Source organism: Hirundo rustica, chromosome 16, assembly GCF_015227805.2.
Source record: "Hirundo rustica isolate bHirRus1 chromosome 16, bHirRus1.pri.v3, whole genome shotgun sequence".
Classification (NCBI taxonomy): Eukaryota; Metazoa; Chordata; class Aves; order Passeriformes; family Hirundinidae; genus Hirundo; species Hirundo rustica.
In genome coordinates this window covers 12,066,391-12,311,597 of record NC_053465.1, presented here as the reverse complement: position 1 = coordinate 12,311,597, position 245,207 = coordinate 12,066,391, and the positions used below count along the sequence as shown (strand labels likewise).

Below are 245,207 nucleotides of genomic sequence, written 5' to 3'. Positions count from 1 at the left end.
CCCAGGCAGGGCCCTATTTCCCTTCCTTACCATCAGACACACTCCTGGAGCTTCACCTCCCCTGCCAGGACCCTCCTGTGTGCTCCAGCTAAACCTCACTCCATCTGCTTCCTTTTAAGACTTCAGTAAGAAACCTTTTGCCTTACTGTAAGCAAATCTTCTAGTTTCTGGACTATTTGCTCTCTCTGGAGTTTCTATGTGATGTTAGTCTGCTTTCACTCATTTCTACTGTTTTTAGCTAGGGAAAAACCCAATAAAAGCCGAGGGTACAGAGGGAGGGAAGCAAATGTGTCTCATGCAGCATCCCTGGTCCTGGGAACTGGGAAAAGAACCCACAGGTGGCACCTGGCTCATCCTCCTCACCAGGAAACAAGGAGGCAGTGGTTTGGAGGCTGTTACTAAAAACACTGGGGAAAAATCCAGCAAAAATCCAGATGTTTTCACCCCAGCTCTGCTGCTCATCTTTGGGAGCAGGGATGGGTTGGCTGTGTGCCCCAGTTTCCCTTTCTGTACAATGTGCACATCCCTACTCCCTCCCAGTGTGTGTTGACAGCAGAAGAAGAGCACAATCCTGCATCATGAAATATCCCTAGGAATGAAAATCTCTGGGAAAGTTCCTGTGATGTTCTTGTCCATGTGTGATCTCTTTCCAAAAGTAAACGTTATGGCACTTGTCTGTAAGGAAATGCTGGAGTAGAAAATGGAATTGTTCTATCTATCTATCCGTCTGTATCTCAGTTTAATACATCCATTTAATTTCCCTCCATGTGTTCTCAGACAGATGAGGTTTCAAGAGGTTCAGGTCTGGAGTGGGGCTCAGTTGACAACCAGAAGATAAAGGTTCATTTTGCAGCAATGGGATGAAAAGCACAGAAATTTTAACTTGGTTTTATAACACTCATTCAGGAATGGGATTTAATGTTTGATGTGGTGAGATACAGATGAGACCTATTCAGAGTTCCTGTGTTTTTGTTATGTTATATATTATCGGTGCTGCATGGGAGATTTTTTCCTCCCCAAAATAATTCCTTCTGAAAGCAGCAGATTGTTTCTGAAGACTTTGCTGTACTGGTGACACATCCATATGCAACATAAATGACCTGTTGTTTCAGCAGATGATAATGGGAATAAATATCAAATTAAAATAAAATAAAATAAAACCATGTAGATCAGGAAAAATTGCGGATTTTCCAATACCCAGAAAGCTCCTGCTCCAGCAAAGGGCACGTAGCCATGGCAACAGGAGCCCTTACTGTCACGATAATAAAAAAATATATTATTCTAGGAGAGCTCTTAAAAGGGAAATATACATTTCAGTGAGGTGGGGGATGAAATATTGTGCAGCAAAGTGAAGAATGAGGCAGAGGAGCCCCGAAAGTGACGCCAACAGTTCTGCCACGTTCCGCAGGCAGGAATGGGGACACAGCCCCGGCAGCAGGACGGGGAGGCACCCCATGGACACGTCCAGGAGCTGGGCTTTGCTGACCCTGTGGGTGCTTCCAGCTCAGGAGATTCTGTGACCCAGGCCTCGGCGGCCTCTGCCTCCTCCAGGCTTCTGCACCATGACTGAGAGCACCGTGCGTGAGCTGAACATGGAGTGAGGCACATCCCCTGGAAAGGGCTGGGCTGAACCCTGCTATGCACCTGGAGTGAGGCACATCCCCTGGAAAGGGCTGGACTGAACCTCCTGTGCTCCTGGAGTGAGGCACATCCCCTGGAAAGGGCTGGGATGAACCCTGCTGTGCTCCTGGAGTGAGGCACATCCCCTGGAAAGGGCTGGGCTGAACCTCCTGTGCACCTGGAGTGAGGCACATCCCCTGGAAAGGGCTGGGCTGAACCTCCTGTGCACCTGGAGTGAGGCACATCCTCTGGAAAGGGCTGGGCTGATCTCTGCTGTGCACCTGGAGTGAGGCACATCCCCTGGAAAAGGCTGGGCTGAACCTCCTGTGCACCTGGAGTGAGGCACATCCTCTGGAAAGGGCTGGGCTGATCTCTGCTGTGCACCTGGAGTGAGGCACATCCCCTGGAAAGGGCTGGGCTGATCCCTGCTGTGCACCTGGAGTGAGGCACATCCCCTGGAAAGGGCTGGGCTGATCCCTGGAGTGAGGCACATCCCCTGGAAAGGGCTGGGCTGAACCCTGCTGTGCTCCTGGAGTGAGGCACATCCCCTGGAAAGGGCTGGGCTGATCCCTGGAGTGAGGCACATCCCCTGGAAAGGGCTGGGCTGAACCCTGCTGTGCTCCTGGAGTGAGGCACATCCCCTGGAAAGGGCTGGGATGAACCTCCTGTGCTCCTGGAGTGAGACACATCCCCTGGAAAGGGCTGGGCTGATCTCTGCTGTGCACCTGGAGTGAGGCACATCCCCTGGAAAGGGCTGGGCTGATCCCTGCTGTGCACCTGGAGTGAGGCACATCCCCTGGAAAGGGCTGGGCTGATCCCTGCTGTGCACCTGGAGTGAGGCACATCCCCTGGAAAGGGCTGGGATGAACCCTGCTGTGCTCCTGGAGTGAGGCACATCCCCTGGAAAGGGCTGGGCTGAACCTCCTGTGCTCCTGGAGTGAGGCACATCCCCTGGAAAAGGCTGGGCTGATCCCTGCTGTGCTCCTGGAGTGAGGCACATCCCCTGGAAAGGGCTGGGCTGAACCCTGCTGTGCTCCTGGAGTGAGGCACATCCCCTGGAAAGGGCTGGGCTGATCCCTGCAGTGCATCTGGAGTGAGGCACATCCCCTGGAAAGGGCTGGAGATGGAGGGGCTGTGCTGGTGCAGGGCAGGGGGGCTGCTGACCCTGCTGGGCTCTGGGGCAGCAGCCGAAGCTCCAGTGTCAGTAGGGACACCCTCATGGCATCACATCCCCCCGGACTGCAGGGACTTGTGTGATCCTGTGAGCTGGAGCAGCTTTTGGGGAAGGCTTTGAGCTTTTGGCAGAGAAAATCGTGGGGAACAAGCACGTTGGCTGAACTTTTCCTGGGTCTGAATTTCGTAAACGGGCTAAAAAACAGTGCTGGTGAGTCAGCATTTCCCCAGTGGTAAAAAAGAGATGTGTTTGCAGAAAACTTGGGAAAAAGGGAGAGAAGAAAAAAGCTGTATTTTTCCCTACAAGATGGCCAGGGTTTTGTACCCAGCAAGAGGCTAGGAGTGACCTCCTCTGTGGAAAAGTCCAGGTGTCTGAACCTACCTGGGCTGGGATACTCTGGGAAAACCACCCTGCTCCAGGTGTGGAGCACCTGGCTGGAGCTCCAAGTTCCCATGCCCGTGCCCTGGTGTCCCCAGACGAGGAACAGCTTGTCCTGCAGGAGTGTCCATGGAGGAGCAGGTCTGGAGCACAGGGAAGGGAGAGTTATCCTGGCAGCCTCAGGAGCCTGAGAGTGCTGCAGCTGTTTCATGGCTCTCTCTGGGTTCTGGGATTCAGTCTGGGGCATTCAGGGTCCTGCCTGCTGACAGCACTGAGGTGAGGGGTGAAAACGCCCTCTTGGGGCACCCCAGCCTCAACCCTTCTTGTGGGTGCTCTCTGCCATGTGGAGCGGGGAACCTCACCAAGGAATGGAGAGAGAAAGGGGAAAAATGACCCCAAAACCACAGGCTGCATCCTCCCTGCTCTCACCTCTCTGCTGCTGGGATGCCTCTATGGGTCACATGGTGGAATTCTCAGAGTTATTTTGTGCAGGGTTGGGAGCTGGACTTCCATAATCCTGGTGGGTCCCTTCCACCTCAGGATACTCTGTGATTCTGTGGATCTGTGAGCTGTTATTCCTCCCCGCTGCTGCTGCTGCACGCTGCCTGTGGTGACGCTGCCATGCTCACACCCACCCAGGGCAGACTGGCAGCGCTGTCCCAGGAAATCCCTCCTGGCAAAACACCAGGAAATATTTCTGGATTCACCGGAGTGCTGAGGGAAGCGTGCCTTCATCCCTGGATGCTGCTGGCACTCTGTGCCCCTGCACTCCAGGGGGGAGCGCAGACCTGGGGCTGAAACAATCTGCTGCCCAGAGAAAACCTCTGTGGGCATCCTTGCAGCAGGGAGAAGTCATCCCATGGATATCTGGGAGGAAATATCCTGGATTTCTTGAGAGGCAGAGATAACACAGGACATGGGCATTGGCTCCACAGCACATCCCCGTACCAGGGATGCTATCCCAGCCCAGCTGTGAGAGAGGAGGGGATGGCAATTCCCAAAACTTAGAGGGAAACTTAGAGGGAAAGCAAGAGAGGCACAAATTGACTGCAGAGCACCCGGCGATGCCACCGCAGCCAGCAGCATGTCCAGCATCCCCTCTGCTGGTGGGGCTTTGCTCAAATTCCCACCAAAACACCGGGATCAGGGAGCTGAATCCCAGCCCTATAACCTGGGCTTGAGCCTCCACCTCCACATCCTGCAGCCAAGGGAGGATTTCCTCTGGACAGCGTTTCCAGTCTCCTCAGCCTCCCCTTTTCCCTGTGGGGTGGCACTGATATCCATGTCATTTTAGCCCAAAGCAGGAATTGAGGTTCTTGGCTCCAGGGTGGTGTTGATGCCCGGCACAGCCCAGCAGAGCTATAAATATATAAATACAGAAAGAGCTCCCTTCTCCATTAGAGAGCAAATCCAAAACTACATCCAAAGCCACCAGCAACGGGCCAGAGCGCATCTCTCTAGCCAAAATGATCCCAGGGCGCTGGAAATTTCAGAAACTTTTGTTTCAGGCGTCCCAAAATATCGATTTCCCGCCCCCCGCCCCTTCCATTAGATCTTTCGACACAGAGTGCAAAATAAGCACAATTTACAAAAAAATGTTCCTGCAGCTTGGCGAGAGCAGAGAGGGAGCTAGAGGCTGGTGGCAGCAGGGGGATGTGGGGGTTTGTCCTGTCCCCCTGTCCCCCTGTCCCCCTGACTGCAGGGACACCCTCAGCACAGCCCGCAGCTCTGCCCGCTGCTCTCCTTTAGGTGCTGCTGAAAAACGGCCACGGGAAACGGGGTAAAGAGGGAGAGGAGGAACCGGAGACCCTCCGAGCATCTCCTCCCACGCCGGGGGCCGGCCGCGCTCCGGCGTGGCGCCGTGCCCGTGGCAGGGGAGGCTCTCGGGCGGCGCTGGCCGCTTTGCGGGCGCCGTGCCCCGGGCGCTGCAGGGGGAGCTCGCGGCGTGCGGCAGCTCCATCCCTCCGCAGCCCGGCATCCGCCTCCCGCTCCCGCCGAGCTGCCTCGCCTCAGCCCGACTCTCCCGTCCTGCCGCTAACCGAGGGGAAACTGAGGCTGGGAACATCGCGCTGCGAATGATCCCGCTGCTGCCCGGGACAGACGGGCAGGGACAGGAGCTGGAGGCTGGGAAAACCGGGAGGAGAGAAGGCTCCAGGGAGAGCTCAGAGCCCCTGCCGGGGCATAAAGGGGCTCCAGGAGAGCTGCAGAGGGACTGGGGACAAGGGATGGAGGGACAGGACACAGGGAATGGCTTCCACTGCCAGAGGGCAGGGCTGGATGGGAGATTGGGAGGGAATTGTTCCCTGGGAGGGTGGGCAGGCCCTGGCACAGGGCGCCCAGAGCAGCTGTGGCTGCCCCTGGATCCCTGACAGTGCCCAAGGCCAGGTTGGACACTGGGGCTTGGAGCAGCCTGGGACAGTGGAAGTTGTCCCTGCTCATGGGGTGGAATGGGATGAGCTTTAAGGTCTCTTCCAGCCCAAACCATTCTGAGTTGATTCTGTGATAAATCCAGAGCTTCAGCCTGGCTGGGACACTGCTAAATCTTGGAATGAGCCACAATGAGCTGCAGCTTTTAGGCTCGAGACACTCGGGCATCACCTGAGCTGATCCCTCTGTGTTTCTGGATTCTTGTGCCCATTTCCAGAAGGAGCGTTCGGCCCTTGGAGTGTTTGCTGACACAAAACACCGCAGACCCTTCATGGGAGGAGCTTTCCTCCTTGCCCCGGTAAAAACTTCCCGGGAGATGGGCAGAGAGAGGAGGGGGCAGCAGGGACCATGGTCACCCCAAGACTCCCTTCGGGAGAAAATCCGGATGTCTGGGTACCACTGGGAATCTCACAGTTTTTAACAAGGAGGGAGATTTTTTTTCTCTGCTTTCCTTTCCTCGCAGCTGGAGAAGGTTCAGCATTAGCTCTGGGAAGGTGCCAGGATGCTGCAGTTGGGTTGGAGCCAGTGGGACACCCACAGACCCCCAGCTCTTTGCATCCCACCCTCCCGAGCCCAAGGAAAATTCATCTCAAAGAAAATCCAGCTCAAGATCTCCCTGGGATGTTTTGATTCCTCTTAGCCTTTACCTTGTCTGAGGTAACCTCATTTTCCTGCTCCTAATTCCAAGGTTTGCTCTGTGTTTTAATTCCTCTCAGTCTTCACTTTGCCTGGTGCATCCTTATTTTCCTGCTCCTGATTCCAAGGTTTGCTCTGGCTCAGGACCAAAGCACCAGCTCCTGGGATAACCGCAGACTCCTCCTGGCATCAGTGCAGGTATCTTGGATACAAACCCCACGGAAACTGGCGAAACAAGGAGGTCAAATAAACATATGCAGACTTACTTGTGTATCTTCCTCTGCTTGCTCTGGGGAACGAGCAGAAAGAAATTAAGGAATTAGGAGTGACTTATCCACCAGGAAGGCTCTTTAGTCTTTTATCTGTATTCCTCATAGGTGCTGTTTTCATATTAATATGAAGACTGTATGTACATAGGAACTTAAAGCACATAGGAGATGGAAAGGGCATTGGATAAATTGGAGATAATTTAGCTTTTATATGTACACAAATATAGATGCACACATCATTACCGTTTGATTTATGCGGGTGTGTTTACACATACAGATCTTATATTTACATATTTATAGAAATGCTGAATGTATTGGGTCCTGTCAGAGACAGCTTCCAGATAAAAGAAACCCAGGGAGCGAAGTGGATGTAAAAAAGGAGCAAACAAATAGAAAATAATGATAAATCAATAGCCTCACCTTTCCCTTCTGTTACTAAAAGTAAATTACATTGCTGAACAAATACACTTTTTACCCCACAGGCTACTGTAGGAGCCTGTAGGAGGTGGTCACAAACAGCCTCCCCTCTTCATCAGCTTGACGGGTTTCTATTTTTCAAACAAAAATAATCACAGCTTTCCTTGGGAACCAAGCCACGAGTATGACTTTGCCCAAAAATCCACTTTTCCACCTCATTTTCCCCCTTGGAGCTGTGGTTTGATGCCTTGGAGGCAGAGGTCAGTGCCTGCCTTGGCACGGTGGGGCTGTGATGGGAATTGGAGAAGGGATATTGTGGGATTGTGATGGGAATCAGAGCAGCTTTCACCAAATCTTGCTTCCCAATAGAATCAGATGGTTTTGCCCAGGAAAGTACACCCAGATCAGACATCACACGCTGCTCCTCCCCTCGGTGTGCTCATGGAAGAGGCTGGAGAATCGGAAAGAGGAATTTTTAGCGCTGAAGTGGAATTTCACACCTTTTCTGAGATGATATTTTGGTTCTTGCTTCTCCCCCCCACCCGCCCCCTCCCCTTTTTTCTGCTGATGGCTCTTGATGTTTCTAGACTGAATCAAACACGACCTCTGAACCCTGGATTTTCTCCTGAAGGGACAGGGTCGGGCCTGGACCCTCACCCCAAGGACTTGGCAAAATAAATGTGAAGTCACTTAGTCTGTGCAGGTGGAACTCTCCCAAGTGGTGTTCAGACACTGGCTTTTTGGAGTGGCTTCTCTTCTGCAGACAAGACAATGCGAGATGGTGTTTGGAGACAAAAATATCACGAGAAGAGCAAAGCCCAGCCCTTGTTGGGGCTGCTTGTGCCCTCTCTGCAGCAGATGGTGCCTCTCGGCTCCCTTTGAATTGCTCTCAGTGCATTACTTGGTTTTCAATTTCATTCCCTTTCCTAGGAGCAAGCTCAGCTTTATGTTTCCCTTTTAAGCTGATTGAAATAAAGTATTTGAACAAATGTCATGGGCACTTAGAAATCTCTCCTCTGTTTACTCTCCTTTGCTTTCATTCTGTCCACCCTCTGCAGCGCTGGCTCTTAAAGCCTTGAGTGCTGTCTATCGAAATTAATGTATCTTGCAGGCAGGATACCGGACAAATTCATTAATTTTTTTGTATATTGGAAATGTGCCTTTATGAAGTCTCTGTTCATGTTTTCCTGGTGGTTGAATAGCTTTATGAGCCATCAGCAAAGAGATGGTGGCTCCTTGAGAGCCATTAGGTCCATACCTCCGGGAGCGTGGTCTTCATCCAACAAACACTGAGAGTCAGTACGGAAAACAGGCCTGTCCTGGGGTGACTGTGTATCCCCAATCGTCTGTTGGGTGCAGGGGGGAGGGCAAGCGTGGTTTGTTTTTCCCCAGGAAAACTCTGCTCATCGGAGTGACCTTGAAGCGGGGGAGTTGGAACATGGCAAGACGAAAGCAGCTCTGTTGTTTTTTTCCCCGGCAGTTAGTTAGTTAGTGCTAGCGTAGTTAGACGCTGTAGAATAGCTGAAGCTTTTTGCTTTTTTTTTCTTTTTCTTTTTTGGTCCTTTTTTTCCTTCCTTTTTGCTTTTTTTGCCCTCTCCTCAGAACTGTTCCAACCTCTCTGGACTAAGGACCTGGGGAAGCACCAGGGGCCTCCACAGGGGACCCACCCCACCAAGACCAGCCCTGCACATCTCCTTTTCTCCCAGCGTCAGCGGAGACGGAGTGGTGGAGCACAGTGACGACCCTCAAGAGGAGACTTTCTTTAAGTTTGTTATCCCTCTGTAAGCGGCACGAAGCTCTTGTCATCGGGTATTGTGCTGGGAGTGCTTTGCCTGTTTAATAAACAGGTTTTTTCCACTTCTCTCTGAAGAAATTTTTTTTTTTCCCGAACCGGTTGGAGGAGGGGAGGGGGGCCCCGTGGGAGGGTTTCTCCCAAAATCTGCCTGAAACCACCACAAGGCCCCAGAAAGGAAGTTTTGTGTTCTTCCAATTCCCTTTAAACACCCATCATTGCCCATAGAACTCCTGGAGTTCCAAGGGGCAAATCCAGGGGTGATTTCCACTTCAGGTTTCTGCTGTTCCAGCTCTTCTGGAAGCTGCAAGGTGTCTGGACAGCCCCATCCCTGGAGCTGGAGCACCTTCTTTCAAACCACGCTGTCACCATGACCACCCATTTCCTTCTTTCCTTCTTTCCTTCTTTCCTTCTTTCCTTCTTTCCTTCTTTCCTTCTTTCCTTCTTTCCTTCCTTCCTTCCTTCCTTCCTTCCTTCCTTCCTTCCTCCCTCCCTCCCTCCCTCCCTCCCTCCCTTCCCTCAGGAATGCCTGGTCCTGGGGCACAGAGCACTCACGGTGCTTTGCCCTGTGACCTGAGGTTGGCACCCAGGAGGAAAGTGTCATCGTGTTTCTCCAAGCAGAAAAGCCCAAAAACCTTTGGTTGAAACCTTTTGTTGAAGCCTTTGGTTGAAACCTGTGGTTAAAACCTGTGGTTGACTCTCCAGGGCAATGGGAGCAGTTCCAGGCATTATCCCTTTCCAAGAGGTCTGTCAGAGCTCTGAGGTCACTCCTAAGCCCCATCCAACCTGGCCTTGGACGCTCCCAGGGATCCAGGGGCAGCCACAGCTCCTCTGGGCACCCTGTGCCAGGGCCTCAGCACCCTCAGAGTAAAGAATTTCGTCCTAACATCCCAGCTAAACCCGCTCTCTGTCCCTGTGAAGCCGTTCCCTTTTGTCCTGTCACTGCCAGCCCTTGTCCGGAGTCTCTCCCTCTTTCTTGCAGGCTCCTCTCAGGCACAACAAGGCCACAATTATAGGTTACCCCCAAACCTTCTCCTTTCCAGGCTGGACATCTTCAGTTCCCTCAGCCCTTCCTCACAGCAATCCCTCTAATCAACTTTGTGGCCTCCTCTGGCCTTGCTCCACCTCTTCCATGTCCTTCTCGTGCTGGGGACCCCGGAGCTGGAGGCAGCTCTGCAGTTGGGGTCTCACCAGAGTGGATCCCATCCCTGGAGGTGCTTAGGGTCAGGATTATCACTTCCTCTGCGTGGGATATCCTCAAGCCCCTCCACAGCTCTGTTCCCAGACTCTGCAAACCCCCTGGACTCTCCCAGGAGTCACCCACTCCGTGTTTCCAGGGCTCTGAGCACAGATGTGTTTATTTAACTGATTTTCGTAGGTCCCTTCCAGTGATGCAGAGAGAGCGAGGGAGCCGTGTACATTAAATGAAGGCAGTGTAAAAAAATCAATTTAACTCCCATCTGAGCCGCACAGAGAAGGGAATAAATTGGAAATTATTTTTAAAATGACAATTTGGATTGTTCCCACTGCCAGCTGGACCAGTTCCTTCCGCTGTGTGAACTGCAGCCCTGGATGGAAGTGCTGGAGGCTCAAGCAGCTTCAGACAACACAAAGACCAGCAAGAACAGCTGGAAAGGGCACCCAGGAATGCTGGTTTCGGGCAGGAAGGAGGAGCACTGGCTGCCCAAGCCCTTGGCTTGCAGGATGCAGCTACACATCAATCCTCACCTTTGCCTGTGGAGTCCTTGGGATGGGCCCATGGAAGTGAGGTTGTGTTCGGCTGATGCCACTTTCCAGTCCCTGTCTGTTTGCTGCTTTAACGTGAGCTTTCTTGGTTTCAAAAGCTCTTGAATGTGCTTTTTATTTTCCTCCCTCTGCTGCTGAAAAGTTCAATGAAAGCACCGCTCTTTCGTTTGAAGGAAATGGTTCATTTTAACAAAAGGATTTGAATTCTTCTCTTTGCAATTTCTTGCAAAATGCCGCGTGTGATTATTTGTAAGGGAAACAGGTGAGTGGCCAGGAGAGGTGCAGGGATCAGACTCAGGGGACCTGGATGTGGCACCTGGTCAGATTTGTGCTCTTGGGCTCCAGGGGTGTCAAGGAAATGTCGCTGTCACCGTGGGATCCCATGGAGCAGCTGCTCACCTGGCACAGGGAAAGGAGTGGGTGAAGAGCCCTTTAATGGAACTTGGGGACTGAATAAGAGAACCTGGGCACTGTCCAAGGGCCAGAGGAGGTGAAAAGGTCAAGCTGGAGCATGGGAAAAGGGGGACAGCAGCAGCTGGCATTGAGGAAGGTGATCCTGTCCTGTGGAGCAGGACAGAGGTTCAGCAGGACAATGGGGCAGGGGGGGCAGATGTGGATGTGCACCCTGGAGCCCATCCTGCGGCCCCACTGCAGCCCCACTGCAGCCCCACTGCAGCCTGCACTCGTGCACCCACCCAGGTGGGAAAGGCTCTCCAAGATCATCCAGCCCAGCCACGGACCCAGCAGGACCATGCTCAGCACTAACCTGTGTCTCCAGGGCCACACCTACACACCTCCTGAACCCCTCCACCACTGCCCTGTGCAGCTGTTCCAGTGCCCGAGCACCCTTTCCATGAAGGGATTTTCCCTGATATCCAATCTAACCTCCCCTGGCCCAGACCCTCTCCTCCTGTCCCTGTTCCCTGTTCCCAGAGCCCGACACCCCCGGCTGTCCCCTCCTGTCAGGAGTTGTGCAGAGCCACAAGGTTCCCCTGAGCCTCCTTTTCTCCAGGCTGAGCCCCTTTCCAGCTCCCTCAGCTCCAGTCCCTTCCCTGGACACACTCCAGCCCCTCAATTCCTTCCTGTAGCCAAGGGAGGCTGTTCTGCATCCAGGTCATCCCCAGTGCATTGGGCACATCCCTGGGCCCAGTTTCTCCCTGCTCAATCACCCTCCAGGCCTTGAAGCAGCAGTTTTAGGCAGAGCTTGGTACCTTGGAGTTGATGAATGTTCAGAAGTCCCCATTTGTGACACCCCCTGTGTGAAAATCCTGTAATTCACAGTCACACATCTTGACATCTGGGTGCTTGGTTTTGCTTTCTGAGCGTGCAGCGTCTCCATTTGCAGCCTTCTCTTTAAAGCCAATGGCTTATTTCTTGCCTCACGTAAGTAAGTGGCCACTGGCCAGAGGAGGGACTTTGCAGCTGCGTGGAAAAAGAAAGTGCCGAGCCCTGGAAGGCAGAGGGAGCAGCAGCCGTGCGCAGGGATGGCCTCAGCCTTTGCAGCTGCGGTGGGGCAGGTCCAGCTCAGCCCTCTCCCCCTGCAGGGCTCGGCTCTGCAGCCTCTGGGAACCTTTTTGCCCCCAGCTGCTGATTTCGGGGTTCTCCTGGGGCTGCTGGCTGGCTTCCCCAGCTGTGCCCCTGTGCCAGGGGGCTGCAGTGTCATGGGGTGCACTTCCATGGGGTGCTGCCAGAGTCTGGACTTCTCTCCAGACCTGGGATGCCCTTAGGACAGGAGATGCTCCGGTGCCAGAACGTTTCAGCCCCAAGCTGAGGGTTGACTCTCTGCTGGTTGGGAGGGGGGAAGGGTGAAGCTTTCAAAACCAGAACACTTTATTTTTGCAAGCAAAAATTCACACTCTCCACCCAAACCAACGCTGAAGACCAGGGTATATTTGAGCCTGTCAGCTCTGCTTTGCTCTCTGTTGTTAAAAAACCCCACTGTTCCCCGCCTGAAAAAATGTCAGAGGGAAATTGAAAAATAACATTTTCGCCTTTTCCCGCTGCCACACCTGCTTGCCTTCGACAGCAACTGGCATTGCTCCAGCGTCTTGATGATGTCTGAGCCACTGGGTGCTGCTGGAGCTGGGTGCCAGTGGTTGGGTGGGACCCTGGGTGCTCCTGGGTGCTGCATCTCCACCACTGTGAGTTCTTCCTCTGTGAAGGGACAGGAGAAGGAAAAGGAAGGGAAGAGTGCAGTTCAGGTGTTATAAAGATTGAAACACTCGGATAAGAGCCACAAGTGCCCCAAAAGCACTGGAATCTCGTCACTGTGGCACCGAGAGCAGCGGCACAGAGGTGCGGTGGCAGTTGCAGGGACTTCACCAGCTCAGCAGTTTAAGAGCATGAAAAGTCAAGAGTCACTCGCATCCTGTACCACCTCGTTATCAGCTGTGCTGCAGGTGCTGCCCCCTCCCTGGGACAGCAGCTCCAGGTTTGCTCAGTTCTGTCACCTGGCTGAAGAATCAGGGACACACAGCAGCCCCGAGCACGCCCAGGGACAGAGGCATGGCCAACCTGAGCACCCAAACCTTGTCGGGCTCAGGCCACCCGCCTGGCATCTCCTGTCACCTCAGAGCCAGAACAGCCCAGAACCCTGGTGGAATGGTTAGGCTGGGAGGGACCTTAAAGATCAGCTCCTTCCAACCCTCACCATGTGCAGGGACACCTTCCACTGTCCCAGGCTGCTCCAGGCTCCATCCAGCCCTGCCTTGGACACTGCCAGGGACCCGGGGGCAGCCCCAGCTCCTCTGGGCAAACAGCATCCCGGCTGGAGAGCCTCTGAGCCATTTTGCCCGTGCTTGTGGCCTGTGTGTCCTCCAGCAGCGTTCCCTTTCCTGTGGGCACCAGCACCGGGCCCAGCCAAAGCCCTTCCTCACGTGCTGGGGCTGAGCTCAGCCGAGCAGGACCAAGGAAGGGCTTTGCCAGCCCAAAATCCCCCTGACAGCAGGGAAAGAGAAGGTGTCTTGGCAATTACTTCGGCACCGAGCCTGCGAGTCTGCCGGTTTTGTTCGTGCTCGTCTGAAAGCCTTTGACACATTCGAGCTGCATGTTTCTTTTATGAATATGCAAATCAAAGCAGTGAAATTACAGATAATGATATGTAGTCAAAACTTTTCAGAAGTTAATGCATATTCCTTATTTTGCAGATTTCTATCACATTTGTATTTGCAAAATAGATGAGATAGCGCCGCTCAAGAGAACAGCTTTCCTGTCACCAAGCAGAGATACACCTTTCAGATCCCTCTCTGCATTGCTGCCAGCTCCCTTCCCGGTGCCAGGGCCCTCAGCAGCGCCCCGGGGCGCTGAGGCAGAGCTGAGCTGTGCCCTGGTTCCAGGGCTGTTTGTTGGGCACTGCAGGGAACCCGTGGCTCTGCTCTGGTGCCGTGATCCTGCTGCAGGGCTGGGAAAAAACCCCAGAAAAGCAAATCAGCTCCAGCTCTCCCAGGCAGGGGGCACAGGGGTTGCCTGCCTGGCACTTTGGAGATCAGCCACAGTGCCCTGTGCAGTCCAGGAGGGTTTCCATGGAAAGAAACTTACTCATTTGTTGCTGTCTTGCTACAAGCCCAACTATAGACACAACAGGAACATAATGGCACCAAATACTTTTAAAATGAGGGTGTCTTTCCACAGAGCAATTCAGTACTTTTCCAAAGTGAAGTTTTTAAAATAACGCTGGTCTGGTGTGGTTTCTTGTTGTACACAGAATACACAACCCCAAATATTTGGCTTTATTCTTGTTGTGGTTTAACCCCAGTTGGTAGCTCAGAACCACACAGCTGCTCGCTTGTTCTCCCACACCCATGGGACGGGGAGGGGAACCAGAAAAATAAAACACCCAGGGGTCGAGATAAAAAGAGTTTAATAATTGAAATACACTAAAATAGTAATATAACAACAACAACAATTAAAAGGGAAATAACAGAAACAGAGACAAGAATAAACCCCAAGAAAGATAAGGGATGCCCACTACAGTCACTCACCACTGGGCACTGACCAATGCCCAGCCCCTGCCCCAGCAGTGACTGCCCCTCCTGCCCAGTTTCTGTACTGGCTATGATGGTGCTGTGGAGCATCCTTTTGGCCACTTGGGATCAGCTGTCCTGGCCAAGCTCCCTCCTGGTTTCTCCTGCTCGCTGGCAGAGCATGAGACACTGCAAAGTCCTTGATTTGGGGTAAGCACTCCTTAGCAACAGCTAAAACATCAGTGTGTTATCAGCATTATTGTCGTACTGAGGCAAAACACAGCGCTGAGCAGCCACTGAGAAGCACATTAACTCCATCCCAGCTGGAAGCAGGACAATTCTGCTCCAGGAGGAGCGTCAGAACTCCTCTGTGTGTGGGAAATACAGGGTCTGACTGGAGTGCTCCTGGTCCAGTGCCGTTTGCCGCTGTTCCTGTGAGATGCTGCGCTCACATCTGTCTGCTCCTCAGCACCTTCCACTCCTTCTGGAGTGCCCAGTGCAGGGCAGACACTTTTCCCTGGGACCTGTGGGGGCTGCATGAGCCAGGTCCATCCCTTGGTCATGGAATATTCCATGGGGGCTGACCTGCAGGACCGGAGCTCCTGCCAGGCTCTTGCCCAGGCTCTGTGCACACTGCTGGGCCTCCTCTACACCTCGGGCTGTGGGCCGGGCACTGCCTGCACCTCATCCTGCCCCCAGCTGTTTAGTCAGTCACAGAGCCATCCTCAACTCCGTCCTGTCCGCTGCGCTCCCCGTTCACCCCCCAGCAGAGGCACCGGGATTGCAGCCAGGACACGCATCACCCGCGGCTGAGGATGCTCAGGAGAGCACCTCCACCCCTCCCAGTTCAGCTCTGGTGGGAACCTGACCCTTTTCTGCTCTGTTCCGCCCCGGATTAATGTCACCACCTTTAGCGGCGTGTGTGGGTGAGCAGCTCCGAGCACGCCACGCAGCCCGGCCGTGGCTGTGCAGCCTGCCTCCCTCCCTTCCCCTCCTCCTCCTCCTCTCTCTTCTTGCAAACACCTACATCCTTCCTGCAGTGTCTCAAACCGCAAGATAATGAGCTGAGCGGCGCAGCCGGGGCTGCAAAGCTCTGCGGGGGGAGGTGGGGGCTGCAAATACCGGCGGAGAGCTCTGTCCTGCCGCTGGCACAGCGGGCACGGGCTGGCACCCCCAGGGCAGCGCTGGCCCGAGCCCAGGACCCTGCCCAGCCTTCCCTGGTCACCGTGTCCCTCGCTGTGGGACCTGTGGCGTGGGGCTCCTCTGCTCCTGGGAGCTCCTCGCTGCGATCCCACTGGCGCCTGTTTTAGCAAAGAGCTTTTTTCAAGTTTCTCAAAGTCTGGTCTCTCTCCCCCTGCTGTTGTTGGGCCACCTCTGGTCCAGCCCCGGAGTGGTTTGGGTTGAAAGGAACATTAAAGCTCTGCTCATTCCTCCCCTGCCATGGCAGGAACGCCTTCCACCAGACCAGGCTCTTCCAAGACCCGTCCAGCCTGGCCTTGGACACCTCCATGGATGGGACATTCCCAGTTTTCACACCTGTTCCGCCAAAGCATTCTGTCTCTGTGTTCCTCTCTCCCTCTCCATCCTGCGTGGAAGGAAGAGCATTCACAGGAGCCTCACAAACTCCTCAGGGTTTTCACAGGGACAAGGGCAAAACAAAAGAGCTAAATGCCTCTCCCAGGCTTCGTCCTGAGGCTGCTGCAGCCGTGTTTTGCACAGATGTGGTTCAGAACAGCTGCTTGTGCCCTGCTCTCCCTGCCCAAAACACACTGTGGGCTGGACAGCCACCAGACAGGGACGGTCACTTGTGCTTGGAGCACCCTGGGACAGTGGAAGGCGTCCCTGCCCACGGCAGCGGGTGAAATGAGCTGAGCTTTAAGGTCCCCTCCTACACAAACCCTTCTGTGATTGTGTGACGTTTCTAAATACAAAACAAACCCTGCCGTGGTCACACCAGGTGCTCCGAGGTGTCTCCACATGCTGGGGCTGGGAAATGTACTTCTGCCTCACCGTGAGCGAGGGGGAGACGTGGGGATAAAACACCTGGTGGCCACGTGGGCTGTGTCACCCAAAGCTCCTGTGACAGCGCTGTCCCCTGTCCCCCAGCCCTGTCCTGCTGAGCCTGCTGTGCATTCTGTGTCGTGCTGGCAGCGGGTGACACTCACTGCTGCTCCAACCCCCAGAGCAGATTTCATGCCTAAAACATCATAATTAGGAGGAATGGTGAAAAGCTGCAGGAACAGAAGGCTCTCGTGGCTCTCCAGGAACCGCCAGCTGAGCTTTGTGTCGCTCGGCTTCGAGGAAAACCTTCGCTCGTGTTGGCTTTGCACCGCCAAACTCTTCCCTCGCACCTGGCAAAGTCAAGCCGGTTCCCAGACAGGCAGCTTTTAATGGGATTTGGCTCCTGGAGGTTATCCCAGGGCAAACACAGGTCCTGGTAAGACAAGGCAGGGCTCCCAAGGAGCTTGGCGTGCCCCTGGAGCTGTCTGCAGCCGGTCCCTGCGCTGTGCAGGGTCTCCAGGAGCAGGGCTGGGCCGTGCTCTTTTGGGAGAGCCTGGCTGGAGCTGCTGTCCCTCCCCATGCACCCCACCAGCAGTGCTGAGCAGGGCTGTGGGAATGCCTCTGCCCCTCTCGGCCTGGATGATGGGGCTGCTGTCCTCGAACGCCTTTAAACCCTTTTTAACCCTGCTGTGGCACCATCACCACACCAGCCCTCCTGGGGACTCAGAATTCAGGGAGCTGTCAGGCCAGCTGCCAGTTTGACAAGACAAACTCTCCTGTTCTCCAAACAAACTGCTTCTCCTCAAGGGCTGTGCAGAACTGCCGAGGGGAGCTGCAGAACTCAGCTGTGGGCATCGAGGCCAAACAGCATCCGGTGCCATGGCCTGCCCTGGTGCTGGGATGAGCTGGTGCTGAGCAGTGCTCACTTCCAGGGCCCAGAACTGCCATGAAACCAAGCCCAGACACCCTCAAACACCAGTGTGCTTTGGTGGGTTGAGCCTGGGTTGACCATGGGTTGACCCACTCTGTGACCAGGTGAATAAACCCGCCTGGTGGTTTAAAAAACAGAGTTAAAAAACATCTTATCACGCTACAACATGAAGCTGGCTGGATCGAAGCTCTCCAAAAGCATTAAGGATCAGCTGTTCCTTCTGGGCCGCTTTGATAAAACCCTCACTTGCTTTTATGGATGGTCCTACAACGGCTGAGGGAGCTGGAGTAGCTCAGCATGGAGTAGAGAAGACTCTGGGGACACCATGGTGCAGCCTTGAAGAGGGCTTGTGGAAAAGAGGGAGAGCAGCTCTTCACACCAGCAGTGACAGGAAAAGGGAGAAGAGTTTTAAACTAAAGGAGGGGAGATTTAGGTTAGGAGTTAGGAGGAAATTCTTCACTCAGAGGGTGAACACTGGTACTGGGGCCTTGGAAAGGCTGACCTGAAACAGAGACTGGACAGAACTGGGGAATAAAGCAGATATTTATTGAAAGGCCTCTAGGGTACACCTTGGGCAGGACAGGGCCTGGCCAGGGACACACCTGAGGTGGACCCAAAATGGTCACAAAATGGACAAACAGTCGTGGGATCTCACACTTTGATAAGTTTTGGTCCATTTGCATGTTGGGGTTTAATTTTCCAGTTCCAGCTCCAGGCTGTGAGGTCTCATCCTTCCTGTTCTTCCCTCCAGCCACCGTTGTTTGTGTTTTTGGGGTGAAAGTTGTCCTTGGTCTTCAGCAGGAAAAGGATTTGTTTTGTGTCCCTGCTGTGTTCAGAGAGCTGAGTGACACTGAGTGTGAGCTCAGAGCTGCACCTGGGCAGCACAGAACATGAAATACATGGAAGATGAAATTTAATGCATCAGTACAGGATGGTGGCCCCATCCCTGGCAGTGCCCAAGGCCAGGCTGGACATTGGGGCTTGGAGCACCCTGGGACAGTGGAAGGTGTCCCTGCACATGGCTGGGGAGGGATGAGCTGAGCTTTAAGGACCCTCCCAACCCAACCCAACCCAACCCAACCCAACCCAACCCAACCCAACCCAACCCAACCCATTCTGTGTGCTAAACCCTCCAGGAGCACAGCTTTCTGCTCTGCCATCCAGCACAATCTGGCTGTTCCCACCTCCAAAAGGAAGCACTCCACAGCTCACTCCAGTGCAGCGAAGGGTCCCCAAGGAGAACATCCAGGTATGGAAGAAATGACCCATTTTGTGCTGGACTGATTATTTGCTGCCCTACCTGGAGCTTCCTGCAAAGCCCAGGTCTCCAGGGTGCTGATGTCTGTGCAAATCCAGAGATCCCCCAAAGGGTTTTGGTCAGTCCCCAGAGAATCTCTACATTCCCCTGTCTTTCTGCCAGGGATCTGTGTGTCAGAGGAGCTGAATAAAAGGATGCAGTGGAGGGGCGTTATTATATTTTCATGGGAAATTCCTAGATGAAAGAAAGAAATTTAAAGTTTATGTCTCATTCTGTATTCCTTTCATTTTGGGTTTTGAGAAAGAAGAAATTATTCATGTCTCCAGTTCCTGCCTTCGCTCTCCCTCGTTTCTCTCTTTCTCTTCCTCTGTGCCAAAAATGAGAATACAAAGGGATGGATGGCAAATGTTTGTAGGGAAGAGGAGACATACTCTCTCCAGGTTTTTGAGGTTTTTTTCAAATCTATAGCTCTAAATAATGCCTGAAACTGTAAAAGTGGCAACTTGAAAGGGAAAAAGTGAAGTGTTGAGACATTTCAGTGCAGACAAAGGAAAAGAAATCAATTCTTGGGCATTTCTTGCTTTAATGCATTCAGTGTTATGAAGGGGTCAAAGAAAAAAAAAAGACCAACAACATAAAAACATGAAACTTTGATTGAGAGTTTGAATTGTTGGGGGTGGGGTGTGTCAAGAAATCAAATTTTTCTAATCTCTAAAATGGGAACCGTGCATTTGTTTTGCAACATGACTTTAGATTGCTTTTCTATTATTCAAAATAGGATCTTCAGCTGCTTTTTTCCTCTTGATATTTGGAGCCCAAACCTGGAGTAGATTTTGTGAATGTTTCCAGTGGAATTGCTGAGTACTGAGAAAGGCCCTGAGTGCCCGTGGTGTTTGGGCAGAAACACCCTCAGAAATTGTAGGTGGTTTTTCTTTTTATGTGCCTGGCTTTTATTTCCCTCTGATTTCGGGAAGGGGCCAGTCCCTGTGGGCATGGCTGCAGCTCCAGGAGGGAAGCTGGGACTTGCTCACCTGGGTGACACCAGGGAGGGGGACAATCCTTGGGCTGACACTCATCTTGCTCATTGTCAGGGCAATTAGTGTGACGTGCTTGATGAGTCCATCCCCCCCGTGCAGGCTGGCTCTCCCTGGAGCTGGCAGCCAAGCCCCTCTCAGTGAGACAGGCGACACGAGGAGCTCCCAGGAGACGAGATTTCAGGGTGGAAAAGGCCTTCACATCCATCCTGCCCCACATTTTCCCTTGGATAATTTTAGAAGCTGGAAGAGCCTCCCCATGGGCCGTTTCCAGAGTGCTGGTAGGAAAATTGGGGGAGTGCCTGTGGCCTTTTTCCCTCTGTATCCCACACTCAGTGAGGTGAGTGGGAGACAGGATGAGCTTCCTAAAGGGTAGGACTGCTCAAAAGACCAGCCACAATAAAAGCACTCAAATAAAGCTCTAATTATAAAAACTCCCCTGCATAACTACAGAAATATTTTTGTGTAAATTGCCTGAGAAAAAATTTAGTATAAACTGTGCTCCCAGCCAATAAATCTCCTTGCAGTGTAGTGCTTCTGGAGGTGGTATCTCCTGTTCTGACAGTCTGTGCACTCCAGAAAGAGAGAAAAATCAAAGGTTCAATATGTTCTGAAATGCCTTTATCTTGTTTCTCTGCTAACTTCCCCCAAGCCGGTCTGTCTCCTGGAGAAATCCCAAATCCCTGGCGCTTCTTCCAGGCCTCCTTTTGATTGTGGGAGTTACAAGCTCCTGTTGAGGAGGCAGAAATGATGATGTTCTCCACGTGCCCAGGGGGATGGACATCCAGCTCCCAGATTCCTGCAGCGTGCAGCCCAAAGGGATGTTGGATGAAGCTGGCTGCAGTCGAGGTGGGTCTGAAAGCCCAGGTGGCTCTCTCCAGCCAGCCTTCCTTGCTCCCTTTGGCTCCCATCAGGTGCAGGGTGTATCCAATGGTCCTGCTGCTCCCCATGGGGCTGAAGTGCAGGATTAAATCAGGGATGGAGGGATTAAATCAGGGGTGCAGGGAGCCACATCCCCCAGACGAGCCCACAGTGAGCTGTGAGCAGCCTGTGGGGGATCAGGAGGGAATCCAGAGGTGAGTTGCTGGTTTTGCCTGGGAATTTCTCAGCCATCAACAGGATTTTTCAGCTTGTTAATTGCTAACAGGTGGCATTTTTAATTTCCCCCTTTGTCAGGAGCCACGGGGAGGGCTGAGGAGCTGAAGGGACCTGGCTGTGGAACAGCTGCTCGGCTGAAGGGTCCCAATGGCAGTGAGGACAGGGGTGCTCAGCCATGGGACAGTGTTGGGGAGGATGAAGCCAGAAAGCCTTATAAATAAGATTGCTTACATTCTGAGAATGTGAAAACCTGTAAGTGAGATAGAATTGAAAGTAAGTTTTGATGTTTGAGATGTCCTAGCTACTGGATGTCTGGGAAAACAGTTATGTGACCAGCTGAAGGTCACCTGCAGCTAGACCCAGAGGTCAAATGTATGGTCATCCCCCAATGTATGGTTCATCCCAAACCTGTAACCCTCCCCTGAAGTATCAGGTATCTGTAACCCCATTGGCACAAGTCCTGTTCCAGCCCACCTTGAGACCCCTTATCAGGGGGCTGCAAGGGTGGGCCATCCTCTTTTGCTCCTCTCTCTCTGCCCTCTCCTCTTGCCTCTTTGCTATCTGCTCTTGGAATTTCCTCTCCCTACCTCTTCCTTCCCCACCTCCCTAGGCCTTGCCACGAGCTGCACCTGGCAGCTCAGAGCAAGGCCTCACATCCTTTATAATAAACCTCATCTTCTAAAACCCAACTTGAGAGATCTCTTGTCTACATTCATCCACACCGTCCTGGAGTCTGCAGCAGCAGGAGGAGGTATTTCTACAGGACAGGAGGGTCTAAGAGGAGGGTGAAGTCACATCAAACTCCAGAAGAACCCTCTAGGACAGAAGGATCCACATTTTCCATCTGCCTTCCCTCCACAAGCAGCAGCTTCCAGGGAGATGGACGGCCCAGGGCACGCACGGCTCTCTCGGCTTTGCGCAAGACGCTGACCTTTGGTCTCCATCCCATCTAAAATAAGTGTCATTTTATAGCCATAGCTGCCTCCCGTGACCAAAAACTCATCTGGGAAGCAATGAAATGTGCATTAATTACATACTGAAGAGCAGTAGAAATGTTACTCTCACCCACAGACTCGCAGTGCAAGAGGCTTCATTCATCATAAAATTTTAATGGGCTCCCAGGCTGAGGAATTGCATTTTGCCTCCGTGACTGAGTGTGGCAGTGACTTCAGTGGCTGCAGGTCCCCGCCTGGGTGGCCCTCAAAGCCATGAGGAGGGACACACTGCAGCCTCTCCCGCTCCTTTCTGCTGTCCCTGGGTGAGGCTCCCTGGGTGCTCCCGCATTTTGCTGCCTCGGAGCCACAGCGGGAGCACAGCCACAGGGCAGAGCAGGGTGTGGGCAGGAGGCGTGGAGGAGCAGAGAGGGAGAGGTGAGCACTGCTGGAGGCACTCAGCTGCACAAACCCCACGAACGAGCTCACCAGCATTGTCTGCAAAAACTCCACCTCCTAAGCCCTGCTTTATTTGACCTCTGTCCCCACAATAATGATGGCAGAGCAACAGAAAGTTCTCTAATGTGCTGGCAGTGTAATAAAGTAACCCCGCTAGGAATAATATCTCCAGCAATTACCGTGCCAGGTATTATGCTGATTTATCAAATTGCAGTTGAAAGTCAAGAGGAGTTGAGGAGATAGTGATGAAACATCTGATCTCAACCCTGACTCTAAATTACCCTTCTGGCCAGCGCAGTATTTCATCCAGAGGAATCGTTACTCCTCTCTTCTTCAAAAATCATCATTCAAAGTGGGAATTTTTCACCCCTTGTGTATTGGAGGAAGCACTTTGCCTGCACTCTGTGATGAGCTGCCGAGGGCACGCTGAGTTTTTGGGACGTGGACTCACAAACCTCCCGCTGAGGGTGGGAGCACATGGAGGGAAAGCAACTGCCTGTGCTCTGTTCCCTGTGAGACACAAGCCCTTTTTGGGCTCCTCAGTCCTCAGAATGATGGCAAAGCTGCCTCATGGCATGTTTGCTTGGTGGGCAGAGCCTTTCCACCCCCTGGGGACAGCAGTGGGCAGAGGGCAGGAGCAGCACGGCTGGTCCTGCTGAGGAGGTTCCCATCCCAACCCTTGTTCCAGGCAGCCAAGAGCCCACCTGGAATACAGGGTCCAGCTCTGGTGCCTGCAACATAAGGAGGATGTGAAACTGCTGGAGCAAGTCCAGAGGAGGCCATGGAGTTGCTGAGGGCACTGGGGCACCTTTTCTGTGGAGACAGGCTGAGAGAGCTGGGGCTGTTCAGCCTGGAGGAGAGGAGGTTGTGAGGAGACCTCCCAGCACCTTCCCAGGGAGTGAAGGGGCTGCAGGGAAGGGGGAGAGGAACCTTCCTCAGGAACTGCAGTGACAGGGCAAGGGGGAATGAGATCAAACTGAAAGAGGGGAAATATAGATTAGATGTTAGGAAGGAATTGTTCCCTGGGAGGGTGCTGAAGCCCTGGCACAGGGTGCCCAGAGCAGCTGGGGCTGCCCCTGGATCCCTGGCAGTGCCCAAGGCCAGGTTGGACATTGGGGCTTGGAGCAGCCTGGGACAGTGGAAGCTGTCCCTGCCTGTGCCAGGGGGTGAAACAAGGTGAGTTTTAAAGTCCCAGCCCAAACCATTCCGTGATGCCATGCTTGCATCTGTGGGCTGGGCCGTGCCACAGGTGGCAGTGTGGATGTTCTGTGGCCGCACCGTGGTGAGGCACAGCGGGGTCTGGGAAGAGGAGCTGGAGCAGCCAGTGCCAGGACTGACATCCAACCTCTGCCTGGCACTGCCCAGCCTGGGGGTCCTGGTGCTGTGTGGGGTCTGTGCCAGAGCCAGCTCCCAGGGCTACATGGACTCGCTCTGCATCCAGATCTGGGACACTGGGGAACAGGGACACCTGGGAACAGGGACATTTGGGAAAAGGGACATTTGGGAACAGGGATGATTGGGAACATGGACACTTGGGAACAGGGACACTTGGGAACAGGGACACTTGGGAACATGGACACTTGGGAACAGGGACACTTGGGAACAGGGATACTTGGGAACAGGGACACCTGGGAACAGGGACATTTGGGAACAGGAACCTTTGGGAACAGGGACACTGGGGAACAGGGATACTTGGGAGCAGGGACATTCGGGAACAGGGACACTGGGGAACAGGGACACTTGCCATGGTTCAAGTCTGCCCTTGGTGGGGACCAGGACCTCACCAAGGCTGGCACAAGGCCCCTGCTCCCAGCACGTGCTGCAGCTGTCAGGGACCTGGGATTTGTTAAATGAAGCCCTTTCCTTTGATGCTTCATGCATGAATCCCTCCACATTGCTTGTCAGGGCAGTTTTCCCTTCCCTTCCATCATCTCAGCAATGATAACACAGATGGAACAGAGACAAAGTGTCCTCCCAGCGCTGCCCTGGGCCACGGGCGCAGCTCAGGGTGGATCCTCACCTGGGTCGGACTCTTTCCACACACCCTGGCTGTGAGGGAGGCTGTGTCCTGGCGGGGCAGTGGGGTGTGGGTGGATATTCCCCGTTTCTGTGGCAGCCAGGCGTGGCTGTCCAGAGGCACCCACCTGGGGCTGTGCTCGAAGGGTTAACACACCGAGATGCTGCTGCTGAGGTTTGTTAAACCCCTTATTACATCCCGCAGCACTGCTAATTATGCGTTCATAAATCAAAGTCAATTAGCCAGGGCTCTCCCTGCTCCTGCCTCCTCACATCCCTCTCCATCATTAACCCCAAGTCTGGGAATGCCCACTTGCTCCTGCCCCCCTGCCCTGCAAACCCTGGCCCCAAAGCTGCTCCAGAGCCTTTTGAGGATCCAGCTGGTGCTCTTCGACTAAAACTGGGCGCTCCCCAGCTCATCCTGCCCGGGAGCACCACCCCTGCCTTTGCAACTGCCGGGGCAGATGGAGAGGAGGGGAAGGGGAGCCAATATCCTTCTTCAAATACGGAAAAAAAATACCGCAACAAGGAGAGCAATAAATTCTTCCCCTATGTTCAAAAGCAAGGGATTTGCTTTGTAGGGAGAGAGATTTAGTTTATCTGCCTGGAATTTAAAGGTTTTTAAAGGGAGGTTAGGCACACAGGCAGGGTTTAGGGAGAGCTGACCCTGCCCTGAGGCTTCTTGAGGCCTGGCCACTGAATTTTCCACTACTGTTAATAACAGACCGAGGGTTCAGAGCAGGGGGAACTCCCCCAGCCACACCATCCCTGCTGGCCCAGGGCCCCAGGTCCCGACCCTCTGGGCTGGGCTGAACTCCTTTGTTGAACTGGATGCATCCTTTCAGCACTTGAAGAAGCTGACAAAGGTGTAGAATGGCTAATTGCAAAGGCAGATAGCGACAGGACAGGTCGGAATGGATTTTAACCAAAGAGAAGAAATTTAGGTTGGATATTGGGGAGGATTTTTTCATTGTGAGGGTGCTGAGGCCCTGGCACAGGGTGCCCAGAGCAGCTGTGGCCACCCCTGGATCCCTGGAAGTGCCCAAGGCCAGGCTGGAAGGGGCTTGGAGGAACCTGGGACAGTGGAAGCTGTCCCTGCCCATGGCAGGGGTGGAATGGGATGGGATTTAAGGTCCCCTCAACCCAAACCATTCTGTGACTCTGTGAGCCAGCCGTGATGGTGGATGGGAAGCTCAGCTCCCAGCCGCTTCCCTGGAGCAATTCCAGGTCCATGACAATTAGCCAACAGCTGGAATACCATTTAAGCACAGCTGCCATCATACAAATTTAGAGATTAGTAGGGATTAAAGTGGTTTGGAAAGCCTCACAATTTCTCATTAATGCTCCGGGCTCTCTAATAGCCAACTGCCCTCCATTCCCCAGATGGCTGGAGATGGGTCCCTGTGCCCCTGTGGTGCCCCAGAGCAGCCACCAGCCCTTTGAGAGCAGCAGAGGCTGCCCTGCAGAAAGGTAGGGAGGTGGCCAGAAAGTTGTTAAAAGTGTGGTTATTGCTTTGCACAGTTATTGCTTTGCACAGTTCCCCCTGTATTGGTGAGGCCACCTCTCAGTGGCTCCCTGCACTGCTGTCCCACAAACCTTCTCAGTGGGGGCCTCCAAAGGGCTCCAGATCCACTGGATCCACCAAGGGTGACAGAGCTGGGGCTGCCCGCTGGGCTGCAGGGGGATGGACATCATGGGTGGCACCTTCCTTCAGAGAGGACCAACCACAGGCACGTGGTGGCACCAAAACTCCCGGTGATGATCCCTTCCCGACCTTCTCCCAGGGCTGGGAACCTCCTCTCTGCACCGTCAGAGTCTCATGGTCGCTTACCTGCCACACACACACAGAATTGATATCTCAGAAGCTCTCCCTGGAGGAAATCCTATCTCCTCGCCATGGTAACTCAAGGAAGGTTTTCACAATGTTCCATTTCCCCCCAATTATTTTAATCATTTGTTATGAAATGAATTACTTTGATATTGCAGAGTGAGAAGAGGGTGGGGCAGGTGAGAAGGTGATGGGAGAGGAGAGAGGGTTGGAGAGCTGAGGAGGACAAGGCAGAGGCCACTTCCAGAGTGTCCCCCAGAATAAAGAGAGACTGCTTCAGCTCTACTTTTCATACATTTTATTATAAAGAAAGGTAAGATAAGCATTGTGAACCGAATGTGCCAGGAGCTGCCAAAGCAGCGCCCTCAAACAAAATAAAAAATAAAAAAAACCCCAAAAATGCACCTTATGAGAAACTGTAATTATGCTCTCTAATTTTATCATAAATAGACAAAAATCATTGTCAGCAATTTTTTAAATAGATGGACATATGGCCGGAAAAAAATAATAATGCCATACAACATGGATATAAATCGTCCATTTCTTGCTGTACAAATAATAGAAACAAGTTTGGCAGGCTTTTTTTTTGTTGTTTTTTTATACACATCTCCCTTCTATGTATAACTAAAAAATGTGCTACAATTAATATAAAATGCTTTTACTATAAAGTAAACTACTAATTTCTTTCACAAAAAAATCTTAAAGATGTCTTTAGCACAGCTCTAAAACACTTAGTAAACTACTTACAACTATCCAACAAATTATATTTTCATGATCTCTTTCACATTTGTCCTCTCGTAGTTTGCCTTCTGCTCTCTCCCCCACCTACCTAGCAATAGTTTTTATTTATTTTTTGTGGTTTTTTTTTTTTTTTTCACCAGACCGTCCAAGGCCTTTGCATGTACAATATTCACACAAACTTCACATTTTCCTGCACAAAGTTTAGTGCTGTTAGCAAGTCAAAAGAGTGCATCCTCCTACTGAGCTGGCCTAATGCTGCAGGACACCAGACCTGGGTTTATGCTGCGTCTAAAAGCAGTTCACTAGGAAAATAGTCTGTAGCTAAGCTGATGGCAAGCAGAAAAACGGTGTCCACAGTTTAACTTATTTCTTTTTTTTTTTGTTGGTTTTGCACTTATTTTATTATTTTTATTTGAATTTTCTCTCTAGTTCTTTTTTTGTTCTTTGCGATTTACGAGGTGGGGTTTTTTTCCATTTGTTTGGGTTTTTTTTTTTTTTTTTTGCGGGGGGGGGTGGCTTCCAGGGAAAGTAGACCTTCTATTTTTTTTTTTTTTAATTTTTTTTTTTTTTTTTTTTTTTTTTTTAGAGTTCAAAAACTGAAAGGATAAAAAGAAAACTGCTCTTAGAGCCTGGAAACGAAGCCGGCGCCGAGGCGCGGTGGCCGCCGTCCCGCCCGTCCGACCTGCTCGTGCCTCCCCGCGTGGGCTGTAGGGTCGACCCTCTCAAGTGTCCTTCGTCTGAGCCTCCTCCCACGGGGTGCTGAGCCTTAGGTGAGGTAGAGTGCCTTGTCCCTTGGCAGCATGCTGTGGGAGAGAGCAGAGGCACGGCGTGAGCACGGAAGGGGATGGGGAGGAGCTGGCGCACGCTTTGCGCCACGCCGCGGCTTTCAGGGTGGTGCTCTTTGGGTTTTTACCTTTTTTCCTTTTATATTGGTGCCTTAAGTTTTACCTTTTGTGTTTTCCAGATCCTGTACTGCGTTAGTGTATAACTCTGAACGCTATACAGAGTGTTTGTAAGCTCTTTTCGCATTTTGGTCAGACAAAACAATCCTCCCAGGCCTGAGAACATGGACATCCTTGGTCTCGGGCCCCAAAAAGTACAAACAAAAGTGAATCGTGGGGAGCAAACTGGGGGAATGCGGCTTCATTACCTGAAGTTGTAACTGGACAATTAACCCCTGATGTGCAATTAGACCAAACTTATATCTGCCCAGAAATCTCATGACCATTGTCCATCTTGGGTGTAGCCCATTGCCAAGGTGTATCTACTGAAGGCCCTCAGTAAATACCCACTTCATTCTTTTAACCCTGTCTGGCCTTTGTTCTAGTCAGCCACCCCAAGGCACCAATATGTTCTCTGTTTTCTCTACCCAGATATTTGTAACCTGTTGTATCAGTGGCTACTTTTCCATGCCCTTTCCCTGGAAGAAAGATGAAACATATTCTAAAGTCCCTGTCCTATCTTGGCTCTCCCAGGCAACCAAGGTGGAAAACCAGCTCTTCAGACACATTTTCATCAACAAAGTACCAGTCCCATGTGAGGGGGGTAAGACTTGGAAGGGGATTGACCTGGGGGGGGACTTGCATCACCACTTGTGCTCCTAATTGGTGCTTTTTGTCAATTATGCTAATTTTCCAAATTTATAAAACTGTCTGCACCCCTGTGGGGGGTGAGATTTTGTGGACATTTTTCCATAACTGCCCCTGAAGGCTTCCAATAAAGCTTTCATTTTACCTCCTATACTAATACTATCTCAAAAACGTGTGCTGTTTCATTTACAGGTTGAAAAAGGCATCAAGGGCATAAAGTACAGCGTGGGCTGCACACAGGAGGACCACAGCAGGATCATTTATGTTGGAAAAGTCCTCTAAGATCAGGCCAAACCAATCTCCCAGCACTGCTAGACCATGTCCCCAGGTGTCACATCCATGAGCCTTTTAAAGCCCCCAGGGCTGGTGTCTCCACCACTGCCCTGGGCAGCTCTTCCAATGCTTGGCCACTCTTTCCCTGCAGAAATTTTTTCCAAATACTCAATCTAAACCTCCTCTGGTGCAACTTGAGGCTGTTTCATCTTGTCCTGTCCCTTCTCACCTGGGAGAAGACCCCAAGCCCCACCTGGCTACACCCTCTTCCAGGGGGCAGCCCTGACCTAACCCCACCCCTTGGGGGTAACTCCAACTCTAACCCTAAATTTCAGGCTGTAGTTGTAGAGAGTGAGAAGGTCCCCCTAGGAGTAAGAGTTGGGTTCAATTTTATTTCTTCCTGAATTTCAGCTCTAAGGGCTACAGCATCAGTTTCTTCCTCTGGCTCAGTCGCTGCTCTCGGTGGGGCTGCAGGGCAGGGCCAGCTCCAGGTGTCCCTGCAGGTCCCACCAGCAGGATGTTGGAATGCTGTGCCTGGGATCAGCCCTGGGGCCACCAGTCCCTGCTTCATCACACCTCAGGCTGAGCCATGGGGGTTTAGAGAGTGAATTTTGAACCAAATTTGCTCCTTCTGACACTACATAAGCCCAAAGAGGGAACCCAGACTCTTTTTTGCTCAGTAGGGGGAGAGAGAGGTGGCTGAAGTCCCTGTCCCCTGGCTGGTGATGTGTGGAGGTTTTGCTCTGAGATCTGGGACTTTCAATGTGGTTTATCACCTGCACATACAGGATGGAAACATCACCAGCTCCATAAAGACATCTTGGCCTTAAAAAGTGGTGAAGAACGTTAGAAGCCTTGGGAGGTTCTGGTGTGGGTGTGTTTGTGAGTGCAATAATAGGGAAGGGGCAGACAGCGAGGCAGGGCTGTTGTTGATAGAGTTGTCATCTGATACAGCCCAGAGCCCACCCTCTGCTAATCTCCACATTTTATAATCTACATTTAAAATGCAGAGTCTTCCCTGCTGCACTCAGAAAAGATTTAATGCCACTGAGCAGCAGCGAGGTATTCCAGTCCTAAAACTTCATTAATTTTACACAACACGCTACAGAACCTTTCCCAGTTCATTACAAAGTATTACCATAAATAATTGAGTCCAAACTAAGTGCAGTTGTGATGGGTTATCTTTGCCTTTTTATAGTGTTAGCTCATTTAGCTCCCAATTTGGAAAATTCCCCGCTTTGGAGAGGATCTCTTCATAGCTGGAAGGAATTAGGGAGTTTATAAATGTCTGGATCTAGTGGCTGCACACGGTTTTTTGTGCCTGGACAAAATGTAATGGACAGTGTCCCATCTTTTAGCCTAAAGGAGAGTAGGGAGAGGGGGAAAAGTTGCTAAAGGATGACAGCCAAAAAGAACCTAATCCGTGCCTTGCAAATGAAAGGAAGGACATAGAAAGATGAATCCAGTGTTATCCCAAAAACGCCTGAGTGTGAGGGGACAAAGGTAAATCATAGAATGTTTTAGGGTGGGAAGGACACAACCCCTGAAGAAGGTGTGGAGAGAGTTGTAATAAGAAAACAAGGCAGAAAAACACAAGGGAAGTGCTCTGAGGAGTTAAGATTGAACTAGGGATTAAGACGGATTTGCACGTGATTGTAAAGCAAGCTGCACCTCTGGTGGAGGTGAGGCAGCTCCCTTGGAGAAAGTCACTGTGAAACAGAGGAATTCAGTGCCTGGGAAAGAGCAAGTGCCAGAAACAGGCTGTCAGGTGAGGGAGACAGGGGACTAGGAATGGAGTTTGTGATGTGGTGGCAAAAAAGCGTTGAAATTGTGTGCTGCAGTCGCTTGTGGGAAGTGATAGTCAAACACCAAGCAGGAGCTGAGAAATGCTCCCCATGTCTTTGCTCACAATCTAGGACAGCTTGGGCTTCAGCCCAGAAAGAGCCAGGAAAATTGGATGGAAGTCAGTAAGCAAAAAGTCATTGAGGATAGGGAGAGCAGGAGGTAAGAAACATTTAAAACTCTCTCTCCAGCATGGCTGAGTTATGAATTAAGGAGTGTCTGCTTGCAGGATCCCAGAATTTGCAGGGCATGAGGGAAGAAGTGCCATTTGATGGCATTTTGACTAGCAAGGATAGGCTGGGAAACAAAAATCCCTACAGCAGTTCCCTTCTTAGACAGAGAGGGACAGAGAGAAAGACAACCTTGTCAGCTTTTCAGAAGTTATCTGGATGACAGACACAAAAGAAAACGAGGCTTGGGAGGTTTTCCCCAGCTCACCCAGCGCCAACAGATGTTGGAAGCTAAAGAAATATCCAGGTTAGACATGAAATAAAATTCACAACCCAACAGGGCCGTCTGTGTGCTGGGGAGGTTGGGATGATTCTTCCAGGAATCTGGGACTCTACAGCTGGGTCATTTCCCATCGAGGAATAATCCCTTCTCTTTCCAGCCAGGTTTTGCTCCTCACAGTGCTGCTTTAATTGCAATTAAGCCGAATGCACTTCTGAGGTTGAAATGGGCCATTGCACAGTCCAGAGATTTCCCAAACAGACCGAGGGCAGCACTGGGGAGCCAAACCCGTGGAGACATCTCTTTATCACTGCTGTGCCCAAGATCTGTTGAGGGCTGGACCCACCCAGCTAATGACAAGGTGCTGTGGAGGAGCCCAATGACAACTTGGAATGTCACTTGGAAACTAGTACAAAGTGCATTGGAGAAAGGAGAAGAGTCAGGAAGATCATGGAATCCTGGAGTGTTTGGGTGGGAATGGGCCTTAAAGCTCATCTTGTACCCATGGGCACCTTCCACTGTCCCAGGCTGCTCCAAACCCTGTCCACCCTGGGCTTGGACACTTCCAGGGATCCAGGAGCAGGCACAGCTTCTCTGGGCACCCTGTGCCAGGACCTCCTACCCTCAAGGGAGCAATTCCTTCCCAATATCCCACCTAACCCCTCTCTCTGGCAGTGGGGAGCTGTTCCCCTTGCCCCAGCATTCCTTGCCCTGGATGAGGAGATCCAGATCATCTCTTTCCTTGGCATGTGAGCAACCAGCCTTGAGACCTTGAGGCACAGGGAGCTGCAGCCCTACAGATGTCTGGGAATGCTCCAGGTGATGCAGAGGGGACACTGAGGCTGCAAATCCCAGGGCAGCAGAAGCAGGAGGTGAGGGCACTGCTGGCACACCAGGCTTTACAGGAAATGGGAACAATCCAGCTTTGGGTACTGTGCCTTTGGTCACAGGAGATGGCTCCTTCCTCAGCAGACACTGGTATTCTTCAGTGCACTAAGCACTTCGTGCAGGACTGATCTCCATCCATCTGAGTTCCTTGCTATAATCTACTCTAATAATGATCTGGAAGTCTCTGCATAATCTGTCTGTTTTTTTTTTTTTTTTTTTTTTTTTTTTCTTCCCAGGAAGCTGCGATAAACCCATGAAATTTGATATTTCTGCTGTGACAAAGGCATGAAATGCATGAGCTTTGATCATGAATTGCATGGGCCCTCTGCTTACAGTGTGGCACTCCAGCCAGATGTCACAGAGCTTGTTTTAGCAACACAGAACTCAGCCCCAACCTCTATGGGAACATTTCACCTGTTTCTGGGGTGTCCTGGGCTTTCTGCATGGGACCCAGGCAGTGGAGTTTGCGGAGGGAATAAAATGTTTTCCCAGCTGATCCCTTAAGAAGTGATGCTTATTTCTAGGGGATTTCATTCCCGGGATCTGCCCAGCACCTCTGGAAGCTGGGATCCATGTGCCACAACCCTCCAAGCACCTTTAGCATTTTGCCCACAACATGTGAAGTGACTTTTACAACCTGGTCCTGATCATGTTCCTTCTTTCAGGCTGTCTGCAGGGAATTCAGGGAGGAGCATGCAAAGGTCAGAGCTATCCATGTCCCCGAGCTCCCTCGGGCAGGCAGACAGCAGGGATATTCTAATGGATCAGGCAGTTCTTTATTTCCCTGGAAGAAATAGATGTCTGTACAGTCTGTGCCCAGCCCAGCAGTTGTGAGTGCCCTGCTGGCACAGACAGGAGCCGTGCTCTGAAAAGCCTGGGAGCTGGTTATTATTTCTGGTGAAAGCACCATGTTCCAGCACTTGGAGGAAATCAATACCCCAACCATACCCAGCCTCCTTCCCAACCTGCTCCCACAGAGAAGCCTGGGAATGTTCTGCAGAGCACAGCAGAGCCCCAAATTATTAGAGCTGAGCCAAGAGCAGTGGGCTAGGCAGAGGCTGGAAATGGCTCCAGCACACTCCCCATTCCCCAGCTTTAAGACTGCTCTGACATTTTCATTTATTGGGGGATTCAAGCAGCATTAAAGAGACCCTCATGCTGCGCATTCCTGCCAGAGCTTGTTGGGCATAAGGGGAAGATCTGTGCAGATGCCAGTGGGGTTTCCAGCACGGTGCAGGGGGATGGAGCATTGTGTAGCTCTTGGGAGGATCAAGGATTTGTACACTAACCCCAGGAATGGTAAGGATCCTGCTGGTAGAGACAATTATGGGAGGCTGTGGCCTCGCTGATAAGAGCAATTGCTTTAGGAACAGGAGAACATTGCTTATCACAGAATGGGCTGGGTTGGAAGGGAACTGAAAGCCCATCTCAATCCACCTCCTGCCATGGGCAGGGACAACTTCCACTGTCCCAGTTTGCTCCCAGCCCCAATGTCCAACCTGGTCTTGGACACTTCCAGGGATCCAGGGGCAGCCACAGCTTCTCTGGGCACCCTGTGCCAGGGCCTGCCCACCCTCACAGGGAACAATTTCTTCCTCACATCTAGTCTAAATTTCTTCTCTTTCAGCTTAAAGCCTTTCCCCCTTGTCCTATCACTATCTGCCTTGGCAATTAGCTGTTCTCCAACTTTTCAATAAGACTCTTTAAGTACAGTAAGGCCACATTGAGGCCTGGCCTTATGGACACAGCTTTCAAACCTCCAGGAACTCTGCTGGGGGGGACTGCTCCAGAAAGAAATGTGTCTAACCCTTCCATGGAATGAAAATAAATAAAAAAAGAAAGGAAAAAAAAAGAAATCTTTTCATGTCCAGTGAAGAATTTATCCATGATTTTTAAGCTGCCTGCTTCCACAGCATCACTTTAGCGAGCCTAGAGAGGTGAGGGAGCCCTGAGCTCCCCTGAGCACAACTGGCTGCACATTTCAGGGCAGACATTGAGCTGCTGGTCCCTGTCACAGCCCAGATGGGCACTGGCAGTGAGCTGTTGTGTCTACTGGCCTGCAGTGGTTGACCCCACACTCCCTGCTGGGGTAGTCGCTGTCCCACTCAGTGCTTCCTGGAGCGTTTGATGCACCGGGCGAACGCGGTCCAACACTGTTCTGAAACTCAGACGAAATATGGGAGAAGTCCTGTGGGGTGGAGAGGAAAAGGAGGGTTACAGGAGCACACAAAGCAGAACTGCAGATTTAATAGTAGTGCATAATCACATTTATAGGCACTGTCCCCAAAACCTGTCTGTTCAGAGCGCCGGAGGAGCCCCAGGGACAGAGCGGGGTCCAAGCCCAGCCCATGGTGTCAGTGCAGCATCTGACATCCCTTTTCCCTGCTCTTTTTGTCAGAACCTCCCTCCTCGGGGGTGGGAATGGCTGTGGAGGCACACAGCCCCAGAAGCCTTTGGGGATTTTTGCCAAAGCCAGTGTGTGTCCAGTGCAGCTCAGCTCCTGTGCAGTGCTGAGTTCCCCACCCCAGTGCTCAGGAACAAGGGACAGCCACACAAGCAACACTGTCCCCATGAGCTGCCACTACTGGTAATTCAGCAAGGACACTGAGGGGCTGCTTTAACTGAAAGCTGATCAGTTTTCCCCATTTCTTTGGGTTGGTTTAATTAATTTATATCCGTTAGGCAATGTAGAGAAACCAGATTCATGATAGTTACCTGGCAAAGAATATGATTTTTTCCAAAATACCCAAATTAGGGCAACTGGGGGGGGGGGGGAGGGCGTATTTTAAAATTATTTTTATATTTTGTTCACAAACTATGATGTGGGATGATGTTTTACAAAATGCTGCCCCCTCAGCAACAGCTCCTACCCCCGTGAGAGATTGTGAGGATCCCCTATGATGCTATCACCAAGTCACAGAAGCCACTTTCGCTGTGCAGAGCTCAAGCCCAGTCCCTGTGCTGGAGAACTCAGGATCATTTAGGTTGGAGAAGACCTCCAAGACCATAGAGTGCAGCCATTAACCCAGCACTGCCAAGCCCACCACTAAACCCCGTCCCCAAGTGTCACATTTACACATTTTTTGAATGTTTCCAGGATTGGTGACTCCACCACTTCTCTGGGCAGCTGTTCCACTGCCTGAGCACCCTTTCAACAAAGACATTTTCCTCAACTTTCAATCTAAACGTTCTCTGGCCCAGCCTGAGGCCGTTCCCTCTCCTCCTGTCCCTGTTCCCAGAGCCTGACCCCCCGGCTGTCCCCTCCTGTCAGGAGTTGTGCAGAGCCACAAGGTTCCCCCTGAGCCTCCTTTTCTCCAGGCTGAGCCCTTTCCCAGCTCCCTCAGCCCCTCCTGGTGCTCCATCCCCTTCCTTGGGGGTAACATCAATACCCAAAACCCCAAAGCCAAGCGAGCCGCCAGCACTCACTCACCTGCTGCCCGGGAGGCGAGGCGTTGATGGGGGGCTGTACCTGTAGTGCCATGGGGGGGGACAGGAGGGGCTGCTGGGGGACCTGCTGCATGCTGAGGGGCTGGGGCAGGAGCGAGCTCTGCGGGTGGTGCAAGGACAGCTGCTGGTGGAGCGGGGGGCTGATCTGGAAGGAGGGCGGCGGGGAGGCACTGATGCTGGGCAGCAGGGGCTTGGAGGGCAGGGTCCGGGACAGCCCGGCGTGGGGGTGGCCGCGGTAGCTCTGCAGGTCCGACGGGGACAGGAAGGAGCCCAGGCCGGGGTAGGGAGAGGAGGCCTGCGGAGGCATCGGGTACATGGGCTGCTTGGGGGGGATCATCTTGGAAGGGGGGTTGCTCTGGGTGCTTTTCGTCTCCCCCTGGTCGGCGGAGCTCTGCGGGGAAACAGAGTGGCAGGCGGTGAGGAAGGGAAAGAGGGAACGTGGGTACGCATCCCGAGATACCCGTCGGCGCAGGGGAGCTCCCGCGGGTGCTGCTCCTCTCCCACCTGCCGGCACGTGAACGCGCAGCCCTGCAGCAGCTGGGCGGCCACAGGCTGGGTGCAGCATCCGTGTCTGGAAAACTAAAGCCCAGTGACTCCACCCGGCCTTTGGCAGAGCCTGGGGCATCAGGGGGAACGAAGCGGTGCGGAGGCAAACGGCCCACCAGCAGGTCCCTGCTTTGGGCGGCTGACAAACCCCTCCTGCTTCCAACAGAGTACAAGTGGGGCTGCAAACCCTCTGCTTTCCCCATCCTGGGCGTTCCTGCAGCCCTGGGAGGTCTACAATGCACGGGACAATCGTGGCATCATCGTGGCAGCAGGGAGAGAAGGACGGGGGAAAGGGTTGGACAATGAGGGTTTTGTCCTGTGATGGGTCCTGTAAAGAGACTCCTGATCCTCTCTCACCCAGCACAGGACCACATTGTGCTGCTTTGCTCAGAGCAGCTTTGCAGAAGAGCAAGTGGAGAAATTGGGAAGAAAACAAAGCCATAAAGCACGTGCTTCCATGACTTCCACGCCTTCCACAACTCCTGCCCCACACTGCTGAGAGGCACGTTCAAGACAGGATCCTCAGAGGCCTCCAGAGGAACCAACAAGAGTTTTAAATCCTCAACAAGTCCTTCCCATCCCCCTTTTCTGTCCTTGCTGCTGTTGTGTTGAGAAGCTGGCAGCTATCAGTCAGCACAGGGGCTCTGAGCCTTTCCAGCTCACCATCACCACACGGATCCTGCAGAGGAGCGGTGATTTGGGAGATCACTTTATTTCCCAAGGCAGCTGAACGTGATCATCAGGCTCTGAGGATGTGGTGTAGGGCCAAGGAGAAGCTTTGAAGGGGGACCATCTCACTACCCAAAGGCAGCGTTATCCCTGAGCCAGGATGATTTTGAGCTCACAGGAGCCACCCCAAATTCCCAGGCAGCGAATGCCTGTGTCCCCTCTCTGGAGGTGTGGAGGAGCACAAGCTGTGAGGTCCCTTGGGATGGGCACCCATGTCTAGGAGACTGGGCCCATCATTGCTCTCAGTGTGGTCTTGCAGCACTGGGAGTTCCTGTCTGAGCTTGAAATGCCCTGAAATTTCACTGTCAGGCACTGGAATGGGCTCTCTGGGCTTGGCCTGGCTGCAGTGTGGTAAGCACTCATGTGCTCACATCTCATCAACCCACAGTTACGCATCTTACTCCATAAAACTCTCTAAAACTCCCTAAAAATCTGGTCTGGGCTGTGCATGCACAGGAGAAGCAACACCTGGGGTCCTGAGCAGGTGGGACAGCCCAAGTGCTTGGAGCAGGGTGCAGCAGGATGCTGGTACCAGTGAGCCCAGTACCGGGTGTCACCTTCCCCTGGGCCAGTCCCTGGTGTCACCTTGCCCTCCTGACCCCTTTGATGCTCTCAAACCCCCAAAGCAGGCAAGGGACGGTGGGGACAGGCAGCAGGGACCCCTTCACCCTCAGAGGGACGCTGATGAGACCTCCCCTGCTGCTGAACCCACCCAAAGCGGGGCTCACTGCAGGGTGCTAAAGGCAGATGACAGCCCAGCTCCTGCCCGAACCCTGCTGCAGAGCCCCTCTTGCAGCCCCTTGGGAAGGTGCTGATGCTGGTATCAGCTCTGATACCAGAGTTGCACAGCATTTCTGATAGATCTGCTCCTCCCTGGAGGCCCCTCTGGGCTGTGACCCGTCCGTGAGCGCGGCTGTACCTTGGAGACGAGGCTGGCCCGGTACGCGGCCAGGGCTTTCAGGTACTCCTTCTTGGCAGCTTCTGTTTTCCTCTTGTAAGCCTGAAAGGACCAAGGCATGGACAACCATTAATAAATTGAACAGGGGGGCTGCTGGGCTTGGCTGCACCCCGCTGCTCAGCGGGAACCCCCTTCAGTGGGGCTGTGTGCGTGAACAACTCAATTCCGCTGCACAGGAATTCATGCCAAGCCGAGAAAATGAAGCCCCTGGATTGGACCGTGCTGGGATTTTTGGAGCTATCCCTGCTCAGAGTGGTCTGTGTGTTTAGACTGGTATTTATAAGAGACACAGTCTGATTTCATAGGGTGAACACAGTGAAATCCCTTCCCAACAGGAAGCAGAGTAAAGAACAATCCAGGCTCTTGGAAGAGCAAGACAAAAGCCAAAATCCTCAAATGACAGGACTACCTTTAAAATCCCTTCCAACTCAACCCATTCTATGATTCTGTGATGATGGCTAGTTTAAAAACATGTGAGGCAGTCAGAATTCCTAAACTATTCATTTGTTTTCTTGGATTTCCCAATAGTAATTCTTTAGAACTCAAAACTTCAGCTCTTCCCTGCAGTCTAGACAGCTGGGAACTGCATTTTCATCTTAAAAAAAGCTGAGATTTTTGCCTCATCGTATGACTTGGTGAGCTGGAGCTTGCAGGGAAGCAGCAAGTACCTGGAGAGTTTGCTTCCCTAAGAAAATAATAATAATAAAAGAAAGGAGCTTTGGAAGGTGAATTATGGTTTATTTTTCCATCTTTCCTCATAATGAGAGATGCCTCTTGATCGTGTCAGTGCTGGTCCCCTTCCTGCCTGGGTCCTGGTCCTCCACATGGAGGTGAAGACCTTCAATAAATAATGGTGTGATGCAGCCTGCCCCCAGCAGCGAATCCCTGCAGGGTTACACACATTAAACTGAGTAAGGGAGAGGAGTATTTTAAAATGGAATAAAAAATTCAGGATAAAGGCAGAAAGTCTCAGGAAAAATACCCACCAACCATCTTCACTGGAAACCCAAAGCTTTCCTCACGTGGTGCATTGAAAGTTGATTTCAATTAGAGCAGATTTGCATGTATTTAATTCAGCTTTTAAACCAACAACAGCTTTCAGCAGTGGGAATGCTGAAGCCTCGTGGGCACGTTCTCTGTCCAGGATGATTTAGGTTAGATAGTGGGAAAAACTTCTTCATGGAAAGGGTTGCCCAGCCCTGGAACGGGTTGCCAGGGAAGTCGTGGAGTCACCATTGCTGGAGGTGTTTAAAAGACCTGTGGATGTGGCACTTGGGGACGTGGTGGCCATGGCAGTGCTGGGCTGACAGTTGGACAGGATGACCCTAAAGGTCTTTTCCAACAAAAACAATCCCACGGTTCCATGATTTAGCTCATTCCCCCTGCAAATTTCCATGGCCATGGCAGACTCCCTCCCAGCACTGACCTCTGAAGGGAGAGTAACCTTCCAGCAGTTGAACTGAATGTGAGTTTAAAATCAGTACGGATAAATCCTATTAAAAATGGATTGAAAGCCTTATTTTCACTGCTAAATCACAGCGAGTCCTGTAATGAAACGTTTTGACTCGACGCACTGGAGGTCTCAGACGGCAATTTTCTGAAATGGAGCATTTCCCTACGTTTGTCTTTGGCTTTATGGTATTCAGGAAATATTACATTTGCTCCATTCAGAACAAAATTACTTTTCAAAATGTCAGCCTGAAGAAGAGTTTGCCTGTGAAAGGTAACTATTTCTTCAAACAGTATCAGTTCCCTTAATGAAAGCTATTACCTTTCTCTACAATCTCCACATCTTTTATTATAGGATCAAAGAGTGGTTTGGGTTGGAAGGGACCTTAAAGCTCATCCAGCTCCATCCCCCTGCCATGGACAGGGACACCTTCCACTGGAGCAGGTTTGTGCCCATCACAGCCCCACAGAATTTGTTGTGTTCAGCAGCAGAGCTGGTGGATGCTCTTAAATGTGGTACCTGATGCCCTCACAGCAATGAGATAGGAATTCTGTATCTCAGGCCAGTGTTTAAGAGTGGCCACAGCTGGATGCTGATCTATGGAGAACATATTTAATTATTTTTCCTCTATAACAGCAAAATACAACAGTGATTTTACCATTTTTCTTTTCCAGGACGTTGGGAAAACAAAATATTCAGAGATAAATTTAATTATTAGCAAGAACTTGCCTGGAGGAAAACCTGCAATTTCTGGACAGTAAGCGGACAGGTAAATGAGACTTCCTGAACCTAAATGCAGATAAATAAATAACCAATAAAGTCTGTGCCCATCTTCATCCCCATCACTTGCTTTTTTTTTTTCCTGCTAAACAATGCTTTTATGGCACTCTTCATCTGTTCTTGTCTCTTTCAGAGCACGTTGATCTCCCTCATGCTGGGATGTGCTGCTGGGTGGGCTCTGGTGCAGCAGGGCTGGGAAGGGGCAGCCAGTGGCTCATTCTGCTGAAGGAGGGGGGATTTCTCCAGGCTGGAGCCTCTGAGCTCCCTGGGCCAGCCCCGGCCCAAGCCTGGCCACCAGCGGGGCTGCCCAGAAGGGTGATGGGCTGAGCTCGGGGATTGTGCCCTCTGATGTTTCTCTGGTGAACTGGAAGTTCTGGAAGATTCCCAGTGGATGATCTGGGTTTTAATCATAGAATCCCCGAATGGTTTGGGTTGAAGGGATTTTTGATCCACCCCTGCCATGGGCAGGGACACCTTCCACTGTCCCAGGCTGCTCCAAGCCCCAATGTCCAGCCTGGCCTTGGACACTGCCAGGGATCCAGGGGCAGCCACAGCTGCTCTGGGCACCCTGTGCCACCACCCTCATTGTAAAGAACCATCCTAAGGGTCTCCTGTTGGGAATTCTGCAGTCCTGCCCTGCACCCACACAGGGCTCCATCAAGGACACGGAGCTGCCTGTCCCCAGGGAACCACCACGCTGACGTGGGATCTGAACAGAGCTCCTCACAAATCCTCTGTGTAAAGGCAGCTCTAGTGCAACATTTATAACCTTTAAAATTTTAATTTAAACATTGACAAAACCACATTACTTTCTAATTAAATCCCATTTTCTCCCAGGGAATTTAATTTTGAAGTAATTTATCAGATTTAAGGATCCTCAAAACATTTTGCATGTTTTTCTTCCTAACCTGCCATGCCCACTGATTTATTTTCTTTATTCATTAACAGGAGGATTCATTAGTCATTAAGTGAGTGGGTGGGTTGGGGGGGGGAAGGAGGAAGTAAAAATGGTTAGTGATTATGAAAACAAAAAAAATCAGAGCTGTAAGAAGCATATGTTGGGATCGTAATCCTGACACCTCTGTGTCTCGGCAAAGCAGCCAGTAATTGTACCGTAATGAAATGTTCTTGTTTGATAACAAGTTAATTAGAGGAGACAATTATTGCAAACCCCGCTGACGCCCACGAGCGGCTCCGTGTGGCGCAGGCACTGAGTGACAGCCGGAGCTGTTATCCGTAACCTCTGCATCCCAGCCCCCCTGCTCCGGCAGGAACGCTGCTTCCCAAGCCTGGGCAACGAGGGGAGGAACGCAAACTCTCCCCCAAAAAATCAAGGGGCGCGCTGACCCCAAGCGGGAAGGTCTCTGCTGCAATGCCAGGTGGAGTTTGGGGCGTTCTGCTTCAAAAAAGAGGTAGAACATCAGGAGAGGAGAGATGGGAAGTTCAGGGAAGGTCTCCAGGAGGAAAGCTGGGAGGGAAGACCACGAGGAGCCACGAGGATGTAGCAAAGGAGGCACGGAGTGATAGATCCTCTGCATGTAGGAGAAGAGGCAAAATAGGCTTAAATTGCACCAAGGGAAATGTTGGGTAAGCACTGGGAGGCCTTGAGAGCAGTAAGGATAATTAAGCACGGGAAGATACTGCCTGGGGAGATGTGTAATCTCCACCACTGAGGGTTTAAGAACAGATTAGGAACACATCCATCAGGAATGGCTTAAGTAGAGATGATCCTGACTTCAGGCATCAGTATGGTGTGGTTGACCTCTTAAGTCCCTCCCTGCCCTTCTTTCTATGATTCCGTGACTGCTTTTTTTCTTCTCCCAAATGTGTAAATTTGGTTTTTATTCTGCTTGTAAATCTGCAGGGTTTTTCTTGTAACCATTATACACTTTCCTACAAGATATGTCTTGAGATCACCATAACTTATGGCTTATTCACAAGATGACTCAGAGCATGTCCTCCCCGCCACACTCACCCTTCTCTCCACACATCCTTACCCCAGCCTCTGGAAAGGCAAAGAGGAAACATGGACACTTTATCCTTATCCCTTCCCAGCTCCTTCTTTCCTCTGTATCCCCTTCTTGGGCAAGACTTATTCTGTCCCTCCCAACATTAAAACCAGCTAACCCAAGCTGCATGCTCAGAATAAAACCTGTGGTCTGGATTGCAGCTCTTGAGGTCAATATCCCTGAGGGTACCGGCAGGGAAGATCCTGGCTGTGGGAATTATTTGCGCGGTTTCAGTAGAGTTCCTGCTTTATCCTGGTGGAGACACAGTGCTGTGAAGCAGCTCCTTTGGAGAATGAATGGAAGAGCCTGTAATGAAGCAGGAATTGCCATTGGCTAAGGCATCCTGAGAGATTGCTGCTCTCCACTGCCTGGACTTCGTGGGGTGGAAGTCACCCCTCGCTCCATGTGAGGGCACAAGCGTATTCCCAGGACAATCCACTGAAGATTCCAAAGGGAACAGGAGGGTGACAAATCCAAACCCTCACCTCCAATGAAACCCACACACCATTCGCCTTCCAAACCTCTGATCTTCCTCTCCAAGACGAAAAGTAACACTCGTGGAGCTGCTGTCAATAGCAGATTTGACCCTTCATATTCTCCCCATCGTTACCCTGCCCTCCGCCAGACCTTTCTCGGAGCCTTGTTTGGGATTGGTGCTTTGATGCCTCTCTGTGCATGGCTTTCCTCGATGCCCAGAAGGTGCTGAAACCTCCTTCCAAGCCAGGGCAACTGTTTGGATCCTTCCAGCCCCTCACTGCCAGGGCTTTGGGGCTGCAGGAGGAAAGTGTGTCTCGTTGCGGCTCCGGCACTGACAGCTCGGTACAAACCTGGAACTGGGCACTTTGTAACATGGCTGTTCCATGGGATCTCTCCCTTCTGGTGGCTCTTCCAGAAAACAACTCTGCAGCTGTCCCACGGTGCCTCTGTCCCACTGCAGACACCTGCAGCGTCCGTCAGCAGCTGATGGATCAGGATCCATGAGCAGATGGATCTGATTAAATGGGTGATCTGTTACTTTCTGCCCAGCAGGCAATTCTTCTGCTGGGTAATTTGCCCCTGGAGTGTGACTTTATCCCTGGAGCTGTGTTGTTCTCCAGGCTGTGCATTTGTATGGGAAAATCCTGTTTGTATTTGGCCGCAGAGTCACTCAGCATTTCTGAACTGGTCCGGGTGAAACACGAGCAAGAACGCATCTCTGGTACCTTTGTGTTCCCAGACTCAAAAACTCCACTGAAAATGCCGGGTTTGCCCAATCTCTGCTCATTTCAGTTGGGAGGCTCTGGGTTAGCCTGAGGATCACCCAGCAGATTGCTCAGGAGCTCCTTGATTCCTCTGCTCCCAGTTCCCGGAGTCTATGGAAACACCTGCCCAGGGCTTTGGCTCTGTGGCTGGATTTGCTGACAAAAAGAAGCTGGTTCCAGAGACTCCTGCAACTGCCACCTTGGCATTGATCTCTGTGGTCTCCATCACTGCTTAGCTCCAATCCAACCTCCTCTTCACCAAATATATACTGCGGGGCACAGGGGGGTGCTCGGAGAGGGAAGAACAGAAGTTGGCAGAGGAGAGTGAATCCCACCAGCGACTTCTCTGGAGAGCCTCCAGGCTTATCACCCCCAGGAAATGCCCTGAGGGAGGACAGTCCCTAGGGCTGGTGTCACCTGCTCCTGAGCAGACCCGGCCCATGGTGGCCCTGTGGAAACAGGAGGGGCTGTGGGTGGCACAGGCCAGGACCGCGCTGTCCATGCCAGGGGAAAATCCTCCCAGGGAATCAGCAGAGCTTGCTCCAATCTAGAGCTCAGATTCCTCTAATTTCTGTCAAATCAGGCAGCCCTTTTACACCTTGCTGGGGAGCGCTGCTTGAGATCTGCTAATGGAAAACCCTCCCACCGAGGCACGGGATTCTGGAGCTGGGACCCGGAGCTGCGGGCCGGTTCCTCTGACAGGTGCCCCGTTGGATGCTAATGGCTGAATTAGCATTTCACTCTGCAGCACAGTCGAAGCTATCTCTACAGGAACAGCTGCTAAACTATTTGCAAAGTTCAAAGAAGACATATTAATTTTTTATTTTTTTTTTTTTCCCCGAGTCACATTCTTCAGATTCCCGTGTAAGCTCCTTAGGAAAGGCCACGCCAGCTGTTGAAGAATGAAGATTACGACGTCCTGCTAATGCAGCGCTGGGGATATTTAAGGTATTGTTATTTATTCCTATTCTACAGCCACGCTGGAAGGGGTTAAAACGGGGAAGAAAATGGTGCTTTGCTGAACAGGTGTCCTTGAGCAGCACCCAAGGACACGGAGATTGCTAATCCTGTATTCCACAGCATGATCAAATCACCAGGCAACAGATATAAATAAAAAAAGGCAGGAAATAAGGAAATTTAGATACAAGTGTGTCAGAGGGAAAATGAAGATTCATTGTGAAGAGGCTGAGAAGAGAAGAAGAAGGAACAAAATGACAAAGCCACAAATGATAAACCAGTAAGAACAAAAGAAAGGGGGGAGAAAAAAGCCTCTCAGTGAAATGCATGTCTGTGACAGCAGCAGCCAAATCAAAGATGCTGCTAGATTATATGGTTTCTTGCATAATATGCATTCTGGTTCCCTTTCTGTGTTTGTCTTTCAGCTGGTGCACAGGGAAAAAAAAAAAACATATCTGAAATGGGACGTGAGCAACCTTTATTTTCCTTGTTTCATCAGGAGGAGAAAGCAAATTTGCTTTGTGGGAGCAGCAGCACCTGCTCAATGGCAAATAAATAGCTCCAGCTTTGATATTACAGTGCATATAATCATTAGCAGCACAAATGGCAGAGGATTAACCCTCTGCATGCTGGCCAGGGCTACCTGGCAAAGGGCTGGCATGTCACTGCTGCCAGCAGAAATGCTCCAGGAGGTGTCTGTGGAGAGGGGTTGGGGCTCTGGGAGGGGCACAGGACCCTTCCCAGCCCGAGGCACTGCCTGGCATGGCTACAGGACACCAGCACTGGGCTTCCCTCAGCCCTTTGGCACTGGCAGGGGGGGCACCCCACCTCTGTGCACCCCTGTGTGCAGCATGGGTGGGCACAGGGCAGGCACAGCAGGAACGTGTCAGGGGCTGCTCACATGTGGGGGAACCACAAAATGCCCTGGGGTTGTGGACCAGCTTCCCTGGAACCCCTCCCTGGCTGTTCCCTGCCTGCAGCTTTCCCACAAGGTGGGAACTAAAACACCCCCAGGATGGGCCCGTGCTGGGCCCACTGGAGGGCACAGGATAAGGTTTGTAAACTTTCTCTGGAGCAGGAATTCAGGGATGTAAAGAACTGCTTAGTAACATGGGGGGGCTGGGGGCTGCACCTCTGGGGTCCAAGTGTGGGATCAGCTCCAGAGCAGATCCTACAGCCTCAAATCCACCCTTTCTCAAGCCAGGAAGAGGGGAAGTGTTCTCTAACTAAAACCTTGGTCGTAATTGAGCCAAAATACCCAAATTTGGCTCTTGCTTGCCTGCTGTGCCACCTCTGTGCTGGCTTTTCCCCAGATTTTCCTCTGCACTGCTTTTTGCAGTGAGGACTGGAAGCCACTGTTGTTCACAAAGCTAAGAGCAGTGTCCCTGATGAAACACTTCCCTTCTCCAGCTTTTCCACCCCTTCCCAGAGCACAATCCTGCTGCTGATGGGCTGACCCACAGCCTGCTGCAGACACGTGGCAGGCTGGACTCCCAGGCTGCAGCAGGATTTTGGCCAGTGATGCCTGGCTGTGCTGCTGGACACCATCCCTCTCCAGATGTGCCAGGGGAGCACCTGGAATGCCTGCCTGCCTTCTCAGGGAAAGTGTGCACCTTTTCCTGCAGCCCTGGGCAGGAAACACCTACAGGACAGCCCAGGCACTTGTTTTCACATATTAAAGGCATTTGAAAATTTTCTTTTCCTTTTTCCCTTTCCATTGCGTTGCCTTGTGAATCTAAAAAAAGGCTTCACCAGGGATGTTGGCAGAGGAAAGCAAACAGGGGCTAAATAAACTCTCCTCCAGCCAGACACTTCCAGAGTGAACGTGCCACATCACACAAACCAGCCACAGGGTCCCAGAGCCAAAGAGAAATTGTGTTCCTCCAGCCACAGTCCCGGGCAGGGGGGGAACTGCTGTGGGAGAGAAGTATCCAGCTGGAGACAAAGCCAGGAAGTTAATATTTAAGCGTTCAGACAAGGAACAAATGACTTAATTAAATCAATTACAGAGGGAGAAATGGAGCCACTTAGAAAGCGTGTGTAAAGAGACGGCGAGGCTGCTGCGAGCTCATGAAAGAGAAGGAGGAGGGAGAGTTAGCAGGGAAGATAAACGGGCTGGTTTAATCCCTGCTGTTAATTAAGAGCCGGGCGTTCGCACCGCGCTGAGCCAGGGTCGCGGCAGCGCTTCCACTGCGAGCCCGAACCGTGGCAATATTTGTAACGGGCTGTGAAGGAGGCGCAGACTGAGATGCTGCTGCAAGCAGGAGAAAGAGGAGACATAAAGCTTTTCCACACTCCTGAACCAACAGCACAAACCCAGCCCCTATCCTGCATCTTCCCACCCTCCTGACCTTCCTCCCCTCTTCGGATGAGGAATTTCTGCCCGCACCGTCCTACACCGATCCATCCAAAAAAGAGAAAAGGGAGCAGCAAAAGGGCTTTCATCCCTGAAGATCCTCTGCTCTTCCTCCTGACTCAATGTGGGGTGGAAATCAAAGTTATTTCCCAACATAACTAGCAGTTACATGGTTTTTTCCCTCCCTGCTCTCTCCCCATGCAAAGCTGCTTCCAGAGCTGGCCATGGATGCCCAGCTGGAGCTGTGGCCGGGCTCCAGGAGAAGTGGTCCCAGCTAAAGCCTGTTTGGGTCCAGGACACATCACACACCGTGCCAGATCTCGCTCTGCCTGATAAAAAGCCATCCTTGCTCCGGGAAGTGTTCCCTGGGGTTCTCTCAATAGGCAACAAGCAATTACAGGCTTTTGTAACTGACTCAGCAGCAAGCAAAGAGGGAAAGCAGGACGTGGAATTCTCCACGTGAAGCAGACGGAAAGTGGCTGACAGCTTTGGGGCAGCAAGGTTTCCTCTGTGAGGCCACTTCAGACATCTCCTTCTGAAGCTTTTAAAGCCTGAACGCTGGATTTGAAGCCGGCAGCGCAGGGAGTTAATAGTGTTTAGCCGGTTGGCTGTCACTCCTTGTCAGTAAATAAGCAAATACAAACCCATCTCCCATCTCAAGCTGTAAAACCCCACATCAGGGAAAGGCCACCGACGGCGGGGCAGAGTACGAGCTTATCAAGAATAATTGTCATAAAAATTTGCTCTTCCCCATGCAACAACAGCAATTTTGCACAGTGGGCACCTCAGCGCTGCTCCTAAAAGCAGCCTGTGGTCCTGCACTTGAGCCTGTGGAAGCCCCTGGCCATGCCCTGAACATGCCTGGGGAGATGCCCTGCACCGTGGAAATTCACATTTCAACAGCTGAAAGAGAAAAGCAAACAACCCAATAACTCACCTGCTTTTGTTCTTCTCCCAGACTGTCCCACATTGACGCCACGATTTTTGATACGTCCCCGAAGGTGGCGTTGGGGTTTTGCCCTTTGATGGCCGCTTGTGTGTCTCTGAAAAACAGGGCGTAGGCTGACACGGGCTTCTGAGGCTCATTGGGGTCCTTCTTTTTCTTCTTCTTTTGGCTTTTGGGCTTTTTGCCCAGGTCTGTTGAGGGTCTTTTCTCTCCAGTAGCCTGCAAAACCAAGAGATGAACCTTAGCAGCCAGCTGGGAGTGATCTGATACACACACCCCTGCTACAGCTACTGAGCCAAGGAGGAGGGACAGGGAAAGGGAGTGGAGATGTCCCAGCATGGAGAGGGGGCAGCAGCCCTGGGGGTCTCTTTGTCCCCCAGGAGCCTCTTGGATCAATGCACAAACTGCTGGTGGGTGCCTGAGCCTGCTTTGGTGCCTCCTTTCAGACCAGCTCATAGTTTGGGTTCATCCCTTTGTCCCCACTTCAAATCTGGGGCTTTTCCAGTCCTCAGTCATCACTCTCCTTCCCCACCATCCTCCCCAGTTCACTCACTCCTTGATCCTCTTCAGGAACCTCTCCAAATGCCTTGCTTCCCAGCTAGATCTCTTTAGCAGTCCAGGAATGTCCCAAACTTGGCTTTCACGTGGTTTCTGACTTCCATCCCCGTAAGTCCCCTTTGCAAGCTGCTCCTGCCTTCCCTCACCTCCCCATTCCAGAAGGTTGTGAGCACTGACCAAGCAACCCCAGCACCACATTAAACATCACACCAGGGCCATCCAAAACTTGCTCCACCCTGCTGACATATATGTACCCCTATCCAGAAAAATATCCAGGAACTGAACTGTTTTAATCACACGAATTAAATGCTTTGCCTGTGCTGTTCACTCTTCCAACTGATCTGGGTGCAGCTGGATGACCAGGAATGGCTGTGTCCACACTCAGTGCCCAGTGGGTGTTGGAACTCAGGGGAGCAGGACACAGGGAACAGGAGCTGGCCTTTGGGATGCTGCCACTGGGCTGGGAAGTGAAACAGCAAGGCTGGAAACAGGGTTGCTTCCACTGAAGGCAGCGTGGAAAGAAGATGGTGTCTCAGTCTCCCTTGGGATGCCCTGCGCAGTGTGTTAGGGAAAGTTCCTTCCCCAGAGGGTGCTGGCACTGCCCAGGCTCCCCAGGGAATGGGCACGGCCCCGAGGCTGCCAGAGCTCCAGGAGCCTTTGGACAGCGCTGCCAGGGATGCCCAGGGTGGGATTTTGGGGTGTCTGTGCAGGGCCAGGGGCTGGAATGGGTGATCCTGGGGGTCCAACTGATGATATTCTATGGGTCTATGAATACAGGGGACAGCAGAAGGCTCCATGGGAGGATGTGCAAAGGAAAAGACCCCTGGAGAACACCTGGATACTCATCAAAGCTTTCAATGCATTAACTGTGGCGGGTGGAAGCTTGCACTACAGGGAAGCACCATTACCCTTATTTTATGGGGAAGGAAAACCTAAATACACCAAATGGAAGAAAATGAAAGCACTGGCTGGATCTCTGCATCCTTGAGGGCAAACAGGACACCAGCCCCTCCACCTGCAGGCCCCGAGCTCAAGGCACTGCCATCAACTGCACAGGTTGTCGAGTTACTCGGAAATAGACAGCTCAGAACACCAAGATCTTGTGACAACTGTGCCTCCAGCTGAGCTGGGGACAAACAGCTTCTTCTCCTGATGGACTTGCCAGTTTGAGCATGTTCTTGGCAGTGCCAGGATTTAAGAGGCTTCCCTTCAGCTGGTACAGGCCAGGCGCGGGGAGGAAAAGGGCAGCGGCGTTGCTGTTCTCCGCTCTGCAGCTCTTGACTGGTCATTAATTTCTGTATCAGCGCAGTGACATTTGTCAAACAGACAGTGACCATTAGTGAATGAGCAGAGAGACCACAAAAATTGCATTTAATTTAAAATTGCCCAATTGGGCTTGAATGGGAGGCCTGGAGGTGAAAGGGCAGCTTATTAGGAGGAAAAAAAATGCATGACAGGGCTCCAGCCCATTAGTAAGTGAGATGGCATTTTAACTAACTGTGATCCCATTTGATTCAGTGGAGTGCCGTGGGCAACCTGCTCCCACACAGCCACCCACCAAGCCAAGGAGCTGGAACAGCAGCAGCGCATCCCCAGCTGGATTTACAGCTCAGGCAGCACCAAAGAGCATGGGGGATTTAAGGAACACAGCAGCAGGGAGCAGAGCAGATCAGGATTCGGTTTTCATGGGGTTTTCCAGGTGTGACACACATGGGATGAGACAACAGCCTGGGCTTGGACCTCAGAAGAGTCTTGTTCAGCCTGAACGCCATTCATGGCTAAAGTCAACCCCCAGTGAGCCAGTGCTTCACTGCCCCAGAGCATCTGCACCCCCAGGGGCCATCCCCACGGCCAAAGGGGCCAGGGAGGCTCGGGCAGGGGGATGAAGAGCATGGCCACCTGCCCATGGTGGCCACTGGCACTGGAGCTGCCCTGGAGAGGCAGCAGAAGGTCTGTTGGGTGGCAGATGGGGACTGTGGAATGTGATCCCAGAAATTTGGTGCCTTCTTAGATGTTGAACCCAGGAGGAGCTGAAACGTCATGGACACTGTGATTTTAATAACTGTGGAGAGCTGGAATCCAGCTAATCCAGCTGGGATTTGGGCTGTACCCACCTGTCCCTCCCATCCCAGTGCACCCACCCCCCAAGCTACGAAGCTGGTAAATACACCCGTGAGGCTCAGAGACCTCTGAAATACACAAGCTCCCAGCTCAGAGGACCTGAAGGACCTGCTGGCATCAGACTCATTTCTTTAACCTGTGACCTTCTCGCTCACAAGATTAATTTCTGCTCATTAGATGTCCTTTTGATGACTTATTGCACAAAAGCCCTTAATGGTCACATGAAAAAGTGACTGATGGGTGAAGGCAGCAGCTGTGCAGACAGAGAAAACAAACAGAAACCTGCAGGCCACAACGTGGGTCTGCTGCTTTCCTCACACTCAGCATCTCCTCCCCCAGCAAACACATCGCTCCCACCTGTTTGGGAGGTTTACAGGACAGAAGAATGAGAGGGATTGTCTTAAGGATTAGGAAAAATTCTAATCTCTGCAAGGTGTCATCATCTGGACATCTCCAAACTCTTCCCACCCCATGGGCACCACTGGCTCAAGAAAATGGAAGATCCAACCCCAAAGCTGTGTCCTGCTCAGGGGCTCCTGGGTGGCTGACAGGAAAGCTGGGTGATGCTGGTGGGGGCAGAGAGACAGAACCTGGTGTGTCACTAAACTGAAGCTCATTTTCTCCTGACATGAAAGATTTCAGCTCCCAGGTCATTGCTCGGAGCTTTGTGACACAGGCTTTGGGAGATGGCAGGCTGTGGGATCCAGCAGCACAACCCTTCCCACAGTGTCCCCTGGACATGGAATCACAGAGTTTGAAAAATTCCTTTTGTTTTTAACCTTGAGAATCCCTTCTTTTTACAGTTTTATCCACTGAAGCTGTGTTTCCACTCACATGAGCACTCTGCTTTGAAATGTCCCCGTCTGAAGTGAAATCTGCCAATGGATGAAAACCTACAGGATTGATGGGAATCCATTTTCCTGGGTTTCCATGAAGAGGGAAAGGTTGCTCAGTCCTAGCATTTTCCCAGTTTTCCAGCCCTTGCACTGTTTGCTGCTCTGGTTATACATTCAAACCCTGTCACAGCAGTCCATTTGGGTGGGACAAGGTTACAATACCAGTGCCTTGGGTCAGCCCCTTCCAGGAGATTTTCCATGGAAGGCTTTAATAAAAAGTCCCCAGGGAGTCCAGCAATTCACCTGCAGGCTCAGAGGCGCTGTGATAGCTGCAGTTTGCCCTCAGTACATAACAGCCATAGATTCCTGGAACATGGCACGTGTGGTTTGGCTTTGCTGGGGCATTTGGAGAGACATGGACAACCAAGATGTTCCCAAACCCCCAGGAATTCCTTGGGTTTGCTGGTGCCACACTCAGCAGCAGTTGTGTGGGCTGTAGAGGCCATTTGGCACACTGCTGACTACTTCAAACACCACCCTGGTGAATTAAAAGGCCGAAGACCCTTTAAACGCCTGTTTGTTTTCCTTAGCAAGCCATGTCCGATGAGCTCAGTTAAATCCCACCACGAGTTATTTTCCTTCCCTGTTTCAGTCTCCTCTACCCACCACCAGAAATCTAATTTAGCTCCAAGCATTTGCAGACTCTTAGCCCTGAAGCTGCTTTGCTCATCACAATCATCATCCCAGGAAATCCTGTAGCCTGATGGACCTGGCAAAACGTGGAGGCAGAGGAACAACTCCGGCTGTGCGAGTGCCAGCCTGCCGTGCTGGACCTCACCCTAGGCTGGGAACGGTGCCCTCATCCTTGGGAAAGCCTCCCATTACCAATGGAAAAATAAGACCAGGAGCCTGTGGTTTTATTGAGCCCAATTTATCCCTCCCCGCAAAGCACCACTCCGCGTGGAACCCGGCGCGAGCGCGCCTACCTTGTAATGCGACTCGGTCTCCTCTTCCTGCGTGGAACTGGAGGGAGATGGGGTGGCAGACTTGCTTCCCGGGGGCGAGGGGGAGCCGTGGGTGACCCCGCTCCGGATGCCCATCTGGGAGATGAGCTGGGACTGGCTGAGGGCGCCCATGGGGCCGCCCAGCATGCCGGGCCGGTTGAGCAGCGGCACTTGGCGGTTGGACTCGTAGGACGCGGCGTCCGAGTGCACCATCTCCTGGATCTGAGTGAGGAGGAGATCACTTGTCACTGCGAAATCCACTCGTTTGTTCGTTTGTTTGTTTGTTTGCCACACTGCCAAATCACTTTAAGACTGATTTATTGTTTAAGTTGTTCGGCACGGCTGGCAAGGTCTTCCTTGAGCTCGCTTCCGAACGAGGCAAGAGCCGAGCACCGTGCAGCCGTGTCTGTGCCCGTGAGCCAAACAGAGAGGTGCTAAATCAGCTCTGTGTGCGGGGCTGTGTGCCCAGAAGGTGCCCCTGACTGCCTCAGGGACTGCTGGTGGCTGGCACCTCTCAGGGGGCTGAAAAAAGGTCCACAAACGAGCAATTTATGGTGAAATCACCAGGAGGAGGGAAGCTCCTCCAAGCCTCATCCAACCTGGCCTTGGACACTTCCAGAGGCAGCCACAGCTTCTCTGGGCCAGGGGCTCACCTCCCTCACAGGGAAAAATTTCTTCCCAGTATCCCATCTAAACCTACCCTTCTGTAACAAAACCATTCCCCCTTGTCCTGTCACTGCAGGCTCTTGACCCCAGTCTCTCTCCAGCTCTCCTGGAGCTCCTTTAGGCACTGGAAGGGGCTCTCATGTTTCCTCAGAGCCTTCTCCTCTCCAGATGAACACCCCCAGCTCTCCCAGCCTGGCTCCAGAGCAGAGGGGCTCCAGCTTTTGGAGCATTTTCATGGCATCCTCTGGACCCGTTCCAGCAGGTCCAGCCCCTCTACATCAAGAAGTAAATAAGAGATGAGATGATGAGATGAGATGAGATGAGATGAGATGAGATGAGATGAGATGAGATGAGATGAGGACAAACCCTGCTGTTTTCTGTCTCAAGACCCCATTTCCAGTTTGAGTAATTTTCCCTGAAACTCCATTTTCCCCCAGGATCCATCCTTGATGATCCAGCAGAGCTTGGCTCCTGCACAGCCTTGTCCAGTCATGGAGTGGGAGGGAGGCACACCCTGTCTGAAACATTTGCCAGACTTTTTCCCTTTTACATTAATCTGATTAATGCTAACACGAGTTTAAAGACCTGAGCTCCTGATCTGCCCACTGAGGTGCAATCTCTCATTACCAGGGGACCTTTGCCAACTCCATCAGCAGCACACGCAGAAGGAAACCCAGGGAAGACCTGTGAGTGTTCTATAGGCTTCAGAGGACATAAATCCAAACACAGACCCAGATTTACTGCTGCAGGTCAGGAATCAAGAGCTTTACACCACACAGAATGTTCTGCTCTCCTTTGGACTCTCCAGCAGCAGAGAAGCAGTGTCAGGGGAACAGCTTTCCCTGGATCTGCCCTTTTTCTGCATTAATTGTGAAGTGAAGGGATTTAACTCAAAGGAATTAAATATATTCCTGCACTTCAGCAGCACGAGTCTGACTGAGGCTGACTCAGGGGCCACACTGAATTGCTGCCCTTGGCTTTGGTGGTGTCAAGGAGGCAGCAGGGCTGGCTTTGCTTTGGGGCAAAGGGGCACAGAGCTTAGCTGTGCTTTGGTTAGGGCATAGAGATTAACTGTGGCAAGCTTTGTGTGCCCTTAAAACCTTATGATGTGCCCTTGAAACCTTATTATGTGTTTCACTGCAGAGCTCTGACCTGTCCTGGACATAAGGACACTGTCCAGCCATGGGGATGGACACCAGGCTTGGGCAGCACAAGGGGCACCAGACAGGCAATTTTCACATTTAAACTGAATTTACAAAAGTCGTGGGAATGACCTGGGTGAGACAGGCCGTGACAGGGACCTTGCAAGGTGTGACACAGCACCCATCTGCTGAGCAGCCAGCCATTCCCAAAGTCCAGCCAAAAAAAGTACATTTGTCTTGGGTTTTGTCAGTTTAATCCAGACCTTTCATGTTGGAGGAGATCTGCCAGCTGCTAAGGAAAAGAATAATTTATTGTCCTTATTTTAAATTTAAATGAAGGGAAAGTTTAGAAGGCGGGTGTTGGAAAAACGGGGAAGGCTATGAGATGTGGCTTAAAAAAATTCTGAAATTTAAAATAGCTTGCTCACGTTTCAGCCACGGTAGTCTCCTGAGGAAATGCTGTATTAAGACAATTTTTTTTGAAACTTTTATTATGTGGCCAATGGACCACAACGGCTCCGTTTATCCATTAAATATGTAATCATGCACTTTTTCTTTACAGTGCGTGTTATTTATGCATCAGAGCAGAACAAGTCCAGGAGTGCAATTATGGATATGGGCCACACGCTGTAAATGCCTCTGAAAATTTGTAGAAAAAGCCAGGAACCTGAGCCTGGCTCCAAGAACCCCTCCAGAAGCCCCATGCTCATACAACCCCATCACAGAACCCTTTCAAGTAGCAGAAACACAGATTTTTTTTTCCCTGGGACATTCTTCTCCAAGGATATCTTAGCCCAGATGCCTCCTCCCAATTTCTTTACATCATTAAAGGGCCTGTGGTGATAGGACAAGGGAGAATGGTTTTAAACTGAAGGAGGGTTGATTCAGGTTGGATATAAGGCAGAAGTTTTTCACAATGGAGGTGGTAAAACACTGGCACAAAGAAGCTGTGGCTGTCCCTGGATCCCTGGAAGTGTCTGAGGCCAGGTTGGACAGGGCTTGGAGCAGCCTGGGACAGTGGAAGATGTCCCTGCCATGGCAGGGGGTGGCTGTGGATGGGCTTTAAAGGTCCCACCCAACCCAAAGCATTCTACAATTGCGTGATAAAAAAGTGGGTTTTGTTGAATGCTGCTGGTTCCTCTCTCCCTTTCCCACATCTCCATCTCTTCTCCCTCACTCCAGGAGGTTCTGCAGGACATGCACAGCTCCTCACATGCACCCTGCTGACCCCACCATTTGGCACTCACTGCATTTCTCTCCACTTCCCTTTCTTTATTTCTAAATGCAATTTTGGAAGCAACACGCCAGGCTGCCACCTCCCCATCACTCCTGGTGACGGCTCCTGGTGTCTCCAGGAGAGGTGGAAAATCCACTTCAGTTTTCCAGCTGTAAAATATTTAGGTGAAAATGAAGGTGAGCTGTTCATGTGCAGCACTGGAGCTTCTTAAGGATTGAGGGTGAGGATGGCTTTCACTCAAGCCAGGGAAAGGGTTATTCCTGCTTCCCACTGCGGGATCCTGCTGACACTGAGATATTTCAGGGGCACCTGAATCAGGTGACACCCCCCCCAAAAATGACCCAAGGAAAGAGAGACCCAGGAGCAGGATTTTGAGATGATTCCCTGCAGCAAATGGCCTAATTAGGCAAGTAAATGATGAATGAAATTGTGATGATGGCAAAATAAAGTGAAAGGAGGTAATGAAAGCAACGTTCCCCGTGTGAGAGAAAACAACCTGGTCCTGGGGGATGCAGTCCCAGCCCTGGGCTCAGTGGGGCTGTCCCACGCCTTTCCCTGCCCCAAAGCACTCAGCAGACCCACAGAACCCGACGGGAACACACGTGGAATTGAATAACCACCCTCCAAATGTGATCAGCTCCTTTGCCAGGAGCAGAGGCTGCGGGAGCCAGGTGAGATCCCCTCTCCATCCCGGGAATTCAGCACAGCAAGCTCACCACGAGGTGCTGCAAAAGGCTCAGGATGGCTTTGCAGCCTGTGCTGGAAAGATGTTTTGCATCTCAGAGGAAACCCAGAGTGCAATGTGATGTAGTCATAGCTAAAGTAATTAAGTGCATCTTACTTAGCAGATTCCCAAAGGCTGTGCTAACTCAAAGACAGCTTCTTTTTTTTCCACAATATTTCAATTCTTTTAATGAATATGCATATCGGGCCCATAAACGCTCCAGCTAATCCAGAGAAGGAGAGAAAAACAGGCTGAAAAATAGCACATGGTCCACATTCCCTGTTTCTGGGGAGAAGGGGAATTCAGTGAGTGACAAACGCCATGAGGAAGAGTCTGGTGGAGGACTGGGGTGCTCTCCTAACACAGACAATGTTTCAAATGTGTCAAGCCCAGCTTTAACTGAACTGTTCTCCAAAATTCTAATGTAAAAGCAGCTCTTTCCAGCAGTATGGGGTACAGCCCCCGCCAGCAGAGCTGGGGCTCAGGTCCAGGGTCTGGCAGGGATGGCTGTGCCGTGGAATGGCCTCCTGCTAAATCCTAACTCCCAACTGCAGCCTTCAGGAAGGTCCCACCCTTAAAACCACCTTCTGCCTTTGCTTTCCATGGGATTTTTCTCTTCTTCCTCCTCCTCTCACCTTCCTTGGTCTCGGCCGCACCCTGAGCAAACCCCGTGTTCTGGTGCAGAGGTGCAAACTCAGAGCTCTGCGTTATTCCCCCGTGGTGTGCTCTGCTCCAAGGGCTCCAGCCCCGCTGCCTGCTTGGCTGGGCTGCAATCCCAGGTGAGATCCCTGCCAAACCGCTGCTGGCGTTACCCAAGGAGCAGCAAAAGGAGAAATTTGGGTGGAGTTTGCCACACGACACCGTGTGACCCCGCTGCACTGCATCCCCTGAGCTAAAGCGGGATGTGCAAAGGACAATGGCCAAGGTGAGCGGGAGTGGGCAGCTGGGACAGCTCCTCTGAGGGCCATCACTCCCTGTGCCAGGCAGAGCAGCACCTGGGGACCACCAGGCTTCCATGGGGAGAAGAACCTTGAGGATGAGAGGCTGGGAATGTGCTTTGGCAGCCCAGAAACTCAGCCATGTCCTGGGTTCACCCCCAGCGTGGGCAGCAGGACAGGGGGATTCTGCCTCTCTGTCCCACTCAGGTGAGACCCCACAGAGCTGCAGAGCAGCCTGGGGGTTCCCAACATCAGAAGGCTGAGGGGCTGCTGGAGAGAGTCCAGAGGAGTCCATGGAGATGCTGCAAAGGCTGCAGCACCTCTGTTACTGAGCCAGGCTGGGAAAGCTGGGGGTGTTCACCTGGAGAAGAGAAGGGTCCAGGGAGACCCCAGAGCCCCTTCCAGGGCCTAAAGGAGCCTGTAAGAAAGATGGGGCAGGCAGATGTTTTAGCAGCTGCTGTGTTAGCTTGTCCTGTTGTGGCAGGACAAAGGGTGATGGTTTTAAACTAAGAGAGCTGATTTAGAGTAGTTTTAGGGAAGAATTTTTTGATGATGAGGATGTTAAACAGTGGCACAGGGTGCCCAGGGCGGCTGTGGCTGCCCCTGGATCCCTGGAAGTGTCCCAGGCCAGGTTGAATGGGGCTTGGAGAAACCACAGCAGAGGGTTGGAATGAGATCTCTTAAAGGTCCTTTCCAACCCAACCCATTCCATGATTCTGTGACTCCCACCCTTCCCAGGGTCTGTTAACACAGGTGGGCTGAGCTGAGCTGTCAGAGCCTTCCTCACCCACCACCTTCCTCTCCAGGCAAGGCAAGCAGCTGCTCCAGGGGCAGCCACCAGGCTCATCCACAGCACAGCTTCCCTCTCCTTGGGTTTGTTCCCAAGAACAAGCCATTATAATCACAATCAACCAGGGAGAGGAATTATCTGCTGAACAGCTTTGAAGCAAAGTTTTCCCAGCAGGCTTTTTCTGCATTGAAGTTTCAATGTAAACGCATCGCCATAGCTGAAATACTTAAAGATGATTTACTTAAAAAAGGGAGCGAGGAGAGAGAGGAGCTGATAAGAAAATATATCCCCAATTACCACCCCTCCTCCTCCCGATTTGTAACTGCTCCTAATAAACTTTCATGGTCTGTGTAAAATGCTTCAGTGCAGTGACAAATTTCTGCTGGAATTTGAGATGTCTTGTTCAGAGTAATAGCTATCTCACACAGGTGCCCAGCTGCTATTGTAAAATCAGTAAGCATTTAATTGAAACAAATGACTATAATAATAGTACATTATCCCTGCAGGCTCATAGCCATAACAGTTTTAATTATTGAGTTAAGAGTCAAACTAATTTATCCTTTAAAGTAACAGCCACATCTTTGGTTCCACCGATCATCCTATTACGAACACGAGGGGAACAGTTGGAAAGGATTTAAAAAGGAAGTAATTTATTTTGGTAGAGGTTGGGGGGGCATTTATCACATGCCAGAGGATTTCCCTGTGCACTGGCGTTCCCAGCTGTGGTTGTCACTGCCCTCCTGGATGTGTCCAGCTCCCAGAGGGACCAAGCACCCCTCTGCCAGCTCCTGGGGATCTGTGCCCCCACCAGGATGCCGTGGGGAGCTTTGCTGGCCCAGCAGCAGCAGCACAGGAGCTCATGGGAACTGCTGGCGCCAGCTCTGGGAGTTTGGGCACATGGAAACTCTTCTGATCTATTTTGAAATTACAGTTTGTCCTCATCGAACACGGTGGGAAAATAAAGGTTTTACAGGCTCAAGTTTGCAAACGCGATCTGAAGGAGCATCTCTGAACTTAGAGCCAGGCAGCAAAGAGGAGGAATCCACATCCATGATTTAAAAAAAAGCATTTCTGAGACACGGGCATGCCCTGGGGCAGGTTTGAAGGCACAGCTTTCCCCAGCCCTCGGTTTCATGAGCCTGCCTGCATTTACTGTGGTGCTGTGACAGGGGGATCTAAAGCACCTCTGTGAGCCCGTGGGGCACCACAGGGGAGGGGATGGAGAGAGGAGGGCTGCACGGAGGTGGGGAACCCCTCCCTGTCAGGTGGGGTCCAGAAGCTGCCCAGGGGGGTGGATTCACTCGTCACATCACCCTGTGGTTGACTCCTGGAGCAAGCCCAGAATGCAGCATCCATGGACAGCCTGTGCTCACAGCCCTGGAGCTCACAGCCCATCTCTGGAGCTCACAGCCCTGGAGCTCACAGCCCTGGAGCTCACAGCCCATCTCTGGAGCTCACAGCCCATCTCTGGAGCTCACAGCCCGGGAGCTCACAGCCCTGGAGCTCACAGCCCATCTCTGGAGCTCACAGCCCATCCCTGGAGCTCACAGCCCTGGAGCTCACAGCCCTGGAGCTCACAGCCCTGGAGCTCACAGCCCGGGAGCTCACAGCCCATCCCTGGAGCTCACAGCCCTGGAGCTCACAGCCCTGGAGCTCACAGCCCTGGAACTAACAGCCCTGGAGCTCACAGCCCTGGAGCTCACAGCCCAGCCCTGGAGCTCACAGCCCAGCCCTGGAGCTCACAGCCCTGGAGCTCACAGCCCTAGAGCTCACAGCCCTGGAGCTCACAGCCCAGCCCTGGAGCTCACAGCCCATCCCTGGAGCTCACAGCCCAGCCCTGGAGCTCACAGCCCAGCCCTGGAGCTCAGAGCCCAGCCCTGGAGCTCAGAGCCCATCCCTGGAGCTCACAGCCCTAGAGCTCACAGCCCTGGAGCTCACAGCCCATCCCTGGAGCTCACAGCCCTGGAGCTCACAGCCCTGGAGCTCACAGCCCTGGAGCTCACAGCCCATCCCTGGAGCTCACAGCCCAGCCCTGAGCAGACTGGAGGGCTCTCACAGTTTGTCTTTCCCCAGAGCCCTTGCAGAGCATCATCAACCCCTTCCTGCTCTGGCCAAAGACACAGAGCTCTGCACTCTCCATGTTCCCCACCCTGCCCATTGCTCTGGATGCTTTTTGGACATCTCCCTCAGCAACGCCCACCCAAAGCATCTCCCAGCCCTTCTCCAGAGCCACCATCTATAAGGAGAGGAATCCTCGCCTTGAAAGACCTCTTTTGCTCCCACAAGGGGGGCAGTTCTGTTTGCCCAAACATGTGTTCTTTACTGGGGATCAGTTTACCAGGCCGTGCCCGAAGCTCTGCACCTCAGCCTTCTGCCACCGCCCTGCTCACTGCATCATCATCTGCCAGCTCCACTGGCAATTAATTAATGCTTCCTTTGGCAGGAGCACAGAAACCCCCCAGGCAGACAGAGTGACAATCCAGCCCACCAAACCTGTGCAGCCCTGGGTTTGTATTGTTCAACTTCCTCAACAGATTTTGTGCTTCCAAGTCAAATGTCTCGCAGATGTCTAAGTGTGTTATGTTAACACTGTTACCTCTATCACCCAAACCCGTAATCTCATCAAAAAAGATATCAAGTGAGTTTGACAAGATTTGTTTTCCATCAGCCCATGTTGATTGGCATTAATTATATTACCTTCCCTTAATTCTTTATTAATTGAGGCCTGGATCTGCCACTCCATTATTTTGCTGAGGATTGATGACAGACTGACAGGTCTGTAATTACCAGGGCTGTTCTGTTTCCCTTTTTAAATATTTGCACATTAGCTCTTTTCTAGTCCCCCAGAGCTTCCCCAATATTCCAGGAATTATTAAATACCAGCATTAGCAGAGTTCCTCAGTCAGTTAGCTGAAGCTCAGCCTGATGGCTTAGAGGGAACCTGAGCAGACAAACCTGAGAAATGAAACTTTTCTGGTTTAAGTGCTTTAAACAAAACCCTGATCTTTCCAATGAATGTTGGCAGTTTCAAATGCAATGCTCTCAAACGTGGAGCTTCACCTGAAAGCCACACAATGTTCCCACACAGATTCCCAGGGTTCTCCCAGCGGTGTTTATGTGGGAATGGACTGAGAGCAGCTCTGAGGAGGACTTGGGTGGATGAGAAGCTGAACACTGTCCATGTGCACTGGCAGCCCAGAAACCCAACTAACCTTGATCTTATTAGATGTATCCTGGGCTCTTCCCACAGGGAGGGCAGCAGGAGAGGGGGAGATCCTGTCCCTCTGCTCTGGTCAGACCCCGGCTGCAGAGCTGCTCCCAGCTCTGGGGACCCCAGGGTAGGAAGGATGTGGAGCCTGGAGTGATCCAGGAGGCCACAAAGATGCTGCAAGGGCTGGAGCCCCTCTGCTCTGAGCCAGGCTGGGAGAGCTGGGGATGCTCACCTGGAGAGGAGAAGGGTCCAGGGAGAGCTCAGAGCCCCTGCCAGGGCCTAAAGGGGCTCCAGGAGAGCTGCAGAGAGACTGGGACAAGGGATGGAGGGACAGGACACAGGGAATGGCTCCCACTGCCAGAGGGCAGGGATGGATGGGAGATTGGGCAGGAATTGTTCCCTGGGAGGGTGCTGAGGCCCTGGCACAGGGTGCCCAGAGCAGCTGTGGCTGCCCCTGGATCCCTGGCAGTGCCCAAGGCCAGGTTGGATGAGGCTTGGAGCAGCCTGGGACAGTGGAAGGTGCTGCTCTGATATCTTGCTGTCACAGGGGAAGGAACCCTCCAAACACAATTAACACTTCACCAGAGGATAAAGAACTGTCATTGGGTGAGAATGGTGGTGTTCAACAGGATAGAGGCTCAGCCTGGCAAACAGGGAATATTTCTCATTAATATTGTCATCGCTCCTGGGGCTGGGAGGGCACGGCCAGAGGGAACCAGCTCAGCACGGCAGGAGCTGAGTGTTGTTATCCTCCTGTGACTCAGCCCCCTCTGTGGTCACCTCCCAAGAGGAGCATTATCGTGGACTGGCACAGCAGAGGGTCCCAAACCCCACCCCAGGGAGCGGCAGGGAGGCAGGAGTTGTACTTCTGCGTGTGCTTCCCTCTCTCTTGTGCCAGTGGGGCCTTACACAGACCGCAAGAGGTTATGGTTCTCAAGCACCTTGAGGTGTCAGCGACACAGCTCCAGACACAGCTCCATCCCTGCTGCAGACCTGCAGCCCTGGCTGGGATGCTCCTTTGTAAAGGGAAGATTAAAGTGTTGTAAGGGCCTGGCCCATCCTGGGCCCCAAATCCCATCAGCTGTGTGATGGCGGAGAAAGCAAACAGCTGAGATGGGACGCTGGCCTGCAGAGAATGATGGAATCACTGAGGCTGGAAAAGTCCTCTGAGAGCACCGAGTCCAGCCCTTAACCCAGCACTGCCAGCCCACCACTAAACATGTTTTTTGAGCACCTCCAGGCAAGGTGACTCCACCACTGCCTCCTGTTCCAGTGCTTGGCCACCCTTTCAGAGAAGAAATTTTCCTAAATATCCAACCCAAACCTTCCCTGGTGAAGTCTGAGGCTGTTTCCCATAGCTGAGCCCCTGAATTCCAGCAACCCCACCTCAGCTGCACTGTGGGGACCCCAAGGCTGAATTTCCCACCACACCTGGGTGCTCAGAGCCTTCCACTGACTTTTCCCCAGGTGTTTTTCCCCTTCACCACTGAGTCTTAGGGGGAAATGCCTGAAGGGAAGGAGCTGCTGTGACTATCTCCATGGGGACTGGGAGAGGGATGGCGTGTGTCCCTTGTCAAACTCAAACTCACTCTCCAGGGTCAGGGCCCAACAGCCCAGCAAAATGCAAGCAAAATTCTGGTTCTAGTGGAAAAATCCCTGCTCTGTTGGGCAGTGCCCCTGCCCATGGCACAGGGCTGGGAGTGGACAGTTTCTAAGGCTCCCTGTAAGCCCAGCCGTTCCAGGATTCAGTGATGTGGCTGGAGGAGACGGGGTGCCCCTGGCACTGGAAGAGCAGCTGGGCTGTGCATGTGCTCCATTGGCGCTCCCGCAGTTCTCAGCTGGAGAAATGTCTGTAAATAACATCTTCAATAAACTCCTCTTTTTTTTTTCCTTTTTTTTTTTTTTTTTTTTTTTAGTACATTATTTTACGGATAAAGAACAAGCCTGATAATTCAGTGAACATGTTTGCAAATAATCTATCCCATTAATTTCCAGCCTGTTTTCTGAATGCATTATTTAGCGATTTTGCAAAACCCATTTGTAGAGGAAGGGAATTGATGCTCATCCAGGCATAGCACCATAACACCATCACCAAAACCTGGGGCCAGAATTCCCTGGAATGGGCACTGGGAGGTAATTAAGCAGCAGCAGACCTTGACCCCCCCTCTTTTATAGCCCATGGGGGGAATAAAGCTTATTAAATTGTCACATCTCTGACCTGTGTATTGGAAAGACAGGGAGAACCAGCTGTGGAGGGGAATGGAAGCAAAAGGGGCAGATGACAAAACCTTCATGGGTGAAGGTGAGGGACTGAGGGGGCCGAGACGGTGCTGGGAGCTGAGAAGGGTCTGCACCAGCCCTGGAGCACATCCAGAACAATTTCCTTAATCTGGATTTCTGTCTCCACACTCAAGGTGGATGGAGGAGCAGACAAACCGTCTCATGGAGTATTTTTGTCGCATTATTTGAGTGTAATGGTGAGCAAAGCCATCCCAAACAAGAGGAAAATATCTTTCAGTATCAGACCTGTTTATCCATCAGATTTTCTTTAATTTTTGCCCTTTACCTTTTGATCCCAAAGACACTGGTGGAACATGGAGTCAGAGGTCAGTGTTAAAACCTACAACATGTACCCCTATAAACAGAACTAGCTGCTTCCCAAGGCTGGGGTGAGACACCACATGTGGTGTGGGACTAGAGGTGGCCCCTGGTCACATGCCTGAGGTGCCCTTTTGTTCACGAATGGGAATTTAGGATCCTGCTAAGCTGTGCACTCCATGGGACCAACCCCTGCCCAGCAAAGCCATCCCACAGGTCAAGGACAGGGTTTGAGGCACAAAGAAATTCCTGAGAAGCAGGGATCTGGAGTCATGTAAATAACCTTAGCCATTAAAAAATGAAAGGGAAAGCAGGAAAACCCTGGAGACAGAAAGTTTTTCCCATCTCCATCTCGACAGAGATTCCTTGGGGAGTTTGCTTCTCCTGGTGGGTTACCACATCCTCGATCTTATTAGATGTTTAACATCCTGTGTTGCAGCTCAGCCTCTTTTTTACAAGACTTCGAACTGCTGGGATGGACAAAAGTTCTGCTCCAGGTGGGTTGGAGGCCAATAATTTAATGTTACTTTTGTGGAAGCAGCATGGGCAGGGCCAGAGCGTGCTCTGCTGCGTGTCCTTGCCAAGGCAGGATCACACCGAGCCCTTCCCCACCCTGCTCCCCAGGGAGAGCAGCCTGGGACACCCCTGGGCACCCCTTGGTGATCACCACAGAACTGTGCCCAGCCTGGCAGGGCAGCAAGAGGCTTCACTGTGGCTGGACAAGGTGCTGGATTGTGTAAATCCAGGTGTTTCGCTTCTCAGGGGGATAAAATCTGACATAGGCAAGAGCACCTCCAGCTCCCGTGGGACCCATCTCACCCACGGCTGTGCAAACACTCCCCCATCCCAACGCTGGCCCCTCACCTCCCCCAGCATTTATTGCCCCCTCCCTGTGCTTGTGCAGCTGATTGAAGCCTTTCTGCACTCCCAGCTTCCCTCTGCTTTATGTCTCTCCTGGCTCTTTTCACACATTTTAGATATTGCATTCACATAAAGCAATAGACTCACAGGTAATGAGAGACCTCCACGTTTTATTGCATGGAGCATTAAAAAAAAAAGGAGAAGGAGAAGAAGGCAAAAAGAAGCAATTTTAGAACACAACAGGAAACTGGGAAGACTAGATAGAAAACTCATCCCAGTGGGATTAAACTCTGTGAATGAATTTTAATAGGTTTTTTTTTTTGTTTTGTTTTGGTTTTTTTTTTTTGGTTGCAAAGTCTAACAGCCCACTTTTCAAGCACTGTAACAAATTCTGCAGCATTAGAAAAGAGTTGGGTCCCCAGTGCTGATCCCACATCTGCACACAAACCACAGCTCCTCTGCACATCTGCAAGGAGCTGCCCCCTTTTTGCCCCCACTCGGTTTCCCCCTGCAGCCAGATATTGCTGGGATTATTGTGTTAGTTTGTAATGAGTGTTTCATAAGAGTCTCTTATTTCCAGGAATACAAGCACGCAGGGAAGGAGGATGGCTCTGTGGCTGAACATGTGTTGGGAAACTGTTGGATTTTCAAAGCCCAGCTCTCCTGGAGCAATTTGAGACACAGCTGAACCTCAGCAGCACAGCGATGCTCCTGCCCTGCAGAGGGGAACCCCTGACAAGTGCAGGATGTGCCATGGCCTTGCTGCATCACACAAATTGTTACCAGGAGGCACAGTCTGTCATCGTCCTGCCCTTAATTACAGCAAATGCTGGACACTCTTAAAATGGGTGTGAAAAGCCCAAATGACTCTTTACTACAAAATTAATTGGAGGAGGGAACAGGGAAGGGAAACTCGAGTGCCAGCTCCAGCCACAAGAACCAGGAGCTGTAACTTCTGTTCTGTCTCCTGCCAGTGGCAAACCCACCTCATTTCTTATATTCCAATACAATTGCAGCTGCTCTTCCAAGGTACAGACAGCCCAAAATCTACATAAATGTAGAATTGAAGCCATACAGATACAGGAAGTGCAACATTAACCTGAGCTGCTGCTCTGCCTGCGCTGTGCAATGCAGTTTATTGGATTAAATGTAGTGTATTAAGGGAGACCAGGGGAAGAATATTCTGTCCAGCAGCATCTCTATCCTTTCGGGTTTCCTCATGATGGATAACAAACAGCTCAGAGTTTCATTTATTTCCTTCTAACACCCAGATCCACTCAGTTCCTGGAGGTGAGATATGCCATATTAAATGAGGTTTGGGTCTGCCCAGGACTGGGTTGCCACAATAACAAGTGTTCCTACTGCCAGTCCTCATTTAATCCTGGTAACAGGAGGGATTCAGGCCATCACAAACACTTCCTTCCCTCCCAAAACATATAACCCCAAGTGGTAAAACAAGAGTAAAGCATAACCCCATTAAAGGCTTGATTTTTTCCCCTGGGATTACATGCCGCCACCGGGGAGCTTGATCAATTGAGCCTTGAGGTTTAATCAATACGTGCCAACAACAACATTACTACATTCCAGCAGTGCTCTCCATTCATCACCTTGAGTAACTCCAGTCACCCAGCAGACAGAGGCACTAAAGCAGCAATTAAAAGCCTTTGGGGAAGCCTGAACGCTGCCGGTGGCTCCTGGGACAGCCCTGGGTGTTCCACGCTCCCGAAGGAGCTTCCACCTCCGGCTCAGGCCGGCTCAGGCACATCCCCCTCAGTGCCAGGCTGTTGATTAGATGGATACGGCAGGACTCAAATGCAACAGAAGACATTTCAATTAAAAAAGTGATCCTTATTTTGTCTTGCACGTTGTGTCACCAAAACATTTTGGATGGCGCGCCACGCTCGGCACCGCATTAGCATTTCCATCTGATCAGACACCGAGGACACGTGCCGGGCTCGTGTTTACATTCCAGATAAAGTCACATATCCCAGCAATCTCATTAACCTGCTGCCCTGGAATTAAACAAAACCACCTGGAAAGGCAGCGCTTTCCTCCCCGACGTGCACCGCAAGACACCTTTGGAGCTTCCAGCCAGGCTTTGAGCATGGGTGGCTGCACAGAGGTGTGAGCATTTATGTTCCTTGGAATACTTCCCAGGTTTCTTCTGGCCAGGGTGTTTCAGCACAAGTGTTGAGGTTCTGCAAGAGCTACGACTGTGTCTGTACATATGGACAGGCTTTGGGGACAAGCAGCAAGGTGAAGGGGTGGTTTAGGGGGAGCAGGTGGAGGGGAAAGCACGAAAAATATTCACACTTTCTAAGGGCTGAGCATCAGCTGATGAGAAGCTCTGGCCCCTCGGCTGTTGAGGACATTGCTGTCCCCTTGTCACCCCAGGTCAAAGCCACGTTGTCAGTGCATCCTCCAGCCCCTCACAGGCACAGGGCTGGTGCCGTCCTCACCCTGGATATGGACAAATAGCAGAGACTCTGATGCGCTGTCCCTATGGGCAAAAGGGCCAATCTCCCCCAGAAAAAGCCCTGTATAAACTTGACAACTAGAGACAAACCCATCCCTCTTTGGCTCTGCAGAATGCAGCAATTCAGCTCCAACTCTGGGGTTTACACTTGTTATCTACACACATCCTCCTTTCCAAAACAAAACCCTAAAGCTGCTTATAGCAGACAACCGCCAAAAACTTCTATCACTGTCACAGACTTGTTTGCCAGGAACAGACAATATTGCCCAAGTAGCCACGAGTGGATCAAAGAGGACGCACAGCAGCACACAGATCTGGGACAAGCTCCAGCAGGATTCTGGGATCCAGCTTGTGGGAAGGGATTTGATCTCATTGGTCTCAGCTTCCCCAGCTGGAAGTGGAATAAAGGAATTGCTCCAAAGCCGAGATGGCCAGGTACAATTGCTGTGTCACGATGGATGAGATTTGCAAAAATTAAGCCATTCCATACTTGCAATACCCTCTTCTTGAGGTGCAGAAGATGAAGAAGAACCAAATATATTATCTGGGAAGAAAGGGTTACTTTTCAATCAAAAATTAATGCAGTGAATTCCGAATTAACATGTGGGATAATTAAAACCATCTTTCCAATGAATTTATTATAGGATATACAAAGCTAATTATAAATTCTCTGTTGCTTAATCCCTTGCAGTTTGCTAATGCAGCGTTGAAATCTCTTTGGCCACACTTGTTTAAATTATTCATTAGACACAGCAACAGTTGTGAACTGTAATTTAAATTGGCATCTCATGAATATTCAATCAATACAATAAACACTGGAATGTTTTACTGCACGCTGCTCGATAGTTTATGCTGGAGCTTGTGTTGACACATTTTTATTAACTCTTTATAAAGGTGTTACCTATTTATGTCACTGATTACAATGAGAATAAAAAGTCCCACTCATAAATATTTGTGTCATTTTCTTAAGAGAGACAATGTAATTAGGCAAAGCTTCAAAAGTCATAATTATTTTTGGGCGTCTCTCCTTTCCCTCCTGGTTGCCTGGAACACGTGGACTGGCAGGATTTCAAAGCCTGGCACAGCTTTGGCACCGCAGCCTCCCCAGCTGCCCAGACCAAACTGGGGTGACACCTGTGGGTGGCCCTGAGTCTGAGCTGGCACCCTGGCAGCTGTGCTGTGCCCTGCTCCTGCTGCACAGGAGATGCAAACACAGAGGTAACTGGAGATAATGTGAATATTTGCTCTCTGGTCTCCAGCCTTTGGCCCATCAGAATTAGGAAATAAAATGCAGCCACTGTAAAATCCCTAAGTGTGGCAGCCTGATGGCTCTGCAGCACCTTATAGGCTTTTAATGGGGCATTTTTAGCAGCAGCCCTAAAAAGTCATTCTCAAGAGGCTGTACAATTCAGTGTGGGTTTCTATTTTAAGCCTGAACATTTTCATTTCAAAGCGAGATCCCACTCTGACCAGAGACTGTAAAAATGACATCGTGGGACTCGGTGGCTGTGGCTTCTCAGCAGCACTCATAACACACAAGGTTAGTTTAGAAATTAAAATATTCCCACCCCCCTGCCAACGGGGGGAATGTTCCCTCCTTGCAAACAGGGTTGGTGACACGAGGCTGAAGGAACTGGAGGTTCAGGCTCTCCCAGGGCTGCCGAGTGTTCCCAGCAGTGTGGTGAGCTCCACACTCAAAAAAGGAAAACCCCAGACTCAAATGTTTCCTCCTGTGCACTGACTTCCACCCGCTCAGATCTGAGCTGCCAGGTGGGAAAAAACAGCAGCTGCTGCCTTATTTCCAAAAAAACCAGGAATTTTTCCTCGGCGTGAGCACCAGCCAGGACTTTCTCACGGACGCACCAAACCCTGCTGGCTTGCTCAGGGGATAGTGTCACTGTCCCTGTGTGCTGTGGGGTAATCTCATTAGCACGTGGATGAGCCAAAGACCAAGGGCCAAGAAGTTTATTCCAGCAGGAGATTTGGCTGATGGCTGCTGTGGCCAGGAGCTTCTCTGCGGCTCCCGTGTCCCGAGGTGGGCACAGGGAGCTCCCAGCTCCCTCCAGAGACATCCCTGCCAGGGACCTTCACCCCTGACCCCTCCTGCATGCCAGGAGCGATTCTCCTCTGCCAGGAGGGTTGGCAAAGCTAATGAATATTCACAGAGTGTTTAAATGCTAATTACCAATGGCTCAGCTGAGTGAACAACTTCAAAAACGCCGAAGTTTAACGAAACAATGTTTTAGCAAAGTTGTTTCTGCACCGACACATTTTCGTGGCTTGGGGTCATTTGAGGGATTTTAGACCCAGTTTCAAGGAAAGTGAGGTGCACACGTGTTTCTCCTCCAGCGCTGTATTCGGATGTTTCTAACACTGAAATGCGCTCATGGTACCTCCTGCAGACACGTACAAGTATTTTACAGTTTTACTTCCACCAGTGGAGACGGTTGATTGTTGCTGACCACCAGAGCCCCACTGGCAGTACTCTGCCAAACTTAGCACTCCACCACCGATCCTACTAAAAGATTTCAGGCATTAAGATAATTTTGTATCCGCTCCTTTTTCCATGTTGTGCCTCTGCTGCAGGACTCAATGTTTCTGTGCAGCATTTGTTCGCTGCAATCTGAATGTGACTCCTCGTGGGGAAGATTATTCCCTCCTCAATTCTCCTGTGTGCAAGGCAGCAGCCACCGTCTCCTTGTGATCTTTGCATTCCTTTTTTCCACCCCCTCGTAGGACAAAAGGCTGTTTTGGCATCTCTTAATTACGGCTTTGTGGCTGGCAGATCATCTGTTCACCTCAACCTTTATTCCCAGTGACAGAAAGCACCCAACTGTTCCGCTCCTCTGTTGTGATCCCTCTCGTTCCAGATCACCCGCCTGTGAGTCAGCTCAGGGCTCTGCACCCGCTGTACTTCCTCATAAATTAGTAAGTGATATCTTGGCTTCACTTGTGAGGGTCTTTCAAGACTAATCTGTGCATTTTTGTTGGTGTTTCTTCCAGCTGTTTCTCGCGTACCACAGCTGGCATCTCGTTTCAGCCTCGCGGTGGAACACAGACAATCCTGACACTTTGTGCAGCTAATGCCTTTCTTTTTTTTTTGATCCATGAATAATTTTCCCTGCCACAGCAGCAGCTCTCCCAGAATACCAAAAGCCACACACTCTGCTGTAACCATATCAATCCAGCTCTGACGTGAGTCGGAGAGCTGCAGCGCTCCCGGTGATGTCAATGCATGATTCAGACATGCTTTCTTTTATGCTCCCAGATCCAGGGCTCGTTCTGCTTCCCTGAGAAAGGGGGAGCTGGCTGAGCTCCTACAGACTCTGCCATCATTCACCCAGCCTCGCAATCTGCACTCAGATTCACTGGGAAAAGCCACTTTGCTCAGCTTGGAGCCCTGAGGATTTGGGGTGGGTGGATCCTTGTATCCAGCACCCTAAACGGGGTGAGTCAATTCCATGTTCCCTTTGGATCTCCTCATCTTGTGGCCCAAGTGAGACTGATGGCTTTAAGAGCTGTCTCCACCGCAGAGGCAGAATCAGCAGAGGCAGGACAGACAGTCCATTGAAAGTAAAACCTGGCAGGTTTTAAATGTAGGAGAAAGTGGGAAGGAAACTCCTGATCCATGGAAGAATTTTTTTCTTGAAATTTTAGTGACTGTGAGTGTCAATGTTTCCCTCTAAAATCCTCCCTCAGCTGGATGGGGTTGATGCACACTCCAGGCACACCTGGAACACTCAGCTCACCCGGCCAGAGCTGGGCTGCAGCACCCTGGTACAGATGAGGCTCTTGGTGTCCCAACCCTTCAGGAACACGAGGGGAAGACGGGAAACCTCCCCTGCTGCACAACCCCAGGATTGTGTCCTGCTGCTTTGCCTTTGCAGTTGATGCTGCAAGGGATGCTGCACCAAGGAATGCTCCCTTGTGTGACACCAGCAGGAATGCTGCCAAGAGTTTTCAAATATATTAATGGCAAAAGGCAGTGTAGAAATAACACCAGTGGATTCCACAGTGGGGATGATGATGTCCCCTCACAAGCAGGGACATGGACAAGGCAGAGGTGTTTAATGTATTCTTTGCTTCTGTCTTCAACACAGATGATGGACCAAGGGGGTCTCAGTGTCTGGAGCTGGAGGATCCGGACTGTGAGAGTGATCAACTCCCAGTTGATCTGGAATTGTGCGGCATGGCCTGCTCCAGCTTGATCTCTACAAATCCATGGGCCTGCTGAAATTCGTGGGAGAATCCTCAAATTGCTGCTGATGTCGTCACAAAACCGCTCTCAATGATTTTTGAGCAGTCTTGGGAATCCAGAGACGTGCCAGCTGACTGGAAGCTGGCAAACATTGTCCGGATTTTCCACAATTCTGTGAAGTTCCTTTTTTGTATATCAGGTGAAGAGGTTGCCAATCACACCTATCTTCTGAACCTTCAGCCCCTTCCCTCCTGCACCTCAACCCCCGCTCATCCCACCCCACCACTGCCTTGCCCTCTGAGGACCAGGATTTCATCCCAGCTCCACCTGTTTGTTCCTTGCCATGTTCATGTTTACTCACATCTCTTCAGTGTGTTGTGAAGGCAGGATGTGAATTTTTTACTAACCTTCACTTCTGACATGAAACTCTTCCTGGAAAAATTACCATGTGTGCAAACACAGATACCCAAAATGTGCCTGAGCTGGGGGTCTGGTCCTCCTCGAATCCCTGCAGAAACATTTGCTTCATGCCAGGGAAGGTATTTCAGACAGTTCAATGAATCACACTCCAGGAGAGCTTCTTACTGTGAGAGAAACCTGGGGGACTCATTCAGGCCCACCCCGGGTATCACTCCACAAAGTTGGCCTATTAATTATTTACACCTTTGGAATGTTTCTAACAAAGTACCCAGGCTCAGTACTTAGTATTTTTATAGTTTACAGTAAGCACTGACACTGCCCTCCACTTGGGAATCTTATTCTTGACTTTGCCTGAAAGCCCTGGTTCTTCAGTGAGATTTTTTTTCCTAAGGACTCTGTAAGCTGCTGTCTCCTAGAGACTTTTCATAACTCAAGATAAGCCCTGTCTGTACTCAGTGCCTCTGGCCCAATTTCCATCTTTCTCCTTTCCTCTGTGTTCCTTGTTTTGGCACTGAAGAAGTCACCTCAATGCACAGTGACCCGGTGGCCTCAGTTTCCCCATGGTGAAGAAACATCCTCAAGCTCTAGGGGAGGTGCAGGTTGGACAGCAGGAAGAATTTCTTCACTGAAAAGGAGGTCAAGCATCAGAACAAGCTGCCCAGGGAAATGCTGGAATCGCTATGCCTGGAAGTGTTCAAAAACCATAAGGATGAGGCGCTTTGGGACATGGGTTAGTGGTGGGCATGGCAGTGTCAGGTTAGTGATAGGACTTGATGATCTTAGAGGGCTTTTCCAATGTAAAGGATTATATGATTATATATGAAATACTTGCATTCAGTGACAAACACAGAGAAGAGGTGAACTAGGAAGAGGTTTCTTAAAGGAAAGAGTAAGTCCAACCTTCCCTGAGCTGATGCTGTGTCCTGTAACTTTGGCTCCCAGCTTTGACAAGACTGACATGTCTGTGCGAGGGAGAATCAAGCTCCTAAGGTCTGGTTGCAATATGTATTGATTCTAATCATCCACGATTTTAAATTACTGTAGATGATGGACTACAAAGAAGCCATCTTACTACAGCCATAATTACAGTTATTCCTCTAATTTGTCCCCGGTGAACCTTCAATGTGAGCTATAACTGAGGGCCAGTAATTATTATTCATGGTGTACACGGCATCTGAGCGTGCCAAGTGATTGATTGGGTGCTAAAAATCTTGCTGGCTGTTTCCCCACACGTATTTATAGTGATCGGGTGGCAACAACAACAAAAGCACTGCAGGAATGTAAATACAATGGAACATGATTTAAAATCACTGCAAGAACCCCACTCCCAAATGGCAGTAATCTCCAGGCAGATCCACTTCCACCTATGCATCCTCCAAGCACAGCTGGATAACTGAGTTCAGCATCACCCAGCAAACACAACAGCAAAAAAATCTGGTTGACCACTCACGGGCAACACTAAAAATCAACATGAAATTCACAGGCACCAGAACTTCCAGAGCAGGGCAGGAACTTCTCGGTGAATGGCTCAAATAAATCAGCATGGCTGAATTGCTGCTGACTGTACTGAAGTCATTGTACTGTATATGACTTTTCTACTTCAGTGAGAAAGCAAAGCAAAAGGGAATGAAGCAAACTGTCACTCAGGAGAATTCCAGCTCCCATCAACCATTATGGATCAGGAAATCCAAATTGTAAAAGGGGCCTCAATTTAGTCCTGGATTTTTGAGGCGTAAGATGCAAAGCATAAAATCAAAAGGCAGGATTGGCACAGAGCACGGTTCTCTTGTGCAGACCAGAAATCAGTGCACAACAGCCACATGTACAGACAGGCACACACAGGCCAGCCCTTGTGCGTGCAAAGAGCTCGGGAGCACAGCTTTATGTTATCCTAGCAGATCCAGGCCCTTTTCCATCAAGTTCCTTGGAAATACACATCAGGGAGGCTCTATCGGCTCACATTTCGTCCATGCTTTGCGACCGTGAGAAGCCAGAGAAAAACCAAGTTTAAAAGAAGTCCCACTTGCTGGACTAGCCGGCAGAATTCCACACGGGAGCCCATCCATAAGCAGCTTAATGTTACAGATCTTGACTGTGAAACGAGGAGCCATGGGGTGAGCAGGGGAAATGTTCACCTCGTGCTGCTTAGGCACACACACATCCCGGGAATCAGCAGTGGAAACGCTCTTCCACTTGGCATCAATACAGACTCCTCACCAGGGCAGAATACTCCGTGCTGAACTTGGGCTTCCAGCTCTCCAGGAATTGTGTTTCTGCCTTGCAAACCAGCATGGCCACGGCGGAGCTACATATGCTCCATTATAAAAGGAGGACTTTCAAAATCAGCCATACCCCAGGAGGGACAGGGATGTCTAATCCGCCTTGTGATGTTCTTGGAATAGGTTGTAGGGATTCCTGGTACAACCAGGACTCCACCAATTCAGTATTTGCTTTGGTGGAAGGATTTAACCCCCCCTTTTTTTTTTTTTTTTTCTGTCTTGGTCTCTGCTGTTTGGGTTTAATTCTTAGGACAATTCTTAGATTCCCTGTAAATGCTGTAGAGCATCTTCTGACTTCCATGAGGGGGCTGAAATTCTCATAGAACAGGCAAATGATGAAGAAGAAATGAACCCCCTGAGGAGGACAAAACTGAGCAAGAAATGTTGGGTCCTTTTAGTGAGCTCATGGAATGGAGGCAATAGAAGGACCCATAAGTCCAGATCTTTCTATCCTTCAGCCTGTGGTGTGGAGGCCTTAAAATTAACCTTCTTCTTCACTCACAGATCTAAGACACCCGAGGAGAGCCCTGGAGTAACTTCTTGGGCCATGAAGACAGTTCTGTCACCAGCAAATAGTTGCTCAATGTCCCCAGAAGCTCTGATCTCCACCATGTGTTTTATTTGGAACTTTCACCTCCCACATCCCTCACAGGGGCCTAACTGTACCCTCAGCTCTGTTAGAGGGAAAACAACCCCAAAATGTATTTTCTTATGGGGCAGTTGTAAGGGTGAGGCTGTGGTAGCCAAAATCCTGTCACAGAATATCCTGAGCTGGAAGGGAGCCACAGGGATCACTGCAGCCCAAGTCCTGGCACTGCACAGACAACCCCAAGAATCCCACCCTGTGCCACCATGAGACAGGAGCTTAAAAAGGAATGGATTTCTCAAAAGAGAATCAGCCAACGCTACCAACCAAGCTGACCTCAGCTGGCTGTGGAGGCTGAGCAGTGACCTGCCCCTGCCTCACCATGTGGGGTGAGGGGCAGGAACCTTCCACTCATCGAGGTGCCAAGACATGGAAATCCAAGTGAAAGCTCAACTCCAGTTACTGATCCCAGCTCCGGGTTGTGTGCGGGACAGCTGGGCAGGGACTGTGTTCCAGCCATCCCATCTTCATCTCTCACCAGAACTGGCTGCTCTTGGCTCAGCTCAACAGGAACATGAAAGCTGGGACTCGTTTTGCAAGGGAAGTTATTTTCCTGCAGGTAAACGTGCCTCCTCCTCGCCCAGATTAATGTCAACCAGATGGCCAACAGTCTGTAGAACTGCTGCTAAAAAACACAGGCTGAAAGCATTCGAGGATCTCCAGGACAGACACAGAGAACTGATTTAGAACTGGAAAGGTGCCACACAAAAGCCCAACCAGCATGAAGCTTGGAGCTGTGTGCAGGATTGTCTCCAGCACTGGACAGAAACCCTCCGTGGTGGAGCAGGTGGGTTGGCACTGGCAGATGGATGTTTTGCACCAAGAGCACAAAACCTGCGCTAACAACTAGAGCAGGGCTCTTCCAGAGGCCAGTCCTGCACGTGCAAGCCAGGCCCATGTGGAAAGTACACCTTCAAAGAGGTGGTTTGGGAAGGCTGCTCTGTCCCAAGGGCTTGGCAGCAGTAAGAATTGGAAAAAAGGTCTGGGAGAAGCCTTCTCTCTATGTTAGACAAGGTGATGTTGATGAGATATATTAAAAATGTTTTGAGTAATAAGGAGGTATTAATATTTTGAAGTTTAATTTGGGAATGTGCCCAAATCTCCATCCCTACCCTGTCAAGGAAAAGAGGATCCAGGGTCTGGATGCATAGGGAAATGACACATTGCTTGCATTTCTGTGCAGCAGTGGAGCCAGAGTTGATTCAGTCATTGATTTTTGACAATATTCTGTGGCAAAACTAGTATATGTAAAGTGCTCCCAGGAGCCCAAAGCAGAGATGGTCCCATTCCACCAGACCTTCCCTGGAATGAGACACAATTCAGGTGAGATTCTGGTGCTCCCAGCTTCAGATCAACTCCAGCCACAAATCAGCTCTGGATTTACTACATGTAACAGCTACCTCCACCTCTCCACCAACACCCATTTGAACATCTACTACAGCAACTCCCCATGTTTTTGGTAGATCCATAAACATTTTAAAAACATATTTTTGGCATTTTCATTTTCAGCCTCACTCTCAGCAAGTCACAGTTTATCCTTGCCTGTGTGGACAAAAGTATTCCCTTTCATTGTTCTGAAATTCCAAATCTCAATTCCCATGAGGTTTCCTGGCATAGCTGCTCTCACTTGTGTATTCCATGCACTTTTTATACTTTCAATTATTTTGTTTGCTTCCCTCTTAAACTGAGCATCTGCCATCACAGAGGATCTTTCCATACCCATAATAATTTCTGTTTCTATTCTTTGAGCCCCCTTTTTTCCTCCCTCCTGAGATGGGATGACCAATAGAGCACAGAGTGTAAAACTCTCCAAACCACCCCTCTCCATGAGTTTTTCCTGTTCTCTAACCTCTTATCCATGCACAAGGTTCTCTGAGGTGCTTTCTGGCACTCAATCCAGAGCACTGCAAGCTTTATGAATAGTGAATATTTTTCTCCTCAACCTGCATTAATTCCACATTTATCAATGCTGAACAAACTGCCTTCGCAATCTTGCAGTCCATTTCCCTCTTATGCTTACATCTCTATGAATTGCCTTTCTCCTGTTCCGAATATGTACAATTTCTTTGTGTCACCCTCTAGTTTTATCCCTCACTGCCTACATTCAGCATCATTAATACAAAAGCATAAACAACAGAGCATCCAGGGTAATGAAAAACCTTGAGAACCCCCCCCCAAATCATGCGGTGCATGAGTCTTTAATCACTGATTTTTCTAGTGTTTGCATATAATATCAAGAATGGAAGAGATTGGCAAAACCCACTCCTCCTCTACAGAAAACGTCCTGGTTCAAGACAGCCACTCCCTGACACTTTGCTCGTCCCTTTTTCTGTGGCAACACCTCAAAGTTCCCTGATTTCATCCACCTCTGCCTCAGGAGGAGCACAAGGAGAAGGAATGTTCCTCTTCCAGTTTGCCACTTCTGTTTCCATCAGCTTCACTTGCCCTGCTGCCCATTCCCACAGGGACCAGACAGGTATCCATGGGGGGAAGCATGCCCAACACAGCCCTGGTGGGACAGGACTGCCCATGCTGGCCACCGCATCCCCACCTTTGGTCTCCTTAACTCCAAATCCATACCCAGGCTTCGGACAAAGAGACATTGGGGCCAGCCCTGGGGAAAGGGAGCAGATCCCACTCCCTGCAGCGGCACCCTGGCATCGCACAGCTGCCTGCTGCAGGTCCCAGGACACCTGGCTCCCTGATGAGGAATGTCCCCACAGCAGGGGTAAGCGATGAGCACAAGGCCGGCAGTTCCCGTGGACGGTGAGGGAAGGCAGCAAGAGCCGGCTCCCTGCTCACAGGGACCAAACAACTTCCACGGTGTAAATGGAAGGGTCCTAATGGGGTTCTGCAGACAAATGGAGCAGCCAGGCAGAGCTTTAAGGAATGCTTTCCAGCCAGCAGAGCCTGAGTGGAACACTCGGACGTATAACATTACCGACTGGCTCGCTGCCATGCATCAGATGCAGAAACATTTCTCTCTTTCTGTGACAAGCTGCATCTGTAGCAATCATTATAATTTCTCTTGACATTGCATCCCACACCTCTTCACAGAGGCAGGACTCAAGTAGCACTCTTCATTTAAATGGTAACTTTGATTTCTCAGGGCTATGGGGATGTGAAGTGGTTCAGCCTGTACCACTCAGCAGCAGGGGCTGCCGGAGCTTTTCCCAAGGTGTGCTTCCCACATTCAGAGCTTTCAGTCTTTTGCGGTGGGGTCTGAATTTGGCAGCTGGACCTTCCCAGATTCACACCCAAAAGGCAGGTAGAGATTGGGAGTGTTTGTTGAAGAAAGGGAAACCTGCCTCAGGATTGCTGTTTGTGTTCTCCCTTGCTCTGTATCATCACTCACACTCACAGCAAACCCCACTGAGGCCACGGGCAGGGGAAAACTCCTCTGGAAGGGCTGGGATTACCGTTTCTATTTACCAGCTGAGGAAATCTTACCTACCAATTAGGGACCATTCCTCCTGTCACTCCGTCACTCAGCCGAGTGGATGATGTGGCTCTTTGATCTCCTCATTGCATAACAAGGCCTGTTACAGCCCATTATTTTTATTGTAAGCACTTTCTGTTATTTGCCTCTAAAAACGGCTTCCATTGAAATAATACAAAGAGACCCACTCAACGTGCACACACCTACAGCAGTGAACAGTCATCATAACTTCTACAGCTGAAACAAAAGCCGTGGAAATTTCCATCCTTTTGTGCTCTCCTGCCCGGGGCAGGATGGGAACGGAACCAACACCAGTCACTGCAAGGCCATTTGGGGCTGAAACTTCTGGAAAAGTGATGGAAAGCAAAGCACGTGCGTGATTGGGAATGAACCTCAAAGTTGCACAGCCCCTCCTTGTCCGGGGCAGTGAGTAATTGCTGGAGCAGCGTAATGCACCCTGGTAACATGCAAAGGGGAGGCAGTGACAGCTACGAGATAAATATGATTGATCTAAGGGATAAGGGCAATTAAAGATGGGCTGCAACATTGATCAAAATGCACAAGATGGATGGCGAAGGGTTGCCAGACACGCTACTTTGGTTTTTCTTGTATCGGAGGTGATGCTGGTTAAAAAGTGGCAAAAAATTGTTCTACTTACAGCTGCCTGATGCACTTCAAAGAAGACTTCATGTCACATTATGACGTGGGGTGTGAGCACACATGGGAACATGAACACTTGATGGTGTGGCAGAGGTCACGATGCAAATCAAAACCCTTCACTTGTCTTTTGGAGGATCTTTGCATTGGCATGGGCCCACAGCCACCACATCTCATTATTCCCATGGAAATGAGAAAAGAGGGGAAAAGCATGGGGTAGAAAGGACAGCAAACAAGGTGGGCAGATGGTGCAAGCTCCAGGAGGATGCAGGGAGCTCCATCTCCTTGGCAAAACCACCTTCCTCACATTAGGCCCCTGCCGTCAGTCCAGAGGTGGCAATGAAAGCTCAGCTTTGTTGGCACAGTCAGAGAGCAGGAATGGGATGCAGGAGAAGGTGCAGAGACACGTGCCTTGGGGATTATTCCTGCCTGGAAATGCCTCTGTTTTCCTGTGTGTGACCTAAACAAAAACAAGTCCTCGGATGACCTGTCCCGTTGGCTCACATGTACAAAATAAGGAACAAAGGCAGCATTTTAGGGAGGGAGAAGCAGCTTCTGGTTAATCAGCTGAGAGAGGGCTGAGTGCATTCAGCAAGAGGCAAAGGAATCACAGAATGGTTTGGGTTGGAAAGGACCTTAAAGCCCATCTAGTTCCACTCTCTCTAGTTCCACTAGACCAGGTTGTTCCAAGCCCCATCCAACACTTCAAGGAGGGAGGAAGATCCTGCCTGCAGCTCTCACACGAGCCTTGTGCAGTTCTGGCACATACACAGAACCCTGGCTGCTGCTGAAACCCATGTCCTGGTAAGCAGAGAGACCCTGGAAACACATCATTGTTTGCTTTACCCACTGTTCCCAAAGGGATTGGGATCCCTCAGGTTCAAACACACCAAAAACTGTTGCATCAAAGACAACCAATCTTTAGGCAGAGATGATCTGGCGTTATTTATCTCATGCTGCAACTAAAGGCAAGACGTTTTATAACACCCCAGATTAGTCAGCATGAACAAGGGTAATCCCAACACTTTCTGACCATTATATAGCTATTCAGTTTTTTAATCTTTCCTCATGCCTGCTTTTGACATAATTTCCTGTGTTTTTACAAATCATGATAGGGAGGAAGAAGATGACAGAGATGGTCCCACAGTACACCAGAGCCCAGGCAGCTGGGGAAAAGCTCATCCAGGACCAACCCCAGCTCCTGGGGCTGAGTTGACAAATCTCCACCAGGAAATGGGGAATTGTCCATGCTAGGACTCTTTCCCCAAAGCCACATCCCAGACTCCAGAGAAACTCTCTTCCAAATCTCTAGTTCATTTTGTAAAGCATGTTGCATGTTCCCATTTGCAGGATATTTTGATGGGGGCAAAATGGATTTTTAACTTCACCCAGGAAAATTGCTGAAGTGGGATTTTTTGCTAAGAAGGAGAAAAAAATTTCAAGGGTTAAAACTGGGCTAAGAACAGGCATCCACCTGCATGTCTGTGCACTAGAGACAAACACATCTGAGATCAGAATCAGGTCTTAAAAAAGATCCATCCCGTTCCTTGAACATATTTACTGGAGTTATTTGATATTGTTCTGAAAACCTCCTTCATGATGCATCCATCTCATCTGCTCCCGTAATTCAGAGGTTTTATTTTCCACTATATTTTTAATTTATATCATGTTTTATTTATACCACTGTCTTTTATGAAACCCCGAATTTCAAAACTGACACAGGCATTACGCACATAAAGCAGACTTCTTATTATCAACATGGCAGAGGAGACAAAAAAATGACAGGAATAAATCTCAGGTTTTATGCCGGCGAGACGTTCTGCAAAGTAAGTGACATTTCTCAGCAATACAAATTGTACATTAAAAGATAATTTCCAGAACATGATCCCAGCTCTGGAGCGCGGCACCATTTCACAAAGCAATATCTGGGCCGCGCTTTAGCGAGCGCCGGGCTCGTGTTGTGCTTGGCACCGCGACTGCGTCAGGTCTTGTGAGGAGACTTTGGAGTGATTAAGTTTAGTGCACACACGAGAGGCAGTTCTTTGGCGCTCTGTCAGCACGGCGTAATTGATATTTTAATTACACCGCTGATACACACGCGCTGCTCATGGCGGGCCTCCTCCTCCTCCCCGGCCTTACGCAAACCGCTACAGCTCCGCACGAGCTTGCTAAAGCGCAGGCTTAAGCGCGGCCGGGGCTGTCTGAAAGTGCTGTGAAAGCAAAGCAAATTGTGTCACCAGCGCTTAATGGCAGCTGAGGCACGGACAAGAGGGACTGTCTCACTCGGGATCTGCCCGTGCCCTCCCCACGGATTGTCCGGCTGAGAAGGAGACTTTCCCTGCTGGGGCTGTCCCGAGGGTACTGGCTTATCAGGGAGGGACAGGGACCAGCTCAAGGACAGGAACGGAAAGTTAGGAGGATGGATTTTCATGGAATAGTTAAAAGGGGGAATGCAAAGCGTGAAGAAGCGATGCTGGTTCATTGAGAGCAGCAGGTAAACCTTGGGATGGGGTCTGCTGGCTTCTGGCCAAGAGATAAGGGCCTAAACCCCAAAGAGGCGCCTGCAGCAGCGACAGCTCTGCAGCCAGACACACACATACACCCCCACGCTGGTTCACTGTGCAGCGCCCTTCCTGCAGGTACGAGGTGGTGCTGAGGGCAAGAGCACATCTGAAGGCTCTCCTGCATCCCCTTGCTCTGGGACACAGACTCCTGGCATGGTTTGGGTTGGAAGGGATCTCCAGCTGAGGAGGAATTCTCCTGCAGGGAGGTGGCTATAAGGGATTTTCAGGAAAAAAAGGCAGATTCCCAAGGGAGATTGCCACCCTGGCAGGTGACAGTGACCTTCTGCCTGTTCAAGCGACACCTTGTCTTCTTCCTTTCCCTTGTTCAGGGAGGAATTCTTTCATTACCAAGCAAAGCTCACATCTGCTTTGCTTCTCAGCTGTCACAACAGTTCACTTGTGTGAAAAGTGTATCATGACACCCTAGTTACTCACATCTCAGAAATGGGATACCCATGGGTGAACCCAAAGACCAGTATCACAACCACCCAGGTTCCTCAGGTTCAGTGCTCTCATGCACATCCCAGTCCTCACAAGCTCTGCCGTTCTCTGAGCGCTCGCAGAGCTGGGTCCTGAGGGTGACCCACACCACCCCAGTTCTCTCACAGCAGTGCTTGGTGCCTGACCGTGCAGGAGCTGCCTCAGCCATGTGAGAAGAGGGGCTGCTGCTCCACAGGGAGATTCTGCTGGTGTCCAGGATGACTGGGAAATTCAGGGAGGACCTCTTCCACAGAACAGGACTGGTATTCATAGAACTGTAGAATTGTTTGGGTTGGAATGGACCTTTAAAGGTCATCTAGTCCATGGGCAGGGACACCTTCCACTATCCCAGGCTGCTCCAAGCCCTGCCCAGCCTGGCCTTGGACACTGCCAGGGATCAGCCACAGCTTCTCTGGGCACCCTGTGCCAGGGCCTCACCACCCTCACTATAAAAAAAGTCTCACTTATATCTAATTTAAACCAGCTCTCAGTTTGAAACCTTTCCCATTTGTCATATTGCTACAAGCCTTGACAAAAAGTTTGTCCCCATCTTTCTTATGGGGCCCTTTAGGCCCTGGACGGGGCTCGGAGGTCTTGCTGGATCCTTCCCTTCCCCAGGTGAGCACTCCCAGCCTGGCTGCAGAGCAGAGGGGCTCCAGTCCAGGAGCATCTCCATGGCTTTTTCTGGACTCTCTCCAGCAGCTCCAGGTCCATCCTGTGCTGGGCCCCTGGGCTGGGGCAGCTCTGCAGGTGAGGTCTCACCTGAGCAGGGCAGAGGGGCAGAATCCCCCATCCCCTGCTGCTCACACTGGGGGCTCAGCCCAGGGCTTGGGGTGTCTCTGAGCACACACACATGTCCAGCTCTCACCCACCAGCACCCCCAAGTCCTTCTCCCGGGGCTGTTTTTGATCTGTTCATCCCCAGCCTTGGTATTCCCCGAGGGATCCTCGCACATCCTGCCCACAGGCAGCAGCCCTGCACGCACCAGCAGTGGCTCCCGCTCTCCCTGAGCACAGACAGCCCAGCCACGACACCTAAAACTTCAGAAAACACCTCTCCACGCAAGCCCCTTCCTCTGAGAAAGCGAGTTTTGAACACACACGAGAGCAATTTACTCTTTGATTGGCGATCTTGTCTCCCAGGTTCCGACCTGGAGCGAAGTTTTATGACCAAGCCCTCCAGCTCGGGGGGAGGCGTGAAGGGAAGGGGCTTCCAAGTGAAAATGCCAACAGATACTTAAAGCCAGCAGCGTGTGCGGGTGTTGCTAAATTAAGCTCGCAAGTAGGTGGGGCAAATGCCTTTAAACGAGTTTGTGAAGGTAAAATAATGTTCATTAAAAATAGAAAAACAACTGAAAAAATATCCTTTGTATTCAACTTCACACTCGTACATCATAATGTTCCAGTAAAAGCCCATTTTCCCTTGAGATAATAAAAGAATTGAATTTTTCCTTATCGGTCATCTATTTTTCTAGCTAAAGCTATTACTCCCTCTCTGTGGTTGCCAGGCAACAAGAAATATTAATAGCAGCTTTTATTAGCTTAGCTTTAGCAGTGGAGTACCAGAATGAGAAAATGGAAAACATAAATGTGTTACATAAATCTTTCAACCTTTCAGGGTTTGTGTTAGTCTCTGTTTTCATAATGATTTATTGAAGTGATGGTTCATTTATGAGAAAAAGGAGTGTGAAATAAGAAAACGGAACATTACCCTGAAGGACTGTTTGAAAATAAATAATTATAGAAGGTGAAGAAAAGCTGTTTAAAACCATTTTTCTGAGTTTTATAAAATTTAAAAAGACATATTTCTTTCATTTATTGCCTCTGAGAAAAACACTAGCAGGGAATTGCAAACAGGGCTCTGCTTAATACAAAGAACCCTTCATGTAGGGTTGTGTTATTACTATTTTCCACCTCATGTTTGGGAGTTTAGTTTTTAAATACTGAACCATTAATAAGCAGAAAGCCGAATTAGTCAAAACCTTAAAATTCACAACACAAAATTGCCAGTGAAAACTTATCCAGCACTGAAGCAAGGGAAACTCAGGGAACTTTTTGCTGCTGGTGACCCAAGCAATGCTCTTGTTGGTTTGTTTATTTATAAAGGCTCTTCTGAAGAGCATGAACTTGCTTTGAAGGGCAACGCTGCCTGTACACTGCACTGGGATATCGATTATTTAAAATAACTTATTTTAACAGGCAGGGATTCAAAACTATTGAAATATTGAAGCATTGGAAGTATTTGCCCACAGCATGTAAACTGCTCTTCCTGGAGGAAAGACTGGCACAGCTTACTCAGCTTTTGTGACATATTTAATTGACATAACAAGTTTTTTACAGTGAGGGTGGTAAAACCTGCCATGGACAGCTGTGGCTGCCCCACTCCTGGAAGTGTCCCAGGCCAGGTTGGATGGCGTTTGGAGCAATCCGCGTTCTGGCCTTGCAATCTTCCTGCAGGACACCCTCACCCGAGGCCTGGGGAGCGCCGAGCTTGTCCTTGGAGCCCTTCAGCATCCCAGCAATGCACATCCCAGCTCTGGGAAAGGGCTGCTTTTCCTTTCCATTCCTCACGTGGCTCACAGACAGCTGGGCTGCTGCTGGTTTGTTTTACTGCTCTCCTCTCTGCTCCACACCAAGGCCCCGTTGTGTTGGGAAGCAGCTATTCAAAGTCAGCTGAAAACTTCTGGAATTTCAGGGTGGAATTTCACCTTTCTTCCATTTTACTCTCTCACCTCTACCTAAACGGGTTCCACAGCTCACTGGAGATGTGACATTTTACACCGTGGATGTTCTTTTTGCCTCGGAGGATTTGAAATATTTTTCAAATAATTCTGTTTAACCCAATAAACTGAAACAAAACCTTTCAGGTTGTGGCTGAAGCCTTTCTGCCCTTGCCCCAGCTTGCTGTGAGCATAAAAAAGTCACCTCAATGGGCTGAAGGAAATGTTAGTGCCTTTAGAGGAGTCTCGAAGATCTCTCATCATGGGAAGCAATGGGGAGCTGCAGACACAGGGAGAGGTGTCAGTCTCTCCAACCAGCTCTGCACAGCTACAAAGCTCATGTTGGCTCACAGGAGCAGCCACATGCCCAAAAGGATGCTTCCCACACGCAGAAATGCATGGCTGTGCCCTCACTGCCCCTGGCCATGGCAGAGCAGGAGGAAGCAGGGTGGCTGCTTTTTTGGAGGGTGTAGATGCATCCTGTGACCAGGCTTGGGGGGAGCACAGTTCTGGGATCCTGGAGCAGTGCTGGACGGGTCTGGGCAGTGCTGTCCCCCCAGTCAGGGGCTCCTGGCTCCCCTCACCTCAACACTGTCCCACCTGATAGGCAGAGGCACCCCCAGCCCTCCTGGCTGCTGTCCAATATTTATGGAAATCTGTGTTGGCGATTCCTGGGCTCTGACCTTGATCGCCCTTTGTTTCTGTCAGAAATGTTCTGCCAAATCCACTCTGAAATCTCATTTATTCCCAGCAGCTCCTTAACCCAGCAGGCACCCACCCCCCCACTGATCCACAGCACATCTCTGCCCCCTCCCCTGCTTTCCCCACATCCCCAGATCCCAGCCCCAGCGAGATCCCAGCCCAGCAGGACTCCCTGTGGATCCCTGGAAGGCTGAGCTGCTGCTGGGATGTTCAGAGTGAGCAAAGTTATTCTCTTCCCAAAGAAAACATGTTTTTTTCCTCTTTGATTACTTTTCCCTAATTACTCCCATTTCTCAGTGACAGTCACATCTCTCCTATTTTCTTTCCCTCCTCCATTCCTCCTCTTTCCTTTCTCTTCCCTTCCTTTTTTTCCCATAGGAAAAGAGACAGCACTAGAAAAGAAAAATCCACCGCAGTAAGAATTTTCTGTTTCATGTCATCAACACAAAAAGTATCAAACCTTCCCAAAAGGAGCCAGCTCTGCCTCCTCCCCAGCCCTCCCACACCCCTTCCAGCAGTTCTTCACACATCACATCCTGTGCCATCCCTTTGCCTACTCTAGTCCAGCCATCCCTGCTTCCCTGCTCTGCAGCTCCCTGCACCCCACTCAGGGATTGAAAACTCCCTTAACTTCTAAAAACTCGTGGGTGAGGGGGAAAAATGGGGAGATGAAGTGACAGAAAGAGCAGTGAAGAGCCACGATGTGGAAAGGTGGAGCTGGCCCAGATCCAGGTGTGAGAGTGGTGGTGTGGAGGGTTCATTGGATGGGGCTGCTGAGGGGATGAGGGAAGAGAAGTGATGCTGGATTTGGGCAGGGCACAGCTGCCTTGCCCTCACGAGGGTCTCCATCCCACAGCCCGTGGGTGAGCTGGAGCCAGCAGCAGGGGCTGGCACACAGCAAATCCACTTCACTCCCCAGCTCCCGTCCTGCCATGGGAATTTCTGTGCTGTTTAAACTCCCTCTGAGCTGATCACCTGCACAATGGGGTGTCCCTTGAGAGGCACTGGGAGGTTTCATGCAGTCCGAGGGTAATGCCAGGACATCCCAGGACAAGAGACGCACACAGGGGACAGCAACCTGCAGCTGGATTTTGTTTATTCACTTCCGAGCTCTCAGGAAATAATACCAATCCTATGGCTCTCAGTGAGTCCTGGCTCACATCTTATCAGCTGTTAGAGATTTGTTCATTCTTTTTTCTCTTTGACTTAAAAAAACCCCAAGGCTCAAGTTACATTTTTAGAGCAAAAGTCTGCCCAATGTCTAAACATTTTACCATGAATTGCTTGTTGTTTCTCATTGTATTCAAACACACAGACATAGCAACCAAGGCAGGAAATAGCTGTGTATGCAAAAACCTGTGTGAGCTACAGCAAAGAGCAGCAGGGAGGAGAGAGGCTCCAGTTCCAGCATTTGCATGAGCAGCGCTGGTTCTGGAACAAACCCAAAACCTCTGCACGCTGAGCCACCTCCTCAGAGCCCAGTGCAGGCAAGGCTCACTCCCAGACTGGCCTCCCATCGCTACCTGGGTGAAATAATCCCTCTCCTTCTGGGAGTGTTGGCAAACAAGCCTCAGAATGGTTTGGGTTGGAAGGGATCTTAAAAAATAATCTCATTTCACCTCCTGGCTTGGACAGGGACACCTCCCACTGTCCCAGGCTGCTCCAAGCCCCAATGTCCAACCTGGCCTTGGGCACTGCCAGGGATCCAGGGGCAGCCACAGCTGCTCTGGGCACCCTGTGCCAGGGCCTGCCCACCCTCACAGGGAACAATTCCTGCCCAATATCGCATCCATCCCTGCCCTCTGGCACTGGGAGCCATTCCCTGTGTCCTGCCCCTCCATCCCTTGTCCCCAGTCCCTCTGCAGCTCTCCTGGAGCCCCTTAGGCCCTGGAAGGTGCTGTTAGGTATTAACCAGATGAGTTTAAACTGTGCTTTCCCTCCAGGATTCTTCTGGGCTGCTCCCCTGAGCACTCACAGGAGCTGTAGGTGTGCTCTGGCACCAACGCTGCCATCATGGGCTGGCGCTGCAGGAAAGGGACACTTGACTCCCCAACAAAAGGGACAGAAGGTGTGACTCCTCAGTGGGAAAAAGGCTGTGACAGGAGGGTAAGGCCGATCTAATTCTGACCGAAAACTGCAGCACAGCTCCCTCCCTGCTCCCTTTTTGCTGCTGGCACCTCTGAAGATGGATCACAGCTCTGAGGGTTTCCAAAGCTGAACAGATTCACTTCACTCTCAGCTGGGAAATTCAGGGTTCACTGGACTTTTTTAAATTTTGTGGTAAGGGGCAAACAAATCTTAATCTCTCTATTCTATGTTTACAGCCCACTAAGTCCCCTTCTTATCTTCTCTGGCTTGGACCTGATTTATCGTCACCGCGCTGCATTTGTAAAACAGTACCATAAAGTAAGAAAGAGAACATTTCCCAAGGACTACTCCAAAATAAATTATTTCAGACACAGAGAAGCTGCTTAATAAATCCCCCTTTTCTTTTTTTCTTTAGGTATTTTAGAAAGTGATTTATAAGTGCAATATCACCTCTCAAAAATGAGACAATCAACACGGGATAAAATTATTGTGTTATGAAAATAGGGGTCAGGCAAAGGGGCTGTGCTTTAAATTAAACCAGGGAAAAATATTTCATCTGAAATTGACTCTTTCTGTCTCAGAAATGAATGTTTTAATCACCTAAGAACCTAAAAGGTAACGCAGAGCCCTAAGTAATATTTAATTCCATAGAAATATGCCTCTGTTCAATATTGATGGGCAGAACATGATATTTCTCTTAAACACCCTAACAATGAAACTCAGAGACTCATCAGGACTTCAGAAAGCCTTGGGATTTTCTCTAGACTAAGAGATAATATCCCATTTAAATATTTAAATATCACTACCTTTCAGACCCTTATCTATTGAAGCAATCAACACCAAGCGTTCCCCCAGCTAGGCACGGCCAGGCTCCCAGCCATGCTCTTTAAGTAAAATTAACTCTGTTTGATATCAGCGTCACTCAAAATCAATGATCTTAGAGAGAAACAATGTCAAAAAACCAACCGCGGGGCTAAAGCTGCTAAGGAGGAAAACGGTATTAAACGGCAGCAGCATTAATTCAGTATCACTGTCAAAATCAAGTCACAACCTTTCCTCGGCGCTGCTGCTGCAGAAGCATCGTGAGCTCTAATTAGCCTTGGAGTTTCTTCCCAGAGCTTCACTTTACTTCATTATCCCTGCCTTGTTTATCCCTGCACGAGTCATTCGAAACTTCCCAAGGTATCCCCTTCCCAGGAGTGAGCCGGGAGGCAGCCGGAGTTTGTGGGTGCAGGGAGGGATCCTGTTCCCCTGAAATCAATAGCGGAGCTTTCCCTTCAGGGAGCATCCTCCGTGCTCCTCCTGCTGCTGCCACCTCAGCCCCCCTGGCAGTGGGACAGGGGTGACAGGGGGAGGAGACAGGACACAGAGGCTTTGGCTGGTCACCTCGCCATGGGGGCAGGGGCACCTGCACTGTGCTTGGCTCAGGGGCTGATGTCATTTTGGTTTTGCCTTTTTGTCTTTTATACATTTATTCTTCGCACATCTATTCGTAGCTCTGTAGCCTATTGTATTAGTAGCTGGTTTTCCCAGTAATTTTCCATGGCCTTTCCCTAGGCAGAAAGACAAAACAAATTGCAGAGCTCCAAGCTCTGGGGGGTTACAAGGCCCCGGTGCTGTCTTGGTTCTTCCTGGGAACCAAGGTTGAGAACAGCTCTTGGAGATGCATTTCATGGACAAAGTGCAGCCAGTAACAAGAGGGAGACTCTAGAGAAGGGGCTTGACCTGGGGGGGAATTGCCTCATCACTTCTCCTCCTAACTGGAATTTCTCATCAATTGTGCTAATTTCCTAAAACCTATAAAAATGTACTCATCCCTGAGGGGGTGGGCTTTTGTGGACACCTTTCCATAACCGCCTCTGAAGGCCTTCAAATAAAGATCCTCTTTTATATCACCTCCTTACTAAAATTATCTGGGAAAAAGGCAACAGGAGAATGTTCCACAGAGGGGGGGAAAAGCCCTTTGCCCTGATCCCGAGTGGTTAATGAGGCTCAGGAGGACACAAACTAAGCATGAAACTGCCACCGTGAGCACGGTGACCGCACTCTCTGCCAACGCACCCCAACTCATCCCAGCCCTCACGGCAAACAGCTCATCACCAACACCCTCCCCTGCTCAGCCACCTCCTCCCTGGGCACACAGAGTGGGTGGGATGAAAGGAAGAGACGGGGGAAGGCACTGACCGTGGGGAGCTGGCTGGAGAGGAGGTGCCCGTCCTGGCTCAACATGTTGGAGACCATGATGGCCGGCAGGTCCATGTTCTGGTAGGGATATGCTGGGATCAGGCTGTTTGGAGGGAGGCTGTGGCACAGAGAGTGGTATCCAGCTTCGTGGTCCACCAAGTGCAGCAGGGACGGGTCAGGGAGGTTGGGAGGCGTGATGGGAGGGATCTCGTAGTCCTCGTTGTTCTCATTCTGACTGTTGTACGTCTGGAACACGAAAGAGACATCTTGACATCGTGTCACTGCACTGCTGCTTCAGCAAAGAAAAATGATTATTTCTCTAAGAAATACAGATTCCTGTGGAAATGGGCTTGTTGTGATAAAAAAGGCACCTCCAGTCCTGCACACCGGGTTGTAATGAGGTAGGAGCCAGGGTGTGAGTGTGGCAGCACTGCACCATCCTTCAGGAACACACCATGGAGCCACTTGGGGCATCCATCAGGAACCACTGCACCATCCATGGAGCCACTTGAGGCATCCCCTTGCTCCCCTGCCCCTCACTGCATCCCTGCTTGTCTCTAAGTCCCCAAAACCTCAGCAGAAACTTCCACACCTGGACCACAGCCATGGAAGGGCACGGCTGCCTCCTGACCAGCTGCTGCCTTGCCTCGGTCAAAGTCTCTCTCTGGGCACCCAGCTCAGCCCTCAACCTACAGCTGGTATTTTTAAGAGTTTTGTGAGAATTAGAGATGTAGAAATAACAATTACTTGGGTTCAAAATACACAGATTTATGGAACACTTTGGGTTACAAGGGATGTTAAAGCCATCCAGTGCCAACCCCTGCCATGGGCAGGGACACCTTCCACTATCCCAGGCTGCTCCAAGCCCCATCCAGCCTGGCCTTGGGCACTGCCAGGGATCCAGGGGCAGCCACAGCTTCTCTGGGCACCCTGTGCCAGGGCCTCAACACCCTCAAAGGGAAGTATTTTCCCCTAATATCTAATCTAACCTTGCCCTCTGTCAGGTTAAAGCCATTCCCCCTCATCCTAACTCCCCCAGAATCCTCAAGAACTCAAGCACAGGAGCTACAGCCAGGAAGGGGGATTTGGAAACACAGCCATCACTTTTTAAAAGCGCTTTAAAGAACGCCAGCGTGACTTCACCAGACATGGAGATTTGTCCTTCCTTCTATCCCTTCCCAAATTTCATCGGGAAAAGCATTCCCTCACCTCCCTACTAACACTCCCTCGAGGTGCCACGAACATGCAGAGATATTGGAACTCTGTCTGCTCCCCGTGCTTTCTCATGGCTTGTTTATTTCTAAGCATTCCCATTTATATAAAAATATGTCGTTGCACCTGTGCAATCATTTTCACTTCAGACAAAACCATTATTTCTTCATAACATGTGAATCTGTCCAAAATTATTAATTACCAACACAGAATATAATGAGTCTCTGGCAGAGGAGGCTTATTCTAAACATCTACTGTTTCACATATTATTATAGCATATGAAATTCTGATTAACTATAGTATTACACACATGCTAAAGCTAAATTTCCCAGATCACCTAGTTTCATGGTTGGATTTGGACTTAATACTTGATTTAAGAGCAAAACCCCAGATGTTAGAAAACCGGTTAAGCACTGTAGGCTTTAATAATCCATTGTCCCAGAGCTCACCCCTGGCTTCGTGCTCTTCATCACCACAGACTGTGGGGAGAAAGTCCTTAATAAAATAAAATAAAGCCTGTGATTAACTGGAGTACAGAAGTCAGTAGGAGAGGCAGCAGGGAGCAGGAGGGATGTGTGGATTGGTGAAAGGGCACTGCCAGAGAGAGCCATGGCTCTGTGGGGTGTCACTCCTGCTTCACCCCACAGCTGGGGCAGGAATAGGCTCATCCTTGCTATGCTGAACCCACACCTCTCACCTTCCCTCCCGCACTGCAGAAAGGAGCAAAATGAGCAGAAGGACAGGATGTCACCCAGGGTGACCTGGACAAGCTGGAGAAGTGTGGCCACAGGAACTTAACGGGGTTCAACAAGTTCAAGGAGCTGCTCCTGTGCCCTAACCTTAACCCTAACCCTCACCCCGCAGCACGGGCAGCAGGGCAGCGAGGGGACCCTGCCTCTCTGCTCCCCTCTCAGCACAGCCAGGGCTGCCTGCAGCTCTGGGGTCACAGCAGGGGAAGGACACGGAGTTGTTGGAGCTCCAGAGGAGGACACAAAGGTAGTCCAAGGGCTGGAGCCCCTCTGCTCTGGAGCCAGGCTGGCAGAGCTGGGGTTTTTCAGTCTGGAGAAGGCTCCAGGGAGAGCTCAGAGCCCCTGTCAGTGCCTAAAGGGTCTCCAAGAGCTGGAGAGACAGGAGAAGAGGCAATGGCTTCACACTGCCTGAGAGCAGGGTTAGATGGGATATTGGAAAGAAATCCTTCCCTGTGAGGGTGGGCAGGCCCTGGCACAGGGTGCCCAGAGGTGCTGTGGCTGCCCCTGGATCCCTGGCAGTGCCCAAGGCCAGGCTGGACATTGGGGCTTGGAGCAGCCTGGGACAGTGGGAAGTGTCCCTATCCCTGGCAGGGAATTGGAATGAAATGAGCCTTAAAGTCCCTTCCAACCCAACCCATTTGATGATTCTGTGATTCAAGAGCAGGTTCTGCATACCTGACCCAAACCTTTATGTTTGGGAGATTCCCACTGGCTGCAGGGAAACAGGAGCACGACAGAAACACAACAGAGAGCCTGGGCCATGACAGCTCTGTACCCACTGTTACTGTTCAGGGCAAATTCAATCCCAGCTCCTTTTCCAGTCAGCTTCTGTCTGTCATTGTTACGGCACAGGGAAGGCAGTGGGCTGAGGGGATGTACTCAAGGCAGACAGAGATCCCATTTAATACGTCTCGTAGCTAGGTTTCCATTTGGGCTATGCTCCTCGAGGTACACTGATTTTTTGCCAGTTATTTAAGAGGATTTTTTCCCATGCTTTACAGAAAGACATTTAAATAAATCATCACACAGAAAACTTGTTCCTCCAACCGGTTTATTTTGGTATCAGGTATATAAGCAAGTGGCTTTGCCGTACTTAACTAAATTATGTAAAACCTGCTCAAAGTTTCCTAAAGCTCTGTTCAAAACTACGAGTCCCCTGTGTTGCTGCAGAGCAGCTCACCCAAGGGCTTTGAGATGGTTTTATACAGAGTGCCAAAGCCCCAGCGCCCTGCTCACCCCCAGGCACGTTTCTACCTCTGTTCTATTCAACCCAGGGGAAAAAAAAAAAGAAAAGAAAGAAAGAAAAAAAAAAAAAAAAAAAAAAAAAAGACCTGTTTAAATCACAAAGCTTTCCGAATAGCTACAGCATTTTGCAGACGTATCAAAATTACAATCAAAGCTGTACACAATCAAAATCAGATTAGACAATATCCAATCAACATAATCAGAGTCGGCGCCTGCCAGCTTTCACACCCTATCGCTACCGAGCTCCCCAAAGCAAGCTGCCCTCACTCTGCGCGGGTTTGAAAGAGATGGTCAGAGAGATAAGGAAGGACACGAGGCACACAGACACTCAGAAGGCTGGGAAGAGCGGTGATTTATTGCCACACACAGCGCACGTTGACGTGTCCACACAAGGGGTGATGGCCCATGGTGCGCACAGAGCTGTCCCCTCAACCTCAACCTCAACCTCTCTGCAGCAGCACCTCCTCTCCACCACCATGGGGGCTCTGTGGCAGATTATATTTCCTATTCTTATGTTAATTTGAATTAAATTAAACAGCCAATTATACGTTCTAAGGATACATTACAAATTAGATTAGCGGGCTGGTCTGAAGCCATTCATCGCACCAGGACCCCCGAGCGCGGAGCAGCTCGTGCTGCTGAACGGCTGCCCGTGTCCTGAGCACAAGAAAGGATCGAGGATTTTCCACTGTCAAACCAATGACAGCTGTTGTGATTACACATTATTCCTCTTCAGATTAAAACACTGAAATCAGCTGAAACGACAAGCCTCTTCTTGCAAACGCTCTCGCGGCCGGTGCTGCCGCGCAGATGCCGGGGGCTGCTCGGAGCAGGGAAGCCCTGCAGTGGGGTGGAGACACAGGGAGGAGCCAGGTCCTGTTCGAGAGAGGACAGTGCCCCTCCTCTGAGTGCCCCCCTTGCCCTCAGCCCCACAGGTATCCCTGTGCACCAGCCATAGGGTCTGTATAGGATCAAACTGCCCTCAGCACGGCCCCGGCGTTATCACAGAATCATAAAATAGTCTGGGAAGAGACCTGAGGGATCATCTCATTCCAAACCCCCTGCCATGAGCAGGAACACCTTCCACTGTCCCAGGCTGCTCCAAGCCCCAGTGTCCAACCTGGCCTTGGACACTTCAGGGATGGGGCAGCCACAGCTGCTCTGTGCCAGGGCCTCAGCACCTCATCAACCTGGTTCTGCCCCAGGCTTGCACAGGATGGCATCACAGCAGGTAGAACCAACCTCCAACAGCAGCAAAATTGTATTTTAAAACCATTTTTCCGTCTTGAAATCCAAGCAGGGGTTCTGAGCAGGGGTCCCTGCACCATCTCCATCCCATGGCAGATTCAGAGTCAGAAGGCAGAGGACTGGAGGGGAGGTGATGAAGGGGGTGTGTAATGGGGAGGAAGGCTCTGGTTCCCGGCAAGGTGACACTCGGGCCATGTCCAGGACCAAGAGGAGTCAGAACAGGTAACTGGCTGCTCCCTCCCTGCTCACAGCATGGGGCTGGGGACACGTTATCCAGAATCATTTGAAAGGAAAGGCAGAACTCCTGAACTTGCAAGAGCAGGGGCTGGCCCCAGCCAGGCCCCACTGCCAAAAGCACCTGCAGGTCTTGGAGACACCCCAGTGTCTCCTGCCAACGCTGCTCCCCACCACAGGGACAACGTGCCGAGATCTCCCAGGCTTGCTGTATTCCCTGATACTCTTCAGGAGAGCGAGACAGAGATGGACAGGAGGCATCCCAGATGCCCAGGACCTGCAGGAGAAGGCTCTCAGGGGGGAAGCAGCTTTGGAAGCAGCATCTGTCGATGGCAGGTGGCTCCTCTGCTGCAAACACAGAGCACATCTGGGGGTTGTGGCCTGATGGGCACAGTGACCCTGCTCACCCTCTGCCATGGACTCAAGAACATCCCTGATGCTGCTGCTGCTTCACCTTTTGCCCCTGTGCTGTGCCTCCTCCTGGATTGTAAACCAAGCCAAGCCCTGGCAAGCTCCCAGCAGCCATCCCATAAAAACCTCCCTGGGCCTGGGGGAGCATTCCCAGCTCTGCAGCAAGGAGGAGGATGGGCCAGGGACCTGCAGATGTCTGAATGTCACACAGCTCTTAGGGACCAGCCAAAGGCATGGCTGAGCCATGTCCTAAAAGGCGCTACAGATTCCCGTGCAGGTGGCTCAGCAGCGAGTGACAAGTGCTGAGCACGTCTATAAATGATGCCTTCAGCTTCCTCCTGCCTTCCCCTCCTGGAAGGAGAGGAAGCGCTGTCCTCCTTTACAAAACACTCCACAGCCAGGCAGCACCATCTCTGCCCTGCATGTTGGTGTTAATCACTGGACATGGCTTGACCAAGAGCCTGGGAAACCATCCTCCTCCTTGGCAGCATGGCAAGTGCCCAGTGACCCCAATTCTCCACTGAGCCATGTTCTGTGTGATTACCCGTGAGGATCCAGGGGCTGCAGCCAAGCATTGATTCAGAGAAATGTTCTCCACAGCCAGAAGGATAAAGATTTGCAGCATTATTGCAGGTAAATATTTGCCCTGTCAAAAAGCATTCAACAGTAAATGTGAGCCTGAGAGGGAACATTTGTTCTTGGGAAGGTACAAGGAAATAGGGAGGCTGGTGCAATCTATCCAGATGACACAAACCACCACGGACTCTGTGCCATCCCTCAACTAACTGGGTTTTTCCTGAAGTTAATGCAAAAGCTCAGTGACCCTCCTGACACTTCAGAGATGAGATGGATCTAAAGAGACCCAAACCAGCCTGGCAAGCCTGCAAAGTGAGGAAAACATTGATATTTGTGAGGCTGAGAGGTGCTGCAGCTTGGGCTCCTGGTGTGCACAAGGAGCACACAGAGGTTATGGGTGCCCACACCATCCCACCAGCAGTGACGGCAATGCCCCCAGCCCAATCCCAGCAGGACCCCAATCCCAGGGCTGAGGGCAGTGTCCCAGGGAGAGCACTCTCCCACCAGCACCACACAGGGAAGGAGCTGCAGACAAGCAGCCTGGTGGTTTTGGGGCTATCTTGATTTTTCCAAAGCGGGATGATGTGTCAGGTGGAGTCAGGAGACAGCGAGGCACACGGATGGATGTGCCATAGAGACACATTCCCTATTCTCTATTCCCTACACACAAACCAAAGATCTGCCATGTGCCACTGGTCACAGCAGCTGCAGGGAACACCGGGTTGAGAGAACACCTTGAGCCACAGAAAGAGTGCAAACACCAGGAGAAAGGTAAAATGGAAGCTTCCTGAAGACCAGCTGCCTGTATTTCCTCAAAAGCCTTTGATCTCCTCTCCCACAGGCACAATCCTGTTTGCAGGAGGGGGATTTTGATACGTTTCTCCAGCACAGAAACCAGAGGGGTGTTCTGCTCATCTCATGGCACTGAAGCCACGAGGACAGAGCTGTCAGTCGAGGTGACAGGAGGGAGTGGAAGTGTGTCACAGGAAGAAGACGTTGCAAGCTCCAGAGAAATGCTCTGGGGCCAGCAAGGGAAGAGGATGGGTGCTTGCTGTGGGGTGGCCAGGGGTTTTCCCTTCCATCACCCCTCCTCCAGGCAGGGATGGCAGAGGGCTCCTGCTCACACCTGTGGTTCCCAAAGCCCCGTGCCAAGAAGTGAAGCAGCGCTGATTTTCTGTGTCAGCAGCGCTGGGTCTTAGGAATGGAAATTGATTTGCCTCATCCTCGCACACAGAGATCCGTGTGAATACCAGGGTCAATGAATTATGTGGGGAGAGGTGGATAAATACTGGAAAGAAGTATTTATTAACAGTCAGTCACATACAATCTACAAATTGTCTTTGAAGTGTTCCCAGCCCCTGCTACATTAATTTTCACATGCTCAGGTTTTTTACCAGGGGAATGGCGTTGAAAAGGGAAAAATGAGTTCTTGCATGAACAGAAACGTGCCCTGGAAGTGTCTGCACAATATTCAGCAAGAGGTTGGGGGGCACAGCAGAGCAGCAGGAAACTGCGAAAGCGGGCTCTTCCTCCCTCTGTGTGTGCTCCTCTTCCATACCCAGAACAGAGGGGTTTAAAATCATAGAATCACTGAATGGTTTGGGTTGGAAAGGACCTTAAAGATCATCTTTTTCCAAACCCCCTCTCATGGGCAGGGACACCTTCCACTGTCCCAGGCTGCTCCAAGCCCCAATGTCCAACCTGGCCTTGGACACTGCCAGGGATCCAGGGGCAGCCCCAGCTGCTCTGGGCACCCTGTGCCAGGGCCTGCCATCCTCACAGGGAAGAATTCCTTCAATATCCCATCTAACCCTGTCCTCTGGCAGTTTGAAGCCGTTCCCTGCATCCTGTCATTCCATGTCCTTGTCCAAAGTCTCTCCCCAGCTCTCTTGGGGCCCCTTTAAGCACTTCAAGGGGCTCTGGAGTCTCCCCAGAGCCTTCTCTTCTCCAGGTGAGCACCCCCAGCTCTCCCAGCCAGCCCCAGAGCAAAGGCTATTCTCTTCAAAAACCCCAAGCAAGTGCTGATTTTCCCAAAGCCCAATCCCACACCTCTTCAGTCCCTGTTTCTCTCCATTTCTCCCACTCTGGGCATTGCTCTGATGCAGACTCTACACTACAGCTGCAGCACAAATCCATTCCCAGCTCAATCCCAGCTCCTCTGGATGGCCTCACCTTTGAATCAGTGAGATGTTGATACCTTTAAACTTTACATGAGCTGACCTTCTCCCATCTCCTGTAGATCCCATGCAGTCCTGGAGCCACAGCTCTCTCCAAAGCCTGGATGGTTCCAACCAAATCTGACAGCTCAGAAAGGTCTCTTTTCTACACATTTCATAAAAAAAATGTGTGTTTCATAAAGCCATTTGTCCACAGAACATCCTAAACATCCTTGCTTGTCCTAATAACCTTGGATGTCCTTGGGAAAGGGAAGGCTGTGATGTGGTGCTCAGCAGGATGGGGCTGTGGAGGGAACAATATCCACAAGGAATAGAAAAATCTCAGTTCACATCAAAATAAAAAAAAAAAAAAATTGGAGGCTTGCATCCAGTTCTGCATTTTGGGGGGTTATTTTACATGCTACTAAGGCCAGAAATGACATTCTCAGGACACTCTGGCCTCAACCTGTCTGTTGTGTGGGTGGAAAATGAAGAATGAGGTACCAATTATTTATAACGATTCTGAAGGATGGAAAATCCCCGAGATTCAGCCTGGCCATTCTGCTGCATCCCCTCACATGGCACCAAGAGCTCACAGCCAGGTTTGATGCTGTCCAAGCTGCTCTTGACCTGCATCACCACTTCACCAAAAAAAGCTGAAAATAACGGAGTTCTATGAACAATTTATAGCAAAAGAAATCAGCCTTATTGTAGGCTTTTAAAAAGGCTCCCAACTCTCTCTCCCTCTATTTTTTTTTTTTTTTTTTAATCAGTATCTTATCCAGAACTGGAATCCTGTCAAGAATAGTGGATAGCAGAGAACTATAACTTCTTATTATGTGTATAGTGATTTTATGAATTCAGTGGGGAATGAAATGCAATTTTGTCAGACTTGTCTGTGTTCATAATGACCAAGTCAAATTAATCATCGTGGATAATACTCCTGTGTCAACCATTCAAGAGATTTTTTAATAGAATTTTTCTGATTCATGTCTTGCAGTACATCAGATCTGTAGTAATGCAGGCACTTCTAAAAATCAGTGCAATTATGGCTTCTTGTTGGCCTGTCATTTTCCTGGAATAAAAATGTCTCTGCAGAAGTCATATACTGTACATAAACCAAAATGGAAAACAAAAATATAGTTACAATTAGGCTTGATTTTTTTCCTAAGGATTTAATATCTTTTTGAGGCCATTATTTATAGGCAGAACATAAAGCTCCAGAGCACGACGTGAAGATGGACGGGTTTATCACAACACAGACCAATTTTATCCCGGTTGTCATTCCTCCTTTGATTGCCCCGTGAGTTAGTGGCTTTTGCAGGCATGGAAATGACTATCCCATAGAACAAACAGGGGATAGGTAATGGGTTTGCAGTCAAATTATTGTGTTTATTAAAAATGTATCCAGGAAAGCCCACTCAGATCCCAAAGGGCTCTTGTTCAGGAAAACCTCTGGTTCAAGCAAAGGTTACGGTTTCCATCAAGGCAGATACGGATGGAAGGGGCAGCAGCGCAGCAGGCAGGGGTGCAGGAAGGATTAGGAGGGCTGTGTTTATCCTCCTGAGGAAAGAGAGACAGACAGACCCCTGATTCCCTGGTGACACGGACAAAAATGAGTTTCAGAAGTAGATCCCCCCCAAGGAATAAAGAGGAAGAAAAATGTAACCAGACGTCTCAGTCTTTCTTGCTCTCTTGGCAAGGCAGCAGCTGCCTCGTAGGGCAGGGCAGGGCAGGGCAGGGCAGGGCAGGGCAGGGCAGGGCAGGGCAGGGCCCTGCCAGCACCCCACATGTCCCAGAGGGAGCCCCAGTGATCCTGCTGGGACTGCTGTCCCTCCAGAGACACCTGCTCATGCCACCAGGTGCCCCCTGTGTATGGCAACACCACCACAACACCTGCAGCTCCCGGATACGCAGATCATGGAACCACAGAATGGGTTGGGTGCGGAGGGACCTGAAAGCTCACCCAGTTCTGCTCCCTGCCACAGGCAGAGCCAGGTTTCTCCAAGCCCTGTCCAGATGGGATATTAAGGCTCAAGTTCTGCTGACAGCGTTTTCAGAAGAATCCAGTACTGGTTTCCACAAACATCAGCAATAACCAGGGCCCTTAAAACCCCTTTTTGTTGTACCTCCACATGCAGAGCCAGGGCTGGGGGCACGTTTGATGCACAGTTGCTCTGGATGACCCAGACTAGCAGCTCACCTCACCTGCTTTTTCCTCACCTGTTTTTTCCTTACCTACCCACGCTGACGAGGGAACTGTTTCCTTTCCCTGTTTTCTGGCTGTTCTTCCTCAGTCTCTCAGAGCAAACGTGGCAGCAATCCAGGCAAAGCCAGGAGATGTGCAAGCTCTGCTCCACGCTGCCAAAGAGCAGCCTCTGTCATCTGCCTCACAATCAGCCTCCTTAAAATTGTTTGTAATGATTTTTGCCTGGTTTTAAAATGTATTAAAGGCGCTGTACATCCAGTGAGACAGCAGCCAATGGGATCTAAAATTAGGCTGACTAGGCCAGACAAATATAAACCCATTTCTTTTCTTTCCTAGGATCTCGCCTCCGAGTGAATACGAGGAATATCATATTCTACTCGAGAACATCACGCATTTCAGGGAATTATTTGAGTACAGGTTTTACATAATTGGCTTTTTTGTCTCATGGCATACTGAACTTGCATAATGAGCTCAGTGCACTCACAGCAACCCATTGTTGGGCTGGATGGATTTGGTGGAGGGTGCTGAGCCCAGGGTGTGTTACACAACGCTGTATAATGCATCATAAGCAGGTCAGGAGATAAGGCAGCCCAAAAGCAGGCGCAGACAAGGAAGAATTAGCAAAAAGCACTCTAAGAAATTAATTCAACCTGGCTTCAGCTGAGCCAGAAGGACCCAGAGCAGGAAGCAAACTACACTCTGTACCATGCTTGTTCCCTTTCAGATTTTGTCTTAGAGTATTTCCCTTGTGCTCAAAACTGAGGGAGTGGAGTTAAGGGATTAAACAAATCCTTTGGGCCACACTTCACCTAGGTGATTTTTTTTGCACCACATTTTCCAGGGTTTCAAATCAAAAGACACGTCCTGCTGGTGGCACGTGGCATTCACAGCCATCCTCTGCTCTGGGGTGCTGTGGTCTGCAGGAAGGTCCCTCAGCAAAGCCACAACGGTGACACAACCCATCTGCAACCCAGACTTTTTCTCCCAAATATACCCTGTTTGGGTTATTTTCTCTCATCAGCAGAGAGACATTTTCCGGAGAAGCCCTGCATGGCGCTCACCGCCCGGAGCACACCAGCAGTGGTGTGGGCCAGGCACCAGAGACACCTCCAGGAGCACACCCCCAGTGCTGAGGATCACATGCTGGAACTAAAGGGACAATTACAGTTTTTTCCTAAATGCCCCCCAGCACCCCTTGCTTTGCTCCATCTTCCCACACAGACCCAAAGTCCTTAACCCCAGGCTCTGCTTTTAGTGTGGGAGCTCCACAGCGCTCGGGATGTTGGTGCTGCTCATGGCCCCAGACCTATAAAGGCAGAGCAAAGAGCAGTGAGAGCTCTTGGCACCCTTCCCTTCTAAGTGTGGGTATCAGCCAGATGAAATCCTCACCGGCTGGGCCAGACCTGGTACTTTTGCTAAATTTATTGTTATTTCCTGTTGCCAACACCACTGAGGTACAAAGCATCATCACAAACCTACTCTGATTTGAGCTCTCATGCTTCCTGAGCCAGGCTTGGGACCCCAAAGCAACTGACAAGGAAACTGCAGAGACTCAAAAAATCAAAAAGTAATAAAGCCCAGCAGAGCAGTGCCCCCCCTCCCCATCACCCAGATCTGATGTGTGTGATTAGCACGAGGAAGGCAGGGATGTGGGGATGGCTTGCATAATGTGGTGCAATCCAGCACCTCCCCCAGGGTGCCCAGCTGCTGCAGAAGCAATTTCACAGCTCATCATCCATTATGAGATTAAAATAATTTTTTTTTTTTTTTTTCATCCCGTGAAGTATTAATAAATTGTGCAGGCAGACCAGAGTTAGTGCCATTTACACAAATGGTACTGAATCACCCACCTAGTTATTTCTTAATGGATTGAGTATCTGTGTTCCTCCTTAGCCTGTAATTTAAAAACCTAAATGCACAAACCTGTTTATTTGTCTCATCAGGCCCTGATCCAGCACTTACTGAGCCTGGGGACAGTGGGACAAAAGCAGAGCTGCTGCCTCCCCTGGACCTGCCCCAGCACTTCACAAGGGAAACAATACCAAAACATCCACGTCCATCGATGGGAAGAGGGAAATGCACCACAAAAAAAGCCCCAGCTCACGTTGAAATCCCTCCCTCCTGGGGGCAAAACGCACTGAGGCATTGCTGATGTACTGCAGGCTCCTTGGTACATGAGTGAAGATGTAAAGCTGTAGTCAGAGCACCACTAATGGCTCTTTGAACATCCCTGCTTTATTATGGTATCAGACGAGGAAGGCATGTTTAATGTTTAAACTTCCAACAACAAATGCCTTCAGCAAATATGTTTTATGTATTTATTCAGTGCTTCTTAAGTGCCTGTCGCCTCAGCAGCTGAGGTGCTGCTTACCTTTTTTTAAAATATTTATTTTATTAAAATAAAGGATGTACCACAGCTTTGTAAAATGCCACCTCCTCCCCTCCCTTCTCTACTCTTCACCCCCAGGAGCAGCTTGAAATTCTTCACCCATGCATCCACTGCCAAACATATCAGGATGCCAGGAAGCTGCTGAAATGGGGAAAGGAAATTAACTGAAATCGCCAGGGTGATAAATCAGCTTCCAGTGTTATCCCAAAGATCCTCATGCACCCTCAGCCCCCAGATCTGGCTCTGGCACGTGGGAGATGTGCCAAAGCCGAACAGCTCTGCCAAAGCAAACCCTGAGGTGGCACAGACAGAGCATTGACCTCGTGCCAGGGGCAGTGACGGGCTTTGGTTGGCCGGGGGAGGTCTGTGACAGATTAACCAGGGTTTGGGATGTCTCACTCTGTGCAGACCCCAAACATGCACACTGTGCATGTCAGCAATGTGCCACAGAATCACTGAGCTCGGAGAAGTCCTCCAAGATCATCAAACCCAGCCTCTGACTGACCATACCCCCTGAAGCCAGTACTCCCAGTACTCCCAGTCCATCCAATGTCAAGGTAAGAGCAGCTGTGGTTGCCCTGGATCCCTGGCAGTGCCCAAGGCCAGGTTGGACAGAGCTCGGAGCAGCCTGGGACAGGGGAAGCTGTCCCTGCCCATGGCAGGGCTGGAACCATGCGAACTTCAAGGTCCCTTCCCACCCAAAGCATCCCATGATAATCACACAGGATCTCTCTCTCCACCTCCTTTGCATTTACTGAGAGCCACAGTTATGACTCTTCCTTCACAACTACAGCTCCGAGAATTTTGTTCTTTTCCTCCCTTACCCGGAGCAGAAGCTGCCACGTCACAGGAGCACAAAGGTGCTGGGGCTGTTAGGGAAAGCAGGAAGCACCAAGACACTCGTGACACAACTGTGAGAACTGGAACGTGGTGCATGGCCAAGCAGCCAAATCCCCAGAGTAGGCGTGAAAATCTCAGCCTTAAGCCTCCAATATGTGAATTTTGGGAAACAAACAGATTTTATCTTTAACAATTTGTCCTAGGTTACAATGTAAAATGTGCCCAAAGTATGTATTCTATCACCATCTACATGAAATGTTGTTGTGCACCACTGTTTCCCGTGCCCCCTCCCTCCAGACTATCTTCTGTTAATGGCCCATCAATACCGCCCTGCATGACTCATAGATAACTCTCCCCAGGAGCTATCTCTGTTTAATAGGCAATCAAGGACCCATTGCAAAACTGATAAAATGATATCAGTCCATTGTGAGATGCTCCGCCCAGGGGGAGGAGCCAAGCATTCCCACCTGGATATAATCGGGGCCTTGGGACAGCACAGGCAGCCTTACCCACTGGATTCCCAGAGGACAAGAGCTACCAGACCTTTCTGCAAGAACACTGCTTCAACAAGACCACTTCATCTGGACTGCTACCACCACGGTTTCAGGTTGTATTCTGACTCTGTCAGTGATCTTTTGTACCATTGCATGTGTTTTATTTTATTTTACTTTTTTTTCCTCTCCTATTAAATTGTTTTTTCTGACTTGGAGTCTCTCGCTGGTTTTGCCTTCAAGCCAGCACACAATTTTAACAAATTTTTTTTTTCTTTAATAAAACCAGGCTTATATATGATATCTATAAAAAGGCAGGAACACACATGTGGCTGGGAGAGGCTCATCTATGCCCTAAATCAGACACTCATCAAATTTCTTCTAAAGCATTAAAGCAACCTGGACAAAAATGAGCAGTGAGAGTAGGAACCATCCTTTCAGGAGGAAGGCAAAAAGGAAAACCACCTCACTAGTAATCAAAATAGCAGTATTTCCCTAAAGTAAGGACAACTGTCCATCGAGGAGGACAAATCAAAATAGCAATAGTAATCAAAATAGCAATATTTCCCTAAAGGAAGGACAACTGTCCATCGAGGAGGACAGCCAGGGCATCAATCTGCTGCTCACAGCCAGGACCAGCTCCAGTGCTGGCACTGGCAGATCTGCAGGCCATGGACAGCGTTTGTGGACACAGGGGATGGCTTTGCAGAGGGAAAGGAGGTGCAAGAGGGCTCACATCCACACCAGCCTGACCCTCACCACACCACCTGAAGGCCCAGCCCAACACCCAAGGCTTGAGGCGAGAAGAGAAACCCAGCCCCAGCTCTCCAGAGGCCAAACCACCTGAAACTCTCCATTCACTGAGCAGATGGAGAGGTGTTCCTGCTATTTTCACTGGTTTGGAAACACCAGGCAGAGCCTGAGCTGTTCCAAAAGACTGGGCAGAAGTGGAAGAGGCAAAACAAGAGGGAGAGATGCTGACAGAGAGGAGGGCTGCACATAACAAAGCCAAAACATCAAGCCCACGGTAAAAATTCACATTTTCCGGGTGTACTCAAGGGCTGCAGCTGCAATCTGTCAAATCCAAGGCCACACAAGGCCTGGATATTTCCATAAACCTGGGCTGACTCAGAGCCAAGTGCTTCTATTGCCAATCCTAGCCAATACCAAACCGAGCACCTCGAGTTTCCCTTTTGATACCAAAAAGCATCAGCCCAATCTGACCCCAAATACAACCAAAGTGGGGCACATCCTTTTGAGGGAGATGAGTAGCTAAGTTTGTCTGCAAGCTAAGCTGCATCAGCTTTCACCACTTCTCCTCCCATCCCTATTCTTGATATCAAAGAACAGGAATCTCTTTCCAGACTGAAACAGAGTGAGAAAGAAATCAAAAATCGGGGATTGCATGGCCAAAAGGAGAGGAAAGCAGGTGTCTCTAACAGGGATGTTGCAGCACTCCTCGATGCAGAGGTCTGGAAATCAGGACAGGCTGAATTCCACTGCATGCTCCACTCGCTGTGTTTCAAAAATTAAACACCATCACATGAACTGCTCAGAGCACTCCAGAGTTTCCTGCACTTCACAGTACATCTTTCCTTTTTTTTTTTTTTTTTTTTTTTTTAAATTTTTTTTTTTTTTTAATTGTTTTTGGACAGCCAGTATCTCTGTCTGAGCACGGTAAGATCCTTCCTGGAGCTGCATTCGGGTACCCAGTAACGTGCTCTCAATACCAGTGTGGGTTCCCAGGCTTGTTCCCAAAAAACGTGACCTGCTGCCCCATCTGCTTGGAGAAGGGATGGGCATCGTCCTGCAGCTGCATCCAGCCTGGAAACAAACACCTTTTGGATATTCGCTTCCAAGCACTAGGAATTCATGAAGCCTGGGAAAGAAAGCTTCTCAGGAGAAAAGCAGCTCCCACGGGGAGCCCGAGCCCTCAGCACCACGTAGGTGTGTGGTTTTGTTTAGAGGTCATCTGGAATTCTTAAAATAAATTTGCTAAATTGTCTTCCAGAGACTGATGGCTTTTCTTTTTTTTTTTTTTTTTCCCCCTCCTTAATAAACTTGCAGGGGTATCTTTATTGTTATGTCTAATTTTAGCGAAAACTAACATTTCCTGAGATTCAATTCCTCTCATAATTGTTGGAAGGAAACTAAACTGTCTGCTGTAAACATTCACTGTATTGTGTGAAAAGTATCTTTATTACAGCCCACTGAGAATACTGATAAAGTTCCCGATCCTAGCCTTTCCTCACTTTTTTTTTTTTAGAGCTCATTCTTTTCTCTTACCATACCCATTAGTGTCAGTTCAAACATTCTGCGGGCGAGATATGAGAACTTAAAATATATTATTTAACAATCAAGGGTGGAATAAAGACTTGTGAGTGGTAAGATCTTTTCTGCCTTCCCTTTTGGTGCTTTCTATTATAGAAAATGAGGATGGCTATTCCATTTGTCTGCGTTCGTGCTCAGAGTTGATGTAAAATATCTCATTAGTTTAGTCTGACATATATTCAATACAGTCTATGTACATTTTTTTTTTTTTCATTCTATTCTACAGCTACAAAATGATACTAAATTTCATCAGATTGGAATGAAAACTGTGGTCTTGGAACATTTCCCTTTAAGGGTCTTATATTTATTCAGAATTCATGAATCATTTTCCAGTAATACAACTATAATTATTCTTAAAGTGTTATGTTTGAAGGTTTAATATGAAATACTTGCAAAAAGCTCTTTTTCACTTTGATAGTTTGTAATCTTCATGGTAATCAGATCAGTTAGCTCCTTCCCACAGCAGCCAGGAAAATACAATTTAATATGAATCTCATACTCTTCACTCATGTTTTAATTAAAGTAATAAAAGCCAAGTCACATTTTGCCCTTTACGGTGTACACAGATGTATAGACCCGAGCTAGACAGCATCAGACCCTCACTCTTGATGGCAGCTGATGGATTTGATACTTTGAGATAAGTTTAATTCAGGCTGGCTCAGAGGCTGCTGATCATGGAAGTGGTGTCAGTGATGGGTGAGACCCAGCGCAGCCCTTGGCAGAACTGCCAAACACGTGAGGGAACAGGGACCAAACGTGGAGCTCACGGAGCTGCTGTGACAACGTCCTTCAGCTGGTCCCGTGTCACAGCTCACCTCCCTGGGAAAGCCTCGCAACTGCTCCAGAGTTTGGGTTCCCACCCCGGCTCTGAGCAGCGTGGCCTGGTGTGTCACCTGCCAGGGAGAGATTAAACCTTCCCCAAAGGAGCAGAAGCACAGGGGAGTGGTGGCATTGACTCCCCAGCCAGCTCAGGGCCTCTGCTCTGCCCAGCGAGGGCAGGTCAGAGCGAATGCCTGGCTCTGAGCACAAGGAGCTGGACAGCTGCACTTGGGATACACAGCCCTCATCATCCTCATGAACACTGGGATACACAGCCCTCATCATCCTCAGCAACCCTGGGATACACAGCCCTCATCATCCCCACCAACCCTGGGATACACAGCCCTCATCATCCTCAGCAACCCTGGGATACACAGCCCTCATCATCCTCATGAACACTGGGATACACAGCCCTCATCATCCTCACCAACTCTGGGATACACAGCCCTCATCATCCTCATGAACCTTGGGATACACAGCCCTCATCATCCTCAGCAACCCTGGGATACACAGCCCTCATCATCCTCACAAGCCCTGGGATACACAGCCCTCATCATCCTCATGAACCTTGGGATTCACAGCCCTCATCATCCTCAGCAACCCTGGGATACACAGCCCTCATCATCCCCACCAACCCTGGGATACACAGCCCTCATCATCCTCACCAACTCTGGGATACACAGCCCTCATCATCCTCAACAACCCTGGGATACACAGCCCTCATCATCCTCACCAGCCCTGGGATACACAGCCCTCATCATCCTCACCAGCCCTGGGATACACAGCCCTCATCATCCCCACCAACCCTGGGATACACAGCCCTCATCATCCTCACCAGCCCTGGGATACACAGCCCTCATCATCCTCATGAACCTTGGGATTCACAGCCCTCATCATCCTCATGAACACTGGGATACACAGCCCTCATCATCCTCATGAACACTGGGATACACAGCCCTCATCATCCTCACCAACCCTGGGATACACAGCCCTCATCATCCTTTACCAATCCTTGGATACACAGCCCTCATCATCCTCACCAGCCCTGGGATACACAGCCCTCATCATCCTCATGAACACTGGGATACACAGCCCTCATCATCCTCATGAACACTGGGATACACAGCCCTCATCATCCTCATGAACACTGGGATACACAGCCCTCATCATCCTCCAGTGCCTGCAGAGCCCTGACTTTATGGAATCACTCAGGCTGGAAAAGCCCTCCAATATCATCAAGTCCAACCTGTCACCTATTGCCACCTTGTCACCCAGCCCAGAGCACTCAGTGCCATGGCCAGGTGTTCCGTGGACACCTCTAGGGATGGGGACTCCAAACATCCCTGGGCAGCCCCTGACAATGTCTGACAACTCCTTCAGTGAAGAAATTCTTCCTGATGTCCAATCTACATCTCCCACGGCACAGTATGACGCCATTTCCTCTTCTATTGATATTTACCTGTTCCCAGAGCCCGACCCCCCTGGCTGTCCCCTCCTGTCAGGAGTTGTGCAGAGACACAAGGTTCCCCTGAGCCTCCTTTTCTCCAGGCTCAGCCCCTTTCCCAGCTCCCTCAGCCCTCCTGGTGCTCCAGACCCTTCCCCAGCTCCGTTCCCTGCCCTGGACACTCCAGCCCCTCAATGCCTTTCTTGTGAGGGGTCCAGAACTGGGCACAGCCCCCGAGGTGCCCCAGCAGTGCCAGCACAGGGGACAGTCACTCCTCTAATCCTGCTGGCCACCCTGTTTGGATACAGATGCTCTGCTGATGGCCCTGCCCTCGTGGGGCTGGAATGCAGCCCAACCCTGCACATGCCCAGGGCAGCCTCAGAGCTGACACAGAGAGAAAGAAGGGCTCATTCTGTCATCAGCCAAGCCAACAGAGGGGCTTTCCTTCCTGCCCAGGCCTTCATCCAGATGCTGAAGTGGAAAATAACATTTTCCTGCTGGAAGTAAGTGGCTCCTCAGTTAATCACTGTGTGGTGACAGCAGACCTAAACATCGGCTTGGGATGGGTCTCTGATGAGGAGGGAAGAAGTAATCAATCAGCTGAGAGAGGAAATCCCAAGAGCAATGGGCTGGGTATTTTCTTCCACTTCTGTGGCCCATGGAGCTGCATTTCCACAAATAAACAGAGTTTTCCAGAGCGATTGCCCTGAGGTCCATCAGAGAAGCAAACCACCCTCTGCAGGAGCCAAACCCAACCTCCCCAACAGGACACAGGAGGAAATCCTTGCTCAGCGCAGCTCCTGAGGGCGATGGGGCTGCACTGTCAGAGCCCAGCACCCACCCTTGGCATGCACAGGCATCCCTGTCAGGTTGTGTCACAGCGGGAATTCAGGAGACGCCTGCCCAGGAATTAGCTCAGCACAAGGAGCTGCAGGATCCGAGGGCACAAACAGCTGGATAAACAGTGGATAAAAGCTCTGGGATTGCCTTTGGCTGAAGTGACTCCAGGCCGGCCCAGGAGCAGCAGGAGCTGACCAGAGGGGCCGTGGCGAGGGTTTGAAGCACACACAAGCACCACACCAACCTGAGAGCTGTGCTTTAAAGGGGATCTGCTCTCTGCAGAGCCGCCCCAGGCTGTCCCCCAGGCAGGCCTCCACCTTGCCCTGGGCCATGCTGACCATCAAAGACAGCAGCCCCCTTCACACCGTGTGCATCCCTTTACAGCAGTGAGCGCACATGGGAAACCCTTGACAAAGTGACACTTTCCTGGTTAGAGCACACCACCTTCCTCCTTCATCTGCTGCTCTTCTACGAGCCATTGCAAGCCCATCACGGCACAGGAGCCAGCCTGCACACCAGAGTTACTCCATCTCCTTCACCCTCCAGCACACAGGGGGCATTCCTGGGATCTGGGATACACCTTTCCTTCAGCCCCACTGGTGGGCATGATTTTGGCACCAAGAACCACCCATGTCCAATCCTCTGTCAGAACTCATCTTGCTATCAGTATTTGCTATATGGAAACCTTCAGCTCAAGATGCAGCAGCTCAGGGGGATGGACATGGTCCTGCTGCTCCTTCTCTGTCACCCCCAGGTTCCCACCACCTCCCCAGCTGCAGCTCTGCTGCCTCCAGCCCTGGGCCAATCTCCTGCACAGATTGTTTTTTTATTAATAATTTTTAAATGTTTCACTGTTTACAGACCTTTTCACTGCAAAAGAAACCCCAGCTCTGGCCAAAGATCCTCAGGCACATTGTGATTCCACATCTCACAGAACAAGGGCTACAGCCAGGTGTGCTGCTTAATACATACATTCTTTTTTGGGTCAAAACCATTCTCTGAGCTGATTCATATCTCAGAAAGCCTTGGAAAGATACAGGAAAGACAAGGAAAGGTGACTGCTGGGGCTGGCCAGAGCTGGTTGTGGTCTCCAGGGGACCTTGGAGAGTGGTGGATGCTGTACCCAGCCCTCATACTGGTGTGTGTCCTCAGTGCACCTGAGGATCTCCTGCTCCCTCCTGACTTTGCCCCTAAACCCAAACCTATCAGCAAACTCCTTGGTGAATTATCTACACACAATGTTCAGCCACCACAACAGTTTCAGTGTTTCCCATCCCTACCAGGAGCTCTGTGCCACCTGACTGGTGTCTCCAGCTGTCTTGTCTGAGATGCTGTTCCTTTTCCCCTTTTTTTTCCCCAGAGTGAGTGCAATAGAAGCAGAGACCATCCATTTTGGTCTAGGAATGGCTCAGTTGCATTAGTTTTTCACTCTGGGATGCTTGGTGGCTGTTTTTCAAACACCCTATTGCTAAAAACTTAGGAGTCCCTTGAGACCAAGGGTTGAAGATGATGTTCACTCTGCTTGTAATACAAAAGGATTTATTATTATTATTATTTTATTTAAACACCATAGCTGGCCTTGCACTAGCAGTAAAACCTTCCCTTGCTATGAGTAAGCTACAGGAATCGCTTCCTGACTGCACCTTTCAAAAATTTCCCTGTCACACAGGAGTTCATGCAAAATTCACAAGCCTGGATCATCAGCTGTAGTTGTGCTCAACTCCCAAACCCCTCCTGGAAGGGTTTCCATTAGCTGCTGATTATAATAAATGACATGTAACACTCTATTGTTCATTCTAAAATAGTACATGAGATTCCTCCTGAACCGTCTGCTGAGAAAGGCGTTTAGTATCTGTCAATGTCTCCCCTCTATTTTTTCTCCTCCAGCACAACACATGAAATTATACAGTATTACTCAAAGAACAGCAGGGAAAGAGCAAAATCTGTATCTTAGCATGGGGGCCTGCAGTGCACACTCCCAAACTCCGTGTAATCCCCTTTCAACTGAGTCTATACAAACCTCTCTCTTCTCTTCCCTTCACTAGGGGTCCTTTATACACACATATCTGTGTGTTCTTGCAGTATTTGCAATGTATCCTTCTAAAAGGATTGGGGAGTCATCAGTTATTTACTTTCAGGTGTGCTCTGCCCCTGATGGGGCCAATTCCAGACTTCAAAAATACAGCTTACTTGCAGATTGGAAGAGACCAAGATTCTGCACGGGCACAAGAGAGTGAAGTCCAAAGAGCACAAGACTGCTGGAGATCCAGGAGCACCAGAGCTCTCCATGCCCCCCTTTAAAAAGGAAGCCATATTCCCCCTTTTTTAAACCCCTCACTTACATGTGACTGACCAACCTCTGATATCATCTGTTCCTGCGATCAACAGATCAAGCCAAAAATCAACCCCATCTCCCCAGTTATTGACTCAAAGGGTGGTGAAGCATTGGCACAGCTTGCCCAGAGCAGCTGTGAATGTCCCATCCCTGGGAAGATCCAAGGTCAGCTGGGACAGGGACCTGAGCAGCCTGATCTCATTGGAGATGTCCCTGCTCCTTGCAGAGGGATTGAATTAGATGACTTTTAAGGGTGCCTTCCATCCCAATCCATTCTGTGATTCTATGAATGTTAAAACATGTTTCTTTGTGTGCAAAGTATTAATTAGAAACACCGAAGTTCATTAGGGGATTTGAGTGGAAATTGCACAAAGAATAACCCCACCATAGGCCCTAATTTTCTGTTCAGGCCTCTCTATAAGACTCAGGAGAAGGGTCACCCTAAGGAATTGCTCAGCCACGTGTATGATCTCCTGGGCTCTTCCTGCCTCTCTTCTGGAGCAGTCCCAGGTTTGAGGCAGTGGCGACCACGAGCATCCTGCTGTGCCAAACGGGACAAAGGGCTGGAAACTCCTCCAAATTCACACATCTGGTAGGTCAGAGACCAGCTGCCGTGAGAACATCTCACACCTGAGCAACTGCACGTTGCTGCTTCAGTGTCAGTGGGAGAGCAGCCCCACCACCGATGGATTGAAAACCAGGGCCCACCTTGGTTCCATTTCACAGCTCCTGCTCTGGAGGGCGGAGCGAGAACGAGGGCAGGGTGACCCACACCTTCATTAGCAGCACCCAATTACCCTCACTCTGCCCGGGGCTCCACGGCCACTTCAGTCACTGTGCTCTGGCTCCGTGTCCCCAGCAGGGATGGGGAACCCCTGCACTCACGTGGGGCTGCCCCAGCCCCAGGTTTGTTTTATCAAGTGTTGACATTCTGCTGTGATTCAGTCAAGATTGGTGGGAACACGTCTGCCAGTATTATGACAAGGTTTGAAGGCATATTTTATAGCAGAGGCTGCCAAGACGAGCTCTGTCTCGTCTGGAGCGTTAGCAGAACACGAGGAAGGTATCCATAGCTTCCCACACATCATTAATTTCTAATTATCCTATCTTTGTTTTCCGCATTATCACTTATTTACCAAACACAGCTTTATCGGACCTCCGAGTTCCTTATAACCAGCAAAGCCATTGTTATGTTAAAACCAACGTTCTAAATGTTATTTATTATTTGATAAACCTTGTGTAACCCTGAATGAGGACATTAAACGGCAAGAACACTACTTCAAAATCCCATTTTAAATAAGTCACCGAGACAGCTGTGCCTTTATAAAACACATTAGAGTGGCACTCAGAGCACATATGGCTCAGGGATATATACAAATTATACAATTTCTGTCATTCGATCAAATAAGAGGGACGTTTTGACCCCAGAAATGAGTCAAATGTAAGTTGTAATTCCAGCCCCAGTGGAGGCCCCGGTGGTAATGGATCCTGACGGCTGATCAAAGAGCCCTGACCATTTGACCCACCAGATCAGCGACTCACTGTATCTATTATGGCTAATACAGACCCCAGCGTGGAGATGCATGGAGGCAGGGAGATAAAGGGCAATAGATACAGTAGATAAACGTTGATTTACACACACGCAGGCACAGGGACACCGCAGATGCAGCCCACGTGTGCGGGAAGGGGCGGCCGTGGCTCACCCCACGCTCACCCCACGCTCACGTTCACGCTGGAGCCTGGCTGAAGGCAGATGCTGTGGATGTGTGTGACAAACATCACCTCTCCTAACTGCATCTCCCTCGGGGTGTCAGCAAAACCCCTGTGCCCAGCAGGGCTCCCCGATTCACACACAGCCGGGGAAAATCCACCTCCCGTTTTACACACTTCCATAGCCCCACGGAAACACATCCCTGCCCATGGATTCGCTTTCTTGGCAGTGCTACTCAAACTCACTCTAATGCCCAGAGCCCAAAGTCCCAAAGTCCCTTGTGCTGCTCTACACATCAGGTGAGACACTTGGCATCATCTGCAGCGGGTGTCTCACCATGTTTGGGTGAAATCCTGCCTTTTTCAGCCATAGAATTCCAGAATGGATGGGTGGGAAGGGACTTTAAAGCTCATCCCATTCCACCCCTGCCATGGGTAGGGACACCTTCCACCGTCCCAGGCTGCTCCAAGCCCCACCCAGCCTGGCCTTGGACACTTCCAGGGATCCAGGGGAAGCCACAACTTCTCCAGGCATCCTGCTTTTTCAGTTGTAGAATCCTGGAATGGTTTGGGTTGGATTGTTAGAGACGACCCAGCTCCACACCCCTGCCATGGGCAGGGACACCTTCCACCACCCCAGGCTGCTCAGGGCTGCTGAACAAACCTGGCAGCCAAGGGCTGACATTTTGGACACACGGATGGGCAGCACGAACCTGCCAGCACACAGGAGCAGCATTAGGAGGAGGGAATGATGTGCAAAGAACTTTGTCAACTCAACTCTCCTATTTTCAATTGAACTGTCAAATTTTCAACACTTCTTAGCAGTGGGTCCTGTCTGTGCCCTCAGTTCCAAAAGCAAAGAGCTGCTTATTCAGTCTCCCTGGCCTGAACAAACCACAGTGGTGCTGAACAGCCTTTCCATGAGGAGTCACACAAATTAACTTGCTGCGCCAGAAACGGGCTGGTTGCTCAGCTGGAATAAGCCATGCACTGAAATCTCCTGGGATTAGGCAGAGCACAGGATCCAAACTGTCCAGGGATAATCAGCTCTTTCCTCCTTCGAGCCGCCTGCTGCCCTGCTAGCAGCCAGAGATGTTCATGGAGGGAGAGGAAATGCAGCAAACACCCTCCATAATGTCCCTGCACTGACCAGGTGCACAGTCACATCCCTGATCCCAAAAGCCAAGGGAGAGCGGTCCCCAAAGCCATGCCAGGGCCTGGCAGTCCCCACAACCCCATCACAGCACCCCAGCTCCCTGACAAGGCAGCTCCTGCATGTCTTCACCCAGCACAGGGAGGACGTGGATACCTCCTCACAGGGGATTCCCAGGCGTAGTTAATCCATGGTTTTAAAGCACCCATGGACTCTTCCTGCAAGTGCAAAAGTCTCGGTGCCAAGCAAAACCAACTTCATTCCTGTCCTGGAACTTCCCAGCCTTTCCCTTTCCTGGTGTTACTCTCCTTATCACAAAGATCTTAATAAATATTTTTTCCCACTGATTTTAAAGGCGTTTTTATTCCTCTTACCAGCACCGTTGCACTTTTACTAATCTTTCAGAGCACTTAATATCTGTGTATTCCTTGGGATTTTCACATTACTTAATTCTTTGCCTTTGTTTGGGGAGAGGGGGTGGGAAAGAAAAATGGAAAATTGAAAGGGGTGAGGAAAGATGCTCTGCTGACTCCACGAGACACAAGAGATACCTCACTCATCTCGGGGGTCAAATGTCCACGATGGTTTGATCGGATGTCAGCTTGCATTTATACCCTGGCTCCTCCTGAAGGTTGAATTACATTTCACATTTGACTCACTTCTGGGGTCAAATGTCCCTCCTATTTGATGGAACAAGAGGAATTATTTTCCCCAAGCAGGTCGTGCTGGTGTGAGCTGTCAGTGCTCTCATTATGTTTTAGGCTCTTTTATTTCTGCATTTTGCCCTCCGCTGAGTCCAACCCCTCTGGGATGACAAGAGCTGCAGCCGTGGCACAAAAGCCATCCCAGTAAGGAAGGTGAGGGGAGGGAAGAGGGCACCAGGCTTCCATATGTTTTGGACGGTGTTTTGTGGGGGTTTTATGTGGGTTTTGTTCTGGGGTTTTGTTTATTCTTCCCCTCAAGTTGGCAGCTAGGCAGGGAATAATGAAGGAGAGACAGGAGGACCCTGATCCTGGCTTTATCACACTCTAGCCATGAGAAACTGCAGAAACCCAGTGAGGTTTGGGTTGAAAGGGACCTCAAACCTCATCTCATCCCACCCCCTGCTATGGGCAGGGACACCTTCCACTGTCCCAGGCTGCTCCAAGCCCCAATGTCCAACCTGGCCTTGGACACTGCCAGGGATCCAGGGGCAGCCACAGCTGCTCTGGGCACTCTGTGCCAGGCCCTGCCCACCCTCACAGGGAACAATTCCCTCTCAATCTCCCACCCATCCCTGCCCTCTGGCAGTGGAAGCCATTCCCTGTGTCCTGTCCCTCCATCCCTTGTCCCAGTCCCTCTGCAGCTCTCCTGGAGCCCCTTTAGGCCCTGGAAGGGGCTCTGAGCTCTCCCTGGAACCTTCTCCCCTGGGCTGAGCAGAACTTCCTTAGGATCAAAAACCAGACAAGGAGCTGAGACAAATCTGCTGTCAGAGAGCTGCAGGATCATGATGGAGAAAAAGCCCAACCCACCAGGCTGATCTATTGCAGTGTGGTGGTTCCAGCCCTGAGTCTGTAAAATCTCCCTTTGTCTTGAAGGAGCCCAAGGGCTGGTGGATGTCCCACATGGGCTGTGAAGGTATCTGGTGGCTAAGCAGCCTCTGAGGTCAGATTGTGAACCCCGCTCCTGCTGTTTAATGTACTCCTCCGGGTTACAACAGGTTTAGCAAACAATAAAAAACCATCTGGAACCCCCATTTAAATAACAGAGTTGTGTCATTAGTGCTGAAGTCACGGCCAGGGCTGTAAAACCAGCAAACAAGCGCTGATGTGCCGGTAAATAAAGGGAGGTGATGCACCAAGGAGGGTGAGGAGGAAGCTGCTCCTCATCCTCCTTGGCCAGAGCTCATGCTGGGTGTGAACTGGGATCCTCACCTTCTGTCCCAGTTCCACTCCTGCCACCCCAGACGAGGTCATGGGGGGTCACTGCAGCCTCCCAAGAGCCCCAGGTGCCCCCCTGCAGCCTGGTACCCCTGTACCAGCTGCTCTGACTGTCCCACACCAGCGCAGGGAGGGAACTGCCGATGCCAAACAAGGCAAACTTCCCCATTTATTTTCCATGTCACTCTCTACAGTGCTTTTGCTGGTGGAGGAAGAGCAGCACAGCCTCTGAGCAGGAAGCCATCCCTGCAGTGGGGGGTTCCTGCCCTCCTCTGCCAAGGCAAAGAACCTTCCTCCCCCTCCATCCTTAACTGCTGCTCCAAAATGGGAAATAAAGGTCAGCAAGCAAACAGAGAGCAAATGAAGAGTAAACTCCTGTTGCCCAGGTTACAGGGATCTAAGCTGGTTTGGTTGATCCTTCTCCAGGATCAAACTAGGGACATGAATCCTCTACCATATGCTAATCCCTGCTTTCCTTTGGGAGCCAACCCTCCTCCTTGAGGTGCAGGAAACCATTCCCAGCCCCACAGCACAAGGGAAATGGGGTGAGACAGGTGCTAAGAAGGAAACTCAAATGGTTCATGCTGGCCACAGCTCTGCCCAAATCCAGCCTGGCCCTGCAGGCACATCATGGCCAGGGACTGTGGCTGGTCCCTGTGCCTGGTCCCTGTGCCAGCACTGCCAGCCCCTGCCAGTGAAATCCTTGTCCCTTGGGAGTTCTTAAAGGCAAAGTATCTACAACAACTGCCCTGTGATCATCCCCAAGATGTGGCTGTGTGCAGCCTGGGGGCGACAGGGCTGACCCCAGATGGGGCCCTTAGGGATGGCCCCATTCTTTCCCATATCTTCTCACCCTCTGGCAATTCCTGGCTCTAAGGATCAGCCCCACGCCACTGTTGGCTGAACACATATTTGTTCCTGCCAAATCACTCAGCAGCACAAAGTTTGCTGTTCCTTCCCCGCCCTGGAACTCCTCCTCACGCAAGAACAACCTCTCCCCACGTGCCAGCTTCCAGAGCAGGAACAGCCCTCCTGAGCAATGAGCCACTGCACTGCCCTGCTCCAAGGAGGCAAACCACAGGATTTCATCCTGTTCCCAGGGTAATAGGGATAGAGTTTAACCCCTGCTGCTGTTGGAGCACCGTGCACGACTCACAAGTTTGCAATCCACGGTGATGTTCCAAACCACAGGGGCACCCTGTGGGGCTGGGTCTGTGGTCAACAAAGCAGCCCAACGCAGCCAAAAATGGGATGCTGGGATGTGTCAGGAAGGAACTGCCACCTTCCCTCCCAAGGCTGCACGTGAAGAGATGCTTCGTGCTGAGGGTGCAGCAGCTCTGACCATACCAGGCAGCCCCTGAGGGTCAGGGAGACAGAAAATCTTGTGCTAAAGTCCTCCTGTCCCAGCAGGACCTAAATATGGGTTTAACTTTATAGAATCACACAACTGGGTTGGAAGATCACCTTAAAGATCATGTTCTAAACCATATACAGGTTTAGGGCCCCACTCCATGTTTTTTCCATGTGTATCCAAGCCCAGAGAAGGCTCAGGCAAGACATGAACACTTCTATTCTCGTCTCCCACACGTGGGTTTCCAGCTCCAAAACAGGAACCCTTTGATTCCCTTTTCTCCCCTGTTAATCTATTCAGTGACAGGAAACACTCCACATGAGGGAGGGAGACACCTGAACTGCACACAATACTTGGAAACTTCGCTGTGTCCAGAAACACCAAATGCACCTTCATTTTGAGTGAGGCATGCTGAGGCAAAGCTTTTCAGTAAAGCTTTTCAGGAGAGCCAGGCTCCAGTGACAGGCAGCAGCACCAGGATGGAATTGCATCCCAATCCCTCCACCAAGGGCATCCACTGCTCCTCGGCAGCAGCAGGGCTCTGACCTCCTCCACGGACACTCCTGATGTCCCAGGAGGGCAGATTCACAGCAAGCTCCTAGGATCTGTGCTTTAGTCCCCTAAAAGTCTCACCCCAGTAAAACAACACTTACTTGATTGGCCGATAGAAATTCCTGGGCGTTGTCGTTCATCCCCATGTACATGTTCTCCCCATCAAACTAGAAAGGCAAAAGAAAGAGTTAATAAAATGCCATCTGCACACCACGCTCCTGTGCATCCCAAATGCCTTCCTGGCTCTTCACTTCAAGAGCCAGAATTCCCATGGGAAAACCCTGAGCTGCTGTTTGAACACTTTGGAGTGTGTATGAGCACACCTTCATCCCAGTTATTGCAACGGGACATGATAACACAGCATGGATATGGGATCTTTTCAGGGAAATAAAGAATGAACCACTCCAAAGAAGTAAGTCAAATGTGTCAAACACACAGATGCACCCTGCAGCAAAGATCACCCAAAAGAAGCTGCTGCTAAAATTCCCACTAGACCATCAGTCGGATATAAAAACCAACTTCCATCGATGGAAATGTCCAGACTTGGGCAAGTCTCGTTCCATCCTCTTACAAACCTCTACATAACCAAAGCAAAGCTCCTGCAGCAATGCAGAATCGCTCTGGAACACTCAGGAGAGGTCTCTGTGCAAAGCCTGACACATCCATCCCCTCATCTCCCGTTCTGCCGGCTGTGCCAGGACTCTGCCCCACGGCTGGGCCGGGCAGCCCGAGCACAGCTCATCCTCCTGTGTCCCCACAGCTCCAGCACACATCCCATTGCCAGCTGCCAGTCCCCTTATCCAGCCACAAACCCCCCTGGAGAGCCACAACTCCTCTCACTAATTAGCTACAACGGGAGCTTTTCACTCGCTCCGATTCCAAAGGAAGGAAAAAAAGCCCTCCAGGACTGTCTCCGGCTCGAAGTACGGCTGGGGCAGGCCTCAAAGCTGAGTTCACAAATTAATTACGGCAATAAAAATGGGCTGTGCCATAAAACACTCCCCAGACGAGGATGGAGGTACCAGCTGTGAGTGACACCTTGCACTTAACAAGGGGAAGAGCCAGCCCTCCTGCCCTCAGCAGCAGGATGATGAATTGGAGATCCTTCACCCCTCGCCTGTTCTCTCTCTCTGCTATGAAGGTGATTCCAGTTATGCCTTAACAGAAATTGGCCATATTAAGAGCAATAAAAGCAAAAATCTAAATAAAACTAGGTGAAGATTTTCAGCCTAGACAATTAATTACCCTTCCATTTCTCAGAGTGCTATGGGATTAGCTATTAAAGCCAGCAGAGTTAGTAAAGCCAAGTAGGGGTAACACAGCTCTGCTTGGCCTCAGACAGCCTCTAATTGCCAAACTGTCCTCTGGCACAGCAAGCCAATTAAAAGCTGCAAAATTGGAGCAGGTATTGTGGCACTCATTAAGCCATAGCAGCAGCAGCTGCAGCAGGGTGTGAAAGGATTCCTGTGCAGCTGCTGGATTCTGTGAGATCCATCAGTGAGGCAGGAGCTGTGGGATGCAGCGTGGGACAAACACCTTCCCCAGAAGGCAGCTGGGTGCCATCCACTTTAACCTGGATTTCCCTCCTGCTGTCAGATGATCCCTGGCACAGCCAGCTCCTGGCAGCACAGTGCCAGCTGGAGCTTCCAGGAACCCACACCCAACCAGCTGTACAGCCTAAATTCCCTCTGACAGCCCCACCAACCCCAGCAGACACACCTGGACTGGCAGCAGAGGTGCCAGGGGTAGGTGGAGAATCACAGAATCTCCAGGGTTGGAAAACTCTAGGATCAGAGTCCAACATTGTCCCGGCTAATGATGTCCCCAAGTGCCACATCACCTCTCACTGATCCCTCCAGGGCTGGTGACCACCACGACCCTGGGACACCTGTTCCAGTGAAGAAATTTTCCCTAATATCCAATCCAAACCTGCCCTGGTGCACGTGAGGCTGGTTCCTCTCATTCTACCCCTTGTTACCCACGAGAAGACACCGACTCACACCTGGCCACCAACTTTTTCTCTAGGAAAAAAGAAACGCAAAACCTTAAAAGTTACATTCAGCAAACCAAAAGTATCCTTCAGTGGGCAGGCCCAGAGCAGGACAAACCATCCCCTTTCTCCACATCCTTCTGGTTGTCAGAATGTATTTTTTTATGGCTTTCTACTGTTCCCCTACCTCCATTCCACCATTCCTTCTGCCCTTGATGCCTTCATAACAGCTGTAATGAATCCTGCCTTCAGAAATACTGTTTCTCTGATTGCCAGGCTGAGCAGCGAGCCTGAAAATCAAGACTCAAAATGCAATGGAAACTTTGGAATTTCCCCACTGCTGATTAAATTTTTTTCCCTCTCCTCCAGGCTATGAAGGTGCAAACAAATTTATTAGAAATTCTCCCATCAGGATATGTTTTCAATTAGATGTTTGCCAGTTATGCAGCAGCCAGGTAGAGCAGATAACTAATGTTCTCTCCCTCTTCTCATTATTGTTTTGCTACGGAATGTACTTCAAAACAATCAACCCCATCATTCCAGGTAGATTTATGATAGAAACAGAAATTTTAATATTTCCCTTTCGTTAGAAATGCCTCCTCCATTTTTTTCTTCAATCTAGCTCCTGTTCCAGACCTGGATACAGCCATTCATCACCTTCCTTACCCCAAAATCCAACCTGCACCGAATGACGTGGCAGGGATCATTTTCAAGTCCTAATTCAAAAGGAACATCCTCTTGTGCAGTTGTCTTAATCATCCTTTTGCTCGGTTGCAATATAATTAATTTTATTGTTCTTTGGTTAATAGGAGCAGCCTATCAGTGGCGGTGGTTGATTCTCTCCTGCATGAAATGAGCACAAAGCCAGGGAGGGAAGGGAAAAGAAAAGAGGGAAAGAAAAAGGGAAGGGGAAGAAAAAGAGGGAAGCAAAAGGGAAAGGGTGAGAGAGAAGGGAAAGTGCCCCAAATTTGACCAATTCTGGCAACAGTCAGACGAGCACCACTGAACTGCCCTGGCCTGCAGGTGACAAGAGCTCCAACCCCAAGGCCAGGCAAGGTTCCATCTCGTGCCACAGGAGGTGGCTCTGCCTGGCACTGATGGGACAGGGACGCTGCCAACCCCATTCAGAGATGGGGTTCCAAGGAGATCAGGGTGTGGAGACCAAGCCACAACCGCACCCCTCCATGGGACTTCATACTGAGTGTTTGGGTCCGACCAAGAGATAAAAGTGTGAGAAAACACCCTCTCAAGTTCAGTTTTTCATGAAGAATTTTATTAAAAATATAATTCTTTTACTCCAGCTCTTCCAGGGGAGCTGCAGCTGGCACTGCTCTATCAGCCCATAAACGGAGCACAATTCAGATGTTGTTGTACAAAGCACTTTTTAAATTTTACTGCTTTTCTAGACTCACTTTGGTTTGTTATTTTTGCTCCACAGCATTATTTTCAAACCTGTAAATGTGCCCAGAGGTCACATGGGTCTCATGTTAGCCAGATGAATATGAAAAAGAAAAACAAATGCAGGCAGCAGGCCAGGACAGACCCCAAAGTGCAGCAGCTGTGGGATCTCCAGCTCTGTGCAAACAGGGAGAACAAATATTTGCTAACTGGGAAGGGCCCAGTGGAAAGAAACACAACCTCCTGCCAAGATTCCAAGAAGGTGTTACTTTTTCCTGGATGGCACTGCCAGCTTGTACAATTTTATTATGAATCTCATCACATCCTTTTTGTTTTGTGAGAGCCACAGGCTGAGATGGAAACTTCGGTTCTGTAAGAAACTGTGGAATCACGGATTGGTTTGGGTTGGAGAAGCCCTTAAAGATCATCCAGTTCAAGTCCCCTGACATGGGCAGGGACACCTTCCACTAGACCAGAATATGTGGGCAAAATTCACACCAGTAATACCTTCTGTGATACCTGCAAGGTCTCAACAGCCTTCCAAACTTTTTATTAATTTTATTTTATGTGTGGTGGCTTTGTGTTCTTTTTTGGTTTGGGGTTGTTGTTGTTTTTAGGTACCTACCTAAATTTTGACACTCATTTTTGGCAATACTGTACCAGAGCACCGTAACTGCAAGCCCACTGAGGTTCTAGAGCTTGAAAATGTGGTCTGTCAATATAAATCCAGCAGTAATCAAGAACCATCACCATCAAGGAGCTACTAAATCACCAGGTAAGAACAAATTGGGTGCCTCCAATGGTTCCTGCTGCTCAGAGCTATAAACACTTGCCTCTGGTCTGCCTCCCTGCACTAGGACACAGGAGATGGGTTCCCTCTCATGACATCCTCATTCCCAAACTGGCTGCACTGGGGATGCCACATTTCATGGGAGATTCTTGGAATACATCTGGGTTTGTTTCCCAGCCAGCTGCACCTCAGCAACCACCAGCACCAAGACAGAGTGACCCAAAGTAATGCCATGCAAGGAATGCCTTTAGGATTTCAGTGAGTAAAAGTTTGGACCCAAGAAAACCTGTGTGACACAGTTAATCTGTATTTAATATTCTTCATTAAAAAAAAAAAAAAATCAAATTGCAGATCATGTGTTGCTGAGCTTCACTCAGCTGCTTTAAAGGGCACCATTCCCACCATGGGAAAACATAACTCTTCTTTAGAAAGTGTTCCAGAAATCGTTTTATCCGCAATTCATTTTCCTCAGCATTATTTTTGTGGCACATTCTGCTGTAAGTGCACCTTGGCCACGGTGCTTCCATCCCCACCATGCTGCTCCTGCACACCAGGATCAGCCCTTTGAGGGATCCTCACCCGAGGATGCCGGTCCTGGTGAGGATCCTCCGTCTGTACACATCTCTGGGATGTGAAATCCTCCCCTCAGCCCTTCCAGCGCTGCTGCTGGCTGAGCCGCCACTGCAAATTCCCGCAGGAGCAATTGAGCATCCCACCTCTTCAGGGAATACACGGCTGAGGTTAGCTTAATCTCTTTAACTGCAGTTCCCCCATTAAGGGCTTTACACAACCTCTGGCCTGAAGTGATCCACTTAGCATTATTTATTTGTGTGCTGAAATGCTTGGGTTGATGCTGCCAGGGAGGGTCAGGAGTTCAGCACCAGATTTACGGCTCCCCAGCCAGGGGAACCCGGCGTGTCCATCCCAGCCAGTCCATGTCCATCCCAGACAGTCCATGTCCATCCCAGCCAGCCCATGTCCATCCCAGCTAGTCCATGTCCATCCCAGCTAGTCCATGTCCATTCCAGCCAGCCCGTGTCCATCCCAGCCATCCCGTGTCCATCCCAGCCAGCCCGTGTCCATCCCAGCCAGTCCATGTCCATCCCAGCCAGCCCGTGTCCATCCCAGCCATCCCGTGTCCATCCCAGGCAGTCCATGTCCATCCCAGCCAGCCCGTGTCCATCCCAGCCAGCCCATCTCCATCCCAGCCAGTCCATGTCCATCCCAGCCAGCCCGTGTCCATCCCAGCCAGTCCATGTCCATCCCAGCCAGCCCATCTCCATCCCAGCCTGTCCATGTCCATCCCAGCCATCCTGTGTCCATCCCAGCCATTCTGTGTCCATCCCACCCAGTCCATGTCCATCCCAGCCAGCCCGTGTCCATCCCAGACATCCTGTGTCCATCCCAGCCATCCCGTGTCCATTCCAGGCAGTCCATGTCCATCCCAGCCAGCCTGTGTCCATCCCAGCCAGCCCGCGTCCATCCCAGCCAGCCCGCATCCATCCCAGCCAGCCCGTGTCCATCCCAGCCATCCCGTGTCCATCCCAGCCAGCCCGTGTCCATCCCAGCCATCCCGTGTCCATCCCAGCCAGTCCATGTCCATCCCAGCCAGCCCATCTCCATCCCAGCCAGCCCGTGTCCATCCCAGCCATACTGTGTCCATCCCAGCCAGTCCATGTCCATTCCAGCCAGTCCATGTCCATCCCAGCCAGTCCATGTCCATCCCAGCCAGTCCATGTCCATCCCAGCCAGTCCATGTCCATCCCAACCACCCTGTGTCCATCCTAGCCAGTCCATGTCCATCCCAGCCAGTCCACATCCATCCCAGCTATCCCATGTCCATCCCAGCCATCCCGTGTCCATCCCAGCCAGCCCGTGTCCATCCCAGCCATCCCGTGTCCATCCCAGCCAGTCCACGTCCATCCCGTGTCCATCCCGCTTGTCTGGGGACAAATGGCATTAACAGTGAGCACGGTCCCATTGTGGGTGTCAGAGGCAGAACACAAACGCAGCATCTGCAGGAGCTGCTGGGGCTTTGAGGGCCTGAGTTTTCTACAAACAGTGAATATTCTCACACATTACCCCAGGGGAAATTTGGCTTGACATAGCTGAAGCCTCGAGGCTTAAAGCCTTGCATAAAAAGCGGCTTGTTTGGTTGATTTGTTTGTTTTAAGGGCAGTTTACAAGTAGGGTACAAAACCTGGCAGGAGTTTTCTCTCAAATGCACCAGGAGGAGGAAACCTGCAGAGCTGGTGGGGCCAAGGTATGGTAGAGGCTGTCAAGAAACTACAGCCAGGTGAGAAAGAAAGGAATGACCTGCACCAGCCTGGACACTGATGGAGTGAGGATTCAGAAATTCCTAAACCAAAGCACCTCCCTTGGAAAAACCCATCTGAGAAGTTCTCACGCTGGGATGGCCTGAGGAAAACATAAAACCAGCCAAGGAGATCCTAAGGAACCCTCATGGCCAAGTGACATTCACCCACCTGCTCTAAAACAATGTGAGGGAAATTTGGGGACCCTCATGACAAAGACCTGGAGGGGCTGGAGCGTGTCCAGGGAAGGGAACAGAGCTGGGAATGGTCTGGAGCACCAGGAGAGGCTGAGGGAGCTGGGAAAGGGCTGAGCCTGGAGAAAAGGAGGCTCAGGGGGAACCTTGTGGCTCTGCACAACTCCTGACAGGAGGGGACAGCCGGGGGGGTCGGGCTCTGGGAACAGGGAACAGGGACAGAAGGAGAGGGAACGGCCTCAGGCTGGGCCAGGGAAGGTTTAGGTTGGAGATTAGGGAAAGATTCTTCACTGAAAGGCTGGTCCAGCTCTGGCACAGCTGCACAGGGCAGTGGTGGAGCCACCATCCCTGGAGGAATTTCAAACACATGTGGATGTAACACTTGGGGACGTGGGTTAGAGGTGGCCTTGGCAGTGCTGAGTCAGTGGCTGGGCCCAGAAATCCCAGAAGTCTCTCCCAGTCCAAATGTTCAGTGATTTTAAATGCCTGACCTTCTGTCTCTGCTCCCCAACACACAGGAGTGGGGAGGGGAAGGTTCCAAACCAGCACGTCCTGCTCCCTCAGCGTGAAACCATCACACTCCATGACACACCAAGGAGGCCCAGAGGGAGCCAAGACGAGCGACCTTGTGCCTCACAGCCCACTTAGAGCTGGCTGAAGGGTCAGCAAGCCCCTGGGAAAGATGAACTGATCTCTCTGGCTGAACTGCTCACAAGGTTCCTCAAAAACCAGCTCTAAACCCCAAAACCCAAGACGTCATGGGACCCTGGGGAAGGTTCTCTTGCTCACAGCAAGACACTCAGAAGCTTTTAGCAAGCAGAAGATCATGGTCCATGATCCATCTGCACTAAAACCTATCCAGCTCATCATATAACTGATCTGGAAGGGTTCAGTTTATTAATGAGACAGAAATTATTCAGGCCAGCCGAAACTAAAAGCGACTTTGAATAGCTTTGCATTAGAGCTCTCGCTGCACTAAGTGGCACTGAGGAAATGGAAGATTAAATTTAATGTCAATAAATGCAAAGTAATGCACTGAAGAAAAGCAATCTCATGACAATGAGCCTTAAAATAGATGTTGCTGTCCAGAAGAGAAACTTTTCTGGAGAGTTCACTTCCAAGTTTTTTTTTTCCGTCCTCAGCAGCTGCCAAAAACACCATTCAGGTTTTAGAAACGATCAGGAAAAGTGCAAAGAATGAAATACCAAGTATTATTTTGCCATCTCTACTGTCAGAAGGAGAGAGCAACTGCAAGGAGAGTCCAAGGTGTGGAATGTGGATGAGGGAAATGGGTGATGAAGGGACAGAAGGGTGTTGGACTCAATGAAGATGTATGTGACAAAATGAAATGAGAGCAGGGTTCTAACAGCCTAAAACCACGGAGACAGGCACTGAAATTATTAGCAAGTGAACTTAAATTCTTCCAGAGAAGTCCTTCATACTGGACCCAAAACCAAAACCTCTTGCTGCAGGATGCTGTGGCTTAGAGGGATCCAGAACAGCAATTGGGCAAATGAGAGATGAGTAATAAACCCTGACCTGTGGGCTCCTGAGGGCTCTGTGGGCAGATATAACCTCATTTTTTAGCATGTGGGTGATCAAATATCACTGTGGGACCTCCATCCCTGCAGACACTCAGAGCTCAGCTGGACCAGGCACTGCACAACCCCCTGTGGGTGGCCCAGCTTCGCCTGGGGGGCTCAGGACACACGGATGTCCCTCAGGACTGGCAATATTTGGTGTTTGGGGGGCTTCTGTGACACTTGATCATGTGATACTCACACAGACCTCCACCCCAAAAGCATCTCCAGCATCCCCTTTTATTCTCCTGGAATGCCTCCACTATCCGAGTGACAGCATTCATTTATCTAAGAGACTGGCTGGCTTCCTGTCAACGCTGAACACAAAATTATTGTTATTACATTATTTGGGGGGGAATGAGGCCCTAAACTCATTTACCTGGATCTTTCAGAGCCTGCAAAGGAGTTCAAGCTCTTCACATCCACGCACAAAAAAACTCGTCCACTGAAAGCTACAGGGAGCAGCAGAATTTAGTCTTAAGACTGACATGGAAATAGATTAATTTTTTTTTCCCATTTCATATTCTAATTACAATTCTTCTCCCCCTACTATTTTCTGTTCTCATTACAGCCTTAAAATTGCTCTGCAAATTCTGTACCTTATTCTGCTCTTCCTACCATCTTTGTCATGGAAATGAGAAACAGAATGTATAAGCATGAAAATATTGCAGAGATCAAAATTCTGCTTAACCCTTTCTCGTGCGACTCCAAAACGAAGCGAAAGCAGCCCAGAGCAGCTCATCCTCCATCCACCCAGCCTGCTCTTGTCCTCCCAGCTGCACTGAGGAGAGCGATGCTCAGAGAAAGGGTGATTAATTTAAAGGCCAAAGTCCCTCGCGGTTACACCTCGCGGTGTACGGAGGAGGGGTTGGGGTTTCAGCTGAGCAAATTTTGCTCCTGAGGGCAGATGTTGATCTAATACATTTTGACGGTGTTCAGATGATTGTGTTTAGCTTTTAGCCTGGTGTAATAACGCTGCTGGGGAGAGCTGCTGCTGGTGCACTGAGCTGCCCTGCTGCTCTGAGTGCTCAGCAGATCTCCATCCTTTTCCCTGGCACCCAGAGCTGGCCAGAGCTGCAGCCAAAAAACCCAAATCCTTTCTGATTTCTCTCCGAGTCTGGGCATGGGTATGGAAATCGGGCTGCTGGGAGGTGAGCAGCACCCAGCTCCCACCCAGGACCTCCCCAGCCCATTGCTGACCAGCTCAATGCTGTTTGTTCTGCAGCGCTGCCGCTGCAAGGCTCAGGCATGTACATCACTTCCTTCTCGAAACCAAACAACCAGCACATCCAGAGCTGTTTATCACAGGTGCTCGAGGAGTTTATCTGCAAAAAAATATAAATACCGGGCTCTTGCTGAGCTGGTCTTTCACCTGAGTGAGCAGGAGAGCTGAGAGGACCTGGTGAGGGGAGGGAGGAGGGTACAGGGAGGCAGCACCATGCTGGCACTGGCCTGGTGTGTGTTAAATAAATACAATAAGTGCTAATGAGCAATAACTGCACTGCCTGCTCCTCCAGCAACACTTGTAATTCACAGCAAGCTGAGAGAGGCAGAAAACACACAAAGATCTGAAAGAAGCCGCAGAGATTCTGTGCTAGAACAGCACCGGCATCAAAGGCACCGAGAAACATTGTTTTCTGCAAGATAAAACCTCGGGGCTGAGATAAAAATAGAGCTGATACCTGCGCGCCTGGGAAGCAGCCACCAGCCTGGCTCCACTCTGGGAGTCTTTCATGGAGGTGCTGATTTCCACAGCAGAACAACAGCCACAGGAACCTCTGGAGAGGGGCTCCACGTGGCTCTGGAATAGCCAGGGAGGCACGGGAGCAGCTGGGAGTGAAGAAACCTTAAGCAGGGGAGCTTTCCCAGCCTGTAACTGGTCCCCTTTGCCCAGGGAGGGTGCAGCACAGGCAGTGATGCTCAGCCACACACCTGAGGTGAATTCCTGGATGGACTCAAACCGATTCCTTGGGGAGCGAAGGCGGCGGCTGCCAGCACCAGCAGTGGCTGGGTGACGCTGGGTTTGATGTACACGGGGCAGGAATGGGTTTGCAAATCTCTATTTGTCTTTCTTCCACTGCACAGCGAGTAAATAACAAAGTGAGGAACAGAGCTGTCATCAGAGAGAGGAGGGGATGCCTCAAAGCCGGGCACTTTTTAAAGACCAGGTATTTTGCCTCCAATCCCAGTGCCTTGCTGGCAAGCTGCACAGGTAAACAGCCTGGATCCCAAGTACCCCCTAACTCACTCCAGTAATTCCTAAAATCACATGTGCTGCTCTAATTAATATTTACAAAGAAAACCAGTAGCTTTAATTCACCCCCCAGCCCCTGCTCTTAAGCACAGATTAAATATTACAAGGAAATTCTTTACTCAGAGGATGGTGAGGCCCTGGCACAGGGTGCCCAGAGAAGCTGTGGCTGCCCCATCCCTGGAAGTTCAAGGAGCAACCTGGGCTAGTGGAAGGTGTCCCTGCCCATGGCATGAAATGGAATGAGATGAGCTTTAAGGTCACTTCCAACCCAAACCTCTTTTCAAGCAAGAGTATATTCCTGCCCCTCAGAATTCAAGACCTTGTCCATTTTCTTCCCTTGCAAAGCATAAGGGAAATGAATAATTGATTTTTCAAGACCATGGGGAACATTATGCAAAACCAGCTAGTTGGCAGGGGAAAAAAAAAAAAAAAAAAAAAAAAAAAAAAAAAAATCAGAGATCTTCCACGGCAGTCATTTAGAAAATAGTTTCCAACACACAGATATTTGGCACCAGCAAAAACCTGCTTTCTGTGGTTCTGCACTCCACTTTGTATGCAAATATACTCTTGCAGTGGTACTTAGAATGACTCGGAAAAAAAAACCAAAGAAAAAAAGGGCTGACAAAGTGCAATCCATTTCACAATGTTTGGACATGTTCCTGACTCAAAAAGAGTAAAACTAATGAAAAGGGAAGTCTTTAAAGACTAAATAAAACCCAACCCTAAAACAAGGATGATAGGAAGGTAGTGTCAGAAATTGCAAGGTCAGGTTGGACAGGGCAACCTGATCCAGAGGAACCATGTGCTTCCATGTCCTTGAGAAGGGCAAAACCCTGGGAAGCAGAGGACGGAACAGTGTGGCCAGCGGGAGCAGGGCGCTGATTCTTCCCCTGTACTTGGCACAGGTGAGGCCTCACCTCGAGTGCTGTGTCCAGTCCTGGGCCCCCAGTTTGGGAAGGACATGGAAGAGCTGGAGCATGTCCAGAGAAGGGCAACAAGGCTGGTGAGGGGTGTGGAGCACCAGTCCTGAGAGGAGCGGCTGAGGGAGCTGGGGTTGTTCATCCTGGAGAAAAGGAGGCTCGGGGGTGGCCTCATCCCTCTCTACAGCTCCCTGACAGGAGGGTGCAGCCAGGTGGGGTCGGTCTCCTCTCCCAGGCAATGAGTGACAGGACAAGAGGACACAGCCTTAAGCTGCATCAGGGAAGTTTAGGCTGGACAACAGGAAAAAAAATTCTTCTCTGACTGGGCACTGGAACCATCTGCCCAGGGAGATGGTGCAGTCACTGTCCTGGGACGTGTTTAAGAAATGCCTGGATGTGGCACTCAGTGCCATGGTTTTGATGCCTTTTTGGGACTACCTAAAAACATAGTCCCGACAAAATTAAGACAATAAAAAGCAGTTCTATTTATTGAAAGGCCTTCAGGTATATCCAGGGCAGATGAAGCCCCTCAGGGTCTGCACCGAAGATGGACAGTGGTCACAAACTTTTATAAGTTTGGTCCATTTGCAGACTGGGGGTTCATCTCCGAATTACAGCTTCAGCTAATGAAGTTATTTACCCCAGGTTTGCTCCCTCCAACTCATTTTTGTTTCCATCCCTCAGGCCTGAGGCAGTGAGGTGTCCTTGATTGCCAGGCCTGGAGAGGAGTTGTTGTGGGAAATGCAGCAGCTCACACTGTGTGTGGAGTTTAGAGTTCTACACTAAAGAATTACAGGATTACAAATATATGGAAAATAGAAAAGCTGAAATCCTAAGGCATCTGTTTAGTTGATGAGGAGGTGTTGGGCCGTAGGTTGGACTCGATGATCTCAAAGGGCTTTTCCAGCCTGGCTCATCCTGTGATGCTGTGATTCTGTGGAGCGGCTCAGGAGCAGGGCTGGGAAGGTGCAGACCTGAGGGGTGCACAGGCTCCCATCACTGCTGGCAAGGCTGAGGCTGGAGCTGCACCACCAGGCTGCAAACACAGCAGCAGGGCTGGACCTTCCCCCTCGGGAGGCCTGGGGCGTGCAGAGGCAGGGTTTTACCGAAGCTGAGGCTCCGCAGCGTTTCCCACGGGCCGTACCAGCACATCAGAAAGCTGCCTCCCCAGGCAGCACCACCACATCCTTGTGGCCCTGTTTCACAAAGTGCTGAGTTAGGCTGCTCCCACAAAGCTGCTGAGCTGTGTTCCCAGGGGGTTGGGCACGTCACAGCCCCATCACCCCCCTGCCCCGGCCTTGGCTCCCTTGCTCCACGTGTCGCACCCAAAGCTTCATTCCAAACCTCAACTACTAAATATGAAAAAAAAAAAAACCAAAACAACCCAACCATCTCCCTCAAGCACTTCTAATTTCAGCTTCTCTTTCTTGTTTTGATGCCTCTCTGTTCACTTTATTCATCTTTCCACCAGATTTTACTGCCCTCTAACTTTTTCATTCGGGCTAAAGGTATTCTGTTCTTACTGCAGCCAAGCTGGCCTCAGGTTGACTTGTTCAATATCTCCCCTAGTGCTGAAAATTGTCAACATCTTAAAAAGACAGTTAAAAAATCATTAAAACTAATGAAACTAATTAGAAAAAAGCACTTCTGATTATTATTGTTATGCCCCTGCCTCACTGTAAATAATTGAATAAAGATATTATTATGACTATTATTATTATTATTATTACTATTATTAACCTTAACAAGAAGTTTAAAGCATGTTGATGAGAAAGAGAAAAGAGCAGCTTTGCCTGACTAATTAATGACTTAAATAAAAATAAACAAAGGGAGTCTTCCTGATTTTAGCAAAGTCCTGCCTTTTTCTAAACAGTTAAAAGCACGACTGACAGCTTTATAGATAGGGAAATGGGCAGATAAGATAAACACGCACAATACAAACTTGTCCAAAGCTTTTACAATCTTTCTCTGCACCACTTCCAGCTCATTAAATTACAGTATTACTATAGATTTGCAGCAAAATTATCTTTTATCTTGTCTTCTTTTAAAGCTATTTGGCATTTGCTGGTATTTTCTATTATAAATCTAATTGCAGATTCCAAACAGACAAGGGCTCATTAAGCCTTAATTATGCACATGTTGTTTTCAATAAACATTTTCATTTGGACTGCTGTGAGCTGTAATTGTTCCGAAGGCACTGCAGCCTCCCATTACCCACTTCCCTGGGATGGCAAAAGCTACTTTCAAGTAGGTCAGGGCTGGACTGGAAAGTCTCTCTGGAACCTGTGGAGTTTGGGCTGTGCTGCTCAGGTGGGGATGTTGGCAGGGAGCTGGTGGATGGTGATGGCTCCCACCCGCCCCCAGCCCTGTCGTGGGGTTAACCACAGACTCGTGGAATGCTTTGGCTAGGGAGGCCTCTAAAGATGATTTCTTTCCAACACCCCCACCTTGGGCAGGTGGAGGGGAGCAGGGAGGAGCCCTGGGCATGGGATGGGGCATGGGATGGATGCCCACTCTTCCCAGGGAGTAAAGCCAGAGGGCCAGATGTGCCAACAGCTTGCCTTTGGCTACAGCTGGGCAGCAGGAGTTCTGCTTGGGAGCTCCTGCCGGGAACAGGCTGCCCAGGGCACAGCTGGATCACCGTCGCTGGAAGTGTTAAAAACACGAGGTGGCACGTCCCAGAATGGTGGTACTCAGTGGAAGGCTGGATTTGATGATCTTGGAGGTCATTTCCAGTCTGAAAGATCCCATGACTTGGGCACCTCTGAGGATGCTGCCAGCTCAGCCCAGCATCTGCCAACAGCTGGGCTCCAGGTCCTCAGCCAGCCACACCTCACAGCGTGGCCACAAGCACCACAGGACAGAAACCTTTCAGCCCACCCCAAACCAAACGAGGGTGGTGGGCAGCTCTCTGCACTTCTTGTTGAAGCCCTGGTTCTGTTATGTTCTGTTTGCACTCTGAAATAAGTAACGCACAAGAAGAGCTGAGCTTGTACTAGCAGCTCAGGTTTCCCCCTAACAGCACAAAAGCTGCCTTTGCTCGCACTCAGGAGTTACCAGAGCAGGAAGGAGCTTCAGGATGACAACTTTGAGGTCCTGGGTCCTTCTAGCCTCACCCACCCCCGTGGGTCGCAGGCTGGAGTGCCCAGGGCAGCAGTGTTGCTCTGCCCCACCCTAATGCCATCACACCCAAACCTCACCAGCCTCCCCCGAATCTCTTCAGGGGGGGAAAAGCTCCTAATAAATAATTCCCCATCCTATGAAGGGTTAGGGCTCCAGAGGCAGGCTGGAGCTGCTGGGTGCTGCTGGACCCAGGAGTTTGAAAGGTTTTAGCACCAGTGGAAACAGCGCAGTGTGGCCCAGTGTTGCAGCTTCTGCCCTAAATTCCTGCCAGCCAGGTATCCCACATTCCATCTCAGGACAGCAGAGGTGGCCACAAAACGCCTTGTTTCTTTAAGAAATGCGCATCCCCCTTCTTCAGGTTTCTTTCTCTCTTCTCAGTGTAGGACATGACAAATCCTGTCCTGAAGACTCATGTTGCACTTCCAGAAGCAAAATGTGTCAGAGTAAGCATGAAAACTTAAGGCCTTGCCTTTGAAAAAGAGAAGTTTTCAAGCAATAATTTGACCCAGAAAGGTTTTCTAGGTCATTTTGACTTGGCATGTATATGTCTTACCCAGTAAATCTACCACAATAAAATTACAGAGTTCGTTCCAGCCTGTTGGTGTCAAATCATTCATAAATTCAGATGCACTGTTTACCCAACTGCTATTCATATATTCACAGGGAAGGTCTTGCCAGGCTCCTTCTGGGGGGAAGGATTTGCCCTGTTCAACGTTAGCTCGCGCTGACAAAGGGAAAATGTAAAAGCTGCCCTGACAAGCTGAGCTCCCATCTTCCTCCCACAGCCCTCACCCTCGTACCATTTATGGATTTATGGCTGTGCCACCCTTCCTGGGCTGGGGACACTCCCCAAACTGGCCTGCTGTGGATTTGCCACACCAAGGCCTGGCTGTTGTCACCTGTGTGGGCGCAGGCACTAATCAGCACAGCCACACTAATGACGAAGCATTAACCCCTGCTGAAATCCTTGTGCTCCAGGGCTCTGTACCCTGCCTGAGAAACCACAAAGGTGGCACTGGAGCTGCCACCAGAATGGCCCTGAGGAGCCCAACACGGGCTTTACAAGAGAAGAAGCTCATGTTTATCCTGTCAGGACACATAGAGGAGCTGCGCTCGGTGGTGCTGGCTGCCAGTCACAATTACCAACACCAAAGGGTTTTCTTAAATCCAATTTCTTAAATCCACTCTAATATTTATGAATTCTCATGTGTAATCCAAGCAACGCCTGTTAAAGGAACAATTGTGAGGGGTATTATGGAATATTGCTGTCCATGGCCGGGTGGGCTGGGCTGTCAGAGCAGTCAGCTGCAATGGGCTTCCTCCCCTCTCCAGAGGAGAAAACATCACCTGACAAGCCAAAGGGACTCCAGGGCTGGGGTCCTGCAAGCAGCCTTCCCCACCATGGGGCAATTCCCACCAGCACAAGTGAGGGACGCTGTGCTTGGGCTTGCTGGGTCTGGTTTTCATCCACATAAGCACAGTTTGATGGATCCTGGGATGGATCCTGGCCCCGAGCACACCTGCAGCCAACACCTCCAAACAGGGGTTGCAAGGCCAGGTTGAAAGCCTGAGAAGATGGGTGCTCAGCACCAGTGCTCACCTCCCAGGATGTGCACCCCATTTGTGCCAGGGGGGTAAAGCAGCAGGGGCTGTCCCATAGCTGGTGTGTGCATGGCACTGCCACTGCCCCTGCCCCATAACTGCTGTGTGCATGGCACTGTCACTGCCCCACTGTCCCATAACTGCTGTGTCCATGGCACTGTCACTGTCCCACTGTCCCATAACTGCTGTGCCCATGGCACTGCCCCACTCCAGCCAGGCACCAGGAAGACTTTACCAGGTGCTGCACAAAGGGACAAGCCCTCCTGAACAGAGCTCATGCTCTCAGCTTTCAGACTCACTCTGCTGGTCAAACCCAGGACAGCCCAGGTGACCAGGCAGGCTGGCACAGTGCACCACCAGCAGCTTTGGCCTCCTCCTTGGGTGCATTTTCTTCCTGAACTTCGGGATCAGGAGCGTACATCCAAGGGCACATCCAGGTCAGGAAGGATGGATCCACTGACCAAAGAGCTCACGAAGAAGCAGTTTTCTGAACAGTGCCACCATGGAGCGTGATCTTGGCCAAGAAGTTGCCCACATGGTCAAGGCACAGGCAGGAGAAACCACAGCAGAGACCTCCTTAGGTGTCACCCCACAAACGTGTGGACAGAGGTAGGACTGTGCCAACAGGGACAACCAGCAGAGCTGCACCCAGTCCTGCTGTTTCCCAAACTGGTGTGATGCCACCAGGGGCACACAGGGGACAGGCACTACCTCGTGGGATGGGTACCACCGCACAGCTGACTGCTCCAAACATTCTGAGGGCTTTCATGGCCCTTCTGCAGCATGGAAGGATGTGCTGTGAAAACACATCAAGACACGTCACCCCCAAACCCAGGGTTTAATGAGACAACCCTTGAGTCAGCTTTGACATCTCATGAGATTATTTTGATCCCCATGTTTCCAGAGAAAAGGACTCTGCTCAGGTTTCCACCATGCCTAAGTCAGACACCTAAAAAAATCCAATTTACAAGCTAATGATTAGTACCCCACACTTTCTCCAAAACCATTTAGTGGGGGAAAGTGATTTCCACCAATACTCTGCATCCTGTTTGGGAAAGTGACACAAGATTTCAGGTCCTCCAGTGAATATGTTCCACTTTGTATTTCAGCTGCACCTCTGTAAAGATACCTTTTATCCTCACTTCCACAATTTCCCTAACTGTTAAGAGAAAGAATCCTCCTTGTTCTGAGAGAGAGCAGCAGGCATTAGACCAGTGCTGCATGTTATGTGGTACAGCAGCCCCAGACGCTGTTTTGGTTGAACGCTTTTACATCAATGAAAGTTTTCTTTATTTGAATTTGTATTATAGAGATTTAAGCATCCTGGAGAGATGAAAACACTTAATTTGTTACTGCCTGAGCCTAATCTTTTGTTTCCCTCTGTTGCCCTGTAACCTGTCCCTCTGTGATCCTCTAATGCTCCACGTGCAGCATCTTCCCCACCTGCTAATTACAGGCTCCATTGTGCCAGATAATTCAGCCCCAGCGAGGCTGCAGGGTGGCTCTGCATCTCCAAACCGTGTTTCGCTGCCGCCTCCAAAACCAGAGGAATTAATCACCTTCTCCAGTTGGTAAGTGGGACCAGACACTCGTGTGCTCATTGGAAAGGAAAACAACTTTGGTTCCTTTCAGCAAAACATAATGAATCTCCCAGAGAGCAGGAAGCTCGTAGTTTATATTTCTTGGAAAAGAGTGTATTAACATATTAAGTCTAAAAATATATCTATAAATCTTTTCAAGTCAGAGCGGAAACAAGAGGCAACGTGGCTGGCTCTGAGGGAGCTGCAAGTGCTGACACAGATGAGCCCCCAGCAAACACTTTCTGTGCAAATCACATTTACCTTTGCTGCCTGCCAGGGCTGGAGTTTAAGCCTGCAAGAGATATTTACTGCAGGCAGCCCAGAGAGCATCACTTTGGTACTTGATTTCTGTCCATCCATCCATCCATCCATCCATCCATCCATCCACCCATCCAACCCTCCATCCATCCATCCCTCCACCCATCCCTCCACCCATCCATCCATCCATCCATCCATCCATCCATCCATCCATCCATCCATCCATCCATCCATCCATCCATCCGTCTGTCCGTCCCTCCATCCATCCATCCATCCATCCATCCATCCATCCATCCATCCATCCACCCATCCAACCCTCCATCCATCCATCCCTCCACCCATCCAACCATCCATCCATCCTTCCATCCATCCATCCATCCATCCATCCATCCATCCATCCATCCATCCATCCATCCATCCGTCTGTCCGTCCCTCCATCCAACCCTCCATCCATCCATCCATCCATCCATCCATCATCCATCCATCCCTGCATCCATCTCCTGGCTCTCAGAGCAGCCTGGGCCACGGAACCAGACAATCCCCTGACCCAGCCCGACACCTGAGGGCATTTCATTATTCTCCTCTGAATTCAGAGATCAGGCTCCTTGCGCCCCTCCTGGGGAGTTTCTGCTCTCCCACCACTGCTAAGCCACATCCCATCAGCCAGTGAAGAGGATGGCAGCGATCACATCCCTCTGCCCTTCTCTGAGGGTTCCCAGCCAGGGTTTGTGATGATGTTGGGGGATAAGGATTCAGACCACCCACTCCAAACATCCCATCAGGACAAGCATTTTATCACCAGCTTAAACTCCAGCTTATGTCACGGCAAGAGCATCTTTAGCTTTGCCTCTCCAAGCACAACCGTCCCAAAGGAGCCTGTCCTATAAAATGAGACAGGCACAAAATCACCAGCAAACACAGCTGCTCTGAAAAAGAGATCAGGGTTGGCCAATGCCACATCTGGCCCTAAGACAGACTTGGAAAGCAAATCTGAAAACAGGGACAGCTCTGGTAGGGTGAGGAAGACTGGTGACAGCAAAGCAGATCCAGAGGAGCTGTAAGGGATCACGATGGCCCCAGGAGGCATCCTGGGGCTCACCCTCAGCGATGAGGGTTTTGAGAGAACCAGTGTGTTGATGCTTTCCAAGGTTTCTTCTCAGAGTTCTCTACAAAGAAAATGTAAAGCTTTGAACACACCCCCATTCGAGTTTCAGCCCATTTCAATAAAGGCATTTTCCACTGCCGTGGATGCTCTCAACTGAAATTTCAGTTCAATACAGCTGCTCTGTGAGGAGCTGACTTAAGCCTAAATTATTACCAGGCTGATCTCAACTGTGTGAAGAGTTCCCATCCCAAGCTGAGTTTTGGTTTAACCAAACTGGGCTTTAGATGTGGGTGACACTGAACACAGACCTGCGTCTGCCAAGAGCCTTGACAAAACTAAGCCTGGGACTTGTTTTTTGAGAGGGAAATAATTAACAACACAGCAGCAGAAGTATTTAACCAGGTCTCCTGTTGCTCAATATCTTTATTAATGACCTGAAAACTAGGCTGCAGACTGAAACAAAGTTTGCAGATGAAAAGAGCATTATTTAGGTTAATTACAAATGAAGAAGTCTTGGGGATTTCTGAGCCACCTAGCTGAGCAGAAGGGAACATCAGAGCTGGAGAAACCCTGTACTGACAAATCCAAAACAGTCCATGCAGGAAGGAGGGGTTTGAAATCCTTCTAGACTTTAGCAGGGGGTAAATTCACTGAGCAGTAAGTGGTAAAATCAACCACCACGTCAGCTGCAAACCCCCACTGAAGGCATGGCAATATCAAAATGATAGAGTGCAAAAATAACAGGTCAGAAGAGAACACAGAGAATCCTGTAACATTGTTACCCAAACTGTCAGCACACACTTGCTCCAAGTGCTGAATTCAGTTCCACTCCCCCTCTTCTCAGCAGAGAGAGATGAGAAAACAAGGGGAGAAAGATGAGAAACCAAAGCCCTGGGGCGAGAGGAGACATTTGAAACACGGAGGTGTTCCATGGGAGAAAAAAGGAAAAGGCCTTGTTTTCTCAAAACAGGAGGTGCAAAGGCAAATGACAACATATAAAATCAATAATTTCAGCAAATCATTCCATGCAGGGATGCAAGTCCCTGGCATAGGCGCTGTTCCTGGGAGAGGGTCGCAGGAGGAGCTGATGGGACTCCCAGCGCCCTGGGAAAAACTGCTCTCATTTTGCCCCAGATGGGCTCATTTAGAACCTATCACTATCCTCACATGTGAAATCCAGATAACTGTGTTTATCTCCAGCACAGCAATGAATCACTTCATGATGTTCCTGCGAGGAGCAAAGCCCGTGAGTTCACTGAAAGGAGAATCCCCTGCCCTGCCACTTCAGCCTCCTATCTCCAGTTTGCAATGCAGATGCAGCTCCCACTGGGGCTGGGTCAGAGCCAGGATTCATAGTGAAACAAATCAGGGCTCTGTACACTGAAAGCAGAATTTCAGGCTAAAAAAAGTGCTTGCATATCTTAAAGTAGAAGGTAATACTTATAGGAAAACAAAAAGGGACAAATTCACCTCTGGCTTTAGATTCCGCACTATGAGCAATTTTGTTCCACTCACCTCAACAACCCAAAAAAACCACCCCACAATGTTTTCAAGACAGTTTCATTTTGGAGCACTAAAATCACATTCTGAGCCAAGAGGCGTGAGAAACTCAAAAGCACCATAAAACCATCCCTACTTCTGGTTGTTCTGGGGTCTTTGTTTCCACAGCGGTTTCCTGAGCTTCAAGGAGACAAAGCTCTTCCTTCCCACCGAGCCAAGGTGCACCTCACACAGGGGAGCAAAGCCCAGCTAGGAGGGAGAGGGCAAGAGCCAGGTGCCCAGCAGGGACACATGAAATCCCACCACGAGATCCAGGCTCCTGGTACCCAGCACCATCTGCTTCCCCCACCCCAGGTGTGGTGACAGAAAACGGAGCAGCACAGGGTGATATCACAGATTCCCAGAGTGGTTTGGTTGGAAGGGACCTTAAAGCTCATCTCAATCCACCCCCTGCCATGGGCAGGGACACCTTCCGCTGTCCCAGGGTGCCCAGAGCCCCGTCCAGCCCGGCCAATGCGCCCTGGAGACCAAGGAGCTGCTGGGCCAAGGGAATTGTGCTGGCACCAGCAATGCTCGTGCAGGGTCACTCAGCATGCCAGGGTGAGGAGCAAGGGCTGGGCCATGGCAAAGAGAGAGGATGCAAGGCAAAAATGCGGGGTTTAAGTGGTTTGGGCAATTTTCCTTGCCCTCCTTCCCATGAAGACAGGCTGAGAGTTGGGGTTTTCCAGGCTGGAGAGGAGAAGGCTCCAGGGAGAGCTCAGAGCCCCTGCCAGGGACTAAAGGGTCTCCAGGAGAGCTGGAGAGGGACTGGGACAAGGGATGGAGGGACAGGACAAGGGGATGGCTTCCACTGCCAGAGGGCAGGGTTAGATGGGATACTGGGATGGAATTGTTCCCTGTGAGGGTGGGGAGGCCCTGGCACAGGGTGCCCAGAGCAGCTGTGGCTGCCCCTGGATCCCTGGCAGTGCCCAAGGCCAGGTTGGACATTGGGGCTTGGAGCAGCCTGGGATAGTGGAAGGCATCCCTGCCCATGGCATGGGATTAAAACAAGATCATTTAATGTCTCTTCCAACCCAAACCATGCTGGGACTCCTCCAAACAGGACAGCTCTTCCAGCATCACCCAAACACCTCACACCAAAGCAACCCATCCCAGGGGTGCTTCCTGCACGAGATTCCAGCAAAAACAAGGGGCAGGAGGAAACCAGCAGAACAAGCCAGGCCCACAGAGCCCAGGCTGCTGGCTGCTGCTGGTTGCTGCTGGTTGCTGCTGGTTGCTGCTGGTTGCAGGCTGTGCAAGCAAACCCTTCCCTGCACCCTGCAGTTGCAGCAGGCTCCTGCCAGCTCCATCTTTCCACCAAGCAGCAACCTGAGTATTTTTAACAGACTCTTCTGTTTGAGGCTTAGATTTGCAAAACCCAACAAAAACAACGGCAACCACAAAACAAACAAACAAACAAAACACAAAGCGCCAACACCCCAAGGAAGCAGCCTGCAGCTCAGAGACTGCTCAGCTCCACAGCAGGTGAAAGCAAAGCCCATGTTTCCAAAAAAACTCAAACCAGCCTCCTGTCATTCAAATGGTGTTTGAAAGTGAATGAGCTGCCAACCAATCAACTCCCCATCAGGATTCAAAGAGCAGTATATCCAAACCTCAGGGCTGCGGCCAAGTGTGTATTTGCAATGCAGGAACACTGCAGCAGCAGCAGCAGAAGCCGTTTGCAAGAGTAAATGAGGTTATTTTGGCAGCAGAGCGGATGTAACAAACAAGCCACTTTAACTGAATATGGTAAACAGAGATGGAGTGATTATAGGAAGAATGAATGTAATCGGGTTCCGAGTTGCCCTGAATTGCCTCGACTGACCACAATATCTGATAAAACCAATGGAAAAAGTTCTGGTTTCCTCTTGCCTATAATTGATTATCTTACTGAGGATCTACTGGTTTATACACATACACACACACACAGAGCCCTCTGAAATTCAGTTACTTGGTGGTGCTGCCAGAAATAACCCAGAGCAGGAGCAGTTACATGGTGTTTATTTTTGTCTGGGGTCACAAACTCCAGAAGTGAGAAAGGATGCAAAGCCCTCTCCCAAAATAAGCACCTGGGAGGTTTGCCTTGAGGAACTGAGGTGTAACTGCTCTGATCCACGCTCAGCCAACACTGCTCCTTGCTTGCTTCTAAGACAGGGAGGTGGGGAACATGCTGAGTGCCATTAACCACATCTACCTCGGGGCTGTCTCCTTGACAAGGAAATTATGGCTTTGATTTATTAAAAAAGGTGGAAATGCGTCTTTGGAATTTCCCCAGTGCCATGAGCAGACAAATAGAGGTGATGGAACAGCTCTGTGCCTGGAGAGGGATGTGGGGTACAGCCAGGGTGAGCTGTGATGTGGGATGGAGAGGGGACAGGAGCAATGGGCCATCCTCTGTCCTGGCTGTTAGGTTCCTTTCACACAGCTGCCTCGGGCCAGAGGGGTTTTGCAAAGACCAGGTTGGATTTTTGCAGCATCCCATGGCTGCTACCACCTCCTGCCCCAGACACACTCGGCATCTCTTCGCCTTGGCTTCTGCCAGACATTATTAAAGAACCAAAAAACCAAACAAAAACAAACAAAAGGAAACCCAAGGGGATCCTGCAATCTCTTCTTGCTGTGGTGACAGCGAATCCTGAAGCAGAAATGTGCCAAAAAGTCGGGCAGGGGGTGGCTGGGGCTCGGCAGGGTGCCGGGAAGCACGGCGAGCTCGCCTGCCGACAGCGGGAAGGAGCCAAGTATCCACAAACAAGTTTCCTGTCTGAAATTAATTTACTTACTGAAACAGCACTCAGCAAAACCTGTGATTAATATTTTCCTCCCCAGGCTCCCAACATGACAAAACAATAATTAATGAAATATGAAACTGAACCTGAGTTACAGTAAGTGTAAAAATATTATTGTTTCTTTTATCTGCCCTTCTCTTTATCCCTCCCAGTGCTGGGAGACACCGAGCCCTGTGCTCCGCTTTCCAGGACTGGCAGGAACACGGGGCTGATTTCTTGGCACCTGTCCCTGGTTACCTGGCACCCTGCTTGACACAGGAAATCCAGCTGGGAGCTCAGGAGGAGGGTGTAGGGAGAGGTGTAGGGGCAGCAGCATGGTGGGGAGCGAGCCCATTCCTTTTGGTCATGTCCATCCCTGTGCACGGTGATTAAATACAATAAAACAACCAGAAGGCAGCTGGAGGATTCAACCCTGAATGCCACGTGCTGTGTTATTTTGCCCAATGTTTTCCACACCCACCTTCCTTTAATCTGTTCCCAGCTATGGCTCAGCATGCCCTGGCCCTGCTCAGGCTGCCTCCATCCCAAAAGCACTCACGGGCAAGCAGCCTGTGGTTTTTAAGGGATCACTCACCGCTGGAATAAACCAGCAGAAGAGGATTTTAAAGAACAGCTTTAGCAGCACAAAAATTCCTCTCTGGAAAGCTGAGTGGGGACATGCTGGGAGAAGGTGCCAGCCCCAGGAGGGGATGGTGGCAAGGTGCCCACAGCCACTCCTGCCATGACTGATGGCAAGGTTGGGATGCTTTGTCCAAAACCCATCCTTTGGCCTTCTCAAGGCGGAGATATCTTCCATTAAATCTGGTTGCTCCAATTTCCATCCAGCCTGGCCTTGGGCACTTCCAGGGATCCAGGGGCTGCCACAGCTTCTCTGGGCACCCTGTGGCATGGCCTCACCACACTCTGCGTAAAGAACTTCCTTCTATCTAATCTAAATCTCCCCTCTTTTAAATCTAAAAATCTCAATATAATATTATCTAAGTATAAGGTCACCTTGAATCCTGTTTACAGAGCAATTACTTAAATAAAGCAATTCTTTAAGTCCTCTGATGGACTTTATCACATTTTCATTTTTGTCTGCATCTCTAAAGCACAAATTGATTGTGTTTCTATGATTAGAGTGCAACTGTGAGGTTGGGCTAAAACACAGTGGAAATTACACCATACACACACGCAAGTTCACACACACAGACTTGGTATTATATATTTATATGCACACATAGAGATAACACAAGAGCCCCACACATGTATGAATATGCATGAACATTGAGCCTGGGGGCTCACTTTGCTCCCTTGGTGCTGTTCCAGCCTGGCAGGCACAGGGCTGGAAACCAGGAGCCGTGGGACCAGGTGGGTGCTGCTCTGCAGCCTCCTGCACCTCACTTCCCCCCAGTCCCCACCGGCACCCAACTGTAAAGCCACAAACCCCAGCTCGAAGGCAGCAGAGCAGAGCCCACGGCGTGGGAGTCACCTCCAAAACCAGGGAAAGGGGAACTGTTAGGGAAAATTGACTAAATTTGTAAAAGTCTTACAACTCCTCTTTTTATTTTATTTTTCCCGCGTAGCGGTTTGGGACCAGCCCAGCCCAGGCTGAGTCACAGGAATGCTGCACCTGCTGCTGCACGCTGAGCTCCGGGGGCTGCGCCAGGCAGGGGACGTGTCACCGCGACGCCTCGTACCTCCACTAATGACTGCGAGATCAATGGCACGGAAGATGAAGGAGGAAGTGATTTAATTTTCAGATCAACGGGTTACACAAGTACACAAAGCATTCCCCGTCAAACAAACAGTGTTACCTTGATTCCTTCCATCCTTCAGCTGAGGGAGCAGCAGAACGCTGTTGCATTGCCCATTTTTGATTCCGGCACTCCTTCTGAGACCCTGGAATGCGGAAGACCCCACCAGACTTTTATTTTATGTAGAAATTACACAAGGCTGATGGGATATTTCCCTCGTTAGTAGGGCACCTCGGTTGCCCTGATAAATAATTGCCCAGGTTTGCAAAACACTCAGAACATAAAGCAAGAGGAAGACTAAAATCTTTAAAAAAACCAAACCCCAAAGCAATGAAATCTTGGATGTGGGTCACAGGGACTGTAAGGAGCAAACATAAAGGTGAGATGGACATAGAAAAAAAGTGGAACTAGGGAAAGACTACAGTGGAGAGCCCAGGAGAAGAGCTGGGTGATGAGCTAGAAACAGGGCTTCTGTCCTGCTCTAACTCACCTGCAGGATGGGGAACACAGTTTCCCACCACCCTGAGCCTCTGCTCATCATCTGAGAGCTTTTTGGAAGCCTCAGCCAGGAACAAATTCAGTTGAAAACATCAGGTTCAGCACCCAACCCTTTCAGTCAGCACCGACTTCTACTCAGCACTGGGTTGGGAGATTTCTTGAGCTTGGTAATTAAAACCCACTTAAAAGAGTTTCCTCCATCCTCAAGAGCCTCGTGATTTACCGTAGCTCCTGCTTGAACTCATACATGTCTTGTATTTCCAGACATTAGGTAATGAGGTTTTTGTGGTCCCCAGAGCTTTCTCACCGATCCTCTGAGTTTGCAGCCAACAGTGATGACTACACACACAAACACTGAGAGAAAAGTTTTCAGGATTTGCCATTAGATACTCCAGACATTGTCAGATCACACACAAACCTTACCCCAATCTGTCTTAACAGCTAAGGTGAGAGTGATCCAGGCACAACAGGTTGATGCTGTGCTGGACCCCGGTTGTGTGAACTGTGTTGGCCTCGCTTCTCACACCACTGATCCCTAAATGTGACAGAGATGTGGCAGACCCCACCAAACCCCGGGACGTGATGGGCCACCCAAAGCGCCTGTTGAAGGCACTCACAAAGAGCTGGGAAGAAGCATGTCACAGGATTCCTCTCCAGCAGCACAGCTGTGCCTGACAGGACCATTGCTTCAGTGTGGACTCGCAAGGAAGAACAGAAACTCATCTATTCTACTTGCACCTACAGCTGCTTCTTCTCAGAGAGCATCTAATTCTTGAGAAAAGCACGTAAAACTCAAACCTTTCTTAGAATCTAGCAGGTGACAAAAGAGGAGACAACAGACACAAAATTCAGAGTGACACTTGCATTTGTCTGTTGATGCCAAAGGCTGGAATCCAGTTTGGCCAGCCTTTCACACACAGGGGACACTTGGCTCCCACAGATTTCTTCACAAACCCCTGGAAACTGGAATCTGACATAGGGAGATGTCTGGGCTGATTTTGGTCATGCTAAAATGGCACAGAACCTCCTGCATCTGAACCCACGGCGCTGGAATCCAACAGGGAACAGGTCCCACCATCCCACACACAGCTGGAGCTCCTTCAACTTTCTGCTGGGAATGGGAACGATTCAGGTTTTGAAAGTATTAAAAATTTAAGCTTTGCTCAGGCCAGGAAGCACAAGCAGAGCTCCAAATACATAGGAAGGAGCTTGGAATTAAATGGGCTTCCAAAAATCTCAACAAACTCAAACCTCCACAGACAAAGAGGAGTTAATTTACAGAATTATCGTAGAACAGCTTGGACTGGAAAGGACCTTAAATATAATCTCATTCCAACCATGGACAGAGACTCCTTCCACTAGACCAAGTTGTTCCAAGCCCCGTCCAGCCTGTCCTTGGACACTTCCAAGGATGGAGCCAACACCCTTGAGGAGCCACCAGGCCTGTCGTGCCTCACCTGGCACTGTCAGCCCCCCGCTGCTGCCTTTCAGCTGGCTAAAGCAGCTGTCACTCTTTCTTTTCCTTTTTACCTGTTTATTGGAACAAAGCTTTCCCCCACCTCTCTGCTGCGGCGATACCCAGGCCACGGCCATTGGTGACAATGGTGACATCTGTGCCACCCCAGCCGTGATGCTCTAACCAGAATGGCTCTTGGCAGGTGATAAATCAGGTGCCCTTTAACTCCCCAGCTGAGCCCTGCACACACCACACCACTGGAAGCACAAGCTACAACCCATATTTTTACTGACAGGTGATAAATCACATGCCCTTTAACTTGTGTGCACCAGTTGCAAATTAAGTTAATTAGAAATTCACGCTGACTCCTTCCCACGTATTACTTCCTGCCTGATTTACATGGGCTGTTGTTGTTGGAATGCTTGCTGGGATTAAGGCTCTTGGAAGCCAAGGGAGCACGGAGCACAGATCTTTGCTGCAGAGCACCACGACCTCTAGTGCTGTGCAGCCTGGAGAAATTATTGGCAGCAGGAAGAGTAGCAGCAATGAAGAGGGGCCAAAATGTTTTATGGGCGCTCGACGGGTCCCTGCCAGCACAATTGACAGGTATGGCTTGCACATGAAAACCTTGGGCCACCACTGGGAGCCGTCCCTGAAAACACAAAAAACAGCAGAAAAGTCTTCCTCGAGCCTGTGGAATTCTGCATTTTCACACATTGTGCTCTGAATAGACACCAAAGGCTCTTTTTTAGCTGCCTCTGGAGGTTTCTACCACCGCTGGGCAGCCCCTTGGGGCAGCACTGTGACACCCAGCAAGTCCCAGTGCTCTCCCATGGGATCAGGGAAGGACTGCTGGCCAGCGCCCATGATGCTGGCAGTTTGTTAGGGAGACAGCCACCCACTCCAGCCACACTGCTTTCCACCAGAATTTGTTATGCTCCTCATTTTGGCAAATTAAACCAACTCTTTTTTTCCAGCTATTTTGTCCGTATTTTTCTATGGACACTCTCGTGCTACTGATAGCATTTTCAGCTCTGCTACAGAAGGGCATTTGTTAAAATATTCCATGACTGCAGAAGACTCATAACAGATTCAGAAACCCAGTGATAATCATAATAATTTTTTAGCACTTGTCTGCCAGACAGAATTATCAGCAAAAGCAGGGCCCTGTTATCTGCAGGAGCGGTATATGATACGTTCATTTTTTTTTCTCCCCCCCCTCTATAAACTTCAATTATTAATGATGGAAATTTTTCCTCGCCTATTCTTCCCTTGGTGGCAAAACCAGCCATTACTGACATTTGCCGATTTAAATCTAATCCTCCTCATCTGCATATAGACGAGGCTCTGTTTGACTCTGCCTATTGATCCAGCCAGGAAAAGGGACTCTATAACTTAATCTGATGTCAAAGGCTGATGTGTCCTGTAGGAAATCGGTGCTGTAGATCTCCCTGCTATAAATATGTCACCAGAATTAACTGGAAGCACTAATAGGTCACTCAATGAGCTCCACGGTGCACGCAGGGCACACCGAGGCTGCTGTGGGGCTGCTTGTGATGGATGACACCAAAAATTAGCCAGAACAGAGGGCTGTCAGCCAGCCCAGGGACAAGGGAACAGCTGGCATGCTTTGTTCTCCTGCATGTGCTGGGTCCCAACCCAGCCCTGTCACTTCTGAAACATTTAACACACTTTCCGTGAAAAGGAAAAAAAAAAAAAAAATTCCTACTACAAGGATAAAACAATAGAAAGTAAGTAGGATCTCTTCCAACTCTTCCTTCCTGCAGTTTGTCCTGCTGCAGCACTGCCTTTGGTGAGCAAATAGTGCCAAGAGAGAATTTCTGGTGTCCTATTGCAGGCAAAGAACCCCGTGGAGGATGACAGGGATGGCATCACGACCTGGAAATGAAGCTCTGCATGCTCTGGGGATCAAAGTGATCCCAGCTTGATTGCTCTGGGCTGGATTCTACAGCCCAGGCTCCAGCCACAACACCCCAAACCAGGAAAAAGCCTTCCCTGTTTAGCTGTGTCTCTTCATTCACAATTTATCATATAATTATGGAAAGGTTTGGGTAGGAAAAGACCTTAAAAGTCAAATTTTCCACCCCCTGCCATGGCAGGGACACCTTCCACTATCCCAAGCCCCACTGGCCTGTCCCAGATGAAAACCATCATGCCAGGGATGGACAAGGATGGACCATGAGCCCCTCAGCACTGGGACTAATGAAAGAGAAAATTAAACAGGAGTCAACTTCTGGGTGAGAGCTTGGGTGGTCTTGCTCTCCCTGGCACCCTGAAAAGCAGCAGTTTTTGTCCCAAAATTGTTCATGTTTCTCATGGGGGTGCAGGGCAGGACCTCTGGGCTCACACACAGAGCTGCCAACTTCCTCTACACATGAATGGGCCTCACACACGAATAAAGCCCTGGAACAGCATCTGACCCAGCCCTGATCAAGTGCCACCCCTCCTGTGCATGTGCAGCAGCCTGGAATGTTCTCCCCATCCAGCCACAGCTTTGTTCTCTGAGCAAATTGCCCTCATTTTCCTGTACTGAAGGAGCTGAGACAGTGGCACTAAGGGTGTAGGAGGAGAGGCTGCTCTCCAAAGGCACACACGTCCTGGTGGAGTCACGAGTCTCATCCACCTCCACTTATATTCACAAAGCTCAAAGCCAACCAGAAAACCTCAGAGAGTCCACAGGCTGCCACGTCCAAAGCCAGCACTCCTGGGTGAGAAGGGCTCTTTTCCAGGGTTGTGTTCATGGGTATAAATTATTTATGCTGGATGCCTGCAAGATGGGGATGCTGAATAAGTCACTTCTGCAGCCAGCTGAGGGCAAAGTTGTCTTCAGAGGGAACCCTTCAGGACTTCTTCAGCTCATGAGCTGCACCTCCTCATGAAAAGTAAACAAACCCCAGACAGATTCAAGAGACATCAGAGGACAACATTCAGAATTAAAACCTGACTGAAACAGTCAGCTGGAACAGTGAACACATCAAAACAGAATCCAGACTTGAATTTACTGTAATCTCACCCATTTTCATTGAACCACAGAACGGTTTGGGCTGGAAGGGAGCTCAAAGCTCATCTGGTCCCACCCTCTCACCATGGGCAGGGACACCTTCCACTAGACCAGGTTGCTCCAAGCTCTGTTCAAGCTGGCTTTGAACAATTCCAGGGATGGGGCAGCCACAGCTGCTCTGGGCACCCTGTACCAGGGCTAACATCTAATCTAAATCTCTTCTCTTTTAGTTTAAAACCATCCCCCAGCTCTCCTCTGGCAATCCATCATCCCTAATACGAGGGGCGGGGATTATCCTCAGCGCTGCAGTTAATGTGGGAGCCAGGTGTTCCCTAATCCCCAACCACAGAGAATATTATAATTGTTAGCACTGTAACGAGCACAGGTGCTTTTACCAGGCAGAGAACATTAACAGGCTCACCTCAAGCAGGGGAGCAGGCAGCGTTTCCAAACAGCAACTGGATTCATCCTCATTATTTACCTGAACAGATGTTGGCTGTGATACTTCCTGAATCCTGGAGCTGGGTATTTGTCAGCATTAATGGGATTTCCAGGAGCTAGTTTGCTTTGGGAGCTCGTTTCCTCGTTCAAACTGTAAGCATCGTTGTTTTGCGGTGTGTGTCGCCTCTTTCGCTCACGATTATCTTCCCAGGTTTTCACTTTTCCCTGGGTCACTGAGTGCAGATCCATTCTAATTAGTGTCAATTTAGCTTTTGTGCTGCACGCTGTCACACCAGGACCTGGGCTGCATAAATAATGCATGTGCTCTTTGTAGGCTCTGCTAACGGAGGCAGAGCCCTGCTCCTCGTGCCACGAGCTCACCTGAGGCCCAGCCCAGGGAGCATCCAGCGCTGCGCTCCCCTCGCGTGGCTTTTAGCATCATTTCATTCATCTCTGCTCAAAGAGGGATGCCCTCCTTCCACTGGGGTGGAGCTGATCTGCCTGCCCGAGGGGAGGTCGTTATCCTAAGGTTTGTTAAATTAACAGGATCATGGCAAACGCCTCATGCCCGATGGAAAGGCTTAAATCAACAGTGGCACCAAGGATCAAACGCTGCCCAGCTGCGTTTCTGAGCCCAGAGCAGCGTGTCACACACACAGAAGGACGAAAGCTGATTGCCTTTAAAGCCTCCAACCCTCTGTCTTTGGGAAGCCGCTGCCCTTCCCCGCCAGATCTCACACTGCCCTCGCGATCGGAAGAGGCAGGTGGCACAGGATGTGACAGAAGTGCAGGATAACAATCTGCAAGTGATGACTTCAAGCGGTTGGGGTGTGTGGTGGCCAGAACAATGAGGGTGCTGCACCCTGGCCCCTCTCTCAGGGTGCATCCTTCCCACTGAGAGAGAGAGAGAGAACACAAGAGCGTGACCACATGCTGACAGTGTGGTTCTGCACCAGGGCTGCAGGGGCACAGAGCTCGTGCCCAGGCCCTCACCTGAACGCCCCAGCAGGGTACAGGGAACCACACTGTGCCCCAGGGACAGGGGAAGGGCTGGCACAGGTGCCTTTGAACGAGGAGGATGAGTTGTTTGTGAGTGAGGGGACCAGAGCTGTGTCAGCCAGACACAGATCTCTGTGGCTGTGAGGAGGGTGGGACTCACCACAAGGTAGGATGGTCAAACATTTGGTGATCATGATGTAATTTGATGGCCTTATTACTCCTAAATATCTTTCACTTTCTTGCTCTCTGTTACAAATAGCATTTCCATTAACAGAAATTCATGGGGCCAGCACATGCAGCCACTGCTCCCAGGAGTGGGAGGATGCCCCAGGTCACAGCTGTCAGGGCTGGCCATGGGGAACAGCCACGACCCAGCTCAGGACACTGGCAGCAACACCTCTGACAAAAAGAGGCAGGGCTACAGAGTGGTAGTCTGTGTCAAGAGCCTTCAAATGAAATTTAAAAATTACATTAATAAGTCAATTGCCAATTGACTTATCAATGAGACAGCTATTTTTTCCATTCTCCTTTGCAGGAAGGGACTTTGCTCTCCCCTCTCCTGGTGCAGCTGACAGCACGCAGAGCAAGGCTGAGGCTGCTTGTTCAAGCTGGCTCCGAGGTGCTCCGTGCAAACCCTCGAAGGAGCAAGCCTTGGTTTGCTCAGCTGTGCACAGGCCCCACAAAAACCAATAACCACGCCAAGCTGCCTGCAAACATCCAGCAGGCTGCAAGACGCAGGGAAGAGCTCCTCAAACAATACCTCGAGGGCGCCGCATTCGGTGGAGCACAATGGCATGGACACCCGGCTTGTGAACAGCCAGGAGGGCCAGAGGCACGGCAGCCTCACCCAGGATGCAGGCTTGGCCAGCTCTGCTGGCACACGGAGCCAGCGCAGCTCCGCACATCCTTCAGCTGACATCTGCCACGGGCCGGGCTGACGCACAAGGACTCTGCCTCTGCATCACGAGGGTGCCTGCAAACCTCTAAGAACAAGCTATTCTCAGAGGCCTCATAATTCACACCAATCTTATCTGAAAGACTTTGTCTTCATATCTTTATGAGAAATGTTCTCCTGCCTATCTGATAAGACGCGGCCGGGTTTCTTTGTAAGGAGGTGCCAATGCCGGCGGGGGCTGGCATCTCCTCGGGTGAGAGAGCAGAGTCAGCACAAGGCGCTGCACACAGCTCAGGGCTGAGATGGCCTCGGGCACAGGGCAGGACAGAGGGGTCCCCACGCTGTGGGGACATGCCCACCTGCCCAGGTGAGCTCCCTGGCTCTGCTCACCCCCACCGAGCCAGCCAGCAGCTCCTCCCTGAGCCTGTTTCAATGCCAGCCACAAACTGTGATCAGCGCCGAGCACGGCCCCAGCAGAACAAGGCAGAAACCACAACCAAGTGCTGGAAATATTAAGCTGTGAGTCTGTGCTCCATCAGTTGCTGGCAATATGGTTTTAAAATGAAAGAGAAGAGATTTAGATTACATATAAGGAAGAAATTCTTTACTCAGAGAGTGCTGAGGCGCTGGCACAGAGTGCCCAGAGAAGCTGTGGCTGCCCCTGGATCCCTGGCAGTGTCCAAGGCCAGGCGGGACCAGGCTTGCAGGAACCTGGGACAGTGGAAGATGTCCCTGCCCATGGCAGGGGTTGGACCCAAATGCTCTTTAAGGTTCTTCCCAGCCCAAGTCATTCTGTGGTTCTCTGATTACCAGATTCAAAGGTCTAGACAGGACTTAGGCATTTTTAATCCTTGGTTTATTAAGCTGGTAGTTGGGTATTGTGACTTTGAGACCGTGCAAGGGAGACAGAACTAAAAACCAGCTGGAATTTCACTCCCCGAAAGCTGCTAATGCTCTTCCTCAACACGATCTTGGTTTGCAACCAGGTAAACATTTGTTGCATTTCATTTGCTTTCAGTAAAGGGCACCATCTTGTTATCCTCATTTAATAGCAGAATATTGAAGAGAGCAAGTGTCTCTCATTTCCCAACCAGATCTTCCTCCCTGCTCCAGCAGGTACTCTCCATACTCACATGCCCACTTAGCCAAGCAGTCACATCAGTCCAGTTTCAAAGAATCCTGCACTGTAGGATCTGCTGCAGCTGGTCAGGCCAATCCCTTTTCTTTGGAAAGAGCCCTTGTTTTGGGAAAGCTTAAAAAAGCCCAAACTCACACATTGCCTAGAATGGCAAAGGGCTGAAACAGCTCTGGGGATCAGCTCTGACAAGCTCTTTATGGGTTTTAGCAGTCCCTGGGCAGCACAGCCCATGAGTGGTGAGGAACAGGAACAGCAAGTCCAAAGAAACAGAGAAATGAAGAAAAAAAATAACAGCTATGAAGCAGAAGTGTTCACTTTAACGACCAAAAACAACCCCCAAACTCGTGGATCAGTTACTGGTTGTCCCTTTGAGCTGAACACAGGTCTGTATCTCCTTAGCACTAAGGGTGAGTGAACATTTATTTAACTCTTACTAGATTTGTGGCAGGTATGTGGTGATTTAACCCCAGAGAGCAACCCAGCACCAGGAAGCTGCCACCTCACTGCCTCTTCCCAGTGGGATGGGGAGGAGGATCCATGGGTTGAGATAAGAACACTTTAATAACTGGAATTAAGCAAAATTTAATAACAATAATAATAATAATTGTGATGGACAGGAGAGAGAGAGAGAAACCCAAGAAAGACAAGTGGTGCCCAAAAGAGTCATTTGTCACCTGCTGAGCAGTGCCCAGTGCAACTGACCCCTCCTGGCCAACCTACTCCCAGTTTCTATACTGGGCACAATGGCCCGTGGCGTGGACTTTGGGTCACTTGTCCTGGCCGTGCTCCCTGCTGCTCACTGGCAGAGACTGGGAAACTGCACAGCCCTTAACTTAGGTAAGCACTGCTTAGCAACAGCTAAAACATCAGTGTGTTATCAGCACTACAGGCACACCAAACCCAAAACACAGCACTGTTTTGTGCTGCTAAGAAGAAAATTAACTCTGTCCCAGCCAAAACCAGGACACAGAGGAGTGGACCTTGAGCACGTCCACAGGAGGGCAAGGCTGGTGAAGGGCCTGGAGCACAAACCCCGTGAGGAACGGCTGAGGGAGCTGGGGTTGTTCATCCTGGAGAAAAGGAGACTCAGAGCTGACCTCATCACTCTCCACAGCTCCCTGAAAGGTGCCTGTGCTCAGCTGGGGTTGGGCTCTTTCTCCAGGCAGCACTGACAGAACGAGAGGACACAGTCTCAAGCTGCACCAAGGGAAATATAGGTTGGATATTAGGAAAAAGTTTTATACAGAAAGAGTGATAAAGTACTGGAATGGTCTGCCTGGGGAGGTGGTGGAGTCACCGTCCCTGGGTGAGTTTAAATAAAGCCTGGATGTGGCACTGGGTGCCAGGGTTTAGTTGAGGTGTCAGGGCTGGGTTGGACTCGATGATCTTGAAAGTCTCTTTCATCCTGGTGATTCTGTGATTTTGTGATTATGCCCATGTGGTGGTCTTGACTCCCCCTGGCACTTGGGAATTCCAGGGCACTGCAGCCTGCAGCCCTCACCCTGCAGCTCATGTTTCTGCCCTCGGTGAGAGCTAACAGCAAATCCACGGTGTGTTACACCTGCACTGCTGCAGAAAGGCTTGCAGAGTCATTTATTGTCCTGCCTGGAGGTCACATTCGGACCTGGCACACGCACGTGGATTTGGGGCACACTCACTTTCACCCAGGATGAGCACAGCGGCTAATGGCAAAAACTGGGAGCAGCAAAGTTACAAACTGGCCAGAAAAAATTTCAGCCTTTCTTCATGCGGGGAAAATAGAAAAAAAAAAAAATAAATAGAAAAGAAACCCAGCAGAAACGGTTCATCAGATAGTTATAGGTATCTAGAAACAGAAACCACAGCCACTTCAAGCTTGTGCACAGCAAAATACTGGGGCACACATCTCCTGGTTTTGTTTCAATTAAGACAAAAGCAGGGTTTCTTTTCAGATCTGTATTAAAAATAAAACAGCAAAGGCCAAGCTGCTGAGCCCTGCACCAGCTTCCCTGGTCTCACACCCTGCTGTGTGCAACTCTTCCACAGCTCCTCAAGACCCCACTCCATCTGGCATTTGGTGCAGCAAGGTCCCATCTCCACTGCCAGAGGAAACTCTCCACCCTCACAGCTGTCTCATCTGGTTTTCTTCCCTTCATTCCTGATTTCACCCTGCTCACACTGATGTTGCTCAATACTCCACAAAACAGGTCCAGAGGCATCGGGGTTTGCTCTTTCTTGGGATGGGAGAAGGATCATCCAACATATTTATTTACAGAAAGACACAGAAGTGTGATGGAGCAAGGTCCTACCTGCCCAACCTGCCACGTGCAATGTAGAGGAGAGACTCTCTGCTTGCAGGCTCCAGGTTGGTTATTAAATACTCAGAATCTCTGTCCAATACAAAAGCACTTTGCACACGCTGTGCTCCACCTTTAGTTACACCTGGGGAAGCCTCAGCTTGCTGGGGCAGAAAATCAGAACTGGCAGGAAGAGCAGGCAGGAAGAAAAGGCAGGAGAGGGCTGGGCAAGAGCACAAAGCAGCAACGTAATGAGTCTAAAAGGAAATTAGTGCAGCTTCTCGTCCCAGCCCCACGAGTGTCCGTTCACCATCGGGGGCGGGTCCTACAGGGCTGCAAAGCAGCTCATTCCCTCAGCCCAGCTGCAAGCAGGTGATGCTGCAACACCTGTGCCAGCCCCCCTGCCACAGGCAGGCACCCAGGCTGTGCCCACCACGTGCCACGGGCTGGCACCACACTGGAGTCTCCTCCTGGAAGGATCCGGGCAGGCCAGGGGTCAGGAGCTGCTCTGCTCATCACAGCACATTAGTTTTTAGGCCATCTTTTCAGGTTTTTTACAGTTTGATGACATCAACAAAGACAACTAGAGCTGGAACACGCTGCATTTTGGGACATTTGAAGACCGTGTGGTGACCTCAGCTGCTGGGACATCCAGCGCAGTGGCACAGGTTGGCACACGCTGCCGTACACCCCAAATCACCGCAGGACACCTTGCTGCTTCTGCCACCCTGCCCCTCTGTCCATGGCCAATCAGACCTGCCAGAATCCAGCTTCAGCTTCTGGCAAAGGCAGGCATTCAACAGAGTTATCCTGAGCTGCACCAAAACCCAGCCATATTCAAATTCCACAGACTCCGACTCTCCATCTTGACCTTGGGTGATTTTTATATCACCATGTGACCCTTTTCGTACCTCCCACCTGAAAAATAACAAGAGGCAGGGCCAGCCAGAGCTCAGAGCTCTCCTTCCTCCTCCCCATCAATATTTTATCACAGCAAACACCTGCCACGAAAACAAGCCCTAGGAGAAACAGGAGGTTCGTGGAACTGCCTCAACAGCAGCACAGACACCACAGGAAACAAAACAACCTGTGCGCAGAGAAGAGCAGAGCCCACAGAGCAAATATTTGTGTGCTCCAGGGACAGGAGAAATTCTGCTTTTGCCTGCACGGGGGTGTGACTGCTCTGTCCCCACCAGTCTGAGCTGCAGCTTCTGCAAAGGGCCCTGCAGGCAGGGCAAATCCTCCCCAGACACGATCAGCTTTGGGGGTTTCACTGTAGCCAAAGGCAGGAAGGGGATTCCCTGCATGTTCGCAGGTTTGGCACCAGGAATGTCCCTGTGAAAGCACTGGGATTGACAGCCAGGTGCTGTTGGGGACAAGGGACATCAAAGAATAAGAAACATTCATATTTTCCTGTGGAAGATTCAGATTTGGCTTGCAAGAGCAGATCGGACCCCCCCTGCCCAGGTACAAAGCAACCATCACCTTTCCTTTTTATTTTAACCTTCAGAGAACAGAGCCAAGACCAAAATATCCCTACTGCTCCCAGCTTCTGCGGAATGAGGAGCTGTGTGGGAAACATCCTGACTCCTGAATTTCATCCCTGAGACAAGCACTCCTCGATGGTGACACCTCCGGGGAAGCGCCATTTGTTTATTACAGAGCACGCAGGGATGGCAGCAATTGCAGGTTATTATTTCTATTGGAGATGTGATTTCAGGCTCTGAGAAAATTTTAGGCTGCACAAGGCTGAAATAACTCCCTAGGCCAAATTTACAACTGGTTACAGGCAGAACTATCATAGTCACTTGTCGTTTTATTTAAGGCCTGCAAGACCCCTTGACCTATGCAGGCTCTGGAGCCGCCAGCTGGGAACTGAAAGCAAAGCTGTCAGAGAGGCCAGGCCCCTTCTCACAGGATTGGTTTTGCCTCAGCACGGGTTTTAAGGCACTAACCACCACGGTGGGACGGCTGTTCTCACAGCCACAGCTCCCTGAGGGGGCCATGGAGATGCTCCAAGGGCTGGAGCCCCTCTGCTCTGGGGCCAGGCTGAGAGCTGGGGGTGCTCACCTGGAGAAGGCTCTGGGGAGAGCTCAGAGCCCCTGCCAGGGCCTAAAGGGGCTCCAGGAAGGTTGGAGAGAGACTTTGGACAAGGGATGGAGGGACAGGACACAGGGAATGGCTTCACTGCCAGAGGGATAATTTGGGTAAGATAGAAGAGTTTTTTACAATGAGGGTAGTAAACCACTGGCTGCCTGGAGAGAACGAAGATGCCCCAACCCTTGAACCCCAAGTGTTCAAAGCCAGGTTGGATGGAGCTCCAAGCAGCTTGGTCTCGTGGAAGGTGCCCACGGCAGGGGGTGGGACTAGGTGACCTTTAAAGGCCCCTTCCAACCCAAGCATTGTGTGATTCCACGATGCAATGCACCTCCCTGCACCTCACAGGGGTGGGATCCTGCACAGGGCTTTAGCCAGTGGCAATAATCCCTGCTGTCTCTGTGCCTCTCCCATTCCAGCTATCCACCTTGATGGCTCCCCCAGACCATCAGCATATCTGGTGTATGCTGGGAAAAAACCCAAACACTTTAACAAAGTGATACTGGAGGATGTGACAGACACCACATCACGTTCTGTAGATGCACTACACACTGAGCAGTGCTGGCAGGAGGCTGAAACACCACAGCATGTTGTGGGCAGAAGCCTGTCCTTTCCTGGAAACAGGAATTTTGCATCTCCCAGGACACAGCCGGGTCACTGGAGCCATTTCTGCTGGGTCCTGAGGAGGCTGCAGGCAAGCACTGACACACAGGGACACCCGTGGCTCACATGGGAGGCTCTTCTTGGGCCCACCAAGGAGATAAGGAAAATCCCTCTTGGTTTACAGTGCTTATTTCACCTTCTCTTATCAAAATAAAACCAAACATAAAGTTGTGGCCGTCAACTGCAGCAAGTTCATCTGCAGCAGGAATTGTCCTCACGTCTGTGACGCCCACCCTCCCCTGGCTGCCTGCAAGGACTGACCCTTCTCCCTGAGCCTGCTCTCCCCAGGCTGTGCAGTGTGGGGACAAGGCTAAATGTTACTGCACAGGAAACGCTGAGAAATCCAGTCTCTTCGGTGGAGTGATCCTCCCTGAGCACGAAAACCGCACGCCCATGATTGATGGAGTGGCTCCCCTTTCAAACAGTCAGCCCGTGCAGACAATCCCAAAAGCCAGGAGCGGAGCCCAGAGCCAGCACGTACAACTGCCTGCAGAGACAGGGGTTAACAATCTTATCTGGGGTCACCAGAAGAAATTCCAAGTAAAACCCACAGCACGCAGATTTCCTGCTTTCTAACCCAGTGCCCTATTTATACCTCTCTTTCTTCACAATGCCAGTGACAGCTTTTTCCTCGCTCACAGGCACGTTTCCTGCTTTCTGAATTGTGACTTTCATTTGTAGCTCATTTCCATAACCTCCGAAATAGGGTTTCAGTGGAAGTGTTAAATGTACTGATAAATTCTGCATGAATCTTGAAGTTATTGGCAGAGAGAATGGGGGCAATTCACCCTGCACCAGTCAATTGAAAATTATATATTTCAAAACCTTCTAATGGAAGGCAGCAAGGTTTAACTCTGATAAAGTAACGCCTTCCCGAGGACGAGGCCAATAACGGAGCCTATTTCCAAAATGCAAAGTCCCCAGTGTGATGGCAAACAGGCTCATCAGTGCACAGCGACCTTCACAGCCCTCAGCCCTCGTCACAGAGCACAGGGAGCAGCTCTGTGATCGTGGGCACAAACAGCCCTGGGTGCTCCCTTCCCCATCCCTGCAGGGACAGCCTGGGGGTTCTGCCCCTTCACTGCCCCGCAGGAGGCTCCACCTCGAGGGCTGCAGCCACCTGTAAAGCCCCCAGGGTAAGAAGGACCTGGAGGTGCTGGAATGAGTTCAGAGGGGGCCATGGAGATGCTCCAAGGGCTGGAGCCCCTCTGCTGGGAGAGCTGGGGGTGCTCAGCTGGAGAGGAGAAGGCTCCAGGGAGAGCTCAGAGCCCCTGCCAGGGCCTAAAGGGGCTCCAGGAGAGCTGCAGAGGGACTGGGGACAAGGGATGGAGGGACAGGACACAGGGAATGGCTCCCACTGCCAGAGGGCAGGGATGGATGGGATATAGGGATGGAATTGTTCCCTGGGAGGGTGGGCAGGCCCTGGAACAGGGTGCCCAGAGCAGCTGTGGCTGCCCCTGGATCCCTGGCAGTGCCCAAGGCCAAGCCGGCCAGGCAGGGTCACCTTCCACAACCTGGGCAGGTGTCTCTGCCCATGGTAGGGGTGGAACAAGGTGAGCCTCCAGGTCCTTCTCAACCCAAACCATTCTGTGACTGTAATTCCATCTGACCAGGCTGCACTTTGATTAACAAAGCATCCTCTGCGTGCTCTTTGCCAGGAGCATGGCATGGTCCAGCTGCTGTCACCTCCTCTGGTTTCTCTATTTTAAAAATTATGAGAGAAAGAGCGGGGGGGGGGGGGGGGGGGGAAAGTGAAGGAGAGAAAAACCAGTCTCATCTGATCCTTATCCCTGCCAGAGCAGGAGCATCTTCAAAACCACTGGCTGAACAAGTTGCACTAAATAATTAGGACACACGGGGGGACTAAAAGTAAAGAAAGACTAAAGCACAGATTTGCTGCAATATTTCCACTTCACTGGAGTCAGAAACAAGACACAAGGTGCCTATTCTGTAAAACCAGATGTGGCTGTGACTGAACAAAACAGCACGGACAGGAGGCAAGCAGGGAAAGAAAGCCCACAAAAGTCATCGTGACTTATGTGAGAATCTGAAGGTCAGACATGAAAAGAGCAAAGCCAGGGGTGGAGCTGCCTTGCAGGAGCGCTGGGGGTGCTGTGGGCTACGAGGGCTCACCCTGAGCTGCGGGGAAGGTGAGGGAACAGAGGGTCAGGTCCACTAGCAGGAAAAGCATCCAGCTAGGAAACCCCGCCAGACTGCAGCCCACCTTCCCTGGAGAAGGGGGAGAAACCAGGCACTGAGGCGTTTGGAAGGAGACCAAGTGCCAGAGCATCCTTCAGGAGCAGCCCAGGGCAGGCTGGCAGACAGCAGGGGACAGTGCCACCCCCTCCATCCCTCTGACACTGCCTGCACTCGCTCAGAACCACGCCGGGGCAGCGCAGCCCCCACAACAAAAGCCACAAGCACAAGGTGCCTGTCACCAGCAGAGGTGCCACATCCCCTGACACTGCAAGCCAGGGGCACAGACACTGCTGCAAGGCAGCTCCTGTCCCCACCCTTCCTAGAAAGCCTTCAGAAGTGACAAACCCAAGCAGACTCATCACAGACGGGTGCCACTGCGTTAAACCAGCGTTAATTCCAAAATGGAGCTAAAAACATTGACATGAAACACAGGAGTGAGGAAACGGGACTGGACAGGGCAAGAGGACCCGACCCCAGCAGAGCTGCTCCCAGCTCCTGCTCTCCTACAGAAACACACACAGCTCCCTGCCCCATATGAAATATTTGTGCTTCCTACATAATTTAGAATCCTATTAAATAACTTGACTCCCCTATTTTTCATAGCAGCAAATTCCATGAATTTTGCATGGAATAAAAATTTAGCAATCATAGCAGTTGCTAATTTCTGTGCTGTGCTCAGAGCAGCCTTTCACTTACCCATAATGATTTTTAAACATTATCCTGCTGTTTCCTTTTTTCTATGCCTGGCATTGAAGAGCTCTGCGAACTATTTGAATTGCGCTGCTCTGAAAAAAAAAAAAAATCCTGTAGGGGAGGAAAAATTAAATTCAATCATCACTCTACCCTCTGTGAACTGTGAAAGTCTTGGGAACATGAAAAGGTGCTTTCGAAAGGATGTTAAGCATTCAAAAGATTAGACAGCAATGTGCAATTAAATGTGTTCCACAACCCTTTGTCAGAGTATCCAAAACCTTACTTCTGCATGAACTTCAAATCCTCCCACTGGGAGCTTGTTCAAGTGGTTTACTTTAAACCTGTACTTTAGATATTCCATACCTTTCACTTTTATAATTCTCCAGCATATGCTAACACTGGCAGAGTTAATAGTAACTGACTAATTTTAAACCCTGTGATTACTGGAGCTGATTTATATAGTAGCTTCACTTCACAATACTGCGAATCAGGCACGCGGTAATTGCCAAGTTCAATTTTAGCTCTGTCACACTGAAGCATTAGTTTTTATGCCTCAGCTGTTGCCTCCTCCATGCTATAGAGGTAAGTTGATAATGCAGTCGGTTTTGCTGTTAAATATCATAATATTATGATACCCCGTGTCAGATTCTCGCAAGCTTTGTGAGCTATGCATCTCCCATTAACGAAATACTTTTATTAAGGGAACGGTTTGAAAAGGGTCCTGTTCTAATTTAGCTCAGAGCACTGAATACTGGAAAGGAGGAGGGGGGTGCAATGATTTAATTCACCACCAAAAGTGACTTGGTGGAGAGGAGCACTCGCCATCATCATCATCAAGGAGCTGCGATAGGAAATGTGAAGGGATTAAACTAAAGCCAGTGGACACAAACCTTCCAGCTGAGGCTCCTTACCCTGACCCCAGGCCACAGCCTCCTGGAAGATGTAGGAGCAGTTTCACTCCTCAAAACCTGGAGCTTTAGGGCTGCAGGTGCATGTCCAACAGCAAGATGGACATCCCAGGGAAACCTTCCCTCCCACCCCTGTGGATGCTGCTGCCAGGGCTCATGGAGCCTGGTGGGACCAGCAGAGAGGAAAAGGTAGAGATGGGCAACCAGAGAAACTTTGCTAAGAAGAGATGGAGCTCCACAGCTCAGGGATGAGCTGCATTTGCAAGAAGAATGAGGCTGTGCTGCTGCTGCCTCACAGCTGAACCAACACAAACAGCTGGGCATTACCAGTAATCTCTTAACAGCATTTAAACCCACCCATCTCCTGGGCTTCATGCTAGAAGATTTCCTTTTTTCTTTTTTTCCTATTTATTTATTTATTTATTTACTTATTTATTTACTTATTTAGCTTTTTTCGGTTGGTTTTGTTGTTGTTGTTTTTTTTTAAATTAAAGTCTGCTCATACCAAATTTAACAAATGTGGATAAACTGGAACCACTTCCTTTCCCATTCACACATTCCTTGGTGCTCAGGATCAGTGAAGGTGGGAACACGAGCTGGAGCCCCCAAGTATCAGAGAAGGTCTAAGGACGAGCCCCAGGCCTGGGGATGGATCTGGGCACCTCCTCTGTGCCAGGGGCACGGGAGTGGGCTCTCTGCTCTGGTCCAGGGCTGATCTTTGCAACCCTTTGTATGGAAGAGCACAGTGCAAGAGAAATCTCTGCACAGCCAGGTGCTTGCTCCTGCTGGACGATCTGCACTGATCTGCACCCCTTCCTCCCCTCCACGGCTCCCTCACGCCAGGCAGATGCAGAGACACCAATCCAATCCAAGCCCTGGGTTCTGTGGGGGCTCCAGGGACCCTCCTCTGATGCCACCAGGCAGCAGCCACTTGGCCACTCTGGGAAATTCCCTCTACCAGCAGCACCCTTCCCTCCTCACCCAGGGTTTTACGGGCACAGGACAGCTGGGCAATCCATGATCCTCACTAACAACACGGAGTTAGTCCAGCTCTGAAGTTCATTGCTAAGGAACTCAGCAAAACCCATGGGGACAGCGGTGACCAGTCCAGTGGCCACCTCTCTCATTAACCCTCTCACCACTGGAGTGAGGCAAGAGCCTGGAAATGGCTAAGCTCCTCTTTTACTATTTTTTTCCACAGTTTTCCAAAAGGAAAAGTACCAGACAACACTCAAAGCAAGGAGCATCGTGGCAGCCTGGAGAGCTGGATCTCCATTCCACCATGGCTCAGAGCAGCATCCAGGGCTCCCACAGCACAGGCAGCATCCTGAGCCTGCAGCCTTTCGTGTGAGAAGGAGGGACTCCTCACACAGAGAAAGGGGAAGGAAAAATGTGGGAACTTTGCCAAGTGTGTGGTCACTGGGAGGAAGGAATAGGATTGATGAATTTTTCAGCTTTGATGATTTTGGTAAAACCAAAGCCACGTGCCTCAGAATGCTCCAGGAACCCACTCCACAAATTAACCAACCGCAGTGCCCAGGGATTCACAGGTGGATTTGACTCTTTGGTGTCTGCAGGGACATTTTCTGTGACCCACCAGGGATCTCTGACCAGTCCCATTCGTTCCAGAGCCTCTCCCAAGGTCAGTGCTGCTGACAGGCACAGCCTGCTGCAAACCACTTGTGGCTGCCCCATGTAACACAGCTGGAGGATGCTGATGGCCTTTGATGCTCTCAGAGGTCTTCTGGAGCCAAAGCTGTGCTTAAACCACACTTTCTCACCTGCATCACCCCTGTACTCATGATTATCTAATGACTGCCCACAGTGCAAACTCCCCATCAAAGCAGAGGAGAGGCCACAGCCCAGCTGCAATCTCACCCAGCCCATGGCCTGGATTTCCCTGGCAGCAGGACAGGGAGGAGCAGCCTGGTGCCAGACACCTCTCCCAGCACACAGGGCAGGGCCCTGCTCTGTGTCAGGCACGCTGGCAATGCAGAACTCACAGCGCTGAGATTCTTCTGAAAAATAACCCTGGAAAGACATTCCCTGGTAGCTGTATGATTTCCCTCTCCCTCATTCACCCCCATGTCCACGCTCTTTGTCTACTTTAGCTATATTTGTAAGGAACCATCCTTTCCTAAGTGCCCAGTAGGACATTTTTCAGCTGTGGCCTCAAAATTCTGCTGGGTCACACATCATTGCAGCAGCACCCAACACCCCAGGTCCGAGTTTAAACAGAGCTTTGTACCCACAGGAGCCACAGAGGGAGCCAGCAGAGCTCATCCATATCCTCTGCTCATGCACAGCTGGGAGACTCCTCAGCCACCACTGCACATCTGCCTGCAAGGCCATCAGGGAGGTTTTACATCCTCTGGGCACATCCTGGCCAGAAAAAATGGTTTGGGTTGGAAGGGACCTTAAAGCCCATCCAGTTTCACTCCTTTACCATGGGCTGGGACCTTCCACTATCCCAGGTTGCTCCAAGCCCCAACCTGGCTTTGAACACATCCAGGGATGGGGCAGTCACAGCTTCTCTGGGCAACCTGTGCCAGTGCTTTACCACTGTCATTGTAAAAAAAACAAACACAAAATACCTTCCTTATATCTATTTTAAATTGACCCTCTTTTAGTTTAAAATCGTCACTCCTTGTCCTGTAGCAATAGGCCCTGCCTAGAAAGTTTTTCCCCATCTTTATTGTCCCTCTTTAAGAACTGAATATGGAAAAGCTGGGGCTTGCACAGCACTTTATCCCCCAAATTCATGGCTTCACACCAGCTATGAGTTCTTTTTTGCTTTGGAACAGAAATGGGGCATTGCCACAATCAACACTGGGAGGCTGCATCCTGGGGGAAGCTGTGGGGCAGAGCTCCAGAGCCCAGAGCTGCCCCAGCAGCACACCCCACCCAGCCCTGCACAGAAAACACCCCCTGCTCGCAGTGGGGAGCTAATCCCTCCCGCAGGATATCACAGTCATCCCCACCCACATTTTATAATCTGTAGATAACAAACTAAATGCAACATTAAGCTTAAAATAAAAGCATTGACACCTTAGCGAAGAGAGACCTTGGCTTCTCTTTCTAAAGCATTTAGCTGCTTTTTACAAAAACGTCCTCATTATTTTATGTGAAAGGAAAAGAGGCAAGCAGGTGGTCCTGACTGCTTGTGTCGTGTGTCCCCCAGCACGCTGTTATGTGACCAAAGTGAACATTTAGATCTGAACAGGTGCTTGCAGTGGGCATGGGGACAACAGAGCTCCCAGATGCTGTTCTAACTCCTGCTGTGTCACACAGAATCATCCCAGAATGGTTCAGGTCAAACTCCTCCCATCCCACCCCTGCCATGGGCAGGGACACCTTCCACTACCCCAGGGTGCTCCAAGCCCCAGTGTCCAACCTGGCCTGGGACACTTCCAGGGATGGGGGCCGACACGTCACTGGATGCTGCTGGCAAACCAAGCTGTGCTGAGCGTTCAGCAGCCTCAGCTCACAGCACGTGTGTGCAACTGCAGCTCCGGGAGCTGCCCCTGGACCTGTGCACAGGAGCCTCTGGTGCTGGTGCAAGGCACCCCACACACCCCAGAGCTGCCTGTGCAATTCCTGACACACCCAGCACCGCCAGTGAGCACTTCCCTACTGCTTCCCGTTTTCCCATCACGGTTAGGAAAAAAGAAAATCGAGAAATCCCCCAAACTGCAAGGGTCTGTTGGTGTTCAGATGAGAAAAAAGAAGTTATTTCACCAAAGCCTGTTTACTCATGTGCTGGCACGCATTATTTAAAGCACTGAAAAGCTCCTTGACCCCTCCTCATGCTGCCCCGTGTCCCCAGTTTCAGATGTAGATGTGAAACCAGTTTGTTGGGGTGAGATGCTGCATCCCTGAGGTGAGTGAAGGGAGGAGGGAAGGCGAGGAGCGTGAGGAATTACATCAAGAACTGGCCCCCAGAGACCTGTGTGATGCACATCTCCACATCACACTGGCAGCTCCCAGCATCCAGCCCCACTGGGGTTTATTTGCTCCAGAGCAGGAATTCATTTTGCACTCAACTAATGTAAGCCCAAAGTGCTTTCAAACAATACTCCTCTAATAGAGACATTACAAAAGCCATTATTTTCCTGTTTAGAGTCAAACTAAGCAAATACAAAGGTACCTTTATTTTAAACAGACTACCATCATCACAAACAACGGATACCAAATACTCTTTTCCAATATACAAGGAATTTAACTTTCGTTTTTGCTCTTCTTGAAGGAGTCAAGAATACCAGCTTGGCAAACACCAGCTTGTGCAGCAACACGATAAAGAAACTGGAAAACACTTCCCTCCAAATCCTCTTCCTTAATGAGAGTTAAGAAAGGTCTGTTTAATAATACATTTAATTTCAAGCTCTCTTTCCTCCTACTTTCTAGAAAAGCATACATTCCAATGACACACTGAAAAAAAAAATAAAAAATCTTCCATTTGGAATTATTTCTAAATTGTTCCCAGTTATGTTCTTGAAAGTATTCCCACTTGTCTGTGACATTATCAGGCTTCCTACCCACCCCACCAGCATCCTCAAAGATTGGGAGGGGGCTGTGTTTGCTGCTACTGCTGCATAAATCCGAAGCAGCTCAGAGGGAGCAGATTTGCTCCACAGGGAACAAGCCTGATCCTGGTATCCTCCATGCCACAGCTCTGCTTGTTCAGACCGTCTCTGACTTCAGCCCTGTTCCACAGAGCCCGCAGCTCCAGGTCACACCCAGCAGCAGCTGCCTGGCACCTTCACCTGTATCCAGGTGGTTTCTAAATGTCCGTTTTGCTAAGCAGCACAGAGATCCCTGCAAAGCTGCTATCCCAAAGTTACCACTCCTTCCATGCAGGGAAACTCAGAGCTGCAGTGGGCACAGGGGGGATGAAATGCTGAGGTGACCAAGCCGTGCCCTCTGGAACGAGCAGCCTCCGGGGAAGGCTCCAAACAGGGCAGCAGGCGGGAGCTCCTCACCCAAACCACCCAAGTGGCTTTGCACAGAGCTTTCCCCCCTCTCTGCCTCGCCACGGGTGCCAGGGGCAGTGCAGAGCTCTGGCAGCAAGGTCCTGAACTGGTTTATAAAGCTCTTCCAGGTTGGAGGCTCCACCACTGCACTCCTGCCCTCCCAGCAGATCTTCCTGCGCCTCAAGGACTTCGTTTGACCACGGGTAACACAGAGCAGTGGGGATTATTCCTCCCACCACCAGGACAGTCACTCAGCGCTGGTGCTGAGCCTCATTCCAAACACACCCTTGGAGCTGGAATCCTCTCCTGCAGCCCCAGCACACGCTGCTGGTGCCAGTCCCAGCACTGCTCCTCACTGCAGGTTTCAGTGCTCCTCTGAGCTGGGACACCTTACACCCTCTGGAGTCCCACCATCCCTGTTCCCATGCTGCAGGATGCAGGCAGGACCAGAAGGTCCAACAGCTGCTGGAGGCTGCCAGAACATCCTCTTTACTTCCAGTCCTACTGCAGTGCCACCACAGAACCCAAACAGTGCCACAACACCCAGACAGCTTCGGCTGGACGCAGCCCCTGAGCCCCAGCCCACGGCTGTGTCCATTCCATCTCATCCCTACTTTGAGAAATGACATTTTTTGGTGGGAATTTGAGTGCCACATGGAGACAGTGTCCTCCAGAGGCAGGCTGGATGTTGCAGAACATCTCACAGCTGTGCTGAACTACAGCAGGAGCATCAGGCCAAGCTCCCCCAGGCAAGGAACCGGCCTGGGCATCCTCGAACTCTGTGGCAGTGAGGATTAACTGGACACTGCAATAGTTGTAGATGCACAGCAGTCTTGACCCTCCAGCCTTACAAAGGCTAATTCATTATCTTTTCTGCTCCAAAAACAAGCTCTGCTTTCACTTACACCTTCACGGGCTCAGAGGGGGTTTCAGAGGTAAAACCTGGACAAATTTTATCAATGAGTTCAAATCTTGAGCTAAATCAGAAGGAGGAATGGCTTTACCCTAATCCCCTCCAAACATTCATCAACATCACCTGCCAGCTCAACAGGATTTAATCTCTTTTTAATCTCTCAAAAGCAGTGGAGTGGATGGGGAAGAGCTTGGGCACACGGCAATGGTGAATCTCTCTCTCTCTCTCTCTCTTTTATTTTCTTTCTTTTTTGAGAGAATCCTGGCTGCCAAATCACATGAAGCAGCACTTGAAAATTCATTAAGATTTTGCTAATATCACTTTCCAGGTAAATAACTGGTTTGGTGTGGGAGAGCAGACAGAGACAGTGCTGAGGGCACTCTTGCCCCTGGTATATTACAGCTGTGGTAATCACCAAAGAGTGGGAACAGCCTTGCCCTCACAGCGATGGGTGATAAAAGAGTGATAGCTGGTGCAGTCTGCTGGCTGTGCTGCGAGGAGGAAGGGACAGGAGGCTGTGTGGGAAACAGATAGACAGGGTAAGGTGGCCATGCTAGGGACAGGAAGGAGTGAGCTGGAAATGCAGAAGGAAGGTAGAAGAAAAGAAAGAGCCAGAGCTGTGTGGAGCTACTCATGGAAGGCTATGTAGAAAAAGTATGAAAGACTTTTATATAGCAAGGTACTGATACTTGGAGCCCACTTAAGTTCTTAAATAAGTGCCCTTGAGTGCTGTGGCCATCTCGATGACAACAGCTTGGACGGAGCACTGCCTGGCTGAGCAGAAGCCTGGACGGAACGCGGATCATCTCCACGAAGATGCTCCAGGAGCTCCAATTCCACCAGCAAGCACAGGGACTGCTCAGGCAGGCTCTGCCCAGGGCAGGGACGGGCTGCGGATGCACCAGGCGGTAGCAGAACCCTCGCACGGCACCCGCGGCACCGCTCCCAGCCCGTGTGCCGGGGCGCAGCTCGGCTCCGCCCGCAGCTCCCCTGCCTCCCGCTGGAGCTGCCGCCTCACGGCCCGGGGCTGATGGCAGCGGGGCCGAGCCCGATCCAGCGCCGGGGGATGGGAGCGTGAGCCCCATAACAGGTTTGCACAACGCCGCCGAGAGCTCTCGGCAGAGGCAATTGGTATTGGCGAGGAAAGGGAAGCGTCGGGAGCGGCCAGCAGAGCAGGGACACACCTCTCGCAGCAGCCCCCGGGCTAGGAAGAAAATAAATAGCAAACGCCACGGAAGCAACGCTTGGGCAGCAGAGAGGGAGAGGGGAAGCCTCCGCAGAGGGCAAGCAAGCCCGAAAAGTGGCTGAGAAGAGCTGGGAATTAAACTTTCCTCAGTCACCTCCTCCCCACGCCCGGGGGACGGAGCTTTGCGCTTCGCCGAGGCGCTCCAGCCACGACCGGGGGAAAGCTGAGCCTCCAGGGCTCTGAGGGACGAGCAGCTCTCGCTGCCTGGGGCTCGGAGGAGCCCGGGCAGCGTCCCCAGGCACGGAGCTCAGTGGCCGAGCAGCCCTGCAGAGCCTGGCTCCATCACCACGCTGCCAAAGCTTCAGTCACACAAACGTCTTCGTTTTTAACTCAACTCGGCCTGGTGTTGCTGGGGTTCACTCGGGGAGGTTATGTTTAGCACAGAGTATTCAGAGTTGGAAGTGACTCATTAAGTGACTCCCAGCTCCTGGCCTGGGATGGCCCCGAGAACCCCAAACCAAATCCAGAAAAAGCCCCAGAGAAGGCTGGATCACCCCACCGGCCTTGTTAGTGGCTCCACAATGGCCAAAGGGATGAGGCCCTGAGTTTTCAGGTGGCCCAGGTGTCCTGCTCTGTGTCCCACACTGCCACCAGACAGTGAGAGAATCCCAAAGGCGGGAAACCACCTCCAAGATCATCGAGTCCAACCATCAACTCAGCACTGCCAAGGCCATCGTTAAACCACGTCCCCAAGCACCACACCTCCGTGTTCTTGGAAGCACGTGCCCACGCCCAGAGAGCAGGACAGCAACCAGCAGCCCTATCTCACAGCTTCTGAGGACATCTGGTCCCTCAGCATGGTGACCTGGTGTCCCAGTGATGGGAAGAGCCCCAGCAGCTCTGCAGGAGCCCGTGAGTCCTGCAGCCTTCCTGCTGTATCTGTGCTAAGCGAGGAAGCAGCCTGTTCTCGAGACCTCTCTGTGCCAAGCAGAGCATCCCTTCCCAGCTGGCACCGGCACCGTGCCCCTGGCACCATGACAGTGACACAAGCTCAAGCCCCGGATCCAGCACCAGGCTCTTCCTGCCTCTCAGCTATCCAAGATTTCCAGCTCTGGAGGCAAATGAGAAGCCCCAGCTGAGCTTCAGAACACCCTAAGACAATTCCTCAGAACAAGAGGATGTTAAAATCCACATTTCCCAGAGAATTCAAGCGGTGCTTTCCTGAAAATGGGAACTATCTGTGGCTTCTGGAGGGCAGGACTTAAAATCAAACTTAATGAGGAAAGTGTCCATGACAAACTTGGATTTGCCTGTGATACAAGGATCCTGGTTTAGAATCCAATTCGGGTTGGAAGGGGCCTTAAAGATCATTCCCTGCCATGCACAGCACAGGAAGGTGAAGGAGTGGGAAAAGAGGATGATAATTTTGTGCAGGGCTGCCCCTGATTCCAACTCTTCACTAATTTCCTCTCCAACTTGCACATTGTGACCTTTCCAGGCAAAAAATAAATTTTAAAGAGATATAATAAATAAATGAATAACAGTAATGCATACAAGGAAAGGATGCCAGAGCCAGCTCTGGAGCCTGCAATCCAGATCCCTGCTCCCAGGACATATTCTAAATCTCAGTCAATAGCACATGTTTTCCAAGGAATGAGGCGTTTCACATTTTATTAATTCTAACTAAAGCCCTTTTTATTGCAAACTTTCTGTTTAGCATTTGATTGCAGCCGCCACCACAGAGACTCTCACTGTATTACAGCAGAAAATCTATTGATATTTTTCTTTCCTGCCATCTCAATCCCAGAAGGTGCTATTGAAATTAGTTCAAATACACTTCCAGAGGTCTCTTCCAGCCTGAGCTACTTTATGATTTTTAATGCGTATTTGTTTCTTTGGTGCTCTCACACGTTTGGTGCCCCACTTCCACAGGTGATTGAAGCACCATGTTGTTATTCCCACCAGGATTTGGCCTCTCCTAAAAAGAAGGCTAAATATGCCAAAAAACTCACTTAAAGACCTGCAAGTATATGAAGCCAAGAAGACCATTTCAATATTTTTTCACCTTTTCAAAGCCCAACTCTTAAATGGAAACCCCACCTTAATAGAGTGTTCAAAAAAACCACCATTCTGGTCTGATTTAAATCAAATGGTTTAATGCTCCACATGTTTGGCACAGCCAGAACTATCTGCTTTGCAAACAGATGGCCACCCACTATTAATTTGCCACCTTGACATAGAAATGCAGGTTGTCAATTAATTAAAAAACAAATGCCAGCAGTCTTCAGTTCATATTATGACCTGCAGCTTTTTCTCTTTATCTTAAGCGAAGGGGAAAAAATAATTTTATACATATATATATATATATATATATATATATATAAAGCTACCACCTACTAATGCAAACTCTGCTAATGCATGTAATAAATGCTGGTCTCAGCTTGAACAGATTTATCAAGTTTAAACCACCGTGTCACCAACATCCATCTGGGCTGGAGGAGCGCAGACCATAATTCCAGTGTCAGTCCCTAAATATCCCTGGATTGAAGGCTGACCTCACTGTCTGGCTGCAGGGCTGGACCCACGGCACTCGCTGGAAGCTTTTTCTTCAAGAGCTGTTTGATCTTCAATCAACAACGCTTATCAGCGCTAAAGTCTGCCAGCCATTCCCAAAAGTTTGATATTTTTAACAGCACATTCTTCTTCTCCTTTGAACGCTATTTAGAGACAAGATAATGCAGCAGGGGAAAAGTTGCCTCCCTGGGTCGAGCGTGAACAAACAGAGCAGGAGCTGATGGGGAGAATATTTTCCATTGCTACAAGCCCCAGCTTCTGTTCTTCATGTGTCCCCCTGCCTCAGTACTTCTGCTTTTTCTTCTTCATACGATAATCTAAGGGGTTTTGGGGCCATTGCATAAGCTGAAACAAACCAAGATAATTCAGTTAGAATTCACTAAGGTTTTCACGTATTTCATTTCCATGCTGTCAAAGTTTCTCTTCTTTTTGTTGAGGACTCCAGGGTACACTGCCCCTCTTCTGACAGTAGGGACTACAGATCTGATTCCCTAAAAATACATCATTCTTCCTCTGCAGGCACAAAGTTCTGAGATGGCTCAGTGTATAAAACCCCTCTGTTCAAAGAAGCACCCAAGAAAACTAAGAAACAGGGAACGGATCTGTTATTTATTGACCAAAAAGAAATAAAAAAGTTAGGGTTTAATAACTGTAAGTGATATAACAAAATCATGGAATGGTTTTAGTTGGATCTCATCCCACCCCCTGCCATGGCAGGGACACCTTCCACTGTCCCAGGCTGCTCCAAGCCCCAATGTCCAACCTGGCCTTGGACATTCCAGGGATACAGAGGCAGCCACAGCTGCTCTGGGCGCCCTGTGCCAGGGCCTGCCCACCCTCCCAGGGAACAATTCCTGCCCAATCTCCCATTCATCCCTGCCCTCTGGCAGTGGAAGCCATTCCCTGTGTCCTGCCCCTCCATCCCTTGTCCCCAGTCCCTCTGCAGCTCTCCTGGAGCCCCTTTAGGCCCTGCCAGGGGCTCTGAGCTCTCCCTGGAGCTTCTCCTCTCCAGGTGAGCACCCCCAGCTCTCCCAGCCTGGCTCAGGTCAGAGGGGCTCCAGCCCTTGGAGAATCTCTGTGGCCTCCTCTGGACTCTCTCCAACAAATCCATGCCCCCAGATGTTGGGCCCTCCAGCAGCCCCCCCTGTGCTCTCCCACAGCACCACAGGGCTCCCTGGGAGCCTCTTCCCCACTGCACCAAGGAGAGGTGATGGTGGGGTGGAATCAAACAGCTCATCCTTGACCGAGGGCTCGGCTCTCAGGGGAGAAAGGAACTCAGCCTGCACTGCTGGAACAGGGCTGAGCTCCACCAGCTCCACACATGGGCCAGCACGACACGAGGCCAAGCTCTCTATCACCATCTCCTCTCCTTCCCAGCGTCATCCTTTGCACTAAAACTCCTGCATTTGAGGGTTTTTAAAAGGCTTGGCAAGTCCTAAAGAGCCTACACAGCCCTACCACCTTCCCAGGGAGAGGGAGAGGTTCAGGAATAAATGGCTGGGGGAACCTGGCTGCAAAGGTGAAACTTCTCTCATGGGTATAAACGCGGAGATCCACATCTTTGGAAGACAGAAACCTTTCAGATGTCAGAGGCTCTGCTTGCATTTCTCCACAGATCTGGATCTCCTGCAGTGGATACTCAGTGCTCAGGGTGGCTCAAATTATTCCCAAAATAAACCCCACATGTCTGGGGGGCCCTGAACTCAGCTGCTGCTCCTGGAGAGGGAGACCTAGGCCAGTCCCTGGAGAGGATAAAAGGCAGAGCCATGACACAGCTCTTATCTCCCAGCCTTGGCCACAAGAAAGAACTGAGATGGAGAGGAAGATGATTTTTTTTTTCCCTAAAGTGGAGAGGAAAAGCACCGTGCACATGCAGGCAGCCGGGAAGAAAGGGGATGGAGCCTCCCTGATGAGCCCAGATGGGGATGGAAACTCTGACTCATCGGTAGGTTTTGTGGGAAGAGAAACCCGCTCATGTGATCCAGCTAATCCCATAAAAAAGTGCTCCTTGCCACTGGGGGGTGGAACAGGACCCATGGGGTCGTGGGGAAAATACAGCCTGGGTGACAGTGAGGATGGTGGCACGTCACCAGAGGGGAGGGTGGCAGTGCCAGGGCTCGTCCCACACCTCCCCTGAGCACCACAGTGCCAGGGCTGTCCCCGACCTTCTTCTCCAGGCTGAGGGGCTCTGCTCCTGAAAGATGGTGCTCGTTGGGAATGGGGAGAAAAGGCTCAGAGCAGAGCTGCAGCAGGTCCTGCCACCTGCCCCACAGGTCCTTGTACTGTCACCCCCTTTCCTAACACCTGCTAAGTCATGAGATCCTTAGAAACCCAGGGAAAGAGGGCAGCATGAGAGCAAGGGGCTGAGTCCTCAAACCAGCAGAAAAAAAATTTAAACCTTCTACATTTTAAACACTGGCAAAATCCAGTGTCCAGGCCCAGCCCAGAATCAGAGGTCAAGAAGCTGCCTCGGACCAAGGCTGGGTGACATCTGCAGCTCAGGTTCCTCTGAAGCCACGTGCAGCCACCAACACCAACCAGCTCCAACAACCTCTCCCCAAGAACAATTCCTGGCTCCCGCGTAACACTTCCCTCCCAGTTCCCTGGAACGGAGCTGAGCTGCAATCTCGCAGTCGCCAGGAAGAGATTTAATTATATCTGCAGAGGTCAAGCAATCCATGCAAAAGATGGGGGCGGCGGAGAGAGGCTCTGTGGCACAAGGCAGAGATTCTGCCTGCAGCACCGCGGCAGCCAGGGCCATTTTTCAGGGAAGAAATGACATCCGTCAGAACAAAACCTCGGGAGGGGAACAATAGGAAAAGGTGTGTGGGGGGGCAGGCAGACAATTAGGATATTTAAATCTGGTCATGCAGCTGCAAAATCAGGTGATTTAGTGCTGTTTTCTATCGTTTGTGGGGGTTTTTTTTTCCTGTTCTTTAAAGAGTGGTGTGATCGGTGCTTGTCCCAGTAAGTTTTGTGGGGAGATTTTTTTGCTGCTGAAGCCGAGCTGTGTATCCCCAAGCATACACTATAATTATATATATTATATATAATATATCATATATAATACGTAATATAATTTATATCACATACTAGATAATAGCTAATTTATGTACACCATAGAATATAGTATATGCCATCTATAATTTATGTGTAATATTAAAGAACATGCATTATGCATTATTTAATTATATTAAAACGAGTGTAAAATCACAAAGGTGGAACATTAGAGCTCAAACCTCCAATTAGGAATTAATAGTTTGAAAGCTCTAATCACACTAACACGTCAGCCTGACTTGAGGAATACGGAATAAGATCTCAAGAGGAGGCAGAGGTGCTGCTACACGACAGTTCAGACAGAAGCCTCGCACTCACCGGATGGAAAATTGTCAGGAAAAACACATTAGCGACACAATAACTTATTTTTAATGTGGAGCTGTTAGGAAAACACAATTATATGCTTCATTTATACTGCAAGATATAACCCAACGTATGGTAAAAGCATTTAGAGCTCGTTTTGTTAAAAAAAAAAACAACAGAGGAGTACAAAGGTAATAGGGAAAAATTGCACCTCGAGGGGAAAACGCTCCCCCCTCCCAGTGGGGCTGGTTTGTGGTGGTGGAGCATCCTCAGCTCCTGCTCCTCGTATCCAGCAGGAAAGAGAAGCAAAGTGAAGGCAGCGTGAAAACAGAGATTTTTCTGCAAATGCTGCAGGAAGATCACAACAACAACAACGGCCCCCAGGAAAGGAGGTGGCAGCGCCCATCCTTCCAAGGAGGAAAAGCTGGAAGAGCTCTGCAAGGTTCCAGGTGCTCTCCCACTGCCCTGGCACGAGGATTGGCCACGCACCCTCCAAGTTACAGGATGCTCTGGTGTGCACAAGAAAATACAGTTTATTAAGAGAATGTTTTCTCTGTTGTGGATGCACAAACCGACCCTGGTGCCTGCTGCAGGCTCAGGGGTCCACGGCAGAGCTGCTCATGGATTTACCCTGCAGTCACGGTGCTGTAACACCCACAGGTTTGGAACACTGAGTCAGGGGACAAACACTGATTTGAAGAATCATAAATGAATCAGAGAAACTTGTACAGTTTTGATGCTGAAATTTTTTTGTCTCTTGATGCCTCCTCTGCTACAAGGACCTCCCTGGATCAGGCCCTTGACAAGGTTATTCAGAAGCAGCCCAAACAAACATGTTGTTACACACGAGTCAGAGCGGTCTTCAAAACATCTCCCACTGTTCCCAAAACAACCAGATTAAAGCCTCCCCTCCGTGCATGCAGGGAGAACAACATTTTCTATGAATGGATGGACATTCATTATTTAGCTCCCGAGCCCTGACTTAAAGCCCAAGGCAAAAAATGGAGCTTCAAACACTTTCTGCTGTGCAACCCATCAAAGACCACTCTGGAGAACGTAGGGTTGTCCCACTGAGTAGCTCAACCACTTTTCAGAGGAAGCCCTTGCCCATATTCAGGGCCTAAAAGAAACAAAAAATTAAAAAAAAAAAAAAAAAAAAAAAATCTACATTTTCAAATCAACAGGAGCTGCCTGCCAAATGAGAATGAAATGGGCCCCAAATTAAAAATCTGCTGGACTTTGTTCTCCATCCAAAATCCTCCATCTCCAAAGAAAGATTTATGCTACTTCGAAACAGAGTTGGCTTCGGAAGTAGGAAGGGAAAGAATGTATTTTATCTTCCAGAATGGCAAAGCAGTGCTGCAACAAGAAAAAAGGGAGCATGTTTATCACTGCAATGTACAATTTATTGTAAAAGTCAAAACAGAACATTTCACAGAAATGCATTTGCCACATCAGAAATGCATTTGGCACATCGGCTCGGGCTCGTACCAGCTCAGATCCCACTTCTGAAGGGCTCTCAGAAGAAGAAGAGAGCATTGGTTGCAGATTAATACCTATCACATGACTAATAAAGCTTAATACTGCATTGGCAAAATAGTTTTTTGTCAATTTATCGGCCTAAAAGGCAAGAGAGAGGGTGTGTTTGGAGAGGCAGAGCCACAGGATCCTACAAGGAAAATTTGGGAAAAGGTTTGATGATGCTGACGGATCTCACAGAAATCCTGCAGGGTTCATAACAGGGCCCCCAGCACAGGAGTTCCCAAGGACCAGGGACACTCCCAGGGTCTCACAGCACCTGGGATTTGGTATTCCCAGGCTGGGTCCTTCTCCTTCTCCTCCTCCTCCTCCTCAATCCCCAGCAATTCCACTGGCTGGAAATTGGGCATTGTGCTGACCCAGTCTGACCGCTGCAACACCAGCAGCAAGCAGGAAGAATTTATATTTAAATTTATTTCTGCAGGAAGAATAGAGATGATAATTCACTCCCCCAAAGATGCCCCTGGGGAGCAGGATCACTCCTCCTGCATCACAGCATCCCTGCATGAAAGAGCGCAGGGTATCGTGCTCTGGCAGGATTCCTGTCACAGGCCTCCTTTGCCAAGGCAATTTTACTTGGGCAGAGAAGGAAAAATTCCCCCCTGGGCTTCGTGGACCCACACAAACAATTTAGGATCCAGGAAAAACCCTTCCATGCTGGCATATCAGCCAGCACAGCAGATCCTGTCGCTAAAGCTGTGCTAAGAGCGGAGCCTCGGTGTTACTAAAATGCATTTTTTAACCGTACCGTGGTTTACTTATTGTGAAATACAGCTGCAAAATCTCCCTAAAGCTCAAGAGGGAAAAATCCTCACGTTTTCTCAAAGCAGTTGGAGGGGAAATGCCCCACCAGGGCACACTCCCTGAAGTGGTGCAGGAACGCTCTGCTCTCACCCAAACACCAGCACCGCACACGAGCAACTCAAAACCCTGTGAAAGCTTTCCCGGCAAGTGAGCAGGAAGGGGTCTGCAGCAGGCAACAATGCCACAGGAAAACGGCCAGAGGGGACAGAAAAAGGGGTTTAGACCCAGATTTAAACAAGGAATCCAAACCAGAGATGTTTCCTTTAGCAGTCCTCAGGTGGCCGATGACGGGGATGGGTGTTGTGGTTTGGATGAGGGCTCCTCACACTTTCAGCTGAACCTCCCCAGTCCCTCGTGGCCACTGTGCAGACACCAGAGGTGTTCCTGCTGTCCCAGTGCTGGAGCAGGTCCTGGATCCAGCCCACAGGGTGGAGGGGCCAGCACTCCAGAGTGGGAAATGCTCGTTGTCCTCTCAGGTGGCTCCATATCACCCCCCACCTTGGGCTGAGCACTCTGCAGCCCTAAAACTCCTGCCAAGGAGCATCAGGCTGTGAGCAGCAGCTCCCTGGGCACAGGGAAGTTTGGGGCTGGCTCCTCTTCCCAGCTGCCATGGCAGGCTGCTCCATGCAGGATCACCAGTGACAGGGACTGGTTTACACAGGGAGCCCTTTTCCCTGGCTTCGATGCCACCAGTACTCCTGGATCCATCACAGCTCCTCACCAAACACGGTCAGCAGCAGGGAGAGCTCCTTCTCACCCTGCCTGATGGGGCAGGAGGGCTCTTGTTATCCGCTTGTGAGTGTCCAGCCCCTCACCACCTTCTCCATCCCTCCCAGGGACCAGCCCTTCCCGGGAGAACAGGGATGCTGTGGAAGCAGCTGAAGAAAGGGTGCAAATTGCCCCTTTCTGGGGAGGCCCGGGCTGAACACACACTCCCATTTCATTATCCCTCTAAACATCCCTCGTCCTTTCAGAAATGGGAAAGCTGATGTGCAATAGGCCCCTGCGTAGCTGCAAAGAGGAATTGTGGCTGACTGCAGCGCGCAGGCGAGAGCGGAGCCCTCCCGGTAACAATATCATGTCCAGTAAGTGCACAGAACAATTCCATTAACATTTCAGGCTGCTCTGGGCTAAGGCAGCTCATGGCAAAGGCAGAGCTCTGCCGTGCTCCCAGCGAGTTATTTCTGCACAGTGACACTGCACAGCCCAGCTTTGCTGCCTCCCCCTAAAGAAAGAAAGAAAGAAATGAAGGGAAAACAAAACAAAACAAAAAATCCTGACCAAAACAAGCCTTTTAAATCAAAGGGCTCCATAGAGCGTCTCCATAAACTCAGCGAAGCAGGAGGACAGCAAAGAGCCTGTAAGTGTTCCTTGCCCTGCTCCTTCACAGGGATGGATTTTATCTGGGATATCTGCATGCTATAGTGGGAGAAATCTGATTTTTCCAGTCCACCCTACCCTCCTCTGTAGCTTTTTTAAGTGGAAATGCTTCGAGGCAGACACTGTCTCAGCACAGCCCCGGGCTGAGCCACCAGCGCCGGACAGGAGCAACGGGTTGGGATTGGCGTGAGGTTCTGGAGTTTCCCAGAGTATCCCGTGTGGCTCCAGGAAGCAGGAGAACCCTTGATCCACGGCAGGCACAAGAGAACAGCAAGCTGCTGGTGATCCTGGGCTGGATCCCACCCCGCACCTGCCGGAGTTGCGCCGAGGAAAAGCAGCAGGAGAAACCTCCTCCCGCACCGCTCCGGGCGCTGTTGGATGCTGAAGTTACAGCCGTGATACCTGCAGTCTGTCAGGGAAACAGAGTCTGCCCATTTCCATCCCTGGCTTCATTCCAGCGGCCTCATGCCACAAACGTGCACGGCCGTGCATGAGCAAATGTCATTCGATAACTCAGAAAAGAAAAGAAGGGGCGGGGGGGGGGGGGGGGGAAGCGCCCTGAATATCAGCAAAGGGTAAGTCACTTCCTTTCTTCTGCCGCGGCCTTAAGGTCCCCGGTAGCAGTGACAACAGCAGCATCTGGTGGCAGTGGTCAGTACCTGGGTGCTCCTCTCCGCTGTCCCATCCGCCCGGCCGGCACCGGCTCCCATCGCAGCCCTCGCCCGCCGGGCTCAGCTCGCTGCACCCCCAGAAGAGGCGATTTCCCGCAGCCTCCCGGCCGCAGCGGCGGCGAGGACCCGCGGATCAATTGCGACCGCCTAATCCGGGACTAATCTCGGGGATTCAGGCCACGGATGAGCTGACGGCGAGGGGCCCCGAGGCTCGGGCGGGCGGGACACGGCACCACGCAGCCCCGAGCCCGGCTACCAGCCGCAGCTCCCGCACAGAACACTGCGGGGCAAAGTAAATCCTGTTGGCATCCAACAACTTCTCGGTAAAAGCGAGTTCCGAAAGCCAGCGGGATTTGGGGACAGCCGCAGTCCCCAGTGGCTCACGCTCACACGATCCCAGGTTTCTGGTTTTACGCACGACGGGCTGATGTTTCGGCAGGACAAATGTCCTGCTCCCAGGTGATCCGGCTCTCGTTAGTATTTTAAGAGCGTATTTAGCGTTTTAGGAGCAACGGCGATGATAATGAAACACTTTGAAGCCAGCAGTACGCAGATAGAAGCGAAAACAACGAAAGTTGTTTCAGTATAATCCGGCATCTCAAAATGAACGAGAACTATTGGGTTTGCTACAACTTAATAAAAAGAGATAGATAACCCAACGACAGAGAAACGGTTAAATACGTCTCTTGATACATAAAGATTAATTTGCCGCGCCTGGGAAGACACACACATTTCCCTCTGCTTATAAGAGTTTGATCCCGAAGTATCACAACAGCGAGGTGAGCCGGGAGCATCCCGAGCTGCTGTACCGGCGCAGTAGAGAGAGCACTTTCTCCTTTTATTAACTTTTTTTCAACGCAATTACCCGAATTCGGCCCGGAAGGCAGCAAGGATTACGTCTGGGATGATCCCCCTCCCTCCAAAGGGATCTGAATCCCACGGCTTTGCAGCTGAAACATCAGCTCGGTTTACCCACGGCGACCAAGGCGATACTCGCAGAGAACTCCTTATCCCTGAAGTAGCATCTATCCCCTTCGCTTCGCCTTCTCCGGGATGAGGGAAATTTCCTACAGCACCTCCGCGCTCTCAAATATCCGCTGCGCATCCCTCTCCCGTTACAAGTGCGGGGTGCTTCGCCTCGCAGCTGCAGCGAGCGGGGAGAATGTGCGTGAGGGAGGTGTCCCCGCCGTGCTGTGGGTCTGGGGGCACACGGACACCCCCAGCCCGGAGCTGGGTGTCCCCTCCGAGGGAGCGCAGCGCCGGGGCGCGCAGGGTTGAGGGACGGAGCCGAGGGACGGGGACGCAGCCGGAGGAGCCGCGGCCGGCGGCTCCGCGGCTCGGGAAGAAGGTGCACAACAACAACACGGCGAAGAACAACAGGAAAAAAGTACCCGACAAGAACGGCAACAACAACCCCCCCCCAACCCCGCGCATCGCCCCGGGCCGAGCGCTCCCGGAGCGGAGGAGGCTGAGCCGACCCGGCACGGACACACGGACCCACGGACACACGGACACCGCGCTCCGCTCCCGGCCCGCCCCGCCGAGCAGCGCCCGGGCTCGGGCTCCCCCCGCCCGCTGCGGGCGGCCCGGGCACCCGACGGCTCCCCCCGCTCCGCTTCCAGACCACTTTCAAAATTCCCTCCCGCAGGAGCCGGCACTTTTCCTTGCCCGTGGCCGCGGAGCAGCGGCGGGACGCGCCGAGCCCGCGCACCACCCCCCCTCCCGCGCCCCCGGTACCTTGTTGCAGTGATAATAATCCAGCGGGCCCAGGCAAGCGGGGTCCGCGCCGGGCAGCGAGCCCACGGCGGGGGGGGCGGAGGGGTAGAACCGAACGTCCATGCCGGGGCTGCGGGCGGCGGCAGGCGGGGGCTCCAGCGGGCATGGACCCGGCTGCGGCGGCGGCGGTGCCTCTGGCGCGGGGAGAGGGCGGGGAGCGGGCGGGCGGCGGCGCGGGGGGCGGGGCGGCGGCCCCCGGCCCGCCCCGCTCCGCACCGCCCCGCTCCGGGCCGCTATTGTTCGCGGCGGGGCCGGGCGGCTCCTCCCGCGGCCGCCGCCGCCCGGGGCTCGGGCACGGCGGGCGGCGCCGCCGGAGCCCCGCGGAAGAGCCCGGGGAGCTCCCGGAGCCCATCCCCGGCCGCTGCGGCAGCCCTGTCGCGTCTTCGGCGGCCCGCACCGTGCCCCGTGTGCCCTCTCCCGGCTCGGGACGCTGCCCTTGCGGCTCGGTTTCTCTCTGCAGCTGGTGCCCGCCCGCCGATGAAGGACGCTCTCCAGCGCGCCGATCCAGCCTCAGCAGGACCCCAGTAGGAACCCCGAGCGGGTCCCCCATTTAGAGCCCCTAACTACGGCCCGTTTCTGGAAGGCCTGTGCCTCCCCACCTGCTCTCCCAGCCCGGAGAGAACAGCCAGGCTCAAGCTCTGCACCTGGCGCTGGCTTCCTACTCCCCCGGGCGCGGACACCCCCATTCTCGCCCCACCTCGGCTTTCCAAACATCCCAGTCTTTATAATTCCCGCTGCTGGAAGGCAGCTCCATCCATGACCACCCTCCGACTCCCACGGGCCGGGGCTGTCGGGGCAGTGCCGCACGGAAAACCCAAATGTGTCCGTGGGGAGGGAGGATGCTCGGAGGCCGGGCGTGCAGGGTTCCCCCTCCCTGCCCCGCTGCCGCAGGCTCTGCGCTCTCCCTCTCCCTTCCAGCGGCTCCCAACAGATCCCTCTGGAAAAGCAGCCCAGTGGGAGAGAATTTTATACACAGAGCGGTTTTGCAGTATGCTATCCCATCCACAGATCCAGGGAAACGCTTGAAAGTTGCAACAACCGGTCCATAGGCTGGCAAAGAGCTGGGACAGGGCTGGTAGGGTCAGTGTGCTGGCAAATCCCCAAGAAAAATCGCCCTTCCTTCCCCACCCCCCCTCTTTATTTTTTATTGGGTTTTTTTTAGAAAAAGCCCTCCTGACACCGAAGGGTTATTTCCAACATGTACCCTTCAGGACCCTCTGGAGCTGGAAAACTGAGCTAAATAAATGCTGAGTTCTTCCTCCGGTGTCTTTCATTGCAAGAGTGGGGTCAATTCCTGCCAAATTCAGGGAGGGGGGAGTCGGGCTGGGGTTTCGAGGGAAAGCCAGCTCCAAGAATCAAGTGATTATGTAAAAATCGTAGCTCTCATTTAAATTAAAAACAAGCTTTCAGCCCTCGTGGTGGTGGAAAAAATTGATTTAAGGATAAAAATTGTGTCGGGCACAAAAAACCTACTTCACATTTATTATTATTTTTCAAGCTGTGTGATTTTTCTGGGGAACCAGCATCGATCCTCCTGCATTTAGCAGCGAAGCAGGTTGGCTTCAGGAGTTCTCCACCAGGGAAGCTGCTCCGAGGGCTCCCAGTCAAAGGCGTAATAGAGACGTCTAATATTTTGCATTAAAACTTTGAATATCTGATCTCCACTCATCTGTGCCCTTCCTGATTTACAAACCCCCCGAAAGGACTGGTTTTCCTGTCTCCCTGTTTCAGCAAACACTGAACTGACATGTCACATTATTAGAGCTTCATTATTTTTGTAAAACCTTCCCAAGTAGAGTGAGTGGTATATTATGAAGTATAAATAATTAAAACTAAACGAGAGATGTCAAAATAATGAAACAAAGTGTATTTTATGATGCATTATTCCGGCTTGTTTATCCACAAAATTCCGTAATTAGTAAGCAGCCTCTGAGTCATTAGCAAGGTTTGACTGTATTATTATCTTTATTAATTATCATAATCATTATATTTCTTATATTGTGGAGTCATTGCTAACAGCTTTGCAGTTAAGTCGGAATTGACTTTCCCACGGAAAGCAGGATTTAATTCTGTTGTTGCCCACAAAAATGAACACATTTTGTCACCAAACATGCAGCACCTCCCTGGCAGATACAACCCCATTCATTTGCAGTGCCTGAGCCACCCCTTTGCTCCATTTCAGACCCTCTCAAAGCTCATTTTTTCCCCAATGAAACCCCGTTTCCTCAGATTTACACTGCTCAGCCCTGTCAGACTTTGCAGGTTCATCTGCCTCCGTTGGACCTCGAACAGAGACTGATCTGAGACACCCAGCATCACAAAGCGTTATTGCTATTAATAGCCAGAATGCTTATATATATATATATATACACACACACACACATATATATGCCAAGGGAAGCTGGCAGAGGGAATGCTCCTCATCAGAACAATGTTCTCACAGCTCACCTCGTGTCTCCAGTGCTTCTCCTCCTCAGACTGACAGAAGAAGCCAGCCATGGGGAGCTGAGCCTCCCCCCTGGCCAGGGCCTGGGTGTCCGTGGGTGCCTGCAGTCTCCATCCATGCTCCTCTGCCCATGCACAGCAGCTCCTGCCCCTGCCCAGCCTCACCGTGCGCCCAGGGAGCCCCCAGCTTGTGCCTGTTGCTGAATCCTCCCTCAGCCTGCTTTTCCCCGTGTTTCAGTGTGTTGTGAGCCTGTGTGATTGGGACAGACTTGTTATCAGGGCTCGCTGTGATACCACAGGTCCAGACCTTGGGTTTTGCGCAGTTGTGCGCAGGCGGCAGGAGCGGTCTGGGATGGCTGAAGGGAACCAGCAACACCCCTGGAGCTGCAGGATCCCCAACAGGGCTGAGCCAGGCAGCCAAACAGACTGCAAACACCAGGATCTTTTCCTTCCTTGTCCCGGCTGGGTCCCCCAAAACCCCAGAATGTCTGCAGCTGCTTCGGCCGGGCGGCTGAAAGAGGAGCTCCCAACATGACAACTCACATTTCATGCCTAACGTTACCCTGGAACAGAAACAGCAGAGTGTGATTATCTCAGCAATCCCATTTAAGCCACACAGACTCCTCACAAAGAAGGGAAAACTCTACAGTGAGTATTTCTAAATATTAGGCTAAACCTGAACAATCATCATTTCAAAGGCACCTTTCAGAAGCAAGAAAAAGCCTCCGAATCTATCAGTTTCATTATTTGTTTCAGAGTAGTCCTCCTCCTCTCAACAAACCATCTAAAAAGCCTGCTGAAACGATTTTTAAAATAATTTAGCACAGTGTACTTTATTACTTTAAAATACTGATATGATTTTCCCCACTGTATTATGCAGCTATATTTTGACATTTTAGTCTTATCCCCAGTTTATGTCTGAGAATGATTTAATTCAGAGCTACACTCCTCGTTCCCACTTGGAAGTAGAGGGATCTCTAAATATTCAGTAGTTTCAGTGGTCATAAAAAAAGCTGAACAAATGGATAAAGCCAATTGCCAAAAAACACAATGCAAATGTGTACATTTAAATGCAGTGAAATTGGATTAATTAAATCCACATTGCATCTGGATTTACATGTAATACAAAACAAAATTAAATGCAGCTCAGGAGCTTCCTGTGACTTTAAAATGGGGCTGATTGGAAGCATCTTCATTTACCTGTGTGGGCTCTGGGTCAGGAACTGTGCTAGTAAACAGAAACATTCACAATCTAGATAAGCTAGATCTGACCCACAAATCAAGGTTATGAATTTGGCATTTCATGTCATTTAAAATCTAATGTAAAGCTGCATCTCTCTGCTAACAAAACAGATGGTATTAGGCCTTCTTTTTGGCATTGGGTTTTGGTACCTGTCCAAAAAATCTTCTTGACATCCTTTAAATGCAGCTATTTAACCACCTGTCACTTTGCTTTAGATGCCCATTGAATTTCTGACAGGAAAAACATTATTTTGTCTACACGTTATTTCATGACACAAGAAACGTAGCACATATACAGCAAAGTTTACACATTGTGTGAAAATCTCTTTGAAAAAAAGAAGAGAGTTGTTACATGCTACTAAGGCAATTACTCCATAATTAATGTCATTGATAGGATAAAACATTCCAGAAACCCAAATAAAACAAAACAAAACAAGTTCCAACATGACAGGGAAGTATTAAGGACACTCACAACATTGACTAACAATTTTCTTCTGCCTGAGTGAAAACATCTCACCTTCGGTCAAACACCAGCCTGGCTGATGCATATAAACAAATAATTTTCCCCTCAAAAAATCTTCATTAGCAGGATTATGCTACCGACAAAAGGTCTGTAAAATATATCAGCAAGTTTCTTCTCATGTTCAGGATGATACAAGTGCTTGGATTCCTTGATGCATCAAACCTTGGGACCACTCCTCATAGAATCGTGGAATGGTTTGGGTTGGAAAAGACCTTTAAAAGCATTTCTCTGCCTGCCATGGGCAGGGACACCTTCCATCATCCCAGATTTCTCCAAGCCCCATCCAGCCTGGCCTTGGACGCTCCCAGGGATGAGGCAACCACAGATTCTTTGGGCAGCCTTCCTCCTGACCTTCAGGATCTTCTCAAAGGTCATATGTATTTGCTTCTGCAGCCCAGAGGTTTCAACACATGAGACAAGGGAGAACCTTGTCCTTCATCTCACCTCCTTAAACCCATACCCAGAGCCACTCCTGATTTGTAGATGTGTAGAAAATGAATTTACTTGCCAGCAACAACCTTGGGAGGCAGCTGCAGGTGGTTCCCTTGAAAACCCCAACCTCGGGCTCTGTGCTCACATGTGTCCTGAGTTTGTATTTGGCTTTGGTCATTTTTTGCCTGTTTGTATCCCTGGTCTCCCAGGGAAGTGAAACAGCTTTCCTACTTTCTCGTGCTGCTCCGTGGAAAGGAGAGTGAAAGGTTTGTGCTGTCTAAACCTGACTGACCTGGGATAGTCCTGCCAAGTTGTGGCAGCAAGAAAAGGGTGGCTGCAGAGGAGCGAGGAGCTTGTGCTCTGGGAGGAGAGAGGACCCAGGACAGTCTGGAGATAAAGGCTGGACCCTTCTGGGGGAATTTTGGGACAGCACTGCCCCAGCTCTCACCTTGGCACGTTGAGCACTGGCATGCCATGCTGCTGCTCAGAATTCCTCCAGGAAAAAATAAACTTTCCACAGACAAACTGTAAGCCGAGAATGGGAATGGATGTCCAGGAGCAGAAACGCATCTCACACAGAGTTTGCAAGGTCTACCCCAAAGCCAAACAGAAGGAGTACAGGACTAGAGAGGTGAGTGAGCTCTGTCACCCTTTGGGGAAGGTGCCCAGGAATAGCCCAGGAGGTTGGGGCAAGAGGAACAATCCAGCCCAGATCCAGTCAAAGACTGTCCCTTCCCCAAGGCAGACATGCTGAGGTGTGCATGCCCTCCTTGATCACCTGTTTCCCCATGGAGGCATTTTTACCTTGTGGGAGATCACTGAATTCACATTTACGTTCACATCTGGCTTCCCATTTTCTGCCGACGTGGGGGGGGTAGGAGCTGCAATCCACCCCCAATCCCATCCTCAGCCAGGCAACCTCGGAGCCACTCCATCTCCCAGGTGTGGGACACACAGTGAATAACATTTCTGTTAACTAAGTGCTACAAGAAACATTTGAAATCATTTGTCAGGGTCTTGTGCCACTTGTATAATAGAGGAAATTAATCCAAGGTGCCTCCCCGGCCACTGGCAAGAGAATTACACCAGAGATGAATTTCGCTTCGTATCTTTAATTTTACTGTGCAGTTGCCGAGAAGAAGTATTGCTTTTGATTTCAAGGATGTCACATACTGTGACCAAGTTTAACAGTTTCTTCAGCTTCTTCCTCCTGAAGTAAAGGAGTCATTTCTTACAACCACGCTCCGAGTGAGTGTCTCGGGCTCGCGCTCGGAAAGTGAAGCAATTGAATCATCTCGTTGGTTCATTTTGAGGGGTGAAGCTCCCCTCCTCTACCCAGAAAATTAATCTTTCTTAGAGTAGCTCTCAGACTCCTCAATGCAGAAGAGAGTGACTTTTGTTTTATAAATGATCTCCTGAGCTTGCAACAGTTGGGTTTTCTCTAAACTTACTCAATATTTCCACAGCGCAGGAGAGCTCACCCTTGGTCCAGGGAGAAGATTGGCGGCTGATCTTCAAAATGAATTTCTTTTTTTAAGCTAGTTTCCCATGGCTCTGCTTTGCCAAGGTGACAAGAAAAAATATCTGTTGTGAGATTTGCCAATTGATCTAGGATTAAATGTCAAAATGCATTTTAGCTCAGTTTCATCGCTGCCGTGTTTTTTTGTATTTCCGAGTCTCTGCTTTTGCTTTCACCCAACAAATCACCACTGGGCATTTTGGGGCAGGGCAGGAATTTCCCAGGGTAACCTCTGAGCTGAAGTACAGCACATGTACTACACTTTAAAAATGTTTTTTTTTTGTGTATTCCCACACATGAAGACAGGCTGCACCCCAGCTCAAGAACCCAGAATGCACCGCCTTCTATAGTATATATTATTATACATTCCTAGTGACAGAAAGTTGCCTTTCTAAAAACAAAAATGTTAATGAACCTGGAGATTACCGGAGGTTTTTAGCTCTTTCAGCCTGACCTGGGACGACTCCTGCTTCCTCAGATGGTTTGTCATCATCCTTGCAGGGCTAATGGAGTGAGGGAGAGGAGAGCCTCGACACCGGTCTGACATTGAGCGTTGGTAATGGCATCGCTAAAACATTTCAGAGGCTGCAGCTTTGAACGTGGAAAGGAGCTCTGACTCCCCGGGCTTTTGGCAGCCTTCCTCCGGGGTTTCTGCTGCCCATGGAAATGCTGGTCGGTGTTATTAGCTGAGCAGGACAAATAATGGATTTTCATTTCAATGGCAGAATGAAAGACTCCAGCAATGCCAGGGAGGGTGCGGGGAAACATCACGGGTTAACCCCAAAATGTGCCCTGTCTGACACAGACCTTTCAGCTCAGTGTCAGGTTACTTCCTGCCCTCTCTATCACCAGATAATTACATTGCTGAGGAGACAGAGGGCTTCTTTCCAGGTGGAAACTGAAAACAGTTCATTTTTAAAACCTGAAATGAGATACCTTGAATATTTTCAATTTGTTTGCCCCACCTCTCTTTCTCTACAGAAAGAAGCTGCAAAAGTTAACACAAATCACAAGCTGGCGAACCTTGGCAAGTTCAGATTTCATTAAAAAGCTGCCTCCTCCCATCAGGGTTGCAGGATGAGCTTTGTCTGCTTCAGGCCCAGCTGAAGAGACCTCGGTCCCCAGCTCTGGGCACTGGTGAAATACAACCCACACTCTTCCTTTCAGTCTCTGCTCCTGTTTTCTTCCCCTGCTCACTGTTGCTGTCCTTACTGCTCTCTTCTCTGTCCTGCCTTTTGCTCCTGCCTCCTCTCCTTGGTCTTCTGGGATGCAGTTCCACCTTGGCCAGCTTCTCTACGCTGTTATACAAGAGCTCCTAAATTCTACGTGTTTCTTAGGAAACTTGTGCAACACGGATCTTGTACAGCTTCCTCCAAGATGGATTTTGCTTTGATTCTCAATAAACTTCATCCCAGATGCTGCCTTTTTATTACTGTGTTCCTCCACATGGTTAAAAAAGGCAAGGAGCCCAACCCTGAGCAGGGCAAAGAGCTGGGAATCAGCTGGGCTGTGCAGGCTGAGCCCCTCCGAGCCTCCTTTAGATCAAACAAAAATACAACTTTCAGAAAGCCAAACCCCACCACTCAGCAGCTCTTGTTCTGGCAACTTCACCTTCCAGAAGAGTTTGCTCTGACAGCATGGGCTATGATTATGGGAGAAGTTAGGATGTGGATGATGAAAATCAGAGTTTTAGTGGGAAATCAAGTTAAATGTAAATGAGCAGTGGATCCCATTCAGCAGCACGTGTGTGCCACACACAGGAACACCCAAACTCCATCTGAAACATCCAGTCATTCCTGTCCCAGCATTGATGGAGAGCTTTCCACATGAAGGCATCATTCCCAAAGCCAGCTGTGTCCTGCTGTGAGCAGCAGGCTCAGGTTCTCCCCTCCTACTCCACTCTCAGGACACCCCAGCTGTAACACTGAGTCCAGGAGGACGTGGAGCTGCTGGAGTGGGTCAGGGGAGAACCACAAAGATGTTCCAAGGGCTCTGGAGCCAGGCTGGGAGAGCTGGGGGTGTTCACCTGGAGAAGAGAAGGCTCCACAGACAGCTCAGAGCCCTTCCAGGGCCTAAAAGGGCTCCAGGAGAGCTGGAGAGGGACTTTGGGCAGGACCTGGAGTGACAGGACAAGGGAGAATGCCTTCCCACTAACAGAGTTTAGGGTTAGATGGGATATTGTGAGGGTGGGCAGGCCCTGGCACAGGGTGCCCAGAGGAGCTGCGGCTGCCCCTGGATCCCTGGCAGTGCCCAAGGCCAGGTTGGACATTGGGGCTGGGAGCAGCCTGGGGCAGTGGAAGGTGTCCCTGCACATGACACGGGGCTGAAATTGCTTCATCTCTAGTGTCTCTTTCAACCCAAACCGCTCTCTGATTCCCATCCTGATATTCCTGGGGGAATTTCAGGGGTTCCCACATGACAATGACACAACTGCCACTCCCTGTGTCACCAGGCAGGGCATCAGGGCTCCAAGGGGACGTGTCTCTCACTCTCTGCATCCAAGAGTCTTCAGAGAAAGCAAGGTTTTTACCCCATGGGATCACCTGAACAAAATGCCAGTGAAAAAGAACACTGACCGTGAGATGGGGAGAGGGATTCTCTACAAAATAAATTTTAATCACTAATAATTTATTCCTTTTTTCTTTCAAGGATGTAAAATCAAGTTAAATAGAAGGGGACACAAAAGCAGAACTCTTTTTCCTGCGGCTGCTTTTTCAGGCCGCGGGCTGGCTGAGCCCCCTGTCTGGCTGGGCTGTGTCCTGGGCCACGGCAGCCCCAGCACTGTGATGCAGAGCAGAGCCCACATCTCCGGAAATTCATGTTTTCCCCTGAAAGGGGAGAGTCTCGAGATTTCAAGCAAACCTTTGCCAGCTGACTGTGCAACTAAAGAAAACACTGATGTAATTCAACGAACAATGAGGAACCCAAACTTAGCACAATGACCGTTCAGGCTTTGTTTTCGGTTTCAGCAGCTCTGCACAACGTTGATTACATTCACAGGGGCCACGTTTGCACAAACCAAGGTCTGCAAGGCAGTGCATTCTTCACTTGTGGGAAGAACACACCCCTGCTCCGCAGGGGAGAATGCAGGCACGATGCAGATTTTAGCAAGGTGAATCCCACCTGCATGAATTAAATCACATCTGGGGGCCTGAGCTCTGCTTATTCCCCCTGTCCCTTTCACTCTTACTCTGAGCAAACTGGTTGAGTGGAAGGTGACCCTGCCCGTGGCAGAGGGTTGAAGGAGATGGTCTTTAATGGCCCTTCCAACCCAAACCATTCTGGGATTTCATGATTCTTCACAAATGCAGCCCCAAATGATGTCCAAAGGTGTTCCAGCAGTGCCCTCAGCACGCAGGTTCTCACATTCCTCAGGGGTAGGGATCCATGAGCAGGAGAAAATGCATCACTGGGGCATTTTCAGGAATAAACCACTTGGTTTCAGCACCGCTGATTGTGGCTGCAGACCCTGGCCACTAAATCCAGTGTAAACACAAGTAAATGCAGAAACTCGGTCTGAATTTAAGACAACATGTTTCGGTTTTTTGCTTTGCACAGCTTTTAAATAGGCGCTAAAACTGATAACATATCTTTAAATAACAATGGAATCTCTGCATGAGTTTCTTTTCCCTGCCTGCTAAAACAGGGCCAGCTATGAATTGTGCTATTTCAGGTGCTTGTGTCAGTGTTAAAGACATGGCATAAGAGGATGTGAGAATGACAGGGAAAAAAACCCATCCTATTTAAAAAAAAAAATTAATTCCAGAGATTTCCACTCCCCCCTCCCCACTATTCTTTCCCTGTCTGTCTGCTGAATGCAAGTTTGAGATCATCGGGAGAGGAAAGCACAGTCACACTGTGGGCTCTGAGCCAGTGTCACGGACCAGAAGCAGGTTGCCTTGTGGAGATAAATAGATTGTTTGGAGATGGGATAAAAAAGACAGGAAAAAAAGGATGGTCTCACCTGAGCAAGAGGTGGCCAGTGGAACCCCACAGGGATCGTGTGCTCATCACCAGTCTGGAACGGAGATCACTGAACACAACACAGATGTTTGCACTCCAGTCAGAGTAGCCAGGTGTTTCCCTGGACCAGCTTTGCTGCTGGAGGAGAGGTGTTGTGGGACAGCCACCCGAGAAACCGAGCAAGATGCAGCAGCAGAGAGAATTCGGAGGCAAGAAATGCCATGTACTGCAAATGGGAGCACAGCAACTCCAGCCCTGAGACAGGCTGTGGCTGTTTGTGTCACAAAGATCTCAGTTCTCCAAAACCCTCATCAGCTCAGCCATCAGGGATGGTCAAAACTGGAACACGAATGCCAGAGTTCATGGGATGAGACACTGAACAGAAAAAGTCATTTTGCCAGTGCATAAATTCCTGCTGAACCATTTTCATAAATGTTGCAGGCAGGCCTAATGTTCCCTTTCAGAAAAGATATTGGAGAACCAGAAAATCTTTAGAGACAGGTTTAAAGCATCAGAGTTGTGAGCTGCTTCCATAGGAGCAGCTCCTAATAGGATTGGTAGACACATGAGAATTTTTGCTTGGAAATGAGACTATTGAGGGAGTTCTGACACAGGTTCCTAAAATCATGAGCAGCATGGAGAAAGATGCTCAGAAACAGCTATTTTATTAACTCTTGTAATGGAAAAAGCAGTAGGCATCAACAGCATTAAATTATCCAAACTTAAGTAGTTCGCCCCATAGGAAATTAAGTTGTGACACTCATTGCCATGCTGGGGGAGCAAATGTGCAGGAGAGTTTGGAAGGGACAAGTTCTTGAAAGCAATTAGTTGGACCTGGATACATGACATCAGGAAGTCTCCATATCCAGATGTTCCTAAATCTAAGATACCACCCCTGTGAAATGTCATTTCTGTTTCTTTTCAAGCTCTGTTTCTTTTCAAGCTCTGTTTCTTTTCCAGTTTCCTGAAGCAGTTCTTGTTGGAGGTGGGATATTCGGCTATATGGAGAGCTAGAAAACATTTATGGTTTTAAAGTAATGAAACCAATAGGAAGAATTTTGCTGATATGGGCCCTGACCTAGAAGTGAACACAAGGTGATCAACTTCAGCAAGCTCTGGCTTCAATATAAGAACATATATGCTGAGTGATGAATGTGGGAAAGTGCTATAAAAACTACAAATTTCACTGTTATCAATGAATGCTGTGGTTTTTCATTAATAACTGAGAAACATTTGCATCAGAGCTGCTCCAAAAACACAAAAATATTTATGCTTTGGTTGGTTCACCAACTAAGAAGATCATGAGGCAGCATTGCAGCCACACAGATGAAGCCAAAGCCCCGGAACTGGGTTTTCCCTACACAAATCACTCCTGCAAGCACTGGCCCAAAGGTCTCTCCTGGGCAGGAGCTGGGACATCCTGGGCTAGCTGGGAGCAGGGTTTGTGTGGCTTTGCAGAGTCCTGCCTTCACACCCCACATGCTGCTGCGTGGCCCTGGAGCCTTGTCTGGAGACAGAGATGTCCCCAAGGTTCTGGTTCTGCTCCAAACTGAGCCTGCCCTCTCTACATCAGCGCATTCCACAGAATGGTTTGGGTTGGAAGCTCAAAGCTCATCTCATTCCAAGCCCCTGTCACAGACCATGTCCACTAGACCAGAGTGCTCAGAGCCTCATCAACGTGGCCTTGAGTACTTGAGTTAGTACTTTTGTTTTACTCTGTCAATCGTGTCCTAATTAAAAACCTGCTATCAAGGTCATTCCCCTCATTTATTGAGTGACAACTGGCAGGTTTTTGTTGGAGCATTGAAGCAGGCGCTGCTCATGGTGTAAATTCTTTGTTCAGGGTGGCTCAGCGTTGCTTTGTGCTAATCCCAAGTGATCTGCCTTAGGAGGAAAGGAAAGCTCAGGCAAGGCGAGACCTCAGAAAGTTAAACCATTCATGAACCTACAGGTAATTTCCTGACTGCGAGCGTTCACTATCAGAAAAATAATTTAAAAAAATAATGACATCTAAATTATAGCTTTGCTATTAAGAGCAGTTTGGTTGCTTCCAGTCTTTGAGGCATGGAAAAAACAGGGAGAGAAGCAGAAGCTGCGTGAATCCCTCTGGTTTTACATTTGCAGAGCTGTGGATCTGAGGCGAGACTTAAGCTGGGCATGTGGAAGAGATGCAGAAATCTTTAGATTTGCATATACAATATTGAGATCATGAGAATGTCACATTTAAATGCAAAACTCACGTGTCTCATGAATAAATCATGAATGGTGGCAAGACTGATTTCTTCTTCTTTTTTTTTTTTTTCCCCCCCTCCCTCCAATTGTCACCCCCCTCCCACTGATCCGCAGAGCAGACAATTCCTCCTTCCCTTCCCAAGGAAACACAGTGAGACACGATAAGAAGCTGAAAGCTCTTCCGAAACAAAAACATGTGCCTGTGTTGCTTGTTTATACTTGGCTAGGAAGTAAAGGAGCATCATTTCCTCTCTCTCTCTCCTTTTTTCCCCCCTTCCTCTTTCTCAAGAGATACCTCAATGCCATGGCAACAGCCTTCAACCCTTCTCTTGTATGACACAAGCAGATTTGGAAAAGGTTAGCTGTGTGTTGTAATCAAACCCAGGCAGGTCAATCATGTAAAGAGATGACTTCCCATGCGCCGTGGAATAATGAATGAATAGATCACATAGGTCTTCCTTCCTTCCCCTCCTTCCCTCCCTCACCGTGTGAAGTGCCAGCAGATTAGCATTTTGTCTCTGGTGAATAAAATTGAAGTGAACAATTCCCAAAGGTTACTAGAAAACACGGAGCGTGGCAGAAACGGAGATGAACTGATGGTTATAACCCCTAAAGACAAAATCACCCAAGTGGACCAGCCCCTCCTGGTGTCATTAAAGGGTGGGGAGGATTTATGTACAAAACACAACAAAAAAGAGCCATCAGTGCTGCGAAATATAACCCCCCTCAAACTAAACAGGGCTTGCTGCCTGTGTATCGTTTTCAGTCTTGAGATATCACCACCAATTTCACGCTTTGAAAGCAGCAATTCAGATCTCATTAACATCAGGCTGGGCCTCAGTTTGGGGTTCTGGATGACACTCCTTAAAAATCAGACATTTAAGACTCATCTAAATGTCAGGAATGTATTGATTCTGAACAGAACAAACTTTTCTTGAGAAAAGGTTTCTCTGGCCAGCAGTGAAAATTTGGATCAAAGACAGGAACGAATAATGTTGGGTGAGGACGGTCACTGGAATGTGGGACAAGGGCGCTCTTGATGTACAGTTCCACCCATGTCTCCTGGGCACGCGCCTCCACATGGTAAATAAGCACTTCAATGCCTCTGGGACTTCACACCTCATTTTCCACCCCAGCAGCTGAAAGTCCTGACATTCCACCCTCATTGATTTTCCTCTCCTGAATATGAAGTTCCATGGGAAAAGCTGCGGCCACAGGTCCTACACCAGTGACCCCACAGTCCTTCATGCATCTGCGCTGTCCATCACATGGGCCCAAGTTCCTGGTCTGACACCTGACCCAAGGTGTTCCATAGTTTATTAGGGAAGAAATGATTTTTTCTGGGGTCTGAGGGTTAGTCTGTGCCTACCTCAGCATTGCTAATCCCCAAAATGATGGCAAAGACCTTTGTGCTGCTTTGAAAGTAAACTGGGGGGAGGGAGAAATGACCCCACGCAAATACCTTCAGAGAGATTTCAGGGCAGAGTTACATTTTAATAGAAAGATCACAATAAATGCAGCAATGCAGAAAAACTGGCTTGAACCCACACATTCAGAGTACAGCCCTGTTGGTGGGGGTGGTGATCACAGTCCTATCAAGTGGTGAAATGATGGTTGAGTTGAAAGCAGTGATCCTGTGGGAGTTCTGCTCCTCCTCAGGATCCATCCAGTGGCGGTGGAGGTGGTGTCCCCACACCCCAAACTTCCAGATTAATAGACACTCAAATTCAGGCAGGAATGTTCAGTACCTCCCCCCAGGGCCGGAGTGGGGGGTTCACAACGGAATGATGGAATTTTGTGAGTCACAGGATATTTTTGGGAGTCCTTGATGGTCTCAGCTGCCCATTGTGCTGGTGCCACTGAGTCCACGATGGTCCATTAGCAGAGAACCCCTCAGGCTGCGTGTGTTGTGTGGTGCTGGCTCTACCCCAGAGGGAGTTATCACAGCTGGGCTCTTTGTGAAGAGAAGGAAACACTGCCCTGCCCCACAGGGATTGCCTCTCCTTCCTTCTCATCCAACACCCAGCTGAGGGGTTGGGTGTGCACTGGGCAGCTCCTGCAAATGACCCATCATCACCGACTTGTCAGGGAATGGGCAGAGGGGAGTGGAATGCACAGGTTGGTTACACCCCCATTGGCACCCTTCTCTTGTAACCAGGACACCCTCTTGTCCTCCTGCAGGAACATTTTGGGGACATCAGAAGGTTTTGTGGGGCAGAGGCGTTCCTCAGAGCTACACAATATTCTTGGTGCACAGCATTCACCAGGACAACTTCCATCCATGCAGGATTTTGACAGCTTTTTACAAACGTGGTGTTGGCCACAGCTTATAGAGATGAGCTCCCAGCCTCGCTGTGGGTTTCCAGGACTATTTACCACTTGGATTTGCAATCTGGTGATGCCAATGGCTGTTTGTAGCTGGAGACCCCTTGACGGAAATGCTTTAGTGGTTGTAGCCATGGACAAGTGGTCCCAAGCCTTCCAGAGCTCAAGAAGCATTCCGAAAATGCCCTCAGGCACTGGGTGGGAATCTTGGGGCTGCCCTGTGCAGGGCCAGGAGGTGGACTCGCTGATCCTTGTGTGTCACTTCCAGCTCAGCGTATTCCATGGTTCCAGGTGGGCAGGATCCTGTGGCAGTGACCCATGGGACTGTCAGTGGCAGGCTGTGGTCCTGCTGCAGTCCAAATAGGGCCAGGAAGAACTGCAGCTGCTGCAGAGGGGTTTTGGCTGTTGAACAAGGGACAAGCAGCCCAGAGGCACTGGGTTTGTCTCTGGCTATTTGCAAGCTCTAATTCCACATTAGAGTCCATTAGGAAGTGGAGAGAGGAGGTAAAGGAAAGTGGAACCCCCAGATCCATCATTCCCGCCTTGGGTTAACACTTCCCTGATGGTATTAAGGACACAGCAAACTCAATATTTGATATTAATCCATATATCCTACCCTGTAGGCCCAGCTCATGGTTGATGTGTGTACACACTGCCAGGGATGCTTCACTTCATCCCCAAAATTAAGTAAAACAGCCAGAGCATAAACAGAGCAAACCTTCCACCCTCTGGTTCCATCAGAACAAGCACATTTGACTAAATCTGTGTTATGAACCTACATTTTCCTATGATTTGTCTTCAGCACTCCCCAGCTGGTGATGCTATTGACTTTCGTGAAACTATTCCAGGTCATACCCATCAAAAAAAACAAAAACAAAACCAAAAAAACAAAAACAAAACAAAAAAAAAAAACCAAAACAAAAAAAAAAAAAAAAAAAAAAAAAAAAAAAAAAAAACAAAAAAAAAAAAAAAAACCCACACCCACCAAAAACTATGCTGGGCCACTTCATTCCAACAGACAAGACCATTTCCTCTGAACTCTTGGGCAGACCTTTTTGGATGTTACCTGGGAGCACTCCCAGCCTTTACTCCAATGCAAACTGCACTGAAAGACCATGGAATTTACAAAGACAAGTGCTCCAGGTCACTCCTGTATCCTTTTTCAATCTTTTTTTGTCAGTGTGTCTGAAAAAAACCAAGTGCTAGTTTTTAAGACAGGGAATCTTTAAGCACCTTAAAATACTCTTAGAACAAACCCAGCTACCAATTAAACCTGAGTTCACCTACAGATTTCTCACCCACTGGAAGTTTCCCAGACCTACTTTTGATTGAATTTTTAATTATAAAGCTGGGTTTGATCTCTGGACATTACTATTATAGAAAGACAATGCTTAGAAGTGGAAACTTAGAATGAAGAAGGAGGGTTAGAAAAGTACAAGCACTTATTTCAGGAGAAGGCCTTTTAACTAATATTCTTTGTTCAATCTGCAGTAGGAAAGGATCTATAAAAATGGCAATATGAACCAATGCTTGAAATTGAAATCCATGATTTTATTTTGAAACAGCTTATCTTTCAGCACTGGATCCGAGTTCCATGTCAGAAAAAATTTTATCATTTCCCCTCAGCAAAGGATAAGAATGGAGAGAGTAAGAGGGATTAGGATGAAACCATTGCAGGCTTGATAATGGCAGAGAGGTTTTTAAAGATTGACTTTGAAGTGAAAAATTAAGAATACCTTTAGAAAAATATTTCTTCTTATTCAGATACAGAGTATTTCCAAGAGGCATCAAATGTAAACAACAGAAATAGCTGAATGCCAGAATGAATGAATGTCATCTGTCCCCAGGAACCTGAAAGCTGACTTCAGTTTTCTTCATTTGCATCCTGAAACTAATTGTGATATATGTCCTAAAGTTAATTCGTGTTAGATGTTATAATATGTAATTCATTCTCTGTAAGATGTAAGTTCATTTCTAATCGTGTATACCATGGGTTAACTGGGACTGAGACAGCACGAAGGGGGACACGAGGAATTCCTTTGCTACGGATGGCAAGGGAGGGACATGAGAGAGGTATGCCAAGAATTACATGAAAAGGGACACGAGAAAACTTCTGCTGGGAATCGTTAGAGGAGAACAAAACGATGGAAGAGGGAGATGGAGAACCCAGAGAACCGAATGATTACATCAGATCGATATCTTACCTGTCCCCGCCTGACATTAACATCTCTACACTGTATCCGGACACAGCAATCAAGACATTGTTCTCCTGAGAAGATCCTTTCAACCCCACCAGAACCCGACCATGAATATCTAATGAGGCTGCCTCGGAAGGGGGAGTCTTGGAGTCCCGATTTTCCCTCAGTGAACCAGTGTATAAAAATGGACCGCCTCAGACCGAAAATGTGAACTTGGGGGGTGACAGACTGACAGAGTGTGTTACCGCGTTCACCCAGTGCCGAAACCCCGGGGTTCGACGCTGGCCTTTTAATTGTGGCTATCGGAGACTGTTATTTTGTCTCAAAATAAATTCTAAATTTTGATTTATAGAATTTGGTCTATCGTATTTATTACATAATGCAGGCAAAGTGGGATTGCATCCTACTGAGCAAAGCTGGGCACCAAATGACCTGTGCTTGTGCTCCTGTCCCACCCCATTCCTGTTCCACCTCCAAGCATCTCCTCCTGAGCATCCTTCTCAAATACATTATTATGGGAAAACTTGATTTTAGCCCAACTGCCACAGCGTGCCCCAAGCACCAACCCAAGCCAGGCCACGGGAAGAAGAGTTTTCTACCACTGAGCAAAGCTTCCAACCTGCCTGCTACCAGGTGGGCACTGACTCTGGAGTCACTCCTGTCACCCTGCTATGGCCAGAGGCCGTTTGGACATGAACCAGCCTGGAGGGTTTGGCTGGACACACAGACAGCCTCAGCTGTGGAGTTTCTCTGGCTGTTTTTAAGAGCTTTATGACTGGACACCTCAATCACATGGAATTTGGTTTTTTCTCTAATTAGATGTCCCAAATTCATTAAATAGGAGAGGTTTTTCTACTCTTGAATTACCTGCAAACAATACTGAGTGTTCAGTAGCAGCCTGATGTGTGGCTGCTGGTAACAGCAGAGAGCTTTGCATGCTGGCTGCGGGAATTCTTCCAACTCGGACACTTCAGGGAATAAACATTCCTGCTATTCTTCAGAGGCCTCTTCCCTTCCGTGAGGGAGAAGGCTTTTCCCCTCCATGGTCTTTTTACTGAACAAGTTATCCCCTCACTCTCTACTCCCAAACTCACTGCTCCATCTCCTCATTTTTTTTTTTTTTTTTTTTTTCTTCTTTTTTAAATGACACATGGCAGCCTGATTTTCTCTTCTCTGGACCAGGTATTATCCCCTGACCCCAAACCCAGAAGATGTAAAATAGTCCCAAAAGAACGGATAATCAGTAGCTTACACCTACCTGATACCTGAGAGAGGGAACCACGCACACCTGAAAAACTTTAATACTCTATATTTCCTCCTTTATATTTTAGAAGATGGAACCTTTGTAAAACACTGGAAGACAAACCACCTTATCCCCCCCATACAGGCACTGCTAAAATCCTTGTTTTCGGACTCTGCCTGGAGCTGGCTGTTTAGCACCCACCCAGTGCAGCAGCAGCTGAGTCAGGGCTCACAGGTGGAAGTTTTGAGTAATCCACTCATAAAAGACCCTAAATCTCTTTCTTGCTGTTTGCTTCCTATTCCTCTCTGTGCTTCATCACCCATCACCTCTTCACCTCAGTCTGAGAGTTTTAAGAACAGCTCTGTGCGATGAATAGTTTAGTCCCTTGTAGATAATTAAATTTTTTTGTCATTTAAGCTGTGTTGCTTTCTCATTTTTAGCCCCACCTAGCACCAACAGCTGCTGTCTTTGGCTGGAGAGAGCAGTGCTGGGCACGGGCAGCATCAGAGTCAGGCACAGGAAAGCACATCGGTATTCTTAATTTTAAGGCTGTGATTAAATCATGGTGATTTCAGAAAACTATCATGAAAATCAAGTATTGTATAGGATTGTTATCCTGAATAAGAGATGTGACAGGCAAGACACAGGAGAAGATTTTGGTTTTAGCAATGTTATAAATAAATATAAATAGATATTTTTATATCTGAACATATGAATAAAATACAAATAAATACATAAAACAGATTAAATTAACAGATGCAAAGAAATACGTAGAACTCTTTGTTTCTAGCAATATTGTCTCCTATGGTTAAATAACAAACACCTCTTGAACTGATCAGCCATGCTCTTAGGCACAGTGTAGGAGTTCTCTTCCAATGAGGTTTGCCCTTTCCCATAGCTGAAGCTAGATTTAAATGTGTTTTTTCTCCCCCAAATTTTAATATTCCAAGTCACTGTTCAGCTTTAGAAGTAATGATTATGTGGAAGCATAAGGTATTTTGAGGAGCATCCTAAAAGATGCTCTGCTGTTATTTCACATCCACCTACGGCACTGAAGCCTCTAAGGCGTTAATGAGCGCTGTCTCCAAGGGGAATTACGAGCAGCCATGTGGGAAGGAAACCACTTCCTATTCTTGATCCCTCAATAAATGCAAAACTCACCCTTGGTATCTGCTCCTCCCTTCAGGCTGGCTTCATTCCCCTCTCATTTCCAGCGGATCACTACATCAGAGATGGAGGAGAAGATCCAAACTGGAAGTCTTGGCTTAAATATTCAAGTCCAGGACCCATGAGCAGAATTTCCAGCCCAGTTAAGGACTGCAGGAAGCACAGAAATCAAAGATGCCACTGAGACTCATTCTCCAGTGAGCAATTCTCATCCCCACTGAAGTGGATGGAGATGTTTAGATGTTTGTGTTCTTCTCCAGTTCCTTAACTTGTTTAGCAAACTGGTTTTCCCAAGGTTTCACCAACCAAGGCATCCTTGTGGCGCCAGCACTGTCATGACTTGTGGGCACAGGGGGGTGAGAGCAGCTTTACTCACAGCTGAGAGCATAGAAAGGTGTCATTCCCCCCTGTGCCTACTTCTGTGGAGTTCTGCAGTCACTGGTGAGGAATCTAGGTCCCTTCTCAGCATACAACTGCACTTTAATTGAATTCACTCTGTCACAGCAATCCAGCCATCCTATCACCGAACTCCAGCCCAGCCCTGAAACAGCTCTCTGGGTGATTTACAAGACATGCTCCCAAGTGAAAAGGACAAAAATTATTTTCTCCCTCATTTCCAAGCTGAAAAGTTTTGAAAGTTTTGATTTTTGTCAGCAGTGATTTTCTACATTCAAAACCCGCCAGTAGTAAGGAGACAGAGAGTGGGACATGGCTGCTCACCCACAGGCAGGCCCTCTTCCCTTCCTTCCTTCAACTCTTTTTGCTTCCTGAAGGCTCTGAGAAGGTCTCGCTTTTACCTCTTATTTGCACCTTTTCCATTGATTTCAGTACATCGATCTCTCCTGAGCAGGAGCTCCCGAGCAGCAGCTGCAGTGAACGAGGCCAGGCTGGTGGAGCAACCTGGCCTAGTGGAAGGTGTCCTTCCCTGTGGCAGGGGGTGGAACAAGATGATTTTTTTTAAGCTCCTGGAGTTTGGTGATAGGATGGCTGGATTGCTGTGACAGAGCTTAATTCAATTAAAATGCAGCTGAAAGCTGAGGAGGGGCCCAGATCCCTCTCGGGTGACTGCGGAGAATTGCACAGGAGTAGCCACAGGAAGGAATGACGCCTTTTTTAGATTCCCCAGACACCATTCTGTGATTCTGTGATAAATCCTGGGGGATCACAGCATCAGCTCCCCCAGTTTCTGAGCAAGGGCACCAGGAAGGACTGGGACCCCTCTCCTCTTTCCTGTCAATGAAAACCTCACCTCTGCATTTCATTTCCACGTGTGCCTTTACAAGAGAAGCTCAGAAATAACTAAATCCCTGTAGAGTGAACGCTGGCTGGTCGGTGCTGGCCTCAAATCCCCCCCAAAGCAAAGCAGGGTCACTCTGCCCCTCTGTCCTGAGTGCCACCTCCCCAGCGAGGGACTGTCACCCCTGGGGGGCACAAACACGGTGTGTGAGAGCTGGGAGGCACCAGAAGGCTTCTGGGGTGACCTCTGCGTGGGGATAGCTCTTCCTTTCACTCGGAGGTGTTGTGGCACCCCAGGACCATTGTCCCTTGAACTGTGGCACCTCCTCAGAAGGCTTCTGGGGTCATCTCTCCGTGGGGATAGCTCTTCCTTTCACTCGGAGGTGTTGTGGCACCCCAGAACCATTGTCCCCTCAGCTGTGGCACCTCCTCAGAAGGCTTTTGGGGTGATCTCTCCATGGGGATAGCTCTTCCTTTCACTCGGAGGTGTTGTGGCACCCCAGGACCATTGTCCCTTGAACTGTGGCACCTCCTCAGAAGGCTCTTGGGGTGATCTCTCCATGGGGATAGCTCTTCCTTTCACTTGGAGGTGTTGTGGCACCCCAGGACCATTGTCCCCTCAGCTGTGGCTGAGCCAAGGGGTCTCTGCTGCCCTCGGGAGCCTTGGCAGCGGTGCAGGGTCACCCTGAGCCCCCCAGCCAAGGCAGCCCCAGCACACCAGGCTACACTCCCCTTCCAGCTGGAGAAAGTGCCCAGATCCGCCTCCCTCCTGCTTTGCCCGCAGAAATGAGGCAATTGGGATTTATCTCCTTTTTAGTGTACTTTCTGCCAAGGAATTCGATCTGATTATCCCACAGCTTTGGCCTACCACTCCTAACCTGGATCCTTGGCCTTCTTCTTTCGTGAAAGGCTGCTTTTAGCTCTTTGGCCTACTTTTAACCCTCAAAGATAATCCCTCTGCAGCACTTGGCGAATGGCCAGCAGGATTAAAATCTGCTGGGGTTATTTACTTGCCTAATGAAATGCAATATACCCAAGTATATCAGGTCTAATTAACACCCTGTCCACAACATCTCTCCTTAGCTCCAATAATAATTAAAAAAAAAAAAAAAAAAAAAAAAAAAAAAAAAAAAAAAAACCCACACGCTCCCCCAGCCACCCTGGCCATTAGAGAGGAAATGAATTTCAGTAGGGTTAGGGGGTTTTTTTGTTGTTTTTTTTTTTCCAGTTTTATTACTGCAAATAGATCTCTTCCCAAACTTCATGCTGGCTCACTCCTCCTTCTCTAAGATGAATTGTTGCCAGGAGTTGTCTGACACTTCTTAGTTTTATTTAGGTTTGGCTGAAATGGGATGTGGGTGATGAGTGGAAACTCAGCCCACCCTCAGGCTACAAAAAGAAGGTGGCACAGGCTTGGCAGGAGAACAGAGTGGGCAATCCCCAGGAAGGGATCCTGAGGGCATGGGGAGGAGGGAAATTGGGTTCTGCCTGAGCACCGAACCCATCTATTACAGCATTTACTGGACAAGGGGAATGGATCCACACTGCCAGAGGGCAGGGATGGATGGGATATTGGGAGGGAATTGTTCCCTGGGAGGGTGCCAGAGCAGCTGTGGCTGCCCCTGGATCCCTGGCAGTGTCCAAGGCCAGGTTGGACAGGGCTTGGAGCAGCCTGGGACAGTGGAAGGGGTCCCTGCCCACAGCAGGGGGTGGAACAAGATGATTTTTTAAGGTCCCTTCCAACACAAACCATTCTGGGATGATTCTGCACATACACCTGGCAAGGGAGCAGTGACACCAGAGTGGGGCACTGAAGTCAGAGTAAAGGAATTCCATGTTAGCTGAAGAAAAAAGCAGATTTGAGGAGGTCTGGCAGATGTAGACATCAGGGCTGGCTTTGGTTTCCAGCGCTCCTCAGCAGGTCTTGCTGCACCGCTTTTGTGGGTGAAACAAGTCTGACACAGGGATTCTGGAAAAGGACTCCAAGGTTGCTTTACAAAGTCTGGAAAACCTGTCTTAACTTTTCACTGTCACAGCTGCTGGTGAAACACTAATATATTTGTAATTCAGAAGAGAATAACTCCAAATAAGCACTGCAGCCTCTCAGAAGCCCTCATCTGTGCTAGATTACGTCAAGGGCTCTTGAATTAAACAAATCTGAAGTTTCTAGGCCAAGCCATTTCTGAGCTACGACATGAAAAAGCATTAGGAGATGCTTCAAACACTCTGAATTACACTTATTTTCCCTAAGACCCATGTCTCAGAAATGGATTGTCTGATACGCCTCAGGTTTTGCCAAAAGCATTCCTCCCCTGGCCTTCCACCACATCTGCGCAGTCTGAGGATGTGTTCAGCCTCTTTGTAGGGCTCCAGCAGCAGGGCCAAACCCGGACCTTGGGAGGCTCATTTAACAGGGAGAACAGGGAAAGCCAATCTTTATGTAATTACATTTTTTTATGTAATCCCTTTGCAGCCCCCCAGCACTGAGCCAGCAGCTTCTCATGCCCTGAATGCCATGCCAGCCTTTCCCACAGCACTTTGATAGTTATCTCTTTGTCATATTGATAAATATCCCAGGTTTAGGTTGGATATCAGGGAAAGGTTCTTCCCCAGAGGGTGCTGGCACTGCCCAGGCTCCCCAGGGAATGGGCACGGCCCCGAGGCTGCCAGAGCTCCAGGAGCCTTTGGACAGCGCTGCCAGGGATGCCCAGGGTGGGGATGTTGGGGTGTCTGTGCAGGGACAGGGGCTGGAATGGGTGATCCTGTGGGATCCTGTGGGTCCCTCCCAGCTCAGGACATTCCAAGATTCTGTAAAATAACAACAGCATGCACCAAAGTTTTCTCCTTTCAGCCTGCTCCCCTCAGACTAAACAGAGGTTAAAATAACTCTATAAAGATGCAGGGAGGAGTGCATGGACTCGACCCTGCCCACAGGAATACGTCACATCATCCAGACTGGCAGGTGTAGAGAACTATTTCCTTATATACACAGCTAACTCATCCTTCACCCTGCAATCTCTGAAGCCAAGGATGGGGTGCGGATTCAAGCCAGGGCTGCATCAGGTGGGTGTGGAGAGCTCACTCTGTGTCTCTGAGATCTCCCCACCTCTGCCAGACATGGGCACAGCTGGGCAAACTGCTTGTGCAAAACTTGTCTGGTAACACTCACCCCTCCTGCTGAAAATAAACCAGAGGTGAGGTGATGGCAGGCACCCTGTCTTGGGCAGCAGAAGTTGCTCCCCATCCTGCCTGCTTGCAGCAGGATTTGAGGCTACTCAGCATTTTGCTAAAGCAGGTACCTGTGTTGTTATAGAAGAGGAGGATGTTGCTGCTGAGATGCCTGAAGCGAATCTGCATCCCCCATTTCCGATGAGCTCCCTCCCATGAGCGTTTAGGGACGTAGATGAAAGCAGAGACATCACTTTATTATCCATGTTCCATCACATTTGTAATTTTTCCATTAGTGCACTGCTGGAAGAGGCCCAAAATCTGATGCCACAGAGGAAGACACTGACAAACAGAGAAAAAGTCCTACTGGGTTGATCCATCTCAGCACAAGGTAGAGCACACTCCATATACACCCCTCGTGCTGGGTGTGCTCCATGCCTTAGCACCAGCTGTGATGGAGCTACACTGATCCCTTGAAAAAATCAGCTGTTGGAGGCTGAGAAAGAGAAGGAATGATGCTCCAAAAGAGTTGTTTCTCTGCTTACGATTTTCGGTTCCTGTCTACTCCAGGATATGTAGGAGACAGATGGGAAGGCAGGTGGTTAAAGAGGACTTGGAAGAGACTCCCACGGCTGAGGGAGAGCAGCTCAGTCCCTTGGGAGGTGTCAGCAGGACCTCTGCACTCTTTGGAGGAGCAAGGGAGGATGAAAAGACCCCTGCAATAGCCCTGGGCTCATTTCTGGGTGGTCCTGATGCCTTAAGCTTTAGCTTTCATATTTTCAAATTCTGTGCTGCTCAGGGGTGCAGTTCTGAGCTCACATTAAGTGCTGGTGAGCTCCCTTCACAGAGCAGGTAGACAAAACAAATCCTTTTCCTGCTGAAGACCAAGGACAGCTTTCAGGCCCAGAAGCACAAACAACAGTGGCTGGAGGGAGGAACAAGAAGGATGGGACCTCACAACCTGAAGCTGTAATTAATTAAACCCCAACATGCAAATGGAGCAAAACTTATAAAAATGTAAGACTTTGTGACCGGTCAGCCATCTTTGTGGCCATTCTAAGTCCACCTTGGGTGTAGCCCTGGTCAGGCCCTGTCCTACCCAAGATAGATCCTGGAGGCCTTTCAATAAATATCTACTTTATTTTTATCTCTGTCCACTCTCTGTTTCAGGTCAGTCTTCCCAACGCATCAGTCCTTCCAGAGAGCTGCTGGTGTCCACCTGCAAGTGGTCTCCAGGCTGGGACAGGTGCCCAGAGCCCTGGGGACACCAGCAGGTCCCTCAGAAGATTGTGCCAAGCTGGGGACCAAGGGAAGCCTGAAACGAGGAGGGGAGAAGTTGCAACTAAATTTGAAATACACTTTTTGGGACAAGGTCTCTCTGTGTAGTCCTGCAGCTTCACCTGGCCTCACTGCTGGCAAATCTACTGCCAAGGACTGCGGCGTGGAAAATGTTTTGGGGGCTGCGTGAGAGATGGGTTTTGCTGAGTATTCATTTCAGAGAAATGAAATCTCCCATGAAAACCAATCTCCCATTGACTGGGAGATGGGTTTTGCTGAGTGTCCCTTTGCACCAGAGGGGCCTGCAGGGCCAAGTGCCCCAAGGTAAGGTCCTGTGTGCACCAGCAGCATCTCCCTCCTTGCCTGCAGCAAGATGAGCCAACCTTGGGAGCCTTCCTTGGCACTCACCCACATTTCATCCACCTCCCTGCAGGCCTTGGAGCCCCCCAGCCTCCTCTGCAGCTCCACAGCTCCTCCCCAAGCCTTGGAGTGCTGTGGGAAACCTGGGCTGGTGTCCCTCAGCATCTCCTGGGGCAAGAGTGTTCCCAGGAGGAGAAAGAGGAGCTGGGCAGAGGTGGTGGGCAGAGAGACCAAGGCAAGGCTGAGACACCTCAGCACAGCCCCCAGTGCCTGGCTCAGGGTGACAATCCCGTGCCAAGCTCTGGCAGGGCCCACACAGCTGGATGCCATGGTTATTTAACTGAACTTCAGCCTGGCTATTTATGGACAGGAATCATCCCCGGGATCCAGGCTCCTCAAGGGTTTGAGTGCTCTTTGGGAATCTTCCAGGAAATGTCAGAAAATTCTGATTAAGTAAAATCAAGGGTTTTTTTTTTCACGGGAGCCTACCAGGCTGTTCAGCTGCGGCACGTGAGGAATCTCTGATGGAAAGCAGAGACAGGGCAGGAGCTGTCTGCAGGAGAGGAGCTCCTCCAGGCCAGGGAAGACTCCAGCTTGGGAGCAGGGATCCTTTTTGACCCCTGGGAACAGCTTCCATTAGATCCCACCGACGTTCAGCCCCACCCCTGAGAGCAGTTGTCCACAAAAGCCCCATCAGGGATGTGTGTCTGAGGACCACACCACTGGAGAACTTCTCCCAGCTCCCACTGGAGCTGCTGCAGGAGGCAAGGAGGAGAAAATGGAATATGAGAACAATCTAATAAATCCAGCTTGCTGTGGATGGTGGGGGAAAGCTGCAGCTTGAGGAGATGGTGCGAAATTCCCTGCCACCACAACCCTGAGGATTCAGAAATTGGGAGTTTTATCTCCCCAAACTGGGTCTCTGCCATGAGTATTTATCTGTATCTCGGTGTGCATAGAGGATGAGAAGGGGCTTTAATTTTTCTTTATTTTTGGAGGCCATATTTTAAACCTTTTCTCTGCAATGCTGAGATCCTGTTTTCCTTCTTTTTTTTAATTTTTTTTTTTTTTGATTGGTGGCTGATGCTGCTGGGCAGAGCCCAGCTCCAGGAGCCCCAGCTTCCAAATCACTCCTGTGATGAAAAAAACAGCAACACCAGCAGAAATTGTCAGCATTCACAGAATCAAAGAAGGATTTCATTTGAGAGACAACTTCCAAATGAACAGTGAGTCAGGTGTATAAATAAGGTGCCCGTGAAAAACCTTGCGGAGGGGAAGGATTTACTTTCCTCTTTCCCTGTTAAATACTTCCCGCAAAACCATGTGTCTCAAAATTAGGCAGGTGGGTGGTAGGGAGCTTGGCTGGGTTGGGATCTCAGTCCAGGTACCTGTACTATCCATAGAGAGGCGGAGCTGTCAGGGGCAACATCTCCTGGATGTGGGATCTTCCACCCTTAGGGAATCATCGGCACTTATTTAATACTAGGATCTCATCTTATGGTAAAGTTTGATGTAGGATGATCACAGCCTGACATCTTTGCAGGCTGAGCTCTCTCCTGCAAACAGCCTCTCTGGATCTGTTCTCATTTCAGCTTCAGCTGGGTCCAGCAAGGGAAAAGAGGCCAACAGGGAATGCTGTCTCCAGCCCTGGCTAGATAGGTGCCAAATCTCACAAACAAGTTCAGCCTCAAGCTTAAAATGCAACAGTCAGTGAGGCAGATATGAAGTTTTAATCATCTGGGATCTGCTTACTGCCTACATGGTCAGTTAATCCCAGAATGGTCTGGGTTGGAAGGGACCTTAAAGCTCATCTCACTCCAGCCCCTGCCATGGCCAGGGACAACTTCCACTGTCCCAGGGTGCTGCAAACCTCATCCAGCCTGGCCTTGGACACTGCCAGGGATCCAGGGACAGCCACAGCTGTGCCAGTGTTTTACCACTCTCACTGTTAAAAAAAAAAAAAAAAAAAAAAAAAAAAAATCCTCCTTTATATCCAGTTTAAATTGACCCTCTTCTAGTTTAAAACCACTGCCCCTTGTCCTACTTCAACAGCCCCTGCCAAAAAGTTTGTCCCCATTTTTCTTACAGAACCCCCACAAGTACTTCATCCTTTAACCCTGCTGAAATCAGTGGGAGTGCCCTTCTGCAAAGTTAGACCCTGAAAGAATATTTTGCCATGAATGTTAGCAGGGCGTTGCTGAAAGGCAGCCTCCCAACAGAGGTAGAATCCCGGGCTGCCAGAGCCCTGCGCCGTTCCCACGTGAGCTGCTCTAGCCCCTGCTCCTCCCCAGGTACAGATAATTACCCTCCCCTAATTGCCGCCTCCTGGTCATTAGCTATGTGAGCTGTTTACCCCAAAACACGAAGGCAGGCTAGGAGTGCTACATCCTAGGAGAGGGTTAATCTCCCGCTGGATGCGGGATGCCCTCATGGGAATGGAATGTGTAGTGTTGGTAAGTGGTTGTGCCCCAGAAGCCTTTGAGAGCCCACTGACTACTGCATGCTAACGATTGGTATTATTAAAGAACAATTGATGGCCTGTAACCAAACAACAGAAACTAATTACTGGAAAACTTTTATTGTCCTTTAATTACTGGGCCTCTTTGTCAATTAGCAGAAGAGAGAGGGAGAGGGAAGAGAGAGAGAGAGAGAGACTCGTTTTATAGAAACAATAAATTTTCCAAAACTACAGTCATCAGTAGCTGCAGAAGCGAGTCTATTAACACACAATATTAAGGCCTGATATTTACTCTGGCTGCTAAATGTAGGTGCTCCTCTCTTGAAAAAGTGCTGAGCTCTAGGAATACTAATCAGGGGGCTCTGGCTGCCTGGCATGACAGCTCTCACTTCCCAAGGAGTTTTACCCCTTGACCAAAGGTTTCTTTCTCCAAGGCTCCTCCAGCAAACTGGCCCGGTGCCCACCCCGGAGTATGGAAACTCGGGAGGCTGAGGGTGGGAGGGGGACAGGGCTGGGCACTCCAGGGACAAGGATCCAAGCAGAGCCAGCTCCTGCCTGTCCCTGCAATGCTCTGTGGGCGCAGGTGTGTGTGGGACCCACCACCCTGTCGGGGTTTGGCTGCACGGACCCATCTGTATGTTCTGCTCCTAGGTCCTGGCTCACCAGCACCGTCCAAAAATAGTTTATTCAACTTTTTCTTTCTTTTTTTTTTTAATCTTTTCTCATCTTCTGCCAAATAAATTATTTCTGGGCATATTGTCACGAGTAGTTAACCTTCTCTGAGGAGCTTTGAACTGCAGTTACCCCCTGAAATGAATCACCATCTTTTTTCTGTCACTTGGCAAAGACTGCTCACCAATATAATTTTTTTCCTAGTCCACTCTCTCTGATTAACTAGTTGGTGTCTCAGCCAAAGGAAGTGGTTTGGGCACCACCACTCCCCCCATAGCGCATGGGGCCGGGCTTCACATCCCAAAAGGTCCTTCCAGGTTCCTTCTCCCACCAGGGAGATGTGAGAACAGAGAGGGACACCAGGTCCAACAGCACTTTGCTCAGGGATGAGATGCTTTGGGAGACACAGTCATTGCCAAACTCCTAAAAGCTTCAGCTGTAAAGACTTGCATTTGGGATGGACTTTCATTTGGGATGGACCTGCCTTCCCCTCAGCGAGGGGATCTGGATATCTTTGAGTACTCAGGAGCTTCACCAGGTTTTGTGTCACCTCCGTGGGCAGAGACAGGGACAGAGCTTATTGGAAGGAGTTAAATCCCTGCCCAGAGTGCCTGCTTTTAAAAGTCCCTTGCGAGAAAGAGCAAAGTACCAAAGTTTTTATCAGAAAACAAATATCATTCCCACCGCTGTCGGCAAACACCGGAGACGCCGGAGGTTGGCCGTGCCCACCCTGGCAGCCCCTGCCCCGTGTGCTCGGCACACCGACGGCGGGGATCCGCGGCTCAGGAGGGATAAACGCTGGGGAAGTAGCTTAGAAATTTGTCACAGCCTGTCTTACTTTATGTCACTTGAATAGACTCAGGGTTTGTGCTATCAGAGGGAATCCGGAGTAACTCCTGCAGGTGACCTTAATAGCGACAGTGATCTGTGGTCGTTCGACACGTCCATCCCTGTGTGATGATGCAGAGGAATAGCTAATCCTATAAAAAGCAAGCCAAGCTACACGGGATTTCTGGAGTTTACCCACAGGGCATTTTTATTCCATTTATCTCCCAAATTTCCCTCCTTTCCCCTCTTCAGCCAGGTGGAGCAGAGGAGAACGGCACACCTCTGTCCTCACAGATGGTTTACAAACAACGTGTGCCTGGGGCTGCACACCCAGAGAGCCTCTGGAGACAGGAAGGAGCCATAAACTCCGGGATGAGGCCCTTGGCAGGGGTCCCGCGGGCGTTATCGCGGAGCAGGGCAGGATGTGGGATCAAAGCAGCACCTGCTGCGGAGCCATCGAGTAACGGAGCCCAGGCACCGCCCATGGGGACAGGTGGCTTTGCCTTCCCCCACCTTTGCCTCTCCTTTTTTTTCCCTTCTCTATGTGTTTTTTTTTTTTTTTTTTAATTTTCCCCATATTATTTTTCATTTTCTGCTACTCACACATCCTCCTTTCTCTTCCTGCTTTGCAACTTTTTTTTCTCTCTCTGACAAACAGCGAGGGAAGGTGTAGTATCTCCCTTTGTCCTAATATCCTGGTAGGACTGATTTCAGAGCGCCTGTCCCTGAGAATTTCTCTGTGTTACACGCACACCTGGTACTGATAGGGAGATGCACTGCAGGGTGAGTGACCTTAAACAAGAAGGGAAGTCCTTACAGCAACGTACATGCTCAGGAAATTGTACAAATAATGGTATCTAAAGTCAGGTTTCTGCCAGGAGAGGTGTTTCAGTGGAAAACTGTTGTGACAGACTCTTGAAAGCTGTGAGGAAAAGCAAAAAAAAAAAAAAAAGGCAAGAAAAGATGTATACGGAGAGAGCCAGGGTTATACAGTCACTGAAATTGTGTTTTGCCTTCACCCACCTCGTAGCCTTTTGCTTCCTGACTCCTCCTTCAAGGCCTGGGTCTTGTCAGTGCTCAGAGAAGGGGTCTCCAGGAAAAGCCTGGAGCCCGTTCTTTTGGGGGAAATGCCTCATTGCTCTGGGCAGATGCTGAAGCAGCCTGACAGAAAGGGCTGTAATGATAAAGCAGCCCCAAAGGTCGAGGTGTCCATCCCCAGGGCCAGCGCTGGCTACCTCAGAGAGCTGTCTGCAGGTCCTGGTGCTGCCAGGAGGCTCCTGAGCGAATCTGGGCTTGCTCTGTCCTCTCGGGTTTGCTACTCCTGCCTTTCATCCAGCCTTTCCCAGGAATGCCTGTCAGAGCCCTGTCTCCAGAAGCAGCAGAGGGGGAAGATGAGGCACAGCTTTTTCCACAGCATGCTGGGGGATCCCGTTCCAGCCCTTTCATCGTTGGGAGTGTGGCACTGCCCATCTCAACCCCTGAAGGTTTCATTTTAGACTCATGTTCCCACCACGTGTTCATCCCTGACATGTGGCCATGCCTCATGCAGGAGTGACTTCTAGAGACAAGGATTCGGGAGACCTGGTTGCTGTTTTTCCACATTTCCTGAGGAATGGGACATGAGCCAGGCTCTGTTCCCTGGCAGGGAACTGTAACCTCATATGTCCCACCTGGTGGGTCTGTGAGAGAAAACATCTGCCTGTCTCCAGAAGCACAGCTGAGAGCCTGGCCTGTGGTTTGAGCACAGGAAGAGACACAAAGAGGCTCAAACCTCAGTGCTGAAACCTCGTGGTTGGGTGGTGTTTGCTTTTAGTGCCCCCAAGACACAGAGAAAGCACTGCCAGGAGAGGGGTGGACACGGGACAGAGCATCCCTGTTAGGTAACAAGCAATTACAAAAACTGATCTCCTCCCTCTGGGGCTCTTCCTGAGGGCTTTCTAGCAATTTTGGCACTGAGCACCAATATCAATCACATCCCCTGTCCTGTAGCAGGGCTCAGCACCTGAGGTGAGATCTGCACCCTCCCTGTCACACGTCCCCTGCTCTCGCAGCAGGGACGTGTGAACTTCACGGCTCCCTCTGACCCACTTCAGCAGGTGGTTTTCTCAGAGAGCTGCAGGAGTGATTTCCTCCCACAGAGCTGCCCTGGCTCCCCCTGGGAGAGGACAAAGCTGCCTTGGGGGCCCGTGTTCCCCTCTGGGAGTGGCTGGAAGGAGTCAGAGCTGCAAGAAGCCGTGTGAGACGTGCAGGGGAAGCAAAGAGGCACCTGCTCCACTCGGGGCTGTTGTCAGGATGTTCCCCCCTCTCTGACATTTTAGAAACCCCATCTCTAAGGGAGACATGTGAGGAAGAGATATTCAGATTTTGTTTCTGAAACCCAGAGATTTTATTCTTCATCTTGACTTTTCCCTGCAAATGAGGACAGGTCCCAAACCCAGGCTCAAAAACCAGAAGGAAAACAAGAAGGAGTTCCAATTAAAAGTGAAAGCCTTGTGACAGTTTGGCTGGTTTCGTGGTTTGGGAACCTCAGAAGTTTTTAACATTTGGGGTTGGCAATACTTTTAAATTACAGGGAATAACTTGCCTTTTTATAGAGTCATCTGGAGGATCCCAGCTGGCTCCACCAGCTAAACCCACAACCATCATCACAGTGACCCAGCCACATGGAAGTGGAAGGTGAGGCTGGCAGAGCCGGCCAGAGGTTCCCAAAGAACCTTTACCAAGGGATTGGGACCTTCTCCAACCACACCTGACCAGGGCTTGGCTTTCAGAATCATTGCAAACTGCAAAATGCCAGCACAGATCCCAGCACCAGGGACACTCGGGTGACACCAGGGACTTTGCAGCGTGGGTCTGTCTTCCTTCCTGCTCCCTCAATACCTGTTTCCAAACCAGTCCAGTGCTGTTTTGCCTGGATGAAGAGGATATTCCATGTTTTCTCAGGCAGGCAGCAGACTTTTAGCAGCAGGCTTGATTTTTAGGCAAATCTGTCCCGTGTTGTCAGTGAGTCAGAGTGGGAAAGCTGGGAGATGGTTCACATGCAGGGGTACGGATGGTGCATCTTCTGGAGATCATTTTCAATGCAAACAAACACATTATTGTGTCATTATGCAATAATGAACATGATTTACTGGGTCTATTTTTATAAACTTTAATCATTAACTAATGAGACTACAATTTAATCTTAATTTTCACTGACGTGTTTTAACTGCAGAAAATTGCCAGAAACACACTAAATTCATCCTTTGCCGTGGTTAAATGATTCAGAGCCTGGGTGGCTCCCCCATGCCATCCTGAGGTCAGTAGTTCCATGATACATTCTTTCTACCACATCCAAGGAATGAGAAATCTCTCCAGAAAGTGGGAGGGCGCAGATGCTCACCACTTCCCACAAGAACCTGGTTTCAGGCCAGCCACCAAAGGACTCTTCAAAGAAATACATCAAACCTGGGCAAGGAAGAGCCACCCAGCACTGAAGAGCCCTGGTGCAGGGTCTGGAGCATTTTGAGGTGCTGGCTGATATTGATGCATCCAGCAGCAAGGTTCCTCATTTGAACCAGGCTGGTTTGCTCCTGGAATCCCATATGGAACACAATAGACCTGCAGTATATAATTACCATGCTGTATCTGCTTTCATATCATAGGTATTTTTAGATGTGTCAGTTTGAAATCTAGGATTTAGTGCATGGAGTCTAATGGATTGTTCTTTCTTTCCCCCTCTTTTAATGTCAACTCTCAATATGCATGAAGCAGACATAAAAGCACTCTTGTGCAGGTGCTGTGAATCTCTTAGCACAGATGACAAGGGGAGATGGTTTTCCAGATTCATTGAGCTTCAGAGGAGACAGAACTCAATGATCCATCCTGAGCTCCTGCACAGAGACAGCTCAGGTTTCCGCCCCAGCCCCTCCATGAGCCCAGCAGCTCTGTGCATCCCAGGAGAGGCACAATGGATCTCCCTCCTCCAGGGTGGCTCGATCCTCCCATGTGGAGCCACACTCAGGGCCCAGAAAGGAGAAGAGAGGGAAGTCACTCCAGTTCTGTGCAGCCCTTCAAGGGCTCCATTCTGCCCAGCTCAAGTTTGGCAGCATCACAAAGGGAGCCAGAGCAGCCAGGTCCAGGCTCCTCTGTGAGGGGACCTGAAATCCTCCACCTGCCTGAGGCTGGATTTGGCCTCAGAGGCTGCAGTGCTGAATTACTCCAGCCTACAGGCACTTACTCCTGTCTGGAGGGCAAAATATTGGCTTGGACTTTGCTCACGGCCAGGTGGGTCCATACCTGCTCCCACCAAAGGCACGGAGAGTTCACAGCATCCCCCAGAAATGGGTGACCCAAAGGCCTCTTCAGCCCTCCGAGGTTCCTGCAGGGGGACAGGCTGGGGACCAGCCCTCCCTGTAGCTGTGGGCTGTCGTGGTGGGATGCATGGAGGAGAAGGAGATGAGGTGGTGTTCGATCAAGCGACCCCAAGGGCAAAAGGGAAAAAAAAAACATATTGGAGCGTGTTGTCTTCTAACTTTTGATTTCTCAAACTGGCGTTGCTATAGCATGGTTCTGGATATGCTCTACCCCACTAGATACTGACCTCTGAGGGGTTTTTGGCAGACACATGAGAAATCCCTTGTTTTGGCAACTGACTCTCCAATAGCCCAGGTGTCTGAATTTTGCTGAGGCCACTGGTTATATTTTACACCACTGCATCTGGCCCCTGCACGTGGCTCCAGAGAGACCTACAGAGGTCTAGAACACAGACACATGTTCACTGGGCTCACAGAGGTGCCCAGACCCCTTTAAGGTGTCGTGCAGTCGGGTTAACACACCTTTCCTCTCAGCAGAGCTCCCCTGTGCCCAGCACAGGCTCCACAGACATGACCCTAGAGCAGGTTCATCCCAGAGGTTTGGGGAGGCTCGCTCCCAGGGCCAGGCAACAAAACCCAGATCAATTCACCCTGACCCAGTGTTGCCACCTGGTTATTTTGCTGCTGGTTTACTGCTTCTCAGTACAAACTTCAAGTAAGGATCACAAAGGCTTTTTAAAATCTTTTTTTCCTTTTATTTTTTTTTAAACTAACTCAATATCAACACAGCATCAGAGTAAATAAAGGGGCAGCTCTGACTGCAATTGTAGTACACTGGCACACTGGCAATTTTTGATTGTGTGAATGATGCTCTGGGATTGTAGGAGAGGCATAAATGAGACAAAAAGAAAATCCTTCTGCTTATTTAAGCTGTCACTACCATAGAACAGAAGCCCTTGCGGAAACCAGTAATTCACGGGAGCAGATTTTCAAAGTCCCCCTATTCAGGCGTTTCTGCCCAAGGTAAACAACTCAGTTCTGGTAGTTAACCCCACCCTGTTTGAGGTTGAAGAGAAGCATTTTGTTCCAGTATGTGGTATTTACTTAACAGCTGTTATCAAGTTATTAAGAGATCCCCCTTGCACCGCCCACAGCTGCGTGCTGGATGTGTCACCACGGGTCCCACAGCAGGACCAGCCCTGCAGAGAGGAGTCACTGAGCACACAAGTAAAGAACCAGGCAGTCCAGGATAAGGGGGAGATGGGGGAGGGCAAAAATGTCTATTTTCATTGAGGCATCAAATTGTGAGGAAATAAATTCATAGAATTGTAGAATCACTGAGTGGTTTGGGTTGGAAGGGACCTCAAATACCACAGGCAGGGACGCCCAGGCTGCTCCAAGCCCCATCCAACTTGGACACTTCCAGGGATCCAAGGGCAGCCACAGCTTCTCTGGGCACCCCATGCCAGCACCTCCCGACCCTCACAGAGAAGTAAAATCCATCTGGAGCAGGTTTTGTGTGCTGCACCAGCAGACAGCACTCTGGTGGAAGTAGATTTGACGCTTCCCAGCTTTGACCCAAGGAGCACTTGGGTGACATTGTGCTCCAGCACACCTGGAAAAACCTTATCTGGAGGGTGCTGGAGCTCAGGCAGGTGCAGACAGTCCCATGAGGTCCTCCTGTGGCCTCCTCGGTGGTGGCAGGCAGGGACATCTCTGGGACAGCGCATTGCCCAGGGCGGTGGTTTGGCAGGAGCGTGTTCTTAGCTGCTGTGGGGATGGGAAGGCAGGTCCCAAACCCACCCCTCTGCCCCTGGGGTCTGGCCCCAGCCCTGCCCCTCACCCCTTACAGCTCTCCAGGCTCCTGCTGGGGCTGCCAGGAGCAGAGATGTCCCACCAGAGGTACCACGTTGTGGGTGATGCCAAGTGCATTCTTTAGGGGAGATAACAATAGCAGTTGGTCTATTTTTAATTCAGTTCCTTGACAGAACATTTAGCCGTTCCTGTTAGAGAAGAATTTTGTAATGGGTTCCTATCATGTCAATTTGGAAAGTGTTCCAGCCTCCCACTACTGAGAAGTGTAAAACTATTGGCAACATATGGCATCCCCGTGGAGCTATTTAATTGTACAAAGGGCTGCCAAAAGATAAAAAGGGACTCAGGGAAAAAAACAAAAAAAACCAAAAACAACCAACCAACACAACTACTACAGCTCTGTTCTTCCCCTTTCAGCATCTAACAGCAAAACAGCTTGTTACATTTCCTAAATCCCCTCTCAAACAAAGCTGGGCTGCTGCTTCTGCGCTTAATAAGCTGGGGACTCTCATGGTGTAACCAGGGATTTGACTCCAACCCAAGCTTCCAGTGGCTGAATTTTGATACCAGTTGGTGGTGATAGCTGCCCAGAGTGGGACCCTGGCCCACAGCCCCAGTGCTTGTTGTGGGGCTCAGCCTTGGGGATGGGGAGTTTGAGGGGCAGGAAGAGCCGTGGGCAAGGTGGGAGTGCATGTGGGGCCTGGAGGGGGCAGGGGGAGTTCCAGAGCAGCTGAGGGTGCCCCTGAGGTGTCTGCATCTCAAACTAGACCCCAAGGGCAACCTCTAGGTGCCCCTGATGTCTCTGCATCTCAAATAACCCCAAGGGCAGTTTCTCAGGGCCCGTGTTGCTGTTGAACTCGCTGTCTTACAAACAGGAGAACGCATCTCAACGGGTCCCATGGAGCTACATCAATTTTATGGTAATTTCAAGGAGATTTTGAAGGGTTTTCTTCAGAGCAGCTGGCAAAAATCAGCTTCTGAATGTCTGACTGGCCTTTAGGCTCTGCCTCACTGGGTGTGGGCAAAGCCTTGTTTCACCCCTGCACCCCATGCTGGGCAAAAATGGCTCTGGTTTGAGCATCTCTGCCCAAGAAAGCCATCAACACCATCCCTGGGCACGTGGTACCTTCACCTGTGCCAACACATCCCTGCTCCCTGCCCAGGCACGTGCACAACACCCTTCAGGCTGAAGGCAAAGTAGAGCACGCAACAGAACTCTCTTCATTTGCTTTTTCAGCTCACTCCCCAAAAGAAGCCTCCACACCCTGGTGTTGGGGTCCTCACAACCACAGCTGATCCCTGGCCTGGGGAAATGCCTCTCCTGCCCCACGGAAACTTCACGAACAGAGAGAACAAACCAACCTCGTGAAGGATGTGAGGCCGAAACAACCCCCAGTGAAAGAGGTAGCAAGAGAGCTTGATGTGCCAGGGACTGGAAGGCTGCAAAAACACTGTGGCACAGTTGAAATGCCCCTGAAGGGAAGGAAAGGCATGAAAACTCCAAGGAATCTCCATTATTCATCTTGAAGGTACAAACCCCACACAGCCGTGGTGTGTTTGTGGGTAGAAAGGCCAAAGCTCCATCAGGATTTTGTAAGGGGACATAAGAGGGGGTTAACTGAAAGAATAACGAGAAAAACAAAACGCAAAACAACACACAAGGCAGGGAATGTGTCAGCCAAGATCTCTTCAGATTCTTGAGAGAGAAGAGGTGGAACAGACACTGAAAATATCCAGTCTGTCACTAAAACCGCCCCTGTGCTGAAAACCTGGAGAGGCACAGACTGCACAGCTCTGTGGGAGCAGCTCCAGGTTTCATCCTCACTACACTGCAATGCAGGAGCAGGAGGACTGGACCACCTGGATCCTCCTCTTGGATGAGGGGAAAAAAAGCGTTCAAATGGATTTTCAGAAAATCTGTTGACCCCATTTCTCAATGTCAATTTTGACCGATAATTTTCTCATCTTGCAGGTGTTGGACTAAGGTTGTGATCCATCCCCACCCCTGCCAAGAGCAGCCTGCTGCTGCCCTGAGGCTCTCTAGGGACAGTGCAGCTGTGACCATTCTTGTCCTCCCCTCCACTGGAGCGACTGGAAAACCCCACAGGGAACCCACGTCTCATCCCCACGGAATATCTATACAGATCTTTTGCCTGCTTTCTGCTTTCCAGCCAGCATTTCCTGACAGGAAAGGAAGGAGTAGCCTGACAGAGATATAAATACCTTGACTGAGATGTAAGGTCTAAATCCCAGAGTCTTTCGTAGCCTGAGCCTAAGCCACTGAGGTGATTTGGGAAAGTTCTCCTGTGATCCCAGCACAGACGTGAGGTTTGGCCTCTGTGGGAGGAAGAAGCCTGAGTGCATTACTCCACTAAGGGCTGTTCAGCTCCCCACTGGATGCATTATTTATGGCAGGACCTGCAGTAAATTAGTGCATGATGAGCTCTCAGATGGAGCCTTTGCATTGGCTCAGTCCCACTAATGCAGCCTGCAGAAAATTCCACACAAAGGGGTGGCACAGGCTCCACCAACAGCACCCATAAACTTCCCTGTGCTCCTAAGGTCATTCTCTGGTTGTTTTGGCATGAATTGGAGCAAAAGGTGGCACTGTCAAGGCCAATCTAATCTTATCAGTGGACGTTGGATTTCACTAGAAAAACCCTTTAACGCCTGGCAAATAGTCACAACTGGGATGTCTGATAGGGAAAAATCACTGCCTAAAATCACGTTCCTGGTTAATCAGAGGAATAACAAATGCTGAATGAACTCACTTTTCCCAAGTTTGGCTGGACCTCATTAGTACAGGAATTATTTCACTGTGAAGGAAGTTACCAGTTCAAACAAAACCCGGAACTCTTTTCTTGACCAAATGCATTTAAAGAACTCATCTCTGTCCTCACTCCCTTTTGCAGCAGAGCTGACTCGTCGTTCCAAAGACAGAGATTTATGAGGTTGTCCTAACAGCTTTGTGTCATGGTCTGGACTCAGCATTTGGGAAATCTGCAGGATGTATCTGGCAGGAAGCAGCAGCAGGGGACCCTCAGGACCATCAGCAGTGCTGGGGTTGGACTGGGGCCCCAGAATGGTTCCTCAGTGAGGATCCCCCAAGGGGAAAATCAAGAGCTGGGGTATTGATGAGTTTCTCTGTGTATATGACCCTCCCCTGCTGCTCCCATGGCCTCCCCTCGTCCCTGAGGTGCCTGCTCCCACCCATCCCAGTCCCATACCCACTGGAATTCACTCTTCCCTTGGTTTCACCCCCAGCTCTGCTCCCCTGGCTCTCTGTGACACCAGGAGACTCCTCTCCCTCCTGGAACATCTAAAAAGTGTTGGGGAGAGCAAGCAGAATCCTGAGCCTCCTGAGGGGACATGGGATTGGGTTGCACATGAGGTACTGGATTAGCTCAAGGAAAAGCCAGAGCTGGGTCCAGGTTCATTTGGCCCTAAACTCAGGGATATCATGCTTTCTTCTTTTTATTAAGAATGGTTTTGAAACCAGTTTCATCTCCCAATTCATAAACTGGGAAAGTGTTTGACATCTCAGCACTTTTCACTGGGATGAGAAATGCTTTCCACTGGACACTAAAAATGAGTGGATCCTGCTGTCTCTCCCTAGCCTTAATATTTCAGTGAAGTAATGAATCTCATTAAAACAAAACAAAATCAAACCAACCAACCAAAAAACCAAAACCAAACCAAAACAACAAATAACCTAAACCAGATGAGAAACACTCAGACAAAAGAGAGGATGAGGATGGTTGGTGTAGGATGCCCCATTTTGCTGCAGAATATCTTTGTGTGGACCAAGATTCTCCAGGTTCTCTTCTCTCACTCTGCCCCGCCTTAAAATTGTTTTTTCTTTGTTTGGTTAGGTATTTAGAACCCATCCTTGCACTTGCAGGCACCTGAGGAACCTTCAAGCAGAAGAAATGAGGATAAACCTGAGCTTTTGGTAGAGTGGTTTTGTTTTTTTTTGTTTTTTTTTTTTTTTTTTTTTTTTTTTTTTTTAATTTTTATTTTTATTTTTTCAGATCTAAATTGCCATATCAGTAACCTGAGCTCTTTTAAATAATACTCCAGCTGCAGGAACCATGTGTGTGGGGGGGAAAGGTTGCTGATTTCTCAGAAAAGTTTCTTGTTTTGGTTTTTATTTTATTGCTGCCATAAGATTTTAATGTTGACTGAGAAGGGGAACAAGGTCAATCTCATTGTTACAAAGTAAGAACAGAAGAAGGGGATTTGTCTGCTTTTTCTTCAGCACAGTGATGTTAAAAGTATTGTTTAGAGTATTCCCTCTGGGGAATACTGCTGTGGTCACCTGCAGACCCTGGGAACAGAGGTTATTCCATCAAATTTATGGCAGATGTTGAAGAGAAGAGAAGAGAAGAGAAGAGAAGAGAAGAGAAGAGAAGAGAAGAGAAGAGAAGAGAAGAGAAGAGAAGAGAAGAGAAGAGAAGAGAAGAGAAGAGAAGAGAAGAGAAGAGAGAAGAGGAGTCCAGGGACACCTTAGACCTTCCAGGGCCTAAAGGGGCTCCAGGAGAGCTGGAGAGGGACTTGGGACAAGGGATGGAGGGACAGGACACAGGGAATGGCTTCCACTGCCAGAGGGCAGGGCTGGAGGGGATATTGGGAATAAATTCTTCCCAGTGAGGGTGCTGAGCCCCTGGCACAGGGTGCCCAGAGCAGCTGTGGCTGCCCCTGGATCGCTGGCAGCGTCCAAGGCCGGGCTGGACAGGGCTTGGAGCAGCTTGGGATAGTGGAAGGTGTCCCTGTGCATGGCAGGGGTGTGGGATGAGAATCTGAAAGGGATAGAGGATGAGATGGATCAGCAAACTCCCTCAGAGTGCAGATACTGCAAGACTAAAATGAGACTTGCCAAAACTCAAGATGAGTTGCAACTCGCAAATATATTTTAAATAAAAAAATCTTAGGTCACACAGACCTTAGAAAGCAAGATGGAAGAAATGAAAAACAAAAGTAGCTGCAGAAAAAAAAAAATCCTAAATGAGTTCTTTGCTTCAGTTTTCAATAAAGAGGCTGCTGCAGGATACAAGGGCACAGGGACGATCACTAATGGGCATGAGATTTATAAAAATGGAAATTTCAGCATCCAAGGTGAAAGCAAAACTGAAAGAGCTTTAATGCACTGAAGCCAGGGGGAACAAATAATCCAACCCAGACTCCTAAAAGAACTGGCACATGAAATCATGAGTCCACTCTCCAGGATTTTTAATACATAAGTCGAGCAGAAAAATGACAAGCCCAGTTCTCCTGTTTTAAAAAGAGAAATAAAGGATCCAGGCAACCAGAGACATCAACGGTATGCAAAGCTCAGAATAAATTTGCAAGGAAAGAATAATTAAAGACCCGAAGGTAAATGGAAAATCGGATCAAATATAACAAATAAAACACTTGGATGAGCCTGACGAGGGAAGTAATAGAAGCAGAATGAAATGTAATAGTACAAAGTGCAGAGCTGCGCACGCTGGGAGTAATAACACGAATTTCTGCTCAGAGCTTGGGCCTCATCACTTGGAAATGACAGAACAGGAGAGAAAGTTGTTTCCACTCATCTGTCACAGGGGATGGGGAGCTGCCAGCATGGTGCAGCTCTGGAAAAGGCTGATCCCAGATAATGTTTTCCCAGCAGGAATGGGTGAGTGTGAGTAGTGCATCCCTGCCCAGGTGTGACCACAGCCAGGAGCTCTGCACACCTCTCCCCCTTGAAGGACCGCGATGGGAAGGGGCAGGGAAAGGCTCTGGAAGGGGCTGAGATCATCTGCCAGGAGAGAGGGAGGGTTGGCTGGTGCAGGAGGAGCAAACAAAGACCAAAAGAGACCCGAGTGCAACGAGAGAAGGGGGAATAAACAGAGAGGAGAAAGAAAACTACTTAAGCTAAAGGACAGTCTTGGAACAAGAACAAATGCAGCATGCAGGCCATGAAAGCATTTGGGAAGTTATGAGAAGACTTCTAATAGAAGAGCAGAAATTGTCTGCAAAAGTCTCCTGAAGATGGGGGGAAGGAGGAAACTAAACCTTGGCATGGAGAAGAGACATTCCTGGTGGGCTGTGTGGTGCTGTGTGGGTGCTGGAGGTCTTTTCTCATCCTCAGGCTGGGGAGGGAAATGTGAAAGGAGGGGATGGGCAGGAGGTGAAAGGTGTGGCTCAGCATTCCTGCAACACAGCCAGACTTCCCTGTTTGCTTCTCCTGGAGGTGCAGCAATGATGGTCACCACTCAAGTGCTTCTGGTATCCCTGAATGTTCAACCTTTCACATGATTCTCTTTGGAAAATCACCTGGTGTGGGGGAACTTTAATATTCCTTTGCCACTGAAGTAATGCTTTGGGTGCTTAGTGTTGATGTTTGTACAGACAAAGTAAAACTGAAAGTGAGAAAGTGGGGAAAATTAAAGCTGCCTGTAGATTTTCATCTGGGAGAGACAAGAAAGCCAGGTCTGGGTAATATTTACCTTGAAGGGGCAGAGCTTGGAAAGTGCATTCTAACCCCCACAAGCACCTGCTTTCACCCCAGGTATTGGTGCTTGGCTGTGGCGTTTCCAGAAGGCAGCTGATGCTGCAGCTGAAGAGATTCCTGATCACATGTTGGATAAAACGTTAGTCCTTTGCAGAAGGGCTGTGCTCTGAGACTGGACATCAACCCACGAGCTTCCTCTGTGTGAATATTAACTCAGCTTTCTCCCACAGCCGTGGCTCAGAGTCTGCCGCATTGACAAAGAGCTGTAATCCTCACAGTGCGGAGCAGTGTCCAGCAGCGCAGGCTGGGAGCAGCATCTCTGCAGGGCCCTGGCAGCTCCTGGGGGTGAGAGCGTTAATGGTGCAGGGAGGAGTTGGGAGACAGGTTCAGCTCTCACTTGCCCTTCCCTTGCTCTGGTGGTGTGGTGCTCTTCCCATTCCAAATACACCTCTGGGACATGGGAGGGCTCGCTGATGCTGCTCTGGAGCAGGAGGCAGAGCAGCGCCTGGGTTTTTAAGTGTCGCTGGGATCAGCTGAGGTGGGGACACCATAGCTGGACAGGCAGGATGAACCCCCTGGAGTGCTCCCAGGGACTGAAGGCACCTCCACCTTCCAGCTGTTATTTGCTGGCCTGTGAAATCAGAAAGTGCTGTTCTCCATCATGACTGGAGCCACTATTTAAATTCACTTGGATCACAGAATAATTTTTCCACTCTGTTAAAGGTTTCTTTCGCAAGTGCCACTCCATGTCTCTTGATTTGATTTCCTTGTACCTTTTTTAATCCATTTTTAATAGGTTTCCAGATTTTTAATAGCTTTAGAGATTTCTTTTCTCCTTCATGTCTATGTTGTTGATTGTAAGACTGGCTTTTGGATGTCTCCTTTCTTTGATACCTCGCTTGCCTGGGTCGTCTTTGCACTTATCCTTTAAACATATTCGCAATGTACTTGGTTTACTTCATTGAGCATTTTTGAAAGCATTGCCTTTGCTTTTCCTCTCAACTCTGTTATCTGAATACATCTTAGGTAATTAATCAGCTCCCATTGATCTGAACATAAATTTCCAGATTTTTCAGACATTCATTACATGTACTGAATAGAAGTGAGAGTGGCTGGATGAGAGAATTCATACCTGACAAACAGCCCATCCAGATCTGAGCTGTTCCTTCTCCTTGTGCTCTTCTCATTGAGTAGCTCAGGGCGGGGAGAGGGGGGAGTGATGTTTTTCAGACAGCTGTGAGTGAGAAGCAAAAGCTCAGAATATAAATTCCCTCTCTTAAGGGCTCTTCTTCCTGGTTCCTCTGGAACAGCAGCCATTTCTGAATTTGATACAACTGGGATTAGCTGGCCCTGAGAGCTGCTGTTTCATTCCTGAGCCCACCTTCTGTTTAATACATCTGGATTATTAAAAGCACAGCGTGGCCATAGGAAGCTGGGTTAGGTGATCCCCAGCTCCTCTTCCTGCTTGCTGTGGGCACCAGTTACCTCCTCTCACCCTGAACCCCAGCCCAGGGCTCCTCATCTGTGCCCTGTGAACTGAGGACAGGTAGTAAAAGACAGCTTTAGGTCCAGATTAAAGGACATAGGTGGAGAGGCAGGAAATCGTGCCACAGCTTTGTCTCCACTGTCATGGGGAGGAGGGTGCCAAGGAAGAGCGACATGGATGTGATTCACTGTGAGATGGCAGAAGTGCAGCCGCACAGCAAAGCCACAGAGCATTAACATGAGGGGCTCAGTGACCACCTGTGTGATCTCAGGGGCCCTGGTGTGGGTTTTTCATTGAGCTATATCAAGCTGCATAACATTATCCTCCTTGCCACTGTATTCAGTACTCCTGGAGGTGCAGGATTTCCTCAGAATGGGATTAAAAAGCAGCCCCAGTCCTCACATGCCTGAACCAGCTGCTGCCACCTTTGCCCCAAGCACAATCACCCATCCCAACGACACTGAATTCAGAAAAGCCACTCCTCTGTCACTGGAACTTCGCAGAGCAGCTCCCAAGTAGTGAGGGCTTGTTAGGGGAACATTTCCTGCATATTTAAAGAGCTTTGAGCCCTATATGCACGTACCTCATCGGGCTTCGCTGCCAAAAGTGCAATTAATGGGTTTTGTGCTGCAGTGCAGGGCAGGAATAACACTGCCTCCCTCTTTGTGCTTTGTGTGGTCTCCTGCTGCGAAGAAGGAGGAAAGTATTGGTAAGCAGAATGAAAAAAAGTATGAATTGCACATCTTAGTGAGTGGCCATGAATGATGAAGGCCGTGGGTAGGGAATGGATCAGATAAACTCATCCTGCAACAACTCATCCTCATCTCCCTGGCAAGTCACAGTGGAAGGTGTTTGTCATGCAAAGAGCTCAGTTTGATCAGATCCTCCCTCTCTGTGGATGTATTTATATGGTCGCTCATTAGTTTATCCCCACACTTTGGTTTCAGCTGGGAGATTTTCAGAGTAAGCTACAAACCAGCTTGAAAGAAGGGTGTTGAAACTACATCTGAATTAAAGCCTAATTGCTTCTGCTAGGAACACACAGTTCTGGGTCAAACAGAGCAGAGCAGTCCAGGATAGCCAGCACCGTGTTACAGAAGGATAATTTTTTCAATGCTTAGTTATTATTAACTATACCTCTTATTCATCCTGTCTCTTGATCCTTTTCCCCAAAGCATGGAATTTGCTCATGCAGTACAACTGTCTATCAGAAATCACTGTTGCAAACTGATTTCCAGTTGTCAGGCCCAAAGATGTTTTTATTTTAGTCAAATAGTCTGTTCCACTAATTCAGTCAGCTCACCCATGAGTTTAACAACTGCTCCAAAGAATGTGCATGTGAATATGATGTGCTGGTATTCCTGCTTTTTGAGATGGGCTATGCCTGGTGTGTGCATGAGAATGATTTAATATTTAAAGGGACTGAAGAGGATTTGAAGAATCCTCATAGCTGAGGAAGTTTGTGAAAAAATCTCCTTTCTGGTTTAAAATGGATTAGAAATATGGATTCTGTTTATTGCTGCAGACTCAGTTTTCCCAGTGCTCAAGGCAGCCTAGGGAAAAAAAATTATTTCATCATGCAGTATGGATCTAATCCTACAAGGTCTCAAATAACCAGGAAAAAGCCACTGAAAATAGCAGGCTGGCTCCTGTGCATGGCAGTAACATGGTTGTACAGGCATTGGGGTGCAGAGACTGGACTGTTCAACACTTAAAATCAAACCACAGCTATGAGCTGAGGGGTCAGGACCTAAAGGCAGCTTGTGGGTAGCTCCTCCCTTGTGCCCATGTCCAGCCCAGCCTCACTCTGCAGAATCCCTGCTCTGTGTGCCCAGAGAGCTCCTGTCCCTCTGGACACCGCCCCTGTGACCGCACCATGGATGTCCATCCGTGTCCATCCATCCAAAGACGTCTCTGCTGCTGCCTGTGTCGCTCTGGGCTCAGCACCCCGGGCTCTTCTGGGGCCCTGGGACGGCCACTGCTCCTGCTGTGCCACCAGGGGATGTGATCCTGTGCCCAGCCCTGGGGACACCTCTGGGTGCTGTGCCCAGCCCTGGGGACACCTCTGGGTGCTGTGCCCAGCCCTGGGGACACCCCTGGGTGCTGTGCCCAGCCCTGGGGACACCTCTGGGTGCTGTGCCCAGCCCTGGGGACACCCCTGGGTGCTGTGCCCAGCCCTGGGGACACCTCTGGGTGCTGTGCCCAGCCCTGGGGACACCTCTGGGTGCCATGGGGACACCCCTGGGTGCTCTGGGGACACCTCTGGGTGCCATGGGGACACCCCTGGGTGCTGTGCCCAGCCCTGGGGACACCTCTGGGTGCTGTGCCCAGCCCTGGGGACACCTCTGGGTGCTGTGCCCAGCCCTGGGGGCACCTCTGGGTGCTGTGCCCAGCCCTGGGGACACCTCTGGGTGCTGTGCCCAGCCCTGGAGACACCTCTGGGTGCTGTGCCCAGCCCTGGGGACACCCCTGGGTGCTGTGCCCAGCCCTGGATCCCCAGCACAGCAGGGACAGGAGCTCCTGGAGCTGGGGAAGGGCCTGGAGCAGCTCCGGGCCCAGGAGAGGCTGAGGGAGCTGGGGCTGCTCAGCCTGGAGAGGAGCTCAGCTGAGAGGGGCCCTGAGTCCGGGGAGCCCCTGGGTGTCCCTGGGTGTCCCTGGGTGTCCCTGGGTGTCCCTGGGTGTCCCTGTCTGTCTGTCTGTCCCTGTCTGTCCCTGTCTGTCTGTCTGTCCCTGTCTCTCTGTCTGTCTCTCTGTCTGTCCCTGTCTCTCTGTCTCTCTGTCTGTCTGTCCCTGTCTCTCTGTCTGTCCCTGTCTCTCTGTCTGTCTGTCCCTGTCTCTCTGTCTGTCTGTCTGTCTGTCCCTGTCTGTCTGTCTGTCCCTGTCTCTCTGTCTGTCTGTCTGTGTGTCCCTGTCTCTCTGTCTGTCTGTCTGTCTGTCTGTCCCTGGGTGCAGGGAGGGCAGAGCAGGCCCAGGCTCTGCTCCAGGCCCAGCGATGGCACCGGAGCCACGGGCAGGGCCTGAGCCCAGCAATTCCCCTGCCCAGGGACACAGCTTCTGCCCTGGGCAGTGCCCAGCGCTGGGCAGAGCCCAGAGAGGCTGTGGGGTCTCCTCCCTGGGATACTGCAGAGCCCTCTGGATCCGATCCTGTGCCCTGTGCCCTGGGATGGCCCTGCCTGAGCAGGGAGGTGGCACCAGAGGGGTCCCTGTGCTCCCCTCCAGCCTGACCCACCCTGGGATTCTGTGCTGAGGGGGGAAGGAGCTGAACATCCCTCTGCACTACACTGGGGTCCCCCTGCCCATCCCTCAGGAAGTCCCTTTTTCTCTGGCTCATGCAGACTCCTGTTCCCTGGTCTCCATGTCCTCTAATCAGCTTAGCAAAAGCCCTCCACTGCATATGGTCGGATTGCAATTTTTGAATACCTGTAGCATGGGCAAATCAAACCCAATTTCCTGCAATACAAAGCCCTGCACTGCTCCCCAATGAGGGCTATTTTCCTGCCAAATTGCATCTTTCAAACCACAGCCAATTCAGCTGTAAAGCTGCCAAGAAAAAAGGGTCAGAAAGGCTTAAAAAAAAAAAGGAAGATATTTTTCTCTTGACTGTATTCAAAAGCAGATCTCCTAATTTTGCACAAACTTTCAAAACAAGGGGGAAATCACTGTGGGATAGGTGCTGATTATAGGCAATTTCAGCCTAGAGAACAACATTCTGCAAGCTTATTAATAGGACCTGAGAATAGCAATTTCTAATGAGGCCAGTGCTGGAAACATGTTCCATCTAACCTGGTTCCTATGAAGATCTGCTCCAGTGAAGCCAGTGGAATTATGCAGATTTGAGGCCCTCCTTAATAGAGTTATCACCACTGCTTGTACAATATTTTATATACATCAGTTTTACTTGAAGGATTTGGCCATCAGTATTTGCTTAGCCACGGACTTTAGGAGATAAAAAAGAAATAAATGGGAAGATGGGAAAACCATCTCTCCTTTCCTGTACAGGAGAAAAAGACTGGACTGGAAGGTGATTGGAACAAACAATAAAATATGTAGAAAGAGCAGAGTAATGGAAGATTTTAAGTGCCCAGGCAGGGAGTAGAGGACATTAGGGAGCAAATGCTAGCTGGAAGCTTGTTTATGGAATTGGTATAAGATTGGATTTTAACTTGGTGCGTGGAGCAGCTGAAAAGGGAGAGAGCTACGTGACGTGTATTAAGTGCTGCACTACATGGAGGGTGTTTGAAGACAAGCTGTACTCCAAGGAAAATGCTCTGCCAAACATCCATGTCCACCATGGTAGGGTTAGGATAAGGGAGGAGTCTGAAGCAGGAAATTTAGAGAAGTTTCATTGTCTGCTGACAGGTGCTCAAACAGCCAGCACAGAATGCCAGCACTGAGTTCAGGGCCAGATGAAACAGTATGTAAAGTTTTATAATCCAAATCCCCTAACACCTGCAAACACCCAAATCAAACACATCTCACGGGTGTGAAAGCAACCCAAGGGCAATCAGGGGTCAGGGCAGGTGAGGGAAGAGACTCTTGTCCTAGAGAAAATGTGAAGTTTATTGTTGGCTGAGGTGAGGGGGTAAAAAGACTTGTGAAAACACTGAAGGCAGCAACATAAACAGACAAGGTGCTGGAGGAATCCATGTGGAAAGGGGTGAGACACAAGATCCTTGCTGCTGCCTGGGATTTGCTGCTGCACAGGGAGGGATTTGTATGCAAGAATCACAAAATTCCCTCCCCACAACAGGTATTCATTTTCCAGAGGAAGAAACCTGAGGGAGTGGGATTAAAACATTAAAATGGTTCAGCACAGTGCACGAGTGCTGTTAAAGGAAGACAAGGAGCCTGGAATGCTGAAGGACATTGCTGGATCCCGGGGCCAGTGGCAAGGGGGAGGGAAGAACCTCCAAGTCTGGAAGAGGTTTTGGGGCAGTTCCCCCTATGCTGGTTGCTGTTTTGGTACTAAGAGTGCACAGGGCCAATGACTGCTGTCATGAGCTCATTTATGGATGGTCAGGGTGGGAAACACCAGGAGCAGATGTGGCAGCTGGGGTCATGGGATAGTGGTGGGCTTGGCAGTGCTGGTTAATGGTTGGACTCAATGATTTTGGAGGTATTTTTCAGCCTAAATGATTCTATGAATAATCCCCCTGAATGGGAGGGGTATGAATTTATGGCACAGATTACATGCTCATGTCAAGGCTGAAAAACCAGGACTTCTCCCAGATACTAGTGGAGTGAGGTTTGGAAAGTCCTCACTTGGGTCTATCTCCCCCCAGCTCCTGCTGTTCTGAGCTGGGGAGGTGACAGCAGTGGGTTTACAGTGCCAAGGGACCTGGGGATGAGCATCCAAGCACTGAGGTCTCTGGCAGTGGGGCCCTCCAGGACCTTGCTTGATTTCATGTCCTCCTTGTTCCCTTTCTTAGCTCACAAATTTTGTTCTCTCTTCGACAGCTTCTGCACACCACACCAGGCAGATGTTCCCATTGCATTTCACATCGATGATGAGCTTTTATTGGGCAGTTACAGTCAATTTAGAACCCATAAATGGTCCAGATTGTCCCTTCCAATTCCCATTACTTTGCCTTTTATGCAAACTCATTCAGCCACCACACTGCCCCATTGTGGAACTCATGGAATTTCCTACCCAAGCTTTCAAGACTTGACCATTTCATGTAGTTTCATATTTATCCTCAAATTTTCTTTTCACTGCTCATGCACTGAGATGAATGTTCAGGCATCCAAGCTATTAATAAATATGCTTGATAACAATGGTCCTCGTGTGAGCCATTAAGACACTGCAGTATTAATAGCCTTTCCTTTTGGAGAAGGGCTATTTATTCTTCCCCTTTTCCTTTCTTCAGGCTGGAGCTGATCAAATTGTTCATTGTGAGTAATCTCCTCGGAGAATATAGTTCTTATTTCTCTATGAAAAATCATTCATTAATTCATCCTGTGAACTTCATGCGAGATTCTCCTCCTTTTGCTTTCACTCTTTACTCCTAATTACTCACTTGGTCTCGGTTCACCTCTGTGCTGGAGCATGAATGCTCCAACATATCTGGATGCTGAGCTGACTAAGCAAGGAATGACAGGCAGCCAAGAGCCAAAATTTTATTTCTTCTGGGATTGAATCAGCCTTTAGCAAAGTTATAAAACTCGAGAGGCCCTTGAACTTTCTTTGAATGGCCAAGTTGTTGTTTTGTCATGAGAAGCCAGCTTGATGACAGGTGGTAAATCCATGGGTGCTCTCAGCCATACCCATTTCCAAACCACAGCAGCCAGCTCCCCTTGGACATGCAAGCCTCTTGGGCAATTTCCTTGTATTTGCAAGCGCGTTTTTGGGTGAGAGTCACCATTACACAAGAGTCCAGCGGTGTTGGGTGAGAGTGACCTCGGGAACCAATTTTATCCTTTTTGCCCCCATTTCTTTACACTTTTCCCTCTTCCCACAGCTGGGTTGACCCAGGAGCACCTTGACACCTCTAAGCATTCAAGCCCAGACATCACTGCTCAGGAGTGAGCACACGTTTCTGTTCATTTCCTTGCCGCTCCCCACCCACCCTTCCCAAAACCCTCACCCATCATGCTGTTTTCCTGCTCCTTGGGAAAGCCCAACTGTGACTTCTCACCTTAGCTCTGCTCATTACTGAGCATATTTTATGGGAAGGGGCTGGATAAAATCCGTCCCCAGCACATAGATAGACCTGAAAGCTCCAGATCTGCTGCAGTTCATTTCTTTACCCATGTAACTCGGGGCACCAGTTGGTAAGAATTCCTTTGCAATCAATAAACTATGATTTCCCAAACTGCCAAAAAAAAGCAAGGTTAAGAGCATCTTCTGTTCACTAGGACTGACGCTGTCTGAGCCCTCACAAGGGAAATGACTAATAATGAGATAACCTTAATTAATGGCAGGGTAAACACTGGACTTAGAGGCTCAAATTCCTGCAGCTTTTCAGCTCACATTCATATACATTATTATATGTCTTTGCACATAGGTGGTTTGGCATGATCAGCATCTTGAGTTAAGGAGCCTTTAGGCTCCCAAAGCTGACAATTTAGGCCACAGCTCTCAGAAAAAAAACAATGGACATGGCAGTGTTTATTCAGCAGCAACCAAGCTGCTGTGTCCCGAAATTATATTACAAGATAAGCCAGCACTTGTGGAAAAGAAAGGAAAATCTCCTAGAGATTCCAGTGGGATGTATCCTGAACATTTATTAGCCAGCATCCTCCCATGTAGATTCAGCAATCAAAATTTGTACCAGCTAATTAGAAATGTATATTGTCAAATTATTATTATTGGTGTTGTTGTTGTTGTTGTTGTTAGGAATTTGATTAAAAGCACCTCCAAAACTTGCAATTTAACTATAAACCAAAGGATAATGAAATAGGGGGTGCAGAAAGAGGAGGGAGTACAACCAAACAGCCTGATTTTATTGATCACTGTGATAAATGTTGCCTTTAATGCACCCAATACTTGTTGCGGCCTGCGTGGGGAAAGGAAAGACTTCAGGATGGATTAAAGGATGATATTGAGATGGTGTTGAGGATATTTCTGAAGACAATGACATGAAACAGGGAGGTCAAGTTAATTGTGGTTCTCAAGGTCTTCCTTTCTCTTGCCAGCTGAGGATGCTATTGCTGGGCTGGATGTATCCAAACTCTGCACCTCACAGAGAAATGAGATGGATCTCAGGCAAGACCATCCAAGGCAGAGAGCTGTGTGTGCTGCATGGGTGTGGAAGGAAAGGCTGGGCTGCTCTTAGTGGGCAAAAAATGGCCAAAGTGGGCGTCCCCATGGATACCCTGGGGGAGGAGACGGTGTCCTGACCAATGTAATGAGAGAGGAGTTGTGGAGCCAGGAGAAAAATCCAACAAGGAAATGCAAGGGGACAAGATTTGAAGGAGATGGACTTGTTCCAGCCTGACAAGAGAGGGCTGTCATTCACCCAGAATAGTAAAGGTGGTGTCCTGCATCAGAAGGAGGAGGGGTTTTGGATTGCTGAGTGGTTTTTTTTCTGATCAGAAATGTTTCCATCAATATCCCCTTCTCATCAACCCTAGTCTCCAGCACAGACATCCATAACTCTCAATCCCAGTCAGCCCTGGACTTCTTTGCACAAAAGGTTCTCATCCAGGCCAGAGAGGCATGTGACAGACTTTTGAGAATTTTGAGAGATTTAAAATGCAGAATCCACTTTTCTCTGGGCTTTAAAATCCCATTTTTTGTAATAAAAAAAACTTCATATAGTCCTTCTAATCTTGCACTTTCAGGGGCACCAAGTGTAGCTGAATCATTTTAGAATAAGAAAAGCAAAGACAAGAGTGAACAGGAGCTGACTTACTATTTAAAGAATTTCATTTTCGTTTTGAGGAAAAGTGTAAGTCTAAATTTGCTGTTATGTAACAAACTGCATTTAAAAGCAATTGCTTTTGAAAATACACTATTGAACTTTGAAATTACTGTGATAATGCAGCTTTAGTCTGTGAATGCTCCAGTCTGGGAGGAAGCACAACAGCAGCCTTTGATGAGGACATGAATTTGTTATGACAGGCTAATTTTACAAATCCAAGGCTGCCTTACGGCAGAATTATAAAGATATAGATTAAAAAAAACCCCAAAAGCCCAAGAGGCAAGAAATGTATCATGTTGCTGCTGAGAAAATGTTCTCGCAGAGTCAACTCCCACAGCTCAATTCAAGGTAGTATCCAGCCGCCTTTGATAGCTCAGGGAGCAAAATATTGTGAATATTGGGCATGTTTAGACTGATTGGTGACTTCAGCTGTTTGGTCCGTGCCTCTGTGTGTGTCTGGGAGTGGTGTGATACGAACTGCCTCACCTAAACAGCCAAAGACACATCTCGGGGAAAACGCAATGAGGAAAAACCAAATCCATCTACCAGCCTTCCCCACCCCGCAAATAAAACCTGAAACAATGCAAATCCTGCCTGGAACCTTTGTGCAACCCGGCCCCCCAAATAAAACCTGAAACAATGGAAATCCTGCCCGGAACCTTTGTGCAACCCGGCTGTGCCTGAGCGGAGCCGACACAGTGAGTTAACATCAGGCCCGTGTCAGTGGTCTCCTAGAAATAATCTCATTGCAGATATCCCCTCTAATCCTCCACAGGGAGGGCAGGAAGGATCTTCTGGATGGGGCTGGCAGAGGTGTCTGCTGGAGATGCAGGGAATCGGGAGTTAGAGGAGAGCGTTTGGAACCGCAGCTTGGAGATCCAGGGAGAAGAGGGGATCCTGGAGAAAGGGGGGCAGAGAGCTGGGCTGAGAGGTCTGTGCAGGAATGGAGGAGAAGCCTGGTGGAACAGCTGGGGGGTGTCCACACCTTAGCCAGAGTCATCAGCAAATAGGAACAGCCTTCCAGTTCATGAAGGGAACCGACAGGAAGGCTGGAGAGGGACTTTCTGCAAGTGCAAGCAGTGACAGGACAAGGGAGAATGGTTTCAGGTGAAAGAGGATAGATTCACCTTGGATATTGGGAAGGAGTTCTCCCCCGTGAGGGTGCAGAGGCCCTGGCACAGGGTGCCCAGAGAAGCTGCCCCTGGATCCCTGGCAGTGTCCAAGGCCAGGGTGGACACTGGGGCTTGGAGCAGCCTGGGATAGTGGAAGGTGTCCCTGCCCATGGAAGGGTTGGAATGAGATGAGCTTTGAAGTCCCTTCCATTCTAGGACTCTATGAACTGTGGAAAGCACATGGGAGGGAGGAGAAATCATGTGGTGGGGCTATTCTGGGATGCTGCTTGCTCCTGTGAAGCTCTTGTGACCATGGACTCACCAAAACATCTCCCACAATGTTCAAGGAAAAGGCAAACAGAGCTTTGGGGCTAAGGAAATCTTCTGTGGACAGATGCCAAGATGCACTGAAGCTCTTTGCCACTGATTTTGTGTGGTGCTGTATCAGGCAGTGGCCAAAGGAGCCCGAATTGTGCTCCTGACAGACCCTGTGAGGCTCCAACACTGCCGAGGGAGCTCCTACAGCAGCTCACATCTCAGCGTCACTGTGTAAATCTCTGCAGCCTGTCACTGATGGAAGGGTCGATGTGACAGGTGTCACCCATAAATCCCATTTAAATACATCTATTACCACACACTGTATCACTCACAATCACCCATGAAATGTCTCTTTGGAGTCAGGAATCAGACAGGGATGATTTAGAGCCATTTCGCTGGTGCGATGGGATTAGCTGGATCTTGCAGCTGTTAGGATGTCATGCCCAGCACTGGCCTCAGAAGGGATGAGGGAGAGCAGGCAGAGACAGCTCCAGCAGCAGCTTTCCAGCAGCCTTTCCCACACAGCCTGGAGCTGCTTCAAACTCAGACTTTAGAACTGACTGCAGAGTCTTCAAAACCCACTTCCCATGGGAGTACATGCATGAGTCCTGCAGGTGCCTTAAGTTTTAGAGCCAGTGAGACCTTTCTCTGGTTTTCTGTCATCATTTCCACCTTGGCAAGTGGAGTTCACACAGGTTTACACACATGCACACAGAGTTCTGTCTGAGACACAGACAGAGTGAGGTTTTTTGCCACTCAACAGGTGGATTTTTTTTTTTCTAGTTTCTCCTCCAAAAGGAGCAGGCAGCTTGAGAGATCAACCTGCTCCAAACAGAAAATTGGTGTCTCATTTAATTCAGAATAACGTGGGAACATCTGCAAAGTAAACAGGACAATTCAGACAGGCAAATGCTTGTTGGGAGACATCAGTGCTGGCTGCTGTTCCAGCCTGTGCTGGACAGAAGAGGCTGGGGCACACCTCAAATGAACAACTCTTTCAGGTATTGCTGAGTAACAGGAGAAGAGGTGCTCACATATCCTGTGTCTGAGCAGTGTCTGGCAGGAGCAGGTTCAGAGGAGGAAAAGCTGAGACTGTCCCGGAGCCACAGAGACACCCGTGGCTTCCTGGCCCCGATAAGAAGCTTCTGCTCTGAGCACTCTGCTTCAGTCCCAACACCGGGAGAGCTTCACTCCCCTGTAGTGACTTTTCTCATTATCCCCAGAAACATTCCATCCTTTTAGCCCTGATGGCCTTGACAACAGCTCTGGCACTGGGGTGAAGTGAGGAGCATTTGTTTGTGGGGGAGCAGTTGGATGCAGCTGGGCCTGAATTGGGATCGTGTCCGAACAACAGCAAAAGGCAGAGATGATCTGAGGTTCATGGGTGCAGCTCTGCCTTCACTTTCCAGAAAGGGCACGAGAAGGAAGAACCACTACTGCTTCTCCTTGTCTTGGTGCTGCTGGAAAGGGATCAGCTCGCTTAGGAGCAGGAGGAGATGAGAGGGAATGCCAGGCAAGGGCAGGAGGAGAGGGCGTGGGTGAAGCAAGGAACCGGAGCACTGTCACTTTTAATGTGCAGGGTGATTATGTACTGGCAGCTGTTTGCAGATTAGAGAGCGAGGGCTTGGTCAGGGATAATTGTCTCTCTCTGGAATTAGGAGATTTTTCCCTCTTCTGGCAAGGAAAGAAGTTCTGGGCAGTGCCCAGCATCCAGACGTGCAGCCCCAGCAGGGGAGCCCGGTGATATCTCCTTCCCCCCCGCCAGTAGAGGAGGAGTCCTGTCCTCAAACCAGCCCAGAAGGATTGGATTACAATCCACGGATTAGACCAGCGTCCTAGGATGTCCTTAGCTCCTTAGCCCAGTGTGGAGTAACTGACTTCCAGGCAGCTCCCTGCAGGGTCCAGTGCTGGGAGTTTTCCAGCCTAATAAAGTGTTCTGAAAACTGGATATTGGGATGATCTGCTGCAGAGGTTACACACCTGCAAGAGCTGGTAAGGGGTGAGGGCAAGCACCAGCATTTCCAAAACTGCACCCAAAGGCTGTTTCTTCATCTCCCCTGAGATGGAAAAATAAGCCTGCTCTCTGCAGCTAGAAACTGGTATTAACAACAACAACTGACTTTCCAAAATAAAATATTCAGCTGCAGAAAATGTTTCTTGAAAGAAATGCCATTGCCTTCAGTTCTGCCAGCAATACAAACTGGCACAGAAATCATGGCACACTGAGAGCATTGCAATCAGCTCTTGTTAAAATCCCAACCTGACCCCACAGGTGGTGTGGAACTGTGGAATGGGATCTTCCCAGCCTAAGAGTTTGAAGTTTATCAGCTCATCTATTGCCAAAAGAAGTGACTAGAAGGGATGTTTTAAATATGCTTTCATAGCAGGTTATGGGCGCTTGATGATCCATCTTCTGCTTTAATTAAGGGAGGTTAAATTGATTATCAGGGAATGCCCAGGGTGGCTGCAGTTGTTTTCCAATGCCGAGGCTGCAGTGTGAAAGTGGCAGTGGGGGTCACCTACCTGTGACCTCTTTCACTCATCTCCTCCTGGTGTGAAAACATAAATTATACAAAGGTTGTAATTCTCCTCACAGAAGGGAGAACAGCCTGGGCCAACTATTAAAGTCTTAAAAAAAAAAAAAAAAAGAGAGAGAGAGAGAGAGAGAGAGAAAAGTATTCATAGCAAAATGTACTGCACCAGGAGGTTCAAAACTATCCTCAGGTTGGCTTGAAAAGGCTCCTGGTGAATCCAGGCTTGCTCCAAGTGCCCTTGCTCTTGGTGCAGGATGAGCACAGGCATTTGGAAACAATGCCTGTTGGAATACCCTTATGGATGTACTGCACTGTGCTGCTCTGGGAGGCCAAGCCCTCAGTGGCTGCAACTGAGAGTCAGACAGGATGGTCAGACAGCCCAGAGTGGTGCCACCAGAGCTTCTGTGACAAGGGACAGTGGCCAGAAGAGTGATCTGTCCCTCTTCTCTCTCTTTTATGAGGCACCACTTCAATGCAAAGTTCTTCTATTACGGGAAAATTTTCCACTAAAAACACAGGAGGTGCTTGGGTTGGAGACCCTGAGACAAGGAACGGATCAGGCAGAACAGAGGGGAGCAGGTGGCTTGGTGGGAGCTTGTCCTTGTGTCCTCATCCTCCTGTGTCCCACGAGTGCCAAGTGCTCACCAGCGTGCTCCGTAGGCAGCAGCAGCAGCACTTCAGGCACACGACTCCAAACTGGGTTAAAAATTATTCTGCAGTCAGAAAAATTAATGTCTCGGAAAAATAAACAGGATTTTCTGAAGTGAGTGGGATAACCATAAATTAGACTCAAATGGCAAGTGTTTCTGTGAGCACTGCGTGACACACTGAGCCAGCCCTCGGGGATTTCTGCCTTCCACAGGCTGCAGTTCAGCTGCCCGCTGCTCCCTGCCTGCTCTGCCTGCCCTCACACACCTGCACAGGACACGCCAGCCCTGCCAGCTGCAACTTCCCTGCCTTTTAAAGCGTGGGACCAGCCCCCAATGCAGGCTGTGGCATCTCCTGCACGTGACAAAGCCGAAAGATTCAGCAGGTTTTATTATGCCAGGATCCAGAGCTTGCCTATTGGACACCCAAGGAGTGAGTTGAAGGTGTGCAGGAGCAGTGGGCTGTGTGAATCAGGCACACGACGCCTGGTTACACAATTTACCTTTTAGAAAAACCCCAAGGAGCAGGGCTTGAAGGGACATTGTTGCAGTGCCCTCCCCACACCTGAGCAGGCGTTCCTATATTAGGAAAGAATTTAAGCCTCACTGCTGAACTTTTAAGGAGGCAGAACCAGAAACTTCCATCCTCTTCTCACCATAATTTGCCCAGTGCCAGGACAAAGGCACCCCTGGGATCCTTGATCTGTTCCTCAAGAACTGTCACTGTTTTCTATTGGGCAACAAGCCAAAAATCCCTCCTAGATAGCTGAATACTTAAGAGAGAGCACAGAGATTCTCGGGGCTTTTTGGGGTGCAAGGGGCCTCCCAGCACTGTGCACAGCTTTTATTCTTTTGTTCTGTATAGTTTGTTATTTTTGCTTTAATTAAAACCTTTTTGCTTTTACAAACACCTCCGATCAGAGCGTCTCGCTAATTATTCTTAATCCATTTCTGAGAGGCTGCTGGCAACCCTCAGAGCTTGATACACCTTCGTGGGGCTAATAACAGACTGGCCTCACGCAGCTACGTATCAGGACCTCACAGAGTTAATCCCAAACAATATTACCTTCATATTTGTTCTTTTGGAACCTGAAAACCCCCCGTATTTCTTTTAAAGTTCAGTAATGGAGCCTCCCATTCATATCCTCTCCCTCTCTCCCCAGCCCTGCTGGGTGATCCACCTCAGTGCTTCACTATCCTTGGAGTCAAAAGCCATTTTTCCTTAATTCTTGTCTGCATTCCTGACCCTTCCCAGCCCTTTGAATTTTGGCCTCTCCACCACCAGAGTTGGTTATGTTCCTCTTTACAACTCTTTACGTGAGGACATTTTCCCTCTTTTCCTTCTCCTTAGACACGTTTAATCAGCTGCAGGTTTATGGCTCCCCGACAGTCCAGAAAACTGTAGAAAATGGTCTAAAAATAATAGGGGAAAACCACTTGTAAAAGCCTTTTCCTTGTTTGGGATCCATTCCCACGCGGATGACAAGTTGTTGTGAGCGCTGACATGTAGGCGGAATTGGCAATGCCTAATGAAAATGCTTTTAATTACCACACTCAAGTTATGATTTTGTAAAACAATAACATTTTGCTTGTCTGAAAGCTGAGTATTTATTATTCTCCAACTGTCAAATATTAGTCTGAGTACAAGCAACAGCCCTTGGATTTCTCTCAGGAGGCTTGGGCGATCTTTTGCTAGCAACAGGCGAGGGGATACAGGTGCAGAGCAAATAAATTTTGTTTGTACACTTTTCCCAGAGTGTTTTTTCATCTGTCCATTCCATGGCTCCCATCTGAGCTCTCTTTCAGGTCCCTTCCCTCCTGGACTTTTCTGGACAGCAAAGGACACCTCGGGATCCACCAGCACTGGGGAACTCCTCTTGCTTTTCCCAGCTACACTCCTGCTGTCCATCCCTTCTACTTTTGTTTGTTTGCACCAGCACCAAGCCTCTCCCCCTTTGAAATCCACTGTTTCTTTAGTTCTTTCCTGTTACCTCTCATTTGCTATAAAATACAGGATTAAGGGGCGCTGCAAAAAAAAACTTTGCCTTTTGCAGTCTGCAAAAACGATATTTTGCCTCTTCTCCAACCTATAAGGCCAAGGTGTCACCTCTTTTCTTCCCAGTCTTTTGGAGCTGATTAATTGGAAGAGAAGCAGCCCCAAAACTTTGACGGATGGATGAATGGAAGTGCTGAGCCTGTGTTGTCAGTGAGCACCAGGATCAATGTTGCAGCCTCATGGAATTGAAATCTTGGGATTTTTCCCTTTTCTGGTGCAAACACTCATCTGGAAGGGGCCTTTCCACACAGGTCAGGAAATTCGGGGTTGGATATGGAGCAATCACAGCCCCAAGGCTGACAGATCTCCGGGAGCAGTGGGACAACACTCTCTGACACTGGGTGGGATTTTTGGAGTGTCTGTGCAGGGCCAGGAGCTGGAGTGGATGATCCCTGTGGGTCCCTATCCTCCAGGATATTCCATGATTTTATAATGGGCCAGCCGAGAAAGCCAAGGAGTTCAATTCCAGTCCCAAACTGGAGAATTTGACTTATTTACTTCCATAGAGCAAATCAGATCTGTGATGACCCAGAAACGTGGCAAGAGACAGTAAGAACGCTGCAATTTAGGAGTTTTTAGACAGTAAGAACACTGCCACTTAGGAGTTTTTCTCTCCCACCAATACATGGGAGGAATACTGCTGGAAAATGATTTGAGAAAAATTAGCAGAGGACATTATGCATGGCACCGTCTGATCTCAGAGACAGAAGGGTTTGGGAGAAGGAAGAGTTTGTGTTTGTGAGGCTGCTGGGAGTGCTGGCAAACCCACGTGATTTACAAATTCTTCTCAGTTTCATTTAAATAAGCTCATGGCCTGTTTGGTGCCTGACAAGAAATGTTCTGTCAGGAAGGCACGGATGTGTTTTCTGCCTCTGTCACACACATGGACACAAAGGAGCTGCTTGTTTGCAGCATTTCCTCTGCATTTTGGTGTGTGAATTATGGGTTGTAGAGAAGAAATGGTACACAATTCCCTCTGTGCTTTCTACCAGGACAGCAAGAAACCCTGGGAGACTACATCTGCAGCCAGTATATATTGCAAAAGTGACCTAAATTACTATTAATTGTAGTGGCAGGACTAAATAGCTGTCCTCGGTGTGTTTACAACTGGAGAGACAAACAGTTTGTTCTCAAGATAATGACAAACCACTTATATTTGGTCTACAAAAGGACTGTTTGTTCCCTAAATACCTGCACCAGGAGCTGTGTTTGTGAAGGAAAAACAAAGTGTCTTCATGAGCAGTGCCCTCTCTGGGATGCTGGCTCTGCTCACCCAGCCCTAGCCAAAGCAAAAAAAAAAAAAACAACCCACCAGATTTAGTTTTCTGCCAAGGAATGGGGACTTGGGAGCAAGCCCTGGTTGGGTCAGAGATGTAAATACGTAAATAGAAAGCCACTTGGCTCCTTAGAGATTTCTGACATTGCCACAAATTTCTCAAGGCCTGTTAGCCGCCAAAACCATCCTGATGCCAGGGTTCAGCTGTCTCTGAGGTGTTGGCATCCCTGCAAGGGAGGCTGGGTAGAAACTACAGCTGTTCTGAGCAGTGCCAGTCACTAGCCAACACTGTTTTTATCTCTGATGGCCTCTGAAAAATATCCCCAAATTAGTTACCCAAGAGATGCCCATTGAATCAAGAACCTCAGAAAGCCAGAAGAAGGAATGGCTGAGACCTCATCATATCATCTTAAATTTCATCTCATCTGGACACTCAGCTTCAATCTTGTCAAGAAGGTGTCAATAAAATTAAATTATTTCTAAATGTTTTTAGACCATTCCCGTAGATGTGTCTTTCAGAAAATGCTTTTTTTTTTTTTTTTTTTTTGGTTTTAAGGGTAGCTTGTGACCCAAAGGCTGATATATCCTGCCTTTGCTGAAAACTCCAGTGTGTGTCCATGTCCCACCTTTCCTGGATTTTCTCTGGACACAAGAAAATCAGCTTACAGAAAGAAAGAAAGAAATCTTTAAAGACTCCAAACTGAAATCACTGTCAGCTGTCTGCGTGTATCTCTCAGACTTGTATCAGAGACTGGGAAATTTATAGCAGCAGCTCTAGATAGATGGAATGAAATAATGCCACAGAGATGAAAGTGAGTACTGAAAATCTTTACCAGAGTGGTTCAGAACCTTCTGCTGCCTGTGTGAATGCACCTGCCTGGCCTCCACTGCAGATGGACCCACTTTCATCTCTCCAACCCATCAGACACCACTCAGGGTCGTGTTTTAATGCCTTGTCTACATGTGGGGCCACCTGGTAGGTGAACATCTACAGCAGAGTTCAGGCTGTCAGCTTCCAAATATCCTGGCAAGCCCTTTTTCCCAGCTGAATGGCTTTGTTGTGCTTAGCTGGCCCATTCCTCATTGTCAGGACCACACTCCACACAGCCTGGGAGGAGCTGGAACTCTTCTTCCAGGCTTGGGACTTGACATTCAGCTGAACTGTCACCTCCAGGATGAAGTGGATATCACAGGGCATGACAGTCTCTGAGTGGGAAGATGCACAGGGTGTGATGATCTCTGTCATTCCCAGAGCTCCAGGGACAAGGAGCAAGCAGGATGTACAAGAAGCTGGGATGTGGGAGAGGCACCAGCACAAGCAGCAGGGTCATCTGTGAGAGAAACAGCTCCTGTTCCCTGGATCTCACTGCTCCCAGCAAGGTTCTGCATTTCCCCTGTTCAACCCAGAAACAGGAGGAGATTCTTCACCCAGATTCACACATGGGATGATCCATGAAGACCATATTATCAACCACCAGGCGAAGCTGCTCTGCTGAGCTCTATAAATAAACAGCTTCCTCACAGCCTCGTACGCCAGGCTGCTGGAGATTATTTCTGCCAGAGGTCTTCAGTGCTTCCTTAGCATTAATTCTCTTTTAGAGAGGGATTCACCTTGAACAGTGAACGTTTTCTCAAGTGTCTCGTTCTGATCAGTGCTCCCCCTGACCTTATAATCTGCAGCGCTGTTAATGCCTTAATGGCACCTGGTTATCCCCAAGCAGCAGGACTGTGCTGGATCCACATGCTGTCCAGGATTAGGAGTCTTCTGGGCTTCCTGGGAAACCCTTGCTGCTGTTTCCAGAACAGTGGGATTTCTTTCTTCCTTACTGCAAACTACAGGCTTACAGACCCCTCACTACTGCCTGTAAAAAAAACCCTGCTCCCTCAGTCAGGCCCAACTCTTTAGATCTTCTATTTTGTTTCTTTCTTTCTTTTTTTTTTTTTTTTCCTCCTTTCCTAAATTGCCTCTTCTGCAGGAAAGAGCTTTGCTTTTCTCCATACTGCTGGTCTGTCCATATTCATCCTTCATGAGGCTTTTCAGGTGCATTCCTTTGAAACCAGCAGAAATTTAGTACAGATAACCACCTTTTGCATTCCTAACAACACCTTCCTGGGAAAGAAGGGCTGAACTTACTCATGCTGCTACTTCTGCTTGGACTGGCTCTCCAAATCAGACTGCAGTGGCCCAGGTCACTGGAGTTTTCCAGCAGGGCTACTGCAGAATTTAGGTCTCAAGCTGCAACCCTCTAATGAGCACTCAATATGCATTTAGGACCCTTCCTTTCATTTCCTGTTTTCTTCAAGAATTTTGGGTACCTTGAATGTGAAAACCTTTCAAGTTCACAGCTCTTACTGAGAAGAAATGCAAAGCACTGAGTAGGACTGGCTGAGTTTATAATTTCTCTCTCTGTCGTTATCGTTTGTTTTCCTGAGCCCTGTTTTCACTGTGGTCAAAAGAAAACCTTGAACCAGTTTGATTTTTTTTCTAAAAAGCGGAGACTCGCTGGCCTTGCAGACCCACGTTTGCCTCGCACACTCAACTTTTGCAGTATTTGCCCGACCTTCCTGACACCCAGCAGTAGGAGCCAGGAGCAGTTTGTAGGGAAAAAGAGGGAAGAGCTGCAGGAATCACTCCCAGGGCTGGGCTGGCAATTGTGGCATCAGGTGTTCTCCAGGGCTTGGTGAGATCCTCCCCTGGGCAGTGCAGCTGTGTGTGTTCAACAAACCCCTGCGATACTCCCTGGGATTTGATAACATTCCTGCATTGCAGCATTTACAGGGAAACTGTGAATATCTCTGGCCTTCAGAGTCACACACACTCAGGGAAAAGTGCAAATGCGCATGATACGGAGAATTGGAACACCAGATTTTTTTATTTTTTTTTCACTGTTGCAAAAGGAGTGAAGTCATATTTGGCAAAAATACTCACTGGTCATACGCAATTACAACCACTGGAAATGTAAAGATTTTCTGTGCATTTTCCAGGAGATATTAAAAAAAATGCTTTAGAGAGGGACTTGGGACAAGGACGTGGAGTGACAGGACGAGAGGAATGGTTTTCACTGCCAGAGGGCAGGGATGGATGGGATACTGGAAAGGAATTCCACCCTGTGAGGGTGCTGAGGCCCTGGCACAGGGTACCCAGAGTAGCTGGGGCTGCCCCTGGATCCCTGGCAGTGCCCAAGGCCAGGCTGGATGGAGCTTGGAGCAGCCTTGGGACAGTGGAAGGTGTCCCTGCCATGGCAGAGGAGGCATTGAGATGATCTTTAAGGTTCTTTCCAACCCAAACCATTCTGGGATTCTGTGATCCTATGTCTCCACCCCATCCTCCCCACTAATGGTGCTTCACTCTGCAAAAACAGGTGGGGTGAAATCTGAAATTTGCAGTCAAAACCTGAACTGGGAAATTCTGGTGTTTATGGAGCACAAGTTATCCAGCTCTCACTGCCTCCCAAGCCCCCTCAGCTTTCCAGCCCCTGCCACATTCTGTGGCAGGCCAGGCACAAGTGCAGATAACATGAAGTGGCACAGTGCATCGTCTACTGGTCTACTGGTAGGAGGAATTGATTTCTGACTAATAAAGAAAATTCATTACCCAGACTGAATGAGTCAGAAGGGAATGAAGGCTGGTGTAAAGAGGGAGGCTGGACTCATGCACTCTGTTATTTCAGGCTTGCTTGGTTGCAGAAGAGGTCTGTCTGTGCAGCATCTCCATCTGCCCAGCCTTGGCCCGTGTCCTGTGGCACCGTTTCAGCTCAGAAGCTGCCGCTGCTCTTCAGGGGGAGAGCCCTTTGGTGGGGGCAGGACTTCAGCACAGTTTGTTCTCCCTTTGGCAGGCTAACGCCTTTTTAACACCCCCATCCCTTCACAGGGCTGGAAGAAGGGGATATGGCCGTGGCCAGGCAGAGCCAGCACACACCAAGGGCAGGGACAGGCAGGAAGGGCTGAATCCTCATAAATGCCTGTTGCTCCTGGGCTCCAGAGCAAAGTAGCAAGGCAGGCTCAGATATGCACTCAGATGAGACCAGGTCCTGATCCAAGGAGCTGCCACCATGCCTGGATTTAGCTCCTGGTGAGGCTTTACTTCCCCTACCACCTTGCCGTGCTCCGTGCCTGGGCTGGAGAACAAAACCAGACTGCCAAGCCAGAGGGACAACAGACCTGGGTTTGGAGTGTCCAGGAACAGGAGTAACCCTGGGGTTTGTCTAGATCAGCTCTTCATGCTCCCTGCTGCCCTGCTGAGGTTTTCAGGGCAGCCTCTGTGGGACGCAGGAGGAGCAGAAGGGAGGTGTGGGAGGGAGAAGAGGCTGCAGCCAGCGCCGTGGGCTCGGTGGCAGCAGTGTGGGCATCACTGTGTCATCCACGTGTCTTGTCACCTCTGACCTGGGCAGGGGAGGTTCAGTTTTGTCAAGAGGCCATGGGATTTTTTAACAGAACCCTCCTTTCCGTCCCACTAAAGGCTCTCTCCTTGGAGGTATCTTCCCTGTCCCTCACTGCTGTTCATGCCAGGACTGACAGCATCTTCCATGGCAGGGAATGATATCTGAGTTAGGAGCCTCATTGTTTAGTCTTACAGCTGTCAATTAATCCCACATTTTTGCTATTCAGACTAGCTGTGGGTAGCAACATTTCCTGCTGCAGCGAAAATTTCTTGTGAATAAGAGCTGGAAGGGGAACTGCATTAATATTTGACAGCAGTTAGTGCTGAGGGAGGCTTTGCACTTCACAACCTGAGACCCAGAGGGGTTTCTCAAACCAGCAGTAGTTTAATAGCATTTAAACAAGCTTTTGCCACATGCAGCCCAGCTGGGAACTGCTGCTGGCCCAGGCACATTTGTGCCACCCCCAGCTCAGCTGAGATTCTCATCCTGGGTTTTTCCTTCAGAGCGGAGATTTTGGGGCATGGGGAAAATAAAAGCAGTGATCACAGAATCATTGGATCACAGAGTGGTTTGTGTGGGAAGGGATCTTAAAGATCATCTCAGTCCCTCTTCTGCCATGGCAGGGACACCTTCCACTGCCCAGGCTGCTCCCAGTCCCAATGTCCAGCCTGGCCTTGGACACTTCCAGGGATCCAGGGGCAGCCACAGCTGCTCTGGGCACCCTGTGCCAGGGGCTGCCATCCTCACAGGGAGGAATTTCCTCCTTCATATCCAACCTAACCCTGCCCTCTGGCAGTGGGAAGCCATGACTCCTTCTCTTCACTCCATCCCTTGTCCCCAGTCCCTCTCCAGCTCTCCTGGAGCCCCTTTAGGCCCTGGAAGGAGCTCTGAGTTTTTCCCTTCTCCTCTCCAGGCTGAACACCCCCTGCTCTCCCAGCCTGGCTCCATAGCAGTGGTTTTCCAGCCCTTGGATCACGTTTGTGGCCCCTTCTGGACTGACTCCAATGGGTTCATGCCTTTCTGCTGTTGGGGACCCCAGTGAACAAGCGCTGCCCAACTTTGGGGCTGGGTGGCCCAGCACAGACACCCACAGCCACCAGTGCATCCACCCCGTCCTTCCACAGCCTTGCAGGTGCCTCCCCACTGACATCCTGAACAGCCAGAAAGTCCCTGTGCCTGCTGACCTCCATGGCACAGGGATCCACCACTGAAGCCACCCAGCAGTACTGAAACCAGTAAAGGTCAGGGAGAAAAATAAAAAATCTTTGTGGGGAAAACTGAATGCTTATTTTGGCAAAAATAGAGATGCTCATTTCAAATTTTTCTGCTTCTTTTTTCTTTTTTTTTTTTTTTTTTTACAATGTTTTCAATAAAACTACATCAACTTCAAATCATGAAAGAGACGTGTTTCATATTTTGCAGAGTTTGAAGATGGTTGCATAACCATAATGAGCCTGAACGCATTCCTTGTTTTCAGATGTCTGCAATTTTTCCACCCAAATTAGGCTTTCTCAAAAAGTGCTCCCCAGTGGGGCTGCCAACACGGTAGTGTTAGTGTTGAGAGAAAATGCACTAAACCCACCTGCAAGCTGCATGAACAGGGTGGTGACACCCTGAACACCCAGAGGAATGGAGCCAAACCAGCACTGAGCCTGCGCTTCACGGGTCCTCGAGGCAGCAGAGGTTGTAGGGCGATGCTTGCCCTCAGTCCCCCCGCTCCAGCAATATTCCAGCCAACTTTTCCATGGAAAGCTCCCTCCCAGAGGCTCCCGTGGCTGTTATGGAAGAGCAGAGCCATTGCCAGGCATCTCCACCACCTCCACTCCCTCGAGCCGGGCAGCCCAGGGGGTGCGGCGTGTGTGTGAACCCACGGCCCTCCCACATCCCTGCTCCTCTTGGCACAGATAACAGCCCCTCAGGAAGGACCTTGGGAGACAAGGCACAGATTTATTTGGTCTTTCAGCTGCGAGAGCTGCTGGCTGCTGTGTGATCTTTGATAAACTCCGGGATGCGGGGAGACGCAAGTTTGCACAGGGCCCTGCCAGCAGCTGACACAGATGCTGCCTGGCACGGCACCAGGGAGCTGTGACACTCATTGGATCATATGTTTATCCACATGTCCCTCACATACTGATAGGCACAGCGATAGCCCCTGGGCCTGCCCTCACAAAGCACGAGCAGCTGAATTTCCGTGCTGCGCGCAAGGTTTAGAAATGATGGCACAACGTTTTTCAAAGGGCTCTCTGCGTGCCGCAGGAACCTTCCAAATGTTGCTGGCACCCAAGGCGTGGAGCTCATAGAACAGGTTCTGTCTTGCTGTGAAACAAATCATGTCAAGTCTGCGCTTTGTGACTCCCCGGTCCAGATCTGCCTCACAGCATTTCTCCCTGCTTGGCCAAACATTTTTTACCCAGACAGTCTTCAAGCCCTCCTGGCTGAGAGCTCGCAGCCCAAAGTAGCCCTGTCATGGTGTTCCTACAGTTCCATGGCCTGAAAATGAGACAGCAGCAACCTTGTGGGTCCAGAGGGACTTCTCCCATCTCCCCAGGAGTGGTGGCACTGGCTGCAGAGAGTGTCTGCCCTGGGACTCCACTCTGTT

General features: G+C 50.0%; 1 protein-coding gene and 1 long non-coding RNA gene across 3 annotated transcripts; one reads left to right on the top strand and one right to left on the bottom strand.

Annotated features, from left to right (window-relative positions):
* Window positions 1-27,322: 27,322 nt before the first annotated feature.
* Window positions 27,323-181,257, bottom strand: TOX2 (TOX high mobility group box family member 2). 2 transcript variants are annotated; one of them, XM_040080068.2, is made up of 9 exons: window positions 181,009-181,257; window positions 117,034-117,099; window positions 88,719-88,964; window positions 51,682-51,921; window positions 47,172-47,399; window positions 37,403-37,483; window positions 35,192-35,599; window positions 33,819-33,949; window positions 27,323-27,522 (listed from the first exon to the last, which is right to left on the bottom strand). In XM_040080068.2, exons 1-9 carry the CDS (start codon window positions 181,057-181,059, stop codon window positions 27,486-27,488), a joined length of 1,488 nt encoding a protein of 495 aa, XP_039936002.1. In that variant the 5' UTR covers window positions 181,060-181,257; the 3' UTR covers window positions 27,323-27,485. The 2 variants fall into 2 exon arrangements, with proteins under 2 accessions (XP_039936002.1, XP_039936001.1); XM_040080067.2 differs by lacking the exon at window positions 181,009-181,257 and adding an exon at window positions 178,522-178,661.
* Window positions 181,258-183,399: 2,142 nt separating this feature from the next.
* LOC120760117 (uncharacterized) lies at window positions 183,400-184,775 on the top strand. The gene is made up of 3 exons (XR_005703293.1): window positions 183,400-183,468; window positions 183,723-183,833; window positions 184,669-184,775. It is a non-coding gene; the product is annotated as an uncharacterized LOC120760117 (long non-coding RNA).
* Window positions 184,776-245,207: the final 60,432 nt, after the last annotated feature.

Excerpts from the sequence above, each read along its gene's own strand:
- TOX2 (XM_040080067.2), bottom strand. The coding sequence starts at position 178,623 with ATGGACGTTCGGTTCTACCCCTCCGCCCCCCCCGCCGTGGGCTCGCTG. Across the intron at positions 117,100-178,521 it reads ATTATTATCACTGCAACAAG|TTTGATGGGGAGAACATGTA; the intron begins GTACCGGGGGCG and ends TTGCCTTTCTAG. Across the intron at positions 27,523-33,818 it reads TGTGGGGTCAACCACTGCAG|CATGCTGCCAAGGGACAAGG; the intron begins GCCAGTAGACAC and ends TCTCTCCCACAG.